Source organism: Carassius auratus, chromosome 3 (genome assembly GCF_003368295.1).
Source record: "Carassius auratus strain Wakin chromosome 3, ASM336829v1, whole genome shotgun sequence".
NCBI classification, from domain to species: Eukaryota; Metazoa; Chordata; class Actinopteri; order Cypriniformes; family Cyprinidae; genus Carassius; species Carassius auratus.
The window spans coordinates 17,901,605-18,117,923 of record NC_039245.1 but is presented as its reverse complement, the minus strand read 5'-3'; the positions used below and the strand labels follow the sequence as shown (position 1 = coordinate 18,117,923).

Genomic DNA, 216,319 nt, shown 5'->3' with positions numbered 1-216,319 from the left:
TTATTTCTGTGTAGAAATAATAAATTTAAAGGAATAGTCCTCCAAAAAATTGTAAAAAAAGTACTTACCCTCAGACTATCTGAGTTTGTTTAATCGTCAGAAATGAAAGCATCAGTGAAGGTTTTACCAGGAAGACTCTAAAGCCATGTCATTCATGCATGACTATTAGCTCTGGCCAATCACAGCTTGACACTTGGCAGTAAATAAGTACTGACGATTTCAGCCCTCCTCTTTCTGATTTGTATGGCACGTTAACATGTAAATTATGCAAATTATGTTGTATAACAAAATGGTTGTTTTCAGCCCTAGTGGGACATAAGGCACTGTGATGTTTCCATAACAATACAGATTTTATACAGTAGGATGGGGTTGTTAGCCCCATTCCCAACCCCCAGCCTGGAGGACCAGGTGCTACCTTTGGCCTGGCCTTTTCCCTGGGAACTGGCCAGCTTGGTTGAACATACCACGGGCTTGGCCCCCACCAGCAGAGCTCCAGAGAGCCACCGAGACGAACAAGCAACTCTACCATGACAAGGTAGCAGCACAGAGAGAGGATAGTTGACTAGTCATCTATAAAAGAGGTCAACTTCATTAATCCATACTACTACAAACTTTTGACCCAGTGGCATAATAGCAAAGGATCCAGCCTAGATGTATAGCCAGATGGCAACTGTACTAAAATAATTGTATAATTTCATGACTTTCAAAATGAAAAATATTTTGTTTAAAGTCCTTAATGATGCTTTCTACATTACCCTAATGATTGATAAGGGTCCTATCACATTGGTGTTGAAGTTGTTTTTCATGTCCTCAAAGTGGCTTGTATGAATTGTTTCTCTTGCCAAGAATGCAACATTATTCAAAAAGCAGGTTCAAACCCAGTTTCCCCAGGAGAGATCCCTCTTTATTGTCAGATTCTTTGAGACTTGCATGGATCATCAACATCCAATAATAACAGAACACATATTAGTGCAGAAGTATTAAATAAGCAATTAAATTGTATTAAAAAAACACTGAAAAAATAAATAAATGAATCTTAAATCTAAAAAAAATCTTTTTTGAAATGTTTTAATGCAAAAAGGACACATGCTCATTTACCAAGACTTATGATGGTGATCACACTTGGATGCTTTTTCACCAGTTCTCTCAGTGCCTTAAGAACGATAATATACATAATTAAACAAAGCACATTTGGATTTACCTGATGCTTTCTATTTGTATTAGCTATATATAATTCACCTCAGACTTTGATCCTTCTGGATCATGACAGGTAGCAAAAATATGCCATTTTGCACAATAATCCTCTGAGAGTCCAAGCTCTAGTTGGCTCCGGTGATCAAGATATTGCACGCTCTCACCGTTGCCATCATCTAAGATCATCAGTTTGGCTTATCAAACCTGCTCTCAGAAGTGCTTTTATATGAATCCAAGTGAACACCACACTTATTTTGAACTCATGCATTATTCTGTGTGTATTGTGCTGTTTCATACTATATGTTCTATTGAGGATAAGAGGAAAATATATAATTAAATGAATAATCAGACACAAAAAAAGAGCGATAACAGTGTCTTCTAGTTAATGATTTGCAACTGTATCAAACAGTGGCAGCCCAGTCAAATTACACTGCTGTCATTGTGAAAGAAAGGCAGAAAACAAAAGAAAAGACTAATGTATTTTTACAACTTTTTTGCCTGGTGTACTTATTTAAAAAAAAAACTTCTGGATAGAAGCTGAAATTACAAAAAAATTTCAGCATACTTTTTGGGGAACGTCTTGGTTATGTATGTAACCCTCGTTCCCTGAAGGAGGGAACGGAGACGTTACGAATGGGATCTCGTCCGAGAGCCCAATCACCTTCGAGTGGTACAACCCTTACGAAAAATAACCATGGTTTTATTATAGTAAAACTGTAGTAACCCATGGTTTTTTGGCGTATTGACTGCCATTTGTAAAACCACAGATTTACTACAAATACCATGGTTAAACTATGGTTAATATAGCAAAACCATGGTTAATTTGTGGTTACCATGGTTTAACTACAGTAACCATGGTTTTTTGGTTTTATTTGTAGTAAAACCATGGTTAATTTTCGTAAGGGAAAAACGAGCCAATGGTACACAAAGTACATTGGTCTGTGGGATTTGCATCGCGAGCCGCAAAGCGAGCCACATCGCGAGCCGCAAAGCGGGTATATAATACATAGCATACATGATATATAACACAAGCAACTCGCATTCAAGTCTTCGCTGAGGAGCCGAGCCAGTGACCCGGCTGTTCAGCGGAACAGCGATGTGGCAAGGGGACGTAACGTCTCCGCTCCCTCCTTCAGGGAACGAGGGTCATACGTAACCAAGACGTTCCCTTTCAGTCGGTCACGTTCGATGTTACAAATGGGGTCCCTTACAAAACGCCACATGGCTGTCTTCCAGCGACCCGTGTGAGTGATAGCACACTGTCGTGAGGCCAGCATGAGTGAGGGCCTAAGCTCACACAGAACACACTGTGTAGCATATTCCAGCTGGACGTATGCTAGCAGGCTGCCTGCCCATGGGAGGACTTAAAGAAGGCAGGTATCTACCAAGGTGGTGATACATAAGAACTTGAGGTACCCAGCCCGCAGAGTGGAAGTTTTAACGACAGAGCTGGCAAGGGGCTTGCCAAGGAAAAGCACATGCTGCGGAGAGACTTACTGTGGACATACACACGTGGGATTACCCAGAAAAGGGGAATCACAACACATGGAGGCACCTAGTCCCACACAGGGCTGACCAAGGGGCATGTACGCAAGTGTTGGACATCAACAGTACTGGAGGAACCCAGGGTTCTGACTGAGGAACTCACCTGAGGGGAATAGTGCACGCATCCAGTCCACGGAGTGGAATGGTGCAGCAAGCGGATTGACACCGAGCAGGTCCTTACTGGCCCGAAGAGGCAAGTACCCGGGAGGACACAGGCTCTACACAGAGATTATAAAATCTCGCGAATGTGTTAGGTGTCGCCCAGCCCGCAGCTCTACAGATGTCTGCTAGCGAGGTGCAATACGCCAGCGCCCAGGAGGAAGCTACGCTCCTAGTTGAGTGAGCTCTCACCCCTAGGGGGCATGGCAGGTCTTGAGCCTGATAAGCCAGGACAATAGCATCCACTATCCAGTGGGATAACCTCTGCTTGGAGACAGCCTTTCCCTTCTGCTGGCCCCAGTAACAGACAAAGAGCTGGTCTGAGGTCCTAAGGCACCCAGTTCTGTCCATGTAGGTGCGGAGCGCACGTCCTTGACAGAGCAGCACCAGGGCTGGGTCTGCCTCCTCCAGGGGCAGCGCTTGCAAGTTCACCACCTGATCCCTAAAAGGAGTTGTGGGAACTTTGGGCACGTACCCAGGCTGGGGTCTCAAGATAACGTGAGAGTTAGCCGGTCCGAATTTCAGGCACGCTTCGTCAACTGAAAATGCCTGCAGGTCCCCGACCCTCTTCACCGAGGCCAAAGCCGTCAGAAGCGCAGTTTTGAAAGATAAAAACTTTAGCTCTACTGAGAGCAAGGGTTCGAAGGAAACTCTGCGAGGTCCCAAGAAGGGACTTGTTGAGGGGGAGGCAGATTGAGCCTCCTTGCTCCTCTCAGGAACCTGATGATCAGATCGTGCATCCCCAGAGACTTACCGTTAACAGAGTCATGGTGAGCCGAAATGGTGGCCACATAGACCTTGAGGGTGGAAGGAGACAGCCTTCATTCCAACCCCTCCTGAAGAAAGGAAAGCACTGACCCAATCGGACATTTCCAGGGGTCACACCCAGTGACGAAGAGGTTCCACTTCAAAGCCTAGGCATGTCTGGTGGACATGGCTCTAGCTGAAGTGATGGTAGCTAACACCTGTGGTGGCAAGGTTCCTAAACCTTTCATGACCCGTCCAGAACCCACACATGTATGTTCAACAGATCGGGATGGGGGTGCCAGAGGGTGCCCTGTCTCTGAGAAAGAAGGTCCTTCCTCAGAGGAATTGGCCAGGGAGGGACCAGATCCCTGTGCTCGCACAACCGCTCTCGAGAGTGAGCTAGGATCAGCCAGTCATCGAGGTAGTTGAGGATACGGACACCTTGTTCCCTGAGAGGAGCCAGGGCTCCATCCACGACCTTCGTAAAGACGCCGGGAGACAGGGCTAACCCGAATGGGAGAACCTTGTACTGATATGCCTGCCCCTCGAAAGCAAACCGAAGAAACGGTCTGTGTCGAGGAAGAATGGAGACATGAAAGTACGCGTCCTTCGGGTCGATCGCTGCAAACCAATCCATCGGACGAATGCATTCGAAAATGCGCTTGGGCTTTAGCATCTTGAACGGGAGTATGTGCAGAGCTCTGTTCAAGGCACGCAAGTCCAGAATTGGCCGTAACCCACCTGTCTTCTTGGGTACTATGAAGTAAGGGCTGTAAAAGCCGGACTTCATGTCGGCTGGAGGGACCGGCTCTATCGCGAGTAGGGTCGCGACTTCCGCACGCATGACAGGGGCATCTTTGCCCACCATCGTCGCGTGGACCCCCCGAAACCTGGGGGGACGCCTGGCGAACTTAATCGCGTAGCCGAGCCTGAGCATCCGGATGAGCCAGCGGGAAGGCCTGGGGAGCTCTAGCCAGGCTCCCGGAAACCGAACCAGCGGGGTCAAGGGGACTACAGGCGTACCCATGGTGGGGCAGCGTGTTGGAGCAGACAGCCCTGGCATGGGAGGCATAGCCTCCCTTAGCACGAGCAGAGTGCGTGCACTCGTCTGACTCCAAGTAGCAAAGACGCCGAGACGCCGAGACGCCGAAACGCCGAGATGGTCATGTCCCCGTAATGAGAACATGAGCCATCCATGAATGCAGTCTCAGCGTGCTGGAAGCCCAGACACGTGACACAGCGATCGTCACTGTTACGAGGAGCGATGTATCGACCGCACCCAGAAACACACGGGCGAAATGACATCTTTTAAAAGACGCAAATCGGCCCATATCTCTTTTGTGAAAGGAATTTGCTCTTTCAGAGGTGTTGAAGCACTCAAGGGAATGCGAGTTTTGTACCACTCAAAGTTGACTGGGCTCTCGGGCGAGATCCCATTCGTAACGTCGAACATGACCGACTGAAAGGGAACACAAAGGGAGATTTTTTGTAGAATACCAAAGCTGCTCACTCAGGACATGCTTTTCAAAAAGCTAATATATATACAGTGTGTATATATATATATACACTTTATATTTTACTTTAAGTCAGACATGCTTATCATTGTTCTTTAAATACAAAAGTCAAGGTGTGAGCGGTGCGATCAGTAGATCTAGAACAGAGAAAATTGAGAAATAATTTTTCAGTGATTACATACAAGTCTTTCAAAACAATTTTCAATAATTCGTTTTCAATCAATTTTAAAAGGTGAGATAACTTTGTGGCCCCTTTAAGGAAATGCAACTGCTTGCAAATTTACAAGACACAAATGTGTATGTCAGGCCATAAAATCACAAGAACTGTGCGTGGATGCCTGCTTTGGTGTTCTCTCTGTCTTTCTCTCTCACTCAGATAACATTCTACATACATGCTAATATGATGAATAGCATACGTTTTTTTCATCTCATACATCTATTTTGCAACCATCTCAAATGTAACCATCAGTAATTACTGTTATTTAACATTTTCAGTAAAAGTGGGAGATAATAGGCAAGAAATGTACAGTTTGCACCATCATACTGACAATGTTCCTTTAGTCATTCAGCAATCCTGCAACTTAAACCACCCATCAGAGTCCTCATAAATAACTTTGTGTGTGTTAAGCTAAGTGTGTTAAACTTATAAATAATTTGCCACATATAACACAGAAAAGATATTACTACTTCATTGCTTCATTAATTGTTTTATTGTATGAAATTATATTTGATACAAAGTCATTGTGTATGTAATAAACTTGTGGGCTCCAGTGCTTGATTAAGTGTGGCCTTTTATGCTTAATAGACTAAACAGGGCAGTTTGGACCTGGATTGGCCCTTTTGAATCCTCTCATATAGGAGTGATTTTGTTTTGGTTCACCAAGGAATTGTTTTTCCAGTGTAGTCCATGAATCCACCGTGCTGCTGCTCAGTAAGGCTGCCAATAACACGCAGCATCCCTTCCACACTTTCTTTAGGTTCAAGTGGTGCCTAGTGGAAATAAAAACACCCATCTAGTTCATACTCATAACATGCAAAATAAAAACAATATAGCAGAAGCATTTTGAAAAATTATAAAATGGTGTAAATCAAAAGTACGGTGCATAAAAATTGACCACATCTGCGGTTCTTTTGACATCAGTCCATATATGTCTAGGAATGAGGAGACCAGCTGCTGGAATTTTGGGAGATGTTCATGTATGACAATTCTAGCTGCTTAACACTCATTCTTTTTTATCATATTTTTTTTTTTTTATTTCATAATGTGCCGAATGTTTTCAACTGGTGGTAGATCTGGACCGCAGGCAGGACTCTTGTACTATAAAGCCATGCTGTTGTAACAGAGGCAGCATGTGTTTTAGCATTATTTTACAAGGCATTCCCTCATAAAGACTTTATCTGGATGGAAGCATATGTTGCTCTAAAACCTGTATATGTACTTTTCATCATTGATGTTGACTTTTCTAATGTGGAAGCTGTCCATCCCATAGGAACTAATGCACCCCATACCATCGGAGATTAATGGTTTTGAAGTGTGCGGATAGCAAGCTCTCCTGCAGGATGCGGCATCCATGGTTTCTTAAAAAAAAAAAAATCAAATTTCGATTCATCTGACCTGAGAACAGTTTTCCACTTTGCCTCAGTCCTTTTTAAATGAGCTTTGGCCCAGAGAAGATTGTGGAATTTTGAATCATGCTCAGATATGGCTTCTTCTATTATAGATTAATGCTTATTGTAGAAGCGAACCGTTTAAAACGATTCAGTTCGATTTGGTGAAGTGGTTCAAAAAGATACGGTTACATTGAGTGATTCGTTCGTGAACTGGTTATCACTACACTGCAGTGTTTTGAACTCTCTCACAACAGACACGGAAGAGAAGACAATGCTGAATAAATTCATAGTTTTTGCTATTTTTGGACCAAAATGTAATGTAAGGGACCCCATTCATCAGTCCCTTTCTGAAGTAATGTCTCCGTACCTCTAACCAGTAAACAAGGGTTAGATACCTAACCTAGATGTTCTGCAGTACAAGACATTATAAGGTGTTTTATATTACTACATATAACTGCTGTTAGCGCTCAGTTAATGTGCATTCACACAATTCTTCAGCCAAGTTTAAAGTTATAGAGGCTTGCCTCCATTTTAATTCATGCCAAGTTTTTAATAAATATCCAGGCATTCAAAAGGGATATAGCATATATTGTTGAATACTGCATGTTCGTGTATCTTCTACAAAATAGTTAAAATTGTTAACAATCCATTTCAAATCTTATTTTGATTGTCTTGTGCTTGACAATTTAATGCATTGTTACCAATACTTTGGTGAACAATCAAACAAACAAACAAAAACATTGGAGAATTGAAATCTTTTTTTTTTTTTTTTTTAGTTTATTTGAAACCGAATGTTTAATAGATCTAAAAATCTGTCTAAATATATTGACATTACATAAATATACCATTTATAATTATTGAAAACATGTTATTTGCTTATATATATATATATATATATATATATATATATATATATATATATATATATAGATAGATAGATAGATAGATAGATAGATAGATAGATAGATAGATAGATAGATAGATAGATAGATAGATAGAGAGATAGATAGAGAGATAGATAGATAGATAGATAAAGCTAATTTGGGTTATGCAATTATAATCTACTGCAGTCTTTCTAAAATAACAAATTAAAGTAACACCCCAGTAGTGGATAAATTAGGTGAAATTAAACAAGATATAGTGTATAAATCCAACTAACAAACATGAGTATAGGAAACAGGGTTAAAGGTACAGGAAATAACAGACTACAATAGCCTTTGTTTTGATTGGAACACAAAAATTTCTTCAGACATGCAAACAATTATCAAACCATATCAAATCAACAATTTAAAATTATAACTCATTAGGCAAATCATAGACCCTAAACAGAAAATGTCTAAGACTATATATGACCACTTTGATATTTTCCACTGCCCCTCTACCACCTTGTAAAATGAACTTTGTTCAATATATGGTTGACAAAGAAAGAAGAACAACAAAAAAGAATCTAAGATAAATTAAACATTTGTTAATATCAATATGCTCATGTCTCAGAGGTGAATTATCCAGTGTTGTCAGTGAGTTGCGCTGAAAGCTTCTCCAGTTCTTCAATCTCTTTAGAAACATCTAAAAAACACATTATAAATTGCATATATTTCAGCTATACTTGATTATTTAGAATGGCCCCAAAAAGTATTTGTACATACATACATATCTCAGACTAAGTGGCATTTGCAAATGATTCTAGACTTTTTCTCTGAACTAACTTCATTTGTCTGAGCCATTTTGCAATGAATTTCAACTAAATGCCACGTGATGTGAAATGTTTTCATCTGCCACAATATGTATTGATTTTTATGTAAATCTTAATTTTTTAAAATATTTTAATTGGACAGGTTTAGATTATCTCTTACCACACATGGTGTTTTGGATTGCTTTTGCAAATGAGTACTGGATTAATTTCTTCAGCACAAATTCCATACTTTTCTTTATATACTCCTTTACAGGAAAAAAAGAACATGAAACATTGGTGAGATTTTCATCATGCTTTGTTGCTTTGGAAAGACTATCAATTATCAGTTAAATACCATCAATTCATTTGTCTTTATAAGCACTCCTTTCTTTGCATTCCTGAAGATGTCAGGTTTTAATGACTCAATTCGCGTCTTCAGAATTCTCTGCTTCTCCTTTGTGGATCCCTCTCCAGTTTTCTCTGCAGCTTCTAAAATGAGTAATGTCATTTATTTATTTATTTTATTTTGTGTGGATAGACATCAGTATTGTTCAAATCCAAATTCAAATATAAAGATTACATTTATGGGATTAGGCCATTTATAAATGGTGTTTGGACTTAAACGATTATTATACAAATATGTTCATTATACAAAATAATGTTAACTTTTTTAATGGTTTTACTTTTAAGATTTAATTTGAATTTGACCAGGATTAAATGAAAGTAGCAGTCTTAAAAGTAGTAGATTAGTGGATTTTCATTCAAATGTTTCAACTGTTTCCACATGAAAAGGCTGACTTTCACATGGTTTGTGAATATGTGCTTTGAACACCTCACCTTCATAGCAAGAAGCCATTGCATTCTGAATTGTTGCTTCAACTGAGGTGTAGATTTCCTTCTTTTTATTAACAACTTCATGTTTGAGTAATTCCTTCAGTTTGTCTTCCTATACAGTGGTAGAAAAAAAGTGTACAAGCAATAGGGATAACCGCACCCTGGAGAGGACTGTGAAACAAAACCCATTCAAAAATATGGGGGAGATTCACAAAGATTGGACTGCAGCTGGAGTCAGTGCTTCAAGAACCACTACACAAAGATGTATGCAAGACATGGGTTTCAGCTGTTCATCTTCAGAACACTGTTTAAGATATTTTAGATGTAGTCTGAGAACTTTCTGTCCCTCCATTGAAAGTGTATGTACGGTATATTGTCCATCTCCAGAAAGGTAATAAAAACATCTTCATAGCAGTCCATGTGACATCAGAGGGTCAGCTAGAATTTTTTGAAGCATCAAAATTAATTAATTAATTTTGCTCTCATGTAAATCTACATTTGTTCTATATCTAGCTGGATAAAGTAGCTTCAAATGCAGTTCACTATCTTGTTCGATATCATAGTATAAACGTAATTATAATTATTAACGAAAGGCGACCGTGTTTCTTTAACATATATTACTACTAGCTAGATGGTAAACCGCAGTTTAAAAAAACCAAACAGCATGTGCCAATATAATAATACCCTACTAAAGCATGTTAGCAATATCAGCTTATATAACTAGTAGTTAATGTTAGCACCTTGCCTGCTGTACTGTCTGCTGCTTTCTCTTCATCAGACCGATAACACTCCTTTCAATGGTGACTTTGTGTTTGAGGCCACAAATGTTACAAAGCTGTCATTAAGTTGAAGTTATCACACAGTCCTCACTCAAGCCACTCACTCGCTCCATTTGGTTTCATTACAGTGTGCTCCTTAACACTGGGAGCTCCTTCTGTTGTTCATAATGTGCCTCTGCCCACCAGCAATTTCAAACCCAGCCTCCAGTATTTGGGCCACGCATCCTAATTTGCATACACTCCTCAATCCTCAATCCTCAAATGCCCAATCCTCAATCTTCAAATGCCCAATCCTAAATCCCCAAATCCCCAATCATCAATCCTAAATGGCTAAATGATTAAATGCCCATTCCTAAATAACAAATTCCCAATCCTAAATCACCAAATGCCCAATCCTAAATCCTAAATGGCTAAATGACCAAATGCCCAACCCTAAATAGAAAATGCCCAATCCTAAATACCAAATTAATTATCGACTTGGACTTTAAGTTTCAAATTTAGATTTTTAGTTTTGGTTTAAGACTTTTAGTTTTAGACTTTTAGTTTATAATCTGACCCAATAAACCCTCCATATAATTCATATATCTCTCCGTTCGAAAATACATTATTATTGTCAAAATACTAAGTTAGAATGAGTGAGGAATGTGGGGAGCGACAGAGCACGTGTTCCAATGAACAACAACTCCCATGAGCCTCTTTCCCTACCGTCATCAAAGTACGTCTTATGTTATTATTTTGATTGAGTGACCCCTGGTGGCCAAAAATCCCATACAGTACGTTTAAAAAACAGCTGACCTGTGTTTTATAGGATATTTATTTACACAAATCTGTTTTTAACAGTAAAATATTATGTAAGCCTAATATATTTATTATTTATTTATGAATTATACTGAATGAATGATGCATCTATATGTCGCTTTGTGCATTGCTGTACACCCAAAGTGCTTTACAATCATGTGGGTGGGTCTCTCCTCAACCACCAACAGTGTGCAGTATCCACTTGGATGATGCAACGGCAGCCACAATACAACGGCATCAGTGCGCTCACCACACACCTGGACACCGGGGTTACACCCTACTCTTTACGAGAAGTGCCATGGGATTTTTAGTGACCACAGAGAGTCAGGATCTCTGTTTTACGTCTCATCCGAAGGACTGGAATATTGTGTCATGTTTATCAAAATAAAGTGGAAATGTATACATTAGACCCCATTTTATTGAAATTGAAATAGTACAAGCTTGTTTTGTTTAACTTTATTCTTTTACATACAGGCGCTGTCTTGAACAGTACATAAATTATTGAATTTTTATTGAGTCTTTCTGTTACCACATGTTAATATCGAAAAACCTTGTTTATTTGACAAATATATGTAATAAACTTCATCTGCATTAAAGACAGCAAATACAGTTTGTGATTTGCGGGAATCAGAAAGTATAACTGCTCAGTTTTAAACTCCTCCCTCGACTTTAAGCAGACGCCTCGTATTGAATGAGGACCAGAGTAGACAGCTACAGTTATCCTCTAATCGTATTTGTAGCAGATGTTTAAGTGTCTGGGTGAACTCCATGCTGGTAGCGAGTACTAGTAGTAGTTTACTATGCGGCGGAAGTAAGAATACCCAGCTTCGAGTCAGAATGGAAGTTGCGTGACGTCATGTGAAAAGTTTTATTAATCCATCCATAATAGAAAAAGGACTGGCAACCTGAACTCACCTGTGATTTGATGAACTTGTTAATGTACTGTAAGATGAGAGATGGGGGGTTAGCAGTGTCCGGCTGAATGATACTGAATTTATCAATCAGTTCTTGCACTGATATGCCTGTTTTGGTATTGACACTAGAGCCAAGAGAAAACAGGATTAATAAATTGAGAGAAAAAGAGAAAATGCTACAAAATGCTAAAAATGTCACACCAAATTCAGTTTGTTCAATACAATGGCAGGGCCTTAAATTCATGTTTTAAGACGTATTTTAAACTCTTTTTTTTATTACAATTATCTAAATGTTTGCACATTCCATGTATTTGTATTTTACATAACATATCTAAGTAGACAAACAAACAACTATGATGTTTTGTTAATATGGGGTCATTTTCATTGAACATAAATCTACCCTGCAATGGGGCAAAGCAGTTTGATTTCAAACTTTGAATTGATTAAATAAAAATTAAAGTTAAAAAATACAGTGCAATCAGGTAAAATTTTGTGTTGTTCACCAAACCTCAACCAACACGCCAAACAGATTTTAACTCCTTTTATGGAGTTAATTCTGATAATGTTCTTGACTTTGTGGCTAGATTCATACATCTTGACTTTCTGGTTTACTGTTACTGTTTGGTATATTGGTTTAATATTTTATACACTTAGGATGTATGTGTGTAGCTGAGTGATTACCTGTCAAACTAAAGTTATTGTCTTCTGTCAACGTGCATTTATGCTGTGTAATTTTAATGCATCAGTAAATAACTTGGTTTTTATCTCTTATAGGTGACTTTACATTTTTGAAGAGTATTTACATTTGCACATTGAGAGAGAGGACCCGGAAGGTCTGATTCACTTGTGCAGTTTTTTTAAATTACAGGCTAACAGAATTTTTTTAATTTATTAATTTGATTTCTTCCTCATTGTGGATACATTTACCCATTCAACACTCATTGAATTAATTAATTAATGAACATTTGAAGTGTTCTTTCTGTTCTCATGATGTTCTCCCTCCAATTTAAACAAATTTTTGACTCAGTTGGACCTAGTTTGGTGTGCTTTCTGAACAAATGTTTAGTTTCAGGCACTATACCTAATAGCCTCAAAGAAGCTACTGTGACACCTCTTCTTAAGAAACCTTCTTTTGATGCTAGTAATTTTTATAATTTTCGACCTCTCTCAAATCTTCTGTTTTCCAGTCTGGTTTTAAGCCTCTGTATAGCACAGAGGGCCCTATTTTAACGATCTGAAACGCAAGTGTCAAAGCGCGAAGCGCAAGTAAGTTTGTGGGCGGGTCTCGGCGCTGTTGCTATTTTCCCGGCGGGATAAATGGCTCTTGCGCCCGGCGCAAATCTAAAATGGGTTGGTCTGAAGTAGCTTCATTATTCATAGGTGTGGTTTGGGCGTAACGTGAAATAAACCAATCGGAGCGTCATCCAACATTCCCTTTAAAAGCAGGTGCGCAAGTTCCATTATGGATTGCTATTATTATGGCGTATTTACCAGGCGCACGCCAGGAGCGGTTCACAGCCGAGGAGACTGATGTTCTTGTAAGAGCAGTGAAAGACAGAGAAGTTGTGTTTTATGGGGATGGGAGAAACCCACCCAAAATAGCGTCGGTTAAACAGGCGTGGGAGGAAATAGCCACAATTGTTTCATCGATTTTTTTTCCTGGTTCCTGACGGACAAACCAATTTGTCAGATGTCCTTATATACATAGCCTATATGACCTCAAACATGTCTGATCCTTAATTACTACAATTAGCCTGAATAATTTGTAAGCTAGATTTATGCCTATTTTTTCACATCTTCGTGGCACACCACAATGATTTCCGTCATCTCAAGTGTTAATATTTGTTTAGTGTAACAATTTATGATTTGCAAAAATAACTGTTGCATCTGTGTAGATTACATGGGCAAAGTGTATGCGCGTTGTGCACGCTATACACTATGGTCAAGCATGCGCCCTTAAAATAGCATAATGAACAACGCGCAACGCGCCACTGACTTTAGACTAGGTTTTTTCTGGTCAGTGGCGCAATTGTTTAATGGAACAGCAAAATAGCACCAGGGATTGTTTGCGCCGGAACACGCCTCCTTTTTTGCGCTGAACCGCCCAGGGAGCGCAAGTTCATTCACTAGTTTAGCGACGTGCTTCTGTGGAGGGAAAAGCGCGCTTTGCGCAGGTGCAAAATAGGAATGACACATGCGTCGGTGTACAAAGTCAATTGCGCTGGGTGCAAGATAGGGCCCAGAGTCTGCTTTATTGCGAGTCCTTAATGATACTTTGTTGGCGACTGACACTGGTGACAGTGGATCATAAAACTCTTTTTTATCTTGACTAGAATATTTTGTGGGCATCCTGGAAACTGTTCTTAGCTGGTTCAAATCATATTTAACAAATATTCGTTTTTCTTTCAGATTAGGTAATTTTCTTAGTTGCCAGCTAAACTTTCCCGTGGAGTGCCACAGAGTTATATTCTCGCAACCATTTTTTTTTTCTTTTCTTTGGATTTACTTCATTTGGGCTCTATTTTCAGAAAACATGGTGTATAATTTCACTGCTACAGTATGCATGTGTACATGAATTATGCCCAATCCTGTACCAAAGTTCAGGCCATTTAGTAATGTGTATTTCTTGAAATAAATCAATTTAATCAGTTACTGAAACTAAACTAATAAAATCACAATAAAATATAATTTGTGGCAATCAGTAATGTGTTTCCTATATTTGGAAATAAGATCGGTCACCCCAAAAATAAAAATTAAGAGGGTAAGTAAATAATGACATTTAAATAAAACCGTTCCTTATAAAGAAATCAAAACCATTCCTGTAACAGTCAATTTCAATGAACATGGATACTGAATGACAGTGCAGAACTTACGGAAAAATTAAGTTGAATCTCGGATTCATGTTTTCATACATGTGTTTGGCCAAGCACTTATTTAAATCTATATTTCTTTTCCATGCTTTTGATTCGTGGGATCCTCCATTTCTGCACAAATCTTGAAGGATTTTACGAAATCCCCCTTGACCTTGAGGCAAATCCTTAATATATGAAAGATGACTGCCATTAGACCAGAAAATGGTGAATAAAATCAGCTACATTTTTAGAACAACCGATACACACTTACAGGTGAAATTATCTCTTTTGCATCATCAAGACATGATTTCTCAGATTTGTCCACTCCATCTGAGAGACCTTTGTCCAGGAAACAACGAAGCATGTCAAACTGATATTCCAGCTTCTCCAGGGCCTTCTCTAAGTTCAGCAGCAACCCCTTCTTCATATCTGCTTCAGCCTAAAACACATGAACACAAAAGTTTAATTTCTGCCAGTAATTATCACTGATTGATGACTATTGAGATCTTTATGACAGCTCCATGTAGAATGTCAATAACCCTGACTCATACCATTCTTTTTCTTCTATCCAACTGGAAACTTTGAATCAAAGACAGAACTCCGCTTGCTTCTTTGATATAATTTCTGCTCAATTCTTGGTTGATGCTCTTGTTTATCTTCTTCAGAACATCCTGGAGTTTTGGGATTTCTGTAGACCATTTCCAGAATTTTAAACAAGGATGTTAATTTGAATGTAACTTGTATTTTATGTAGTTGAAAATACAAGCAAAACACTTTTTTTGAGTTGATACTTTACCAGTGTCATCACGTCTCACGCCTAAATTATGGTTGAAAAATGCCTTTGAGCTTACAGTAAAAACTTGTAGATGTATGTTTTCATTCTACAATAAATAATAAAAATAATAGCATTAGTGAGTGTGTGTGTATATATGTAAATATATATATATATATATATATATATATATATATATATTTAAAGAGAAATGAAAACATAATGGTCATGGAAAAATGGAATACCTTGAATTCAGAATTTTCAAAGCTTTTTTCCAATGTTTCCTTAGCATGTTTGTTTCTGTGAAGTATGCAGTTTGTCATCTGGTTCTGAAGAAGAATCAATAACTGACTGAATACAAGAGCATGCTGGAAATGAGTAGAGCATTATAGTGCAATGATATAAAAGGTCCTGGTAAGTTGTAGATCAGGGGTGGGGAATGTTGATCCTGAGGGCCTGTGTCCCTGCAGAGTTTAGCTCCAACCCTGATCAAACACACCTGAACAAGCTAATCAAGGTCTTCAGGATACAGGTAGGTTTTTTTTGTTGGAGCTAAACTCTGCAGGGACACAGGCTCTCCAAGATCAACGTTCCCCACCCCTGTTGTAGATGATCATGTGAACCATATTTATTCAAGTTTTGTAAACTGGAGGTGGTAAATTTCAATTATACTTGCTTACTTTGTTATAATGTTAAGCATTTTTCAAAAGCCTATATCTATACCAGCAAAGAAAAATATTTAAGAATCATTGTAATATAATGTTTAATAATATAATAATTTAAATAGCTGGGTCATGATCAAAGAAGAGATGTCTTATCCCATAAACATTACCATAGCAGCGTAGGGCAAGATGACAGAATGTGCATACAGACAGAACAGTAACTCAGTTAAGTAACTAATAGCAGTCTGTGAACAAACTAGTTAAAATCCGCCATGGGGACAAACTTAGATCTTAGTGGACACTTAACTGAACTATGTAATAATCAACCTAATAAACTACATATACAAATAAATAAATTCAGAGATTATTTCAGCTTTGTTTGTTCTCATAGAAATATTTAATATAGTAGAATTGTTTTTTCAAACCTTGTCTTCTGGTATTTGTTTCTCCAAAGTACTGAAAATACATAAATGTTAAAATGAGAACAGTGTTTCATAAAAAAAAAATATATATATTAAACTAATTATACTAATTTAATAAAATGTTTATGTTGCAAAAGGAGGAGCCAAATCATTTAAAATCCAACCTATTATATTCTCCTGGATCCATCTCATCGCTCTTGGTGCAGATGAAGTTAAAATCTCTACATTCCCCTGCTTGCACCATGTCTTGATAACAGTGATTTAACATCTCCCAGGCATCTTTGTTGTTAATAGCACGATTGATATTGCTTAAAATCCACACTGAGCAGCAGTCTCTAAGTTTCTGTAGAATTTAATTGGTAATAAATCTAAGTAAATAACAGACTATATGTATATATATATATATATATATATATATAGTGGAATATTTTGTGTGATTAATTCCTTTATACACATTGTATTGTCAGTTATATATTTATTTGTATATATACAAAAATAAATATATAACTGACAATACAATGTTGTGTAAAGGATTTAGTCACACAAATATTCCACTTTCAATAATGTAGATTATTTTTAAGTATTTGTTGTATTTACAGATTTCCACATGGCGGCTCTAGTCTTGTTGCAGTCTCCACTCCCTGGAAGATCAACAAGCACAATGTGTTCCAGAAGTTCACGACAGTCTGGAATCTTGATTTTCACACTCTTCACCAGCGGCCAGTACCAGTGACCAGTACTTGATGTATTGTGTTGTACGTAACGCTTTAATTCACTGGCAAATTCAGAGACCTGTCAAATAAGTTTGTAGTTTGTATAAGTTTGTATAACTGATTTAGTGATGTCTTCACCAAATCAGTGCTTGAAGTGGGCCAGTACGCACCGGTAGGCAGTTCAACATTTTTGTCTTTAGTGTACTGGAATTTCTGACAAGTTGCCATTACTGAGTCAAAGTGTAAGTGTCTGGGTGTTTTATAGTGAATGCCGGCTGAAGATGTTTTAGATTATGTGCTGGTCAGTGTTTTAGTTAATCAGAATAGATTTGTATAGTAGCATGTACAGTCAGGGGGGAGTACCGGTACTGCTTTTGTTTCCACTTCAAGCACTGCACCAAATAAAACAAATTCAGAGCATGCCATGGTTACTGATCATGTTTTAATCTTGTTTTAAGCTTACATTACCTCAATGCAGGACACATCTTTTTTATTATTAGCAAATACAGGTATGTCAATTTTCTTTAGCTCCTCAAATGTTTTATCTTTTGCATCCGTTCCATACAGGGCAGTGATCTTTTCTATAGCATCATCAGTCAGATCTTTATTCTTGTCTTTACTTTGAGATTTTTTAATACTGAGAAGATCTTTGAGCTGAGTTTCCCACTCCTGTTGAAGTTAACAGGAAAAAAAAAAATTCTAATTGGTCAATAGTATTATTTAAGCTTCATTAGGAGAGAGAGAAAGAAAGAAAGAAAGAAAGAAAGAAAGAAAGAAAGAAAGAAAGAAAGAAAGAAAGAAAGAAAGAAAGAATCTGAATACTGATGGGGAACCTCTTTAGAGATGACTTCAATCTCCGCCGTGTAGTTGTGGTCGGTCAGATTAGCTTCCACCTGAGTAACAACAGCTGTACAGACACCAATACAGCCAGATGGCAGTAGATATCTTTTTCCCAGGAGTGCATTTAAAAGTGTGGTTTTTCCTTCTCCTGTGTATCCCAAAATTCCAATGGTTTTCTTCTTTTCCTTGCTTTTATCCATGTTTGAAATAATATTTCTGCACATAATACATTGGATATAATTAAATACTGGATATAATTTCTCTAGTGTGAAAAAAAATCCTTATTATTTTAGCACTTACTCAATGTAATGATAGAATTCTGTAGTTTCACTTGTTGTTTTCAAGGGTTGAATTTTTTTAACAACTTCAGACATGATGTTCTTCGTCTTCTCCATACTTTCTGTGTTGAATGCCAATAGAAAAGAATTCTATGCCATCATCAAAATTTCATTTCTTACAAGAAACATGCTTTCATTCAAAACATGATTTATTATAGTAGATGATCCATTGGTGATTTTGTAATTTTTTTAAAGGGCTCAGTATATTGAAAGAAAGCCTGTGTGACGAGAGGGGCGGGATCAAGAGCCATAAGAACGGAGCGAGGCTGGTGGAGTGAATGATAATGAGCGACATCTGCACAACTCAACGGTCTCGAGTCACGGAGGAGCTCCAGAAGGATAAAAGGAGGAATGACTACAGCGTCAGGATGAGAGAGGACCAGGCCTGGACTATTTATGTTGTTGTTTTTTCAAACTTAATTTTGTGTTTGTTTATTTGATTATTAAAGTTTTGTTTAAATATTCCCTTACTCCTTTTTCCCATAGCTATGAACTTTGTTACATCCTAATTTTCTGAAATTAAATAATTTTTTTTTTTACACAATTTAATGGAACAGTTAGAAATGGACAAATTCATGAATTACTTGCCTGCTGTCAGTTGTAGCTGTGAACTGTGAAACCTGTTACTTGAATCTGATTGATCCTCATCACGTTTTCTCTTCATACCTATTAAAGAATCAAAGAAGAGGAGTCTTTTTTTCTGAATCAACCACAACAGTTTTTGATGGAAGAGAGATTTTATACCATGGCTAGCCATTGCGGGATGGAGGAATTTAATACGGCCTAAAGATAGAGCGAGAGAGAAAGAAAGAAAGAAAGAAAGAAAGAGAAAACATGCATTTTAGATACAGTACAGTACAACTGTTGGTTCCACTCCTCAAATTTGATTGGTTAAGCAGCCTTTGAGGAGTGTCATTACAGTCCAAAATAACTTTTTATGTTTTTTAATGAATTTTTTATGTTTAGGATCATTCTGTCTGTATTTGTTCTACTCAGACTGTCAATGTGATATTGTATAATCATATGGCCAAAATACATGACAAAAATAATGACATGGTTTGAACAACATAACAAAGTTAGTCTACAACAACAACAGACACAAGTAAACAGAATAATTACATATTAATAGACACTCAGGTGCCACATAGCATCCAGTGCATTCATATGCATTGCACTGAACAAGCTTAAAGACACTTGGACTAGCCTACCTATTAACATTGTTTCAGTGACCCATTCACAAAATTCAAAGTACTGGCCAGTGGCCATGAGTGCTAGCTGACGAATTGTGCATTATGCTTGTTCAAAAACAAATTGACAGAATATTGACAGAAAAACATCAGCCTAAGTATGCAATTGTATTCTATGGAAGCCGCAAGTTGAAAAAGCAGCAAAACATTAACTAACATTAGCATGCAGTACCAACCTCAGCCAACAGGTGCCACAGTAAGCATGAAATCTAATTCTTACACTGCTTTCTCCGTTGATTTATACTTGAATAATGCATTTACAGTTAGCTTTTGTAGACACACAAAAATATAATAAATAAATACTAAAAAAAATAAAGTTTAAAGTTGTCCAAATGAAATTCTTAGCAATGCATATTACTAATCAAAAATTAAGTTTTGATATATTTACAGTAGGAAATTTACTAATTATGTTAATGGAACATTATATTTTCTTAATATCGTAATGATTTTTGGCATAAAATAAAAAATCTATACTTTTGACCCATATGTATTTTTGGCTATAGCTGCAAATATACCCAAGCGAATTAAGACTGGTTTTGTGCTCCAGGGTCACATATGAGATATGTTTCTGCATGGATAGGTATACATAAATCAGATCTAGAAGTGGAACTGGGGAGGTGGATGGTTTCAGGGTAGTGTTAATGTTTTTATAATATTTACAGTTTTTATGTTTAGTCAAGTTTTAGATGACTAAAAGTCTAGGAATTATAGTCTAGTTTTAGTCATGCTGCATATACAGTATAGGTAAACTGATAATCACAATTATTTTATTTTATTTATCGCAAGATTTTATATTTTGCCTTCAAAAAGGCCTAGGCTATGCCTGATGCTGTTGTATGTGTTTGTTGTTAACTAAAATGAACTAAAGAACAGTCAAGAAATATTGGGTATTGGGTGTGATTTAATGTTTTGGCTACACACTGCAATATTTCACAAAATCTGAAATGCAAAAAATGTCCCACTTTAGGGCATTTAATCCTAAAAGCAGCAGAGCTGAAATTATGTCATGTTTCTCAGCAACACAGCGCTTGAGTGTGAATAACATGATATCTGCCTTTTGTTCTCATACTGTAGGTATCTGTTCCACTTCAAGAGCTCAGATCTGTCCGTATTATTTCACTCCTCCCCTCACTCTCGTCTAAATTTCAGGTGGGGCGAGACTCATTTCAAACAGCGCACATCAGCTCTTTGCATCAACACATTTTTATTATCAAACATAACTTTTTAGCTGTATTTTATTACAGACATACCATAGTTAACACAACCCTAAATTTCACCCTAAAAAATTACATTAACCAACAGTTATGTTTTCAAAAAAAAAAAAAAAAGAAAGAAAAATGAAAAGAGAAAAGATGAAGAACAATAATATTTGAGGGAAGTGCTACCTTGTATCTCTCAGTATGTCCGTGTGACAGGAAACTACCGTTGATTCTGTAAAGTTGAACTGACAAAAGATTTGATGCTAGATCTGCTTACACAGATTCAACTTTTGGGTGTGGACCTCTTGGTGAAAGTCCAATATCATACGAAACACACTCTGTGCCAAGCAAAGGGAAAACAAATAATTAATGAGATTTATTTAACTCATAGTGCACTAAATTATCGATATCTCTTTAATAACCCTAAATTTTAGACCACTACAGTTACAGATTTCAGAAAAAAAAGAAAGACAAAAGAACATGAAATGAAACAAAGGCACACTGTGTTCTTTGTCTTATTGCCCTGTAGGCAAAATTTGCCCTTCAAAGCCGAAGGTAAAGAATTCAGGCCTGTTAGCTAAATGAGAATATACTGAGACAGAAAATGACAATTTTTTTTTCTATGTGTGTCTCCAAGTTTTCATTTATTTCTGTGTAGAAATAATACATTTAAAGGAATAGTCCTCCAAAAAATTGTAAAAAAAGTACTTACCCTCAGACTATCTGAGTTTGTTTAATCGTCAGAAATGAAAGCATCAGTGAAGGTTTTACCAGGAAGACTCTAAAGCCATGTCATTCATGCATGACTATTAGCTCTGGCCAATCACAGCTTGACACTTGGCAGTAAATAAGTACTGACGATTTCAGCCCTCCTCTTTCTGATTTGTATGGCACGTTGACATGTAAATTATGCAAATTATTTTGTATAACAAAATGGTTGTTTTCAGCCCTAGTGGGACATAAGGCACTGTGATGTTTCCATAACAATACAGATTTTATACAGTAGGATGGGGTTGTTAGCCCCATTCCCAACCCCCAGCCTGGAGGACCAGGTGCTACCTTTGGCCTGGCCTTTTCCCTGGGAACTGGCCAGCTTGGTTGAACATACCACGGGCTTGGCCCCCACCAGCAGAGCTCCAGAGAGCCACCGAGACGAACAAGCAACTTTACCATGAGAAGGTAGCAGCACAGAGAGAGGATAGTCTCTATAAAAGAGGTCAACTTCATTAATCCATACTACTACAAACTTTTGACCCAGTGGCATAATAGCAAAGGATCCAGCCTAGATGTATAGCCAGACGGCAACTGTACTAAAATAATTGTATAATTTCATGACTTTCAAATGAAAAATATTTTGTTTAAAGTCCTTAATGATGCTTTCTACATTACCCTAATGATTGATAAGGGTCCTATCACATTGGTGTTGAAGTTGTTTTTCATGTCCTCAAAGTGGCTTGTATGAATTGTTTCTCTTGCCAAGAATGCAACATTATTCAAAAACCAGGTTCAAACCCAGTTTCCCAGGAGAGATCCCTCTTTATTGGCAGATTCTTTGAGACTTGCATGGATCATCAACATCCAATAATAACAGAACACATATTAGTGCAGAAGTATTAAATAAGCAATTAAATTGTATTTAAAAAACACTGAAAAAAAATAAATGAATCTTAAATCTAAAAAAGGACACATGCACATTTACCAAGACTTATGATGGTGATCACACTTGGATGCTTTTTCACCAGTTCTCTCAGTGCCTTAAGAACGATAATATACATAATTAAACAAAGCACATTTGGATTTACCTGATGCTTTCTATTTGTATTAGCTATATATAATTCACCTCAGACTTTGATCCTTCTGGATCATGACAGGTAGCAAAAATATGCCATTTTGCACAATAATCCTCTGAGAGTCCAAGCTCTAGTTGGCTCCGGTGATCAAGATATTGCACGCTCTCACCGTTGCCATCATCTAAGATCATCAGTTTGGCTTATCAAACCTGCTCTCAGAAGTGCTTTTTATATGAATCCAAGTGAACACCACACTTATTTTGAACTCATGCATTATTCTGTGTGTATTGTGCTGTTTCATACTATATGTTCTATTGAGGATAAGAGGAAAATATATAATTAAATGAATAATCAGACACAAAAAAAAGAGCGATAACAGTGTCTTCTAGTTAATGATTTGCAACTGTATCAAACAGTGGCAGCCCAGTCAAATTACACTGTCATTGTGAAAGAAAGGCAGAAAACAAAAGAAAAGACTAATGTATTTTTACAACTTTTTTTGCCTGGTGTACTTATTTAAAAAAAAAACTTCTGGATAGAAGCTGAAATTACAAAATTTTTTCAGCATACTTTTTGGGGAACGTCTTGGTTATGTATGTAACCCTCGTTCCCTGAAGGAGGGAACGGAGACGTTACGAATGGGATCTCGTCCGAGAGCCCAATCACCTTCGAGTGGTACAACCCTTACGAAAAATAACCATGGTTTTATTATAGTAAAACTGTAGTAACCCATGGTTTTTTGGCGTATTGACTGCCATTTGTAAAACCACAGATTTACTACAAATACCATGGTTAAACTATGGTTAATATAGCAAAACCATGGTTAATTTGTGTTTACCATGGTTTAACTACAGTAACCATGGTTTTTTGGTTTTATTTGTAGTAAAACCATGGTTAATTTTCGTAAGGGAAAAACGAGCCAATGGTACACAAAGTACATTGGTCTGTGGGATTTGCATCGCGAGCTCCGCCCCGCAAAGCGGGTATATAAGGAGCAACGCAAGCAACTCGCATTCAAGTCTTCGCTGAGGAGCCGAGCCAGTGACCCGGCTGTTCAGCGGAACAGCGATGTGGCAAGGGGACGTAACGTCTCCGCTCCCTCCTTCAGGGAACGAGGGTCATACGTAACCAAGACGTTCCCTTTCAGTCGGTCACGTTCGATGTTACAAATGGGGTCCCTTACAAAACGCCACATGGCTGTCTTCCAGCAACCCGTGTGAGTGATAGCACACTGTCGTGAGGCCAGCATGAATGAGGGCCTAAGCTCACACAGAATACACTGTGTAGCATATTCCAGCTGGACGTATGCTAGCAGGCTGCCTGCCCATGGGAGGACTTAAAGAAGGTAGGTATCTACCAAGTTGGTGATACATAAGAACTTGAGGTACCCAGCCCGCAGAGTGGAAGTTTTAACGACAGAGCTGACAAGGGGCTTGCCAAGGGAAAGCACATGCTGCGGAGAGACTTACTGTGGACATACACACGTGGGATTACCCAGAAAAGGGGAATCACAACACATGGAGGCACCTAGTCCCACACAGGGCTGACCAAGGGGCATGTACGCAAGTGTTGGACATCAACAGTACTGGAGGAACCCAGGGTTCTGACTGAGGAACTCACCTGAGGGGAATAGCGCACGCATCCAGTCCACGGAGTGGAATGGTGCAGCAAGCGGATTGACACCGAGCAGGTCCTTACTGGCCCGAAGAGGCAAGTACCTGGGAGGACACAGGCTCTACACAGAGATTATAAAATCTCGCGAATGTGTTAGGTGTCGCCCAGCCCGCAGCTTGACAGATGTCTGCTAGCGAGGTGCCATATGCCAGCGCCCAGGAGGAAGCTACGCTCCTAGTTGAGTGAGCTCTCACCCCTAGGGGGCATGGCAGGTCTTGAGCCTGATAAGCCAGGACAATAGCATCCACTATCCAGTGGGATAACCTCTGCTTGGAGACAGCCTTTCCCTTCTGCTGGCCCCAGTAACAGACAAAGAGCTGGTCTGAGGTCCTAAGGCACACAGTTCTGTCCATGTAGGTGCGGAGCGCACGTCCTTGACAGAGCAGCACCAGGGCTGGGTCTGCCTTCTCCAGGGGCAGCACTTGCAAGTTCACCACCTGATCCCTAAAAGGAGTTGTGGGAACTTTGGGCACGTACCCAGGCTGGGGTCTCAAGATAACGTGAGAGTTAGCCGGTCCGAATTTCAGGCACGCTTCGTCAACTGAAAATGCCTGCAGGTCCCCGACCCTCTTCACCGAGGCCAAAGCCGTCAGGAGCGCAGTTTTGAAAGATAAAAACTTTAGCTCTACTGAGAGCAAGGGTTCGAAGGAAACTCTGCGAGGTCCCAAGAAGGGACTTGTTGAGGGGGAGGCAGATTGAGCCTCCTTGCTCCTCTCAGGAACCTGATGATCAGATCGTGCATCCCCAGAGACTTACCTTTAACAGAGTCATGGTGAGCCGAAATGGTGGCCACATAGACCTTGAGGGTGGAAGGAGACAGCCTTCATTCCAACCCCTCCTGAAGAAAGGAAAGCACTGACCCAATCGGACATTTCCAGGGGTCACACCCAGTGACGAAGAGGTTCCACTTCAAAGCCTAGGCATGTCTGGGGGACATGGCTCTAGCTGAAGTGATGGTAGCTAACACCTGTGGTGGCAAGGTTCCTAAACCTTTCATGACCCGTCCAGAACCCACACATGTATGTTCAACAGATCGGGATGGGGGTGCCAGAGGGTGCCCTGTCTCTGAGAAAGAAGGTCCTTCCTCAGAGGAATTGGCCAGGGAGGGACCAGATGCCTGTGCTCGCACAACCGCTCTCGAGAGTGAGCTAGGATCAGCCAGTCATCGAGGTAGTTGAGGATACGGACACCTTGTTCCCTGAGAGGAGCCATGGCTCCCTCCACAACCTTCGTAAAGATGCCGGGAGACAGGGCTAACCCGAATGGGAGAACCTTGTACTGATATGCCTGCCCCTCGAAAGCAAACCGAAGAAACGGTCTGTGTCGAGGAAGAATGGAGACATGAAAGTACGCGTCCTTCGGGTCGATCGCTGCAAACCAATCCATCAGACGAATGCATTCGAAAATGCGCTTGGGCTTTAGCATCTTGAACGGGAGTATGTGCAGAGCTCTGTTCAAGGCACGCAAGTCCAGAATTGGCCGTAACCCACCTGTCTTCTTGGGTACTATGAAGTAAGGGCTGTAAAAGCCGGACTTCATGTCGGCTGGAGGGACCGGCTCTTTCGCGCCCTTTGCGAGTAGGGTCGCTACTTCCGCATGCATGACAGGGGCATCTTTGCCCACCATCGTCGCGTGGACACCCCGAAACCTGGGGGGACTCCTGGCGAACTTAATCGCGTAGCCGAGCCTGAGCATCCGGATGAGCCAGCGGGAAGGCCTGGGGAGCTCTAGCCAGGCTCCCGGAAACCGAACCAGCGGGGTCAAGGGGACTACAGGCGTACCCATGGTGGGGCAGCGTGTTGGAGCAGACAGCCCTTGCATGGGAGGCATAGCGTCCCTTAGCACGAGCAGAGTGCGTGCACTCGTCTGACTCCAAGTAGCAAAGACGCCGAGACGCCGAAACGCCGAGATGGTCATGTCCCCGTAATGAGAACATGAGCCATCCACGAATGCAGTCTCAGCGTGCTGGAAGCCCAGACACGTGACACAGCGATCGTGACCGTTACGAGGAGCGATGTATCGACCGCACCCAGAAACACACGGGCGAAATGACATCTTTTAAAAGACGCAAATCGGCCCATATCTCTTTTGTGAAAGGAATTTGCTCTTTCAGAGGTGTTGAAGCACTCAAGGGAATGCGAGTTTTGTACCACTCAAAGTTGACTGGGCTCTCGGGCGAGATCCCATTCGTAACGTCAAACATGACCGACTGAAAGGGAACACAAAGGGAGATTTTTTGTAGAATACCAAAGCTGCTCACTCAGGACATGCTTTTCAAAAAGCTAATATATATACAGTGTGTATATATATACACTTTATATTTTACTTTAAGTCAGACATGCTTATCATTGTTCTTTAAATACAAAAGTCAAGGTGTGAGCGGTGCGATCAGTAGATCTAGAACAGAGAAAATTGAGAAATAATTTTTCAGTGATTACATACAAGTCTTTCAAAACAATTTTCAATAATTCTTTTTCAATCAATTTTAAAAGGTGAGATAACTTTGTGGCCCCTTTAAGGAAATGCAACTGCTTGCAAATTTACAAGACACAAATGTGTATGTGAGGCCATAAAATTACAAGAACTGTGCGTTGATGCTTGCTTTGGTGTTCTCTCTGTCTTTCTCTCTCACTCAGATAACATTCTACATACATGCTAATATGATGAATAGCATACGTTTTTTCATCTCATACATCTATTTTGCAACCATCTCAAATGTAACCATCAGTAATTACTGTTATTTAACATTTTCAGTAAAAGTGGGAGATAATAGGCAAGAAATGTACAGTTTGCGCCATCATACTGACAATGTTCCTTTAGTCATTCAGCAATCCTGCAACTTAAATCACCCATCAGAGTCCTCATAAATAATTTTGTGTGTGTTAAGCTAAGTGTGTTAAACTTATAAGCAAATAATTTGCCACATATAACACAGAAAAGATATTACTACTTCATTGCTTCATTAATTGTTTTATTGTATGAAATTATATTTGATACAAAGTCATTGTGTATGTAATAAACTTGTGGGCTCCAGTGCTTGATTAAGTGTGGCCTTTTATGCTTAATAGACTAAACAGGGCAGTTTGGACCTGGATTGGCCCTTTTGAATCCTCTCATATAGGAGTGATTTTGTTTTGGTTCACCAAGGAATTGTTTTTCCAGTGTAGTCCATGAATCCACCGTGCTGCTGCTCAGTAAGGCTGCCAATAACACGCAGCATCCCTTCCACACTTTCTTTAGGTTCAAGTGGTGCCTAGTGGAAATAAAAACACCCATCTAGTTCATACTCATAACATGCAAAATAAAAACAATATAGCAGAAGCATTTTGAAAAATTATAAAATGGTGTAAATCAAAAGTACGGTGCGTAAAAATTGACCACATCTGCGGTTCTTTTGACATCAGTCCATATATGTCTAGGAATGAGGAGACCAGCTGCTGGAATTTTGGGAGATGTTCATGTATGACAATTCTAGCTGCTTAACACTCATTCTTTTTTATCATATTTTTTTTTATTTATTTCATAATGTGCCGAATGTTTTCAACTGGTGGTAGATCTGGACCGCAGGCAGGACTCTTGTACTATAAAGCCATGCTGTTGTAACAGAGGCAGCATGTGGTTTAGCATTATTTTACAAGGCATTCCCTCATAAAGACTTTATCTGGATGGAAGCATATGTTGCTCTAAAACCTGTATATGTACTTTTCATCATTGATGTTGACTTTTCTAATGTGGAAGCTGTCCATCCCATAGGAACTAATGCACCCCATACCATCGGAGATTAATGGTTTTGAAGTGTGCGGATAGCAAGCTCTCCTGCAGGATGCGGCATCCATGGTTTCTTAAAAAAAAAAAAAATCAAATTTCGATTAATCTGACCTGAGAACAGTTTTCCACTTTGCCTCAGTCCTTTTTAAATGAGCTTTGGCCCAGAGAAGATTGTGGAATTTTGAATCATGCTCAGATATGACTACTTCTTTGCATGACAAAGCTTTAAGCTGGATTTCTGGATGGCATGGTAAACTGCGTTCACTGATAATGATTTCTGCAAGTGTGTCTGAGCCCATGCAGTAATTTCCATTACAAAATGCCATTTTTAAAGCAGTGCCACCTGAGGGCCCAAAGATCAAGGCATCCAATAATAATTTTCACCATTTTCACTTGCACGTAGGGATTTCAGCAGATTATTTTGATGATATAATGTACTGTAGACAATGGGATATTCAAAGTCTGCACAATTTTACATTATTCTGAAATAGTTCTACAAATTGTAAATGTAGTTATTGCAGATTGGCGAACCTCTTCCAATATATAAGATTATTTTTTTTTATACCCAATCATGTTACTGACCTGTTGTCAATTAACCTAATTTGCTGCAAATAATTTACCCTGCTGTTTCCTTACTTATTAACTGTATTGTCCTTAAAATGCCATTTTTGTTTATGTAGACAACAGTATACATGCACATACAGCAGCAACACATTAAAACACACATTTATAATAAGTCATTTAAAAACATGCTTGCACAGGTACAAAGGAATTCTTGTATCTGTTAGATTTGCACAAAGGGAGATTAAATCTACCAGAAGGAAGCAGTTGGAATTCATTACACAATGGATGGGTGACATCAAAAGAGACTAACTGGCCCTTTTTAGTCACCTTATATTCATACATTTGTGTTCAGTACAGTTCTTAATTTAGTCCCCACTATCTTACTGCACATTTTAACTGTGCTGTTCAACTTACCCCTGTTTTTTACATTCAAATTGCCATAGCAACAAATACTATAAATGTAAAATGTAAAATTCAATAAAACAAGTATAAAACATCTTAAAAGAAACATCCAAATAAAAAGTTCAAAGTGAAAATTCATCCTCAGAAATTGCATACGTTGGAGAGCTTTCCCTCTGATCTTGATAGTGTTTACCTTAAATTTTAATTTATCATCAAACACAGTGCCTAAATATTTGTACTCCTCAAACACTTCTACCTGATGTCCCTTAATAAAGTCAGGCAACACAGGCACAAAGTTCTTTTTACGGGAGTCAATGAACATTTCTTTTGTTTTAGACGCATTAATGTTTAACCCTGCGGCCTCTTATGAGGACGTTATATTTCGGGGAATTTCTCTGAGACTGTACATGCCACAGTTTTAAGACTGGATGTCTTTTCAGAGATACTAAATGATTGGATGTTTGACCATGTCCACTCCCTCTCCTTGGTCTTCAAAAATGTCTGAAATTAATTTAGTGACGTATCATATTAGTGAAATATGATAATATTTAGTAATCACTAAAATCTGTCAATCTTTTTAATTGTCAAAATAAGACTTTCTGTTATGAAACAGGATGTTGATTTCATATATGTCCTCATAGAGTATGTACAAACTGCATCGGATCAAGTGCTGACTGTGTTATTGCTGAAATTCCCTCCCTATTTTTTCATAAGATTTCATAACCAGGGAAGTGCCTGCAACAGGCCTATAATCATTGAAAGAAATATGAATACTTTTTTCACAATTGGCACTACTATGGAATCTTACCAAAGACGAGTGACTTTACAAAGTTGCATTTCCCCTTTAGTAACACTTACTTTTTCAACCTTTTAGTGCACACGTCACAATTTCTTTTGAGACGTTTTGCGGTCACCAAATTCAAAATTACCTTATCTGTTCTTTCAGATGGTGCATTTCCTCAGTTTAAACAGTTGACATGTTTTCTATATTATATTTTGAGTCTATATTATATTCTGAGTGCCAGCACTTAACCAACTAATACTAGCACTTTTCCTTATTTTCTTGTCTTTCATAAATAAACCTGGCTATGCGTTCTGTACTAGACTAACTGAGACTTGTCATGGCACTTGTATACTGTTGTTGTTCTCTTGTTGACCTGACTGCTTCTATTGTTCTCATTTGTAAGTCATTTTGGATAAAAGCGTCTGCTAAATGATTAAATGTAAATGTAAAATATGGGTTTATGTGGTTTGCAAATCATTGCATTCTGCTTTTTTTTTTTCTTGGACACCATACATGAAACTTTAAACTATTGTTGGCACTAAAAGTTTCAGAGTCTTCAAAAATCCAAGCATTTGTAAGCTCAGTTTGAAAATCCTTTTGACATGTTTCCAACATTTGTGCTCAAAATAAAACAAAACGGACTAATAAATCTACACCCACTTTTTCTCCACCCAGTTCAGTCTTCACCCATCCTGGATGAAGGGCCATGCAGAGGATCTCATCCGCCTTTAACTCCTCAGCAGCTAACACAGTCAGCATGTTAAAACCTGCCTGATACGTAACCATAAACAGTAAAGTTATTTAATCGACTCATGCCATCAATACATCATGCAGGGCAATAAAGAGGATCCAGTTTAACTAGTCCCAAAGCAGGACTGTGGTGTACCTTGCTCACGCAATATGGCAACACTGGGAATTGTTTAAATAAAGAAGGCATTGTGCTGATGGATCCCCCCACAGTGGAGACGTTGATGACTGCTGCTTTACTGCAGGACATGCCTGGTGTCCCGCTGGCTTTGGCAGCCTTTTTTAGATATGGTAGGTACTCCTGCAAAAAAAGGAGAGAGAATTACAATAACTCTGAATTAGAATTTTATTTCATAAAGTAGGATTAAAGGAATCGCTCACTCTCTGGCCAGTCAAGATGATTATTTCTTACTCTGAAAAAATTTGGAGGAATTTAGCATTCCATCACTTGTTAGCGAAAAACTGTGAATTTAAAATACACAAATCCATTATTACTATGTTTTTTTAACTTCAAACCATTTCTCCGACTACAATTTCTCTCTAATTTTGCATAATATTGCTTTTTCATGTCTGAATCAGGAGAGAAATATGGACAGATCAAGCAGTACAAATCAGTCCACATCAGTTCTAAAGAAATACGTTGGTGGATCGTGAAGTGAGATGACAAAAGGAGATTAACTTTTTCACTAGAAGTGTTATAAGGATAATGGACTCGTATGGTTAATCTTGTCCAGAAGCAGGTTTAAAACTTATAATGCCTTAATGATGGATTTGTTTCTTACAAATATGTAGCTTTTCTCTTCACAAGAAATGTATACTGATGGACTGGAGTCTCTGTGGATTATTGTGATGTTTTTATCAGCTGTTTGGATTCTCATTCTGATGGCACCAATTCACTGCAGAGGATCCATTGGTGAGCAAGCCATGTCAGTTCCTCCAGAACTGTTTCAACAAAGAAACAAACTCATCTACATCTTGGATATCTTAAATTTACAATTTTGGGTGAAATATTCCTTTATTTTATTGTCAGCATGAACTCTGCAGCATATTTTATTTTATTACACCAAATAATTTTTATAGATGACTAGTCATCTAGAAAAGTAGGCAACTGATTGCCAGGTCAATGTTTTGGTCCATTATTAGTCGACACAGACTTGTGACTAGTCAGGGAAACCTGCGCAATAACAAACTACCAAGCACCAAAGTGGTAGCTCAGTTAAACTATGGTGCAGTGGTGTTTTAATACAATCAGATTAAGAAACCATGAGCTGGTTTAAGATTTTATTTTGGTACAATGTCATGAACCTTGCAGACATCCAGTGACTGGTTCTTCCCCAAAAGAACTTATTTTAATAGTCTAGTCACAAACTTTTATCCCAGCACTATATAAGTTAAGCCCCAGCCTAGATGTCTGGAGCCAGAACGTCACGGCACCAACATGCTTAATAAAAAATGTTTTAAGACAAAGTGTTGTTTCAGAACTATCAAAAAGGCTTTTTTTAAATTACCTGAATGATTAATAAGGGTCCTATCACGTTGGTGCTGAAGGTGTTTTTCATGCTCTCAACACTGCTGGTCTGAATGGTGCCCCTTGCCAAGATTCCAGCATTATTCACAAGCAGGTTCAAACCGTTGTTTCCCAGTAGAGACCCCACTTTCTCGGCAGACTCTTTGATACTGCATGGATCATCAGCATCTAAAAGTAATAGAACAAATAGCAGTTAATAATATATCTCAATAATAATATAGTCTTAAAATAAATCAATTACATCTGCATCGTTTCTAATTAAACTTTTAAATTCACATTTACCAAGACGTATGATGGTGATCACACTTGGATGCTTTTTCGCCAGTTCTCTCAATGCCTTAAGAAAGATAATAAACATTAAACAAGATAAATTAGAGTTTCTCCAGGTGTTTCAATTTGGTTTTTTATTATTTATAACTCACCTCAGACTTCGGTCCATCTGGATTACGACAGGTAGCAAAAATGTGACGTTTTGGACAAGAATCCTCCAAGAGTTGCTTAACAGTTTCTAATCCCAAGCCCCGGTTGGCTCCGGTGATCAAGATATTGCATGCTTTCACTGCTGCCATGTTCTGTCAGTCTGCCTTTCTTTTCTATGTGCAACGAAGTGAACGTTTAGCCCCTATAATATTATGTAATGTGTATGTTGCGTCATGCTTCCATTGAAGCAGAAAGAAAGATCGCAACACCTGTTGTGTAATATTCAGTTCCTGTGAAAAACTGTTCCAATGAGTGGAGTAAACATGAGTATTCCCGTCTTGTCAAACGAATGGAACTCTACTTGTCATAGTAACATTTAATGAATGCAAAATGTATACAGTATAATCAACAACTGGATTGTTATGTTTTTATATACTAACTTTAATGAATCTCAGAAGATGTTAATCTCAAGAGGAGTTGGCAGAACAGAGTTTGGCTGACCAAAAATGTTTGGGAATCCCTGTCCAAAAATGTTGAAGAACACAAATGGTTTCATTGTACAATATGTATAGACTTGAAAAATGTCAAAAACACTTTTAAATAAGATTTTCAAATGTTAAGCATGATTGACACAACGCTGTGGATCATGACATTTTGGATACCTTCACACACCATTCCTAAACATATGATGTGAAAGTAGGTTGTTTCTTTAGTGCAACATATGGTCAAACAACAGACACATTTTAAAGGGACAGTTCATTCAAAAGTAAAAATTGACCCACTCTCATGTTGTTTCAAGGTTGCATGACTCATTATTCTCTAGAATACACTTCGAGAAATAATGACAGAGTTGTCATTTTTGGGTGCACTCATACATTTAATCTATTAGAGCTTGGAGATTGGTGATTCCCAAATAGGTGAATGTGGAAAGATTTTTACGTTTTTTTGTTTGTTTAATATATAAATAAAAAGCTTACAAATATGAATAATAAAAGAAAGAAAAAAGAAAATGTGTGACATATTTGCACATTAAATGCACATTTACTCATAAGACATTAATAATTCTATATTATATCCAGTATAATATGAAGAAGAAGAAAAAAAGAACACGATACTCTGACCAGCTTTGCTTATATACATTTTATTAGGCCACAGATGTGTTTGTAGAGGTTTATTTCAAGCATTGCTGTAGTCACCAATGATAACTAGGTAGACTATTAATTAAATTATTCAAACAAACATTTGTTTCACAAATGAAATGAAAAGTTTAGGTCATCGAAGAGTAAAATCTAAATTAGCCTGGGTCGGCACAGGTTATTGGCTTGTTTGCTCTGCTGTGTGTCTGTAATCAATCAGGCAGAACAGCTCAGATATTTATCATAAAACAAAAACTATGCATTTTTTGACACTGTTGCAGTTAATTCTTCACATTAAAACTTCTTTATCTTTTCAAATAGTGTGCACTCTTCAACTCTCTTTAAAGAGATATTCTTTTATAAATGTTAAGAGTTAACTACACCTTCCAATAACGGCTCATTCTAACACGCCCCCACATGTCTATGTCACAATGTGGGAAGATTTGCATAAAGCTGCTCAATTGTTTACAATGTGTAAACACATTGCATTACACCAAATACACAAAATAATGGTATTTTTAGCAAAGTCATATGACCTCTTTAATGGATTAATATTTTCGTTCCATTCATTTGGAACTCGTATCAAGGACATGCCCACAATATGAGAACTAATGAATATTAATTTAACTCCACCCACTGAAACAGTTTTTCACAGGAAGTGAATAATTCACAACACCCCAAACTTTAGCACCACACAGTTCACTTTAATCATTTCCCATCACTAGGCTCCTTTAGGCACTTTCGCACAGAAGGGACCTTTTCATAGTTCCTAGAATTTATTGAAAAAAATAAAAAAATAAAATAATAATAATATTCAATGCTTACTTCGTTACATCCAGCGCACTAGACAAATACAATGTTACTCACATTTCGAGAACAAAAAAGCAACCTCGGCATGCAATTACAGACCTTCCGACCCTTGAGTTCTCTCCAGCGCTGGAAAACTGATTTGATATTTATACTACTTCCTGCCTTATGCCGTCTTTCGTTCCACAGACGTTTTCCTCTTTTGTTTTTTTATCTGCCATCTTTATCTTTCTGTTGCTTGACTCGGCTAATGTCTGTCCTGTGCACTGAATGCTTTCTCGTCCACCTCATGAGTAGACACGCCCCTTCCTGCTGATTGGCTTCAAGTTTTGCCACTTGGCCCGAATCAGTTTTATAAAGCATTTTGAAAAATATTTTACCCTACCTTTAACATTTATGCAATTTAATTTAAGATACAAGTCTTGTGGGTCTAAAATATAAATGACTGTAAAATCCACAGCTGTCAATCAGAAATATGCAGCTAACCTAGATAATGCTACAATGTTTTGTTGTTTTGTCCACCACAACCAACTACCATTAAACAATGAATATTTTATTTGTGTAAAGGTAAAGTGTGGGTAACAAATTGCTGCTTTTTGCTGATTCTGTTGATATTTTCTCTGCATTACTGTCATTTCAGAGAATAATGCAATGCAGAATATTCTCTAAATGACTAGGCTATGCGGCTGTTCATGTCTGGATGTGTCAAGAACAAACAAGGCTTAACTCATGCACATTCAGTAGATACATTTATATGGATAGTTTTTGCTACCAATGGAATGAATTATTTCTAATTGGTGAATCCGAATGTAGTGTTTACATGAACGGTAATTAAAGTGATGGGGTTCATATGCGTACTTGTTTACATGTCACAAGTGGATTTACTCTTTTGACGAGCACTCTGCATGAATATAAAGAGTTTACTGGCTGTTGTTGCATACTGTTTATTTATCACACTTTATCTACTTCAGTTACTAATTAGGCAACAACCAGCACATGAACTGTTGTGCTGCTTACTTTATAAAACAGTAAATGTGCCCCTTCCCGCACCCAAAACCAGTCGGCTGTGGATGACAGTCTTAAAGAGCCAGTAAGATGAAAATTCTAAGCTTCCTATCACTGTTTATAAGTCCTGTACATTAGGTTTAAATCCATCCAAGGTTAAAAAACATTGTCATTTTGTCAAAATATCATTTTAAAATTACCTCAATTCTCAGAGATCCCCAAACGGTTCGCGCTAAGCTGTTCAAAAGATTCAGTTTCCTTAAACCCCACCTTTGGTTGCATACTGTGTTCTGATTGGTCAACTGACATAGTTTTGATTGGTTGTTCCGCACACAACTTCACGGTAAACAATGCGTTAGCATCTGTTTGGGGTGAATTATGTCTTATTCCTCTTACCGCGAAGCAAACAGTAAAATAAAAAACTTGAACAGTCTCGCTGCTTTTTCTTCTGTGTGGGTGTATTCAAGCTGCGCGCTTCAGCTTGAATCTGAATAGCGTGTTCAGCGCGGGGGCGTGGTCACATTGGATATAACGAAGGGAGATATGAAAAACAGACATCGCGTTGTTTTCATATGGATTACTTTATCACAGAATATCGGTTTTCGGCAGCACTTGTTTAGTTTTAAAGGAGACATGTCAAGCTTTCTATAGATATCTCTCTCATGTCTCTTCGTTGAGTATTCAAGGAGTTGCACTTCATTTTAATGACGTGTTTGTAAATGAAGATCAGCGCAGACAGGCTGCAGACAGCACACATACTGATAAGACGATCGGGAGAAAACAAACACATAATTATATAATCATACTTACAGGTTGTGATTCGGAGATGCTTGTTGGTCTAAATAAAGTTCGTAATGAACCCTCTTTTATGGCCATACGCTTTGAAAATCCCGCCTTGTACTCACCGAGATTAGAAAAGCAGTCATCAGTGAAATGTTGTGAACACAACAAAAGGGATTTGTTGTACTGCTCTGGTATTGTGGTAAAAATGAATTTTAGCCATTGGTTCTTCTGATCTTCATTCTTTAGCAGTGAAAATAAAACAAACTTGCCTTTACAATTAAAAACACACTGTCTCCTCGACATGATGCTCTCACACCAACCAGAGCATCTGTGTGTGTGTGGGGGGTGGGGCAGGTCAGAGTTCAGTTTCTCCCAAGACGGTAGCCGGAGATTATTATGCAAAGTGTTCCTAGTGACGTACATAGAGATGGGCAAAAGATTTGAAATCTATAACGACTCGTTTCAGCGATTCAGAGTTGACTCCTTTAGAAGCCAATAACTTTATAAATCGTGTACTTTTTAGTTTAATTACTTTGCACATTGTTTACACTGATAGACAGCTACATCATACACTGTAATACAGGTAATTTTTGATTTCCCATCTGTGTGGCTCTTTAAACATAATGACTGGCGGGACATTGTGATGCTCCACTTCACAGATGCTGGGTGAAAGGGGAGTTTTACAATGGAAGGACACTCATTTATGACACTTTGTTCACCAGTAAGAACAGTTTGTTCTATGTGTCATACATCATTGCTCTATTTTTACATCACTGCACATGCACAGTACTTTCCAGTTTTGGTTTTCAATCCGATCAAAGGGTTACATATTCTCTCGCTCTGATTACAAAAGAAATAAACCAACACTTCAATCCGATTGACTTGGTTACATGTGACATTATTCTGATTGTGGTTCTAGTCCTATTACGATTGGAGTAGTAGTGTCCTTGTAAACGCAGCTGACAGTCTGACTCATAGAAACCATGAGGAACAGCAGTACTGTTAGTACTTATTTCTATTCATATTTCCCAGACTTATATATATATAAACATTTATGGCAGAGTGGCCCATGTTAACAAATAATTCCAGTCTCTAACTCCTCCTTAGATAAAAGACTTTTTCTCATATTTTCTCAGCCAACTTTATGAGTTGCAGCCTAGGATGCTTTTTTACACACACAGAGAGAGAGATCAGGCTTTGTTTTATAATTTTTTTTTTTAATTAATAGGTTAAGGAATGCTAAAATTATAATTTTGTCTAACTTTAAAAGGGTCATCAGATGCCCATTTTCCACAAGTTAATATGATTCTTTAGGGTCTTAATAAAAAAGTCTGTAACATAGTTTGGTTAAAATTTCTCAGTCTTAGTGTAAATAACACCCTTTTTACCCTGTTAAAAACAGCTATTTTCAAAGCAAGCGTTTTATAGCATTTCCCTTTAAATGCAAATGAGCTCTGCTGACCCCGCCTCCATCTTCAGAGCCCCTGAGGGACTGTTTACTTTAGCTGCATTCATTGTGAATCTTGTTAATTAGCATATTATTAGTAAAGGCTATTTGCAAAGATTCATTAAAAAACCTTAACTCACTTCTTCTGTTGGAGAAGCTGGATTACGAGTGATTTGCGCGAACATAAAAGGTTTTAGGTAGATCTGGGGTGCATTACAATCAGAAACAAACATTATCCACTGCATCTTGTTGTTGACTGACTCTGGTTGGTGTTGTACCAAGCTGACCTTTTCTTTCACAGCCGCTGCCTTTTCTGTCTTAAGGAAATACTTTCAGTGAAATATTAGCTGCCATTTTCACGATTTAAACAAAGGTCTATCATTAGAAACTGTATTGAAAGTAAGCAACAGATCATTCACTCATGCACATTAGGTCCATTAGCAGTTACAGTGGCCTATATGTGTGCTTTTAGCTCGAGTTTAGGCAAAAAATGAGTTTAGGCAATCAGGTATGGCTGTATTTCAACTTGTATGAATGCTTATGAAACATCCACAAACTTCTGCAACCCTCTGCTTTATAATGTAGGCTGCCAGTGTGATGCCAAACAACACTTCACCTGGTCCTCTTCTGTTTTTATTAGAAACGAAAGTGTTGCCATGTCCAGAATAAAACTACTTTTATACTGCTGTCTACACCTACTCCTTACAGAAAACCTTCTGTATTTTTATATATATATTTGTAAAAACTGTATGAAAAAATTGTAAGGTCCTCACAAGGTCATCATACCATCACTTCCTGGAGAGCCACTGTCCTGCAGCGTTTTAACTCCAACCCTATTTAGATGCAAATAAACCATCTAATCAGCATCTTCAGAAACTTCCATGCAGGTATTTTGGAACTGGTTGGAACTAAACTCTGCAGGATAGTTTGACACAGAGCTTGACATGTGTCAACAGCCTTTTCACCTGTAGATCTGTGAACTGCAACACATCAAAACATGACTTTCATTTAAAACTATGTCATTGTCTACTGAAACAGGAAATCTGTGAGAATAATGGAATGTGTTTTACGTGTACTGTTTGCACTTTAATTATGATGAGTCATGCCCTATGTTTACCAAAATGTGAGTTAAAGAGAACAGCATGTGAGATGGTCAGATTCACAAGGTGCATTCAACTCCAAAAATATCCCTATTAATGTGGTCTAGAAAACCACATTACACATTTTTGGAAAAGGGTGTATGGTGAGATGTTTTGCTCTGCGTACTTGGTAACCTTTTGGTGAACTCACACAGGGAAGCATGAGAGACATGTCATCAGTTTGGTTGATTTTATTATGCTCCTGTGTTTGAATGGCACTGAATCAAGGCAAAAGTGCTTAATCAACACAGGGCAGCAGGACGGTACAATCTCGCTCACTCCTGTACTTTATGGCAGGACGAACAAATCCTTGGTCTATACATGCATGTTCTTGAGCATGCATGCCAGCAACAGGATAGTATACTGACAAAGACAAAAACAGCCTTGGAAAAGGCATAAACATCTCAATAAAAGGGAGAAGAAAACAAAGAAACCCACAAACCCATAGCTGAACAGATGATCTTATCAAAGCAAACATCTAACAGAGACTTAAGCCATTTCACAGAAAGAATTCAATTTCTTTCAAAGACGATGACTTCAAAATGTTACTGAAGACACAGAAAGGGCTTGTTCCTAAAGCCTCCTCTGGGAATAACCAACAGATGTTGTGGTAAAACAATGAGAAATATTGTGGATCGTTCATTTGGCCATGTAATAAGCTCCTTTTTGGCAGCTTGCAAAGCAATATGCAAGTCCAGAGAGAGTTTGGGAAATGAGAACGGTAGAAAACGTGCACAAAATGTACAAGCACCGGTGATCTGATACGGCTTGATGAATCCCAGGGTCCTCAGAGCGGCTGACATACAATGAATGTACATGTCACAGAGCAACAGAGAACAAACCCCGTCCACGAACATTTGGCAGCGTGTTCCTTTGGCGGTCCAAGTCAAAATTGGCAGTGCTGGCTAATTAAGGTACATTCACATGCACAGAGACTGATACAAGTTACATCATAAATGCACTTACGTGGCTTCGGCTGTCTGGCATCAAAAATAATTTGATGCATAAATCAAATGTAAATGAGTTTTTCAAAGGTCCATGCATTGGAAAGTCCTTTAGTAAGAAAATAAGGATTGGATTACACTGTAAAAAGTGATTTGTTGCTTAAATATACAAAAGTTTGGAACCCATTTGCATTTATGTAATTTAAAACGAATCCAGTATTTTCTTTGGAGAACTTTATGTAAATTTTATTTAAAATCCTTGACTTAATGTAAGATCCAATAGATATTGTTAGTTTTGTATACTCTTGACAAATTAAAAAGTGTAGACAACAAATATTTGATAGTCGCAACTCTTCTAGTATTTTAAAACTTGCAGTTATTTTAATGTTCCCTGTTTTCTAACCAGTCGCCTTGTCTTTACATTTTCATCTTACTGTGTATCTAAAGGAAACATTTGATCATTCTACTGTATGTGTTTTTCCTGGGAATCAAACCCTTGAGCGTTTCTTGACCAACAGAAACACTCATTTTGGTGTAGAATGTGTTGAAAGAATTACTTAGAAATGATAGATGACTCATGCCTTAACAGATGGCAGTTTCATCTTGGTTTGTACAGACTCTTTTGTTTTATACACTGTCACAGGCAGGTTTTGTCTTTTACATTAGATAAGATCATTTAAGATACATTAGATAAATTTAAACATTCCACCACCTGTTATTTAAAGGATCATACTTGAATCAAACAAGCCATGTAAATGTTGTTTAGTTATGATCATAGACATAGAAGTTAGCGTAGACGTTTTTAGACTCTATTGTGCGACTGGAGCAAAGCACAAGGGTGAAAGAAATGACTGAAAGTATAATAAGCAGGTATTCGTAATACTGTTTTCTTTTCTTTTCTTTTTTTTTTTAAAGCATTTTCTTGAGAGATTCTTCAATCTTCAAATCATTATTAATTTAGGTGAAAAACATGTCCATGTCAAGAAAAATTAATTATTTATGTATAAAGAATGAAGCCTACTTTTAAGACCATTATGATTGTTACATAATCATTACAATTACCATATTTTGTGGAATCAAAGTTGCATTTCTTTTCATGTGAAACATGCTGTGAATTGAATTCCAAAGGAGGGAAATAGATTTAATTGTCATGAAAATAGATACTCTTAAAAATAAAGGTGCTTCACGATGCCATAGAAGAACCTTTTTGTCTAAATGGTTCCATAAAGAACCTTTAACATCTGAAGAACCTCTCTGTATCACAAAAGGTTCTTTGTGGCAAAAGAAGGTTCTTCACATTATAAAAAGTTTAGAAAGAGATGCTTCTTTAATGAACCTTTGACTGAATGGTTCTCTGGGGAACCAAAAATAGTTCTTCTATGGAACCTTTTGAAGCACCTTTATTTTTAAGAGTCTATCATAGTTCAAAACAGTCTTAAAAAGGCTTCATTTAGTTTATGCAAATCATAATTCTATACTCTCTATAGTTTCAGTGAAATGCATCCATTAGTTGATTGAATGAAAGCATAAAAATCCTGTTCTCTCAACAATTTCAGTTGCACTGACTATTTGATTGAAGGCAACTAAAAGCTAGATCACTTTTTACAGTGTAGATTCAGCTCACGGTCACTTCTGCAGAGGTATTCCTCTCTTTCTCTCTCTCTCTCTCTCAGCCGTACACACACAAGTATGTCCCATCTTCTCGTGCTGGTGGCCTGTGGTGATTGTGTTCATAGATGAGTGCTGTCCTGTGTCTCAAATCTGGCCCTGCTGTCCTGTGCCTCTGCTGGCCCTGCGCTGGGCTTGCGACCGCCCGCCTGGTTAGGCACTGGTGACAGAAGGTCTGGTCTGATCAGATACCTGCAGGAATAACAGCAGAACACTATCCTCCAATGTGCATAGAATACATGCACACACAAATATTGAGTAAAATACTCATTTTTTATTATTCATGTGTGAATGATGTCTTAAAAAGCGATCTAGTGATGTCATCGTACTCACACGACATCATGGAGCTCCAGGTGTGTGTCAGGGGAAGGGTTGATAAGAATATAAGACAGTCTGTTGCCTTGGTCCGTCATCCCATCTCATATAAGGAGAGAAGGAGAAGAAGAAGCCTCTTATGCTCAGAAAAACGACATTTATTTGATAAAAAAAAGAGCCTACCGTAATATTGTGAAATTATTATATATTTTTAAAATGAAATTTATGTCATTTAAATAAGATTTGATGCTTAAGAAACATTTCTTATGTTGAAAACAGTTGGGCTGCATACATTTTTTTTTCATCTTCTTTAAGGTTATAAATCTCTTTGCTGTCACTTCTGATCCATTTCATGCACCCTTGCAGAATAAAAGCAATAATTTATAAACAAAACTGGCTGAATATTGTATTCCTTGTGTTCTCTATTGAAAAGTGTGGAAAACATGTCTTGATTATTTTCCGATTACAACATTTTTCATTATTCATTGACTAAACCTGGTTATAACACTATTTTAAATACATACTAGATATTAGATATGCAACATTATACTTTTAGAGACAGTGTATCACCCGGCGGTGTGCACACTCACTAAATCCAGATGGCGAGAGCCCCAGATGTTTCATGCGTGTGCGGACCAAAGCGTTGAGCTCCTGTCTCTCGGAGCGGCGGAACAGGTTCAGTCTCTGCTGGCTGATGCGCTCGGCTGCACTACCCACTCCCTTGGCCCCGCTGGAGCCCCGCCCACCTTTACGACTCAACCGCCGCGCCCACTGCATGCTCTTCCTCCTCAGGAGCGGGTGGTCCATGGCCTGTGATGATGAGGAGGAGGAGGGAGGCTCGGACGACGTGGAGTTACGGTGAAGACCGGAGCGGCAGAGCAGAGGCTCGCGGGGTTCACGCGTATCCTCGTAGTCCTCCACCGTGATGGACACCTGAGACTGAGTCAAGCCACACGGTGGACTCATTCCTCCACCGAAACGCTACAATGACAACAAAATGACAGAAAGATGCACAAGCAGGTACCTCTGAGACGGGCAGTTTATGCGCTTCAGTGCGGTAGATGCCGATGGGAATGTCTCCTGTCGACGAGCACAGCTTCTGGTAGAGACGACCATAACTGCGGATCCACAAGTCCTCCTCTGTGATCTTCATCTACAAGGAACATCAAGGCAATATCATCATCAGTTTCCTCCATTTTATTATGACAGTCCAGATCCAGTCTCATTATGGATTGAGTGATTGCACTCACAGCACACAGGAAGCCAGATCCAGGCATGGAGTCGAGACCTAGCAGCAGTCTGGTGATGGAGATCATGTAGTCCTTCACAAAGGACTGCAACACACACAAAAGATGAAACCATTCATTCAGTGGACATTTCAGGGTAGACTTCGTATTTAATAGATGTGAAAGAAAGGCATGTGAGGAACAGTGTTCAATAGCTTTTGTTGAGTATAAGTGATGAGAATGGTAAGGAATTTAATTAACGTTCATGATTACATTTCCTTAATGATTTGAGGAGGCATCTCTTCAGATCGAATCAAACCTATTGAGGCTCATTAGTTTGAGACAGAACTGTAAGAATTTTTAACTCATTTGAGAAGCAGCTCGCAGGAGTACATTTGCAGTTGGATTTCATTACATTGATGCATTGGGTTTGTATTATTTCCTGACGTCTTTCTCTCTCATCATGCAAATTTTAGACCATGCCCCATCGCAGTTAAAACATCAATTCTTTAGCTGTGGTGTTGTCAGAGCATTTTTTAGGACTGTGTTTCAGCCATATCAAGGTCAAGATCTGTTAATGAAACTAAATAAAGAGAAGAAACACATATAGTCTATGGTACTCCCCATATAGTCTATGGTAATACTGTAGTTGAATCATGCGTGGTCACCTGCATTATAGTTACCTGATAGAGCAGAGTGTCTAACATACTGACACTAAACACCTTCCCAGCTGCAAACGGTAATCTGAACATAAACACCAGGTTCGATCCTCTCTCTCTCTCTTTCTACAGCACAAATGGAGATGAGATATCAATTATTTTAGACTCATTCTGAAAACATGAAGGCGGTTTGTATTGTATTGTATTCGGGTCTCACCTTTTCCAGTTTGGAGAGAGCTAGAGAATAGTGGTCTTTCACTTTGAACTGCATGAAGCGCATGTTGGCCGGGTGGGTGAGTTCAGTTATGATACTGAGAGCTGGAAAGAGCCTTTGAGAAACAGTGAGGAGAGGGTGTCAAGTCCCCAAATGCCTCAAGCTGAATGACAAACATGTGGAAGGACCTACCTGAAGAGCGTCTGAACATTAACAATGGTCTTGGCATCAGCCATGTAATCCTCCTCAGCGATCATGGAGCTCTCTTTGTCCACCACAACCATGGTGTCAGCAAACGTCACGCCACAACGCAGAAGACTATCCAAACTGCACACACAAGTGTTGAGGGGTCAGTAAAACAGACAGAGGGACTTAAACTACAGGAAACAGAACTGAAACAAACATTGAAATAATGAACAAAAAGTTTATATTTTGATAATACTTCATGCCTGTTCAGATACTATGTAAAGGTATTTATAATGGGGAAAAAAATATGACTGTTTTCAAAATGGTTTCCTTTCCTTAACACTTTTTCTTAAGGCCCTGTTAATAACACTTGTTGCATTTTGGTTGATCGGATCACAAGTAGACGAGTGAGACTCATTCCCGTTTATACCAGCCGTTGTAATCTGTCTCTTTTTTCCGCTTTCGACCACTTTCCTCATTTCTTTTATGGGCTCTATGGGCTGGTGAATACTTTGGCCTTTTCTGACCTTTTGATCTAACATTGTGAAATAAGCTTGCCCAACTGACTTATTAAAACAAATGAAGACAACAGACAACGATATGAAGATTAGCAGCTTTCAATCTGCTCTGAAGCAGTCTGGTCAAAAGTGTATTATACCACCTCTAGAAAGTGTGGACAAACTCAAAAGCAGACAAAATCTAAAATTTCAGACCCTGTTTACAGCTGTTTTTTAGCATTGTCCACTTGTTTGCTGTGAAAGTGACATGACATACAGCATACTACATAAGCAACGAGAACGATTCAGCCTGGCGGTGGAAAACAGCTTTGGAATTAGTTGCTTTTTGCCAGTTGTTTTCTTTTAAACAACTGTAGCACAGGATTAGTATTTCTTTTTGGAAGTGATTGATTGTAGCCCTCATTGATCAGAGCTTATACACCTCAGTTTTTGTAAAAAACAAAAAACAAAACATAATTTGTGGATAATTTTGGCAATATTCACTTAAAACCAAGGTGCAGATCTGTGAGGCCTAAGATGAGTCAGTTTTAGTCCAATGTGAATACATTCACAGTCACACTATACATTCAATACATTCATACTACTGTACATAGAACATACTTTTTATACAGTCACAAAGTGAGTACTAACAAAGTATCTTTAAGACAAGTTACGTGACTCGCCAGCCATCTTTGAAACACCTCACCTCTCTCCTATCTCTTTGTATGGGGAAACATCAATTTCTTCAAAACTTCTAACAAAGCTTACATTCAATTTCATATTTGACATCACCAAAGAAATCTGACAACAACTGTGTCATAAATGTTGTTTCTTTTGCTTAAATAGCATTATAAAAAGCTGACTTTACAGATTAGCAATTGGCTCTTTTATTCAGAAGGCAGTGATTCCTGCCATTGAGTGGCCATATTTTGAGCGTTGCATTTTTCAAAAAAATACGAGTTACACTTCTTGGGTATTCTATAGTCTTTGGTACTAATTCAAAAGGATTGCCTACTCAGAAAGTATTTGATTCTATAGTTTTGTTTCTGAATGAATGATTTAATGACTTACTCATGAAGACACTTGTGACCACCACCTACTGATGAAACCTGCACAACGTGTCAAAAACCCTCACTAAAGTACCGACTGACTGTCTGTCTGGAACAAACCAAGACAATGGATTGAGAGAGTAAAAATCTCCTAGTGCTGTTGGACTGCACTCAAACTCATTCATCAGAACTAAATGTTGTATTATACACACGTGAATCTCTTTATATGTACAAAGCTTCCCTTACTTGTCGATGGAGCCCACTGTGTAGAAGACCATAGGAAACCAGCAGATGGCTTCCAGGAAGTCTGTCTCAGGTCTAGCAAACAGCACAGAAAGAGATGTTGAGAATCTGAGGTGATGCCTTGACAAAAACATGCTAAATTAATTAGCAAGGTCTAAGTTGTCTCTTTCAAAGTATTTAAAGAGACTGACCCAATGTCTATAAAAATCACACCACTTCGCCCTTCTTCAGGGCAACTAACTAATGCAATCCAGTCTGTAGCTGCTCCCCAGTGTACATCCAATCAGGAAAAAAACAAGTTGACTCAGAGTTTTATTACATTTGATTGCATTTTATGACAATAAATCTCATATAAATTTTCTGTTACAGGAGAAACAATGATTATGTGTTATAATAAATACAAAAACAAAGGATTGATGATGCCTAAAGGCTTATCTTTTTCTTAATGTTTCTGTTTTTAGGACACTCACACGTTCTCCAGTAGTAAAACGATGGGGTTGAGCTCCTTCCTGGGCCGGTAATACGCCCGCAGCGGAACGATGAAGTTATAGAGGCCGTTTCCAGCGCTTTCTGCGGACACGATAATCAGTTTGTTTTTAAAGCCGTATGAGCGAGCGTCCTCGTAGGGCATATGATGACAAGCCTGAAAAGATAGAAGATCTGCTGTTAGGATGCTGGGCTGTGAGGGGTGTAGCTGGTAAGCTTCTGTGCAATACATATAAAATATTTGGAGAGAGGCAGACATTCACCTTATCCAGGCGCAGACAGCAAAATGGCATTTTCTCCTGCAGGAGGTGGCAGAGGGCAGGAGAGCTGCCGATGTATGGAGAGTTTAGCGGATAGCCTTTGACCCACCTGTGAGAAATACAAGAATAAACAGCTGTCCCAGACAAACATCTACACTCATCAATCCGAAGTTTGGGGTCAGTACAATGTTTTATGTTTTTGAGAGACGTCTCTTATGCTCACCAAGGCTGCATTTATTTTAAATACACTATAAATAATAAATTGGAAAATATTATTAGAATTTCAAATAACTATTTTCTAGTTTGATATGTTTGAAAATGTGATTTATTCTTGTGATGCAAAGCTAAATTTTCTGCATCATTACTCCAGTCTTCAGTGTCACATGATCCTTCAGAAATCATTCTGATATGCAGATTTGCTTCACATTTCTCTTTAGTATCAATTTTGAATTGATTTGTTTCTCCATGATTCTTTATTGAATAAAAAGTTCAAAAGGACAGCATAAATTTTAAAGAGAACACTTTTTTAATTTTTTCTTTACTCAACTAACAGTATATCTGTGTTTACTGTATTTTGGTCTGGTCAAATAAGTTCAGCCTTGGTGACTGACTCCAAACTGTAGTGTATCTGCAGTATAATCAATACGTTCAACCTTTGAAATGAGTATTTTTGAAATACCCATGACTGTTGTATAATCAAATAAAGTCATATTAATATATTAATATATATTATAAATAATATATTATATTAAACTATAAATAAAACAAACTGTGGTTTGTCACACTTCGTTCATTTCCTGTCTGGTGTGCCAAAATAATCTGCAAAGTAGACCGGACTTTATGCAAATAGTCGAACTTTTGGCTTCATTAGACTATTTTGACCTAGACCAGGATCACATTTATGTGGTCTAGAGACCAAGACCTGGTCCTGCGTGATCTAAGACTCACTCGCAGTGTGCTCCCCACCACTGGCCTTTCTGCTCTCCCCCCTCTTCCTCCTTTCCCTCCTCTCCTCCCTCGTCCTCTGATTGGTCTCCAAGCAGGTCAAAGTTAGGGCTGTGCACCCCATCGACCACCTCCAGGACGGGGGCGATGCTGTGTCTGCTCTCTTCCCCTGAGCCACTCATGGCGGGCAGTGCTAGTGTGTTACAGCCGCCCACTTCTGTCCTGGAGCCACTCCTGCTCACAGTCCCACTGCCCAGAGGCGGCGGGCCCGAGCCTTCTGGACTGCTGTCACTGGAGTCCTGCAGGTCTATGGCTACCGTGCCTGTTAGAGGACCAAAGACATTTGTGAGTCGGAGGAAATCAAAACCTGACTTTATTAACCTTCTTTAGGCACTTTTATTGTACATTATTAATAAGCACAGAATTATATTAAAAATATATATCTTCTTAATATTTCATGAACATCTAATAACTTTCCGATGAGGATGGAGGTTTATGGTAAGGGGGTGTGGTTGAAAAAATGGTGTAAATTAACAGATCGGCTTCAACCGTTTATAGCACTTTCAATCAAACCTCTGAAGTCCAAGATACAACCGAACTGACTTCCAGTGCTTTTCTCTAGATGGTGATGTTGCACTAAAATGGGACATTTTGTTAGCATAGAAACCCTAGTGAAATTATGCAGTGAATTTAACAACCATTGTTCTCTTTTTCTGTCTACATCCATTTCACATTCACAGCAAAGAACAAGAGTTTTTGAATTCTACTGTGTTCTGCTCATCCGGAGCTACATTTATTAAACTATTCGATCATCATGAATAATTCGATCCTTAGTCAGCACAGAATTATTGAAAAGAAAGTGTTCATACAATGAAAATGATTCCCTGATCACAATTAATTATGATAACCATGGTCACTCTCAATAAGAATAGAACTACATACATATTGCACATTAATAATAATAATAATAATAATAATAAATGACTTGGGACTTAAAACATTTTTAAAAGATTAAAAAAATTATTCTCAAACCTTAAAGGAATTTTATTGTATGTTTTATTGTTATTTAAACATTTGTTGTATGATTTCAGATTCAGTGTGAATGAATTAATTCTTAAATTCACAAATGAAACCGAAGTAGTGACAGATATTTTATTCCGTATTATGGCATATGGAAAAAAAATTAGGGTGGGAACTGGTTCAGTCCATTTGTTGCTGACTGGATGAAGGCAGATATAAATATGAGCTTGCAGTTGATTGTAAGAAAGTGGAGGAGTTTAAGCTGACAAAATAGATAGGATGAATTTCCATTTCATGCTGACTTTAAGAAAAACAGTTAATTAAACTGTTCTTCGCAATAATACGTATGACAATTTATCTTCAGGCGAAAGTTTATGCTTGAAATGAAAATGTGAGTTTACAGACTAACCCATGCTGGCTATAATACTGTGCACTGGTAGCCGGGTGAGGCCATGATAGATTGTCTGTGGAACCCCTCTGGAGTCGCCCCCGTGGCCCCTCACTGGCCCTCTGTGGCCCCTAACAAAGGCTGAGTTCTCCTCCTTGGAGATGTTGATGTAGAAACAGGTGTCGGAGGCTCCCATGATGTGGCAGGGTCCGGGGTTCATGAGGATGTTGGATGTGTCCATCCTGCGCACCCCGATCAGACACACGCCGTATCTGCCACAACAGTTAACAGTGTGTGTGTTTACTGGCATGACAACATAGTGATTGACTGCATCTTTAGCCAGACTTACTTCTTATGTGCGTGAAAGGAGGCAAAAGTGAAACTCTTTCCCTGATATTCTCCAAAAAACTTGCTCTCTTCCAGCCGGATGTGGTGGACCTCATTGGCTGCACACCGTCGGTATGTGCGCTGCCATTGGTCGACGGAGCCAGCACTGCCTTCCCTAGACAGAGAAGGGAATTAAAATGTTTTCCTAAAGAATTAAGGGATAGTTTTATCGAAACCTAAGAGGTTTCTGTCTCTTCATTGAAAGTCTATAACAACAGAACTTTGAAGCTTCAAAAGGTTTATCAAGAGCTTGTTAAAGTAATCAATATGAATCAAGCAGTTCAATCCAAGTCTTCTAAGAAACACAGTTGCTTTATATGACCAATGCACATACATAGAGCACATCAAATACAGTAAAAGGAAGCCAAAATGATTAGTTTAGCATTGACTTGGACTTTTTTAAGTGTTAATATTTTTGTGTAACAGAAAATGAAACCTTAAAATGAAGTCTAGCCTTTGCTAATTTTCCAAATTTTTACCCCCTCATTTTCCTCACCTAAATATAAAAATGCATGTACTCTCATGTCTGGAAAAGAGCAGCTTGGAAATTATTCCAAATTTGTGCTCCACAAAATAAAGGAAATATGAAGGTGAGTAATTGATGACAAAATGTAATATTTTGGGGAAACTATTTCTTTGACATGTCCTTCAAATGTATCCACAACTTGCAGTTCAACTTGGGAAAACGCTCTATCTTACAGATGGGCAAAACAAATGAAAAACACTTGATGTGTCTTTGACATCCCTGCGGATGGCTGGGAAGATGAAGGGGAGGTGAGAACCAGAGGGTGTGGGGGAGTGTTAAGATGGAGGAGGTGAAGAAACAGGGATGCATGACACAGAGTTAAATTCACAGTTTATGGGATCTTTGCTGCTGTGTGTATCGATGTGTATGCGTCAATATTTGACAGTCGGTGGGTCTGACCTGTTGAGGGGCTGGAAGGCACCTGCTCGCTGCTTGAAGGCCTCTGAAGATGCTGTTCTGATAATAACAAATGCAACAGTTAAACACATGCTGATGATTCGGTGCTCAAGGACTCTGTAAATCTGTCCTTCATCTCGTTCAGTAAATGCATGTTTGCAGAGACGTTTGTGCACATCATCCACAGAGCACTGTGTTTTATTTTAGGCATCGTGTTTATGCAAATATATACAAAAGAGTTAAACAGAGTGCAGCATTCGGGTTCTGGAGGTAAAAATGCCATTCATTTTCTCCATAGGGAAAATGATTTTTAACGTTAACTTATAAACCTTTAAAGAGAAGTCTGTTATGAGCTACGAAGTTGTTAATCAATGGTGTATAGTTTAAACTTATTTAAAAATAAATCATATTTAACAGTGGAATTTGTGATGAAAAACTACATTACCCAGGGTTCTGAACAAATATGTCCACCAATTAGAAAGCCGTGTGAGCAAACTGCGCTTTTTAGGTACTCTGCATGAAGCACTTCCAATGATGTAATCGAGTTAGTGTCGATGACCCTGCAATAAACTTAAAATATATTGATTCTGTGGATATCATCAACTACTTTAAATGGATGGTTGGTTGTATAGTTCACCATCTTTTTAAATTTGCCATTAGCAAAGCATTATGGTATTGTAGTTCTTTCTCTCTAAAGCCATTAAATACAGTCTGGTACCTTTTTCAAATATTTTTTGCTTCAGATAAAAGTTTGCAATGCTCAATTCATGCAATGCTCTAGTTGGTTCGATCCATAACTTATACTGGTTTAACAAAGGCTGTTTTTAAAATGTATACAGGAATAATACACAGGGGAAAAAAAAAATACTCCAGAACCAGCATTGCTGAAAAAGTGGATGGACAATAATTCATGCTTTTCACATCCATTTAACATCATAAATGCCACAAATTTCTTTTAGAACCAGACAGAGGCTGTTTTAGTTACATGTTGCCCTTAAAGATACATATTTCAGTAATGTAATAATGTACATAAATGTGTTGGTCACTTTTAATGTTAGTCAAACAACCATTCTGTCCAAATGGGTGATTCATAAGTTAAAATCTGATTAGATGGAATGCTGTAGTCAAACGTCTGGCTACTTTTATGAATGAATTTGAGAGGGACGTTTATACTCACTGTCCTCTAGAGGAGTGAATCAATAAGGTGATCAGGGTGGAGGTGGCAGGACACACACAGTTGAGGGCCAACATGGCATACTTAAACTCTTCCTCACAAACCACATGGTCTGCAAAATAAACACATGGGAGAAATGTTAATTCTCCGATTTCTGTTTCACTGAATGTGTTTTCATTACGGAGGAATGTTCAGAACAAGCTCTATTGACATTATATTGATTACCAGAGAAAGTTATTTTGAAATAATTAAGCATGCACAACAGTTCATGGGGCAAAAGGGTTTAAAAGTATAAATATGCAGCTTGTATTTTCTCAAGAGCTTTTTGTGTGGAAATGTGTGCTATTTGAGCTGTAAAGTTGTCTAAGTTGCACTAAGTTACTAGGTTAATGTAATTAGTTGAAAGAAAAAAGAGATATAACTTTGCAAGGTAGGTAAGCAGTTTTATTACACTAATGTTAATACTGTATGTGCAATGCATATAGGAATTGTAGGTATACTCTCAAATTAGACTCTATTGCTCTATGGACACTGAAAAATGTATGACAAGAGCATTTTTATTAAAATTTTGTAATTTTTGCACCCATTATTATTTTATTTTTATTTTATTTATTAAATTTTTACAGTAAAAACTTTGAAATGTTATTATATTTTTAAATAACCTTTTCCCCTGTAATCACATTTTAAATATAAATAATTAATTTAATGAAAAGCTGAATTTTCAGCAGCCATTATCGTGCTGCTTCAGAAGTCATTCTGCTTAATATTTTTGTAAAAATCACGATACATTTTATTAAAAAGTTTGAAAGAACATCATTTATTTGAAATATAAATGTTTTGTAATATTGAAATGTCTTAATTGCAACTTTTGATTTAATGTGTACATTTTAATTTAATGAGTAGTATTAATTTATTTTCTTTTTCTCTTTTTTTTTCTTTCTAAATAAAGATCTCGTGCTTCTTTAAAGGAATAGCTCACCCAAAAATTTTGAAGAATTTTGAAGTACCAAACATTTGTTGATCCCCGCTGACTTCCTCAGAAGGGAAAGAAATACTATGGAAGTCAATGGGGAACATCTTCTGTTTGAATACCAGCATTCTTTAAAATAACTTTTTTTTATGTTAAACATAAGAAAGAAACTCATACAGGTTTGGAATGAAATGAGGGTGAGCAAATGATGACAAAATGTGAATTTTTGGGTGAATTATTACTTTAAGTCCCCTGCTCAAAGCAGCTGCCCTATTAAACAGAGTGAACACACATCAGCTTCAGATCTCCACTGCCATTTAAATGCCAGCCAGTGTACCAGAAAAACATACAAAGACAGACTTAGTGCAGAAAAGATGTTTATGAATCCTTAAGTGTATGTTAAAAAACCAAATTACACATTCATCTGGAGGGAAAATAGCATTTACTGCACTAACGACCTCTCAGGGATGGCGCGCAATTTTCATGTGGCTTGTTAGCAGTGAGTGAAAACACATTTACTAATTTTGCTAATTAGGAAAATGAGTCAATAAAATCACATTAGCATTGATGAAAACATTGACTCCAGATGTGTATTTTGGCTACATGTAAAACATTTACTTCAATTTAATTCAATGCAGGATTGGACCAGAGTCAAAACATACTGGAGAAGAAAACCACTCTCAAAACAAAAAAGATGTAAAAGTCTAAACCGTTCAACCCGGCTGCTCTTCTGAGAATCGGCTCTTGTGCGCTCTCTCTGGGCCTTACCAGTCCCTTTCATTTGGTCTATTTTTGGAGTTTTTCCTTTTTTGTTCATCAGAGGATGCAGACATCACCTCTAGGCTAGATAGCTTATTAAAAAACCTGTGTTCCTCATTTCTGATCGGAAATAAACGATAGGAGTGCCAACTGTTTCCTCATCCTGTTGCTTTCTGCTTCTCTTTGTTTTGTCTAATTGAGAGGGAAGTGGCAGAGTCATTTTTGCTTTATTAGGGTGGATGTGTTAACCATGTGCAGTATGCTTGGAATTGATGATGTTGCTCTAGTACAATGTTATTTTTTCTCTGAGAGTGGATTTAAGAAAATACCAACCAATTTAAGCACAGGACAAATTATGTGGAATGTGTGAAGTGTTATAAATATATATATATAAAGGTTTTTTCTTTTTAAATGAACAGTCTTTTATACGACAGGCCAGGAACAACTGACACAACCATAGCTGGATTTTATTGACATCTATTCAAACACGCTACTCGCCCAAGGAGAGGAGAATGCTCCGATTGTTTGAATGACACGAGTCAATTCAGAGAAATGCGTAGGCAAAGGCACGAAGAAGGATTGAAGGTAAAATTGTGAAATGAGGAAAATCACGGGGAGAGTAGGACTGATTGTTCTCTGTGGAACAATTTAGCAACATTTCAGCTTTGAAGCTAAAATATAGTGTTATTCAAACTAAACTAGACTCTTTTTTTGTACCTTTTGAACTGAATCTGTGTTATTGTTTTAATAAGCATCGTGTTTTTCTATTAAATGTTTAATTATTGTTTAATGATTTTATTATGTTACTAGTGAACATCAAATGAAATGTTTTTGTTTATTTTTTTTCTTGTCTGATCTTCGTTATACAAGCAGTATTGTTTTGACTGACATTGTTATATATTTTTGTATTCAGTGTTTGTTATATTATTTTCCCAAAAGTGTTTCTTTTTTTGTTTTGTTCTGTCAAAGTGTTGTTATTCTCATAATATTTCATATTATATTGTATTATTATGATTCTGATTACTAATGTTAATCAATCATTAACAAGGCTTGTTCTTTTTTTGTTTTGTATTTGGGTTATTAATTAAACAATATCATTTGTCTCTTTGTTATTGTAACTTCATAAATAAATAAGTCTTGTTCTTATTCTCTTATGTATTATTCTCCACGTCAGGCTGAAGTAGCGGAGGCAGCACTTGAAGACGCACATTCACTCATAAAAATCAAATGGTGAATTAGAGACCTCTGTTCCTCCTCTTGCAGACCCTTTCTGCTCAACCACTTCATCTCCTCCACCAACTCCCTCATTTCCAGCAGCCTCGGAAAGTGCACGTTGACCTCGGCTGAATTGGGGCTGTGGCACAGCAGGCTAGAACACTGTGATAATTGTATTTCTAGATTCCCTTTTTTTCTCTAAAGCTGCTGTATTTGTCCCCATTCTAGGAGTATGGTAGTGAGAGATTGTGGTCATTCTGTGAACCCCAGCCGGACGCCAACAACAGTGCCACTTTTCTGCCATTAGCATTAATTAAAGCAGCATGCCGGTTATGTTTATGAATGACCAGGCTGTTGATATAGCTACGATAACACGCTGCAGAACTAGAAAGTGCAGAACTGCAAACATGCCCAAGGAGAGGAAAAGATAATCAATTAATGCAGCAAAAGTCAAACAAAGCAAACAGTGGTCTAGAAGTCCCAGAATAACTGTTTCAGATGTGAACAGACTCTGACAAACCTCTCTGTGAGCTTCTATTGCATTGATACAAACATTAAGGTGCGATTAAGCTATTTGTAGAGCTGAAGTCAAGTCTCCAGCCGTACTCATTTATGCCACCCACACAGCCACTTAGTGCATATATTCCAGGCAGTGTCACAACACACAGCTATGCATAGAAAAGCTGCATATTGATGCGTTCCGCCGAACTGTCAAGAAGCAAGCACTCTGTAAACCACCAAGACACCACGCCACCCACAGGAGATAACCACCTCTGTCTGATATGAAACACAAGCATGTATATCGCAAGTGTCATTCCAATAACTCTCAATAAAAAAAGCACATTCTTATTCATGATCCTGCTGACATGTTGCAAATACAGCAGATATAACAAACATTTGGCAAATGCATCAGATGAGAAATATACTTTTGGGGAAAGTATGTCCAGTGTATTTATAGTCTGGAAAGATGGCATTATGCATGTTATGCATTCTGCTAATATACTATGCAGAGTTGGGGTAACGCAAGTTACATAATCAGATTACTTTTCTAAATGAACTAGTTAAGTAACACATTACTTTTTAATTTAGAAGAAAATATCTGAGTTACTTTTTTTTAAATACGTAACGCCAGTTACTTTGTTTCCCATGTACTGACTGACAGCTCTTGTGTTGCCATGTTGAGAGAAATCGGGAGTAAGTGCAAAGCATTGTGTGTGAATATGAAGTTACTGTAGTTCTAGACTAAATATGAACAGGTATTTACTCATCTCAAGTGCACAGAAACAGATTCAGTATTCCTCCAGATGAATAAAAACAGTCATCACTCCGTTCTCATTCTCTTCTGATGGGTGACCGGCAGCAGCTCTGGGTTTTTGACTGACAGGTTGTGTGATAGTGTGTAATCTGTGGTTGATCTCTGGGTAAAGCTCAGTGACTCTCCAGCTGCCTCAGTCACTGACTCATCCCGTCCCTTCCTCCTCCGCCTTCTCATTGACTCCAAAACAAGTACCGCCACCAATGCTGTGCAGACCATCTTGCTCTCAGCATCAGCGACGCAGGAAATGTGGCGCTATAGGTCATACATGAGAGGAGAGAGCAATGCATCTTCTTCACATTTTTCATCTGCTGCTCATTGGAGCGGTGGCGGCAGATGCAATTTGGATCTCTAATCATTGCCTCACATTTAACTCACATCCTATTGCACAGAGAAATTCTCCATATCATTTCCTGGTAATCATCCTAAAATAACCCTCACACACACACACCACAGCAATCGCACAAACATGAGATGTGCAATACGCCACACTTTAAGGTCCTGCTGCTAAATTGGAGAATTATCGACTAGATGACTAGCTACTAAGTTACTAGTAGCATTGCTATTTTTAGCTAGTAATAGTAACTCCCCAGCACTCTCGCAAGGAGGTCAATTGAATGAACATGGATCCTATTGGTTTCCAAATGGAAAAGAGCTGTGAAGGCTGGAGTGCAGGTGGAGGGTGAAGAGAATGAATTTTCTTCACTTTTCAGACACAATCAAACCTCAGCGGCTGATTGAGAGAGCTGAAGCGAAGGCAGACAGGTAGTGCACGCCAGTGGATGCCTGGTTATTATAGTTTTGAATATTTTATCTGGTTTTGTTTCAGTTTCAGTTTATCTTTAGTTCATTTTAACAGCGCATTAATATCTTGACTTGTCTGTTGTTTATATGTTTCATTTTTATTTTTTGGTTTTAGTACAGTTAAAATCTTTTTCAATCTATGTACAAAGACTTCATCATATATATATATATATATATATATATATATATATATATATATATATATATATATATATATATATATATATATATATATATTATATATATATATATATATATATATATATATATATATATATATATATATATATGACATTGGAGAAGAATAATCTTATACTTTTTAGACAAAAAAGCATAAAAGAGAAACATATGCCTTTTGTATGCCAATTTTAAGTGTTAACAATTAACAATCCTCACATTAATAATTATAATTAATCAACTAGTAACTTAAATCCTCTGGACTGGATATGAGACGTAAGAATATAAGAACGGTAATACAATAATAATATAATAAATATAACAATTTGGGGTCTGTAAGTCTCTTACCATGGCCTTGTTTATTTGATCAAAACTATAGTAAAATTATACAATTTAAAATAATTGTTTTCTATTGTAATATATTTTACAATGTTTATTTTTAATGTATAATGTATATTTTATTCCTGTATTTTTCAGCATCATTACACATGATACTTCAGAAATCATTCTAATATGCTGATTTACTGCTCGAGAAACATTTCTTATAATTATCAATGTTGGAAACAGTTATGCTGCTTAATATTTTTGAGGAAACCGTGATATATATTTTTTCAGGATACTTCGATGAATAGAAAGTGACCAAAGTGATCAAAAGTGACAGTAAAGACATTTATATTCTAATGCTTTAAAAGTCTTTACTGTCACTTTTGATCAACTGAATTCATTGTTGCTCAATAAAAGTATTAATTTCTTAAAAATAAAAAAACCTCATTGACCTCAAAGCTTTGAACAGTAGTGTTTTTATATGATTTTTTTTTTCAAACCCCTAAAAATCCCCATTTTTACATTATAAATATTTTTCACTGCTAGTTTCTAGTCCATGTAATATTTTTCTTTAACAATAACAACACTGGCCTCCACACACATAATCTATTGCAGACATGGGGAATGGGAAGACTAGGAAAGTAAAAAGCATTATCCACATTTCCACAACTGAAGAGGGATATTAAATGAGTTGAGTGTTGAAGGACACGGCTTCAGAGAGAAGGAGGCTGCCTCTCAACAGACTCACAAATGTACGAAGTGCATCAAATATCATACTCTCTACACCTGCATCCCCTGAGAGAAAGACATTTTGCACACTGACCTGCGAACTTGATGTGGAACTTATTCTCAGGTTTGAGGATCTGCACGTAGAGAGGGCAGTTTGGGGCAAAGTCCTTCACGGCCCAGGCCCTAAGAATGGTCTGATGGTCCTGTGACACAGAAAAACAGACAGAAAGAGAAGCACATGAACAGAAGTACACCATTAGTCATAGTGTCTGCTCATATGTACCAGCCATTACCCTCTTTACAGAGACATTAACATCTAAAGTGCCTGACATCTAGGTGAATCTCATTAAAACATGTAGAGGCCACATTTCACCACAAAAATTAAATTATATTTAGCAAAAAAGAAAATAAAGCCTATTTTTAAGACCATTAAGATGTTTTTTTTTTCAATGTAAAATTATTAAGCACTTTTTCCACCAAATTCCAGACATCTACTTTTTACTTAATTAATCTCCAATTATTATTTTTTAATAATTTAAATGAAAATTCAAATGAGCTATATTTAAATTTTAATGAGGTAGTAAATCAAATATCACATGATGAAAAAATACACATTTACATAATATACTGGAGATGTTTGAAACGTACAGCGGCAAAGCGGTCCACTTCAAACCGGTTGCTTAGGATAAAACAGGCTTCGGCATCATCCATCCTGCAGCCAATCATGATGAAAAGAGGTCAGAAAACAGAGCCATGTTCCATAAAAGGGGAAAAAGAGAGAAAGACAGTGAACAGAAAAGAAACACAGAGGAATTAAAAGATGTAAGTCAGTTTCTTGATCTGATATCTCTGGCATGCTATGAATTACCTCAAAATATAACTCTAAATCATCCCTCAGGTAAAAATAATAATAATAGGAAGTGTGAGATCTAGCTGATAAAAAAGGTTTTCTTAATCTGTTAGCGCTGCTATGCTAAGCTATCAGGCTAAGCTGTTAGCTTGCTACCTGAAAACAAATAAAAAAAAAGATCATTAACATATTTCATGATTGGGACTACATACAGAATTCTCCATCAGGCACCTATCAATTTAGTAGAAACATTTATTAATAAAGTTTTGCACAGAGTTACACACTGCTTTTAAAACGTTTGGTGAACATTGCAGTGACTGTAAGTGGAGTACTGTAAATGAGTGAAATGTATTGATTATGAGTTAATGAAATGATTGCACTTAGATAATATACACAGATATTTCACCTTTAATATATTTAATCATAAATAGGTGCATTATACCTGAACCTGCGATGTTCCTTTACATAACTTGCAGATATGCAAGTATGGTTATTACATAACCATGCAAGTATGGTTATTACACAAATTACATAAGTATGGTTAAAAAAATAATTGTTTTACTAGTAGTGGTTTCTATTGTGAACCACACTACAACAGAACTTACAGGACTTACAGCAATATTGTAATTTACTCCTTACTTATATTGTCACTGAACTATGGTTAAAGTGTACTGCTGAATGTAATGACAAGCATTTATGGTAAACCAAAATATACTTTGATGTAATTTCTATTGTAACTTGTATGTCATGTATTTAAATAGATTTGTAACTAATGACAGAGATGCAATTTATTGCATTTAAAATATAATACATGTAAACGTAATATCAAATAACACACAATCAACTATTTTACATGTACTTCAGTTTGTTAGCCAACACATCAAAATAGATGTACATCTTCAAAACATGATAAAAATGTTATAAAAACAATGATTTAAAATATACTTTGAAGTAATCTTATAATTTGATACCATTACAACATGCACTTATTACAAGAGTACTTAAGTGTTTAGAAATACTGTAATGAGTGTGACTTTAAATACATCACGGTTATTTAATTCATATTATATAATCTGCAAGTGCATTTTTAAAAATCCCTTTGTGCAAAGGCACATTCAATACAATTAAGCACACTTCTTTTTTTACTTCAGATGAGTTGAATTGTTTATATATTTATTCAGCAAATCTTACTTTGCCCTCATTAGGTCTTGATCTTTGAGAGCAGATCCCTGCAGGTAGATGACCCTCTGAGCCCATAGTGGGATGTGCAGTACCCTTCGCACCTGGACGTCCATCTCAGCGGGACATAAGATGACCACATAGTAGTCCTGGACACGATGAGCTCAAGTTAGTAGAAAACAGGGTCAGACAGACACTGCAAGCTAATGCAACCCGGATCATACACGCATAAATAGCTTGATGAAATTCAATTTGATGTTCAGTTAATCCTAGGACAAGAACCTCAGCCTCCAGCACTCCTGAAGAGGATTAACTGAGCTCATATTAGCATGAACGTACACACATTTACATGTGCGGGTGTACATACGCACACGCATACCAACCTGCAGTCTGGGGTGAGCGAAGAACTCGTTGAGAAAGTCCATGAGGAGGTCTATCTTGAGACAGCTGACACACAGCACCACGTGCTTCTCAGTCTGGGCACGATATCGGCTGTAGTTCCCTCCAGACTTCTGTCGCTCCATCCACAAGAAAGCCAACTGCTCAAACTATGGGGAATCCATGTGAACAAAGCTTCGTTAAGAAAGATTGACAAAGACGCATCAGGCTACACATGGCTTCAGTCAGGTTTTCAGAACCTGAGATAACTATGTGAAATTAAGCTCTATGAGCAAACAAAAAGGTGTCATGGAGTCCACAATACCTCTGACAAAGACATCAGCAGCAAATCATTTAAGACCTGCAAGGTGGAGCTTTAAATTGATTACATTTGTTGGTCCAGCACACCCCATAGGTGCTCAATCAGATTGAAATCTGGGAAATTTAAAGGCTAAGGCAACACCTTGAACTCTTTGTTATGTTCTTCAAACCATTCCTGACCAGTTTTTGCAATGTGACATTGTGCACTATCCTGCTGAAAGAGGCCATTGCCAATGTGAACATGGTTTGCAACCATCTTTAGGTAGGTGGTACGTGTCAAAATAACATCCACGTGAATGCAGGACCCAAGGTTTCCCAGCAGAACATTGTCCATAACTACTCACACGCACTGAGCTATCCACCTGATCTAATAGAAAACGTGATTGATCGAACCAGACAACCATCTTTCATTGCTTCATATCTAGTTCTGACACTCACCTGCCCACTGTAGATGCTTTCGGAGGTGGATGGGGTCATCAGGGGCACTCTGATTGGTCTGCAGCCATGCAGAAAACAGTGTGTTCTGACACCTTTCTATCTTGGCCAATGTTAGGTTTTTAGCAATGTGAGCTACTGTAGCTTTTGTGTGTGGACCAGACGGGTTGGCCTTCGCTCCCCACATGCATCAGAGAGAGTTGGGCACCCATGACCCTGACACCAGTTCACTGGTTCTCTTTCCTTGCATCACTTTTGGTATTTACTAACTGCATATTGTGGGACACCCCACAAGACTTGCCATTTTAGAGATGCTCTGACCCTAGCCATCACAATTTGGAACTCCCTCAAGAAGTCCCTCAGATCTTTTCACGTGTCCATTTTTCCTGCTTCCCCCGACAGGTGCCACTGTAACGATATAATCAATAATAATGTTGCTTGTCTTATGGACTACGTGTGTTGTGCATTGTGTGGGTGATATTGCCAGTGAGCTTCTTTTATGTGTTTCTGTGCAAAAGCGCTCAGTCGCATGTTTAATAGGGGGCGTAAAAATCTGACAGAAGTTCTTTTCTCCTGGTATTGAGTACATAAAGGGATTCTCAGCTAAGATTCGAGGTGTTTTATTGCGAGTTGTGGGTAATGTCTGCTATTCAGGGGCTTTCAGGCAAGGGCAATTTGGGAATTGAGATTTGGCACTGTTTAATTGCAATAGAAAAGCTTCGAATCAAAAAAACCTCATTGCAATGTGTGCACCAGGAGCGATGGGATACAGTGTCTGCCGTCAGTCTGTGTGGTGAGATGGCTCTCTGCGGGCCATGAGCCATACTGGAGATTTCCCCTGTCAGGCCAGAAACAAACACAGGCTTGGCTGTAATGCTCACGCACCAGCTGTGTGTAGGGGGCAGCAGTAAATGTCACCTGGTGTTTGTAGATGAAAAGAGTAGGATGGCCTCGCTGGAGCCACTGCCATTTCCTGTGTGATGGAAACGTACCTGCCTCCCAGAGAGAAATCTGGGAGGGAAGCCCTCACATCACACATGAAAGACAAGTTCAAGCTCATCTCATTCCCTCCTCAGCCCAGAGGGAGGCTCGTGCTCGTGAGCGAGTGTGTATGAGACTTGTTTGGGTGAGAGAGTGTCAGTAATACATGGTATATGTTGAAGGGGGATGTGAAACGTGTATCATTAAAGTGCTGTGTACATGGAAGCACGTCTGTGTGTGTCAGACTGTGAAAACCACCAGCTGTGACGCGTCTCATGGGGCACTTATACACAAAAGTGATTTGGCTCAGTGCTTTTGTCACCATAACCACAGATCATTTGCATAAAATATCTGACAGTTATGTGAGGTTGTGTGAAAGGACAATGCAGAACTACTGTTGAGGAAACCGAGTGAAGTCAGGATAAAATACTTTCTATCCTTTACTAAGCTCTCTGTAAATGTTTCAGAGTAATTCAAAGGTTCAAAGCTCTTCATGCGAACGTGCTGAAAGTTTGATGTGATAATCAAGTGGGACAGATGTATTAAGAGGACTTAAGGTTTGTGTCACTAGTATAAGTTACAGTACGAAATGAATTATTGAAATTGGTAGTGTAAAATAAATACAGTATAAATAATGTTTGCTGTATAAAATAGTATATATAATACAATTAAATTAAATTGTTAAGCATAACCAATAATATTAGTATGATTCAATCATTTCAAATATATATTTTAAAATCTTTTCTAGTTTAAAAAGCTGAAAGTTAAAAAATAGATATTTCCATGACTTTTTGATTATATATATAAGTGTGTGTGTGTGTGTGTGTGTGTGCGTGTGTTTGTGTGTGTGTGTTTTACAGTGAACTTGGTGTTTTACCGTGAACTTTTGTTTTTGTTTTCGTTTTGGTCGAATCAGTAATTACTGTACAGTGACAAGGTTCTGAAATTAAAATGAGCTTGGGGAGAATTTTTTACCAAAATTAACTAAAAATGGCTCTAAATTTTGAGATGTAGGGACAAAACAGTTTCTTTATGAGGTGTTGTTTTTAATATTTATACCATTTCACACAAGTAATAGAGTTGTTATCACAAAATATTCGTGCAATTGCAAATCTGATAATGGTCGTATACAACAGTTCAATAAAAAAGTAAATCAATAACTTGATATATTGCATCAATGACAATAGTTTCAAACAAACTATAACCATCATAACTGAATGAATCTGTGTTTTCAATGAATCAGGTGAGCTGATGATTCAATGACCCATTCATAAAAACAGTGCTTCACTCAAATAGGTTTTTGGCTCCCTACTGTTTTAGTTTATAATATCATTTCAAATTTCCATACTCAGAGTTTTATACTTAAAACACTAATCTTATAAGACTATTTATGCAATTATAAATGCAGTGTGAATGCATTTATGCCACTTCTGGCATATTCATTATTCTGAATTAAACAGTAAACAGTGCAATGATGTATTTTGATGATGTTGATTACGTTTGATTTGTAGCAGCCCTATAGTGTCTTATGTCTCTAATGTATTAATTTATTAATTAAATGTAAGAATGAAATATATGATGCAATAATGCATTAATTATGTATTACCTTTTTCCCTGTAAAGGTAAAAAAGTTAAAAAGCCACCTGGAAATATAAAAGTTAATTTCTATCACTGACAGTGTCATAAAATGAAGAAAGGAAAAGTGACTGTACTGTATGTACTCATTATTAAATGTTTACTCCAGTATTTCTCCCTCAATAACAGTTGCTCCTAAGATCAGTTGCTCCATTTGTCAACATCAGTTGACTAAAAATATCCAAATGGGTAAACAGCGGTCTTCCATGTTTCTTGCTTTGGGCTCCAAGATGCCAAAATATTGCTATGATTATTACTGCCTGGCAGCCACTGCAAGTTATTGTACAGAAAGAAAATGATAACTTAGGTTATTCAGCAATGCATTAAATGTGGATGTCACCGCTGTGCATATAACATGCTTACATGTGTGCACATACATACCGCAAACTTACTGATATTCAGACAAAGAGGAGACAGCTAGTGCGATATAGAAATATCAAACAGTTCAATAAACAAGAAGTCAAACAACACACAGTGGTGGTGTGCTGTTGTTCCTTAATGTATCAGGGGTTTTCAACAAACTGGTTGAGTGAATAATTCAATGACTGACTGAGTACAGTCTTGACAGTATTGAGTACAGTATTGACTCGTCAGTATCATCAGTTGCATGGATTATTCAGAGACATATGTATGTATATATAATGAAAAGGAGGAGGAAGAAGAGTTGTCATTGTCCGACTGTGTTTATTTACCTGTATTGGTAGAACTATAAGAGCCACACAGATCATGATGACCACCAGTAGCTGAGAGGGCCAGATCTGAGGTGTAACGTCACCAAAGCCCACAGTAGAGAAGGTGACAACACAGAAATACAGAGAGTCAAAGAGCGTCAAGTTGTTCCCTGCCCGTTCCAAGTGCTGAATACCACAGATACTGGAAGAGAGAGAGAGAGAGAGAGAGAGAGAGAGAAAAGGGACTAAGAACACCTCACACGTGGATTTAAAGGCATAGCTCACCGAGAAATGCAAACCTGTATGATGCTATTTTAAAAGCTTTTTAGAGCCTGATAGACTTAGTCACTAAGAACCATTATAATATACAAAACTTATACTCGTGTCCCATGTGGAAACAAATTAACAGCACATGGGAGAGGACATGGTGGTGAGTAAATAATCTTGGAATAAACTATTCCTTGAAAGGCTTTTCAGGTGGACAGGTTTGCCGGGATTTGCATGTGTATGGAAAGCCAGTAGGTTTATATCCTCACCGGATGGTTTGGAGCACACTGTGATGAACACGAACCAAAACACAATAACGGTGTGATGAGCCACGCGCAAGACGGCGTGATGCGAACCCTGTTTGTGTGTCCGTATGTGTGTTATCTTTGAGTACAGCCAGTGTGTGTGTGTGTGTGTGGGTTTGCTCAGTGTTGGAAGGCCAGTTGAGTCAACATGCAGATGTCAGTAATGAAAAGGTCATAAATTTATCCCCTTTCTGTTTTACAAATGCACCAGTACCCTGCACATTCAGCACCTCCCTGCTATTTACTTCACGGAACAAGAGAACACACACAAAACATGGTGTTTAATTAATTTAGAGACATCATCCTGTCAACTACTGACCAGTCACACAGACAGCAGCACATTAGTTCCCATTCTGCAATGTACAGTGCAAAAAGACCTTGTTCGACATGTTCACTTTTAACATTTCTTGCACCAAAAGCAATACATATATACACATCTCTTCTTAATTTGGTTTTTCTCTCACCAAGTGAAGATGAGGCAGACCAGGGTGCTGATGAGGATGAGCACCTGGTTGAACATGGCCGAGTGTGTTCGCTGAATCGCTCTGTGCAGGTCATTCTGAAAACAACATGAAGGAGGAGAGAAACAGAGAGATAAAAGAAGGCAGAGATGAGAGACAGTGAGACCTTTAATAACACAGTGCCATTGCGCTTGTCCTTAAGATAAAAACCTAAAAAAAAAATACATAATCTAGAGCTCTGGAAAAATCGATAACCAGCCAGCTTTCAGCAGTACAGGACAGACAGATTCAGGAACATAAGGCATGAGGTGGAAGTGAGATAGAGATGGAGGAAAATAAGGGCTTTGTGATGAAAGTGGATAAACACTGACACAAATGCTCAGGAATAAGGGAGAGAGGATAGGCTTGATTTCTTACAATCATGTTCTCTAGAGCGTGTTTGGCCAGCCAGCAGTTCAGAAAAACAGGAATGAACAAGTTTCTGAAGGAGGGCATAATCACCTGATTGGAAAGAAAAAAACACTTAATTTCCTTTAATTCAAAGAGTTTTGTGATACAGTATAACACACGACACAGTTTCTACCACCACAATTCAGGAGCACTGCTGTGCCGTTGATGAATCTTCAGCATTATACATATTTTAGTTATTTCTGAGAACATGTAAATTATAAAAAACAACAGCTTTCTATTTGAACTGGTGCAGTTCTTTTTAATGTATCAGATTATTCAAACAGGAACAGTCAATCTGAATCAACTCACTTTTTTCACTGTGCCTGGATTATTCATACATAACCACAGATAAGGCTGTTATGAAATAATGCTAAATAATGCACATTTAGAATGCAAGTAAAATCTGAATCAACCTATACTGATTTGTTGTAATAATAATAATAATAATAATAATAATAATAATAATAATAATAATAGTAAGTAATAAAATTAAACACAACATTGTTATTATTATTATTAATGTTTGTTGTTGTTGTTATAATAAATATCATAATAAAATGTAACATAAACTAATTTGGTTTAACTGTTAGTCAAATTGAATTATTATATTATGCTTTATAATTATAATTATAATGCCAGAATCAAAATATGTTTTGTAATTGTTAGTAAAATAACATCATTCATATATAATGTTTAATAATATTAAAAACAACAACAATAATAATACTAAATAATAATAAAGTTTTTAAATTGTTAGTAAAAATATTAAATATCCTTATTATGTTGAATCAAATAAATACAGAAACAAAATCGTTTTCTAACTGTTAGTAAAATATAATTATTTTTTAATCTTTAATAAAGCTTTGATAGGATTGTTAGTAAAAAAAAATAGTATTATTATTATTATTAATGTGTCTGATAAAACATAGTACTTCTACTACTTCCACTACTGGCAGTAATAACAGAAACAAAACTGCAACTGTTAGTAAAATATAATATGTATTTATAAATAAATTATATTTATTATATATAAATGATATTATGTGTAATTATTATAATAATTATATATTTATATATATATATATATATATATATATATATATATATATATATATATATATATATATATATATAAAATAATAGTTTGACAGAAACAATATCATTTTTGATTGTTAGGCCCAATTCCATGAAAATCCCATTGACTTCTTGTACTCACAGTGATCACGAAAGGAACGGTGCTGATCATCTCTAGAATGAACGGAATACGCAACACTTGCTCCCAAACGTTGCCCTGGAAACAAGGACACTCTTGTCAGGGTCAAGAAACACTGTTGTCTGTGTGACCTCTCAGATTAAAGGATCAAACTTTGCTTTGATTGGGTTTGATCCACTGAAGAACAGCAGGTTAGGCAGTTAAAGGTCACTCTCCTCGCCCCACTCGGAAATATGTTTCATTTATCGGCTGTAGTTGGGCCTGTGGCTGAATTAAGGTGTTAAACGCCGGCCATATTTCAAAAGCTGGATGTATGTTTAGGTCTCACCCATGTGGGCCCTGTGTGGGTGAAGAGGCCTAGATGGTGTTGAAAGAAATCAATGCAGAACAAAGAGCCTAAGAGATGTGTTGATGCAGGTTGTGCTCATCGTATGGGGATCAAACGAGACTCTAAGAGATCCCTTCACTATCGGCGTCTGGAGGACAAACATGCCTCGTGCTTTCTCTGCCCACTTAGTCCCTTCAAAACAGTTCAACGCAAACACTTCCTCTATCAATTGCTCTCTATCATGGTTTTAAAAAAAACTGGTCAAAACAGCTTATGGGGGTTAAAGGCATAGTTCACCTTCAGTTGCTGGTCCCCATTGACTTGCATAGTATTTATTTTTCTCTATACTATGGAAGTCAATGGGGACCAGCAACTGAAGTTGAACTATCCCTTTGAGCTTATTTTTGTAGCTTGCTTAAGTATATTCCTCTAAAGCAGACAATTTTATTTCATTAACTAATAACTAATCTTTGTTAAAGTACGCTAGAGATTTCATTTCCAAAAAAAAAAAAAAAAAAAAAGACATTAGTAATGATTGGTTATAGCGTCAGTTAGCCCCTGCTGGTAGAAGTTGTAACTAACAAAGGCCGTTTCTTTTTTGACATTCATTCAGAAGCAGACATGTTTTCTGACTAAATGAAAGTCAGAAAAGCTAAATTGGGGTTGCAGCTGGCAATGCAAAGAACAGAAATGCTAACAGATACAGATTACTCTCTCCGGGTAATACAGACCTCTTTGAAGCCAAGAGGGTCTCATAGTGGACTAGTGATAAAACCATGGTAACATGTGTTGTTTGACTCACCTTGTAACTGAGGTACACCAGCAACATGGTCTCTGAAAAACTGATGAATGCAACAAACACCTGGAGAGAGGCGAAAACAGACAAACAGAGAGACAAAAAGGGACAAAGAAGAGAGAGAAGCAGAGGTTGTGTAGGAAGAAACAGCAGGGGCAGCGTGTTTCACACTGTTTGAGAATAAATGGCCAGTCCGAGGTCAACACAACAATGGCAAATGTATCTGTGTGTCTTTAAACCAAAGGCAATTTTATGAACTGTGGCTTGATTTTTAATAACGCTAGCAGGTTTTGCTAAATGAAGGTCCCAAAAACAATGTTGCATCATTTATTTTTGCTACTATTCTGTAAAGATTTATTTATTTTTTACCCTATCACGACACTTTTAAAAGGGTCATATGATGCGATTAACATTTTTCCTTTCTCTTTGGAGTGTTACAAGCTCTTGGTGCATGAAGAAGATCTGTAAAGTTGCAAAGACTAAAGTCTCAAACCCAAAGAGATATTCTTTATCAAAGTTAAGACTCTACTACGCCCTCCTAAAACGGCTCATTCAAACACGCCCCACATGTTTACTATATGGGAATGTTTGCGAAATGCCGCTCAAATATTCCCGCAAAGAAAGAAGCTGTGGTTTCTTTCAGTAACACAGTTAGTGTTGAAGCAGCCATGTCAGGGAGATGCTGTGTGTATCTGGATGGAAACAGAAGCACTTTATTTGAGCTTAGGAAAGTAGATGCATTGAGGAATCTTTAAGATTACTTACAACAGAACAGCAGCGAATTTTATTGGCGAACCGTTTCATGAACTTAGGAAAGGAGGTAATTCTGACTTTGCTACTACAATCTGGTGCTTTGAGTCATCTACTGTGAATATGTTTAGTAATTAGTTTAAGTATTTGCTGTTGACTGTTCAAATGCGGAGATTTGCATATCACAAGAGAGAGAGAGACAGCCACACAGTAGAGTCAGCGGTCTTAACTTGCTGTGGCTTGTGTACTACAAACACATATGAGCTTCATCACTGTGTCTGTCACATGACTCTGTTCCCCTTTCAGGCTTGAACTGATGGTAAAGCTAAGGACATTATTAACTGTCTTACATTTATTTTTAAAGATTATGAAAAGGGGCGTTACATTTCCGACGAGTGCTTGCTGTGTTCGGCCAATCACAATGCACTGGGTCAGTTGCCCAATCAGAGCAAACTGCGCTTGTCAGAAGGAGGCACTTTGTAAAAAACTACACGTTTTAGAGAGGCGGGGCATAGAAGACCTAAGATAATGTACAGTATTTGAAAAATAATGTGTTTTTTAAAAATTAAAGCATGTCAACATATTCAAAAAATAATGACCTTTAAAAAAGCATCATATGACCCTTTAAATTTCAATCTTAAAATATAAGACTCTGAAATGTGACCACAGTCAAAATGTGATCAACAGTTATGAACAACTTTTAACACATACATAAATTAATGGTAACACTTTACAATAAGATTCCAATAGTGAACTGCATTAGTTAAAATGAACAAAAATTGTAAAATATTTTATGTATAGGGTGACCATACGTGCCATTTTTACGGGACACGTTCTGGCCAGGATTTCTATGTTGCCTAAAATATCCCAGGTTTGGCTGTTTGCATTAGTTTTCGCATTGCTTTGACCGTTCTCTGTAGAATTCACCTTCTCACTCGTCACGATTGGTCGATTATGCACAATGCCCGCATGTTATTGGTCAAGCTACTTTTCGATCATTACCATTAGCAAGTATAAAAACAGGAAAACAAAAAATGACAAGTATAGCCACCTTAGTTATATATGAACATCCATTGCTTTAATATTAAATAAATCAGCAAGAGTCTCAAAAGTGTTTAAAAAATACCTTTTTAAAATCTCAAAAGTGCCTTTAGATGAAACACTTGTGTATGTGTGAGTGTGTTATTTGTTCTGACCTGAAGAGCCCAGAGTGGCAAAGGCCTGTTCACCCAAATAATGAGGGACCTGATGACAGGAAGCCATTATTTTAATGAGATGAGATAAAGAATGAAAAGAAAATTACAAATTAGATACGCTCGGATCAAGAAGAGGGCTCATAATAGAACACTTTTTTTTTCACACGTCAAACAAACAAACCAATTCCAGAATCCAATCCATTTACAATGCCTGAGCAATAAACACATAAAAACCAACAATTTTTTTTTTTTTTTTTAGTAATGAGCACAGTGCCATCGTGTCAGACACACACCATTAAACGCTTGCAGACTACCAGCTGAATTTTTGATGTTTAATAAATGGCAAAAACCGAACTGCCTTGTTAAACATGTCACAGAGACTCCTGGTGCAGAGCCCTGAAGTCAATAAATCAATTCTACTGTTGGCATGAGACAAAACAGCCTGATTGTTAACAGCACCATACATTTCCAGCAAAAAAGTCAACTGAGTCATAATCGCTGAATCATTGAAATATGGTTAAAAGATTACTACTGAATGTACCGACAACATTAATGGTAAACTAAAATATACTTTAATGTAATTTCTATTGAAACTTTAATTAACACTATAATTGCATTGTAATTGTAATACACTGTAATACATTGTAATTGCTTGTTGCATTCAATGTAATAACATATCTGTGATCAAGAAGTTGTATATTAGTATGTTTAAAATATTAATATTGATTAACACACTACAGTCAAAACAACAATCAATATGCTTTAGTCTGTTATTAAACATCAAGCTAAGTAAACACAAATATATACTTTTAGAAGTTGAAGTACACTACAAATTCCCAATCAGTACAATTAAGTGCACTTCATTTTCACAAGGTAAGCTAAATGGGAAATATCAGAAGTGAGATGAGCTACAAAGTTAGGTTTGAAAACCCGATAGACATCTTAAAAAGAGGAGATTCTCAAACATTACACATTTGTATTGATTTTCTTCAGATCTACTCAATTAAAATGGCCACATGTCGGTGTTTTTTCTTCATTTCTCATGAGAGTCAAGAGCCTGGATACTCACCAGTCAAAATGGCTTCTGTTGTGAGCAGATGCATTCTGTCTGAGACAGCCAGGACTGCAGGGGAAGCACACACACACACACAGATAAAAGTTTTTATGCATGGACTAAACAAAAGATACTTCAGTCTTCCCTAGATCTCACTTTCCCTTCGTCCTCCCACACTCTCTCTCCGACATGAACATGAACTCTTCTCTGAACTGAAAATAGATCCCACGGTTTTCACTTTTGACCATCTTTCTCCTTTCCTGTCGTTCACTTGCATCTTGCAATGTCATGAGCTCCTCGATATGCTGTTCTTCTGCACTTTGGCAGAAAATGCATTTTTACTTTTTTCACTCAGAAACGATGCAGACTCTGGCCCATCTCTCTAACTCTTTGTCTATGCTTGTCTCCCTGCTTAAAAAGTCCAGTAAGAGTTGTTGATTTCTAGTTCCATGAGTGACAATCACTGTAAAGTAAAATGTTATGCTAATGAGCAGTGATGTAATACAGCGACCACCAATGGAAGTGCAGACAGCCGATCTAGAGCAGAAACACCTCTATTAGCAACACCAACAGTAAAGTGAGTCAGTGACCTAAAGTGATTAAACACTATCACTATAATGATTAATAATTGTATGAATGAACTAATACAATTAAAATATGATTGATAATTGTAATAATTATTGTGCAAAATAACCATATTATTCCATTCCTGCTAAAAATAAGACACTTTTGTCCCACTCTCCAGCTTTTGACCTGTTCTGAACAATTTAAAACTTCAGTTGCATTGGGTTCTGCAGATCCCAGATGATAGCGACACACCTTTAGAATGTTGCCAAGACTAAATACATCTGCTGCCTACCGAAACAACTTTTGCTTCGAGTGCATGGAACATAGTTTCATTGCCAGGTGGCTGTGTCTCACCAGTCTCTCTCCTCCCGTGGGTCGTCTAGCAGGACTCGTACGATGTAGAGCAGGCAGCTCAGAACCTTCAGGAAGAAGTTGAAGAGTCGCACTCTCAAACCTGCACACAAGAGCGCGAGGCCGTCACCATTCAGCATCACAAAGAGCTTCACAAACAACAGAAACACAAAGCCGAGTGCTCACGGACAGGACACGACAGCTAGAAGACAGCACATCAAACGCGCAGAAACAAATACAAGACCAACCAATTACCCAGCACCAGCTCCACAGAGCCACTCACAGGGGCCAACAGCAATCCACGTGAAAGCAACAACAAACTACCACCTCACAGGACAAGAAAAGCCACAATTAGAGTCTGGGCAAGAACTCACTGGATCTTTGGTTTTTGATGAAGAACAGCTTCAGACGTTCCTTGAAAGTGTTTTCATTCACATAGAACTCTACCTGCACTCTAAAAGGAATGATGATGTTTGAATGGGAATAAACAAGAGATGGAGAGAAAGGGGGAAGGGCGGTTAATGATGACATGTGTGAGAGAGGAGGCAAGAAAGTTAGACTTATTGCCATTGCGGTAATATAAAAAGCAATCAATTGAGAGCTACAAAGCACTGTTGCTATATTAAACTCTAATGTGCACAAGGTGGCCGTGGTTGACCTCGCTATCTGCGCTGACATAATCCAGAATTATAAATGATTTGCACAGCAAGGGGGAGCATAACTGGAGGAGCTGTAACTCCAGTGCTTCTTCATTTTAAACAGAGATCTGGAACTGGGCAAAGAGGAATATTCCAGCTCATGTTCAACCCGATGCCCATCCAGTGTCTGCTGCGGCTTGATGTCTTTTCTAAACACAAATGAAAATGTGTTTTCTTGCACTTACAAATGTTCACCAGATGGTTTAAAAGCAGAAATGGGAAGCGCATGTTTTTTGTCAAGCGCTTAAATTTTTCCTCAGTATAAAGGTTTGTTGTTGAAGCTGTAGAAATGTCCAAATCAGTCTATTCAGAGCACTCTGATGGGTGCAAGGCATCACTGTACGCATTTGAAAGACCCTAGATGAATATTATTACTGAACATTTATTTTGAATTAGACTATAATAACTTTCCAATAATACATTGTTGCTTTGAATTTACATTTTGGTTCAGATCGAAATTCTAGTGTTGTTTCATCATTAACGGAAGATGCAAACATAATTTGGAACCAACACCAGATTGTTATTTAATATTTGTGTTAACACGAACCAAAATGAATTGCAGTGAATTTAAGGTAGACATTTCTGACACCTACATAAACCAATTAAAGCTGACATGTCATGTTTTGACTTAACATTGGTTCAATGTTTGTTTCATTTTTGGGTTAAACATCAAAATTCACATTTATAGATGTACAGGCTGTTGGGAAAAAAAAATCTTCATTTCAGTTTATTTCAACTTTCATACTGTATTTGTAGCATTTGGTTAAAAACCAGCACACAAAAAAGAACTTATGTAAACTATATTTCAAATTATAGTCCTTTTACTACACCAGGTAAGATTTTAAATAGACCTAAAACACCTCAGGTTTTGGCAAGATCCATGAGCCAGTATCACATGATTATAGACCGTGCCCTCCCATATCCACCCATGGTTTTCATGCATGGATGCAAAGTGAAAATAATTTGTTGGGTCATGAGAGAAAATTTCATTTAGGCCAGAGAAGAACTTCCTTGACTGAGTTTTTTTCTCCATTTACTAAGTTGTGGTTTAAAAGACAATTAATATTCAGTAGTATCATTGATTTGACACGTTAACAGAACTTGAACTGAGCTGGGTAATCATCATGCTTTTGTCTTCTGTAGAGCTACTTGTTTATAATTAAAAGGGGTCATATGATGTCATTTTAAACTTGTTCTTTCTCTTTCTCTTTGTAGTGTTGTAAAGTTGCAAAGATTAAGGGGGTGGTGTTGGCGCAGTGGTTAAACACATGCCTTTGGTGTGAGAGACCCAGGTTCGAATCCACTGTGAGACACCAATGTGTCCCTGAGCAAGACACTTAACCCTTAGTTGCTCCATAGGCATATGACCTCTGACAGCAATTATAAGCCGCTTTGGATAAAAGCGTCACTTAAATGAAAGTCTGTAAAGTCTCAAATGGGAAGATTTGCATAACACAGCCCAAATGTTCATGAAAGAAGGCATAACTTTTATTCTCGCAGTAGTATTGTTGTTGCCGCCGCGATTGATTTCATAAAAGAATCATAGAATAATTTGGGCAAATTAAAATGGATTTCATAGGGCCCTAATTTAAAAGGCTATCTTTTTCCATGGAGTTTTTTATTTATTCTCAAGGCCTAGCAAACAAGTGGAAAGTATTTCCTTCTCCTTTAATGCTAGATTAATATTGCTATGATTATTGATACGGTATGATTTGGAAAATACATTGTGATAATATTTTTGGCCTTATCGCCAAGCCCTATCTTTCAGTCTTATGGTCATCCTCAATTTAGGGTGATAGATATTTTAAATATTTATGCTGTTAAACTTCCTTTCCTGTTTTACACTTCCCAGTTCATTTATACACACTGAAAGACTAGTCAATATGATTGTCTCTGGTAAATGACATCACGCCACAGTAGCTGTCCACACACATTAAGCTGTAAATAACAATTATGTTCCTTTAAAGGTCACTCATGGGAGAATGTCACACATATTGAGTTTGTTGTTCGCCAACACATTACACATTCCTTTTGCTCTGTTTTAATCACTTTTCCTCGGCTCCAGGGACTCATAAAGAGGGATTAGCCACAGACCAGATCAGTGTGAGCTGGACCGCTCCAGTCTTTTAAAGACTTCCTCTCAGATCTCTGGAGCCAGCCTCATTACCACAGAGCTCTGCGTAATTGGACGGAAACACGGAGGGACACATAATATCCGGTGAGTCATTTCATAACAGTGGGAATAAAGGATGAGAGGAGAGAACACGGGCCAAGCACATGTGTGATCTGTCTGTCTCTCACACTCACACTGGTCGGTGGAAAAGAAGCGATAATGCAAATTCACAGTCCGGAAGGGGTCCCGGACCCCACGTGGTGGTCAACCCTAACGTATCCTCTCCTCACAGCCAAGACCCCGCCAGATCATGCTGGGTGTTGCTATGGCGACAGAGATCACCTTCGGGATTCCTTACACACACATCTAGTTGTAATAATCAAGTTATGTGGGCGTGGAGGACTTGATTCATTCTCAGCTCCTTGAGAATAATGGCCTGTGCACGTAGTCTTAGAGATTGGAAGTTCAATGATTGCACTTCTGGTGAGAAATCCAGCATCACATTAATATTTGTTACAAAAAAAAAAAGAAAAAAAAAAGAGCATGCTCTTGAGGAAGCAAGTATCATTATTTTCACCATTGTGATGGCAACTTTAAAACTTTTCCTTTGTGTCTGTGTGTTGACGAGGATATTAAGTATAACCAAAACCTAAAGAAAAAGATTACAAGAAGTACAACCTTGAAAACACGGCCGGGTAACAATTCAATTAAAATAAAAATATTCCAACTGCATTTTATTATTCTATCTCTCTCTCTCTCTCTCTCTCTCTCTCTCTCTCTCTCTCTATATATATATATATACAGTATATATTTTTCCCATTTTAACATTGTTATTTAAGTATTATTGAGATACTAAACTATAATTTTTTTATTAATGCTTTTAATTACAGTGTTTTATTAATATTTAGAATATATATATATTCCTATTATTTTCTCATAGATTCTCATTACTGTGACATGATTCACTACCATAGAGTACATTTTCATGTCCTGTTTATATCCTTTTCACAATGGGCATAATTGTTATGTAAACAAAAATGTAAAATTCAATTTCTTACACATTACTTTTATTTCACAGTTATTGAAATCTGACACGATGTTGTGACTAATATTGGAAATAGGTCATACAACCTTCAGATGTTTGTTTTAATTAAAGGGTTAGTTCACCCAAAAATGAAAATTATCTCTATAACTCACCCTCACGTTGTTCCAAACCCGTGAAACCTCATCTTCAGAACACAGTTTAAGATATTTTAGATTTAGCCTGAGATTTGAAACTGTGCACGGTATACTGTCCATGGTTAGAAAGATAATAAAAACATCTTCAAAGTAGTCCATGTGACATCAGAGGGTCAGTTTGAATTTATTGAAACATCGAAAATACATCGAGGATGAGAGCAAAGAACACGGGCCAAGCATATGTGTGATCTGTCCATCTCTCACACTCATTGGTTGGGGAAAAGAAGTGATAATGCAAATTCACAGTCTAGAAGGGGTCCTGGACCCCACGTGGTGGTCAACCCTAATGCATCCTCTCCTCACAGCCAAGACCCCGCCAGATCATGCTGGGTGTTGCTATGGCAACAGAGAGCACCTTCGGGATTCCTTACACACTTATACACTGCTGTGTGTGTGTGCACTTAGGATAGGTTAAATGCAGAGCACGAATTCTGAGTATGGGTCATCATACTTGGCTGTGTGCCATGTCACTCCCTCACTTACTGTAGATTAACTAAGAAAGTTTAAACATTATAAAAGAGACAAGAAAACAGCCAGTAAAAAAAAAAAAAAAAAAAAAAAAAAAAATACACAAATTACAAGCATAGGTAAATACAACAGAATATCTTACAAGTAAAATAAGGTTGGTATAGTAGTATAGAGAGATAAGATCCCTAAAGTTGCAGTGAATAAAGTCTCCAACCCAAAGAGATATTCTTAATAAAAGTTTAGACTTATCCATGCTGTCCTGAAACGCCTCGTTTAAACAAAGAAAGAATGCGTAACTTTTATTCTAGCTGTATTATTGTTTCTGCCACCGTCACGTTGTGGAGACACTGTGTGTTTCATTGCGAAAGTGAAAATATTTTGTTTGGTCTTCCAAAGAAGGACACAACTAGACATCAGAAGTCAAGTTGTATTTACCACACTGCTCCAGAAGAGTTCAACCCAGATATTCATGTTTGTGCAATGCATTTTATGGAGGACTATTTTTTTTTTACTGTTCTTACTTACAGTCTGAAAGCATTTTTCTCATATTTAAAAAATTTGCCACTTACGATTATAAAGTTGTCAGGACATAGACGAGAGCCAGAGGTAACTGAATCTAAGCACAGTTCTTTATTTACAAATAGTGAAAGTCGAGTAAGTAGACGGTGCTTTTCAGGGGCAATTGCGGTGCCGATCACACAATGCGAGGTGCAGGAAGGTGAGTACGTCTTTTGCAGAGTTATCAATACCACTCAATCACAGTTCCCTAATCCTTGTCTCTTTACAGATTGCTCTAAGAACCGGAGGATATCAGGCTAACACAGGAGATTTGGGGAATTGTTGGATTTCAGGCCACGGGGTAATACTCAGGAATCCTGGAGGCAGTAGAACAAGGACACAGAGGTTAGTGTTTAAAAGGTGGGTATACTTTACGTCACAGGATCTGTGGTGCTTGGGAGGATAGCGAGCTAGCATTCTATGGTCCTTTCCTGTTGGAGGCTTGATGCTGAACTGGAGCTGTGGTGAGTGTTTTATACTGCTTAGGTGATGAGGTTGTTAATGATGACCAGGTGCGGGTGATTAGTATTCTGGTGAACATGATCGCTGTGGGATGGAAGGGACCGAGCTTGAATGGTCCCTGACATTACCCCCCCACCCCCACCCCCACCCCCACCCGACGTTGCCCTCCGACGTTTTGGGGGTCAGGCTCAGGGTTGTGGAGCTGATTTCTTTGGATACTGAGTATGGAATTCGGTGAGATTATTAGGATCAAGAATATCATGACGAGGTACCCAACACCTTTCTTCAGGACCATAACTAGGGCTGTGAATCTTTGGCAAGGCAGCGATTCAATTCGATTACGATTCACAATTCGATTCGATTCAAGAACGATTTTTGCAAATTTAGAACGATTCAATTCAATTCGATTCACAATTAAATTCGATTCGATTCAATTATAATGATTTGATTATGCATTCTTTAAGTGCATTCACTGGATTATTTAAATGCTTCTACTAAATTCTTGAAATGCTTAGTCAGGGGGCAAATTACAGTAGCATTTATGGTTAGAGAACCATAGGTTAGAAAAAAAAAAAAAAAAAACTTTTGTCCATTGTTAAATGCTAGTTTAATGATGCGACATGGCATACGTAAAAATGTATGTAAGCCAAGTTTTTAAAAAAGAGCTTAAAGAGTATTATGTATAAGCTAACATTTTATCACACCAGGGGCGTAACCATAATTTCAGAAGTGACAGAAATGTCAAATACAATCATTTTATGTATGTAGCCTATATAATAATAATAATAATTATTATTATTATCATTATTTTAAAAGGAATTATCTTCTTTTTTTAATTACTTTTAATTAGCTGTAATAAATCAAATACACTGCTGGACAATAATCAATCATTTGTAATCAATATTTTTTTCCTAATGGCAATTTTATTATTGTTTTATATACTACGCTACATTTAATTAGCAATTATTTAAATTTTCTGCACAGAATAAGGTAGAAAATATACTTTATAGTTTCTGTACTGTAATAAATGTCAATTAGCACTGCATCATTCATAAATTGTTTGTGGGGTTTTTTTTTTTCATCAGTTCATTCTGCTTTTATTCAGTTTAGCTGCAGATATAGGCTGGCACGTCTATGAGAGCGAGTTTGCTTCTCTTTCAGTGTGAAAACGTCTTCATCTCTATTTAACTTTTCCTATCGTTTATAATCGATGCATCGAGAAAACGAGTGAATCGTTACACCCCTAAGCATAACCCTCCCAGTCTACCAGATACTTGAGTCGACCTCCACGACGTCGGGAGTCCAGTATCTCCTTTACTGTGTAGATGGGTTCGGCTTCTACGGGTGCCACCTGGGGGATTTCATCAGGGACAGAGTTTGCAGAGGAAACAGAAATAGGTGAGTATTGCAGATTTAATAGGGAGACATGAAAGGTGGGGTGTATCCGGTACTGGCCAGGTAAGTGAAGCAGGTAAGTGACTGGGTTGATTTGTTCTTCAATTGGGAAGGGACTGATGTACAAAGTGTCTTAAAGTGTTAAGAGTGAGCAGAGGAGATGAGAGAAATGCGGAGATCTTCAGGTACATAGGTCTTAATTGTGGGGCATTCTGAAGGAACGGGTGAGTCTTGTAATAGCACATGGAATCTGTTCATCGAGGTCCCACTGGATGGGATTGACAAATAATGTGGTGGGCAAAATGGGCTCGGGTTCTTCCAGGGTTTCCTCGGGAGCATGGAGGCGGGATAAAGTATCTGCTCTAGAATTCTTTGATCCTGGACGGTAGGCTATTTGGAGATGGAACCGGGTGAAGAACAGAGCCCATTGTGCTTAGCAAGGGTTAAGTCTCTTGGCCTCTTTCAGGTACTGGAGGTTTTTATGCTCAGTAAGGACAATAAATGGATGTCTGGGCCTTTCCAAACAGTGCCTCCACTCTTCCAAGGTGAGTTTCTCAGCTAAAAGCTCTCGATTGCCAATGTTGTAGTTTCTCTCAGCAGGTGATAACTTTCGGGAAAAGAAGGCACAAGGCATGGGGTTGGATGAGCGTTCAGGCTATTGTCGAAGTGCTTCCACTTCTACGATACATTTTTTCTCAAGGTTTGGATGCTGGAGTAGTGGAGCAATGACAAAGACAGTTTTGAGCTCCTGGAAGGCATGCTCAGCTTCAGGGTTCCAGTAGAGGGTCTTCGGTTTTCCTTTCAGGATTGATGTTAATGAGGCTGTGATCATGCATGAATCGACGGTAGAAATTTGCAAAACCTAGGAATCTCTGTAGTTCTTTGATTGACTTGGGCGTGGGCCAGGAGATAATGGCTTGGGTCTTACGGTCATCCATCCTGTCTCCTTCTGCACTGAGATGGTAACCCAAGAACTCGATGGAAGTCTGGTGAAACATGCACTTCTCTGCTTTCAGAAACAGGGAAAACTTTCGGAGCCGTTGGAGTACTACTGAGACATGACGTTGGTGTTCCGTTTGATTATTGGAGAAAATGAGAATGTCATCGATGTACATAAATATGAAGCAGTCCCGGAGGACTTCATCCATTAAACTCTGGAACACAGCGGGGGCCGTATGGCATGACAAGATATTCATAGTGTCCGGCGGGGGTGATGAACGCCGTCTTCCATTCATCTCCTTCCCGAATTCTGATTAGATTGTAAGCACTCCTAAGGTCCAGTTTGGTGAAGATGCGGGCTTTGCGAAGTTGTCGAAGCGAGGATATATATATATATATATATATATATATATATATATATATATATATATATATATATATATATATTGTTTTAAGCATTATATAGCACTTGTTGTTTGTCGTTTCTCCGATCACAAATGCAGACATGGTTTTATGTTTACACGGCACGATACGCAACACGTAAAAACACAGTATACATCATTATAATCAGCAATTATGCCCCCACTGGATGCAACAAATGCTTTGTTTGTTATGGGTTATCTTTGTTTTGTCTTGTTGTGCCGGGACACACAGCATTACAGTATGTTAGAGTTATAACATTTCTTTCACACGCTTGAGGCATTCTGCCAATCACAACGCAATGGATAGCTGGGCAATCAGAGCACACCTCGCTTTTCAGAAAGATAAACTTTGTAAAAAAGTTCAGGTTGATGTGCACATCAGACATGCACACAAGAAACTGCTAGATTTGTGAAAAAGGATGACCACATTAAATCATTGAAAAGTTCAAGAGTTCAAGAGTTTTATTTGCTCTGAAACAGTAAAAGTGATGTCCACATATTTCCTAGTGCCATGTGATAGAAGTGTTTCTGTGCCTTTTTATTAATACACAGAACAGTAGAAAGTGACAGGCAACAATTGAAGAGGGAAAGGGAGAGGCCAGGGAAACACAACTCAACTCTTGCCTTCTGCATCATGAACCAATGTGTGTCTGCTGGGCCGCAGCTGCAGTAGTAGACTCCTGTTTGAATACACTCTATTGGATGTCAATCTATCATTGTGGCAGCATCGATTTCACATTTACCCACATTTCAAGTTAACTGTAGTTCGTCACGTCTAAGTAGGTTCTCTGCTAGAATCAGAAACAATATGTCATTGAACGTTGTTCGCCACACTTGCAAACAATGTTTTTGGCCAAGCTGAAGTACAGATATTAACACTGTTAATGTATTAATCGGCCACTGCATAAAACGAGCATTTAAGCTGTGTGTGATTTTTGTGTCAACTAGCTAACTAGTGAAGTTGGATTTTATTATTGGCCTGGAATAGACCTTAGTCAGTTTAGACGCCATATTGAATTTAACACACATGAAAGCAAGAATGTGAGGGATTGACTTACAGTCTTAACAATGGCAACATAACGTATAAATCTACTAGATCACAAATGTTTCACAACTCACAGCTCTCACTACTGTTTTGTCTGCTTTGAAGCTTTTCCGGAAAGATGTTTTGCCAGCTGGACAGCTTGTATTGTTAAACAACAGTATCATCCAAGCCTCTTAGTTGTGTGGCTTTACATACCTGTGGTCACTTAATGCACACAACTGATTTAACTGACTCAATGAACCTTAACACTGCAAACACAGGTGCAACCAATCATGAAAAAGGATATTTAAGGTAGCTTATTGCTAGTTCTGTTGTCCTTGAACTCTAAGAGAAAGTAGCAATATGCAAACCACAAAAGAACCCCCTGATTATTTTCATTTTGAATTAGGAGAAGGATACAAAAAGTTATCACAAAGGTTTGAAGTCTCTATCTCCACAGTCAGAAGTATACAGTAGTTAGAAAATGTCCTTGTGAAGACTGGTCAAATTTTTGCACCTGTCTGTTTTTATGATTCACTTTTGTTAATTCAATTAATGTTATTTCAAAATGGAAATGTTGCTGTTTCCAGAAGGTATTAAATATATCCAAAATTTTCATAAAACGGTACTTTAATGGGACAGTCCACTCAAAATGGACATCTGCCAGGTAATCAAAATCCAGAAAGGTCATAAAGATATTTTAAAACAATATACATGAACTCAAACTTTAATCCAAATCTTGTGAAGAGATACAATTGCTTTATTTGATGAACAGACACCTGGACTTTCAGGTGAGGGACAGAAACCTCTCAGTTTTCATAAAAAAAAAAAAAAAAAAAGACTGGAACATCATGCATGTCCTGAAATCACAAAATCATCCACCAACTTGCTCAAGTAGACAGATGATGCACTTTATGACTTGAGACTTTTTCCCCCTGTAAAACATTTTATGTAACTATCCTTAACACTACACTAACTTTGTAAGAATCTTATCACAAGACAACTCTCCAACAGTCTCTCCAAACTAAACCTTGTCTTCCAGTTCCTCAAAGATTTTGGTTAAATCATCCTCATCTTCTTCTCAAAACAGACACCATAAGATTTGTTGTCATTAATATTCACACTGTCTAAACATTACATCTTCTATATTATGTCAAGTTTTTGCAGTGTTTCACCATCCATTCATTCATGCAGTTCTCCAAAAAAAAAGAAAAAAGGAAGGGAATTTCCCCAGTGAACGAGAAGTACACTTTAGCATACTTAAAAAAAAAAAATAGAATATAAGGAAATAATATAATTTAAATTTAATAAATGCAATTAGTTGAACTAAAGAGTGCTTTTTGACCACTTTAGTAATGACATATTTTATGCAATTTTAATAACATAATTACTTCCATTGTCTTTGAAATAAGGTTAATGTGCCAAATGCACTGACAAAAATTTATGGTGAACTAAAATATAATTTAAGTCATTTTATGGCATATAGTCATTCCATGCCATATTGACTCCATATTATATTCTGTTTAACATCTGCTTTTAGGTAAGTATATAAAACAGGTTTGGAATGCCATCAGGATGAACTGTTCCTTTAAAGCTTCCCTTTGGTCTTGCTCAGTCTCACAGCAGGCTGGCATAATGCTTACCCAAGACTCATTCCCTGTGTCATTTTCACGTTATTTCATGTGCTTTTTTCATATGGAATACTCTTTTCCACAAGTAACAGCAGTGAGCAAGTAAAGAGTAAACTTCACCACATGAAAGGAGCTGAGCGCTGGCTTTGATAACACTGTTTACCAGTTAGCCAAAGGAATAAGAGAAAAACATGAAATACTCATAAAGGCCTTTTGGCTACTGAGAAGCAAACCCACTATCCCATACAGCTCCCTTGGCGATATTGCTGGGAATACAGGCAGCATAGCCGCTTTTTCAAAAAGCCAATTACTCAACAATAATGCCTTAAATTACTTTTTGACCATATTTAACTAGTAAATATACTGTAACCCTCAAATGAAGTGTGAATGGTTTCACTGAACATGAGAGGAGGGGGATTTCTTAATAACGCTGTAAAAACTAATTAGTTATTTTTGTTTGTCTTTCACTCACTCCCAATCTCTTTTCACTTAAAGGAACCTTTCACACAGAAAAAAAATTATGTAATTACTTAATTATCGACATTATATTCATATTGTTCCAAACCCGTTATGACTTACTTTTTTTTCCCATGGAACATTAAAGGAGAAAATTAGCACAAGTGTTCAAGCTGGGAATTTCTGCCTTATAAACAAAATAAATATTGTTTATTGATTATAGAATATTATCTTATATTGATATGGCAGACGTCTGTAATAAAAGACAAGCTTGTCAAAAGTCAACAATGATTTATGGAGTGACCTTAGCACTACCCAACACTTGATCAGTTCTATGCCTTGGAGTCCATTCACGTCACATGTTATATTAAGATAGTAGCTTTCAGTCCAATTAATATGATGGATTTGTGTCTGTTTCTGCCTTAAGGGGGAGGAGTGAGACACAGACAAAGACCAAGAGGACATGTCTGGAAATTATCCATAAAATGACAAATACAGATATGCCATAGAAGGACAATTTTACATTGCAGATACTTTTATTTAGCTACTGTATCTATAAATTACTCAAGTGCTGCTTTATTCATGAAAATTTAAATTCTATTGACAGCATGTGTTTCTATCCCAAGGAATCTTTTTGTAATCATTAAGAATGTTTTATGATTTCTGTCAATTCCAGCCTCTACTTAACAGACGACTAATTCTGGTGTGCCACACAATGACTCCACAATGAACTCCAACACAATACATGCTGATGAAGATCTGAAAGAAATGTTTTCCCTGAGCGATAAGATTTGGGGAACACACACACATATACACTTGAGAAAATAATACAGGAAAAATGACATTCACAGATACACAGAAAGATGCTCTCAACCGAGACGGAAAACAAGAAATTGCACGTCTCCCTGGCGCCGCATCTAAAGAAAGGTTTGTGAGTAGCCTACTTCATCCAGCCGAAAGGAGGTTGAGGCAGCCTGAACCTGACCAACTGTATACACAGTAATTTTTCAACAATTGTGGAGAGGGACATTTAGGAGGAAAAGCTATTTGAGCCTTTACAGCGTGAGACAATGTTGCAAGGAAACACATTTCCCATATTCTGTTGAAGAATTCTGTCAGGTCCATACCTGAGAATGAGCTTATATGATGGATATTCCTCCGAGAGGTTTTGAGACAACAACAACAACATTAAAATAGCAGAGAGCATTCAGATGAGAAATGGAGTGTGTGCATCTGAAACAGCTGTGTGTGGGGCAAACAGTAGCATGTCTGCCACTGACTAGAGAGAAGAATAATACTTTATGTTGTGAACTTTAAAGTTGTTTTCATGAAAATTAGAGGAAAACTCAAGAATGCAATAACCTTAGACACAGCTGCTGTTTTCAGCAAACAGGGCTAAGATGTTTAAAACAATACCTACTTATGAATTTCAGCCTACTGTTAGCCTCTGTACAAATGGCACCCTTTATGTGGACTTCTTGTAAGCCTTGCCTACACATGCCCATCCACAAGGTTCTCTTGGATCCGTCTATGCAGAGTTCCATTCAAAACCTAATTAATATATAAAATAACAGGTAGGAGAGTCTGATCAGGGTTTGAGCTAAACTCTTCAGGGCAGTGAGCCTCCAGGCACAGATTTGAGGAACTCTGCCATAGAGTGTCCCATTTTAAGTGCTTTAGTCATGACCACCTCATTCCAAATTCAAGCCGAGACCTGAATAGGTTGAGTCTGAGTCAAGACCAAGACCAAGACCAGAATATTTTCAAGTCCAAGTCAAGACAGAGACCTGAAGAGGGACTGAATGTTTCAATGTTAATAGGCTTTCCACTGGGTTGAATAAAGTCTGGTTTTGGGTCTGTTGCTACTCAAACCTCCACAGCTCACACACAGTGAGCTCCCATCCAGAAGTGCATAGTGGATCATATGCGAAAATTGGCACAGACCATAATAAAGTTCCACAGTACTGTAGTACCCAAGACCGAATTTGGTCCAATGGCTCCCAAGTCCAAGAGTCGCAAGACCAAGACCATGAAAATTGACCCAGGATGGAACTGCAACTAAGTCTGGTCTTGAAAACTACAAAACTGGCCATTTATCATTTATGGTTCATAAAGATACTCACGAGAACCTCCTTGATGTGCCCTTGAGCAAAGCCTACTGGTGTGCACTTCATAATGATCTGCTGTCCAATAGTCTGTGCAACAGAAGTTGGCATTAAAGGGGTCATATGACGTTGCTAAAAATAAAATAATTTTTTGTATTTGTTGTAATGCAATTTGTTTATGCGGTTTAAGGTAAAAAAATATATATATTTTCCACATAATGTACATTATTGTTGATCCTCTATGCCTCGCCGTTCTGAAATGTGTAAATTTTTACAAAGCTCATCATTCTGAAAAGAGATATGTACGCTGATTGGCCAGCTATCCAGTGCGTTGTGATTGGCTGAATGCCTCAAGCGTATGAGGGAAATTTTACGTCCCTTACCATACCAAGACAAAACCAATAAAACCCATTACAAACTAGCCATTTGTTGCATCTAATGGGGACATAATTACTTATTATAATGACTTATACGTTGTGTTGTGTATTACACTGCACAAACATAAAGGCATGTCTGGAGAAATGTGCTATTCTACACTGCTCAAAACTCATGTTTAAATCATCAGTGGCAAATTCTTTAAATATGAAAACGTATTTACAGGCTGTGAGTCAGAAACTATCTTTGCAAAGTTGGAACTGCCCCACTTTATAGAAACAGACACCATCATTGTAGGCTACTCTCACAAGAAACAGTCTTTATCCTCCACAAAATACGCTGCACACATCTGAATATATGGGTTGAACTGTTCTGGAACAGTGTTGTAAATACAACTTAACCACTGATTTCTAGTTGTGTCCTCCTTCGGAAGACCAAACAAAGTATTTTCACTTTCACAATGAAACACACAACGTCTTCACAACATGGCAGCGGCGGCAAAGTTTACCTCCAACCATAGGCATAGCTTGACGTTTGAGCTTGGGGGGGCCAAACCAAAAACTTTTAAATACATTTTAGCATTTCTGTAATAACCGTATTATGTGTAATAAAAGCATCCCGTGGATCACCTTTATAAGGCTGTCAGGGTCTGGAGTCAGGCACCTAGCTTCATCTTTATTTTGGTTAGGTTCAGATTCCTCTGCAGTTGTTGTGTGTTGTTGTAAAAAAACACACACACTAAATATCCATCCATGTCATGCAACTGTGTGCAACAGGCAAGCGTAGGCTATTATCCACCAAAATGCAAAATGCAAATAAATAACAGTAAAATATAATTTGGAGTTGAAAACATTATTAATTAACAAATATTTAGTCAAATCTGTCAATCATTAGGTGGATTGAAAATCTTTCAATCCATCCCCCCGCAATCTCTGCCTATGCCTCCAACCCTAAACAAAGATGCCTAAGAAAGCTAATAAAGGTTTCTAGGAAAATTACAGGTACAGTAGGCATGTTTGATCAGAGTTTGAGTTTAAATCTGCAGGGCACCTGCCCTCCAGGGATGGATTTGAGAAACCCTGCCAAACAGTCTTGTGGGCTTCATGGACATAACCTGCTATCAAGCCAATTGGGATGGCATCAAAGTGAGTAGCACCGTGAGGGATGAGGATACCATTTGCTGCTTCCACTCGATCTTTTGTCTCCAGCGTTTTTAAAATTGCATAAGAAGTGGCCACTCTGTGGAATGACTGATGGGAGCACTTATCTTCATCTCCAACTGTCGCCGCATACGTTCCAGCCAACAAATAAAATGAAAGTCATCATTTACCTGTCATATGCAAAAGCCTCTGACAGTAAGTAAATGTAGTCTTTTACTCTAGTTTTTTCCCCACTGATATGAGTAGACTTGATTAAAACACGTCTCACCTTCTCTCTCCCATGATCCTTTACTCATGTGCAAGAGCTGCTTTTACGTCTCTCATTAGATATCTGTATTGATTGAGCCCGCATCTCCAGGCTTACTGTAATACAATTAAGTGCGAATGACCCTAAGTGGAAGGTTAATATGAATGTTGAGATCCAAAATGCCAGTGTAATTTAAAGAGACGTGCCCTTGGTCTAGCCCCTACTTTTAATGTCCATTAGCCCATTTAGAGTGCATCTTCCATTATGTTCCCCTAGAGTCGCAGTAGCACCCAGAGCTCTGATGGTATTAGCAAGAGTCCCTACTTGGCATTGCAGTCCTCTCTGCCTGCTCTGTATCCCTGTAAATTTCATACAGACATATATTTGGCATTTCATCAAATGAAAATAAATGTCATTCTATTACATGGCCTGTTATGAACTGCCATTAAAAGCAATTTACAAATGGAAAAGGATGAAATATGATAAGCACATTGCTCTTTAAAGCCAATACAGTGTCTCTGAGGCTACAGAGGGCCTAATGAAATTCTGGAGGCATCTTGCTCTAACATGATTTCGGAGCAGGGGAGATCCAATCATGAGGGGAGTGTGTTGGAAAGATCCTTGTAGCAGAGAAACACAATCCTACACGAGCACAGACAGGCATCATGGGAGAATCGCTTACCCCAGCGACTGAGCTTAGGAGGGTATTTCCTGACAGATAATACCATACAATGAAAGCACACGGACCCTTAAGCTTCATTTTCAGAATCTTATTTTGTCCTCAGATGATGCACAAGAGTCAGCTCTCCCTTGTGAAATTCATTACATTTTGCCTTTAAATTATTATTATAATTTTATTTTTAAATAAGTCTGAGGCTGGGAGCTTCAGTCATGATACTATCACTCACCGACAAGCTCGAGGCTCTGAGGTTTATTACAGTCCAAGTTAATTAGACCCGCACTCGAATTAACATCATATTAAAGGCGAAATTCAACCAAAATATACAGATCGGAAGGGCAGGATGTGGTGACAGTCACAGGATTGCCTTATGATTGAAATATTTTACTGAATATTTGTTAATTAATAGTTTTCAACTCAAAAGTAAATAGGCACATAATGCAGTTATTTTAATATAAGTAAATGAATAAATAAAATCAAACTTACTAATAGGCTTTCCCAATTTTAGTTTTAATTTTCGTAAGAAGTTGGCACATGACGAATCTGCATTTTGACGGATAATAGACTACGCTATATCTGTTTTAGAACAGTTTATTTTGATTTTCGTTAAAATCTACTTAGCGATTCTGTTGGCAAAACAAATGTATAAAACTATAATAAATACTGTAAACTGATGTATTTATTTTCTGTTTTTGGCCATTTCACCTAACGATACGTTTCAATTTCAGTTTCACTTGTAGTGTTTTCAGACTGCGACACACAACAAGTGACTTGTGGAACTAATCCAGAGATTTCCCACCTCTGAGCTGTATAAGCTATTTTATCAAGGTTGATGCTAGACAAGGAGCTTAAAGAGGAATAATGGGGCTGCGGGGGGAAGTCTGTGATGTGGGAGTCACAGTGGCGACGTCAATAAAAGATTTGGCCTGAAAGACTGAAGGCTGTTATTTGTATGATAATGCTGAGCCGTGTTCCATCATTGCTGAGCTGTGGGCCACTACAGTCCCAATCTACCGGTTTAGACCAACGGCGCCACTAGTGAAGCACGTTCTGCAAAAAGGTGTGTGACTGAGCTTGATGGATGGAGTGTGTGTGCAACGCAACACATTCCTCTGAGGCCAGAGATGTTGATTTTATATGTGATTGGATGATGTTTCTGCAAGGGCCTGACTTCGGGGGAAATCAAAGATAAAGAGCGATATTCACGTTCTCTCTAAATCTTAATGCCTGAAGCTTTATTTTAAGTCCAGATCAAAGCAAAAGGCCAGACTGTTCCTTTCACTGTGAAAAGCATAGTATCGACCCACACCAGATCTGAAATTCTATAGCTGGTCACGTAATATTTCTGAGTCATGGGTTATTGTCAGGAACAGAAATGCTCTTAGTTTAATAGACTGGTGAGCCAGTTTAATTTGGGCCTCCAATTATTTACTGGACACTGTCTGATCAAGGCAAGGTGAATACAAAAAAGGACAGTTCACTAAAGAATATTATGTTTGGATTATTTTCTTACACCCTAGAGTGAGTAAGAAACTGCTATATTTTCAGTAGTGTAGTTGTGCTTTCAGTTTTCATAATGTACTGTAGCTTTTTCTATAAGCTACTTTTCTAAAGAATTTACTCAATACAGCTGTAGTCAACTTTAAGGTCTGCAAAATATGAAACCTTATGTGAAGCCTCTCTTGATTTTGATAGAGTTTGGTGTTAGCCTGTTGCTAAGCTAACAACATAATACACTAATAAGCATAAGATACACTTCATGCATAAATGATGAAATAATTTATCTATAGAGAAACTATTTTTTATGAATACTTTTCCCTATCGAATGAATTGAAATGTTTCTTGTGCAGCAAAAATCTACATTATATAAAAAAAAATAATAATAGTATTTTTGATCAAATAAATTTAACCTTTAGACCAACCTTCCTGGGTCATGACTTCAAATACTGTCTACATATTGAAATATTTCATCTACTCATTAAAATTACTTCTTGCTGACATAAAATGAATTTTAAAGAGTTTAACTATGAAATAATATTCTAATATTTCATAAAAACAATGGTCCCATACATGTCCACATATGTCTTTGCTAAGCTTTGAATATCCACTGACCCTAAAACTGCCCCCACTGTTGGGGTGTGCAGTGTAACATTTGGAATCACCGTGAGTTTTTTTTTTTTTTTTTATAATTTGAATGCTTTTCATATTTTATATAATTTTCCATTTTCAGAAGCCATCAAATGCTGACATTGAATGCTCCTCAACCAATAAAAGTTGTGCCATCCTACATTTTTTCATTGACATTTTTTAAAGTTAAATGGATTTTGAAAAGTGTTTTGCTCGATCAACATTATTTAGACCTCAGAAAAATAAAAATAAAAACAATAATACAGTAAATTAGATCTCTAGACACTAATACTGGTTTTCCATACTGCTGCACTCTTAAAAGTAAAGTTTCCAAAAGGGTTTTCTCAGAAATGCTATAGAAGAACCATTTTGGGTTACCTACATAATCTTTCATTGAACAGTTCCCAAAATAACTATTTTTTTTTTCATAGTGTGAAGAGCATTTTATGAACCTTATCCAATATAAAGAAACTTTTGTCTAATAGAAAGCCTCCATGGATGTTAAAGTTCCTTTATAGAACTTCCAAAGCCATTGAAGAACCTTTATTTTTAAGAGTGTGGAGGAGAAGAGCCTGTCTGCAAGGCCTAGTTCCTGTGTCTGTTGCCCAAATCATGGAAACTCACATGTTGCCATAAAGAAAACAAATGTGCTTTTAGTCAAGTATTATGCTAATTATGCTCAAATTACTAAGCCATTAAAGCCACGGTTTTGTTTATCTTCTGAAATATTTATTTTATATATTTCTTATTTTCAAACCAACACACTTTCGATTTTACTGACATGTTTTAGAGGAAATTGCTGATTCATTTTCTAGTACAACCACAGCTCAGAAGACGTGAGCCTGTGATGTTGGGGGTGAAAAATATATTTTTGGTCAGGTAAGGGGGTTGGCTTTATCGTTATGTGAAGAGCCACTCAAGTACTCTGAACAAACAGACGCAGAGTTCAGGAAATGAGAACACAGCAGAGGAAACAGTTCAAAACACAAGTGAGATTTTAGAAGGAATCAAGAGGATAGAAGTGGCTGGCAGTGTGTTGTTGCATGTAAACACGTAGGCATACGTGTATTCACGTGTGTGCACCAGAGACTTGTGTGGGAGATTAATAGAAGTGAGAGGTGTGAGACATGTAGGACAAGCTTTGGCTGTGTTGGCCGCTGAATTAACCTGTCTGTCACTATTAATCGCTGCTCTGCTTTCTCCCGCACTTCATTCTTCAGAACTTAATGCCTTCTGCTCAAACCTTATCAAGTGCCTCTGACACAATGTTTGTCAGGTATTTCCCTCAAATAGATACTTGCTTTTCCCTAAAGTCGCTGTACCTTCTGCCACTTTCAGAAGAGTAAATACAGCCTGACGTTGGTGGCAATGCTCCATTTCCTATCAGACAGCCAATGGGATGTTGTGTTGTCACTGGTATTTGTTAAATAGCTACAAAAGTTCTTCTAACAAATGTAAAAAAGTAGCTTGAACAAACTTTTTTTTTTAAGGGGTCATATGATGCGTTTTAAATTTTTTCTTTCTCTTTGGAGTGTTACAAGCTCTTGGTGCATAAAGAAGATCTGCAAAGTTGCAAAGACTAAAGTCTCAAATCCAAAGAGCATACAATGCATATGTGGCACAAAGGCTGTTTCTATAAAGTGGGGCAGTTCCAAATTTGCAAGGAAAGTCTGGCGCTTCTGACTCACAGCCTGTAAGTAACGTTAGTTTTTTATATTTAAAATATTTGTCAATAATGATTCAAACGCGAATTTTTAGCAGTGTAAAGTAGGCTTGTTGTTTCTCCGATAACAAATGCAGACATGGTTGTAACTCAGTTTGTAGTCACAGGAAGGAAGCAGGAACCTTTAATGAACATTTAATCAAAACTTTAATAATAAAATAAACAATAAACAGCACGACAGCACGACAGGCCCTTGCAGATGACTGTAGCGCACAAACCAAACCAAAACACAAAATAAGGTCCAGGTCTGGTCCTCTGTCTTCTTTCACTGTCGTTACTCCTCATTTTATCCTTCTGGAGCTCCTCCTTGGGACTCGAGACCGGTGAGTGGTGCAGGTGTAGCTCATTATCAGTTACTCTAATGGCCTCACTCTGTTCCCACGTTTCTCTGTCCCACCCCACTCATCATAATGGTTTTATGTTTACGCAGAGTGATACACAACCTAATGTGTAAAAAGACAGTTTAAGTCATTATAATCAGTAATTATGTCCCACTGTATGCGACAAATCCCTCGTTTGTAATAGGTTTGATTGGTTTTGTCTCGTCTAGTGATGTCCGGATCGCGAACAAATCGTTTGCAACCAAACAGCTGTTCGTAGTCATTGAATTACACATTAGAGAAAAATATATTATGGAAGTCAATGGGGATCAAAAAACTATTTGGTTATATTAACATTCTTCAAAATACCTTAATTAAAAAATATATATGATAATTTATTCACCCTCATGAACAAAGTCACTGTAGTTGTTTGGAACCCTAACATTCTTCAAAATATCTTCTCTGATATCACACAAAATAAATACCAAGTTCTGTCATGAAACTCTAGATGGTGCAGGCTGATGGGTCATTAATGCAAACTGATGTTATTCACAGCATTAAACTACTTGGAGTAATGACTGATGGAAATTCAGCTTTGCATCACAGAAAGAAATTATATTTAAAGGATATTAAAATAGAAGCTATTATTTTATATTGTAATAATTTTGCCAGATTACAGTTTCTTTTCTGAATATTTGAATGAATAAATGCAGCCTTGATGAGCAGAAGAGACTTCCTTAAAACACATTACAAGTCTTACTGATCCCACATTTAAATGGCAGTATATATATATATATATATATATATATATATATATATATATATATGTATGTATGTATGTATGTATGTATGTATGTATGTATGTATGTATATATATATATATATATATATATATACAAATGAAGATAAACCCCAAAAGCATCACTTTTGCTTTCAAATAGATACACAGACATACTTCATGTGCTGGGCTTCAACCACAACTACTGGGGCCAAAAGTTGTCTAAATAAATAGTTTAACCAATGAACAAAATTTTTATTATTTACTCACCCTGATATAATTCCAAACTAATATTATTGGTTCTCGCATGCCTCATTACCAGACATGTCTAACAACTCCATATTTGTTTGATAGCAGAAGCTATAGAGTTTTAGGGAACAATAATGTAATTTTTTTTATGTTTCTCATTCTCACACAAAACTAACATATGAATTCAGATGACATACTGAAATATAGTACACAAGTCATATGGACTACTCGTCGTCAGATGAAAAAGTGCAGATTCTTCAAAAAGTCTCCTTTCATGATGCACGGAAAAATAAGAGCATATAAGTTTGGAGAGACTTTAAATATTGACAGAATTTGGATTCCTTTAATGCCAACATTCTACTTAAATTGGGATAAAGCGATTTGACAACTTGGACTTTGCCTTTCCGAGGTCTTCCTGTTTAATTCAGGGCCGAAGGAGCCAGACGTTCTTATGTGAAGTCCTCAGGGAGCCTGGTTGAGCAGGTTAATGTTTTACACACATTTACACACACACACACAGACACACACACACACACACAGAATTGGATTGTAAGCTTTATTCAGTGGCAGTGTTCAGTGGGTTGTCTGTACAGGAAACAAGCTTCTCTGTCTTTATCGGCTGTACTACAAAACGCATCCACAGGGAGAGAGAGAAACGACGGCGTTCACCACCCCCTCACACTCTCTGATAGGCAAATAGTATAATCAATCCCCAGTAGGTGAGAATGATTAGATATGATTTCGGTAATGAGATCCCTTTGAAACTGTCAAATGGAGGCTGTTTCATTGGAGGAATTATCACCTGAAGTAGTCGCACCATTTACGAAGACATGTCCCCTACTTTTAACACCCTTACGAATGAGCGCTCGCCAATTAGTGCATTTTAAACGCCCACTCAGGAAGACCAGAAGCGAGGGATAAAACTCATTCTTATCTTTCTAAAGGACTAAAGTGTTTTGGTCCACAGTCCTCACCTAGCAACGGAGTGTCAAGCATAAAATGCAGATTTTATTTTCCACCGTGGCTAAATGGCATGTTTAGCTCATGTGTACATTCAGGTGCTGCGGCACTCACAATATAAGCCTACTACTAAATCACAGTTAATGTCATTAAAGAAAACATTGAATACTCTTTCAAATGATCAGTTACAAATGTAGCTTTCAGCAGGAGATGTGAATGCCAGGAAAAACAGACAGACAGTAACACCATCTAAATTTATAGAAACATCAACATATGAGATATTTGATATAAAACAAGCATGCACAAACCCTATACTTGTCAGTTCATCTTTTGTTGTCTATAAAATAACTGTTGGAATCAAAGAGATAAGAATATGACCAGATTGCATAAAACAACTATGCAAAACGTGATAAACAGAGAAACAGATACAGTCTTAAAACATAGAGTAGTGTGCTCCCTAGCTGGACAGCATTTGTGGGCATCACAAATAGTTTTAAGACAGCCAAAAAGGTAAAATACTAATGCACACTGTCATACGGTAACAGTTTACTAATCACACAGATACCAATACTAATAAATGCTCATATAAATGTATACTAGCAGGGTTTATGCATAAAACATTATAATTTTCAAAATGTACATTGAAATGTATTATTTACCTTAAAAAAATTTAATTGTAAAAACCAATGTCCATACTAACATGGAATAATGGAATGCAATGGAATACTTACTATATGTTCATACTAAACTAACAGCTTACTGATACCCACTCTTACTCAATATAACACTAATACGCCGGCATTTATTAATATTAATAATGTCTGTAAAAAGATCTGTTTAAGTCAAAGAGATCAAAGTGTGACCATACTGCATAAAACAACAACACAAGACAGGATAAACACAGACTGTGTACAAAACCTAGTGTGCTGCCTAAATAGACACTATTTGTGGGCGTCACAAGATGCCTAAGTTTTAAGACACAGCCAGAATCATAATAATGCTCACAATGATCCTAACACTTGTACTATAGTCTAGTAATAATCTTAATAACACTAGTAGCTACTGATGCTCATTCAGGGGCGTTACACAAGATCCCGGGCCCTATCCATAGTCATTCCTGATGCCCCCCATCCCCACCCCCCCATGAAAATATGCAGGTAAAATAAAATATATTCCAGACTTTTCAAGGGCCCTCTCTTCCTTTGGGGCCCTGGTAATCAGTACTGGTTTTACCCCCAGTCCGATGCCCCTGTGCTCATTCTAATACTAAAGACCAATCGCCACTAATGATAGACCAATACCATCATCTTACTGATGTGTATATTATAGTATAGTATACTATAATATACTAATACTGACAAAATACTGTCGCTATACAAAATACTATTGCGATTTCCAATGTACATTGGAATACTTAGTGTATGCTCATACTAATGCTAACAATAACACAGCTTCAGCTGTCTGTAAAAAGGCAGTTGAAGTCAAAATATGACCAGATTGCATAAAACACCTACGTAAGGCAGGATAAACACTTTTTATATAAAAAAAAAAAAAAAAAAAAACATTTTACAGTGGACTGCATTTGCGGGCATCATAATGCTTAATAAGCTTTAAGACAGAACCAGAACCAAGATAGCGCCGGTACGTCTGCAAGATGTCTGTTAAAGATCACTTAATCTGGAAGCATCTGCTGTGTACAAACATCTGATAGACATCTCTAAGATGTCAGTTTTACATACAGTCTAAATCATAAACATCTTAAAGACATCTTCTAAACGTCTAGTTGAAATCTGATAGGAAACGTCCTATAGATTTATTGCAGATGACCAAGCACTAAAAATATGTCTTGCAGATGTCAAATAGCCGTCTGCGTGATGTGCATGTGCTATCAGGGAGTTTACAATGCATACTCTTGCTAATTCTCACATGCATACTAACAAACACTATTAATAGCTACTAATGCTCATTTTAATACTAATGATTTTACTAAAACTAATAACAGCATGACCAATACCGATAGCTGTTGGTGCGTCTGCAAGATGTCTGTTAAAGATCGCTTCATCTGGAAGCATCTGCTGTGTACAAACATCTGATAAGACATCTCTAAAATATCAGCTTTACGTTCATTTTGAAATCATAAACATTTTAAAGACAACTTCTAAACGTCCATTTGACATCTGATAAGAAACGTCCTATAGACGTATTGCAGATGAGTAAACTCTCTAAAAAAAGAGCTACGTCTTGCAAATGTAAATGCAGACGTCAAATAGTCAAATATAATATAGATATAATAGCATGTAGGTTACTAATGCTCCTATACTAATATACTATAGCAATTTTAATGCAAATTGGAATACTTACTGTATGCTCATTCTACGCACTATTATGCTAATAACATGGCTATTACTAATGCTCACACTAATATTGCTGATACGCACACTGATGAAATTCTCTTTGCAGTGCTCCTATGTAGTTATTAAAACAATAAGCGTGTGTCGTTGATAAAGCACTTATGTAAACATAAGCCGAGGAGCTGAAGTTGCTCTACCTGTCGTCCATCTGCCAATCCCCGAGCAACAGGTCTCGGAACCGGTAGCGCGGCGGCAGCGGCAGAACCTCCTTCTCCAGCTCCACCATAGTCAGCAGAGCGCACAAATCAACGCGGGGTGGAAACACAAACGCCTTCGGCCTCACTTATCCCTCCGCCGCGATTGTTTCAGGTCGCGCAGATATATAAAGTGTTGTCATCACTCAGGAACGGGAGACACGGGTCTAGATCCACTGTCACAGCAGCGACTGAGCAACTGGTGCCTCCCCGAGCTCTCCGTGCACTGACAGCAGACGCAGCGCCCGCATGGACATCCTGCTCCACTGCTGACACAAGCGCTTTCACAGCAGCTGTAACAGTTGCCAGTTATTGCTGCAGTGCATTATTTCACCATTGTCCTGTATTGATTGAGGCATGTGCTATTTTGAGGGATGGGCAAGTTTTTTTTTTTTTTTTTGTAATAATCCATCTACTTGCAACCCGCTTGCAGTAATTTCGTCTGCTGCATTGCTGGAAAACGCAGATGGGGATAAGTCCACGCACGCACTTTTTTTTTTTCTTTTTTTTGTCAATCAAAACTAAAGTGTCAATCAAAAAGCCTTAAAGTAGGCGAGAACCCCCATCTACATCACTGCTGTAAATTATCAATTTCACAAGACATTAGCTTTACCAAATATAGTGCAGTGAATTTCACACTCTAACTGGAGAATGTGATGGGTTTGCAAATAAGCAGCGTGAAATGCGAAGAAAGTAAAGGGAGACACCTGTTGCGGTGTTTGACATGCGTTATCTGCATTCATATGCAGTTAGCATAATATTTTAATCAAAATCAAAGAAGTGAAATTTCCACGCCGGAGTCAAATTAATTGTGTTGTCACATTCGATTTTAACCCTGGCACAGAACCCAGCCTTCAGTAATACAGCGAGATCTCCAGCGCTCTGCCCCCTAGCGGCCGCCTGCGGGGGAAGCTCAGTAAATCTATCGTGTTCAGCTCCTGAAAGGTTTCATATACTGTGCGCTCAATTTCAACCTTTAAAGGTTTCGATTGTTTTTTTTTTTTTCCACAGGCACATCTGTTCAGTTGTGGCGTTAGAGTGATTCTCATCGATGCTTTAATGCTGCAGAATGCTACTAAACAACACAAAAGAACATCCAGGTAACAGCTACAGCGATGTTATCAGATAATAACATGGCACACTTATAAACCACCATTCAAAAGTTTGGGGATTAAGATTTTTATTTATTATTAAAAAAAATTTGAAAGAAATTAATACTTTTAATCAGTAATGATGCATTAAATTGATCAAAAGTGACAGAAAGTAAACTTACATTACAAAATATTTATATTTTAATGCTGTTCTTCTGAACGTTATATTTTAACATTTTGAAGAATTTTTTTTTTTTTTTTACAGAAGTAGTGCAAATGGTTCCACCTGATAATAATAAGAAATGTTTGTCAAGCAGCAAACCAGCATATTAGAATGATTTCTGAAGGAACATGTGACACTGAAGACTGGAGGAATGATGCTGAAAATTCAGTTTTGCATCACTGGAATAAATAGAATTGTAAAGAATATTCAAATAGAAAGCAGTTCATTTAAATTGTAATAATATTTCACAATATTACTGTTTTTACTGTATTTTTGACCGAATAAAAGCAAATTTGGTGAGCATGAGACATGATGTTCATGGTTGAACAAATTGGTATACTAAATGACGAAGAATTAAATGATCTTAGAAGTTCATTTTAACATGCCTCTTGGCATTATCTTAAAAGATAAAGCCACAATAACATTTTTTTATAAATTATAAATTCTGAATAAATGTTGAAAAATACAGATATGCTATTCAAAATGAAGACAGAAAATCCTATATATGGAAAAAGATTGCTTAGACATTGCCATATCACATTACTCTGATCAAATACGAATCAAATGTCAATATATTTTTTTATTTACAAAATGGAATTTTTCACATATTATATGTTAAAAATGTCAGTATCTAAAATCAAAACACCATAAAAAAATCCATTAAAAAATAGCAAGTCTTTTTCTTCTTTTAAAAAGCAGTCTTCAGCATCTTCCTCATGTAGGATGCTCAGCAGACACAGATGTTCACTGCTTGCAGAGCCTCTACAGCCCAGCTGGGGTACTGCTCCCTGGACGAGAACATCCTCTTCATGAACGCTTTCACAAACGCAGGAAACCTCTGCTCTATGATGCTCTGACGCACTGACCGCATGAGGGCGAGCTGAGGAACGATACGGCCAGGACAGGAGGAGATTAAGTGACAACAACAACACTATACACTGTATTCAAACACATAGTTGATAATTACCTGCTAAGAGATGTTATGGATGGTGACGTGATGCATGGCTGCGGTGTCACTCTTAAACAGAGCGTGAAGGTAAGCCCGACTGTGTCTGTCAATGTCAAAACAAAGAAAAACGAATCACGATCATCTTTTGGCTTAGACATCAAGATGAGATAAGGTACATTTTTTAATCAAGATCCCTTGTTGGGTGAGCAAATGGCAACATATGATTTTTTTTGGGAGTGAATTATTCTTTTAAGCACAGCAGGCAGCTGAACATCAGCATACTGAACCATCAGTTCAGCCAGATGTACCTCCTGCAGGTGGGACACCGGCAGTCAGGATCAATCGGCTGGAAGTCTTTAGCATACTGCTTCTGTTTGAGCTGCAGAGATCCCCAGGGAACTAAAGCTGAGCCAAATCTCTGAAACAATCACAGCCTCATTAAAAATACAGGCAAAATACAGGATTACAAAAAGCATCACTGGTTTTATGCAAAATCTCTTGTAGGTTTATCCTGACAGGCATAAGCAGGGCTAATTTCAGCTTTACATAACAGCACATAATAAAAAATCAAAAAGGTACTTTAAATTGTAATAATTTTTCATATCATAACAGACACACTTTTGATGTCCAGTCACTCAGCGCTTACCATCTAAACAGGCCTTGTGCAGTTTGGCATCCAGTCCCCCTTGAATAATGGAGAAGTCGATCTGGATTCTTATTGGCTGCGATGCAGCGGTCCAGCCAGCGCACAGAGCGGTGCATGGCCTCCTCCACCCGCGGCCCTTTCACAGAGATTCAATATGCATTTAATGAATGTTCTGGTGAAGACATGATGATCAGTAACATCATTCATACCCAGGATGTTCTCTATGGCGATGGACTGCTCAGGAGTGAGCAGGATTTCCTTTCCATCATAAGGGGAATGGAAGGTGACACCCTCCTCCGTCACCTCAGACAGCTCCACTAGAGACACCATCTGAAACCCGCCACTGTCCTATAAAAAAAAAAAACACAGGTGAAACACAGAAATTGTGGACTTTGATGAGCAAGACAAAATCATCCACTCATAAAAGTAATCAGAAGTGGTTTTCAACCAGTGGGCTTCAGGAAACTTGAAGAGGGGCTGAAGGATGATTTAGAAGTACTCAAAGAAATCAATTCTTATTAATATATTAAAACAACCAACCAGTTGTTCAATTATTACAAAACTAACCTAAAATCTCAAGGGGCTTCAAGTAAATATTTTAGGAAAAAAATAATGTGTGAATAAAATGAACCATGTAATCTATAAAAAAAAGTAACTAGTCTGATCATAAGCATTGAAGACATAATATAATTTAAACACAAGCATTTAATTATTAGGAATTTGATTATGTAATATAGATTACATATAAACAGTTACTATTCAGAACTGAAAATTAATTGTGATTCGTTAAAAATATAAATACTCATTTTCTGCTAATTAAAATAAAATGTAAAAAAGTATGAAAGCAAGCAAGCTTTGTCATAATTATATTAGAAATACTGGGGTCATCACATAAAAAAAATAAATAAAAAAATAATAATTTTATAGAAACTGCTGAGACAGATTTAATTTTTTAGTAGTAGTAGAATGCAATTTTTTGCAGGTTTATGACAAAAATAATAACTGTCGATTATTCCCTTGAAATGTAATTGCGATAATTAATTACGATTATCACAGTTTACATTGAATGATGTTTAAACTAATGTTTGCTGAAAACACTCCAACTTAAAAACGTTCAGTGCTTTTCTAAAGTAAACCCCAAACGTCAAATATACATCGGATTGGTTTCTTCTTTACATTATAATAAAAGTTAGCCTGGGTGCCAGCCCGAACCCCACCCACAACATTTTTTTGGACGGGAAGTTCGTCATATTCTGCCTAGAATATGAGTATGACGAAGTCAGGCTAAATAAAAGTAAAAATATGAATGGTATTATAATGTTATACTAAAACAAATGGAAAACCCCTAACATGTAGAAAGAAAAAAACATATCATAAGCAAGCAGAATAAAAGAATAACATGAGTGGACTCAATTAACGATTACGTAATTGTTGCATCTATAATCGTAATCACGATTAGAAATTCAAACGGACTGATGTTTCATGCTGGCTTGATTATATTCTCAACAAAAGGAGACTCTAATCATTTGCATAACTTTTCAAGTCTGCTCAACTAACACAATGCATTAGAATAACGTGAACAAAACAAATCTCGTTCTAGTTCTTCTGGTGTTTGGGAATAGTTTGAAAATAATAATAATAATCACCGTTAAGAGATTTCTATTCCACTTCATAAATCCGTGTAATCCATTGTCTTTCTCTATTAACTAGTCGGGACCCTGTTAGAACACATACAATAACAGTTAAACAAGTTTAAAATATAAAGTGCATTGATTGTGATTAAGCACTCTATTTCTTCTCACATACCGGCCGCATGCCAAGATGATACGTGTTTCCCAGACAGATCTGACAGTCCAGATCTTCCAGCTGGTCCACAGTGATGCCTTTCAGGGTACCCTGCGTGCCCACGGGCATGAACACCGGGGTGCTGACAGCGCAGTGCGGGAGAGTAAGAGTGCAGGCTCTCGCTTTACTCACGGGACACTCCGCCACGATACGAAGAGTGAGAGGAGCAGCAGAGGATACAGCCTTTACGGAGGCTATGCTGCCTTCATACTCCTGTGATCTGTTGGGTATGGGCGCAGCCATTTTGAAAAGCGATGTCCGATTCACTTGTGATCGTTCATTTGAGTCGGATCTTTCTGATGAACAGGATGAATTTGTACAAAACCTCCCTGGACTTCGTCTTTCAAAATCATCATAGCATCGCCTTCGTGGATCGTAGATCCGTTGCCATCAGTGGCCTCTACAATCAACTTTATCTCACGATCCCTGTGATAAACACAGCACTGAACAATTCACAAATCGGTCTGAATCGGTCCAATCGGTTCTCGAATCTCCGACTCATTTCTTTCATAAAGGAGTTTATTCAAATTATAGATTTCAAATTTATATCTGAATGTATCAGACATTTGTATTTGAAATTGTTAGTTTGCTTTATAAGTTGAATCGTGGCTGCCATAATTGACTTAATTAATAATTTTATAATTATAATATTTATAATAATTTGTTTATATACGTTATAAACAGCATATAACACAGTACTTTATTATGAACGTTTTAGAACATAAAGGACCAAGTTATTTAGTAAAATAACAACTGAATGGTTGTTTCCGACTCATTTCCGCGAATCGGTTCTTACAAACACATCGTTCTAAGTTTAAGAAAGAACCGATTGGCGGAAATAAGTCGGATTTCCCGTCAAAAGCAATACTCAAGAGTCTCAAGATCAGTGTGTATGCATTGTAAACAGGTTTAATGTTACATGAATTCTGCTTAAATATCACTTTCTTCTACTAGTCGATATGCATTATAAAACACTGGAGAACCCAAACAATGCCTATGTTCCAATACGTAGAAAACATGATAGAAATCTGTAAAATTGTAATAGGTTAAATTCATTCGTGGTGTTATCTTGCAGTAAATATGCATAATTTATTAAAATTAGAATTGTTGTTTTTATTGTATATATTCTACGTTGTCTCTACTTTCCAAGTCTTTTTTATTGAAACTAAATTGACACGTGGGCTGTCAAATAGCAGTCCTCGGTCGCTAGAGGCAGAGACGAAAATCGAACCAATCGAAAGACAGTACACACCAGGAAGCGTTCTGTCGGACCAATCGGATTTCACGACATCGGTTGACAGGAGGCGGGACTCGCGTCACCGGTGGAGGTCGGATGTCGCCTGACCGGATGATAACGAGAAGTTTTGTTTTGTGAGTTTACGTATGATTGATCCTTAGATCAGCACACGGATCTTAATGAATGCGCCGTAATACAGGTCCCCTGCCTGTCAGCGAGTGTTTTGTGAGTTATTTGTCTTTGACAGACTGATCTGGAAGTGTTTGAAGAGTGGAAATCGAGCACTTGAAAGTAACCCGAGCGCCTTGCTGCCGCGAGCCCGTTCCTGCGCGCTGAAAGACGGTCAGAAACCATGGGCAACCGGGGGATGGAGGATTTGATCCCCCTGATCAATAAACTCCAAGATGCTTTCAGTTCCATTGGCCAAAGTTGTAACTTGGATCTGCCACAGATAGCCGTAGTTGGAGGACAGAGCGCCGGAAAAAGCTCAGTGCTGGAAAATTTCGTTGGCAGGTTGGTTACTATATTACTCATTTCAGTTCGAACGCCTGCGGAAAGCCCAGCTCGCTATATTTATGCTTCTCTAACTTAACAAGAAGTCAAACGTCTCATTTGTTACGTCCCAGCTGCGTTTTTGTGCTCGCTGCTCGATTGATTGACTCGGTTGTCATTCACAAACGGGAGTTACGCAGTTGACGTAAGCGGCCGTTCGCCGTCATTCATTGAAATGAAATGGGTGTAAGTGAGAGAGGAACGTAAAATGGGGAAGTTGGCGGCACAGTGCACTGCACACAAACAGACAGATGAAGTTATAGTCCTAGTGTCCTTGGGAGTTGTATCATGTCATATAGGGGAATCAAAACCTTTTTTTTTTTTTGATTTGCTCAAGCCGTTTAAGTCATTTCCTCGTTCAAAAAGCTAATTAAAGTATCCTGCTTCACTGACACTTCACTGGACGTTGACGTCATGCTTTTTGTGTTACATGTCCTTATAAAAGTCCTTTTGTAATTGTTTCGTGTGGTAAAAACATTGTAGTTTAATATATAATGTGAAGGATTGCTAAATTCGTGTATCGTGATATTTGCATGATAACGTTACCCCAGCGGACATCGAGGATTGCCGTGCCATGGTAACTGCCTAAAAAAAAGTCTCCCGGTATTTATTTGTTTGTTCACTTTATTTATTTTTATTTTTTATAGATGCTTATTTTTGTGACAATTAAGCAGATTTGCTCCCAAGTTATAATTACCAAAACATCAGAAATTAGATACTAATTTCTTTATATTATTATTATTATTATTATTATTATTATTATTATTATTATTATTTATAAAAAAATGTCCATTAATTAAAAAATAATTTTGAGGCAGTGCAATCACACATTTTTCCATTTGAATAAAATATAAACATTAATTTCAAATTTGCAGTAATGGGAAATATTGTTATTAAAACTACTGCTACTACTACTACTAATAATAATCTAAAACATTGAACCAGTCATTATTAAAATAGCCCGCATATATTATTACTATAATGTATCATGGTAATGTTTACTTTTGAAAATTATTACATTTAAATATTTACATTATTGTAATACACTTCAATTTTTTCTACTTAAATAATTTGGAGTCGGTAGAATCACATATAAATATATTGTAATTTTAAAGTCACCATTTAATCAAAATGTATAATTCTTATTTTTATATGTAATATTTTAGCGTTTATTATAAATTATATATCTGTGCACTTAAAAAAAAAAAATCTATAATCAGATCAAATTTCAGATCACTCCTTAGTACTGCGTAAAGGCACTTATCTTCTGAAAATAAGTTGAATGAAGTATTATGTATAGAGGTGTGAGTGAATTCCCCCGTCCTGCTCCACTTGACCTTGGGTGTGTTTTGCAGTATTCATAGGTCAGTGCCACACCTGTGTTAGACAGCAGACTCCAGCACTGATAGGACTCTCATGAAACATGAGGAAGACATAGTTGGACAGAAGATGTTTGTTTCTGTCAATTTTCCTGCATCTTCCTGCATTCATTTCCTCATCAATCTTCTTTATGCGACTGCTCTGTCTCCGGTCCAGCTTGAATTAATTTTGTCTTGATGTTTAGCAGAGGAAGAAAAATGAATCTGAGTAATTGGCTGAAATGTAGTTTCATTTCCCAGGATGTTCATCTGATCTTATGAATGCATCTATCCATTTTCATCATCAATGAAGCTGATTCGTCATGAAAGACTGATACGCTGGCCTGTATCTATTTTGAGATTATTCAAATAAAATTCCTCCTGTTTGTCATTCTGAAATCTACTGATAGCCTTGTTTGATGAATTACATATATTGGTGAAATTTGGGATAATTTCATTTCAGAAATTGCAGTGCAGGTAAAAATGCAGTAATTAGTACATGCTGTCAAGCTTTTTGGGTCCATTGATTAGCTGAGTGCAGAACGCATTATAAAAGCAGGTTTTGCCTAATATTCTTGCAATATAAGATACAGTTTTTAACCTTTCTCAGTGGTATTATCCTGCATTAGCATCCCTAGAGTTTTTTTTTTTCCTGCTGGCAACGGATGCATAGCAACATTACCTTGGAATTGAATATCAAGGTTTGTCCATTTACAGGAATAACAATCAGCGCTGGAACTGCTCTGACAGACAGTAGAAATTAGACATAAACCATATATTTTTTTGTATAGTTTATGAATAACACTTGGATTTTGGAGCTTAGAACGCTTCATATGTGTTCTTTTTATGATGCGTTTCCACAGTTATAAACATTTGTAATATGTTTTTTGTAGTATACATTTTGGAAACTATTATATTAATTAATAACACCATTCTTTGTGTTTTATTACCTTGAAATTAAATTACAGAAAATGGCAGTGTAGTGACAGGAAATTTGAAAGCTTTCTCTCATCTAACCAATTAGTGGTCAACCGATATATCGCCGCAGCCGATAAGTCTTTCTGTGTGGCCGATGTTTTTCAAAAATAATCATAATATCATGCTTTATGCTTCCTTTTTAAGAAAAGCCATTCAGATAGGAAGCCAGCACCTGACTGTCAGTAAAATGACCAATCGTCATTCACTTTCTAACGTGATGTTACATTGTGTTACATACAGTCTGGCATGCAGCAAAGTCTTATTCAAACGTGCCACAGTCCAGCAGCAGCTCCGGAGGGAGACACAGATGTGGCATAAATGAATTTAAACAAAAATGAAACCGTGTTTATCTCACAAATTATCAAAAGTCTCGCTCTTCCTCATATATGCGCGTTGTTCTCGGGAAGATGCCGTTTTTCGCTGGACTCAAAGGCTGGCGCACTCCAGAATAAAAGCTGGGTCAACACAAGAACTCTATATATTAATAATATGTTTGAAAATCTTTATATTTTTATTCAGGTATTACGGCTGTAGTTGATTGCCCATAATTTGCATAATATCACGTGTAGTATACCTTTTCATATGTTATTTATTTATTTTTTGCTATTGGAGAAATTGAAACACAAAAAGTATATACTGTATGTTGTTTCCGTTCACCACTGTAGAAGTTTACAGGAAGGGGAAGTTTAGGGGAAGTCGTGGCCTAGTGATTAGACAGTTTGACTTCTAGTCCTAACCCTAAGGTTGTGGGTTCGAGTCTCAGGATGGCAATACCACTACTTGGGTGCCCTTGAGCCACTGCATAAATGGCTGCCCATTTTTTTGCAGTGAGAGGCTTCTTTTAATTTTTTTATTTATTTATTAAAACAATGTTTTGGGCACTGTTTATGCACTTCAGGCTCCTCGTGTTTTGATAAGAGCGCTCTGAATTAGAGCCCTGTGCAGGACTGTTTTCTTAAACCTGCACCTGCCGCTCCGGCTGAATGTATGACCTGGCCCGCCCGCACCTGCAACCTAGATGTTCCACTCCCGCCCGCACACGCAACCTATGTGTTCCACTCCCGCCCGCTCCCGCAACCTATGTGTTCCCCTCTCGCCCGCTCCCGCAACCTATGTGTTCCACTCCCGCCCGCACACGCAACCTATGTGTTCCACTCCCGCCCGCTCCCGCAACCTATGTGTTCCCCTCTCGCCCGCTCCCGCAACCTATGTGTTCCACTCCCGCCCGCACACGCAACCTATGTGTTCCACTCCCGCCCGCTCCCGCAACCTATGTGTTCCCCTCTCGCCCGCTCCCGCAACCTATGTGTTCCACTCCCGCCCGCACACGCAACCTATGTGTTCCACTCCCGCCCGCTCCCGCAACCTATGTGTTCCCCTCTCGCCCGCTCCCGCAACCTATGTGTTCCACTCCCGCCCGCTCCCGCAACCTATGTGTTCCACTCCCGCCCGATCCCGCAACCTATGTGTTCCACTCCCGCAAACTGTATGTTCCACTCCCGCCTGCTCCCGCAACCTATGTGTTCCACTCTCGCCCGCTCCCGCAACTTATGTGTTCCACTCTCGCCCGCTCCCGCAACCTATGTGTTCCATTCCACCCTGCTCCCGCAACCTATGTGTTCCACTCTCGCCCGCTCCCTCAACCTATGTGTTCCACTCCACCCCGCTCCCGGAACCTATATGTTCCACTCCCGCCCGCTCCCGCAATGAAGGAAAAGTATATTGCTGACTGACTGCAGTCCCAGACTTGTGCATCTTTCTTCCAAGATCCACCCATATGCACTGAAAGCCCTCTCTGATGGCGCACTAGATGTGGGAATGCTCAAAATAAAACGTGTGAATTTTGAGAGGACGGGAAATCGCTCTTTACCATTTTTTTCAGAGACAAATGAGAATTGTTTCCAGATGTCTGACTTGCCTTGCTTTCCTTTTGTCAAGTAAACAGTATCTTAAATTTTCTTCTCAACTTCTTGTGTTGACTGCATTTCTACTACAACTCACCGTTCCCGGCGGATATCCCGCGAAAAGTTATCTCCCGCGAGATTTGTGTTGAGCCCAAACCCAATATAGCCCTCTACTCTGAGTGCCTGAAGTTGAAAAAAAATAAATCCGCTTTGTGCAGAAAAGTGCCCAACATCATTCATGTTTTTTTTTTTCATTGTCCAATCAAATGAATGGAGAGAATGGAACACCCTTCTCCTGTGTTGGTGATTTAAGTTTACAGCTGCTTGGAACGTCCAGAGACTGCAGAGATGGAGGTTGTGGTGGCTGTCGCAGGTTACCCGCTGCCTAGCTACATAAAACAAAATGCACTGTACTGCTCTTTTCTAAATAACAAAAAAAAGTAAATCAGATAAAGGTAGTGTGGTGTGCCTTTCGTTTTCAAACCTGAAAAAACACATTCTTTCTGATTGGGACCTTAAAAAGGCTTGTTGAGCTTTAATCTGGTGAAACCAACATGACTCTGTGTAATCATTGTCACCTAGTAGTTTCATCTATAATCTCTGGCAGTCATGTGGCTGTAACAAGCTCTGTTGTGCTTTTATGATAGCTGTGAGTAAAGGGCTTTATGTTTTGCATAGATGAATCATTGTTTGATATGTGCATGTCACACCCATAAGACTGTGTAGGATACATGTCCTAAAAGTCTTTCCATTCACACTAACTGTCCTGAAAATATAGGTTTCACATGGCCATTGAGAACCTGGAAATATCAGCGAATTCTAAAAAGGTTTTCTTAGCATGGAAAAGTTATAAAACTTGTTTAAAATATGATTTTATAGTAAAAAAAAAAAAAAAAAAAAAAAACTAAATTACTCTGGTGTTTGCAACTTCTTTGCAAGATATAGCGATCAGTCTTTTGAGCAAATTTTGAATGAATCTGTTAGACTGACTCACAAATGGTTTATTAGAGAAATTTGTCTGAAATGTAATGATTGCGAATTATCCCCAACCAAAGACAGAGATACAAATTCATTATATAGCTCCTACAAGCTCATTTTAATTTTTTCTTTTTTTTAATACTATTATTCTTATTATTCTTATTATTTGCGTTTTAATCAGGACTTTATTTGACCCATTTTTAAACATTTCCCTTTTGGAGTTTTATGAGGTTTCAATCACCTAATAGGGGGTTTTAGATCACTTTTGTTTTGATCTTTTTCAAACATGTAGACTTGTACAAATAACAGGTGTGTGTCTGTGTGGTTCTGATGGAGGCAGGGCAGGGCCGGTCTGTGCTCCAGGGAGGCAAAATGGAATCACACAGCTAGCGTTCACCTGACACCTGTCTGCTCATCAGGAATTTCTGGAAGCTCTCGTTTCTATTCTATTTGTCAAGCAATCCAGTATTCATCTAATTCATCTAAAAGGCTGTTGTTTGTGACTCGGATGATGTTTGCATTGCACTCGTGGGCATGTTCTTATGCTGTTGTGAGAGTTCAGTAAAGTTAATTGGTTATTGTTTATGAGTCTTTAGTTGTAAGACTATAAGGCTCAGAGGAATAGTTTCCTGGAATGGGCCGTGCCTCACAGGAGGTGTTATTTGAATTCACTTGCTCCAGTTTGTTGAGTTTTCTCAAAGCGTGGGCTGTTTCATGGATTTAACTTAGGCTACGTTTACATGACAATGATGTAGTCAAAAATGGAAAAGTTGTAAAAAACTTTCAAGTATACACAACATCGATTTCAGAATGTGTCTGAACTATGCGAGATTTCTCCGCGCCGTGGAGGCTGTCTGTCAGTCACACACACACACAACAAGAACGAGCGCGGCGCACAGAAAGTCCAGGGCCACTTTTTGGTCCCAGTCTGCCCCTGAATGGCACACCCCTATCCAAAAAGCACAACCAGTTGTATTAATAATGTTATCCTGAGCGTGAAGTGTTACCAGAATTTGTTTTAATTAAGGTGAGAAATAAAAGTTTTGTGTTTAATGTATTTGTGTTGATGTTGAAATGGATTTTAAAACATATGGTATCGAAAAAAGTATCGTTAGGAACCGGTATCGAAACTGAGATATCGAAATTGGCACCGGATCGAAAGATTTTGAACAATACCCAGCCCTATACACACGCGCGTGATGTCACCATTTTCAAAGATTCCCATATTTTTTTCAGTCCCCAAAACTCCGTTATCATGTAAACGAACAGGCAAAATGCATAAAAAGTTTCCTGTTTTTGGCTGAAAATGTTGTGTGAACATCCTCTTAGTAAACTTGTAGACGCACTACCTGAACTCTGAAAAATAGTTTTCAAGCCATGTTTCTGATGTTATTGCACTGTGACTCATCACATACCATCTTATGTCACAACAATAAAGACTGTAGTCACAATTTCTAGTCAAATTTTCCAGTGGCTCACCGAAAGTGATGACATTTATTACATGGTTATATATAGTACTGTTCAAACATTTGGGTTTCAGAAAGTTCTTAAGTTCACCAAGGCCACACTTAATCAAAAGTACAGTTAAAACTGGAATTTTGTTAAATATTAATGCAATAAAAACAGTTTCTAATTTAATATAATATAAAATGTAATGTATTCATGTGATCAAAACTGAATTTTCTGCATCAATCACTCCAGTCATCAGTTTCACATGATCCTTCAGAAATCATTCTGATATGCTGATTTGCTGATCAAAAAACACTTATTATCAGTTTAGTTTAGTTTATTTCGGACAGACAACTTAGGTTCAACACAATTGAGCTAATGTACAACAACAAAGATTAATCCATACATACAATCTGTAAATGCGTCCTCTTTATTTAAGCACCAACACTTCAGCCATACATCCAGACTAGTGATCGACCGATATTGATTTTTTATAACCGATACCGATACCGATTATTTGCATGTTTATGTACCCGATAACCGATATGCAGAACCGATATTTATTTACTGTTATACTTCTGTTTCTGACAATTATTACAACACAAATGAGCTGAAAAAAAAAACATTTTATTTATAACAATCACTCCTTCCTTGCATACAAAAAAAACTTTATATTTATACACAAATAAATAGAGGGGTCTGAGTCCAAAAAATGTAAGTGCACTGTGCAAGTGCAAGTGTCTTTGTTTTAAAATAAAAGCTTTGATGAGGTAAAAAAATAAAAACGGGTAAAAAAATAAAGCACAAAAATGATTCTAACATATTGGTGGGGGCGGGAGGGCTATTTAGGAGTGCATAGCTATTTAGTAGTGTAACTTAATACTCCCAGTTAAGCAGAACTAGGTTTTAGTGTAGAAAACAGAGTCTTTCAGCATTCTGCCCTGTAAGCCTGCTTCCTTCAAAAATGTCATGCAGTGGCCGTGCATGAGGCTTCCTGATCATCAACCCAGTCAGGTGCTGAGCAATATGAACAAACTTTTATCCCGAGACTATATAAAATTAAACAGCACTTGTCAGTTGGCATTTTATGATCTAGATTCAATCTAACGTTAGATCATGAAATGCCAACTGACAAAGTGCTGTTTGACTATAATTTAATCAACCGCGATCACGCATGGAGATAATAAATAATTAATTTCCACAAAGCGGTATATGTATATGTGTATTAGCGAAATAATTGTTATGTAGTAAATGATAATATAATCTAGGGTGTTTAAACAAGATAATCTTGTCAAAAGTTTCATTCAGTGGCATTGCTTGAGGCTTCCTGATCATCAACCCAGGTGCTGAGCAATATGAACGAACTTTTTTTCCCGAGACTATATAAAGTTAAACAGCACTTGTCAGTTGGCATTTTATGATCTAAATTTAATCTAATGTTTAATCATGAAATGCCAACTGACAAAGTGCTGTTTGATTATAACTTAATCAACCGCGATCGCGCATGGAGATAATAAATAATTAATTTCCACAAAGCGGTAGGCTATATTTATATGTGTATTAGCGAAATAATTGTTATGTAGTAAATTAAAATATAATCTAGGGTGTTTAAACAAGATAATCTTGTCAAAGGTTTCATTCAGTGGCCGTGCTTAAGCCTCGATCATCCGTCAGTTGCTAAGCAATATGAACGAACTTTCTCTTCTAGACTAATGGTGAGCAAATACAACAGATAGAGAATTAAATTCAACGCTTTTCAGAATCAGAATCAGAATCAGAATGAGCTTTATTGCCAGGTATGTTTACACATACAAGGAATTTGTTTTCGTGACAGAAGCTCCGCAGTACAACAGAATAACAGCGACAAAACATAAAACACATAATAAAAGAATAAAAAAAACATTTTTTTTTATTTTCAACATGCACTCATTCATGTCTGTTTTATTTAATTCATTTAAAGATACGTCTTTATTGGAGCAGGACATGACGAACACTACGTAACTCGATGAGTTCGTCTCAATTGTTTAGAAACAAGCTGCATAAATTAACTATATCAGGAATTTATGTCTCAGATCTCATTTGTGCATGTCTTTTATGTTAAATAAAGTTGATTAATTAAAGCAAACCAAGTAGAACATATACTTTACCTGTGCACTGAGTTGTTGTTGACTGATCACCTCAGACGCCCGGGCTGCAATGGCGGAAATCTCAAAACGGCCTCAAGATGGCGCCGTAAATCGGCGAATCCGATATTACAAAACCGATACCCGATTATGGAAAAATGCTTAAATATCGGGAAAAATATCGGTAAACCGATACATCGGTCGATCACTAATCCAGACTGACTTATTCTGTTGTTGCATCATGTTTTTGAGCTTCCTTCCTCAAATCATTGTATTTTTACAGCTTGGCAAGTTCAAAATAGTCCAGATTTTAAAAAGCAATCCAGAGATTATGCTTCTTTAAGACCCATTAGTCAACTAGTTGTTCAGGGCACACTGACTGATAAGTTACAACAAATAATAATTTATGTTTTTATTTTTGTAGCAATAGCTAGAAATCATTGATCATAGATCTAATTGGCAGTTATTAATTAAGGCGGGGTTAACAGTATTAATTTCTTGACTTTAATCAGTTTTCATTTTCATGAACCTATATAGATTCTTAAATCCCAAGAAACGACCGGAAACCACCATCGAGTGTTTGTAATAACTTCTGATTGCGATCTAAGGTCTTTTGGCTTTATAATGTTGTTGATATATGTTATTTGTAGCCTTTTATATCCAGCTAATCTCTACACCTGCTTAGCATTTCTCATGTTAACACCCTGTATTGTCATGAAAATAGGCAGAATCTCATGAAAATCACATACAAATCATATACTGTTGTAATCATCTGTTTATTAGCTTCATGTTTCATCTGTAGAAATGTTTTTCTGGGTTTCTTATGTACAGGACTGAACTCTAATGGACATTCGTCATAATAGGCAGGGAGGTTTATGAACGTTTAATATGAGTGACATAACAGCGAATGAGCTTCTTTCTGAATCAGAACAGCGATTGCAGACGAGAAAACACAGGAAGTGTTGGAAGCAGCTAATGCTCATGAGTAAATCAATAGAAATGGCAATTATGATTCTGTCTATGCTATGCATTTTAAAATGAAAATGCACTAGTGTAAATGTAGCCTAAAAATTTGGAAACTAAAACTATTTGAACTTAATTCAAATGATTTGCTCTGATTTATTGCGTTGGTTAAATTTTGTTCCTTTGTGCAGTGGCTCAGGAGATCAGTCTTATCAGTCTCGATATCGAACAATTTTCTACCATACCCAGCCATATAGCTTAAATGCCTTACGTGGAATTTCTATGTATATAGGCAATATATATCCGAAATGAAACAAAATTTAATCTAATTGATATCAGAATTTGAACAAATCACAAGCTTGTGATTTTAATTGAAATTGAATCATGTAATGAAATGTGTCAGTACCTACTACTAATTCATAAACCCTTTTCAAAAAATTAGCATACATTTATCCAATTTTACCAATTTTTTTTTCAATTACTCATTTAATTATAAATACTTGTATAATTAATAAGGGCGGTCAAATAGATAAATCACAATTAATCTCATCCGAAATAAAAGTTTTTTTGTTTACGTAATATATGTGGGTGTACTGTGTATATTTATATGTATACCGTATTTTTCAAACTATAAGTCACACTTTTTTCATAGTATCTCTGGTCCTGCGACTTATAGTCAGGTGTGACTTATTTATCAAAATTAATTTGACATCAACCGAGAGAGATGAACCAAGAGAAAACATGACCCTCTACAGCCACGAGAGGCTTATAGTCCAGTGCGACTTATGTTTTTTTCTATATATATATAATTTTTTTTGGATGTGATTAATCACAATTAATCTATCTGACAGCCATAACATTAATTAAAAAAAATACATTTAAACCATTCTGTGTTAAGAATTATTAACTGTAAGACATCGACAGGTCCAATAGCCTGCATTCACAACAGTTCTCAGTTATTTTTTACATTAATAATAATTTGGAGATGCCTATGTAATGACCTATTGGCCCAATAAGACAAGTGACTGTTCTTTCAGCGTGAAACCCTCTCACACCGGCCCCACGCAGAGCCTACTGAATGTGCAGAGGGGAAGAGAGAGCTCATTTGGGAACCATATTTGAATAACTAGCCACTGGAACACAGATAATGAGTATAATCAACAGTGGCTGTTCAAATTTAATGATAAAAACCTCATTGGCATGTCATGAGCGCAGTGATACCTTAGTGCTTAAGCACGCTCTCTGACCTTCTGTCTAACATTTAGACAGCTGGTAATTAACAAACAAAAGCACTATTCATCTCGTGGACACAATCATAGCTCAGTAAACATTAGTAAGTTGTACATATTAATTAGCCCAATCCATTTTGCATCTGCCATCATACAACGTGCCAAGTAGAATGAGACTGACGTTGAGATTTTCGGTCAGATTTCATCCTGTCGAACTGGATTTTCAAGATCTTTCTGAAGATTGGGTGGTTCGATTCAATAACAGGCCAGCGCCTCCATCTTGTGTGTTTATTGCGGGGCTGATGTCATTGTTCTGCGTGACTTCTGCTATCTGGCTCTGCCGGCTGCTTTAGGAGGGGCTGTTGTTCAGCTTGCTGCGCTCACTATGGGAGGAGTATAAAGCTGGAGCGAGATCACTGCGTGAACCTTGTGAAAGGCAGGCAGATCTTGCAGATAATGCCATGGGCTGTTTTGTTCAAATGTATTGAGGAAACTGAACTATTTAGGCCTAGTTATTAACTAATGAATTGGAGGAGACAAAGGAAGTTTTTGTTATTCCATGTTGTTTATAGTGAGGCTCTTCACAAAAATACAGCTTACCATTGAAAACTAGAACAGAACCCTATGGTTATCAGATAATAACACCACGATCATGTCCAGAAAAAGAAAAAAAAGAAATTGCAATTGCACTTTACATGACAATTTTCCAGCCTCTTCCTGACACTTCGAATTAAACAGCCTGATTTTGCTACTGTACCTTTAAGTAAATGTCTTTGTTTTGATTGGCTGTCCTCTGTATGTAGTTTATGAGATTGTTCATCATGTGGGCGCTAAGTGCTGAATATGTTATGCTACATCATCTTGGGTTGGGGACAGTTTTCCAATTTATAACTTATTACATGGTCTTAAAAAAGTAAATTCTGTCATCAGTTACTCTCTCTCATTCATGCCTTTATTTCTCTCTGGAACATAAAAAAAGATATATGTGTGTGTGTGTGTGTGCACTTTTTTCCAATGGTAGTCAGTGGTCACATTCTACAAAATATCATAATTATGTTCATACTGTGTTATACTATGTTCACTACAAGTTAATATTTATAGTTTTTTTATCATTATTTAAGAATGTAATGTTTAATATTAGAAAACATAAACTTCTAATAAATAGAATGGCTTGCATAGATACATTCGGTATACTTGTTTTCATATCCTTCAGTTTGCAATTTTTCTTTTTTTTAGAGGAAATGTTGGGCAGATTTTTTTTTTTTTTTTTTTTTATTTATTTTGTTAAAATATATAAATAAAATTTGGCTTTTTATCCAACTATTTGAAGAAATTAGTTGACATTAATCAATTATCAACTTGGCTTATTTATAAAGGTGTAGTTAAAATATTCTGACTACACCTAACTTTAGTTTGTTTCCCCCTTCCTCACAAATATAGCTGTGCTTTCATCCAGCGTTTAATTATTTAAGTCATCTCTTGGAATATCAAAAGGCAAACAAGACCTGATTTGTTCCCTTCAATCAGACTGCATACACTGGATGAAACCGATAGTTTGGTCCATAATTCATGGAGGTCCAGCCCTTAAGCCCTTGATTCTACTGTGTACTTGCTCTTATGAATATTTAACATATCTTCTCTATAGTTTAACTGTATCATTTGTAGTAATAAGACCATAAGCAGGCTACGAATGGCTCCTCGTTACCATGGTTAGGTCGATATCGTTTGAGCCAGGATGTTTGACTTCCTCTGTAGCGTGCATTTTGTGGTTCTCTAACACAAAATTGAATCAAATATCATTGAATATACTTAACAACTGTAATTGTGTAAATATATGAGTAAACTTTGGTGAAAACTCTCCTCAAGATTCACGGACACTTTGTAAACCTCAGATTTGATTAAACGTGTATGTTAATGAATTCCAATCATTCGTAAATAGGGAACGCTCATTCACAATTAGCATAATCCCGGCCTATGAAATACAACAACGTAAATTGCGTGTCCAGGAGCACAGTGGAATATTCTGGACTCCTGTCTCAGGTTTGGCGCCAGTATATTGCATAAATGCAAAAACAAAAAGACTATCCATAGGAATATCCATGGCAGCAACTTACTAGTATCGCATTTTGAGGCATATTACTGAATATAAAAATGCAGTAACCAGTATTATTAACTTCTCCATTGTTGTTCAGTCGTTAATATCCGACAGGTGGCAAGCACATTTCATACCAGGTGTTCCAAAAATGATTAGAGCACCTTTAAATGTCATAGTCTAAAAAACCCTACATTGTTTCTCTTCTCTTTTCTTTCGATTTTGAGCTGAATATGACACATTCTCAGCAGGTTTTGTGCAGTTCACCCGGTCTTATTTCATATAAACCAGCAAATATCGGCCTTAATGAGCGAACTCCGCCAAGGTGCACTGTGTTGTGTGTTCTCGTTTTTTGGCGAATAAAAGCATCTGATTTTTGTACCTTCTCCCGCTGGTGGAATGAGATTCACACTGGGCGTAGCTGAAGTGAGACGAGTGCTGTATGTCTCTGCCGCTCTCTCTCCACTCTCTCTGCACCGCTCTGCGGTTTTGCATGCATAATGGATGAAATGATACACAATCTGCTCAGCCTCCTCTATCATTTAAAGGCCATGAATAATGGACGGCAGCCCACCTGCCTGTTTGCCCTGGAAATAAGTGAGAAACGAAGGAATGAGTCTGCTGAAGCGCTTCCTGTGGTGTGGATATTTGTTCTTATTTGCATAATGCCTCGGTCCACTGCGCATGTGTGCATTTACAAGCCATCTTTAATTTTCCTTTGTTTATTTAGATTTTCTAAACATTAACAGGTTGGATCATATAGTTACATATTATACCTTTTTATTGCCTGATACCATTTATTGATATCATCATTATTATATATTCTGTGTTTCTTATTAACGAAAAGATTCGTGCAGCAAGAACAAAAGAACAAGGTTACTTCCAAGTAAAGCAGGGCAAGGTTGTACAGTACTGGATCCATCATAGAGTGCAATTTATACATAATATTGAATAATAAATAATTGCATACAGTATACGCCAAAACAGCAGCCATCACCGATCAACAAACAAACAAAAATAAATAAATAATACACAGGTGGTCAAAAGAAGGCTCTTATACTCACCAAGGCTGCATTTATTCTATTTTTTTTCTTCAAATAACAGTTTTAAATTTTAATATAATTTAAAATGTTATTTATTCCTGTAATAAAAAAAATAATGTAGAGATATATTAGAATGATACGAATAAGAATAATATATTAGAATGATTTCTGAAGGATTGTGTGACACTGAAAACCGGAGTAATCATGCAGAAAATTCAGCTTTTCATCTCATTTTATAATCTATTCAAACAGTTATTTTAAAGTGAAATAATTTTTAACAATATTACAGTTTGTTCTGTATTTTTGATTAAATATATGCAGCCTTGGTAAGCATAAGAGACTTCTTTCGTCAAACATTAAAAAACCTTAATCATTCCAAACTTTTGACCCCCCAGTGTAAATATATAAACACAATTAAAAATAATACTAGTAATGATTAAGGATATAAGTAATAAGTAGTTCAATGAATGCATGTTTACCGGCCATCCTTTTCCATTTAAATGTGTGTGTGTGTGTGTGTGTAGGTGTTGGGCTTTGCTGGGTGTAAGTGGAGAGGGGGCCATGCATGCATGCAAGGTTAGGCCAGCACACGGCTCTCTGTGGCCTGTTTTCATTCGCCCTTCTCCCCCTCCAGGCTTTGGCCGTTGTTGTACAGCCACATGCTTTGTGCAGCCAGACGGTGCTGTCTTCGTACGCCACACTTGATAGCTCTGGCTTACTTTTGCATGTGGTTGCCTGATATATTGAAATATGACCAAATGAACACACAGAGCTGAGACGAGCATCTCTTTGTGTATGAAACTACTTTTATTGTGTAACTGTGTGAGTGTTTTTAAAGCATGGTCTGTGTTTCCCCTGGGGCTCTGCTGCATTGTGCATTAGGTGGGCCGGTGATTTCAGGGAAATGATGGCTGCATTCACAGTTGACTGCACCGGCTTTGATCAAGACCAGATGTAAAGCAGGATCTCCTGGAGAGGCAGGCTTACTCATTAAGACAGACTGTGATTGGACTCCTCTTGAACCCACAGCCACGCTTTCAACCCACCCACAGCATGTGGGATTTCATTAAAGCTTCCCATGTTGAAAAAGACACATCATCGGCATTTCATCATGTGTTTTTAAATGGTCACTAAAGTCAGATACATACCGATTACACAAGTAATGAATGCAGATGCAGATGATGGCAAGTTTAAATTTCTGGTTGACCGTTATCATGCTTGATGACAGTTTAAGGAGAAGTTTTCAGAAGTTAAAATCCCATGCTTTTTTGCATAGAAGTTTTTGTTACGATAACATTATACAAGACACAGCTGCTATTATCTCAGGAGTAAAAAGAAAAAAAAAAAGAGTTAGTTCTGCCAAAAATTGAAGTTTTGTTATCATTTACTCATTCCCAGTTTGCAGCACTTTTTTCTTTCTAAGAAGAATCTTGGTAACCAACTAGTATTGTTAACTACTGACTTCCATTGGTGTGGATAATAAAAACACATTCTCATTTTTCAACATATCTGGATTAATCATGGAAAACATCCGCCGGTCATATCACCTTACTGAAGAAGGGCCAAAACATGCAACGTGCTTTTGCTTTAAATACAAAAGATACCTAGAGACAGGTTTTTTAAGTTTAGCATATTTAAATTTGAGTGCCGCATTAAAAAAATGCTGCGTCATGTGCGGAATTGTAAAAATGCGAGATGCTAGCATAGTGGTCAAACAGGTCTGTCCAGCGCACGTGTAAATAGAAACAAAATGGAAATGTTACGCAGTGCTGTTTTCTGTGAATTTGTAAAGCTTCTGGTTCATTAGCAACTGTAGGGAAATAACAAGATTAATATCAAAGTGCAGTAAACAGTAAAACTGTTTGAGCTACAAACCAGTGTGTTTCTAATTAAGACAATGCATTAAAATAATATGGTCAAACAATACCAGTTTGCAGTTTCATGCAGAATAACGAGAGTTATTTTTGTGCAGCTGAAATAACTGGAAGTGAATGAAACCGAATTACCATATTTGTTTTCATAGACTACAAATTACACATTGTTTGGAGGATGAAATTAGGCGGGATGTCTAACAACATTTTTAATAATAAATCAAAAGCAATTACTTTTGTGTTAAAATTATTATATTATATTTTAATTATTGATAATATTTGAATTTTGTTCTAATAATAAAATTATCTATAATGTCCTACTATAATGTTGACTGTACCAAAAACTATATTATAATATATAAAAAAAATAATGTTATGCATGCTGAAGTTTTGTCATTTAATTTTAAATGCTTAAAGGTGCAATAGATGATCGTCTTCAGAAACATTTTTTGTTGTACTGGTTGAAAGTCTCTTCACATCCCGATAGCAATCATTAAGTGGTTTTAAATGTATTTATCTGTATTTACCGTATTTTTCGGACTATAAGTCGCACCTGAGGATAAGTCGCATCAGTCCAAAAATACGTCATGATGAGGAAAAAAAACATATATAAGTCGCACTGGACTATAAGTCACATTCATTTAGACCCAAGAACCAAGAGAAAACATGACCGTCTACAGCCACGAGAGGGCACTATATGCTGCTTAGTGTAGACTACAGGAGCAGTGAGCAGCATAGAGCGCCCTCTCGCGGCTGTAGACGGTAATGTTTTCTCTTGGTTAATTTCTCTTGGTTCATGTCAAATTAATTTCGATAAATAAGTCGCACCTGACTATAAGTTGCAGGACCAGCCAAACTATGAAAAAAAGTGTGACTTATAGTCCGGAAAATACGGTATATATTCTGTGAAAGGTGTAGGAACAGGAAATATGTCCAATCAACATCGATCCGAGCGTTTTAAATCGCTTTCCTGTCAGCGTATTTATCTGCATACCTCTGCGCACCCTGTTTGCGCAGACAGAATACGTCATAAGCGCATTCATGCACACTGTGCAGACAGAACTAGATTAGCAGACAAACATCAACAACCCAGTCTTCATTCCTGGTATTGTAGTACTTTTGTAGTTTTCTCGCTGGTTAATGACACTTGATGTAGCCCAGCGTTTCCCAATTCCAGTGCTCGTTCACATATTTTGCTTGTTTCGCTTAGTTAACACATCCGATTCAGATGACCAACTCGAGCTACGTGAATGAATCTTCCAATCGCTATGATCCCTACACCGTGTTCATTGCTTTCTACTCTACTTCACTTCAGAACATGGATTGGAATTGGGAACCAATGATGTAGCTTTTTGTAGTAAGGTTGTCTCTGGTATTCTGGTCTGTGGGCATAAATGCGTTCAGGGGGCTTGACTTTGGACAGCGATTGCAGGGAGGGTGGGACGTTCACTTTCAGTGCTATCAGGCTAATTTTAGCATTTTCCAAGATCTCCTATTGCACCTTTAAGCTTTTAAAAGTCGGGAGGATTTTATTATTCTGATTCCAACTATATCATTCCTCTCTATCTTTATTGTCACAGTTGTGATGTGGACTTCACTATTCTCATAAAATGAGAACAGGGTTTGGGAAACGATTTATTTTCTTCTTTGCAACACTGATCCAGAATCTGCATTTTGACGAGTGTAGTCCGATTCCCGAACAAATGATTCTTAAGAACCGGTTCTTTTTAGATAATCAAAACCACATTTCAAATAATAGCTTACTAAATAATAACACGTTTGAAGGTAGCTCTCTCGCCCCCTTGTGTACTGGAGTCAAGAACATTACTTGTGAACAGCGGACCATGTATTCACAATGTTTCGGTTGAAAGTCTGCCTCATTTTCTCTTCTATTATTAAAAATGTGCCTGTTCTGTCCTTTGTGCTCCTTATTATGTCTGCAGACATATTGGAGTGCAAGGGCTAGAATTGCCCTGCTCTCAGCTCACAGTTTGATCACCGAGGGTGTTTATAATATGCCACAGTGTTATTAAATGCACTCCGATTTGGCTGCGAGATACAGCAGTGGCCATTCATTTGCAAAAGCGCTGCAGCCTCTTAGGAATCACAGGCCTTCAAATGATGCCACTGTGCTTTAATATTCATTGCTACAAGGGGCCAGATAGCAGCTTGGTTCGTGTGTGTATTCTGATATGCATGCAAAGTGCTTGCTCCTAAACATTCACCCCCTTCCTCATGAATAACTTGATCAGTCTTGTCACCCTGAAAATCGAGTTTGATTGCTATGAACGACTTGAGAGCGTTTGTCTCTTCTCGACCCATACTTACTTTCTCTTTCGCTCTCTTTTTTTAGGGATTTCCTTCCCCGAGGCTCAGGCATCGTCACTCGCAGGCCTCTCATTCTGCAGCTAGTTAACAACAAAGCTGGTGAGTTTTTTTTTCAAAGCCTTCTCAGGTATTTTTAGTTTGTGTGCGGATGGTCGAAACCACATGCTTTCATGCATATTCATACACGGTATCAAAAAAATGTCTTGCATTATATGACACATCAACGGCCCTTTTATTATTGATGTGTTATTTAGAATATACTTCATATTTAAATAAGTCTTTTTTTTATTTATTCATTCCGATTTTGTCAAATTCTGTGTTGTAAAGTAAATAAATAGTAGTTTTATGACTTGATCCTGCGGTTCATCCACCTTTTCTGCATCCCAGAAATCAAAGGGCTCTATATGAGTCCAGTTTGAGAACAGAATGTATTTACAATGCAGGTTACTAGTGTCACAAAAATTACGCTTTAGCTGTTATAATGTCACTTTAGCCAGTTTTCATCCATAAAGCAGGTTCCCCTCTGAAAATTCCCCTCCGTCTCTCAGCCACTTTAAAAGCAGTTATCATTTCTATTGTTTTCAGCATGAGGTACTGTAATGTAGCGAGAACAAGGACGTGCAGATGGAGAATTAATTCAGACAGAAAGACATTACACAGAACACATTATCTTCAAAATGAGTGCAATTGACCATAAAATTGAACATAACAAAGCTGAACTGATGTTGTCTGCTTGTATATGCACATTATCTGTGAATCATTCTCATCATTGGGCATTGAAAAGCAGTTTTTATTTTTAACTAAAATTAGAATTAAATGACGTTTTGGTCTGTTAATGCAATTTTTTTTTTTACATTGATATGAAAATATAAGTAGATTAAACATGGATATTTCTCACACACACACACACACACAGACATATATGTGTGTATATATATATATAATGTTAATGTCCATCTCGCTCTCTGTAGAATATGCGGAATTCTTGCACTGCAAAGGGAGGAAGTTTGTTGACTTTGATGAAGTTCGGCAGGAAATTGAAGCCGAGACCGACAGGATTACCGGTTCCAATAAGGGGATCTCTCCAATTCCCATCAACCTGAGGGTTTACTCGCCACACGGTAATACAGCACAAGTCTCCTAAGACCGCAGCTTTCCTCAGCACACACTCGGCAGCCTTGTGAAAATGCCACTCATCTCTTTCTCTGTCCAACAGTATTGAATCTGACTCTCATCGATCTGCCCGGTATGACTAAGGTTGCGGTGGGCGACCAGCCGCCAGACATCGAGCACCAGATTCGAGACATGCTTTTGCAGTTCGTCACAAGGGAAAGCTGCCTGATCCTCGCCGTCACCCCGGCCAACACTGACCTGGCCAACTCAGACGCTCTCAAGCTGTCTAAGGAGGTGGACCCTCAAGGTGAGGATTGCTGGGAGGGTCCACACAGATAAAATAACAAAAAGATGTGTATCATAGCCATGGAAAAGCTGAAAACAGCAGCTATAGCAAACCGTAGTGATGTCTAATTTGTGTATGAATCATTCTTTTGAGGTGTTTTTTAGCGAATCACAAATGGACGATTCAATCAACCTGATTTTGAATTCAGGTCCAGTAATAAATGAGTAGAACGGTTCATTCATTGGTCAGAAGAGTGAGAGCCCAGTGGATTGACCACAACCCCTGCTGATGATGTGATTGTGTTTTTCTTTGTGGTTCAACAGGACTGCGTACCATCGGTGTGATTACTAAACTGGATCTTATGGATGAGGGTACAGACGCCCGGGATATCCTGGAAAATAAACTCCTACCACTGCGTAGAGGTGGGCAATTTGTAAAGTAAAAAAAATAAAAAAAAATAAAAAGAAGTCCACAAAAAATATATAATTTATAATTTTCTATTTTTTCTATATTCTGCATTTACATATTATTGCCTTTTTGTTGTTTTTGATTGCTTCTGTTGTCCTCATTTGTAAGTCGATTTAGATGAAAGCATCTGCCAAATGACTAAATGTAAATATAATATAATATAATATAATATAATATAATATAATATGAGGAGAAATAGCTTTCCATATTTGTTGTTGACTTGCTCTACATGATTTGAAAGCTCTTTCTTCTTGTCTTGACTTGTTTAGGACTGTCCTGAATGTCCTGTTCTGTATTTTGACATTCCTTACTGTTTATTTGTTATTCTCACAAGTAAATAATGTCAAGCATGTTAGTGGATATGTCATCGCATATATCCGCCGCGGTGTACACAACAGAGCAAACTTCCAGTTGACACATTTCTAGAATTGCACTGTGTATACCGTCAAATCATCCAGCCCTGGCACACTCTGTTTAATGCCACTTTCCCTGTCCCAGGTTATATTGGCGTAGTGAACCGTAGTCAGAAAGACATTGATGGCAAGAAGGACATCCGTGCTGCAATGGCAGCAGAAAGGAAGTTCTTCCTGTCCCATCCCAGTTACAGACACATGGCTGAACGAATGGGAACACCACACTTGCAGAAGACCCTCAACCAGGTAGGATGCAGCCGTAGATTTGCATAAATAACTGGCCATTTCATAAAAGATTTGTGTACAGTTATATAAATGAAGCTAATGCCTAATAATCACTTAATTTTTGCCAAAGTCACTTTCTGTTTTGTGCATCTATTTTTTTATACCACATTCTCACTTCCTCTTGTTTTAATTTAGCAATTGACCAACCACATCCGAGACACGCTCCCCGGCTTGCGCAGCAAACTCCAGTCTCAGCTTCTCTCTCTGGAAAAAGAGGTGGAAGAGTATAAGAACTTCCGCCCGGATGACCCTACGCGAAAAACCAAGGCCCTGCTGCAGTGAGTCTCTTTTAACTCGAGCAGATTCTAGGCTTTAAAACTGCAGGGCAGATGTTTACACTCAGAGCGCCACTTTCAGGATGGTCCAGCAGTTTGGAGTGGACTTTGAGAAGCGCATCGAAGGGTCCGGAGACCAGGTGGAAACGGCAGAGCTGTCTGGAGGGGCCAGGATTAACCGGATTTTCCATGAGCGCTTCCCCTTTGAGCTGGTCAAGGTAAATGCAGCTTTTCAGCAGGACACTTAGTTTTGTCTGCTTTTGAGCTGATAGAGTTTCTCTGAATGTCTGCAAATACTACTTTGATCTTTAGATAACAAGTCCCAACAAGCTCCTGGGGAACCCCGTATGCTACAGAGGTGCAGTGACAAGTCCCTGTTACGAAGTCTCTCTTTCTCTTTCAGATCGTGTTTGATGAGAAGGAGCTCCGGCGAGAAATCAGTCACGCTATTAAAAACGTCCATGGTGTCAGGCAAGTGGTGTCCCTGCTGGCCATATGGCCATACGGCACTTCTTATGTCCTCTGTTCATGGACTTACACCTCACTCGTTCACTCCAGTCACACACTTTCTTTCTTTCTCTCCCCCGTGTGTTATAGTAAGGCCATGCTTTCACAACACCGCTGCCAGATTACTGCTCACGTTTTCTCTTATAATCGGTCTTATTTTAAAAATAATAAAAATATTACATATTGCATCTCTCAGTAGATGTGTATATCGGTAAAAGTGGCGTTTTTAAGTAGTTTCTGCATGTCACTAGTATTTTCACAATCCCGTGTTTTCTGTAAAAACGAGTCATACCTGACTGTCAGTCATATTGGTTCAAAATTACATTTTTGAGATTTAAAAAAAAGTCAGTCGTTTATAATTGTATGGTTAAAGACAAGCTGAAACTAATTTATTTCAAGGACAACTGAAACTGCTGATGGGTGGTAATGAGCTTTATAAATAAACCTGAGCTCATGCACCTTTTTCAGTCGGCGCAAATCCACATCCATGTAATGCTTGCATGACAGTAGTACTCGCTTGAGGTGAATTTTAAGTTTTGCGAAAAAGGGTTAATGCGAATAATGGGAAATGGAAATGCATTTTGCAAATGAATTCCTCCAAGCACATAAAAAAATGTGACTTTGTGCTATGGGACACCAAATCCTGACTAACCTGTGGACCGATCTTGTTCCACAGCACCTGAAATGTGGTTATATGGTCATTCGGAAATGCCAGAGCAAAGTCTGTCATCAAAGTATTTCTGTAAAATTGCCTCCCAGAACTGTTAAACGACTGCGTTCCCAAACAGCAGCATCCACCACCGAAAGCAGTAACCGCCTTCATTGTTATGTCTGCTCGTTCTGAGGTGCAAGTAATAAAAAAAAAATAGGAAAATGATTATATTCGGTAGCTTCTCCTACTTTTCTTAGTGACGTATAGTGCTAGTTTATCAGGAAGTGATTTTTTTTTTTTTTTTGTTCTCTTTGACTTTGTGCTTGTTCGCAAATGTTTTGTGCGATATTCAAATTTTTCGCATAAGTTAAATTCGCAACTTTAAATGAAAACCCGGCTAGTAAGTGCATGCTGGAATATATGTCAGATGAAAAAAAAAAACATAAGACTTATACTCTGGAAAAGATATCGTTACATAGTAAACATAATTAAGTACGTTGTTGAACTACAGCTCCCCAGTTATAGTCCAGCTCATTTGAGATCAAGTTCGAGACCCAAAGAACTTTGAGTTCTAGTCAAGACTGAGACTGGAAAAGGGTTGAATCTTAAGTTCAACACCATGAAAATATGGTCTTTTACTTGGTTTCTAGGAACAAGAACATGAAAACACGATCTTTAAGGACCAAGACCAACAGCATGAAAATATGGTCTTGAACTCATACTCAAGGACTGAGACTTGGAAATGTGATCTTGGACTGAGATTGAGACCATGAGAATATAGTCTTTGACTTTGGCTTAATGTGGACTCTGTCTTGTCAAATTCGACCCTCTTCCGCTCTTGGTTTTGACCCAGACTAGATTGAGTTGCTTAATACGTGTCTGCAATCAAAGTGAGTATCAGTTAGGCCGTGATTTGTCTCTCTTGTGAGACCCTCAGAAATGTATCTGCGACCTCAATAAATGGTGTCATGAGGGCATGGCCTTAAACGATTTTAAGAGAAACCTTGTTGTCTCTGAAATGTCTAATTGACTTTTTTTTTTCACAGCGAGCCACACTAATCTATCCATTTCTTATTTAGAACTCACTTTATCATTTTTATTTTAGTCTTTGTGAGCTAAAACGTTGTCTTTATCCTCTTCTTTCCCTCCACTTCACCTTCAAGTATCTTAATCTCACGTGGATTCACTTCTGTCTTAATATCATTGTCAGAAATGTCTGTCTTTTGAGTTATTTTTTTGGCACTTTTGTTGTTTTTCTTTCTCCTCACTGTTCGTCTCCGTCCTCTTACGTCCTGCTGTCTGTCTGTCCTGTGCGTTCTCAGAACTGGGCTGTTCACTCCAGATCTGGCGTTTGAAGCCATCGTGAAAAAGCAGATCATTAAGCTGAAAGAGCCCTGTCTGAAATGTATCGATCTGGTCATTCAGGAGCTCATCAACACAGTCAGGCAGTGCACCAACAAGGTACTGCAGTACTCCAGCCTGGCCACAGGGGGGGCTTCTTGTGAGGGGGTCCCACTACACCTTTCAGTGAAAAGCACAGAGGGAGAGTCGGAGGTTGAACGTGTTTGTGTGTTGTGCGACCCCCTTAGCCCCCCCGACTGCTGTGTGCGCTGGTTCTGCTGTCGTGTGTTGGGGTGTTGTGACGGTCTTGTGAAAAGGAGATGAGCAGAGAATTTCACTCTCTGTTCATCTGCGGTCTCAAAGGGACGAGCCAGGGGTGCTGCAACATCCTAAACGTCTCCGTTGCCAAGTGTCAACATCAAAATTTAAGGGCTTTTTGAGGCCCATTCACACCAATTCTGAAATGTATGTTCAAAAACTTATATTAAGTATAGGGGGATTGTTCAGCTGTCTTAATGATTCCAGTAATCGATCACATTATTAATCAAATAAAACTTGACTGTAGCATACTTAAAAAAAAGAAGAAGCATTTATTAAAGAAATAATATGCTTTAAAAGAATATAGTTAATGTTTTCCAATGCTTAATTGCATGTTATTTGCAATTGAGTGAAAATTTATTATAGTACAAATTTGTATTATATGCATTTAGGTTTTTCTTTTTTTTACTAGTTTAATTAAGACTTAAGTACATCTGTTTATGCAATTTCATAATTGCTTCACTGAGACTACATTATGAGTCTTTTTCACCAGTTCAAATTAATTTGAGAGTCGTTTTCACAGATTAATTGCAAGAGTCAGTTTATAAGAGTCATCTGTTCAAAAATCAGACTGGTTGTGTTACATGTAAAAAAAAAAAAAAAATATATATATATATATATATATATACTGTGTAGTAGCATTGTAGTAGTGAACATTTTTGTTGTGGAAAAATGCAAATATTTTAGATTAGTTATATTGGACCTCGGAGTGAACTAGCTTTTCAAGTTTTTATTTTTTATTTTTATTGTGCTGCAAAAAAATAAAAACATAATTCATGGATGTGAAAACCTGTGGCTCCCCCTTTTGGACCTAGTTTGTATCTGTTCATAGATAAGAAATGATTAATCAACTAAAAGTTTCCTCTCTTTTTATTCTTCCCCTTCTTTCTCTTTTTCTTTCCCTTTTTAACACCTCAACACTTCTTCTCCCCCCTTCTATCACTGGCTTCCCCCTGACCCCCTCAGAACGGGGTTGTTCACCCCTGATCTGGCTTTTGAGACTATAGTGAAAAAACAGATCCGCAAACTGAAAGAGCCCAGCCTGAAATGTGTGGACCTGGTGGTGTCTGAACTCACCACCCTCGTCAGGAACTGTGCCAAGAAGGTAACCAGGAGCCGATCGAGAAAAGGCGGAGTCAAAATACTCCTCATCCCTCTATTTCCGTACGCTGCCGCCCACCTTCCCATTCAGCTTTCCACCTGTATGACTCAGCCACGCCCCCCACGCCACACCCATAATGTGTGTCTGGAATGTGTCCATGTGACTTGTCCAAAGCTCGTGTTCTGTTCCATAATGAGTCTTGCATTTCCATATCCCATGTGAATCCAATAAAAAACATTCAGATTGCTTTTAAAAATTTCCAAGCTGAATCAGCTTTAGAGCCCCAGATCCAGCATTTGTCAGTGGCACATCACCTTCTTTTACTCTGCTTTAGTAGAGCACCACTTAGCCTGAACCAATGACTGTAAAAGTAAAAGACACACAGTGACAGACTCTTTGCCTCCTGCCCCAGACACAAAAGGCTGCTGCTGTTGTCATAGCAACTAAAAACCCCATCACCTGCCATCTTGTGGTCATAGGTGGAACTGCAGTGCTTGATTCTTGATTCTGTCCTCTCTCTCCAATGTCACACATTCCTTTTCGAAAATTTCACATTCTTTTCTTTCTTGAATCTTTTTCACTCTCAGTTTTGGATGAGTGTTGGTGGGAATTTAATCTCAAACATGCGTTTCTGCATTTCACATGAAATTGTTTCACTTTTCAAGATTTATATGTTTAAATAACTAGGGATGGGAATCGTAAGAAGCGTACCAATTCTTGCTGTAGTTCCAATTCCACTTAAAGAGCAGGTCATATGGTATTTTAAAGTGTCCCCTACAACAGATTTAAGTGCATCCATGGACAGAAAACATTGTACATTTCTCAGAATATTCATTTAATATTAGAATCATTTTTCAGTATATTCAAGTTTTCAATTAAATTCAAGTTTATTTGTATAGTGCTTTTTACAATACAAAGCATTACAAAGCAACTTTACAGAAAATTAGGTTTCTATAATATTTAGTAGTGGTGACTATATTGAATGATAATATTATAATAATCTTATAAATTAAAAAAAAAATAAACAGTGCTATGCTGGTAACATTTGTCAAATGTATTCTTTGTCACAAATTGTTTTTATGATTTTCTATATGTGTATATTTCACTACACATTGTCATATTAACAGTAAATAAGTAATTGAACTGATTTATTGTGATTTATTGTAAACTGTTTGTTTTTCTTAATTACAATGGGTCCAATTTGGTCTCTTTAATATCTTTGTGCACAATCATTAGGTGTCGTGTTGCCATTGAATTGCAAAACACTTTTGCTGCTATTGACACAGCTAGGATTATTTTCAAGTCTGACAGGTCCAAATATTGCGACGTTTTATTCCTTAAGCTAGTCTGTTGTTAATTTATTAAGTGAGTGAGCCATTAAAGGTCAACGAATTTGAGACTCATTTGACTGATTCAGAAGAGGAGTCTGAAGAAATCATTTAAACATAACGTCTATTGCCTTGGTGCTGTAGATTCACCAGCGCAGTATTGTGGCCGTATCAGAAGAAGAACTCCTATAATAACTCTTAAAACTACCAAATATCAAAATCATATGGCTGTCGTATTTTACAGTCATATTCATAACTGTTTCTCGATTCCCAACCCTAGCATCCCTTCAATTTGGTTTACTGCACTTAGAACGTAATTTATTGATTCACTGTCCATTCCTGACTGGGAGTGAATGCGATCTTACCTGCACAACTTGCTGAAAGACTCAAATCTGCATCTGTGTGTGTGTGTGTGTGCGAGTGTGTGCATTCCTGCTCTCTCTTGCATTGGTTCCTCTTGTGCATGGTGGCTTATCAAAAACTAGTCCTCACATCAACCTGTTTGAAAAGGTCTGTTTGTGGTTAGCGCTTACTGCTTTTACATCGCAGAATGTGTGTATTTGTGTGTGTGTGTGTGTGTTTGTGTTTGCACACGTGTGCGTGTGGCTATGTGTACATGCCGTAGCCTGCATCTATCTTGTGCTTTTTCCCCACAGCTAGGCTCTTACCCCAGACTGCGAGAAGAGACAGAGAGGATTGTCACTAATTACGTCAGAGAGAGAGAAAGCAAGACCAAGGACCAGGTGCGAGACTGCTGAGAGAGGATCCGCGTTTACTGTTGTTGTTGTTTTTTGTTTTCATTAATTTTCTAAATGTGGAAAATTGTTTTCTTTACCAGGTCCTTCAGCTGATTGACATTGAGCTGTCATACATCAACACCAACCATGAGGACTTCATTGGATTTGCAAAGTATGTGTAGCATACAGTGCAGCACGTTCTGGGTTTCATTTCTCACCTTAAAGCTCGACTCTTAACCATAGGAGTGCTTTTTGCGCATTGGACTTTTGACTGTCTGCAGTGCAGTCTATTATTATAACTTATTTAGACAGGAAGTGGCCATGTGGCCAACATGTAAAGCAACCAGACACAGTTCACACTTTCAATGTGAGTTTATCTGAAAACACATTCAATTCTAAGAGCAGAACAGAATATGACAAGTTCTTTCTTCTTCAAAAAAAATCTTTCAAAGGTTCAAAGTTTTTTTTTTTTTTTTTTCGTTTTTGCTTAGGGGTGTGCTCATCAGTCTGTGGCACTTTTTTAATTTATTTTATTTTTTTTACAAAAATGTTAACTTTAATTATGGTCAGTTATATATATATATATATATATGGTAATGGGACAGATGATCCATACATCTTCTTACATCCCCATGCTATTATCTTTTCTTTGTTACTGGGGCATCACCAACGATATTTAGATGTAAATAGAATTTGTATATAGTTGTTTTCAACCTGTTAAAGAAATTCTGGAAGTCATATTTGGACTGTGTCTCCTGTTTACTGTCAGTGCAGTGGACTAAAAATATCAGATAAGCTCCTTATGCCTGTGCATTATGGCTAATTCATTGGACAACTTAAATGCACTAAAATTATTAGTGCATGTCTTTGACCTCTCAGACTAGTGTGCAACTAATGTCTGATTGCATGTGAAATATTTGCATGCTCAGATGGTTACTGTAGAGCATCCAAGAGTTGAGTTAAAGGGTGCCTACAAAATCAAGCCTGTCTGACCCTGCTCGCCCTGCGTGTCCCTATACGCATGCTGTGAGTTTGTCAGGGCGCCTCTGTTAACGGTTCTCATGCCGTCACTTTCAGTCTTGACTGCAGGCGGATGGATGACGGTACAATTCCAGGGTACAGCAACAACAGGTGCGCTAGCGCCCCCCTTAATCACCCAGACACATTTAGGCAGATGTTAATCAGACCACCCATCTCCTATTTTATTTTTTTTTTCTACCGCCCTGCCTCAGAGCAGGATTAGTGCCAAGGAGGTTTACACAATAATCAGTTTATTTTATACAAGACAGCAGCATGCAGTCGGCGCATGTGTAATTGGTGTTCTCTGTCTGTTTTCTCCACTTGCAGCGCCCAGCAAAGGAATATTGTTAACAAGAAGAGGGCCGTTCCTAACCAGGTACACTTTTCTCTGCTTCCACATGCTTTTAAATCCACGTTGACACCCCTTGATTCCAAAACCATCACGCCCTCCACCATTCCAATTAAACACAAAAGGGCCTAACATTGAACCCTGAGAGACCCCGCCCACATCACCCCTTTTAATTTACCAGCTTTGATTGATTAAAAACAAAACAGTATTTTTCATCAAGGTATCTATGACTTATTTTTGCCTTTTACCACCCACACAAAAAGAAAAAAAAAATCTGTTACATTGCATCCCCACAAAGAGTGTTTTTGTTTGAATGAGCAAGTAAGATTTGGGTAATAAAAAAAAAAAGTTAATGTTTTGTTCTGCAACATAAATGACATACCTATTGTCATGAACAACTCTTTTATACATCCGATATGTTCTGAATGGCCGATATTGTGAAGCATCACGCTGTAATTTGTGTTGACAGCTTGAATTCTGTCACTTCACGCCTGGTTAAGACACAGTGTTGGTATTTACAGGATGTGTAACATTTCATTTGAATGAACATTGCTTGGTACTAAAGAAAAATAAGAAAAGATAGAAAAATAAAAGAGCCTGAAATGGGCTTTTCATGTATGAAGGTTTCAGTGGAAATGACATAAGCAACTTGAAAGTATGCTGTGTTATTAGACAGGGACATTCCCTTTCATTTCCTCCCACTTTTGAGAAACCCCGCTTTCACTAGCATCACAGCAGCACTAGCTGCTAGTAACACTGACGCATGACAAATGAGTAATCAATGCATTTTCTTTCAGTCTTGCCCTAATTGTATGCAAACTGCCTCTTTCTATTTGACGTGTAATTTAGAATGTGCATGGATCCAGCCTCGACAATGACACGACCTAGTAGATAATGCTGATCTGTGGTACTGTCAGTTAATCTAATTGCATGTAACTTTATGTTGCTCTCTCTCTCTCTCTCTCTCTCTCTCTCTCTTTCTCTGTATGTGTGTGTCTGCTTTTCTCACTGTGACTTTTTCTCTGGTCTTTGACTCACTCCATCACACCCTTGTCCCCATCCAACCTTTTCATTTCCAAACATGTCTTCCTTCACTGTCCTCGTGCATTGTCTTCCTTTCCTGGTTTTGCTTGTTTCTTGTGTCCCTGTCCCTCCTTATCACTGCAGGGTGAAATACTGGTAAGTACCATAAACCTACAAGCCACGCCCAGTTATAGGTCACCAGCACTCATCCAGTCAGGAGAACTGAGGCCGTAACAGGTCAAACAACTCTAATTACCAGTGTGGGTGGGATGTCTGTGTGAGTTATAAAGCTGATGGTTTTTCTTTCACCTTACAGCTAGGGGGCCTGAGAGAAGGCGAAGCTGAGAAGGTATAGTCTGGTGGAAAAACCAAAATGGAACAAAAACCAGGAATACAAATTTCAATTATGGCTCGTTTTCAATTACAGTTACGACTAATCAGTAACTGACGTCAATTCCACCATAAAATGCCCACTGTAATTAGTGGCATCACCTAACATTCGGCGATTATAGTAATTAAACCGAGAGAACATTACTAACCATTCCTTTGAGAAGATGTCACAGTACACCCTTAATTTCATATATGAGTGTATCTTAATGCATGAAAACATTTTATTTTTTTTTAATTGAGAGAATGGAGTGAAATGGAGGCCTCGGTTGTCCTGTTTCTGGATGTGAGTCCTGGCAGCCCAGGCTGGGTGAGCAGAATTTGCCTTGTGGAGAATCAGCCTCTACGTCACCATGGGGATATGGTGGGTGGGCGGGGCCAAGAAAACTAGATTCATACTAGAGTGCCAAACTAAAAATTCAAGATAACATGTGGTGTCTGATTGGGGTTTCTTTACATGTAGGTAGTGTGCATTTTTAATGAACTAATCTATTTTTATAGATTTTTGAATGTATTTGCCATGAAGAGCTAATCACAATTATTTTCCACTGAAATGTGATTTCCTTTATACTAACATCAACGTCTGATTAGGACTGGGCTATATGGCTAAAAATATTTTCAGTATGTTTGAAACTTTTAATTATATTTAATCTCATTGCATCCATTTGTCAAGTACATTCAGAATTAAACGATAAATATCTAATTAACGTAATCAAGGCATGTTTTCTGTTTTTCACTAAATGAAGAGTAGCTATGTAACAATTAATAGTAATACATAAGCATTTACCTTTAGATTTGTTTATTACCTTTTAATAATTACAAAGGGCATGAGCTTTTTTAAGGGGATGCACCATTGAATCACATTTTGGAGTTCTTTTCCCTAATCAATTGGCTCTAATTTAATAAATTAACGGCTCAACCTTAGCGAAATCCTTTCTGGGGCAAAGTTAATTGGGAGATTTCTATTGGGGTAATTAACAGTCACCTCTCACAGGTAATCATCTAATCATCTCGTCTTTAATTCAAAATCATCCCTTCTATCAACAAATTTCTGTTTAATGAAATCTCTGATCATATTTTGCCAACTCTTTGATTAACTTGTTGATAATTATGCATTTTAAATGTACATAATATTAGGATTAACTTGTTTAATTTCGAGAGACAGAAGTCAGAATGTGCCACGTGGAAGAACGGTAAAATCCAAACACAACGGAAAATAGGGTCATGCTCTCATTTCTTTCAGTTGTGGGCGGCAAAAGGGTAATTGGATCCATGTTAGAGAATACAGAGCCCAAGCCAGGCTCTGACCACAAATATTTGCTGGGTTTCTGTTTTTGTAGTCGTTTGTTCAGATCGCTACAGTACTTCCTAGCATGAGATGCCTGAGCCGTAGTGTCCTGGTGTTTTTCTCTACTCATCAGTCTCTTCTGTCTTTTTCCCCTCTCAGAGATGGTTATCAGGTTTCTAGATTTAAGAAGGTTGATGGCATTTCCCCACCTAGGCAAACAATCTGTATAGCCTGTAATAGCTTTATGTCTGCGTTGTTTCTCTTGGCTCTGTCTAACTCTAACCCCCTCCTCTCACTTTCACTCTGTTTTTACGGAGAACAAAGCAAAACGGAAAGGGAGGAAAGGGATGGCACCGTCGGAATCCTTGTATTAGATTTTATTGTGACATTTATTTCTTAAATGGAAAGCGTTACGTGTCATTGATGCTGTCGGGTATTTACGATACAAGATGTAGTACCAGAAAGTAGCTGAAATGTGCGTTAATAATGGAAATAAGATTCATTTTGTTTCTGTTGACTCAATTTCTTTACCACTGAAATCTGAAAGCCCTTTCCCTCCCGTTTCCTTGACCTAACCCTTCTCCAGCTCCTGTACCTTTTCTTAGCAAACAACCTCTGGTTGGGACCGCGCTTACGTGTGTCTTCTTTCACTATTCCTTCCCGTTCAATAGCCTTTAACACTTGATTGTACGTCTTTCTTCATTTAACACCACTAACAGTATTCTCCTTTGTTTACCAGCATGTAGGCTTGTTTTTACTCACTAATTTGAGCCTAACATAACCACTCCTAACCTTTGACCCCTGTTATCTGGCATCCAGTGGGTCTGGATGGCATCTGCTGTCACGTTGCCACAAGAACAACAAAAAAAAAAATCCACAAGAACAACAAAATTGTTCCTTTGTTCTTTTATTGTTGCTCTATTTCAAGACTTAAAGACACCCACCCAGTGGTTTAGTTAGTGTATATTCAGATTTTCTAAAGCGTTTATTTGTAACTAAGCTTTAATTGCGGCCTTATGTTCCGACTACATGCAGAGAAAAGCTAGATACTGTAGTCCAGTGATTCCCAACTGGTGGAACGCAACCTAATGCTAAAATTATGCATATAATTTTGTACATCAGCTTTTAAAAATAAAAAAAACACTTTGAATCAAAAATCAGGGCATTTTCGCAATTACTGATACAACATTTTTTATGCATTTATGTTGGTAAATCGCACCTCTGCTGTTGTTCATGCAGTTGTGTTCATCACTTTTCCTGTTTAAAAATATTTATTTTTATGCTAATATGTTTGCATATTGATGGACTATATATGTATTGTCTATACTTCAGCAAATTTTCATTTAACAGTAGTCATTTCAATTGGAATCCCCGCATTCGTGAATTGCACGCGTGGGCGGAAGATTTCCACAAGCACATTTCGCAACTTCAACCTGTTCGCGCAGATTCGCTCTGTTTACAAACATAATGCTACTTGTTTTAAAAAAGAAATGAATTAATGTGTTATCCATTGCTAATATTAACAATGAAACTTAATAACAATTGACCTTTTTTTGTCTAATTTCTTTTTTTTTTTACAAAACAATGTACCATTTTTACCCGCAACAAAAATTCGAAACAATGGACCTTTTTTTTTTTGCCTAAATTTATTTTTTTTAAACCAGTTGAGAACCACTGCTGTATTGTACAAAGCTGAGTTATTTAGTTAATCAAATTAGCCACTATAGAAGGCAACCAGACTTTAGTAGAGTTACACAAAATATTTCCACAACAGGTAAGGCCTGCACAGTAGGGTTTTCAGGATTGATCAGCATAGGACACAAGCTTCCAGCACAAAGACTGTTGAATGTACATGTGTGGATCTCATAACTGTTTCCCCACTCTTTTGGCATGCCCTACACCCTCCGCCCCCCTCCTCCCTCTGTCCTATAGGTAATCCGTAAAGGCTGGCTAACCCTCAACATCAGCATTATGAAGGGCGGCTCCAAGGAGTACTGGTTCATCCTGACGGCCGAATCGCTGTCCTGGTATAAGGATGAGGAGGTGAGATATGTTCTTCATTTCTCTTTTGCAGTCCCTCCCCCTATGGCTTCAGCTTAAAACCAGCTCCACTCAAGTTGGGCTCGAGCGCCATGTGTGTTTGAAATTAGTGCAAACGTTAGCTGTTTTCCAGAGTTCCTGTGGCTTGACTGGTAGAATGTGGTGCTAGTAACATCAAGGCCTTGGGTTTTATTTCCAGGGAGTACATACATTTATGAATGTGTACTTCAGTGCATTTGGCAGATGCTCCAAAGCAACTTCAATGTAAACGTCTCAATTCATTCCCCAAGAGAGATTGTTTATATGTAAAATCCCCCCATCCAGGAGCGAATGGTAGAGTCCATTTGCTTGAGCCACGGGTGTGTGTGTCCCTGCCCAGCCTAACCAATGTGCGGACTACTGTTCAGCTGCAGCATGATGAACAGGTAGTCTGAACACTGGGCAGGCGGGGGGGAGGAAAGAGGGCGGCTGGACCGCAGGTCACTGCCCCGAGGACCGCACACGACTGCAGGGGAGAGTAAACAGTACAGACAGAAACACTGATAAACGCGTCAATCCTACTTAACCCGTCGAAAACATGTTTATCTCACTACTTACTTAAAATAGAGTAATAAGAAATATTTCCAAAATAAATGAAGGTTGTAATAGAATCATTAAGATGTTTGGATCGTAACTTTGTTTCAGCAGCAAGTTTAGTTCCTATAAATCTGATTCTCAATATTGTAAAACTGTCAGAAATACTGATATTTCAAGTGTAAAGGAGGATTTATATAATTTACTGTATCAACATTGCATTAAAATACCAAGTCTAATGAAAATCATTGTGAATTATTAGGGAATGACAAAATTATGAAAGAAAAATGGCAAAAAAAAGTGCAAGAGTAAAATATTGGCGGGCTTAATTCTCATGAAAATAATGCTACAGTGAAATAGGTTTCGTATTTTTACTGTAAAAATATAACCTCTTTTGATTTTGGAGTGAAATGTGCTGGTTTTGTTTAGATTTTTACTTTTTAAAAAGCTTTTTGTACCGAGTAATGAAGGCACACAAAGAATCAAGTAATTGAAGCTGGTCGTCATATGCCCCAAAAAATTTATATTAAATATACTATGAATCTTAACATAATGAAATCAGTTGTAACAACGTCAGTGGCTATCCCAACATTACTTCTTGATAATTAAGAGTTAATTTCAAACGTATATATTCGGTATACTCACATGTCCGCTGCTGCGTGGCAAATGCATATTCCAGGCCTCTGTAGTTTCTTCACGAGGAATACAGATCGCTTTGCCATCATAGCTCCATTTTCGAATTCTGAACCGAGTGCAGTTTTCACTCTTTATCGTTGTTTTATGAATAACACTGAGAATTATTCCTTTAGCAGTGGTTTTCGAAGTAAAGAGAAAGCGATAAATGAAGAAAAGAGAGGACAAAAGTAAAAAAAAAAGGGACGAAAGAAGAGGCAAAGTGACGTGGCAAGCGCACTGAAGTGTTCCAGCCGGGATCCGACTTTGGAATTTGCAGGAAATCGTACTGGGTTACTGGGGGTTGTTGTGTGTGTATATGAATGTGTGTGTGTGTGTGTGTGTGTGTTGGGGGCAGGGAAGTGTTCCTCTGAGTGATGTAACTGTTGGGGCCGTAGCTGCGCAGACATAAACGTTTCCAGATGCTGCTTCTCAACTCAACAGAACGAGTTGGCCGCAATAGTCCTCATCCAGACTCCCCCTCTTCTTTTGATTTTCTCTCTCTGTCTCACATCCCCCTCTCTCGCTTGGCAACCTGGTGGTCCTTCTTTAAAGGGACAGTTCACTTCAAAATGAAAATGTGGTCATTAACTCCCTTTCATGTTATTCCAAACCCATGTGATCCCAAAAGAAGATGTTTTGAAAAAATTAAAGTGGCACTTTTCTGTACGTCCATTGTTCTAGATTGTATTCAGAAGCTCAGAACTTTTAGAGCAGCTTTTGATACCTCTGTGAAGTGCTTTATAAAATTGTCATAACTCTTCCTCTCTCATCTCGCTCTACTAGGAAAAAGAGAAGAAATACATGCTTCCTCTGGACAACCTGAAGCTCAGAGACGTGGAGAAAGGCTTTATGTCTACCAAGCACATTTTTGGAGTCTTCAACACCGAGCAAAGGTCAGTGCTGACTCCAGCTCTCTATGTTTGTGTATTTGTGTTTGTCGTTCGGCCACTTTATGTATCCGATCCCCCTCGCAGGAACGTCTATAAGGACTTGCGTCAGATCGAGCTGGCCTGTGATACGCAGGAGGACATGGACAGCTGGAAAGCCTCTTTTCTCCGAGCAGGCGTTTACCCTGAGAAAGATCAGGTACTAAAGTTCAATCTGAACACATGAACAATCTAAAGCACTTCCATGTGTTCCATTATTGAGAGTTTCGTCTACACCTTTAACTTTCATGATGGGATGTATACAAATAAAACTGAACATTCAATGGGAAATAATGAAGGATAGGACTTTTGGTACCAGGATTTATTTGTCACTTACACTTACACAGTCTCTTATGCTCACCAAGGCTGTGTTTATTGCAAAAATACAGTAGAAAAATAATTGTGAAATAATAATAATACAATTATTTTCTAATAATCTTTTCCTCTTCAGCACCATTTCTCCAGTCTTCAGTGTCACATGATCCTTCAGAAATCATTCTTATATGCTGATTCGTTGCTCGAGAAACATTTTTTATTATTATCACTGCTGAAAACAGTTGTGTTGCTTAATATTTTGTAGAAATCATGGTACATTTTTTTCAGGATTCTTGAATGAATAGAAAGTTAAAAGAAAAGAAAAAAATATATATATACATGTATGTATGTATGTATGTATATATGTATATATGTATGTATATATATATATATATATATATATATGTATATATGTATATATGTATATATGTGTATATGTACAGTACAGAACAAAATTTTGGAAACATTACTATTTTTTTGTTTTTGAAAGAAGTTTCTTTTGCTCATCAAGCCTGCATTTATTTGATCAAAAATACAGGAAAAAAAAATTAATATTGTGATATATTATTACAATTTAAAATAATTGTTTTTACATTTATTATACTTTAAATTATAATTTATTTCTGTGATGCAAAGCTGAATTTTTAGGATCATTATCACATGATCCATTAGAAATCATTCTAATATGATGATTCATTATCAAAGTTGGAAACCGTTCTGCTGCTTAATATTTTTTCAGAACATGTGATACTTTTTTAGGATACTTTGATGAATAAAAAGTAAAAAAAAAAAAAAAAAAAGACGCTATGTTTTTAAAATATATTTTGTAATAAAAATATACACTACTGGTCAGTAATTTGGGGTCATTCATTTTTTTCTTTTTTTAAAATAAAATATTTTTTCTTTCTTTTCTTTTAAATAAAAACAATACTTTTATTCGGCAAGGGTGTGTTAAATTGCTAAAAAGTTTTTTTTTTTTTAATAAATGCAGTTCTTTTTAACCTTTTATTCATCAAATATATTAGACAGCAGAACTGTTTCCAACACTCATAATAAATCAGAATATTAGAATGATTGCTTAATGATAGGGCTAGGACAACGCGTCGAGGTCATCGATGACGTCAACGCAAAAAATACGTTGACGCAAAATATGCCCATCGATTCGTTGGCCTGTTTTTATTTATCTAAAAAACCTTTGCAAAACGTTTACCTTATGTGCGCTGAATATACGCGATGGCCGGATGAACATTCTGTCCAATGTTATATAACCAATCCATGGGTTTTTTTTTGGCGGCTGTCAAAGCCTTTTTTGATCGGTGAGTGATGTAGAATGACAGGGCGCGTACGAGAGAGAGCCACGGCTGCGCACGCACACTCACAGTCTTCAAACTACACGAGCGCTGTCTTGCTCTCTCTCTCTCTCTCTTTCTCTCTCTGTCTCTCTCTCTCTCTCTCTTACTCTCTCTCTCCCTCGTGCATATTAACCAAAATCATTAGACACGATAGAAAAAGGGCGGAACACCTAAGTTTCACATGGAGCATTCGGAGATTTTTTTTTTTCTCCATGACAGGCTGCTGGCTCCCAGTGTTAAACATTTTTTTTTTTTTTTTTTGGAAAAGCACTCTCTGTATTACATTAAAGCCCTCAAGTTTACACTGGTTACTGTATTCTTTCAATTGCTCTAAACAAGTATTTTGGGTGACCTTTTTTATTGAATGCTAGACATCAAGTTGTTGTTATTTTCATCTGAAAGAAGCACTTTTTTTTTAGTAAGCAGGGCCCTATGTGTTCAGTAAGCTTGTTTCAGTAAGCTATGTGTTTTCAAGGTTTCAAGGTTTTATTGAATGCTATCTCTACACAAGTGCAAAGTAATGCATTCTTACTCAGTCTTTTATTTTGTAATTTTAAGAGCAGTAAACATATATTACAATTTTAAGGAATTCATGTTTTTTTCATTCAGATATGTAAATCAACATGTATAAATTGTTAGTAGTCAATTAATGGGGAGATAGTCGGAATCGAATTGGTCTGAAAAAATTAATCGTTAGATTAATTGATGCATTGAAAAAATAATCGCTAGATTAATTGTTTAAAAAATAATCGTTTATCCCAGCCCTACTAAATGATCATGTGATAGACTGGATATTACATGTGACTCTGAAGGCTGGAGTAATGATGCTGAAAATTCAGCTTTGCATCACAAACAAATATTTTTTGAAGAAACTTCACAACAAACTTCTTTCAAAAACTAATTAAAAATAGTAATGTTTTCAAACTTTTGGTCTGTGCTGTATATATATATGTATATATATGCATTTGTGTTATTGACATGGTACCTTAAAATCTGCAGTTTGTTAAAGACAGGCATGCTTTTGTTATTACTGTGTTATTACTATACTATTACTTTTGCCCAAGCAACAAGCCAGAAACACTAACACTGCACTTATCCATTCATGTATTAAAGATACAGATCACTTTAGATGTTGTCGTTAAAATTCATGAAATGCCTTAAACTTAGATCAAAGGCAACAGATGAAATAAGAAGTGATTGTAAAGAAACTGAGATGTGTGTGTTGTGTAGGTGGAGTCAGAAGATGCCGCTCCAGCCGACACCTTCTCCATGGACCCTCAGCTGGAGAGGCAGGTGGAGACCATCCGTAACCTGGTGGACTCCTACACTTGTATCGTCAACAAAACCATCCGAGACCTCATGCCCAAGACTATCATGCATCTCATGATCAACAGCGTACGTGCACAACCCCTTGTGTTTTAAGCAGTTTATCTCGAAACATTGATTGTACTTTCCTTCCTGTTCTGTCCCCAGGCGAAAGACTTCATCCACTCGGAGCTGCTGGCGTACCTGTACTCCTCAGGAGATCAGAACAGTCTGATGGAGGAGTCTGCTGACCAGGCCCAGCGCAGAGATGAGATGCTGCGTATGTACCACGCCATAAAAGAGGCCCTCAACATCATCGGTGACATCAGCACCAGCACTGTGTCCACTCCTGCGCCTCCGCCCGTCAATGACAACTGGATTCCAGAGAATAGGTTAGAAAATGAACAGCATGCTGCTGTCTGGAAAGGAATTACAGTCCCGTTACTGTGGCTTTCTGTGTTTAGAATGAAATATGAACACGGGCTTCTCTGGTCGGGTTTGCTGTCACTTTTCTGTGATTTTTGGACACAATCAGAATGATTGTTCTATTCATTTCATTCTATTCATCTTTGCTGATGAAGAATAACCGTGCTTTGTGTACATGCTCATAATCGTAAAGACTCTTGTTGTTAAAACATCAAACAGTTTGGTTACAGACAGGCTGAACAGGCTTTCAATGATTTGTCCTTTTTTGGAGGTCTGACAATTCACCCATTTGACCCATAGTACACTGAGATGCAACCTAGAGAGTAAAGACAGTGAAAAGTTTATAATTGAAAAAGTTAGTTTTTTCCACTTTATCCTACATAAATGATATCAACCCCTATAACAATGGGTCTTCACATTATTTTGTCCAGCCCATGTATTCCTTGGTGTTTTGACCACAAATGTGTGTGTGTAGAAATTATCTGATGGCACACACTACATCATAATACTGTAAAACTGACAGCTTCACGATATTGAGTCACATGGGTTCCTGTACATGATGGATTATGGGGTACATTTGGCTTCAAATACTGCTCCAATATGCTATTAGACGTAGTGTGGATCTAAAGTGCAACAAGTGCACTGAGCTTTGGCATTCATTGGACCTGGGAAAGTTTTGTGTATTTATTATGCAAAATGTGGGACAGGCCATAACCCTTTAAAGGCCCCAATATAATTAAAGTGAAATTAAAGAACAAACTGTTGTAAGTTTGTAACCTTGAACAAATATGTTTGGAGTTTGTTTCAGGATTTTGAAACTGCTTGCCAAAGTGAACTTTCTGGAAAACTTTATATAAATGTATATACTATATATTATTGCATCGCATCACACAGTGCTGCCAAAGCTGGATTTGTCATGTCACACTGCACTGCATCCAGCGTAGACAGCATCACCTGATTATAATGAATTATGTTGTCTTTTATTGTGTCAGTTCCCATTATGCCGCTCGTGTAGATGGTGTAGGTAAGGTGAAAGCAAAGAATTTGCCATAAGTATTTTAGGCCTTAAGAGTAGTGTACTTCATAAACGTGTTTTAGTGTACTATTTAACCTGTTAATTGTCACCCCGTCCCGTATACGGGACGCCTACGTTGACTATACTATATTACAATCAAATCTAATCTAATCTTGATGAACTATATATCGTTGGAAAGGTCTAAGACTCCCAAATATGTATTTTCCCAATATTTTTTGTTAAAAATTATGTAGGAAAAGTAATAGATGAATTTATGACAAGAGTGCACCCTCAGAAATCTACATTACAAAAGGAGCTTTGACCTTTGTTTAAAAATAAGACTTCCTCGTTGCCTTTTTCTCTATCACATTTTAGAAATCATCAGAAGTTATATATCACTTGAAAACATAAAATCTCAAAATTCATCCTTCAAAACCCTTTTTAAAATCAGACATTGCATTACCATGTAAATGGTACATAAAAATCAAGTAACAAAATGTTTTCAATCATGAATTATAAAAATTTAGGTTTGTATCATGCACATTCATCTCTATCTTCAAAAACGTGAGTGACCGTTAACAGGTTAACTGTTTTAATATTTTATTATAATACTTCTTTTTCTGTCCTTTGTAGCCCCAACACCCAGCGCAGACCGCCTACATCGGCCCCGCCCCCCAGCAGACCTCCAGCAGTGCGAGGTCCAACACCAGGCCCGCCCACCCTTAACCCCACCCCCTCCTTTGGAGGTCCACCTATTCCCAATCGCCCAGGCCAGCCCATTAATGCCTTCGGCAACCTGGATCCTTTCAGTGCGCCGCCACTGATCCCCTCCCGCCCTGCCCGCATCCCTCCGGGCATCCCCAGGTAAGACACTTAACCATCCGTCACCTCCGTGAAGATATGTAGACTCGCTGTGCCTGTGAGAAAGAGCATCTTGTGCCTGAAGCGCAGAGGAGTGAACGTTTGTTGAAGGAAAAAAAAACAAACAAAAAAAACATTTTAACAAGGTTTGACTGATGTACTGTTTCTTCAACTCTTATTCTTCATTTACTGTCAGTTGCATGCAGATATTTTCTTCTGTCCCATGCTGCTACTAATATTATTAATAAAAACCAATTTTACCTCATTTCCTTCTCAGCATAATCTTTCCAGTGATATTATTTTCCTGTTTTGATCTCCTCTCATCTCTTCCTTTCTTCTTCTCCTCTACTCATTTAGTGTCATCTTTTCCTCTCTTATTATCTGTTCTCAACTATCCTCATCTAGACTTCTCTCCTCAACACTTCTATTCTCGTCTCTTTTCTGTTCTAATCTTATCTCTTATTGTGCTTTCTCACGTTGTCTCATCTGGCATTTTCTTATCTCATCTGTTCTGCACTCATCTCCTCCTGTCCTTTCTGCCTTGTCTCATTTCTTTTCTTCTGTCCTCTTCATCTCTAATTTAGTCTCATCCAACTCGTCGGTCTTGTTTCTCCGAATTTAGTCTCTTCTAGCCTTCTCTTCTGCTTTCGTATAGCCTCATCTAGCCACTCTTCATCTCACCTAACTTCTCTTCTCATCTTGTTTCTTCAAACTTCTTCTCATCTTACCTCCTGTTCTTGATTATCTTGTTCATCATCTCATCTCTTCTCATCTCATCTTGTCTGATCGTCTCTGTTTTAGTCTCGTCTAGTCACCTCTTCTTGGCTCATCACTTCTCCTTTTGTCTTTTTTCATCTCACCTAGTCTCTTTTCTCCTCATCTAGTCTCTTTTCATCTCTTCTAGTCTATTTTAGTCATCTCTCCTTTTGTCTTGTCACATCTCCTCTCATGTAGTCTGACTTCTTCTTATCTCGTCTCATTCCCTTCCTCATCTTGTATCGTCTCATGTCTTTTAGGCTCATCTCTTCTCTTTTTCGTCTTGTCTTCTCCCTTCTCCTACATCATCTATCTGTGGTTGTGGGTATGTCTCACCTCTTGTTTCTCAATCTTTTCTCCTCCTGCAGCAGAAGACCCCCTGGCGCTCCCAACCGGCCCACCATTATCCGCCCCGCCGAGCCCTCCCTTCTAGACTAGACCCGTGCACTGGCCAACATAGGCTGACAGAAAGAAAGAAAGAGAGAGAGAGAAAGGAAGGGCTGGAGAACTGCACTGAAACATGTGCACGTGTTTCTACACATACAGCCTCACCAATAAACTTAATCCACTCAGACGGTCTTCTGATCAGCGCTGCTAATCACATCCTTACTTTTAAAGCCCAGAGGTCTAAATTAAGCACCTAAATATTCAAAGAAAATTGTTGTTGTTGCTATTATTTTGTTAAACTAAGAGTGAACTAAAGGGTGTAGTGGCCTCCAACTTTCAGTCATTTCATCACTCACATAGGTCAGGTGACCACCAGGGGGTATCCTACTCAACTTGTGTAGACAAACCAACAACAGAATCATTATGCCTCCTCCTTGACTAGTGGGATAATATGTATACAAGCACTGTGCAAGCTAGTTGCTGTTTAACGAGCTTGTCTTCTTCCTGTTCTCTGGTAACTTAACGGTGGATGAAGATTATGTCACGTTATAGACACACTTCATGTGTTTTTTGTTTTCATTCTGTTTTCTGGACTCTCTAACTTGAATTGCTGAAATAAGACACAATGACCGCTTTTGTTATTGCTATGTGGGATTGATTTTGATTTAATTTCTTTGTTTTTCATGTTCAGTTGGCCATTTGTTATGTTTGACGCCCTTCCAAATGGCACTTAGTACCAAGAGACTGTTAATTATAACACCGTAGCAGCTAACCAATCAGAGAAATGCAAACATATAAGTTCATAATTCAAAAATGTAGATGTTGACGCTCCTGTTTGGTGTTAACTGGCGACATCCTCTTTCTGTTGGGTCGTCAAATTTGGTTCTTGAAAAGCACTTCTGGATTTCTAGTGAATGGAATTTCTTAGGTAGTCAGAGGAAAAGAAGGAGGTGCAATTTGTATGCAAATCACTGTAATGATCTGTTTGTGTATATATAATCCTGGAAAGCATGCTAACCACTCATGACGGGCCGACCCGTCAGAGCTCAGGTAACAACCGACTCCAAATCTGTTAACCGTTTATGCTAGCTTAGCGTTCTGATCATTGTAACTTAAATTAATTGGCAAGACCTTTATGGGGCGCTTTTATTTTCGCATTCAGGGATGGTGAGGGTCAGGGGAGCGTTTATGAGTGGGAAGAACAACAGGAAGTGGGAATGCACTCAAACACAAGGTCACTGAACATGGTACATGCAGGTGTGTTTGGGGTTGTAGGGCGTTTGCTTTATGGAACCATTACGTTCTCGCCTACAAAGACACAGCAAACTTTCTGAACTCAAAAAAAGCTTAACAAAAACAACAGTGAACCTTTAATGTAGAGATCATCGTAAATGTTTTTCTGAGTGTATTATTTATAACCTGGGCATTTTTTACAAACTGTTTGCTTCGTAGTAGAACAACAGTTATTCTTCGCTAATGACAGATTTATGGCCCGTCAGTTGCGATAACAATGGTTGAATACAGAATTCAGAGAGAAAGCTGTCCAGCTGGTTTCCTGTTGATCCTGTTTTGATTGCAGAATCTTTGCCGTTTGCCTTTATTGATGTTCGTGCAAGAAAATGGGCTGTGACAAATTTTGTTTTCTTGATTAGCCTGACAATAGGGATTTTGGTGTGAGCGGGCCTTTGATTTTAGCGCCAATTTGTCTGTAAATAATCGAAGGCTTGGAGTCGGACTCGAGATTAAACTTAAAAATTAGCTGCAGATATCAGGGCCGAACGCTCTTAAATCACTCCTGTGTGTTATGGCTAAAGTGATGGCAACCACTGCTCCTTCTTCAGTCAGTTCAAGTCTTGAATTAAAATTTTATCCAGCTGTGTCCTTTACGATTTAAAATTACTTCAACATCTGTTAAGAACTGGATGAAGCCCTGATCACTGCAGCCATAACTTTTCCTCTGGTCTTTTCTCATGGTGACCCAATCCCCATCTCTCTCTCTCTCTAATAATGGTGTCCTTTTGTGGCGTGAGGGACTGAGGACATATTTAGCATTCTTTTTTTATGCTTTTGGAATAACAAATAATTGTCAAGTGCCTGTGTAGCAAATTAAAATGGACTTGGAGCAAAATCCACATTGAGAATTGGAAGTGAGATGATAATAAAGATGTTGTGTATAATAAAGATCTGGCACTCTGGTGGTCGGTGTTTCCTTGTGTCATGTCTCCTCGCTTTCTCCTTAAACATCTCTCCCAGCATGCATCTCTTTCTCTTGGTGTTCTCATGAAAATAAATCAAATGTAGGGTGTTTTGCTTATCTGTGACTGCATCCGAAACCTCATGCTCTTCTTTTGAAGGAGTACTTGCTTTGTAGCTGTAAACATTTTCTTTTATTTTCGATACATTATAAAGTATGAATGTGCAATATAATCTCATAGCAATTTGTAACTATTTTACGTTTTTGGTGAATTGGTGGTTCATTTGTCTGAATTCATACGATTTCATTTGTATGTTTTCGCATGATCTACTTGGGCCGATTTGATGGTTGTTTAGGGGTGGACCTTCATGCTTACCTTTCCTTTTACAATGTACATTATACAAATTCATGCAAAATCACCACCTTGTAAAACAAAAAGTTGCATTTTCCTGTGCCATCAGGTGGATTCAGTAGTATAAATGAATTCCAGATGTACTACATTTTCTATGTTTGTCACATGTCCATCAAATGTGCACTCGCGGAATTTACTTTATTAAATAAACAGTAATTTTTCATGAATACTTTGAATTTGGACATACTACTCCTCTCACATACTGTTTTAGCCTACTGTAGAGTAGGAAAGAGTTAACTAAAAACAAAAATGCATACTATGAATTTACGATATGTACTATCAACATTATTTTTAACACGAGCGGGTGCATCTATTTGTTAATTTAATGTGCGAGGCTTCCGGTCGCTTCAAGTTACAATATATTCCAAATTGGTATTATTTCTTTACTGACTCAAATTGATTTACAGATTAAATTTTTTAAGGGTAATTAGGTAATGCAATAATGTCAGAAAAAAAAGGTGGAAGCACCTGGGCAATTAAGATAGCACATGGCTCTTGCTATGACTGTAAACTGTCATAAGAACTTTAGTACCAAGTCAGATTTTTAAAAACACAAGAACACTAGTTTTCCGGAAGTACCAGCAGTATTAGGTAAATTTGGTCTCCATTGATATATACTCACACTCCTGCATTAAGTCAGTTGGGGAGCCACTCGATAGGCTACTGCTCATTCATCTCAAATGTGTTTTAGAAGCATTGAAGATAATAATCAATGTTGTGAACTAGAACGCAACGGCCAATTAAAAACTAGTTTTTAGCCACGTTTAATTCAGTTTCGAGATGACTATGTTTTAGTTGGACACGGGATCTTGCATTTCTGTGGCAACACTATCAATGCCAAAGTGTTCACGTGCTTGAAGAACTCAAAATTACAACTTCTTAATTTGGAAATTTCTGGTAGCTTGGACCATGTGAACACTGTTGCTGTACATATTCAAAGGCCCTATTAGCGCTAGTACCTCGGAGCCGCTCCAAACTTCACAAGTTGTTTTTGAAACAAGTGTGAACACATTGGCCAGTCAAGGGTTTTTAAGTTATTCAGTGATACATCCACACAGTACCATTCAAAAAGTGTTTGTGTTCATATACTCATGGTTTTGAATCAAGCTGTTACCCCCAAGAATTGAATCTTGAGGTTTCAAACAATTCCCACACCTACAGGAAAAGTCCATGCTTTTGAGTTATTTCTTCATATAATTGAATCTTAAGAAATATGCAGAAGTGTTTGCAATAAGCTAAATAAATGGCTAATCCATTGGCTGGTACAGTTAAAACACTGCCATAGAGGTTTAGTCTCACTACCCTCACTTTTCAAATGAAAATGTTGGAAGTGATCCTCCACAGACATTGTCATAGCGCAGGGAGTTGAGCTGAAAATTGTGCACTGACGCATACTTAAGCATACACAAGAAGGAACTTATTTTTAGCATGCACTAATTAATAAATCATGGATACTGTTTTGGATAAAATGTCAATCAGGCTGGAGCACAGGAGCATGTAATGAGCTGATGAGTCACATTTGCAGAGTTGAGGGTCTCAACAGGATATTGAACCATTACCACTTCTTCCTCTGTGAGGCTGATTTTTACATATGACTCATGAGCAAGTTTCCTTTGCTGAAGTAAAAAAAAAAAAGAATGTAGTTCGACAGAAGACCACATCCGAATAATGACCAGTGTTGTTTTATTACCAGCATGTGACTTCACGAGAAACATGCAGCTCATATTTATCAGCTTTTCTTTCAGAATCATCCATTTCTATGTTGCAATAAGTTTTTTTCACAAATTTTGAGATCCAACTCTCTCTCCACATTCACAGCTTCTACGGGTCATAATGAAAAACTCAGTAGAGCTCATCAGAGCCTGCTGAGTTACTGTAAACATACATGTTTTACTCTGTACAGCATGCAAATGTAATTCTCACTGCTGATCTGTGCTTTTGATTGCGGTTGTTGAACAGACGTCCACCTCCCCGACGGCCAGAGAACCAATGGTGAAGCTGATCCAGTGCTCTGAAGGAAGATCACCATATGGCTGCTCTACTACAGCACCATGAGGACATGATGCCTGTTTCTATAGGATATGGAAGGAAGAATCAATTGGATTGGACAAAATGTCAACATAAATTTGACTGTGATTTAAAAATTTGACTGGTTTTACACAGTCTTCTTTGAACTCTCTCATCTCAACCTGAAAAGGTGCTGACTTACTTTTTTAGCAGCTTTGGTTCTAGAAGTAGTTTTTCCCATTCGGTTTCCCCATAGATTAAATAGATAAAAAAGGAGTTCTAAGTGTTGAACCAAATCAAACCAGCTCAGAATTGCAACATTATAAACTCAGATTTTTAAACAAAACCCAGTATGAAGAACTGTAAATAATGGTGAATCTGGAAAAAAAGTCAGATTGTATGTATTAAAAACCGTATAATTATTTTTTCCCAACTTTAGAAATATTTACAAGGGTATAGAAGAAATGGAGTGCTGCAGTGATGATTTACTGTATTTTTGTAGGCCAGCCCATGAGTTTGCATCACCCTGGTTCCCTTGATAAAAGCCAAATATAATTTTTCCAATTTTAACTACACCATTAAATTAGTGAGCAGACGAGTTGGCACGATGGCAGTTAATGTTCCCAACAACCATTTAGTCCCATTTAACCACTTGTTTATTTAAATGAAATATGTAAACATGAGCTTTTGTTCACCACAGACCTTATTTCAATCAAAAACCCTCAGGGTGATATAACCAGAAGTGGTAAAATGCAAACTTAGTTCCAGGTTTTGGTTTAAAAATGTTACATCAGAGAGTGCGCTCCACTACACTTTTAGACAGCCTTTTGTAAACTTCCCTTGGCACCTCCCCTCTTCCTCTTCTTACACTATTTACTGTATTGATTCTCAGACATTCAAATGATCAACAGCTTCGGAGGGTCCAATTCAACCAATTGCAAAGTTTCCAACTGTAGCAAGCACTCTCGCAAACAATGACATGTATCTGAGTCGACAAGATGAAGGGAAGTTAGAAAGGGAAGGGGATAAAGAGCAAAGTTGAATGCATCCAAAGGAATAAACGTAATCTGCTATGCTTTATGGGAGTGGGTGGCTAGGCTACTGCTAGATCAAGACCAGAATATGATTGGCTGACAAGGCACATATGACCCAACTTGCCATAAGTTGGTTTACAAGCGATGACCGAAGTACAAAACTTCTACTGAATAAATGATGTCATTAGCTAAGCATCATGCCTGTGAATTATTTCATGAACTCTAGGGACTCATATTTATAGGTAGTTTGTAATGAATAAGGTTGTACAGAATTTTTACTAGGCTTCTTGTTTAATGAAGATACTTGTATATTGTTACATGGTGATGGAAGAATATAAGAAATACCGAAAATGAATTATCCTACAGATTAACTTGTAGAAACAAAGAGATGAATGGCAACAATTTTGAAAGTATTGTTATAAAGCAATGTGATTTCTGATTCCCACAATACAGTAATAACTCAGTTCAATGCAGTCAGCAACTGACTTACAAATGTAACATAAATAACCCAGATGAGTTTTTAAATTCATTTTGCATTTGCACTTGCTATGCCACATACGACTGAGCTACATTTGTTCCAAATGAGATGCTAATGTGCTGTATAATAAAACCATTCAAAGCAAAACAGACCCTTGGATTTTTATTTTACTGCCATATAAATCCATAAGAAATGTTAATCTTATTGTTATTTATTTAAAAAAAAACTCATAAATTATTTTAAATCACAGTATTTTAAAAGTCGAGTACAAAATTACATTCAAATGTTCCTAAAGTACTTCAAGTATATTTAGTGTTCAGCAGTGTTAGCGCTCTAAAGAAAATGCTTTTTTCATTAAATGTGAGAAATGGTACACGGTCAAGCTCCAAGATTTCAGATTCATTGACAGCTCTAAACACTTCAATTCTGACATTAACTAGAGAGATATTTTGTGGACCTGGGAGTTTCTGTATGTATTAATTTCCAGAATCTATTAAGTTTGTATGTTTTGTGCACAAAGTGTTATAGCATCTTCTCTCCAGTTCATCTCTGCTATGTGCGAACTCTGTGTTTAAATTACTGAATAATCTGCGTAAAGTGTAGAACTGGGTGAGGGCCACGCTGACCATGACCAGCAGACTGACGCTGTACCAGAAAGAAACCCGCCACAGGTTATCCTCCAGCAGGTAACGGTCACGAGCCTCGAACACCCGCAGCATCGTCTGCAGCTGCCAGCTTCGCTCCAGGTTCTTGTGCACAGCGTCCGTTGAGTCCTGTGCAGTGAGAGAAAACGTGTGAAACATAACTTCCCAGAAAAACATTTGGGTTGCAGGTGATCAGTGCCAAAACTAGAACTTTGAGGAAAATTTTAATTGCAAATCATTTTCTTAATTGCATTCAACCTTTAAAAAAAAATCTGAGAATATTGTAATAATAAAATAATAATAATAAAACACTGTGTACACTGTACACAGCCTACTACATGGCTTCTGTTGTCTGATTGACAATTTATACCTTTTAGCAAGTAAAAGGCCTTTTAGTGTAATTGTTAAATCAACCACATTCAGGTTGTGATACACTTGTTAATATTTGCTGATTTTTAAGTAAACTTAAGAATAACTTTTATATTGTTAGTAGTAATCTTAGAATGAACAGTTACTGGAATGAAGCCACATAGGTTTTCTAATGTATCCATTTTGATTGATTTCATCATAAAATAATGCATTTACTGCATTAAATATCATCTTATTAAAACATTTTATTAATTAGGAGACATAGACTGACAACTGATATTTATATGCAAATTATGTAAGTAGTCTGTTATACAAGCAATCAGAATTTCATCTTAATTTTTTAGTCCCCAAAAAACGTTCTTCCTCGAGATAGAGCTCCATATTCTTCTTTATCATATTATATAAGCCATAAAAGCCTAATGTATCAAATAATGATACCAAAATGTAAACAGGTGCAAACTTTTTTTTACAAGTGAAAATCCTGTTTAAATATTTTATCTAAAGGTTTAGTGAACTGCTCCATTATTATTATTATTTTTATATTAGATTTTTCTGATTATCATTTCATATGTCAGGCTTTAAAGGGTTAAGTAGCTTTAAAGCACCAATATAATTCAATGTTTACCAAAAATACATAACATCTGTCATTTTAAGTACAGTATCTAGGACGAAAATGGTATCAGAACCTTGCTTTTCTTTTTGTCATTTTCTAGTACCGATATCCTCCAGTTTGTACTCCAGCGAGTCCTCTGGTTCAGCCACGGCAGCCCAGTCTTCATCATCCTCCTCCTCCTCTGGTCCATCCACGATCACCTTCACATACACCATCTTCTCTGAAGTATGGTTAAAGCTGTTGTCAAAGCAAATCTTGTAGTCGCCCTCCTCAGTGTGGTCAACCCTAACAGCAAACCCCCAACACACCCACAGCAAGATTACTGGAATGCACATGTCATGACTTTTTTTTTTTTTCACCTTTATTTAACCAGGAAAGTACTCGTTGAGATTAAAAATCTCTTTTTCAAGAGTGTCCTGGCCAAGATAGGCAGCAGTACAACCATACATACAACACAGAATTCACAATAACATAAGACAACTAAAATAGCAGATACAACAACCACAAATCCTTAGCATATCAGAACAACTACAGCCAGATGTGGCTGTTTCCAAGTCAGTTAATATCCTCTTAAAAGTAACCAATGAGACAAGCTTATTAAGTTTCAAATTTTTCTGTAACTTGTTCCATGCAAAGGGAGCAGCAAAGTTAAACGCCTTTTTCCCCAGCTCAGTTCTAACATTTGGTACAGACAGAAGAAAAAGATCCTGGGACCGAAGATTGAAAGTCCCTATATCTTTTACACTGATGTAGGTCAGAAGGTAGGATGGAAGAAGACCTAAAATAGCCTTATATTTAAAAACATACCAGTGTTGAAGTCTCCGTGTTGACAGAGAAGACCATCCAACACGTTCATACAGTTCACAGTGGTGAGGGAGGACTTAAAGACCAGTGATGAACCTCAAAGCTCCATGGTATATAGTATCCAGTGCATGTAAACTTTGAGACGAAGCGTGCATATATAAAACATCACCATAGTCAATAATAGACATAAAAGTACCAGCAACTAACCTCTTTTTAGATTTGAACGAGAGACAGGATTTGATTCTAAAATAAAACCCTAGTTTAAGTTTTAATCTTTTTGCCAGCTGCTGAATATGAGAAGTAAAAGAAAGAGATTCATCTATTAAAATACCGAGATATCTGTATTTAGAAACACATTCAATCTTCTTACCCTGAGAAGTAATGATTGAAGGCAGATTTAATTTAGATTTTGAATTTGAAAAAAGCATTACTTTAGTTTTTTCAGCATTTAAAACAAGTTTCAGATCATAAATGTTTTTTTTGAAGCATATTACAATCAAATTGTAATTGGGAGAGGGAGAGGGCCTTGACTGCTGTAGGTGCTGAGCAATACAGTACTTTAAGACAACTTGTGATATATTAGATCATAAAAAGGTTTTTTTTGTCCATACGATGGATGTCAATGGTCACCAAAACTCTTTGGTAACCAACATTCTTCAAAATATCTTGTTCATAGTCAGACCTAAGGAAGCTTATTCCTGCCAGAGAAACCAAAATATTTAAAAAGGTAATTGCTGCTTTTTTCATCACAATTCTCCTACATTTGCAATTTTGAGTTTATACCCACAATCTAGAATATATACAGGGGTGCACATAAGTGGTCCGCAAGTCTGCATGCGTGACCAAAATAAAAAATGCATTATATAAATATGTTCTGACAGCACATTTGCGTAGCGACATGGTTGACAGCTGTTACCATTTTAGATCAGAAACTGCACTATATAAGTTTTATTTTCAACCTGAAAGCAAAATGCAAAACTGTGACATTCATCCACTGAAGCTGATCAGCAGTGGTGCTACATCCGGAGGTGCGTATACTTACTTGCCGGCAACCCGCCAAAATAAAAGCCTGCTGATTTTTAAGTTTGAATATGATGAAAAAGCTTTTATTTATTTATTTATTTTTAGACGCTTTTATCCAAAGCTACTTAAAATTAGGGAATACATAAAGCAATTATTCTTAAAGAGGCAAACAAAGAAAGTAGTATTAAATATTAGCATTTATTTTTAAGTTTACTATAAAATAAATGTATTTGTATTTAATAATAGTACTGCCTTTTTTATAATATTATCACTCACTATTATTTAGTTTATTTACTACTAAACAGAAACTAAGGAGGAGGGTCTTGGCGAAGCATTAATAGCAAGTTGACATCTCACAGCTATTTTCTCATTTGGACTTTTTCCTCTTTGAATTCTAAAATTACATCCTGCAATTCTAATAAAAAGTCAAGATTAACTCAATTTTTTGATTGCTAGTAGTAACTAACTAATTAACTCAGAATTCAGAGAAACAAAAAGTCAAAAATTCAAGACTGTAAACTCAAAATTCAGAGAAAGTCAAAATTGTAAGGTGCAAAATGAAAAATGTAAACTCAAAAGTAAAAAATTAAGAGATGATCGATTTGCGTTTCTCGGAAATCTGAGAAAAAACATTAGAAAAGTATTTTGTGATGCACATGACTTACCCTTTAAGCACACTTTAACAAGCATCACTTTTCATTTGACTACCTAGTAACATTCGGTAAACAGGCAACTGTTTTCTGTAAATTCAGTTGTGGTCACTTTCAGCCCTGCAGCAAGCATGCAGTTTTGCAGCAGATGACATGCACATACTGTGGGTTATGACAGTCCGAAACTATATGAGTAAATGTGTAAAGATTCACCAATGTGCATTATGGGATGTGAAGCTTATGCCGTCTGATTTTCTGAAGTCAGAGACCAGTCTGTACCCGTGCGGGGAGATCAGAGTGAAGCCGATGTCCAGCCCTGAGCCTGCAATGACCTGCAGATACACAGATGGGTTACTGGCAGGGTGATTGACTGATAACTGAAACGGCTTACAACCCATTTTATTTCTGTAACGTGATGTGACACGAGTGTAACGTTAATCAATGAGGAGAAAAAAATATATAATGTTATATTAGTATGTGATCACAGGAGACTGAAGTCTATGAATTAAGCCGTTATGAATTTATAAGTACAGTCATTCATAAATGCACTTTGACCAAGGAAATGTCCTGCTACTTCCTGATCATCATGGTCAAGAAAAACTGCAACGTAATGCAGCAACTACTATAAATAACAAAAAAAGTGCAAGTTTTTTGATGCATTGTGATGATTTATTCAAAGATATGACTTAACGTGGTTATGCTTTTCTTTTCTTTTTTGTATGTATAATTACATAATGTGCTGTATGCAAATCCAGGATATATATATACTGTATATATATGTTTTCTTTGCTTATTCATTATAAGAGATACAACCTTGTTTCACTTCCCTGAGCTTGTAATTATGTGTAAGTTCTGCAATAAAAAAAAAAAAAAAAAAAAAAAAAAAAAATGCAGCAACTACAAAAAATCTATGATAAACCATAAACTAGACAGTTACTTCTACTTCTCCAATTTGCTGACCAGCGAGGCCACATTTCGAACAGGTTATCGTTTTAAATAATTTAAATGAAATAAATGAAACAATTCAACATATTTTATTGACCTGGTTCCACTTCCATGCTGCCGTTCTGAGAGGCTGTTTGGAAGAAGCACTCGGTTGCTCCGGGAGGAAGAAAGAAAGTGAACGCGAATCCTAAATCCACGCCCAGCGTCAGAGAGAGCAGCAAACACACTACGAGACGCGTCTCTTTAAACCGCTCCATTACTTTGCTCTTCATAAACACATTAGAGCAGCTGTTGCACTAGAAGCGGCGCGAACACACCAGGAGCCTCTCGTTGCTTTCTACTACACTGCAACAGCATGGTTTGAACTTTCGTGAAGTTGACGTTGACAAACAGACGTGCTTGAAGTTTGATTATGGAAGGCCAAAAGGGTCAAGATCGCTCTAATCTGAGGTTTGCACATTTTTTTGACTTAAAAAGTAAAAAATAATAATAATAATTTTAAATTTTATGCAATACAATTTTGTTAGATATGAATGTTAAAAATTATTATTTCGCACAAAATAGAGAAGACAATAACGTGTCTTTTGATACTTTAGCTGACATGCTAGGTTGAACCAACCTTGAGATTTAGCCAACTTTAGCACACAGGTCAGTTTGGGGCAAGTTGCCTCAAAGATTTTGGGGCATGTCGTCACATGTGACAACTTGCCCCAGTACAAATAAACACATAGAACACACTCAAAAAACATTGAGATGTATTTCTGGAAACTGGGTTTGCACCATCCTACGTCACAGTTCGACCCATTCAGAACCCTTCCCTGCTAGGCCCCAGCACCAACTCTGCTCTGCCTAGCATGCCCAGTTATGCTTCTGCTATCACCAGCTCACCCTTACCCAGCAATGCTATTGCTGACAGCGGACTACCGACTCCAGAGGACATCCGGCCATATCCAAAAGGAAGAAAACGACTCAAATTCTTACTGACACGCCAGTTAAGCAGCAACTAGAAATAGAAAAGAATAATGCTGAATCTAACTAAAAGCTGTTTCCAAATTGTTGTATGTGAGTCAAAATCTGGACCTACTAAAAACAAGGCAGTTAGAAGAAAAATCATACAAGAGTCATCATCAGATGATGAAGAATGCTTCTGCCTCGTCTGTGTGGAGTCATTTTCAAACATTCGAATCCTGCATGGGTAATGGATGCTTGATGCTTGCACCTAAAGTCCAGGGCCCGTATTCATAAAGAATCTTAATGCAAAAAGTAGCTCCTAGTGACAAAATTCTAAGAAAATTCTTAGAAATGTGGGCGTTTACTCTTAAAATTAAAGAAAAAAATCCTAGTAAAGAAAAAAGTAATTCAGAAAGCATCTTAACCCTTAAAAGAGGTCTTAAGGTCAAACTTGTTAGGAGCACAGACGAGGACTTTTAAGAGGCTTAAGAGTTTCTTTAGCAGAGGAGAAAAATGGCAGAGAGACGAAGAGGCAGAAGAAATGTGTTGCAAACAATGGATGACAGTGAGTTAATAAGACGGTATAGAGTAGATAGTGTCTATCACATTTATAATACTGTTTTAAGTAAACGTTTTAATCATTTTAAAAGTTTTAAAACTGCTTGTTTTATTTTTGTTATTATTTTTCTTCATGATTATTTTACTTTCTTTTATGTAAAGGACTTTGCGTTACCATTGTGCACGAAATGGGCTATATAAATAAACTTGCCTTGCCTTGCCTAGATCGTGCAGGGAACATGTTTGTGACTGATCTTATTAGAGACGTGCTAACATCTGCGACACAGCGCAGAAATGCCATAGCGCCAGAAATTAAAGTAATCACTACATTACGATATTTGGCAACTGGGAAAATGCAACAATGCAATGGTGATGATTTGGGTCTGTCACAACCTTCTTTAAGCAGAGTCATCGCACAAACAATTACAGCACTTTCAGAACATCTTACTGTGTTGCAGTTCATTTCGTTTCCACTGGACATTGCCTCAAAAAACTGCATTTATGAATATAGCAGGCTTATAGGTGCGCACAAACAGAGGGTATGAACCGTTAATAGTTTGTGCTATACGCTCCCATGTCTGCTTGTCCCGTGCTGTGACACCCGGCCTGAATTATCCTTTAAGAATGGCCTTGTGTTCATCCACTAACTGGGCTAACAGTAAACACTGTTCCTCTGTCCAGTTGGGCTTTCTCGCCCTTCTTGGTTTTGATCCCATGTTTGATACATTAAAACCAACATTCAAACTGCCACTTAAATAGGACAGCAATCACTGTAATTGGAAAGAGTAGAACAATTTTTATCATTCTAAGCCAATCAAATACCTTATAGGAAATTAAAAGTATGTTAAATAAAAAAAAATTATTTATATACACATATATAATGTGTATGTGTGTGTGTGAGAGAGAGAGAATGGAAAAATTACGCATGTAAATTCAAAGTGAGAATTAGAATAGACCCTATACTTAAAATCACTCTTTTGATTTTCCTTATTGGACAACCAACCAATCACAGTCTTCAAAAGATTGTGTCATACATAGCAATGGGGTCAACCCCGCCTCCTCAGTCAGATGAAAGTTTTTGTCTTTTCCTTACTCAGAGTTGCTCTCAGATCGATCCTGAATCGCTCTTAAGCTAAGACTCCTTCGTAAAAGTTTTTAAGCTAAATTAAGAGTTTTCTGAGAGGATTCTTAGAATCTTTATGAATACGGGCCCAGGCAATTTATGTGTGCCATTATTGTGACTCTGAAGATGAGTCTGATTAGTCAGATACAGGGAATCTGTTTTGTTCAATGTAGAGTTTAAAGAGTTTAAAGTTAAGTAAAGTGGTCTTGCCACTTAATGTGTTTTGATTGAACTGTGTATTGTTTGGATTGAAATTATTGTTTTTCCAAATTCTCTAAGCATGATTTTTTTTTTTCAATTCTGGTTTGCATTTTAATGTTAAAAACTATAATCACAATTAATTAGCTGTGTTCTTTTTTTTTTTTTTTGATAATCTAGTGCGACAACTTACTCGCCGATGGGGCAAGTTGTTACAAGTGCACATTTTCTATTCAACAGTCTACAACTCCATGATGATATAAGATATGAAAATGTAATGAATACAACATATGTTCCCAAGACTTCCTTCTTTCATTTGGTATGACATTTATATCATTGTGATGTATGGTGCTCATAAAATTTTAGACAGTTTGAAATGTGTGACAATTTATTATGTCCTCAGTGCAAAGTAATCAAATTCTACAAGATATACAAACAATAAATGATAAAAAAAAAAAAAATCCTAATATGTCTTAATTATGTAAACTGCTTCTAATCAAATCATAAAAAAAAAATATATATATATAAATATATATATGGAGGTAAAAAAAATCAAATATAAATAAAAAATCATTTATTATGTCTGTCCTCTCTAATAATTATGAACAGATAATTGTTTTGCCACCATGATTGATTTTGATAAGGAAACACATCAGTATTTTTTGTGTCCCTCCCCCAAAGGACATCTGGATTATTATTTATTTTAATTATTTATTTTTTGGTTATAATATGGGAAACCATGCAGGACAAAGACAGAAAGCTTGTCCAACCTGTTAACACTGGTGTTCCACTCTGTTAGACAAGTAATTTTAAATAATAATTTGACAGCATCGTTAAATGTTTAGTATAGTTTTGTCTTATTTTGTGAGGTTAGAAGCACTAACAGCATATATATGTTTTTGAGCAAAATTTTGTATTATTTAAAACCATATTGGCAAAAATTGGCAAAGAAAGTACCTCTTCTTAATAATTAAGACATTCTATTAATTAATAATTTCTTTTGTTATTGTTTAAAAAACATAATAATGAGATGGCATAAGGGACATATACTATCCAACAAAAGCTCATTATTGTTTAACATTTACATTATTAACATGTTGTGATAACTTTAATCTATATGTCCCTACAAGGGTGGAATATTTTCATGGCCAGTGTCTGAACAATCTACCTACTAATTATTATTATTTCCCTGAGCTTGACCAACATGCATTCCTAATAGTTAAACATGTCACTATTTTGTTAGAATACATAAAACATTAAAAGCATAAAACTTTTTTCCAACACTAATGAAGCCAAAATGTTACAGCTTACCAGGAATGACCCAGTTATGAAAAATCCTATAATATAGGGAAAAAAATTAATAACTTCAGTGTAACCATGTTAGAACCAATATAGAACAGATATAACGTGGTTATCACACAAAACATCTTTGCAGTGTTATCAGAATATTAGTTTATGGTTATAAAATGACAAATGTAAAAACTACCTTTCAAGAAGTAGCATAAAATTTAATTAAAACCATATTAAATTTCATGTCAAGTAAGCATGGTTGAGCTGACATTCAAATTGTAATTATTTAGAGGTTTACTTTTATTTAAATATACATAATCTATGTGTCTCTAATCAGAAGTCGATGGTAAGACCCTTTTTGACTGCTAGATGAGTGTGTGTGTAAATATTACTGTAGTTTATCAAGGCCTTGACATATCGAATTGATGGTTGGCCAAAGTCAGCCATCGTTCAACATCTGACAGATCAGTTTTTGTTGTGTAATCTACACCATCAGCAGCTGACATCATCAAAAAGTGGCTTTTTGGCCATTTCAGCATGTTTGAATTGGTTTCGGGCAGTCGCCGACGTCATTCAATTCAATTCAAGTTTATTTGTATAGCGTTTTTACGATACAAATCATTGCAAAGCAACTTTACAGAAAAATACGTTTCTACAATATTTAGTAGTAGCTTATCAGTGATGACTGTCAGTTTATGTGCATATGACAGAGATTTTCAGAAAAATTAATACAAGACATAGTCAACCAGACAATGAACCCTATAACCAGCAATTATTATGTGATGCAATCACACTTGTACAATATTTGGTAGTCCTGTTTGTTGATTCAGGTTCTCTGAGGGTCAGCATCATCTCTTCTCAGGTGTTCTGGATACAGACTGGAGCTTGTGTAAGTCCTACCGCAAAACAGAGAAACAAATAGAGACATCATTAGCATAGCTGCTGATCCACACAAAGTAAAATTAATTAGTTTAACCAAAGCTAAAGAATAAGAATGCGCATTTGATCAGATAAAACTTCTGAGAGAGTGTGTCTGAGCCCCGAACATTATCAGGAAGGCTATTCCTGTGTTTGGGAGACAAATGCGAAAAAGCTCTACCTCTTTTAGTGGACTTTGCTATCCTAGGTACTACCAAAAGTCCAGCGTTTTGTGACCTTAGGGAGCGTGATGGGTTGTAGCGTAGTATAAGGCTAGTTAGGTATGCAGGAGCTAAATCATTTAGGGTTCTTATAGGTAAGTAATGATAATTTGTAACTGATACGGAACTTAATAGGTAGCCAGTGCAGAGACTGTAAAATTGGGGTAATATGATCATATTTTCTTGACCTCGTAAGGACTCTAGCTGCTGCATTTTGGACTACCTGTAGCTTGTTTATTGAAGATGCAGGACAACCACCTAGAAGTGCATTACAATACTCTAGTCTAGAGGTCATAAATGCATGAACTAGATTTTCTGCATCAGAAACAGATAACATGTTTCGTAGCTTGGCAATGTTTCTAAGATGGAAGAATGCAGTTTTTGTAACAATGGAAATATGGTTTTCAAAAGACAAGTTCCTGTCTAATATTTTTGACTATAGAGGAAGTAACAGTATATACGTCTAGTTGCAAACTGTAGTCTACGAGATACTGTGTACTTTTTTTGGTCCAATAATTAATATCTCTGTCGAATTTAATAAGAGAAAATTATTGGTCATCCAATCTTTTACATTTTTAACACACTCTGTTAGCTTAGCTTAGCTTAGTTTCATCTGGTCTTGTTGAGGTATATAGTTGAGTATTATCAGCATTACAGTAGCTCTTCCTGTCCTATAGTTGTAAAGCACTGCAGTTTATCTTTGGGTGCGATGGATGAAACTGAAGTATTAAACGCTATAGAATCTTCATTTGTTATTGTATTTCTGATGAAAATCTTCATATAGATCCTTTTTTTTTCAAGAAGGAGCACAATTGAGCAGACACAACATTTTCTAAAATTTAAGACAAAAATGAAAGATTTGAAATGGGCCGATAATTAGTATTTAGTAGTAGCTTATCAGTGGTGACTGTCAGTTTATGTGCATATGACAGAGATTTTCAGAAAAATTAATACAAGACATAGTCAACCAGACAATGAACCCTATTACCAGCAATTATGTGATGCAATCACACTTGTACAATATTTGGTAGTCCTGTTTGTTGATTCGGGTTCTCTGAGGGGTCAGCATCATCTCTTCTCAGGTGTTCTGGATACCGACTGGAGCTTGTGTAAATCCTAGTTACCACGGGATGTCAATCCCTGAAGTCAATAAAACTTCAGAGAGAGTGTGTCTGAGCCCCGAACATTATCAGGAAGGCTATTCCTGGGTTTGGGAGACAAATGCGAAAAAGCTCTACCTCTTTTAGTGGACTTTGCTATCCTAGGAACTACCAAAAGTCCAGCGTTTTGTGACCTTAGGGAGCGTGATGGGTTGTAGTGTAGTATAGCTAGGATCTAGTTGCGGTTTCTTATTAAGAGGCTTAATAATCGCCAGCTTAAATGGTTTTGGGATGTGACGTAAAGATAAAAATGAGTTAATATTGAGAAGCAGTCATTCAGCTACAGGTAACAGCTCTTTCAGTAATTTAGTGGGTACAGGATCTAATAAACATGTTGTTGGTTTAGATACAGTGATAAGTTTATTTAGCTCTTCCTGTCCTATAGTTGTAAAGCACTGCAGTATATCTTTGGGTGCGATGGATGAAACTGAAGTGTTAGACACTATAGAATCTACATTTGTTAATGTATTTCTGATGTTATCTATTTTATCAGTGAAGAAATTCATAAATTCATTACTATTAAACGTTGATGGAATATTTGAATCAGGTTGCGTCTGGTTATTTGTTAATCTAGCCACTGTGTTTTGGTTATTATCAATGATTTTTTGGATATGCTCTGCCCTGGCAGTTTTAAGAGCCTGTCTATAGCTGGACATACTGTTTTACCAAGCAATTCTAAAATCTTCCAAGTTTTTTTCCATTTGCGCTCAAGACTATGAGTTTCTTTCTATAGAAAGTCTGACCTTTTTCATTTTGATGGGGGCATCAGCTTCTAATGTATTAGAGAAAATAGTGCCCATGTGGCCAGTCATTTCATCTAGTTCATGTGTATTTTTGTGTACAAATAGCAGTTGAGATAAATCAGGCAGGTTATTTGGGAATCTGTCGTTGGTGGTTGGAACAATAGTTCTGCCCAGGCGGCAATGCTGAGGAAATGGTCAGTAACATCATCACTTTGAGGTACGATATCTATAGCAGTACGATCGATTCCATGCGATATAATTAAATCTAGTGTATGATTAAAACGATGAGTGGGCCCGGTGACATTTTGCTTGACTCCAAAATAGTCTATTAGGTCAGTAAACGCAAGTGCCGTGTTAAACCGGTATCCTGTTTTCTCGGTAACATTGAGAATATCACTATATATTGTTGCGACACCTCCCCCAAGACCAGTCTGACGGGGCTCATGCTTAAAACAGTAGTTTGGTGGAGTAGACTCATTTAGACCAACATAATCATTTGGTTTTAGCCAGGTATCAGTCAAGCAGAGTACATCAAAACTATTATCTGTGATATTTCATTTATGGAACTGCTTTAGGTGTGATAGATCTAAGCGCCATCACCGCGGATACTGATGAACTAAATGATCTCTGCTTCATTACAGTTTGCATATATATATATATATATATATATATATATATATATATATATATATAATTTTTTTTTGTTTGTTTTTTTGCGAATGTTGATCTGCCTTCAAAACACATGGTAAAGGACTTGCGCGATAACGTGCATCATCACTACGACACTCCCTTTACAGCATTAGTTCTGGGCTGGCTTTTGTTCACACAGAGCTTGTTCCGGGACTGAACCCGGCAATGTTACTAGGACCCAAAGCCGGGGTCGATCCCGGAATCAATCCCCGGACTTGTTTGCGTTCATACAGAAGGCGACCCGGCAATGTTCTGTCAATTTTCCGGGTCCAACGTGCAGTGTGAAAGGGATTCTAGTTTAGCTTTCCCTTTTTGAATGACAAATACAGACTACTGCCACCTGCTGGTGTGGAGAGTTATTTCCTCTCACACAGGTACAGAATGTACATGCTAGTGCAACTTTGGTAGAGGTCTATGATGTGTGTTCATGTGCAACTTTTTGGCCTAGACGCAAGCGACAACACTGTCAGCTTTTGATGTCGGTTTCATATGTCACAAGCTAATAGTTACTGGTCTAAATATAAGGAGCATATCTCCCTCTTTCTCTCATGTGCACACTGCTATATCAAAAAAGAAAAAGAGTATATCAGCTTGCATACACCCTCACTACTATTCTACTGTGTTTTATTGGTACAAAATGAACTTCCTGTCTTTTTCCTACAGCAAAGTTACTTAAAACTTATTACAGCCAAAATTACTTCAAGAAGTGTGTTATGTACTTCAACAAGTGTGCCGAGAAGGGGAAGCTGTGGCTAAGAGCTGATGCAGAGGAGAGAGGAAGGTGTGAAGAGGTGGACCTGTTGCATGGCCATGAATATGCGTTTGTCTTTGAGAGTGTTCTGACATTTTTTCTCTCAGCCCCACCGGAGTGTGCTTCTCGCACCGTCCGCCCACCTGTGGGCTTTATGAGTGATGCTTATCTCACTCTCACAGTGGGTCCTCTCACACTTCTCCGGATGTTAAGTTCTCATCTCTGAAGTGGCCAGAGACAGTGTGTGTGCACATGGGTCCAGGTAAAGTTTCGTATCCTTCAGTATTCGTGGTGGACAGCAAAATGAGGCCCCCTCCGATGCCCCCCAAGCCGGGCAGTAGGCAGCGAAAGGAGGTGATCCAGACTCTACTGGTGATCCTGGTTTGTGTGGCTCTGTGTGGCATGGCTGTGGAGGCCTGTTTCATCTACCATCTGTTCACATCCAAAGAGAATACCGTAAGTACTATTTGGTCCAACTTTCTGAAGCAAAGTCTGGTGTACTTTCATTCAGCGTCATTCTTTCACACACTATCACTTCATCTAATATCAGGTCATTTTTGTTTGTCAGCTCTTCTCTTTAGACAATTGCAGATTTTTTCTGTTTCTCTTTTATTATGTTTTAGGGTGTTTACCGCATTGTGGTATTATCACTTTAAGTTACTTTCAGTTATCTGAAACTATAAGATACAAACAGAACTTTGACTGACTGAGCAAGAATTGTGTACATTTTTGCTCTTCTTTTGAACTTTCTATTCATCAAATAATGCTGAAGTAATGTATCAGTCTCCAGCAAAAATAATAAGCAGCAACTTTTTTCAACATTAATAATTAGACATGTTTCTTGAGCAGTAAATTACATTTTAAAATATAGTAAAATAGAAAACATGTATTTTTCATTTGCACAATATTCTTGTTTTTACTGCACTTTTATTTAAATAAATGCTGCCAAGAAAGCATAAAAGATAACTTATTTACAAAATAAGAACCAAACGGTTGACTATTTTTATGTATTATATAATTTAATAAACTCTTGTTACGTGTACAGCGTTAAGCTAACTGAGATGTGTTATAGCAATTGTATATCATTGCTTTATTTGTTTATTTAGATTGCTTCTATTGTCCTCATGTGTTAGTCGCTTTGGATAAAAGCGTCTGCTAAATGACCAAATGTAAATGTCTGTCTATCTATCTATCTATCTATCTATCTATCTATCTATCTATCTATCTATCTATCTATCTATCTATCTATATTATATATATATATATATATATATATATATATATATATATATATATATATATATATATATTTCTCACACACACACAGGCACACAATGTAATAAATGATGTTGATATTTGAAATCAAATTTCAGTTATATTGTAATGCTTATAAAATTATGTTGAAATATAATACAACATAGAAGAATTTCACTCATATATCTGTGAAAATAGACTGTATGTAGATTGAGATGTTTCCGTCAGGCTCCTCCCATTACGTGAAATTTGCAGAAATGTAGCCGGACAAACTTTCTGCTGCTAAAACCATGTCGTGCTGTGGTTACTTGACATAGACCTTGACCTAACTAATAAAGTTATGAGTAAATGGGTCTTAACCAACCTGCAGCAGGGTTCTCTGATATGACAGCAGTGTGACACAAATTAAAATGTGGCGGAAACATGTCTCGTTATTTAATAATAAACAAAAACAAATAGTTTTGTATTAGGAGAGCAGCTAGATAATGTTACGTTATTATTTTTTATTGTACACATATAACAGAGCGAACATAATGGTTGCTCTTAAAGGAACACTCCACTTTTTTTTTTTTTTTTTTTTTTTTTTTTTTATAAATAGGCTCATTTTACAACTCCCCTAGGGTTAAACAGTTAAGTTTTACAATTTCTGAATCCATTCAGCCGATCTCCGGGTCTGGCGTTAGCACTTTTAGCTTAGCATAGATCATTGAACCTGATTAGACCATTAGCATCTCGCCCATAAATGACCAAAAAAATTTGTCCTATTTAAATCTTGACTCTTCTGTAGTTTCATTACTAAGACTGATAGAAAATGAAAAGTTGTGATTTTCTAGGCCAATATGGCTAGGAACTATACTCATTCTGGCGTAATAATCAAGCAAATTTCAAGCCTGAAAATAGTCCCATGCTAGGCAACTTTCAATTAGCATAGGCGCTGTGTAATTTATGTGGTCTAATCAGATTCAATTATCTGTTTTTAAGTGTTCAGAAAAATTCCTTGTACTTAAGTAAGGAAGGATCTTTTGTTCTCTGAAGCACACCTAATATAAACAGACTATCAGAAAAGAAAAAAAGGTGAGGATTTAATATAAGGACTTTGATAAGTTGGTTGTTCATTGGTTGTTAAGATAACGTGGCACTCAAAAGGCAAATTTATGTGGCAGATGAATGTGAGCTTGCACCTTTAATAAATTAAAAAGTAGAAGAGATTCTTATGAAATTATGTTATTTCACATTAACGTAAGTGCAGGAATTTGCTTATCTTAAGACACAATGGATGCATGCAGCAGCCCATGATAAAAACATTGTAAAATCTCTGCAGAATCTCAGGTGTTTGAGTAATCAATATGAAATATTCTTAAATGTATGATTCTTCTTTTAATCTTCCAAAGACACCACCAGATGGACCACAGATTTCCATGAGAAAACAAGGTAAAGATCACTCTACTAGTCTGTACTGCCACTAGTTTACTTTGATGTGTTGCACTTTTTTATTCTAGGTAAGCATGGCATGTAAACAATATTGGATTGCACTTAAATATATGATTCTTTATTTATTTTTGGAATATCGCAGAAAAAGAACATGCTGTAACCCCCAAACAAAAACTGTTTGGTGAAATGAAGCCATCAAAACCAATGGCACAATTGACAAGTAAGCTCACAGCTGATTTTATTTTTATTTTCATTTTTTTATGTTAGTTTATTAGTTATCAACGACGACCAATGACTAGCACCTGTAACTCACTATCAACTGTATTTTAATGGCAAATGTAAATGTATACATTGGGAAATGAAAGAACAAATTCAGTCTAGTTTGTCAAAACATTTGAGCGCTAATGTACATGTGGCTCTTGCTGTCCTCTCCTCTAGCTGGTAAGAAACTTGTTAATGGAGTCTTGCTGTGGGATGAGAATCATCAATCCATTCTTTACCATATCAAACACAAAGCAGATGAGGGCAAACTCATCATAGAGAAAGAAGGATATTATTCCGTCTACTCGAAGATCCACTTCATGGAGGACAACATCTTATGCAGTCACTCTGTAGTCTGGGTTACACATCGATATAGAGGAAACGAGATTCTGCTTCTCGAGTCCTCTAAGTTACATGCTAAGTCAAGAGATACAGACAACAGCTACCTAAGCGGGGTCTTTCATCTGTACAAAAGTGATACTGTTTTTGTCAGAGTAAACAATTGTACACTTGTGTTGTCCACTGCTGCTGAGAATTACTTTGGTGTGTTTATGATTTAGATGGATTCTGGAGTCAGACGGTTACCATACGAATATGAGTGTGATATGTTCACAGCTAGATTTTGATGAGAATACACACACACAAACACACACACACACATATATACCTTGTAATGTTCCTGCCTGTGTGTGGCACCCACCGCTCTGTTGATCTACACTTCTTTTCAGTGGTAAATCAACAAAAGATTAGCACAATAAGTTTTACAAAAAAATACCTTTTCAGAATCTCATGTTTAATTCAATGTGTTACTTGTTGTTTCTTTGTGAGTTAATTGTGAAATGTGTTATGAGTTTCTATGTGAAAACTGTATAAAGTTATATACAAGCCTTTTAGCGCTAATTTAGCATAAAGGAACAAGCCTAATGATTCAATTAACCATTCACAAAGAACCACTTACTCCACTCCTGAATGAATCAGCCATTTGAACGAATCAAATGAATGAATAATGACTCAATGACTTAATCATTAAGACATTTACCACCACCTACGGAAAGTTTTAGTTTATTATTTAGAGTACCATTTCATTAAAGAAATAATTTAATATTTTCATATAGTAATAATACTAAAATTAAGAAAATAAATTATTAAAGTTATAGTTCACCCAAAAAAAAGGAAAAAAAAGACAATTCTGTCATCATTTACTCACATTGTCCAAAAGAGTATATTGAATACATTTTATAAACTTAATATTTTTTGCTTAGCCTACTTTTTGTAATTTCTATTTGATGCTTTGCACAATGACTTTAAATTATATTTCCAGAGTAATTTCTCCAAATTTTGATGATTGATTAATTAGATTAATTAATCACCACATCATGTAATTATTACAAATTATATATATATATATATATATATATATATATATATATATATATATATATATATATATATATATGACTTTATATGTTTTGCACATTTTAAATATTATTATATACTTTTTAATACAGTACTTATACAGTATTGTTCAAAATAATAGCAGTACAATGTGACTAACCAGAATAATCAAGGTTTTTAGTATATTTTTTATTGCTACGTGGCAAACAAGTTACCAGTAGGTTCAGTAGATTGTCAGAAAACAAACAAGACCCAGCATTCATGATATGCACGCTCTTAAGGCTGTGCAATTGGTCAATTAGTTGAAAGGGGTGTGTTCAAAAAAATAGCAGTGTCTACCTTTGACTGTACAAACTCAAAACTATTTTGTACAAACATTTTTTTTTTCTGGGATTTAGCAATCCTGTGAATCACTAAACTAATATTTAGTTGTATGACCACAGTTTTTTAAAACTGCTTGACATCTGTGTGGCATGGAGTCAACCAACTTGTGGCACCTCTCAGCTGTTATTCCACTCCATGATTCTTTAACAACATTCCACAATTCATTCACATTTCTTGGTTTTGCTTCAGAAACAGCATTTTTGATATCACCCCACAAGTTCTCAATTGGATTAAGGTCTGGAGATTGGGCTGGCCACTGCATAACATTAATTTTGTTGGTTTGGAACCATGGTTTGCCCGTTTACTAGTGTGTTTTGGGTCATTGTCTTGTTGAAACAACCATTTCAAGGGCATGTCCTCTTCAGCATAGGGCAACATGACCTCTTCAAGTATTTTAACATATGCAAACTGATCCATGATCCCTGGTATGCGATAAATAGGCCCAACACCATAGTAGGAGAAACATGCCCATATCATGATGCTTGCACCTCCATGCTTCACTGTCTTCACTGTGTACTGTGGCTTGAATTCAGAGTTTGGGGGTCGTCTCACAAACTGCCTGTGGCCCTTGGACCCAAAAAGAACAATTTTACTCTCATCAGTCCACAAAATGTTCCTCCATTTCTCTTTAGGCCAGTTGAGGTGTTCTTTGGCAAATTGTAACCTCTTCTGCACATGCCTTTTTTTTAACAGAGGGACTTTGCGGGGGATTCTTGAAAATAGATTAGCTTCACACAGACGTCTTCTAACTGTCACAGTACTTACAGGTAACTCCAGACTGTCTTTGATCATCCTGGAGGTGATCATTGGCTGAGCCTTTGCCATTCTGGTTATTCTTCTATCCATTTTGATGGTTGTCTTCCGTTTTCTTCCACGTCTCTCTGGTTTTGCACTCCATTTTAAGGCATTGGAGATCATTTTAGCTGAACAGCCTATCATTTTTTGCACCTCTTTATAGGTTTTCCCCTCTCTAATCAACTTTTTAATCAAAGTACGCTGTTCTTCTGAACAATGTCTTGAACGACCCATTTTCCTCAGCTTTCAAATGCATGTTCAACAAGTGTTGGCTTCATCCTTAAATAGGGGCCACCTGATTCACACCTGTTTCTTCTCAAAATTGATGACCTCAGTGATTGAATGCCACACTGCTATTTTTTTGAACACACCCCTTTCAACTAATTCAACTAATTGCCCAATTGCACAGCCTTAAGAGCGTGCATATCATGAATGCTGGGTCTCATTTGTTTTCTGAGAATCTACTGAACCTACTGGTAACTTGTTTGCCACGTAGCAATAAAAAAATATACAAAAAACCTTGATTATTCTGGTTAGTCACATTGTACTGCTATTATTTTGAACAATACTGTATGTAATTAACTTATATATATGCAATTAAATGGAAGCACTGACAGCTTTTGAAGAGTGTGATTTTGTAAATAGCATTGTAATCCCTTGTTCAGTTTGTTTGAACATCCTGATATGTCAATATTGACTCCCACTGAAATATGTAATTGCAAAATAAAAGCATTTTCTCAAAAATATGTAGGCTTTCTTTCTCTCCCTATATATATATATATATATCACATTAGCTATAAGAGTGTTCATGGATCTGCACACTTTGAACACATTTCCTAATCAAAATAAAGATATGAAAAACCTCAGTCTGCTCATCATCACACGCTGTTACATAATTGCACTGCAGAGATTAGTCACTTGCAAGAAAATTGCTGTGGTTTGACCTTTTCCTGGTCATCCACTACAGTGACACATAAATCTCGCTTTACCAGCAATTTTTTAATTCATAATGCAATTTTTTTTCTGACTCATCTTATCCTTTGATCTCCTCGGAGTGGAGAGACTTGAGTCATTTGTCTTTTGAGATGCTACCTGTTTAAGATGCATCAGATGACTTCGGCGTTCCACTGCAACAAACATTTCAAGAACTTCACTGAGATGAGTTTGGAGAAAAGCTCTGTTGTGCACACAGCAGCATTTATCGTTTGAATCTGTTTTATTTCATCTTATTCTAAGAAGTTTTTTTTTTAATTTTTGTGTGTGTGTGTGTGTGAACACCCACACTGCTGTGTATTCTTAGCAGAGCAAGTAAACTGCAGAGGAAATGGGGGTGGGGGATGCTACCCGCATAGACAGGTACAAGTGTGGCTGTTTCGCTGACTCAGATCTGTCTGTCTGAAGACTGAAGCTTTTCTAACTAGCTTGGTGGAAGATTCCAACCAACACAGCAGCAGTACATTTGTCATATCACACTTAAGACAAAGTGAATTGGTAGGCCCAACATTCATGACATTATCCAAAAAGAGTTTGATGGGTCTGTGTTGTCAGTGAGATGATGATGTTTGATGTTGTGGTGTCAGGCATGGCTTTAAGTGGACTAATCTGAATAGGAATGTCTTTTTGTGTTTACTTGTTCATCCACAGACTTTTCTTGTGCTGATGGGTGCATGTGTATATAGTTCCTTTATAGATGTATCCAGTGTTTCTGCTCATTAGCATATTTAGCCTTTCTTCTGTTTTGGTAGGGTGAAACCGAAAGTCATTTGTCTGGATTTTCCTACCCTTTCAATTTCCACTATATAGTATCTGTAAAGTGTGTGGTTTTGTTTTAAAGAGACCAAAGATTAAAATCAGAAGTGTTGCTAATTTCGAAGCTAGTGTTAATAAAAAAAGGTTTTAGCAAATAAACAACAACAACAACAACAAAAACCCCGATTGCTCAAATTCAAATTTCATATCAAGTTACTGATCTTACTATGTTGGCTTGAAAATGCCAACTTACTGAAATCCGATTTAATCTTCTTCTTGAGACCAAATTTTTAAATGTATATCCTCATAGACTTTTAAAGCTACAACTACCAAACTCGGGTCAAACCTTCAGACTGGTCTGACTCGGGTTGCTTAGCTTTTCTAACTGAACTACACTTTTATACCATAAGACATAATGTGTATTTAAGCTGTCTATTGCTATAGCAAAGCTTAAGAACTCCCTACTGAAAATACAGCTAAAACCAAGCTGACTGACTGCTTTGGCTGGTCTTCCAACCTGGTTTTAAAGTGGTTTTGGACACTTTTTAGCAGGCCAGGCTGGTCTTAACTGGCTTATAGCAATTTTTTTTTTTTTTTTTAAACTGAATCAACTGGTTAGAGCCCTGAACGGACCTCAGATTTAGGCCCTAGCTAGGCCCATGTCCCACAGTTTATCAGAATTACCAGCCATCATTTTTGCTCATAAAGGTAAGAGTAATCATTCGTAACTGAAAAAGGTCTACTTTTATTTGTGTGCACTCACAATTTCAACAAAAGGTTGTGCTTTTATAAAATAAAGAAAACAAACATGATGCACTTTCCGCCATTTTTTTTTTTAACAGGAGTTACCGAAACTCAGCAAATACATGCCTCAAAGACATGATAAACAGCTTTAAATTACTACTTAACTAAATAAAACAAATCAAAAACAAAAACCCTTTAATTATTATCATAATCCGTAAGGATGCCTCTCTCTAAAGGTCCATCTAATGAGGAGATGACGAGTATCTTCTTACTATTTATCTTCTTACTATTACCATGCTGTCGCGGTAGCACAGTCTCGTGTTGTTTCCACCAGTGCTGCCATTTTTTTTAAATCACTAATTGATGGATGTCTAAAATATAAAAATAAAGTGAAGCCTAAAACAGGCCCGAAGCCCGGCCTGCATCTGAGCTATGATTTGATAATTGGCCTGAAGCCTGAGCCAGGGGGCATAAAAATTTAATTTTAGCTGGATTAGCATTAGGACTTGTTTATCATGCAAAAAAGGCTTACAACATGCTTACAATGTGCTAACAACATGCTAGTAAATTGCAAATCATGTTAGAAAAATGTAAACCAAATGCTAGGAACTTGTAAATCATGCTAGTAACTTGCTAATGCTAGTAACAACATGCTAGTAACTTGCTAATCATGCTAGAAACATGCTAGCAACTTGTTAAACATTTTAGAAACATGCTAGCATCATGCTAGAAACATGTTCATCATTACAGAATCATGCTAGCCACATGCTTGTAAACTTGTTAATCATGTTAACAACATGTTAGCAACTTGGTAATTATGCTAGAAACATATAACAATTTGTTAAACATGCTAATATCATGCATAGAATCATGTTAGTATTATGTTAATCATGATAGCAACATGCTAGTAACTTGCTAATCATGTTAACAGCATGCTAGTAACTTGCTTATCATGCTAGAAACATGTTTACACAATGTTAGTAACTAGCTAATCATGTTAAAAACATGCTAGTAACTTGCTAATCATGCTAGCAACATACTAGTAACTTGCTAAAACATGTTAACAAAATGCTAGTAACTTGCTAATCATGCTAGAAACATGCTAGTAACATGTTAATCATGCAAGAAACATGCTAGTAACATGTTAATCATGCAATAAACATGCTAGTAACATACTAATCATCCTAAAACATGCTAATCATGTAAAAACATACTTTATACCTGTCCTGATGACTGTATTGACCTGAAAACATTCAAACTTTTATCTTTAAAACTATTTTAAATTTCAAACTACTTCAAACTGAAAACTTTCAGACTGCAAGCTTTAAAACATTTTCAAACTTTCTATTTAGGCTTTTTCAAGCCAACTTAAAGTTTGTCTACAAATTTTTTAATCTAGTTCACTGTTGTTGTACAGAATATCTTAAGGGAATAGGTCATCTCTGTCATTATTTTTCCAAATTCTTCATTGTAAAAGCAGACTTTGTATGATAGCTTTATGTGCGGAACATAATTAAGTCATTACTCACTGATTTTTCACTCTCAAATCTCATTGTTGACTGCATTCAGATTCAAAAACAGGACTTTTAAGCATGGCATGCTGGCTTTGCAGAGACCATTGAGACCAACGTGCCCTGTTCTCGTGTGAGTGTCATATCCCAGTTTCATAATGCGCAATGAAGAATGAGAACTGAGAGCTGCAATGGATGGAAAGATCAAATTCATAATATACATTTCAGTCTATTGATCATGCAAAGCTATCATATGTTTTTAGAAGATACAGATAACAGCATTATAGGGTTGAAACAACAACTACAGAATTTAGAGTAAATAATAAAACATTACAAAACCTTACCGGCTATTTATGTAAGAAAAATACATAGGGTGAAGAGTGTACCTTTCAACAAACAGTTTTACTTTTGTCAGCATAGTTCAAGCTGCATTACAAACAGCATAAATCCACCACATAAATGTAACTTTGGAGCAAGAACAATCGTGGCAGCATTATTGAAGGGTCAATCTAAGACAAACTGCTGAAAATTGGCCACTTCATAAGGCCCATCAGAATAAAGATGGGCCCTTTGCAAGATGCAAGCTTAATTTTTTTTTATCTTAATTGCCTTGGCAAGATGAAGCAGAAGGGTGCTCCAAAGAACAGTTTTTCACCTAATTGAAGCACACACTCTGGAGGTTAAACCCCTCGAAAGGATTAGAGTATATGGGTGAGCACTTAAGAATGGAATGGAACACAGCCCATCACTGATCAGATAAGCAGTAAGTAAAATAGCTCCCTCTGCTGCCAAAATGTGGGAGTTCAAGTGACACTGCCTCTTTGCCCCCGCCTGACAATGATCTGAGATCTTGGCAGAGATGCATTATTGATGGAGAGCATGGCAACTGCTGAGACAGTTCAAATAAAGGAAAAGGAAATGTGTGAGATGAATACTATGAGTTATTTTTCTCAAAAAAGGAGACACAAGAGCATTAAATTAACATATTTCAATTTCATTTTCGGCGACATATGGTGAGAAAGATGTTAGGAAAGTGATCTCAGGAAATAAAAGATGGTGAGATGTGAAACGAAGCTGATTAATGTCCAGGTGACGTCACTGAAATCAAGATTCCTTCAGTAACAGAAGCAGACACAGCAGAAAAGCTTCCTCGTCTGTGGAGGTGGATCTGTGGAGCTGGTTTTGACAAAAGTATGGACCTAATGGTGTCTAAAGTGAGGGTGATTGACCTTTTCCATTTTATAGGAAACAGTCACATAAAAATGTGAAAGAACTAAAGAAAAGAAAAGAGGAACACCCACTCAGGAAAGACAGGATGTGAACCTTTAGAATTAGCACTCTGTTTCACGATTCTCTGTATGCATCATTATTAATGCGTAGGATTATCAAAGATCTTGTCATTAAGTCAAGCTTATTTGAGATCAGCTAAATTCTTGCTGTTCGTTCAGTTTAACATTTAAGTTTACCACAGTTTTAAGCTCGTATAGCCACCTGACTGTTTTTGCCAGTTTTACCTCAGAATGTCAAATAACCATTGAAAACTGATAAACATGATTTTGCTTCTCAGTCTTTATAAAACTGTATTTTTAATTTAAATCTAGTTTTACACATTGTCTTAGTGTATCCAGTATCATGATACACTATAAAATCCAGTTACCAGCAATTATTACCTTACCTTATTTTAACTCACAAAAAGGTGTTGCTTGTATTTATGTAGATTTTTGTTATGAAGAGTATTTATACTTTTTTTTTTCCCCCTCAGTGTTTGGTGAAGAGAAAACCAAGTTACCATCACAGGGAAGATTTAGAAAGATACTCAATAAATATGTTGCTATATTTGAAAAGAAAAACTAAAAGGAAGTATTATAACCCTTATGAAAATTAACCATGGTTTTAATGTAGTAAATGTGTAGTAACCATGTTTAGTTTTTTGGACCATTGACTACCGTTTGTATGGTTAAATATATGGTAAGTGAAGCAAAACCCTGGTTCATTTGTGGTAACCATAGTTTAACTATGGCTTTCTGGTTTTATTTATAGTAAAACCCCAGTGAGGAAGGCTGTTGTCTGAATGTCCAAAGATTACATCAGTTTGGACGCAAAGTTACAATTTTCCAAAGTTATCTTTGTCCATTGTCTGCGCTATTTCTCTTCTGAAGGTATGAGCGATTAAACTTTCTTTGTAGTGTAAATGTCTTTATATTTTGGTCTACTGTTGTTGCGTTCTTCAGTCCTTTCTTGTTCTTGTTCTACTTTTCTTTTAATGCTGTTTGGTAAACCCACTTAAATAGTTAATTTCTGCCACCTACTGGACTGGAGTGTGGAGCATGATGTCCAATATCATTTCTAAAAAAAAGATACAATATACTTTACACTTCACTATGTGATCTTAAATCATATTTAGTAAGCCCATTGCTTTCATCGCATTCTTTCTCTTTCATATGCTTCAAAATGTAATAGTATATGTTCCACAGTCTCTGGTTTACCACATTTATTGCCATTACAGGATTCATTTTTACCAATAATAAATAGTGAATCATAAAGAGCTGTGTGACCAATACGGAGTCTAGATATTATTGTGTACTCCTTCCTACTTTCAAAGTTATTTTCTTGTTGTTCTGTCTTTTCCATTTCGTTTTGTTTCTGAAACTACCGCCGGTGCAAGTGTTGCCTACTTGTGGCCCAAAATGGCTAATGCTGTCCTCGCGTGTTGTCTGAATTTTCGTAAATACTAATTTCCTAGTTGGAAAATGAACAGAAATGTGTGTGTTTTTGACTGGGAAACTGAGTGAGGTGAGTTGGGCCATAAACATAAAACAAGGCGGAGGAGAAACCATCTGTAGTGCTTGTTAAAGGGTTAGTTCACCCGAGAATGAAAATTCGTCTATCTTCCACTCAGCCTCGATGCATCTTAGGTGTATGTGCCTTAATTTTTTCAGAATAATCCAATCCGAGTTATATTACATATTGTCCTTGCTCTTCCAAGCCTTTCAATGTGGGTAATTGGGTGTTTGTTGTCAACAGTTAAAGCATTGAGCCTGCATTAAATGAAACAGAATATATTAGTCACTGATGAATTACTGAATGCACTTTTAAATAAACAGTTATTGCTAGTTTTAAATAAACATAAGTAAATTAAGAGCAGTCAGTGTGATAAAACATGGTTTTAACAACAACAACAACAAAACCAAAAGAGAGTTACCTCCTATGGCTATGATTTTATTAATAGAGTTGTCTGATTGATTTTTTAAGTCTCAATCATTCAAAGAAAATTAAGCAGTTTTACTAAAATAAAACCATGGATATTTTTTTTTAATTATAGAGGCTGTAGCATTTCTATCATAAAAAAATGGCCAAAAATGAAAGATTAGGTAGATATTTGAATTAAATGTTTGGTCAATATTAAACAAGGATTGTCTTGCAAGTGTAACAACAGCAATTGCCATGCCTTTGGTGCCCTTTGGAGACATTTGTAATACGTAATGTAGGCCTAAATAAATTAAATCATTAAAAAAATCACTATTGCCTAATTTTTAGTGCATTTTAAGGCATTTTTAAAGGCTGTTGTTCGCTTAGGTCTGTTTTTATTGCCACACTATGTGACAGCCCACCTTAATTTAATATTTGTGGGCAGTTTTCTTCCTTACCATTAGAGGTGCCAGAGTGTTTTAGGTCTCCTTAAAGGGAATGCTATTTCATGCTGAGTTTTTTACACTGTTAAAGAGTTGGATTCCCATGCTAAACATGGACAAAGTTTCAAAAATTAAGTTGTACATTTGAAGGAGTATTTCTGTTCCAAAAATACTCCTTCGGGTTTGTCACAAGTTTCGGAAAGTTTTTTTCGAGTATGGCTCTGTGTGACGTTAGATGGAGTGGAATTTCCTTATATGGGTGCTAAGGGCACTTCTGCCGGAAGAGCGTGCGCTCCTGTATAGCACAGCACTGAGAGCACAACAGACATTCACTTATCAGAGTGAGAGCGTCGCGAAATGTCACAAAAGAAGTGTGTTTTTGGTTGCCAGGGCAAGACAACTCTACACAGATTACCAAAAAAAAAAACAGCATTAAGGGACCAGTGGATGGAGTTTATTTTTACAGAGCATCAACGGAGTTGTGCAAGTGTTTGTGTTTGTTCCCTGCATTTCGAAGATGCTTGTTTTACAAACAATGCCCAGTTTGACGCCGGATTTGCACATTGTTTATTTCTTAAAGATAATGCAGTCCCAACAAAAAAGGGTCACGATCGTGTGTTGGAACCGCATGCGGTGAGTAAAACTGCTTCAAATATCTCTGTGTTGTTAACTTAGCTATCGGCGCGTAAGCACATCAAGTAAACAACATGCGATGTTGTCATCAAACTGCACTTTCCACATGTACAGCTTAAAAAAAAAAGACAACAAAGTGGAACTTAGTCATTTTCCAAAACCGCTAAGCAAATATATACAGTTTCAATACATACCACATAGAGACGTCGTTGCTGATGCTGCTCTTGTTAAATTTCAGCCTCTTGATCTGATTCTGGATCATAAATATACGCTGAATCTGACTGTTAGCATGGTTTGTTTTGGTTGATTTTGTCCTCTCTGTAATGTCACAGCTTCCAAACGCTCTCAACGCAAAAGCCTACTGGCGCTCGTGATTCTTTAGCTCCGCCCACACGTCACGCCTCCAGCCGGTCGTGTTTTTCCGGGAAAAATCGGTACAGACTATCTTTCTCTTATGAATACAATAAAACTAAAGACTTTTTGGAGTTATGAAGGATGCAGTACTACTCTATAGGTACTCAAGATTAACAGGATATTGAGTGAAAACGAGCATTTCACTCCCCTTTAAAGGAGCTATGTGGAAGTTTTTACTTAAAAAAATCTTTAAGATAGAGTTTTCATTTGTACATGTATGAGCCAACCATGATGTGAAAAAAAGAAAAGAATGAATCCTCGACTGTCCACCACGGTTGCCTCTATTAGCCTGTAGGCTCAATTGTTTGTGGAGGAGTCGAAAATTCAAAAAATGTGACGTCATGCGCGTTTCTCATGTACTTGGGCTTACAACCATAGACAGTAAAAGAAATGGACACAGCGACCCCATTGGAACTCTATTGAGACAAGTGAAGCCCATTTTTAGCGTTTTTTAGCACTTCCGTTTCTGAGCTTGACGATGTCAGCAACCTGTCTGACAGATGTAAATCTTCTAAGTGGCTGTGGGTGCAAACTGCCATCGTTAATCTTGCAGAGACGGCGAGCTTGAGCGGGGAGTTCTTTGTCGTGAGTGAGCAGGAGTAAGTATTCTGATTAATTATTTTGTATAGTATTTTAAAATGTAACGCCAGTACGCCATATTAAGTTAATTGCCTGCGAGCTTCTCCTCCTGTCTGTATGGTAATGCGACAGAGAGACGAGTGGTTATGACGCAATCGTTAGCCTATTTTTTACAAAAACTGTTTATACGGGGCCATAATGTAACATAGAAGGTAATGGAGCCCTTTATACATTGTCGTGTATCTTTAGAAATAAATAATGGACAAACGGAGTCTTTAAACGCGTCAGATGTAAAGTTATTCGCTGTCAAAGTGACGGCAAAATGAATTGGAGTCAAAGGGAATGCTAACGCAAGTGAAGTTCTGCTAAAAGATGGCAGCCACCACCTGACTTCAACTTCCGGTCGAGTTCCTTGCCCCCTGCTTACAACCGTAAGGCACTCCAGCCATTATAGTAAGCAGTGGCAATAGTGTTTTCAGATGGACTCTGTGGATAGAAAGAAGCGACCAGCCTCTGGCAGCACAATTCAGACACCCACGGATACTCCTCGTAAGTAAAAAGAAAAAAAAAAAAAAGTATCTAGTGTGGCAAAAAGAGAGAGCAACCGGAGTCAGTGGTTGCTGCGGCAACCCTGGTTGATGTGGTCGTGCTCGTACGAGCGTGCGCACTGAGAACGAGCATGAGACTGGCTGCAGTTCCTCAAGGGTAAGACATTTCAGAACCTATGCAATGCTTCTTTAAGTAAAGTCATGTAGACAGAGTTAGCAATAGCAAGCAGCAGTAGCCAGCATGGCTAACTTGCTGAACACATTGTGCTATGTCCTCGTTAGAAAATGCGTCTTTTCAAGCCCAGTCTAAAGGGCTTTTTCAAAATAAATTATATATATAAATGTTCACATTGCTGATGTTTTTTTTTTTGTATGTATGGCCTATGTTTGGATTGATGCTAAGAGTTTAATACAGTGTATATGTATGCATTTTAGAAGGACTCTTTATTGGTGAGGTTACCACATCATGGTCCATATAAAATATGGATGGAACGTTCTTTTTGACACAAGACCATAGTCTGGACTATTTTTGGATTGTTAGGAGCTGTGACTTGTTTTCATTACAAGAGGTTGGATTATTCATTTGCTATCAGCCTACTTCAGTATGGAGAGTGTCTGGACATTGAGGTACTACAGGTAACACTTTTGCACACATCATCTTTCACATGATGAAATCCTACAATCTTACATTGCTCTGTCTGCCTTGTTTTATTTAATTTTTTTAGCTATGTGTAGCAATATTTAACCTGAACTGAACGTTGTCTATTTTGTATTTTAAAAATCTGTTGATTTGATATGATCTGTAAATTTTTGACATATAAACCTTAGTCACGAAGCATTTTCCAATAGACTTAAGCTATAGTAGCTCAAAAGTATTTAAAGCAGGGTTGACAAACTCAATTCCTGGAGGCCCAGAGACTTGCAGCATTTTCTCTGCTCCAACCCTTATACCATGTAGTTTTCAAATAAGCCTGAAGGACTTAATTAGTTTGGATCAGGTGTGTTTAATTAGGGTTGAATCTAAACTCTGCCGTGCTTCAACCCTGCAGGAATTGAGTTTGACATCCCTGATTTAAAGTGAAACAGATGTATTGTTATAGATCAGGGTGCATCCTGTTCCTGGAGATGAAGCTTACTACAGAGTTCAGTACCAGCCCTGATTAAACAAACCTGTCTTTAATTATCAAGTGCTCCTTCAGTTCCTATATAGTCTGTTCAGGCGTGTTGATCAGGACATGGTTGGGCACCCCATTGTAGATTAATAATGTGGGCTAAGTGATGGCTTCCCGTGCAGGGCCAACATTAAAGGGTCAGTGTTTTGCCAATAAGCAAATCTCAGAATTGGGGGCCCTCAGGCTAGCCCTAACTGGGCCCGTAAAGCGCCAGTGCATGCTTGTTTGCAAGCGTGTCTAAAGGTATAAGTCCTGATTAGGTCACAAAGGGTTTCTCGAAAGCAGCAGAAGAGATGTGCGGAGTGTCGTTATGGTTGACGCATCCTTTCACTTTCTTTTCAAAAAGAGGGTCCCGCTATTGAGTCATCGAAACATGATGTCACAGTTACAGAATGATGACATTAGTTTCGAGATCTATGAGATGCATCACAAAGACCATAACACAAAGCTCAGAGGTAACCAAATATGGTTCAGTTTAGTGCCAAGTTAAGATTAAATTACATTCTAAATTACATCAACTTGAGATGATTATTGAACAAATGTCGGTGTTGAAACCCACAGCTAACCAGAATAACCAACATCTGAGATGTTTGCTGATGGATTAGTAGCAATGAGTCAGTGCTGTGAAGCTGTGTTTCTGCTCCCTCACTCCCACCTATATGGAAAGTCTTATCATTATCGGTCTCGTTCTTGTAAGCATATCAGACTACCAGTCTACCGCCAGTATAAATTAGTCATCACAAAAATGATTAAAACAAGGCAAAGAAATGCACATGACACTGGCAGAAGGTAAATATTGTTTATTCCAACAACTGCCTTACACTGTATAAGCTTTTTGTCAGATATACCTATATCATACAATCAGACCTACAAAAAATGAGATCTTGGGACAATAATATAACAAAACATCGATTCATCCATATTTAGTGATCCCAAAAAGTGACTTGGGTCATACTTTACCATGCCATAAGTCAGTACAATGTCATTAGATCCTGATTTCCAGATAGAGGTCTGTGGTCAAGAGATACATAGGATATACATGGAATGTTATTTTAATAATTTTCATGACATTTCTCATTATTTGATTGTCCACAAATGTCCAACTAATGACCTCATAAGCATCTTGTGCTGTAATCATTTTAGTTGAAATGTTGTTGTTCTCAATAGAACATATAGCTTTTTATATCAGATTTTGAGGGTTAAGAATAACCCTCTACATTAAACAGTCTTTCAAACCAGTGGCATCTGCAAACAAAGGAAGCTAGAGAGTTTCTCAGAACTACTGTCACTTTTCTGAGCAATTTGTGAAATGACATTTAACCAGCTGGAGTCAAGATAGTTTTAGTGGATGAATGAAGTCAGCTCTTCACAAAAGGTTTCGGAGTTTCCACAAGTGTTGTTCATTTCATTAGCATGATCCAGTAACATCTCACTGTCATAAAGTGTCATTTTTTCTTCATTCTCAAAGTCTTAATTTTGAATGGTACGTATGTCCTAAAACAGCATACTACTGTTTTATAATCAGCAAAAAGTCATTGTTGTGAAATGTTTTGCTTGAACAGGTCTTTTGTTTAAAGACTCTTAGATTTGTTTCTTTAGTCTAAACCAATGATTTTCAAAGACATTTAAGTACCCTAAAAACATTTTTGCTGACTCATGATCAACAGCCATAAATGCAGATAAATATGACAAAATAAGAAATAAAGAACAAACAAGAAAACACACATACACGTGATATTAACAATTATAAATACACTTTCAGTGGCTTGCCACTCTTAATATACCACCTGACCAATGACATATTTGTTGGCGAAAACTTGGAAATAGCATAGTAGCATACTCTGCCACATTAAAAGGATAGTTCAATCCAAATATTGTTGACACTTACTAACCCTCAAGTTGTCCCAAAGCTGTATGAGATTCTTTCTTCTGTTCAACACAACAAAACATATTTTAAAAGGATGTCGGTAAGTAAACAATTAGTATGGAAGAAAACACTATGAAGTCAATGGGGACCAGCAATCCACATTCCTCAAAATATCTCGGAAAACTCATAAAGGTTTGGAAAAACGTGGGTAAATAATGAAAGAATATACATTTTTGGTTGAACTGCCATTTGTAGTACTTGTAGTATGCAAGTCTGCCATTCTGAATCCAGGCTTAATTTTTGTGCTTTGCTGAAGGGAGGTATCCTGATACTCTCCTTTGTGTGCATGTGACCCTTTGCTAAGTCCCCATCTTTGCTGCAACTAACAGCTGTCGCTGATCTGCCATTTGAGACCAGTTTTAAAAGAAAAAAATATAGAAATTATCCAGATATATTGTTGTTGAGGAGCTTAAAATAGTGACCCAAGATACCAAAAGAGAAAACAAGTGGTATTTATCGCCCTTTCTTGTTAAATAAATCTTGACATGTTCATGCTAGATAAATTATGTTGATCATAATTCTCAAACAAATGTGTCATCAGTAAGGAGACCTAAATGACTTTAACTAACTTTTCTATTGACTCAGGTGTTGTAGTGTGGACTAAGGAACTCACAATACCAAAGTGAGAGTGTTTCAGAAATATTTGGAGCAGTTCGGGGCCTTAGCAAAGGGTCAGGTTTCACACAAATACATATACATGTGTATATATAAAGTGCGTCAATAGGGTGCCAATTTTACATTGGTAACATTCAGGATTCGGCCATACTTGGACATTCAGTGACACTTCATCCATTGAGTGGGGAAAAGGTCAAATATAGTGCAATAAAGGAAGAGAGCTTTGGAGAAGTCACTTAAAAAAAAAAAGAAAAAAAAAAAGCTAAGATGTAAAACACATAAAACCCAGCAGATCAGTGCGGAGTGAGTCCACATTCAATACTGTCACAAATCCATTGCAGTCTTTGGTCTAGATTCAGGTTTAACTAAGCTTGATCACACCCAGGTAGGTTTCTGTGTGAGAGGCCTGGATTTTGGCTTCCGGATGGCAAGTCACATGCAGAGTATCATTGCTATCCAGGGGAATGCCATTAGCTAAGAAGATAGTTGAGAGTTTTGATCCATTGATCAGACCTTTTAAAATCTCTTGTCGTTTTTCTGATTGCAAAGTGATTGTATGGTTTGCTTTCTCCTGAGGGTGAAGGGTGACCTGCAGGTACAGGAAATATTGGCCGTACTCTTTCACCATCAACTTTTCCTTTCCCTCTCCCTTGATGAAATCAGGACGCACTGTTTTCCACCGAAGTAAATTCACCTTGTCTGAGACTTTCCCTGTGAACAGAAAGACAGAGAGGTCATGCTAACAATAGATCAAATAACTGCTGTTCTTCTGAATGTTCTATTCATCAAAGAGATCTCAACACAAACAAACAAAAAAAAATCACAGTTTCTACAAAATATTAAGCAGCACGACTGCTTGTCAACATTGATAATAAGAAGAAATGTTCCCTAAGCAGCAAATCAGCATATTAGAATGATGTCTGATGGATCATGTCACTGAAGTCTGGAGTAATGATGCTGAAAATTCAGCTTTTTAAAACATATTACAAATGCAGTCTTGGTAAGTGTTAGAGGCTTCTTTCTGAAAACATAAAAATTGTACTGACCCTAAACTTTTGAAATGTATTATATATGTAAATCAAACAAACCTATTTCTAGACTACATTGTGCTATAATTCTTATATTTTGCTGTATAATGTAAATACATTGATACATTTCAAACTTTTTGAATTAAGTGTCCAAATAGTTTTTGTGGCTACATTACAAGCTGAAGACAGATAAAATGAACTCTTTAAACTCTAAAAGCTTCAAAATGCTGACTTACAGTTTGGCGAAAATACCATTAGAGGAGTTTCTTTGATGTTAGCTTGGATGATGTTTCCCGGAGTCTGTTGGCGTAAAAAGAATTGGGGAATATCAAGGCCTTCAATCTTTCACACATTCTCTAAAGCAAAATATAGTACAAATATAGTAAACAAAACTAAGAAAGGAATGTCCATAAGGACTTTGAATGCATTGCCTGAAATTTTAACAAAGTTGTAAAAACCTTGAGCATTAAGCATTTGTATAGCATTTAAGATTTTATAGATTAATAGATACAGTAGTTAGATGTTGCTAAGGTGGTTTAATTGCAAGGCTAGGTGGTTGGTATGATGTTCAGGGTGGTTGCTAGGTTCCTATGGGTGGCCACTAGAGCACTGCCACTTATTTTTTCCTTCCAAACATTTTGTTTTTTTCCAAATGTATGTAAAAGGTACGATTGTGCAATATGTTGTGCTTCTGATGTCAGACAAACAGAACAAAAAACATTATCAGGGAAAAGGATGGGTGGTGGAGTGGCATTTCCCCTCAGTGGAATGATGTCATGATTGTTCTTCTGCTGTTCTGCGGTTGCTGGTGTGCCTTTACCAGTCCAATACGTCTACATCTATTCGTGTGTGTGTGTGTGTGTGTGTGTGTGGAAAAAACTTTTAAAGAGAAAGTATAGTTTCAGACCTAAACCAATTTCGTTTTCAAGCATCAGAATCAGGTTCTTATATCTTATAGGTGTTACTTTTGAATCAAGTCACCAGTTAGCATTTCTAAAACTAACAGCCACATTTTAATCTTCTGAAATATACCCCAAAATAGAATTTCTTTACTTGTTTTTTTTTTTTTTTTTTTTTGACTGAGCACACTAGAATAGTAGTTGAATGAGATGCATGTGACAAAACTGTAACACAAAACCGATGATAAAGTGGAATTGCATCACATGCTGATCTGTATCAATAGAGAGTTTCCTCTCTTATTTTCTGCTGTGCTGAATTGTTCAGTGCACAATATGTTTTGACGTTCATTTGGGAACAATAGATCCGACCTTCCAACTGGCATGATATCATGGCTAATTACTCTCCACAGTTCAGATAAACAAAAGCATCTTCTGCAAAGTCAGATCGTGCCACTGCGCTGGAAAGAGATGATGACTGATAGTGATATCTGCAATATTGATACCGAGTTTCCACATTGTTACCAAATGAGCTGTTTCCTTACTGTATACAAATGACTCACTGTACCGTGTGGTCATTGCACGGTTACTTATTGTAAGAGTACAGATCTTTTTATACACACTTTCACACTTAAGAAAAAGGGTTCTTTAAGAAACTGTTCACTGAAAGCTTCCTTATGATCCCAAAACTGTTCTTCAATTGAATCGCTACTAAAACCACCTATTGGAACGTGTATTTTTAGAGAGCAGTTACTAAAATTCAAATAGCTATATGTCGTTATTTACAGTAGGGTACAAAACCGCATCTGTGAATAAATTATATTTTAATATATAGTCATTTGAGCTTATATATTTCAATCTGTCGTGTCTGTAAATATAAGTGTGCTGTGATTACACACATCTGCGGTCTTGAGTCAGCAGCCGCTGTGGTCTGAGTGTATCCCACCAATATACAGATACGCAATCCACAACAGAACCCGAAACAATGTAACCAGTTCACAATACAATACCAGTTAGGAGTTTATATTCATTTTAATTTTAATTTTAATTTTACTACACATTAAGTTTTTCCCAGTGATGCCATAGAAGAACCATTTTCGGTTCCTCAAACAACCTTTCAGAGAACCATTTTTTTTTCTCTTAGTGCAAATAACATTTTAATACTTTAAACAATATTTATTTTCACTATAAGAAACCAATGGAAAGGTTCCATGGATGTTCTTCATGAAGCCATCAATGCCAGTAAAGAACCTTTATTTTTAATTAATTGTAGATTACAGATCTCAACCATACCTGCGCTTTACTAGGAGCTGGTGATTCTCTGTGGTTGAAGTGGAGAGTTATTAATGTTCCCAATCCTAGAGTGAGCAGGGTGGCCCAAACAAGTAATCCCTGGATCAGTCTCCTCTGATGGGCCAAAGCACCACCACCACCTCCCCCCCTGTCACCCATTTTACCGCTGCAGTACTCGGCAGATAGAGACATGGTGCCCGACAGCCTCAGCGCAGGTCAAGTGTGAGAGACGAGTGAGCAAACTGAACCGAAAACACTGGTGAGGTTGCGAAGCCTGGGATTGATGATGCAGAATGAGCGTGGCCTCCACCTCTCGTCTTCTGGTTGGCCCGTAGACAAACCTCAGAATGTGTCAAGTTTCCTGTATAAAGGCTCGGTTGATTGTGTAAGTGAGTGTCTGTTTTCCTGCTTCTCAGCATATGACAGGTCCTACAGTTCTTTTAATAGACTGCTGGGAGTTTTTATACTAAAAAACATCCCATTCTCTAGACCACATGTGACACACTACATGAGACCTGTTTTGAAGCATATACCATGTTGACGTATACAGGTGCAAGTTTAGGTGTTTCTTGCCATAACTTGTTCTGACATGTTCAGAACATAAGGAAGGAGTCCTTTATTGTGGTAGGCACCACATTTACCACACCGCTTTATACCAGTACTAAATTGAATGTGCGATGTGTATTTTTTTTGCATATGTTGTTATTCTGCTTAAACATGTTCTGACATGTGTTAACAAAAACATTAATACAGATAACTAAGATATCCATAAACAGTTTATGTTTAAGACATTATAGAAAATGTGAATGGATCAAACATAAAAAAAAAAAAGCATGTTAAAAATACTGAATTTATAAATTTATTCCTGTGATGCAAAGCTGAATTTCCGGCATCATTCATACAGTCTTCAGTGTCACATGACATCACATGACGTGTCACAAAACGTTTCTTATTCATTTCAAATAAAGACTTTAGTTGTAAATGCTCCTAGGTCATCGCTCCAGCACAGTAGTATCATCGTGACAGAATACCGGACCCACCAAAGAAAGCGGCGCCCCTTCTCCCAATTTTATTTCCTGTTTTTGGAAAAGTCTTTTGCTTTTCTTGTTTCTCCCCATAGCTATGGAGATAGCCACTATAGGTCGGTCTGAGTGCCGAGGTCAGGGCTCCTGAACTGTCTGCTCTGCAATGGCTCCCTAGTTTGCCTGCTCCGCCATGGGACCCAGATCTGGTACCGCCTTAGAGGCATCCCGTCCAAGCCTGTCCTGAGGGACCTCCAAGGCGCTGTTATGTGGTGCATAATGTCACGTCCAAGGACTGTCTGCTGTTCCGTGTATTGTTTTGCTCCCCATGTGGTCCCCATTACCCAGTTTCTCCCATGTCTTGATTGTTCATTAATTTAAGGTGTGTCCCGTTATATTCCATGTGTATTTTAGCCCTGTGTTTCCTGTGTCCGTTATTGTTTGTGTGTGTGTGTGTGTGTTGTATATGTTTACTGTCATGATGTGTACTGTACATGCTGTGAGATCCAGTCTGTGGTCTACCTGTGAAAGTTTAATAAAACACATGCTCTGAATGAATGACTCTTGTCATCAGCCAGATAAAGTGTTTCATGACACCTGCAGAAAAATAATAAACTAATAAACCACGAGGCGAGAAATGATGGAATATCAACATTTTCTAAAGCCTCAAGAGATTTTCCCAGCTTTTAAGGCCCTGGGTGAGATAATAAATAAGTGAAGAAGAAAATCAAAAGAGGAACCTCGCTGTTCAGATGTGTTTGATCGAGAGGAACCGAAAGAGTCACAGAGGAACATTTCAAAGATGAAGTCATCTATCTGGGGCGAGTGCGGTTGCTGACTGGTCATTCTTGTGGATGGATCCTCTGCCTCACCAGAGGAAGTTCATAGCTTAAAAATAAATTAAATTAAAATTAAAATACACCTGTGTGGGGACTTGATAGGAAAGTTATGAACGGTGAACATGGTTGCATGTGTCCACGACAGACGTTTCTCTCCCCTACTCAATTTCTATCCTATATCAACTGACCATGTTGATATTACAACTAATACGCTTATGAACTAAGCTGCAGAGGTCCAAAAAGTGTAGCGATGCCATAGAGGAACCATTATAGATTTCTCAAAGGACCCTTGAGTGAATAGTTCTTCTAGTTTTCTAGAACATTCTAATAATCTTGGGAAACTTGTTTCACTATAAAGAACCTTTTGTGGAGTGGAAAAGTTCCATCGATGTTAAAGATTCTTCATAGAACAAAAGATGCCAATTAAGAACCATCATTTTTAAGAGTGTACAGGTGTATCACTAGGCTTTCAGTGGAGCATCTGAAGATGCTGTGTACGTGAAATAAAGCCCATGGGGGATTTTGAAGGTGACATTAATCCAGCTCAGAAAGGATTTGCATGCTGTAATTTTAAAACGGCTGACAACAGAGAGAAACACCCATCCATTCACTTCATTGGCCTCTGGGATTTAATCTTTTAACAAGTATCACATACTCCCTTGTCAAAACATCCCTTTTACATATCATTTTCACACAAACACACACACACACACATCAGTGTATACAGCAAAAGTAATCCATTGTAATTTTTTTTTTTTTTTTTTAAGTGAGATCGACAACATACAGCCTTGTCCTCATTTTGGAAACAGCCTAAAGGATACTGGCCAACAACAGTCCACTTGGACAGGAATAGACTGAAATATAAAGATACTATGGTGCATGTGCATTTTGAAACTACAATAATAGAAAAGTGTGGAAAACTCATTTGATTACCTGAATTCAGTTCATAAGACACAAGAGAATCACCCAAAATGTGTGTAGACTCAGAAGTCATGTCCACCCAAAAGTAATAATTATTTCACAAACATAATGCTAATAATAACATTTTTCTGTGTACTGGGATCTTCTGACACCAAGACAAACTCCTGTGTGGGCAAGCATGCTAATACAGCTCATTTTGATTCTCAAACAAATGGTTGTTTGTCTCCACCTATAGGTCTTAAAAGGTTTGAGCAGATTATGTGATGTTCTGAATGTGCAATGAGGATTCACAGAAACAGACATCACATTGGGGTCTTGATAAGCTCCATAAAAAGGTCAGTTGATCCACACCAAAAGTTGTTAATTTTGTGTGAGAAAACAGCAGGTCCATTATCTGTATATAGATTTCTTTTTTGTATTTTACACTTAGTTCATAAAGACAATAAATACTTTTGTTCCAATTGTACCTATGCCAGCTACAGTTAAAAACATTACCCTAGTAGAGTAACTACTTTAATAAATAAAATTAAATAAAAATATATATATTTACATTTGAAATTTTGATTAGCTTAACTGACTCATTTAAAATGTTATAATGACTTAAACGGTCATAAAAAGTTAAATAATATATTTTTCATTTCAGTTCTTTCTTTTGCTCCAGTTCTTTATTATAATTAGCAGAATATCAATTATAGTCAGATGCTCTGCTATACAATACCCCACAGTTCACTGGTGAATCAATAAACAATTAAGAAGAGGCATAAAAACACGGGAAATAAAAAAAAAATCAGTCTGTGAGCAACTTGACCTGAAGATGGTTGTGGACATTACAGACCGTCGCAGATCTTCAGCTTTTATTGTTGGTGTGACTGGGGCTTTGAGAATTGCACAGACTCAAGTCAAGTCAAAGTCAAGCTTTATTGTCAGTTCTTCCACATACGCACCACATACAGTACATACTGAGAATTTAAGTTGCGTTACCCTCAGACCCTTGGTGCATACAAATAACACCAAGAGTAGAGCAAAAAAAAAAAATTGCCCACAACTCATTTAGTAGGTTACTTTATGTGTGCTGTGTGACTTTTTACATGAAATACGAGCCTATATTATTGTAATCGATGGTCATTGTGAAAGGAGTATAAAGGATAAGGTCTGACAGGTTTTCTTCAAGGCCTCCATTTAATGAAAAGGGAAAACAGATCTTCAGAATTAGTTGGAGTTGAAAGACAGAGAGGGGCAGCATTTGCCAGTTTCATGAGAAAGGAGCAGTAAGAGAGGAGGAAGGAGAAAGACTGTGTCTCAATTGCTAGTGAGCTGCCTAGCTAGATGGCATATGTGTTAGAAAACAGTTTATGTGATTCAGCTGCTCAACATTACCCAAGCTGCATTAACAGAAGAATGCACACATACAGGGACTCAAAGATTTAGTATAAACAGGAGCTACATTTGAATTAAAGGAATTGATTGGGAATTTTGCATGAGGACAAAAAAAAATAAAATAAAAATAAAAAATAAAACATTTGATAGACATCTCTAAGATCATAAACATCTTAAAGACATCTTCTTAAAGTATATTTGACATCTGCAAGAAAACATCTTATTGCAGATGAGCAAACACTCTAATTTCTCTCATTTCGTATGCGCCCTCCGGAGGGCGATAATTTTGACCTTTGTACGATGTACGATCAATAATGAAAAAATTCCATAATTTTACGATAATTTTGTAATTTTATGACAATTCAAATGATGGTATAGTTGTAGTCAAAGGGCTTCTGTTCTCATGCATGAAATCGGCTTTACAGACTCTCTAAATGCAATTGTGTGCACCTCAGAGTATGATAAAAATGCAGGAGGGTGCCATGCTTTAAAGCCAATGAGCACTATGTTGCAGGTCCATGATGGCAAGAGCCCCCTCAACACCTGGCAAAACGCAGGCTTCTGATGACAGCGGCTCAGAGGTGGAGTTAACACCGTCGCTCCGCTGCTACCATAGACAGTAAAAGAAATGGACACAGCGACCCCATTGGAACTCAATTGAGACAAGTGAAGCCCATTTTTAGCGTTTTTTAGCACTTCCGTTTCTGACGCGCAGACTCAAACGAAGCTTGACGACGTCAGCAACCTGTCTGACAGATGTAAATCTTCTAAGTGGCTGTGCGTACAAACTGCCATCGTTAATCTTGCAGAGACGGCGAGCTTGAGCGGGGAGTTCTTTGTCGTGAGTGAGCAGGAGTAAGTATTCTGATTAATTATTTTGTATAGTATTTTAAAATGTAATACCAGTACGCCATATTAAGTTAATTGCCTGCGAGCTTCTCCTCCTGTCTGTACGGTAATGCGACAGAGAGTCGCGTGGTTATGACGCAATCGTTAGCCTATTTTTTACAAAAACTGTTTATACGGGTCCATAATGTAACATAGAAGGTAATGGAGCCCTTTATACATTGTCGTGTATCTTTATAAATAAATAATGGACAAACGGAGTCTTTAAACGCCTCAGATGTAAAGTTATTCGCTGTCAAAGTGACGCCAAAATGAATGGGAGTCAATGGGAATGCTAACGCAAGTGAAGTTCTGCTAAAAGATGGCAGCCCCCACCCGACTTCAACTTCCGGTCGAGTTCCTTGCCGCCTGGCTGCTACAGCTTGAATCTGTCTACACTGGATGCGACAAATGAGTGTTAAAAATAATTTTAATACATCATAAATAGTATGAGGCATCAGAATATTGTCAAGGATGTGTCGTGTCGCACTGCGATGCGCTGCTTGCGTCAAGTGTAGACACAGTGTCAGGTACGCCTAGTTATTTATCTATTGTGGTAATTTGCAATTTGTGTCAAAAACTGTTTGGTTTAGATAAATAGCTGTATTATGTACGTTTGACTCGTATTCGATAATTTTCTTCCGATAATCTCTTCTGGTATGATACTTGGACATTTCCAATCTGGCAACACACACTGGTCATAAAAAAGAATCAACAGACATGGCGGTCACCTGAGAAGGCAATCAGTCTGATAACATTGAAAACAAACTACATTTTAAATATGACAAAAACTGTGTGTTGTTTAAAAAAAATTGGATCTTATTGTCCTAAATTTCGTTATAAGCCAATTTTGTGTGCAAGATGAACCAACCAAATTGCGCACCCGAAAATATTTCCCTAAGTAGGCAGCTTGCAAGTTCAAACGTCAAAATGCTGACTGTGTAGGCAGCTCACTAGGTTTTGAGACAGCCCTAGAGAGGGCGGAGGAATATAACGCTAATTTCCACAAATCAAAACACGCTTCAAGTTTTCTCTGGGGTTGTTGTAGCAAGACAGTTGTTTGACATGGAGAGGACAAGTCACAGAGGATGACAAACTTTTGACATATGTTTTCAGGAATGTGTTTTTCGTCATCATGTCCAGATGATGATGGCCAAAGTGCAGCTGAAACTTTTCATAAGTGCTGGGGAAAGGAGTTTTCATGTAAGTTAAGAGAGAGCGGACCAGGATCCTTAGTCAAGTCTGTTCGCTTTATTAGTTGAGACTTGTTGGTATTTTTCTGTATTCGTCTTCTACACGTGCGCTTGTATCCGATGTGACACTTACTGGATTTTCACGTAAAACATTCAGACGATTCCGAACTTGAACTCAGCTTTATTCCTGACCTGTCAGATTGGCTTAATTGACGCCAACACAAGTGTTGAATTGAACGGACATCATGCAGAAGCTGAACAGTCACGAGGAGCTCCAGCAGCGGCTGGCGGATCACGGCGGATCCGGAGACGCGGCGCGGGAGAACGGCACGAAACACATCCCGAGTCCCGCGGAACCTTTGGACACGGTTCAGTGCTCCAGCAGAAAGATGCTGGTCGGGCTGGACATCCTCTGTTTGCTCGTGGGTAAGAGAACGAAAGTTGGGTGACACTTTGTAGTAACTTACAAATATGATGTTAATGACATATTGCTATGTTATTATTTGTAAAATATTCTGAAAAAAACAAAACTGGTAGCCTACTGGGTTACACTTTATAATTATAAGTATTATATAATGCTTTGCGGGTCAAATCAAAGTTTCATGACGTTTGTATTAGAACGTACATGATTATTTATTTAGCATTATATAATGTAGTAATGAAGGTTATTGAAAATGTTGCCAAGCTGAAAAATGTTTTCCACCCCACTTCTCCTCCTTAGCAAAGAAAACAAGTTTAAAACACAACTCCAGGTTCTGGAGCTTCCACTTCACGTGTTTACGTCAAAACAAAAACACTTTTTGACTTCTCCACAATAGATAGGCCTAATAATGTTTTTACTGCTGTCAAAATATGACACGGGAACAACAGTTCATAAAGTGGAGACAAACGAATTTGCCCCATCCAAATAATCCTCTCAAAAGCCAAATCAGAACTCAGGAAAGGAAAATAAGAAGTTCATAACCTCTACGCACGTGGTGTGTGTGTCTTGAGTTTAGAGTTGGCAGGAAAGTTTGTCCTGGGAAATTCTGCTGTATCCTTGGAAACAAGCAGCTCTCCAGAGAAAAGTGAAACTGCCTTTTCAAATGCCTGGAACTGCATGTTGTTTACTCTGTTTTGGCTATACTTTATTGTAGCTTTCATTAAAACAGTATTAGTTTCACTGTAAAAAAAATAAAAAAATAAAAAATAAAATGCACTATATCTATAAACCCATACTCAAAAATATAATACTGTATTATAACACAATAATATAAACCCATATTTATTTGTTTTTCTTTCAACCTTATGTAGTCAAGTTAATGATTTTGGTCTTTTAATATATATTTTTAATTAACCTGGTTAATGTAGTTCCTACAATATGAAACACATTTATTAGGTGACTGCAAAAAAAATAAATAATAAAAATAAATAAATAAATAAATAAATTGGCTTAAGATATTAAGTCTTGTTTTTTTTTTTTTAAATCTATCAGAATATGTGTATATATATATTCTGATAGATTTAAAAAACAATAACAAGACTGCTCAAGAATGTTAGATATTTATATGTATATATATATATATATATATAGCTGCTAGTAAATAAAATTAGTTCCCACCCATCTGTTTCAGAGCAACATTGACAACAGGGATGAGGCGATAAACACTTCAATTGTATTTTTTTTTTTTGGTCGTTGCTTTTGGTGTGCCAAAGAGAACCTGTCCAGGCAGACAGACAGGTTACAGTAATTTCTTCACCGGCTTGACTGTGCGGATCACTCACAAGACCTGCTGTAAGCCTCCAGGGAAAAGTCCTTGTCCCACAGAATCTGTTTTTAGAACCGTGTCTGGTTCCTGCTTGAGGTTTATGGAGGAAAGTTCCTCCTTTTATTAAGGATGATTGTCACTTTCTGACTTATGATGACATTACAGTCATGCAATCAGCAGTTTTGTGTACTTTAACCGGATTAATACATGATTAAGAAAGACGAGCTTTTATGAACTTGTGATGACAGACTGCAGTATGTGGAGAGTGAGCAGAGAGGAACTGTGCTGTGGGATGAGGCATGATGCGATGAAGGACAGGGTCGTCTGCGATTGCTCACTCTGCCATCGTGCATGCATTTCCCTCTTTTTATGGACGTGGAGCTGTCAAATATTCAGAGCCACATCATGCAGCTCATTTATGCTGTATTCATCTGAAGTATGGAAATGTATTTCCTATTTGGATATATATATTATTATTACATTTTTTTTTAAACTAACTGTTAGATGCCTGTGTTTCCTGTCATAGCTACAGAAATATTTGATTTCAAAGACAGTATCATAGCTATTAAACTATATCTTGTTATGATTTTAAATCTGTATTTAACTTCAGAACGATCTCAAAGTAAAAAGTGATGCTTAAGTCTGATTTTGTGGTGGCTGCACTTTAAAATTATTATTATTATTATTATTATTATTATTATTATTATTATTATTATCTTAATTTAAGTGATGAAGAATTTTGAAAGTCTGACAGTAAGTGTTGAGTCCCACTGTAATGTTAACCTGTACTGTGGTTTCATCTATACTTAAAAAAGTGCTTTTTAAACCACAAAAGTGGGACTTAAATACATCTTTATATGTTATTTCATAATTACTTCTTTTGTCTTTGAAATATGGTTAAATTGTAATGCTAAATGTACTGGCGAGCATTTATGGTATAAACTAAAATATACTTTAATATCATCTCTGTTAAACAGATAGACATGTTTCTGATATTTGGGACTACAACCTTTGATTTTACACATGTTGAATTCTGCACAATAGAGTTGATGTTAAGAGAGGAAACTTAGCAACTTATCAACCTTGCTCATTAATATAGAATTTGCAGTTATAGTTGTGAATTTATTGACCATTTACAGTTTTAAATCTAAATCTGATTTGATGAACTATATTCAAAGGTGCTGCAAAACACACCTGTGGCTGAACAACAGTTGAAATCTGCTGGATATTAATGCTGCAAGTTGTTTGGCAACATTAAACAACCTAAATTCACTGAAAAATATTTATTGGTGTAAAGTTATCCTGCATTTTATAACCAGAATATTTTAAAGGTCACTAAACATGTTGTCTGCATTGTATTTCTCCTGGCTTACTGTGTTTGAGCTTGAGACTATCACAGGCTGAAGGACTATTTCTGATTTCAGTGTGTTGTTTTTTCAGCAGTGAATATGGTATTCATGCCACGGCATTCTGATGCACTTTTAATAACCCAACAAAGCTGGAATACGAGCAGCTTTGATGGCGGATCTGTCTGAGAATCTCTTGCTGTGCATGTGAAAGTGAGCGCTGGCTGCATCAGCAGCGGAAAACAACACTGCAGATTGTTTACAGAGGCACTCAGACACGCTGGGACGATCGATCACTCGGCTCCGCTTCTCTGCAACTCTTTTGTCAGTACATTCCACTTGGCCAGACTGCGATACATAAGGAGGTTCTGGAGAAATGCTTGCCCTGGAGATATGCTTGAGTACCTGTGGCTTGAGCAGGTCAAAGGTGAAAGTGTGAAAGAAAGGTCACAGGCATACCTGAGTGCGTGTTATGAGAAAGCCTGTTGAGACAAGCAGTACTGATTCCCTATCAGCCTCTTCCACAATTTCACAATCCTCATATAGCAGTGAAAAAAATAACATATATATATATATATATATATATATATATATATATATATATATATATATATATATATATATATATATATATATATATATATATATATATATGTTATATATGTTGGACCAACTTTTATGGTCGTATTGCTGCAGGACAGTACTGTGCTAGATATCACTTTGAAACTATTGAATGCCTCACCATTTTGCCTCATCTGAAAAAATAAACAAAAAACTAAGTTTAAAAGCCCATGAAGTTTGAAGGTCATATGCTTTACAGATGAGACCGACAGGCAAATAAATACAGTTGATGGATAGATGTTTTTTAAAGTTTTTGTAATATTCTATTAAATTATTCCATATGTGTGTGTGTATACAAGTGCATCTCAATAAATTAGAATGTCGTGGAAAAGTAAATTTTTTTAAAGTAATTCAACCCAAATTGTGAAAATCGTGTATTAAATAAATTCAGTGCACACAGACTGGAGTAGTTTAAGTCTTTGGTTCTTTTAATTTTGATGATTTTGGCTCACACAACAAATTAGAATATGATGACGTCAATCAACTCAAAACAACTGTAAAGGTTTCCTGAGCCTCAGTCTGGTTCACTAGGCTACACAATCATGGGGAAGACTGCTGATCTTATAGTTGTCCAGAAGACAATCATTGACACCCTTCACAAGGAGGGAAAGCCACAAACATTCATTGCCAAAGAAGCTGGCTGTTCACAGAGTGCTGTATCCAAGCATGTTAACAGAAAGTTGAGTGGAAGGGAAAAGTGTGAAAAAAAAATAGTCTTGTGAGCATTGTAAAGCAATGAGTAAACTTCACAAGGCATGGACTGAGGCCGGCGTCAAGGCATTAAGAGCCACCGCACACACAGTGTCAAGTAATTTCCTGAACCACAGACAATGTCAGAGGAGTCTTACCTGGGCTAAGGAGAAGAAGAACTGGACTGTTGCCCAATTGGTCCTCTTTTAAAATGAGAGCAAGTTTTGTATTACATTTGGAAACCAAGCTCCTAGAGTCTGGAGGAAGGGTGGAAAAGCTCATAGCCCAAATTGCTTGAAGTCCAGTGTTAAGTTTCCACAGTCTGTCATGATTTGGGGTGCAATGTCATCTACTGGTATGGATCCATTGTGTTTTTTGAAAACCAAAGTCACTGCACCCATTTACCAAGAAATCTTGGAGCACTTCATGCTTCCTTCTGCTAACCAGCTTTTTGAAGATGCTGATTTCATTTTCCAGCAGGATGTGGCACCTGCTCACATTGCCAAAAGCACCAAAAAATTGGTTAAATGACCATGCTGTTGGTGTGCTTGACTGGCCAGCAAACTCTCCAGACCTGAATCCCATAAAGAATCTATGGGGTATTGTCAAGAGGAAAATGAGTTTCACAATGTGTTTCCAAAACATTCTAATTTGAGATGCACCTGTATGCATGTCTGTGTGTGTGTGTGTGTGTGTATATATATATATATATATATATATATATATATATATATACACACACACACACCCAAACCATTATATATAAAAAATAAATAAAAATAAAATAAAATAAAAATAAAACTAATATTTCTAATAAATATATGCTGCAGTATTGATATATTGTATAGTATATTTTCATGGTAATACTATGGTACTTTTTTAAACGGGCAGGCTTAACCATTACACTTGATTTTATTTGAAAAACACCTTAGAAACCAAAGAAACATCTCAGCAACTGCCTAACAACCACAGAGAACATTCAGGTTTGCATAATTTCAGATTCAGAATTTACTTTTTAAATAAGGATTTGTAAAAATGATATAACAATATATGTAGATTTTTTTGTACTTATTTAGAAGGCTATGTACTTTATATTCAAGATTGATATATTATCTATAAATAATATAAATATTAGTGAATGATTTTGGTTAGTTTAAAGCTATTTAAAATTAAAAATTAAGATTTTAAATCAATTCAGATCTGTATATTCAGGATTTGTTTTTAAATTCAATTAAATAAATATTAGACTATTCATTAGATAAAGTTAGTTCAATTGATTTATTTATTTATTTTAAATTGAGATCTATATATTCATGATTACATTTTTATTTATTTATAGATTTTTTAAATGTAATATTGAATTGTATGTGCCATATATTTTAAGAAATATATATATATATATATATATATATATTTATATTTATATATATTTATATATTTATATATATACATCTTACATTTAGATTTTCCTCTATTTTTATTTATATTTTCATTTTGATCATTTTGAATTTCATCTATTTTTATTTTTATTTTGTGGTTTATGCACATTTCTGCACATGTATTTACATTTTAGATTTGTAACTCACACACACACACACACACACACTCACACATATGTGCCATTGATAACATCAGTGAACAATGGTACTGTCAGTGGAAGTGGTTTTGTGAATGATTTGGTTTCATGCTGTCTCAGTGATTCAGTGATCATTGTAACCCTGAGTGCCTCACTAGATTTGTACAGGTGAGATGCCTAACTCTGATCTAAAGGAAATGACTGAGACATCAAAGCAAAAGACAGACGTGGCAGTGTGTGTGCGTTAACATCTCAATGAGTGAGTAAAGCTTTTATTGAGAGAGGAGGACAGGCATCCTATCAGATGGAGCGATGCTGTACCTGAATGAAGGCCATCTTTCTTTTTATCACTTCTCTCTCCTTCACCTTTCTTCTCTGCCACAAAATGCAGCATCTAATCGAAGGAGCTCTTACAAAAGAGCCAGTGGAGTGTGCGGCAGTGTGAGGCCAGTAGGTGTGTGCGTATAATGTGTCTGTTTGTAGAAAACGTCTTGTGTTTCCATTGAGTTGGCAGTGAAAGCTGTCAAGTGAGACAGTGAGATTGCAGCACGCTGGAGCATGTCAGTTATGTGGGCGGCAGCACATTCATGCCTGCTCATGAGCACATGGTGTCTGCCATCTCCACATGCTCATTCATGTTGATAAATGCATATTGAGCCCTGTTCTCTTCACATTAGCTCAACCATAATGTCAGTGCGACAGTATAAATAGTATCAAATATGGTATTGCAAAATACTAAATATTTGTGCTTTAGCTGTAGTTAAACATACTACATAGCTGTGGTTATACTTTTAAATATTTTGTAAATATATAGATAGATAGATAGATAGATATACAGATAAATAAATAAAAATGTATACATATAATTTTATAAATCCGTATAAAAATACATAGTGAATATATAGATCTGAATTTGTAAATCTGAACATAAAAGTAAATCTAAAATATAATTGTAAATACCTCTAAATTATAATCTTATACATGTGTTAGATGTAGATAACTAAATCCTGAATCTGTATATAGGCTAATTAAATCTATAACTAATCTATTAAAATATATGAAAAGTTTGGTTTCCAAAATGCAATAAATCCATTTTGATTAACATAAAAATTAGTTTTTTTTTTTTTTTACCAAGAACGTGGCATGATGAAAAAACTATTTTCGGTTTCAAATCTACATAGCATCTTTAGGTTATAATAACTTACACAAATTAATAACAGCAATAAAATAAAATGTCATCATGAACAAGAACATGAACAACATCACATCAGAACACAGGACATGATATTTCCCTCATGTTCAACTTCCAAAAGTGCATTCATCTTTGCCATGTTACATTCATTTAGTTGACTAGTGCTATATGCTGTATTAACAACAACATAAATGTCATTAATAAAAAAAACTAACACTGACAAGCTACGCAATATTGGGTTAATAATCAAATGTGATTCATCCATTGGACACGGTATAGTGCAGCTTGTCAGTGATCTAAGGCTCTGTGTATTAAATGCATCTGAATAATTTCCATCTGAAAGCACGTGATGGAGATTTACCGGTACTATTAACCACAGAACCGGCTCTACTGACGAGATGCGCATGACAATCACATGCAATTTATCTTGCTGCCCTTGTTTGTTGATCACAAAGTACAAAGTAAATGAGGAAAACTAGGATGCCGGTGTCATGAGAAATCGAGTCCCCCTCAAAATCGGGTCTGCTTAGGACCCTGAGTGATCCCACTGGCTCAAAGAACTTTTAAAGGGTATTATTTTTAGCGCCTGATTACAATTCCTGCAAAATCACACTTTGATTTATGTTGTTTGAACTTCATTATAAAGGTTGTGAAATCAAACATTTCTTGTATTTTTATTTATTTACTTTTTACAGATTACATTCTTTATGTTGCTTTTACAAAATTATTTTAGCTTGAAAAAACAAGCTACTGCAGCTTCAATTAGCCAACAAGCTATGACGACAACTTTTGATCAGGCATTTAAAACAGCTACTGTCTTGGTCCTTCCCCTTGGTTTTTTATTTTTTTATTTTATTTTTATTCAGTATTAACAATACAATACAACAACATCTGTTTATGCCAGGGTTGATACACAAAATACACTACTAAAACAGACATACAAGACAAACAATAACCACAAAATGAAATAGAAATAAAAATAAAACGAGACATAAAAGGATGCAAATTAAACATATTTAGAGAGTACAAGATCAGTCTTAATAGCCTTTCTATTTTTAAGACCTCTTACAGTGGTGTGATATTGTTTTAGCTCTGCTAAAAGGTGTTCAGAATTTGGTTTGGACTTTGCCCATTTCTTCTTATGAATATGGAATGTTCCTAAGACTAAAAACAATTGGACAAAAAAAGAAAAATCCTTATCTGTTCCACCATCTTCAAAGTAAATAAACACATCTTTTCTCCTCAATGTTAAAGTTTTTCCAGTTCTACTGTTTTGGTCCTAAGCGGACCAAATTTTGAGTGCCGCCATTTCTGTCTAGAGTGCATGGAAGGGTGCGCTGTGATTGGTTGTTACCGTTTACAGTGAGTTTAATGGTGACCTGTGATTGGTGATCGGATATGTCGCATTCTGCAAAAAAGGGAGACTGGCGTTTGTCACGGTTTGGAAAAAAAGGGAGAAAACATGAACTAATAACTCTGTGAATATCGCATTTTGTGTAAAATTCAAAATTTTCTTTTCAATAACGACCAGATTTTGTTGGAAAATCTTTTTTTATGGCATTTATTATGTATTATGAAACCAAATTCTTCATATATATATATATATATATATATATATATATATATATATATATATTAGGGCCGGGACTTTAACGCGTTAATTGAGATTAATTAATTACACAAAAAATAACGCGTTAACTAAGATTAATTAATTACAGAAAAAAATCCCGCATTTTTGATAACTTATTTCTGCACAGCGGAACGTTTCTCACTGGATGAGTTTCCGCGGACCGATTATACTGGAGCTCCAACTAGCGTTCGCATATCACCGCAGCACAAAGTCTCAACTATCACCTAAACGCAAAACATATAGCAGCTAGCGTGGACTTTACATTTTATGTTGAACTATGTATTATTTTGTTGGTGCAACAGTTTATGTTGAACTCTTTATTGTTTTGGCCAAGGTTATTGAGAGTTGGACTTAGTATGTTATGGCCTCTGAAGCAACAGAGAGATGTTTTCTAATAGTCAGTGTTTCCAGTGTTCTGAATGTAATTGACAGTATTGTGTTTTACTTTAAAAAAAAAAAAAAAAACATTTACAGAAGGTTCCAGCACCTATAAGCTTCCTGAATTTCTGAAATGTACTATTTCTAAATTGTTTCTAAATATGCTATTGCTACACTTCATGGCAAAAATTGCACTGGTCTGCTAGACTTGGTTGAACAAAAATAAACAATATTTTGTTGCTTAAGCTTATGTATTCAGTCATTATTCAATGGTATACTATAAATCCATGTGAAAAAAAAATTACTTCTCACTGTTCTCAGGTCAAATATTTATATGCCATTAAAATGCGATTAATTTCGATTAATTAATTACAAAGCCTCTAATTAATTAGATTAATTTTTTTAATCGAGTCCCGGCCCTAATATATATATATATATATATATATATATATATATATATATATATATATATATATATATATATATATATATATATATATATATATATATATATATATAAGCTTTTAAACCTGTTTTATTAACAAATAATTGTCTTGTCAGAGGGAGTGTAGTTGTACTATCTACTCTCATTTGTTCAATAAATGACCAGAGAGACCACCCTGCCATTATCTCTGTCTGTGTTCTCCCCTCTGGCTAAAGTGCATTGGTCTAGCATCAGACTCGCTCTAAGCTACTCTCCACTGATCCACTGCAGCCTCCTGGAGCCTGCCAACTCTCTGCTGTACACAGGGTTACAGCTCTAAATGAGGAAACCGCCCAGGGCCGTGTGTGTTTGCTGGTGGATTAATACTGTTGTTATGGATTTGGTGAAAGGTCAGAGGTTAAAGGACAGTGCTGACTGAGATCTATATAGCAGTAAGTCTTTCTCATGAGTGAAAGGAAACCAAAGTGAATCCTGCCGAGAGACACAACAAATTAGAGGATTACACTCTTTTGCAAGAGAGGAGCAACTGAGTGACAGTTAGCAGCACAATTACCATAGCTCAATTACTGAAAATTATGCTCCGAAAATATGCAGCCTTGTCTGTTCCACCTCTTTGAATCAGATAGACATGTTCCCCTTAAGAGGTGTCATAATGAATGTATATCAGGGGTGTAATGGTACACAAACATGACGGTTCGGTTAACATTTTCTTAGAGATAAAAATGTATTCTGCTCTAAACTATAGGGAGCTCTTTAACATTACAATTAAAAACAGAGACCAAACTTAAATTATTATAAAGCCACAATTTTGAGTTTATGTCTCTGTGTAATTCTGACTTTTTTCTCAGAATTCTATTATTAAGTTGGCTTGAGAGAGCCAACTTACTGATATTCTATTTAAACTTATTATTAAGTTGGCTTGAGAGAGCCAACTTACTGATATTCTATTTAAACTTATTATTATTATTAAGTTGGCTTGAGAAAGCCAACTTACTGATATTCTATTTAAACTTATTATTATTAGTGGTGCTTGCCATAGGCAAAGCATCACTATTATTATCTCACATACTTATTATTCTTCTTCTTACTTCTTCCGTACAAAACTTCGGCGCGTAACTCGTCCCGCAGTTTTTGTCACAGACCAACGAAACAGGCGTCAAATCGTGCGGCCTATTGAGGAGAGGTGTGCTATGACTTTTATAAGCGATCGGGCGTACGATGTTCGTACAGCGGGCGAAAAAATGGCCGAAAAACGTCCCATAGGAAATGCATTACTGAAAACTTTGACGGATTATAGCACAGAGAGGGAATTTCGTAGAAAAACGTAAATCACCACATTCGGAGAGGCTATCAGGCTGTGCGAGAACATACCTCACAGAGGGGAAAAAGTTGTACCCCTGGGGTGCTAGAGACCCCCAAAGTTGCCCCATTGACATAGTATGGTGAGGGATCGCCCATGAAACACTGTGTTTTTCCTACTATGGGAAATTACATAGGGATTTTGTATTGAACATAACTCAGGATCACAGTGTCATAGAGACAAGGGGGTGGGCTCATTTGAATCAGGCAACCAATCAGCCTCTCAGGATCACTGTGAATCTATCAAGCCACGCCCTAGCAACCATATAGAGCGCCATAGCAACAAGCCCCATAGACTTCCATTGAAAAAGCTCAAATGAATAACTTTGGATAGAAGTGTCATAGAAACATGAGGGTGGGCTCGTTTGACTGGGGCAGCAAACGGCCAATCATGTATCTCCTTCAAGACAACCTAGCCACGCCCTAGCAACCATTAATAGCTACCTAGCAACCCACAGTATAGAGAGATATCTTAACATCTGAAAGACATAGAAGCATGGGGGTTGGTTTATATTAGCAAGCAACCATTGGAGTATCATCATTGGCAGCTGCCAGGCCACTCCCTAGCAACCAAACACAGTACCCTAGCAACCGTTTTGCAAGATCTATATCTCTGCATCAGAACATCGTACAGACATGGCGGTTGGATTTTTTGACTCATGCTAGCACCCTGGACTTCCAACATGCTAGTCATGCTAGCAGTGATTAGCTACATGCTAATATTGATTAGCTAAGTGCTCAAATGGGCTAAGAACTCTATAATAACTACATAGTGACCATCTGTGACAACTACCAACCACCTAGTAACATCATAGCAACCACCCAGGAGACCATAGCAACTGCCTAGCAACCACCCCGGGTACCCTAGCAACCGCCTAGCAACACCTTAGCAACCACCCCGATTACCCTAGCAACCACCCTGGGTACCCTAGCAACGGCCCTAGCAACCATCATGGGGACCCTAGCAACCGCCCTAGCAACCACCCCGGGTACCCTAGCAACCACATAGCAACACCCTAGCAACCACCCCGATTACCCTAGCAACCAACCTGGGTACCCTAGCAACGGCCCTAGCAACCATCATGGGGACCCTAGCAACCACCCTAGCAACCACCCCGGGTACCCTAGCAACCACATAGCAACACCCTAGCAACCACCCAGATTACCCTAGCAACCACCCTGACTACCCTAGCAACGGCCCTAGCAACCATCATGGGGACCCTAGCAACCGCCCTAGCAACCACCCCGGGTACCCTAGCAACCACATAGCAACACCCTAGCAACCACCCTGGGTACCTTAGCAACGGCCCTAGCAACCATCATGGGGACCCTAGCAACCACCCCGAGTACCCTAGCAACCACATAGCAACACCCTAGCAACCACCCCGATTACCCTAGCAACCTCCCTGGGTACCCTAGCAACGGCCCTAGCAACCATCATAGGGACCCTAGCAACCACCCCAGGTACCCTAGCAACCACACCTTAGCAACAGAGGGGCGAGTTTTGCCACTGCAAGCACCACTCACATTTTCTTCAGGAAATGTACCTTCTAGTTATTATTATTCTTCTGAGACAAAATTATCAACTCTAACTCCTCCTAGAGCTTTAACTCTACAGACTCCAAACTCAGCCCAGCTCTTCAGACTGATGTCGCCGGGTGTGCTATATCTTTTCTAACTGATCGGACTTATACTTTTCATAAAACTGAAGATTAAAAATCATAAAAATCCCATAGACTTGCATTGAAAAGCCTCTGCTCATCTGAAAATTCCGTGAACTCCAACTGTCAAAAATTCAAATCTAAACACACTGAAGCCCATTAGACTCAATCAGACTAACCTATGTACTATTACTAACCCATTCAAACTCATTCAAACTCATCTATCTATCTATATTCAAACTCTATCTATCTATCTATCTATCTATCTATCTATCTATCTATCTATCTATAATCAAACTCATCTATCTATAATCAAACTCATCTATCTATCTATCTATCTTCAAACTCATCTATCTATCTATCTATCTATCTATAATCAAACTCATCTATCTATCTATCTATCTATCTATCTATCTATCTATCTATCTATCTATCTATCTATCTATCTATATTCAAACTCATCTATCTATCTATCTATCTATATTCAAACTCATCTATCTATCTATCTATCTATATTCAAACTCATCTATCTATCTATCTATCTATTCAAACTTATCTATCTATCTATCTATCTATCTATCTATCTATCTATCTATCTATCTATCTATCTATCCTAACAACATGCTAGTCATGCTAAAAATCATGCTAGCAACATGCTAGTCGCATGCTAATCATGCTAAAATCATGCTAGCAACATGCTAATCATGCTAAAATCATGCTAGCAACATGCTAATCATGCTAAAATCATGCTAGTCGCATGCTAATCATGCTAAAATCATGCTAAAATCATGCTAGCAACATGCTAATCATGCTAAAATCATGCTAACAACATGCTAGTCGCCTGCTAATCATGCTAAAATCATGCTAGCAACATGCTAATCATGCTAAAATCATGCTAGCAACATGCTAGTCGCATGCTAATCATGCTAAAATCATGCTAGCAACATGCTAATCATGCTAAAATCATGCTAGCAACATGCTAATCATGCTAAAATCATGCTAACAACATGCTAGTCGCCTGCTAATCATGCTAAAATCATGCTAGCAACGTGCTAGTCATGCTAAAAATCATGCTAGCAACATGCTAGTCGCATGCTAATCATGCTAAAATCATGCTAGCAACATGCTAATCATGCTAAAATCATGCTAGCAACATGCTAGTCGCCTGCTAATCATGCTAAAATCATGCTAGCAACATGCTAATCATGCTAAAATCATGCTAGCAACATGCTAGTCGCATGCTAATCATGATAAAATCATGCTAGCAACATGCTAGTCGCATGCTAATCATGCTAAAATCATGCTAGCAACATGCTAGTCGCATGCTAATCATGCTAAAATCATGCTAACAACATGCTAATCATGCTAAAATCATGCTAGCAACATGCTAGTCGCATGCTAATCATGCTAAAATCATGCTAGCAACATGCTAATCATGCTAAAATCATGCTAGCAACATGTTAGTCGCATGCTAATCATGCTAAAATCATGCTAGCAACATGCTAGTCGCATGCTAATCATGCTAAAATCATGCTAGCAACATGCTAATCATGCTAAAATCATGCTAGCAACATGCTAGCAACATGCTAATCATGCTAAAATCATGCTAGCAACATGCTAATCATGCTAAAATCATGCTAGCAACATGCTAGTTGCATGCTAATCATGCTAAAATCATGCTAGCAACATGTTAGTCGCATGCTAATCATGCTAAAATCATGCTAGCAACATGCTAGTCGCATGCTAATCATGCTAAAATCATGCTAGCAACATGCTAGTCGCTAGTCGCATGCTAATCATGCTAAAATCATGCTAGCAACATGGTAATGTTAGATGTTTATCTCTCTATCCATCTATATTAAAACTAATCTATCTATCTATCTATCTATCTATCTATCTATCTATCTATCTATCTATCTATCTATCTTCAAACACTATCTTCAAACTCTATCTATCTACCTATCTATCTTCAAACTTTATCTATCTATCTATATTCAAACTCTATCTATCTATCTATCTATCTATCTTCAAACTCTATCTATCTATCTATCTCAGACTGAAAACCGTCAAACTTAAAACTTTTTAAACTTCTTAAACTTTTCAAACTTTTCAAACTTTTCAGACTTTCTGGTCAGGCTTTCTCAAGCCAACTTAAAGTTTGTCTTGACGAACTTTTTTATCTAGTTATTATTATTCTTCTTAGACTAAATTATCAACTCTAACTCCTCCTAGAGCTTTAACTCTACAGACTCCAAACTCGGACCAGCTCTTCAGACTAATCTCGCCGGGTGTGCTATATCTTTTCTAACTGATCGGACTTATACTTTTCATAAAACTGAAGATTAAAAATCATAAAAATCCCATAGACTTGCATTGAAAAGCCTCTGCTCATCTGAACATTCCGTGAACTCCAACTGTCAAAAATTCAAATCTAAACACACTGAAGCCCATTAGACTCAATCAGACTAACCTATGTACTATTACTAACTCATTCAAACTCATTCAAACTCATCTATCTATCTATATTCAAACTCTATCTATCTATCTATCTATCTATCAAACTCATCTATCTATATTAAAACTAATCTATCTATCTATCTATAATCAAACTCATCTATCTATAATCAAACTCATCTATCTATCTATCTATCTATCTATATTCAAACTCATCTATCTATCTATATTAAAACTATATCTATCTATCTATCTATCTATCTATCTATCTATCTATCTATCTATCTATCTATCTATCATCAAACTCATCTATCTATCTATCTATCTATCTATCTATCTATCTATCTATCTATCTATCTATCTATCTATCTATATTCAAACTCATCTATCTATCTATCTATCTATCTATCTATCTATCTATCTATCTATCTATCTATCTATCTATCTATATTCAAACTTATCTATCTATCTATCTATCTATCTATCTATCTATCTATCTATCTATATTCAAACTCATCTATCTATCTATCTATCTATCTATCAAACTTATCTATCTATATTAAAACTAATCTATCTATCTATCTATCTATCTATCTATCTATCTATCTATCTATCTATCTATCTATCTATCTATCTATCTATCTATCTATCTATCATCAAACTCATCTATCTATCTATCTATCTATCTATCTATCTATCTATCTATCTATCTATCTATCTATCTATCTATATTCAAACTCATCTATCTATCTATCTATCTATCTATCTATCTATCTATCTATATTCAAACTTATCTATCTATCTATCTATCTATCTATCTATATTCAAACTCATCTATCTATCTATCTATCTATCTATTCAAACTTATCTATCTATCTATCTATCTATCTATCTATCTATCTATCTATCTATCTATCTATCTATCTATCTATCTATCCTAACAACATGCTAGTCATGCTAAAAATCATGCTAGCAACATGCTAGTCGCATGCTAATCATGCTAAAATCATGCTAGCAACATGCTAATCATGCTAAAATCATGCTAGCAACATGCTAATCATGCTAAAATCATGCTAGTCGCATGCTAATCATGCTAAAATCATGCTAAAATCATGCTAGCAACATGCTAATCATGCTAAAATCATGCTAACAACATGCTAGTCGCCTGCTAATCATGCTAAAATCATGCTAGCAACATGCTAATCATGCTAAAATCATGCTAGCAACATGCTAGTCGCATGCTAATCATGCTAAAATCATGCTAGCAACATGCTAATCATGCTAAAATCATGCTAGCAACATGCTAATCATGCTAAAATCATGCTAGCAATATGCTAGTCGCATGCTAATCATGCTAAAATCATGCTAGCAACGTGCTAGTCATGCTAAAAATCATGCTAGCAACATGCTAGTCGCATGCTAATCATGCTAAAATCATGCTAGCAACATGCTAATCATGCTAAAATCATGCTAGCAACATGCTAGTCGCATGCTAATCATGCTAAAATCATGCTAGCAACATGCTAATCATGCTAAAATCATGCTAGCAACATGCTAATCATGCTAAAATCATGCTAGCAACATGCTAGTCGCATGCTAATCATGCTAAAATCATGCTAGCAACATGCTAATCATGCTAAAATCATGCTAGCAACATGCTAGTCGCATGCTAATCATGCTAAAATCATGCTAATCATGCTAAAATCATGCTAGCAACATGCTAGTCGCATGCTAATCATGCTAATCATGCTAAAATCATGCTAGCAACATGCTAGTGACATGCTAATCATTCTAAAATCATGCTAGCAACATGCTAGTCGCATGCTAATCATGCTAAAATCATGCTAGCAACATGCTAATCATGCTAAAATCATGCTAGCAACATGCTAATCATGCTAAAATCATGCTAGCAACATGCTAGTCGCATGCTAATCATGCTAAAATCATGCTAGCAACATGCTAATCATGCTAAAATCATGCTAGCAACATGCTAGTCGCCTGCTAATCATGCTAAAATCATGCTAGCAACATGCTAATCATGCTAAAATCATGCTAGCAAAATGCTAGTCGCATGCTAATCATGCTAAAATAATGCTAGCAACATGCTAATCATGCTAAAATCATGCTAGCAACATGCTAATCATGCTAAAATCATGCTAGCAACATGCTAGTCGCATGTTAATCATGCTAAAATCATGCTAGCAACATGCTAGTCGCATGCTAATCATGCTAAAATCATGCTAGCAACATGCTAATCATGCTAAAATCATGCTAGCAACATGCTAGTCGCATGCTAGTCATGCTAGAGAAATGCTAGCAACATGCTAATCATGCTAAAATCATGCTAGCAACATGCTAGTCGCATGCTAATCATGCTAGAATCATGCTAGCAACATGCTAATCATGCTAATCATGCTAAAATCATGCTACCAACATGCTAGTCGCATGCTAAAATCATGCTAGCAACATGATAATCATGCTAAAATCATGCTAGCAACATGCTAGTCGCATGCTAATCATGCTAAAATCATGCTAGCAACATGCTAATCATGCTAAAATCATGCTAGCAACATGCTAATCATGCTAAAATCATGCTAGCAACATGCTAATCATGCTAAAATCATGCTAGCAACATGCTAATCATGCTAAAATCATGCTAGCAACATGCTAATAGCATGCTAGTCATGCTAGAGACATGCTATCAACATGCTAATCATGCTAAAATCATGCTAGCAACATGCTAGTCGCATGCTAATCATGCTAAAATCATGCTAGCAACATGCTAATCATGCTAAAATCATGCTAGCAACATGCTAGTCGCATGCTAATCATGCTAAAATTATGCTAGCAACATGCTAATCATGCTAAAATCATGCTAGCAACATGCTAGTCGCATGCTAGTCATGCTAGAGAAATGCTAGCAACATGCTAATCATGCTAAAATCATGCTAGCAACATGCTAGTCGCATGCTAATCATGCTAGAATCATGCTAGCAACATGTTAATCATGCTAATCATGCTAAAATCATGCTAGCAACATGCTAGTCGCATGCTAATCATGCTAAAATCATGCTAGCAACATGCTAGTCGCATGCTAATCATGCTAAAATCATGCTAGCAACATGCTAGTCGCATGCTAATCATGCTAAAATCATGCTAGCAACATGCTAATCATGCTAAAATCATGATAGCACAATGGTAATGTTAGATGTTTATCTCTCTATCCATCTATATTAAAACTAATCTATCTATCTATCTATCTATCTATCTATCTATCTATCTATCTATCTATCTATTTATCTATCTACCTTCAAACACTATCTTCAAACTCTATCTATCTACCTATCTATCTTCAAACTTTATCTATCTATCTATCTATCTATATTCAAACTCTATCTATCTATCTATCTATCTATCTATCTTCAAACTCTATCTATCTATCTATCTCAGACTGAAAACCGTCAAACTTAAAACTTTTTAAACTTCTTAAACTTTTCAAACTTTTCAAACTTTTCAGACTTTCTGGTCAGGCTTTCTCAAGCCAACTTAAAGTTTGTCTTGACGAACTTTTTTATCTAGTTATTAAGTTGGCTTGAGAGAGCCAACTTACTGATCTACTATTTAAACTTATTAAGTTGGCTTGAGAGAGCCAACTTACTGATATTCTATTTAAACTTATATTAAGTTGGCTTGAGAGAGCCAACTTACTGATATTCTATTTAAACTTATTATTATTATTATTATTATTCTTCTTAGACTAAATTATCAACTCTAACTCCTCCTAGAGCTTTAACTCTACAGACTCCAAACTCGGACCAGCTCTTCAGACTAATCTCGCCGGGTGTGCTATATCTTTTCTAACTGATCGGACTTATACTTTTCATAAAACTGAAGATTAAAAATCATAAAAATCCCATAGACTTGCATTGAAAAGCCTCTGCTCATCTGAACATTCCGTGAACTCCAACTGTCAAAAATTCAAATCTAAACACACTGAAGCCCATTAGACTCAATCAGACTAACCTATGTACTATACTAACTCATTCAAACTCATTCAAACTCATCTATCTATCTATATTCAAACTCTATCTATCTATCTATCTATCTATCAAACTCATCTATCTATATTAAAACTAATCTATCTATCTATCTATAATCAACTCATCTATCTATAATCAAACTCATCTATCTATTATCTATCTATCTATATTCAAACTCATCTATCTATCTATATTAAAACTATATCTATCTATCTATCTTATCTATCTATCTATCTATCTATCTATCTATCTATCTATCTATCATCAAAACTCATCTATCTATCTATCTATCTATCTATCTATCTATCTATCTATCTATCTATCTATCTATCTATCTATCTATCTATCTATCTATCTATATTCAACTCATCTATCTATCTATCTATCTATCTATCTATCTATCTATCTATCTATCTATCTATCTATCTATCTATCTATATTCAAACTTATCTATCTATCTATCTATCTATCTATCTATCTATCTATCTATATTCAAACTCATCTATCTATCTATCTATCTATCTATCAAACTTATCTATCTATATTAAAACTAATCTATCTATCTATCTATCTATCTATCTCTATCTATCTATCTATCTATCTATCTATCTATCTATCATCAAACTCATCTATCTATCTATCTATCTATCTATCTATCTATCTATCTAATCTATCTATCTATCTATCTATCTATCTATATTCAAACTCATCTATCTATCTATCTATCTATCTATCTATCTATCTATCTATATTCAAACTTATCTATCTATCTATCTATCTATCTATCTATATTCAAACTCATCTATCTATCTATCTATCTATCTATTCAAACTTATCTATCTATCTATCTATCTATCTATCTATCTATCTATCTATCTATCTATCTATCTATCTATCTATCTATCTATCTATCCTAACAACATGCTAGTCATGCTAAAAATCATGCTAGCAACATGCTAGTCGCATGCTAATCATGCTAAAATCATGCTAGCAACATGCTAATCATGCTAAAATCATGCTAGCAACATGCTAATCATGCTAAAATCATGCTAGTCGCATGCTAATCATGCTAAAATCATGCTAAAATCATGCTAGCAACATGCTAATCATGCTAAAATCATGCTAACAACATGCTAGTCGCCTGCTAATCATGCTAAAATCATGCTAGCAACATGCTAATCATGCTAAATCATGCTAGCAACATGCTAGTCGCATGCTAATCATGCTAAAATCATGCTAGCAACATGCTAATCATGCTAAAATCATGCTAGCAACATGCTAATCATGCTAAAATCATGCTAGCAATATGCTAGTCGCATGCTAATCATGCTAAAATCATGCTAGCAACGTGCTAGTCATGCTAAAAATCATGCTAGCAACATGCTAGTCGCATGCTAATCATGCTAAAATCATGCTAGCAACATGCTAATCATGCTAAAATCATGCTAGCAACATGCTAGTCGCATGCTAATCATGCTAAAATCATGCTAGCAACATGCTAATCATGCTAAAATCATGCTAGCAACATGCTAATCATGCTAAAATCATGCTAGCAACATGCTAGTCGCATGCTAATCATGCTAAAATCATGCTAGCAACATGCTAATCATGCTAAAATCATGCTAGCAACATGTAGTCGCATGCTAATCATGCTAAAATCATGCTAATCATGCTAAAATCATGCTAGCAACATGCTAGTCGCATGCTAATCATGCTAATCATGCTAAAATCATGCTAGCAACATGCTAGTGACATGCTAATCATTCTAAAATCATGCTAGCAACATGCTAGTCGCATGCTAATCATGCTAAAATCATGCTAGCAACATGCTAATTCATGCTAAAATCATGCTAGCAACATGCTAATCATGGCTAAAATCATGCTAGCAACATGCTAGTCGCATGCTAATCCATGCTAAAATCATGCTAGCAACATGCTAATCATGCTAAAATTCATGCTAGCAACATGCTAGTCGCCTGCTAATCATTGCTAAAATCATGGCTAGCAACATGCTAATGCATGCTAAAATCATGCTAGCAAAATGCTAGTCGCATGCTAATCATGCTAAAATAATGCTAGCAACATGCTAATCATGCTAAAAATCATGCTAGCAACATGCTAATCATGCTAAAATCATGCTAGCAACATGCTAGTCGCATGTTAATCATGCTAAAATCATGCTAGCAACATGCTAGTCGCATGCTAATCATGCTAAATCATGCTAGCAACATGCTAATCATGCTAAAATCATGCTAGCAACATGCTAGTCGCATGCTAATCATGCTAAAATCATGCTAGCAACATGCTAATCATGCTAAAATCATGATAGCACAATGGTAATGTTAGATGTTTATCTCTCTATCCATCTATATTAAAACTAATCTATCTATCTATCTATCTATCTATCTATCTATCTATTTATCTATCTATCTATCTATTTATCTATCTACCTTCAAACACTATCTTCAAACTCTATCTATCTACCTATCTATCTTCAAACTTTATCTATCTATCTATCTATCTATATTCAAACTCTATCTATCTATCTATCTATCTATCTATCTTCAAACTCTATCTATCTATCTATCTCAGACTGAAAAACCGTCAAACTTAAAACTTTTTAAACTTCTTAAACTTTTCAAACTTTTCAAACTTTTCAGACTTTCTGGTCAGGCTTTCTCAAGCCAACTTAAAAGTTTGTCCTTGACGAACTTTTTTATCTAGTTATTAAGTTGGCTTGAGAGAGCCAACTTACTGATCTACTATTTAAACTTATTAAGTTGGCTTGAGAGAGCCAACTTACTGATATTCTATTTAAACTTATTATTAAGTTGGCTTGAGAGAGCCAACTTACTGATATTCTATTAAACTTATTATTATTATTATTATTATTCTTCTTAGACTAAATTATCAACTCTAACTCCTCCTAGAGCTTTAACTCTACAGACTCCAAACTCGGACCAGCTCTTCAGACTAATCTCGCCGGGTGTGCTATATCTTTTCTAACTGATCGGACTTATACTTTTCATAAAACTGAAGATTAAAAATCATAAAAAATCCCATAGACTTGCATTGAAAAGCCTCTGCTCATCTGAACATTCCGTGAACTCCCAACTGTCAAAAATTCAAATCTAAACACACTGAAGCCCATTAGACTCAATCAGACTAACCTATGTACTATTACTAACTCATTCAAACTCATTCAACTCATCTATCTATCTATATTCAAACTCTATCTATCTATCTAATCTATCTATCAACTCATCTATCTATATTAAAACTAATCTATCCTATCTATCTATAATCAAACTCATCTATCTATAATCAAACTCATCTATCTATCTATCTATCTATCTATATTCAAACTCATCTATCTATCTATATTAAAACTATATCTATCTATCTATCTATCTATCTATCTATCTATCTATCTATCTATCTATCTATCTATCATCAAACTCATCTATCTATCTATCTATCTATCTATCTATCTAATCTATCTATCTATCTATCTACTATCTATCTATCTATCTATCTATCTATCTATCTATATTCAAACTCATCTATCTATCTATCTATCTATCTATCTATCTATCTATCTATCTTATCTATCTATCTATCTATCTATCTATCTATATTCAAACTTAATCTATCTATCTATCTATCTATCTATCTATCTATCTATCTATATTCAAACTCATCTATCTATCTATCTATCTATCTATCAAACTTATCTATCTATATTAAAAAACTAATCTATCTATCTATCTATCTATCTATCTATCTATCTTATCTATCTATCTATCTATCTATCATCAAACTCATCTATCTATCTATCTATCTATCTATCTATCTATCTATCTATCTATCTATCTATCTATCTATCTATTCTATCTATCTATCTATATTTCAAACTCATT

At 37.1% G+C, this 216,319-nt stretch overlaps 8 protein-coding genes, 3 long non-coding RNA genes and 1 pseudogene across 22 annotated transcripts; 3 read left to right on the top strand and 9 right to left on the bottom strand.

The window, feature by feature from the left end:
- Positions 1–5,850: 5,850 nt before the first annotated feature.
- On the bottom strand, positions 5,851–6,740 carry LOC113049224 (uncharacterized). The gene is made up of 2 exons (XR_003276589.1): positions 6,599–6,740; positions 5,851–6,149 (listed from the first exon to the last, which is right to left on the bottom strand). It is a non-coding gene; the product is annotated as an uncharacterized LOC113049224 (long non-coding RNA).
- A 1,159-nt stretch (positions 6,741–7,899) lies between these two features.
- On the bottom strand, positions 7,900–18,426 carry LOC113054330 (nuclear GTPase SLIP-GC-like). Its single transcript, XM_026219808.1, has 16 exons — positions 18,329–18,426; positions 18,022–18,244; positions 17,657–17,857; positions 17,073–17,267; positions 16,640–16,818; positions 16,479–16,509; positions 15,637–15,720; positions 15,416–15,500; positions 15,171–15,307; positions 14,891–15,058; positions 14,641–14,804; positions 11,769–11,892; positions 9,280–9,388; positions 8,798–8,931; positions 8,624–8,708; positions 7,900–8,336 (listed from the first exon to the last, which is right to left on the bottom strand). Exons 1-16 carry the CDS (start codon positions 18,421–18,423, stop codon positions 8,272–8,274), a joined length of 2,079 nt encoding a protein of 692 aa, XP_026075593.1. The 5' UTR covers positions 18,424–18,426; the 3' UTR covers positions 7,900–8,271.
- A 384-nt stretch (positions 18,427–18,810) lies between these two features.
- On the bottom strand, positions 18,811–21,603 carry LOC113049229 (uncharacterized). The gene is made up of 4 exons (XR_003276590.1): positions 21,525–21,603; positions 20,999–21,150; positions 19,111–19,149; positions 18,811–19,032 (listed from the first exon to the last, which is right to left on the bottom strand). It is a non-coding gene; the product is annotated as an uncharacterized LOC113049229 (long non-coding RNA).
- Positions 21,604–27,230: 5,627 nt separating this feature from the next.
- LOC113049208 (C-factor-like) lies at positions 27,231–32,744 on the bottom strand. Of its 3 annotated transcripts, none has more exons than XM_026211376.1 (7): positions 32,492–32,744; positions 32,352–32,406; positions 32,050–32,237; positions 30,681–30,842; positions 30,455–30,565; positions 28,049–28,117; positions 27,400–27,529 (listed from the first exon to the last, which is right to left on the bottom strand). In XM_026211376.1, exons 1-6 carry the CDS (start codon positions 32,636–32,638, stop codon positions 28,058–28,060), a joined length of 723 nt encoding a protein of 240 aa, XP_026067161.1. In that variant the 5' UTR covers positions 32,639–32,744; the 3' UTR covers positions 27,400–27,529; positions 28,049–28,057. The 3 variants fall into 3 exon arrangements, 2 of the variants coding, with proteins under 2 accessions (XP_026067149.1, XP_026067161.1); XR_003276587.1 differs by having other exon boundaries at positions 27,408–27,529; positions 27,979–28,117; XM_026211364.1 differs by lacking the exon at positions 28,049–28,117 and having other exon boundaries at positions 27,231–27,529; positions 32,492–32,742.
- A 6,247-nt stretch (positions 32,745–38,991) lies between these two features.
- On the bottom strand, positions 38,992–97,048 carry LOC113049196 (potassium channel subfamily T member 2-like). Of its 2 annotated transcripts, none has more exons than XM_026211343.1 (30): positions 96,547–97,048; positions 72,245–72,324; positions 71,874–71,973; positions 70,968–71,021; positions 69,899–69,947; positions 67,959–68,018; positions 66,832–66,906; positions 65,583–65,666; positions 65,169–65,263; positions 64,154–64,334; positions 60,095–60,259; positions 59,724–59,860; positions 58,331–58,394; positions 57,777–57,885; positions 51,393–51,501; positions 50,219–50,275; positions 49,256–49,408; positions 48,928–49,178; positions 47,502–47,820; positions 46,557–46,662; positions 46,278–46,450; positions 45,811–45,882; positions 44,025–44,159; positions 43,836–43,947; positions 43,643–43,744; positions 42,984–43,067; positions 42,758–42,886; positions 42,324–42,672; positions 41,752–41,836; positions 38,992–41,610 (listed from the first exon to the last, which is right to left on the bottom strand). In XM_026211343.1, exons 1-30 carry the CDS (start codon positions 96,633–96,635, stop codon positions 41,481–41,483), a joined length of 3,708 nt encoding a protein of 1,235 aa, XP_026067128.1. In that variant the 5' UTR covers positions 96,636–97,048; the 3' UTR covers positions 38,992–41,480. The 2 variants fall into 2 exon arrangements, with proteins under 2 accessions (XP_026067128.1, XP_026067135.1); XM_026211350.1 differs by having other exon boundaries at positions 49,256–49,399.
- A 1,033-nt stretch (positions 97,049–98,081) lies between these two features.
- LOC113054323 (queuine tRNA-ribosyltransferase catalytic subunit 1-like) lies at positions 98,082–101,832 on the bottom strand (annotated as a pseudogene).
- A 778-nt stretch (positions 101,833–102,610) lies between these two features.
- LOC113049154 (dynamin-2-like) lies at positions 102,611–150,338 on the top strand. Of its 9 annotated transcripts, XM_026211243.1 has the most exons (22): positions 102,611–102,728; positions 102,842–103,107; positions 121,488–121,561; positions 122,434–122,583; positions 122,679–122,882; positions 123,185–123,283; positions 123,828–123,988; positions 124,163–124,305; positions 124,385–124,520; positions 124,706–124,773; positions 126,784–126,922; positions 130,207–130,293; positions 130,389–130,459; positions 131,635–131,683; positions 132,824–132,835; positions 136,287–136,397; positions 138,426–138,535; positions 138,617–138,728; positions 141,466–141,630; positions 141,709–141,932; positions 143,615–143,845; positions 144,967–147,198. In XM_026211243.1, the coding sequence occupies exons 2-22, from the start codon at positions 102,947–102,949 to the stop codon at positions 145,034–145,036; spliced, it is 2,577 nt and encodes an 858-aa protein (XP_026067028.1). In that variant the 5' UTR covers positions 102,611–102,728; positions 102,842–102,946; the 3' UTR covers positions 145,037–147,198. The 9 variants fall into 9 exon arrangements, with proteins under 9 accessions (XP_026067028.1, XP_026067092.1, XP_026067082.1 ...); XM_026211297.1 differs by lacking the exon at positions 144,967–147,198 and adding an exon at positions 149,551–150,338 and having other exon boundaries at positions 102,652–103,107; XM_026211252.1 differs by lacking the exon at positions 126,784–126,922 and adding an exon at positions 128,087–128,225 and having other exon boundaries at positions 102,652–103,107.
- Positions 105,398–108,193, top strand: LOC113049188 (protein FAM186A). Its single transcript, XM_026211319.1, has one exon. It carries the CDS (start codon positions 106,501–106,503, stop codon positions 107,209–107,211), a length of 711 nt encoding a protein of 236 aa, XP_026067104.1. The 5' UTR covers positions 105,398–106,500; the 3' UTR covers positions 107,212–108,193.
- LOC113049191 (uncharacterized) lies at positions 135,982–138,416 on the bottom strand. The gene is made up of 2 exons (XR_003276585.1): positions 137,613–138,416; positions 135,982–136,899 (listed from the first exon to the last, which is right to left on the bottom strand). It is a non-coding gene; the product is annotated as an uncharacterized LOC113049191 (long non-coding RNA).
- Positions 150,339–150,475: 137 nt separating the features above from the next.
- Positions 150,476–156,430, bottom strand: LOC113054318 (transmembrane emp24 domain-containing protein 1-like). Its single transcript, XM_026219785.1, has 5 exons — positions 156,419–156,430; positions 156,256–156,312; positions 155,427–155,545; positions 152,840–153,021; positions 150,476–151,883 (listed from the first exon to the last, which is right to left on the bottom strand). The coding sequence occupies exons 1-5, from the start codon at positions 156,428–156,430 to the stop codon at positions 151,804–151,806; spliced, it is 450 nt and encodes a 149-aa protein (XP_026075570.1). The 3' UTR covers positions 150,476–151,803.
- Positions 156,431–164,277: 7,847 nt separating this feature from the next.
- Positions 164,278–168,747, top strand: LOC113049149 (tumor necrosis factor ligand superfamily member 6-like). The gene is made up of 4 exons (XM_026211225.1): positions 164,278–165,217; positions 167,407–167,446; positions 167,589–167,666; positions 167,885–168,747. The coding sequence occupies exons 1-4, from the start codon at positions 165,014–165,016 to the stop codon at positions 168,265–168,267; spliced, it is 705 nt and encodes a 234-aa protein (XP_026067010.1). The 5' UTR covers positions 164,278–165,013; the 3' UTR covers positions 168,268–168,747.
- Positions 168,748–182,049: 13,302 nt separating this feature from the next.
- On the bottom strand, positions 182,050–187,378 carry LOC113049142 (uncharacterized). The gene is made up of 3 exons (XM_026211211.1): positions 187,023–187,378; positions 185,070–185,133; positions 182,050–184,516 (listed from the first exon to the last, which is right to left on the bottom strand). The coding sequence occupies exons 1-3, from the start codon at positions 187,212–187,214 to the stop codon at positions 184,167–184,169; spliced, it is 606 nt and encodes a 201-aa protein (XP_026066996.1). The 5' UTR covers positions 187,215–187,378; the 3' UTR covers positions 182,050–184,166.
- Between the last annotated feature and the right edge of the window lie 28,941 nt (positions 187,379–216,319).

What these genes read in the sequence shown, in the direction of transcription:
- LOC113054330 (XM_026219808.1), bottom strand. Translation starts at nt 18,423, where the DNA reads ATGGAGAAGACGAAGAACATCATGTCTGAAGTTGTTAAAAAAATTCAA. An exon ending in TAAAGACAAATGAATTGATG is followed by an intron (nt 8,709 to 8,797) that starts GTATTTAACTGA and finishes TTTCCTGTAAAG; the next exon opens with GAGTATATAAAGAAAAGTAT. An exon ending in AATCCAAAACACCATGTGTG is followed by an intron (nt 8,337 to 8,623) that starts GTAAGAGATAAT and finishes TGTGTTTTTTAG; the next exon opens with ATGTTTCTAAAGAGATTGAA.
- LOC113049208 (XM_026211364.1), bottom strand. Translation starts at nt 32,638, where the DNA reads ATGGCAGCAGTGAAAGCATGCAATATCTTGATCACCGGAGCCAACCGG. An exon ending in TGCCATATTGCGTGAGCAAG is followed by an intron (nt 30,566 to 30,680) that starts GTACACCACAGT and finishes GTTACGTATCAG; the next exon opens with GCAGGTTTTAACATGCTGAC. An exon ending in CTGAACTGGGTGGAGAAAAA is followed by an intron (nt 27,530 to 30,454) that starts GTGGGTGTAGAT and finishes TATTTCCACTAG; the next exon opens with GCACCACTTGAACCTAAAGA.
- LOC113049196 (XM_026211343.1), bottom strand. Translation starts at nt 96,635, where the DNA reads ATGGTGGAGCTGGAGAAGGAGGTTCTGCCGCTGCCGCCGCGCTACCGG. An exon ending in CAGTATTATAGCCAGCATGG is followed by an intron (nt 47,821 to 48,927) that starts GTTAGTCTGTAA and finishes GTCCTCTAACAG; the next exon opens with GCACGGTAGCCATAGACCTG. An exon ending in ACAGTGGGCTCCATCGACAA is followed by an intron (nt 44,160 to 45,810) that starts GTAAGGGAAGCT and finishes TTGTGTGTGCAG; the next exon opens with TTTGGATAGTCTTCTGCGTT.
- LOC113049154 (XM_026211243.1), top strand. Translation starts at nt 102,947, where the DNA reads ATGGGCAACCGGGGGATGGAGGATTTGATCCCCCTGATCAATAAACTC. An exon ending in TCAGGCAGTGCACCAACAAG is followed by an intron (nt 126,923 to 130,206) that starts GTACTGCAGTAC and finishes TTTTCCCCACAG; the next exon opens with CTAGGCTCTTACCCCAGACT. An exon ending in GTCTTCAACACCGAGCAAAG is followed by an intron (nt 138,536 to 138,616) that starts GTCAGTGCTGAC and finishes TCCCCCTCGCAG; the next exon opens with GAACGTCTATAAGGACTTGC.
- LOC113049188 (XM_026211319.1), top strand. Translation starts at nt 106,501, where the DNA reads ATGTTCCACTCCCGCCCGCACACGCAACCTATGTGTTCCACTCCCGCC.
- LOC113054318 (XM_026219785.1), bottom strand. An exon ending in ACATCCCATAATGCACATTG is followed by an intron (nt 153,022 to 155,426) that starts GTGAATCTTTAC and finishes GTTTGCTGTTAG; the next exon opens with GGTTGACCACACTGAGGAGG. An exon ending in GTACAAACTGGAGGATATCG is followed by an intron (nt 151,884 to 152,839) that starts GTACTAGAAAAT and finishes CTCACTGCACAG; the next exon opens with GACTCAACGGACGCTGTGCA.
- LOC113049149 (XM_026211225.1), top strand. Translation starts at nt 165,014, where the DNA reads ATGGGTCCAGGTAAAGTTTCGTATCCTTCAGTATTCGTGGTGGACAGC. An exon ending in GATTTCCATGAGAAAACAAG is followed by an intron (nt 167,447 to 167,588) that starts GTAAAGATCACT and finishes GGAATATCGCAG; the next exon opens with AAAAAGAACATGCTGTAACC. An exon ending in ACCAATGGCACAATTGACAA is followed by an intron (nt 167,667 to 167,884) that starts GTAAGCTCACAG and finishes CCTCTCCTCTAG; the next exon opens with CTGGTAAGAAACTTGTTAAT.
- LOC113049142 (XM_026211211.1), bottom strand. Translation starts at nt 187,214, where the DNA reads ATGTCTCTATCTGCCGAGTACTGCAGCGGTAAAATGGGTGACAGGGGG. An exon ending in CAGCTCCTAGTAAAGCGCAG is followed by an intron (nt 185,134 to 187,022) that starts GTATGGTTGAGA and finishes TTACGCCAACAG; the next exon opens with ACTCCGGGAAACATCATCCA. An exon ending in AATGGTATTTTCGCCAAACT is followed by an intron (nt 184,517 to 185,069) that starts GTAAGTCAGCAT and finishes TTCTGTTCACAG; the next exon opens with GGAAAGTCTCAGACAAGGTG.